This window comes from Saccopteryx bilineata, chromosome 3 (genome assembly GCF_036850765.1).
Source record: "Saccopteryx bilineata isolate mSacBil1 chromosome 3, mSacBil1_pri_phased_curated, whole genome shotgun sequence".
NCBI lineage: Eukaryota > Metazoa > Chordata > Mammalia > Chiroptera > Emballonuridae > Saccopteryx > Saccopteryx bilineata.
The window spans coordinates 278,736,597-279,009,485 of NC_089492.1; the positions used below are offsets into that span (position 1 = coordinate 278,736,597).

At 46.3% G+C, this 272,889-nt stretch overlaps 9 protein-coding genes across 34 annotated transcripts in view; 6 read left to right on the forward strand and 3 right to left on the reverse strand.

The window, feature by feature from the left end:
* EIF4G3 (eukaryotic translation initiation factor 4 gamma 3) overlaps positions 1-46,493 on the forward strand; it is a 345,052-nt gene extending 298,559 nt beyond the window's left edge. For 14 of the 21 annotated variants that reach the window (XM_066270204.1, XM_066270205.1, XM_066270206.1 and 11 more), the window contains 11 exons: positions 1-7; positions 2,684-2,904; positions 13,083-13,201; positions 18,211-18,383; positions 29,008-29,133; positions 30,234-30,315; positions 32,642-32,740; positions 36,442-36,588; positions 40,528-40,612; positions 42,394-42,540; positions 45,954-46,493. The exon at positions 1-7 is cut by the window's left edge and continues 111 nt beyond it. In XM_066270204.1, coding sequence (XP_066126301.1) covers positions 1-7; positions 2,684-2,904; positions 13,083-13,201; positions 18,211-18,383; positions 29,008-29,133; positions 30,234-30,315; positions 32,642-32,740; positions 36,442-36,588; positions 40,528-40,612; positions 42,394-42,540; positions 45,954-46,135 — 1,388 coding nt within the window. In that variant the 3' untranslated portion in view covers positions 46,136-46,493. The remainder of the gene's footprint in view (positions 8-2,683; positions 2,905-13,082; positions 13,202-18,210; positions 18,384-29,007; positions 29,134-30,233; positions 30,316-32,641; positions 32,741-36,441; positions 36,589-40,527; positions 40,613-42,393; positions 42,541-45,953) is intronic. The other 7 variants (XM_066270207.1, XM_066270208.1, XM_066270209.1 and 4 more) reach the window with 1 other exon arrangement.
* LOC136328776 (melanoma-associated antigen B16-like) lies at positions 21,696-23,248 on the forward strand. Its single transcript, XM_066264791.1, is given in 4 exon segments — positions 21,696-22,091; positions 22,093-22,200; positions 22,867-23,015; positions 23,017-23,248. Coding segments are annotated over 4 exon segments (885 nt in total).
* Positions 46,494-63,185: 16,692 nt separating the features above from the next.
* On the forward strand, positions 63,186-100,037 carry HP1BP3 (heterochromatin protein 1 binding protein 3). 3 transcript variants are annotated; one of them, XM_066270203.1, is made up of 14 exons: positions 63,202-63,330; positions 65,989-66,072; positions 67,898-68,088; positions 68,694-68,793; positions 71,231-71,384; positions 73,772-73,931; positions 78,594-78,737; positions 80,869-80,949; positions 82,068-82,222; positions 88,052-88,142; positions 93,043-93,202; positions 96,558-96,669; positions 97,561-97,689; positions 98,266-100,037. In XM_066270203.1, exons 4-14 carry the CDS (start codon positions 68,712-68,714, stop codon positions 98,558-98,560), a joined length of 1,563 nt encoding a protein of 520 aa, XP_066126300.1. In that variant the 5' UTR covers positions 63,202-63,330; positions 65,989-66,072; positions 67,898-68,088; positions 68,694-68,711; the 3' UTR covers positions 98,561-100,037. The 3 variants fall into 3 exon arrangements, with proteins under 3 accessions (XP_066126298.1, XP_066126300.1, XP_066126299.1); XM_066270201.1 differs by lacking the exon at positions 65,989-66,072 and having other exon boundaries at positions 63,186-63,330; positions 67,898-68,093; XM_066270202.1 differs by lacking the exons at positions 65,989-66,072; positions 67,898-68,088 and having other exon boundaries at positions 63,211-63,330.
* A 10,278-nt stretch (positions 100,038-110,315) lies between these two features.
* Positions 110,316-123,530, forward strand: SH2D5 (SH2 domain containing 5). Of its 2 annotated transcripts, XM_066270229.1 has the most exons (10): positions 110,316-110,416; positions 114,877-115,004; positions 115,373-115,456; positions 115,935-116,009; positions 117,124-117,270; positions 118,607-118,855; positions 119,033-119,207; positions 119,613-119,721; positions 120,259-120,418; positions 121,018-123,530. In XM_066270229.1, exons 2-10 carry the CDS (start codon positions 114,918-114,920, stop codon positions 121,219-121,221), a joined length of 1,290 nt encoding a protein of 429 aa, XP_066126326.1. In that variant the 5' UTR covers positions 110,316-110,416; positions 114,877-114,917; the 3' UTR covers positions 121,222-123,530. The 2 variants fall into 2 exon arrangements, with proteins under 2 accessions (XP_066126326.1, XP_066126325.1); XM_066270228.1 differs by lacking the exons at positions 110,316-110,416; positions 114,877-115,004; positions 115,373-115,456 and having other exon boundaries at positions 115,962-116,031.
* Positions 123,531-125,025: 1,495 nt separating this feature from the next.
* On the forward strand, positions 125,026-163,908 carry KIF17 (kinesin family member 17). The gene is made up of 10 exons (XM_066265144.1): positions 125,026-125,256; positions 132,153-132,299; positions 133,164-133,265; positions 139,721-139,910; positions 141,702-142,154; positions 145,969-146,078; positions 151,668-151,834; positions 154,295-154,526; positions 161,944-162,202; positions 163,802-163,908. The coding sequence occupies exons 1-10, from the start codon at positions 125,026-125,028 to the stop codon at positions 163,906-163,908; spliced, it is 1,998 nt and encodes a 665-aa protein (XP_066121241.1).
* Positions 163,909-167,057: 3,149 nt separating this feature from the next.
* On the forward strand, positions 167,058-176,151 carry DDOST (dolichyl-diphosphooligosaccharide--protein glycosyltransferase non-catalytic subunit). Its single transcript, XM_066270232.1, has 11 exons — positions 167,058-167,280; positions 167,509-167,619; positions 171,246-171,332; positions 172,150-172,253; positions 172,384-172,478; positions 172,759-172,852; positions 173,130-173,278; positions 173,599-173,746; positions 175,346-175,466; positions 175,588-175,694; positions 175,771-176,151. The coding sequence occupies exons 1-11, from the start codon at positions 167,121-167,123 to the stop codon at positions 175,918-175,920; spliced, it is 1,326 nt and encodes a 441-aa protein (XP_066126329.1). The 5' UTR covers positions 167,058-167,120; the 3' UTR covers positions 175,921-176,151.
* A 356-nt stretch (positions 176,152-176,507) lies between these two features.
* On the reverse strand, positions 176,508-194,248 carry PINK1 (PTEN induced kinase 1). Of its 2 annotated transcripts, XR_010730503.1 has the most exons (9): positions 193,800-194,248; positions 188,592-188,879; positions 186,316-186,416; positions 182,779-182,961; positions 181,685-181,848; positions 180,464-180,591; positions 179,878-180,102; positions 177,504-178,314; positions 176,508-177,464 (listed from the first exon to the last, which is right to left on the reverse strand). XR_010730503.1 is itself a non-coding variant. In XM_066270231.1 (8 exons), exons 1-8 carry the CDS (start codon positions 194,187-194,189, stop codon positions 178,057-178,059), a joined length of 1,737 nt encoding a protein of 578 aa, XP_066126328.1. In that variant the 5' UTR covers positions 194,190-194,248; the 3' UTR covers positions 176,508-178,056. The 2 variants fall into 2 exon arrangements, 1 of the variants encoding a protein (XP_066126328.1); XM_066270231.1 differs by having other exon boundaries at positions 176,508-178,314.
* A 13,846-nt stretch (positions 194,249-208,094) lies between these two features.
* On the reverse strand, positions 208,095-231,147 carry CDA (cytidine deaminase). 2 transcript variants are annotated; one of them, XM_066270234.1, is made up of 5 exons: positions 230,904-231,147; positions 217,417-217,528; positions 211,809-211,866; positions 209,392-209,444; positions 208,095-208,611 (listed from the first exon to the last, which is right to left on the reverse strand). In XM_066270234.1, exons 1-4 carry the CDS (start codon positions 231,055-231,057, stop codon positions 209,403-209,405), a joined length of 366 nt encoding a protein of 121 aa, XP_066126331.1. In that variant the 5' UTR covers positions 231,058-231,147; the 3' UTR covers positions 208,095-208,611; positions 209,392-209,402. The 2 variants fall into 2 exon arrangements, with proteins under 2 accessions (XP_066126331.1, XP_066126330.1); XM_066270233.1 differs by lacking the exon at positions 209,392-209,444.
* A 22,328-nt stretch (positions 231,148-253,475) lies between these two features.
* On the reverse strand, positions 253,476-256,060 carry FAM43B (family with sequence similarity 43 member B). The gene is given in 2 exon segments (XM_066270236.1): positions 253,476-255,126; positions 255,128-256,060. Coding segments are annotated over 2 exon segments (987 nt in total). The 5' UTR covers positions 255,524-256,060; the 3' UTR covers positions 253,476-254,535.
* Between the last annotated feature and the right edge of the window lie 16,829 nt (positions 256,061-272,889).

The following is a 272,889-nucleotide window of genomic DNA, read 5'->3' on the forward strand; positions in this document are numbered from 1 at the left end:
TAACCAGGTAAGAAGTCTGCTGTCCCTGTTAATTCAAGACTCACCTGTTTGTATCTCTTTCTCTCCTTTTCATTCATTTGCACACACACACACATACACACACACAGATGTCCACACAAATTATAATTCTTGTTGATAGATTTCTATAACCTCTAAGATTGATTTCCTTTTTCTTTTCATCCTTTAATCTTCACATTCTATAAATTCTAAGATAAGAACAAAATTGGGTGGTAGATTTAGGGTGGGATAGAAAAGGTGGAGTAAATTAACCTGGCAAATATCTGATAGTTTGCTCCTTAAGAAAGCCAGACTAACACAAAAGTTCTGAAGGCTGTGTAGGGCTCTACAGGCTAATGCCTCAGGATATTCTAGATTAATTTAGCAATCTTAAGCGTGGGGATAAAAGGGTATAAAAGCCTCACACACACGTCTCTGTCACGCTATTAAGTTATATTTGAGATTGTCTTTTATTTTTGCTACTATGTATTCTACTGTTTTCCTACTTTGCTTTTTTGTAGGATTCATGCTGCCAGGTGCTCTGTTGGCTAGTCTCTGGAGAATGGATGAGGACTTGTAGTGTAGTAATGTAGTGATAAACAACAAAATTGGTTCCATAAAATACCTTTAGAGCTGAAGTTTCTTTATACTCTCAAACTTTTGCTTTTTACTCTTATAATGTTTGGTTAGGTAGATTTTCTAAACTATGTCGTTACTATTCCTTTGACATCTGAAACAAAATATGCTTAGCACAAGTCAATTTTTTAATGATGACTTTGAGTGTCATGGAGCAACACCAGTTGTCCTATTGAGGTCTTCATGGCTCTTTGCTCTGCCATAAATTTCCCCTGATGTCTCTATTTTTTTAATATGCAAGCTTTTTTTTTTTCTTGCAATGGTTAGACTGTTACCGTGCCCCTCTCTCTTCCCTTTTCTCTCTCTTTAGTGATGTGCTGCTTCTGATCTGCCATGGGCAAGGAACTGTTTGTCAGCTGATTAGAATTGTCTAAAAGAAGACTGAATAGGGAAATAGGAAGATTCTCACTTAGAATGAATAACCTGTGTGACATTGGCTATTCAAAAATTACTTCTGCTACTTGGTTCTCAGATATTTTCCATGTATTTGAAGTTTCTGAATAAAGTATCAATATTATATAATCTAAGAGTGATACCGTGTTCTTTTGGTATTATATTTCCCTTTCAATTCTTTAATTTAGGGGTAGTCAACCTTTTTATACCTACTGCCCACTTTTGTATCTCTGTTAGTAGTAAAATTTTCTAACCGCCCACCAGTTCCACAGTAATGGTGATTTATAAAGTAGGGAAGTAACTTTTCTTTATAAAATTTATAAAGCAGAGTTACAGCAAGTTAAAGCATATAATAATAATTACTTACCAAGTACTTTATGTCAGATTTTTGCTAAGTTTGGCAGAATAAATCTTTTTTTTTTTTTTTTTTTTTTCATTTTTCTGAAGCTGGAAACGGGGAGAGACAGTCAGACAGACTCTCGCATGCGCCCGACCGGGATCCACCCGGCACGCCCACCAGGGGCGACGCTCTACCCACCAGGGGGCGATGCTCTGCCCATCCTGGGCGTCGCCATGTTGCGACCAGAGCCACTCTAGCGCCTGAGGCAGAGGCCACAGAGCCATCCCCAGCGCCCGGGCCATCTTTGCTCCAATGGAGCCTTGGCTGCGGGAGGGGAAGAGAGAGACAGAGAGAAAAGCGCGGCGGAGGGGTGGAGAAGCAAATGGGCGCTTCTCCTGTGTGCCCTGGCCAGGAATCGAACCCGGGTCCTCCGCACGCTAGGCCGATGCTCTACCGCTGAGCCAACCGGCCAGGGCCAGAATAAATCTTTATAAAACAACTTATTGTAGTTAAATCTATCTTTTTATTTATACTTTGGTTGCTCTGCTACCGCCCACCATGAAAGCTGGCATGCCCAATAATGGGTGGTAGGGACCAGGTTGACTACCACTGATTTAATTCATATATTTATCACTGTCTTTTTATTCTTAAAAGATTTTTAAAAATGTAAACAAGGAATTGCCATTGTTGTTTAAAATTAAGTAGTATCCTTTTCACATTTAAGGGAAAAGTTAAAGTTATCTTAATATTCTCTTTAAAGCATCGACTTTACTTTTTTTATAAATACACTTTGAAATATAATCGGTGTCTCACATATCAGAAGTTTTCTCAAATTATTCTGCATACTTTAGAAACTCTTAACCCTGGCCGGTTTGCTCAGTGGTAGAGCGTCAGCCTGGCGTGCAGAAGTCCCGGAATCAATTCCCGGCCAGGGTACACAGGAGACACGCCCATCTGCTTCTCCAACCCTCCCCCTCTCCTTCCTCTCTGTCTCTCTCTTCCCCTCCCGCAGCCAAGGCTCCATTGGAGCAAAGATGACCCGGGCGCTGGGGATGGCTCCATGGCCTCTGCCTCAAGCGCTAGAGTGGCTCTGGTCGCAACAGAGCGACGCCCCGGATGGGCAGAGCATCGCCCCCTGGTGGGCGTGCCGGGTGGATCCCGGTCGGGCGCATGCAGGTGTCTGTCTGACTGCCTCCCCATTTCCAGCTTCAGAAAAATACAAAAAAAAAAAAAAAAAAAAAAAAGAAACTCTTTGTGTTAATTTAACTTTCTTTTGAAAAGTGGTTTGTTTCTTTGTTTCTTTGTTTGTCTTTTAAGTCGTGGAAGCATGGGCAGGGAGAAGAATGACAAGCCCCTTCCATCTGCAGCAGCTCGTCCAAACACTTTCATGAGGGGCAGCAGCAGTAAAGACCTATTAGACAATCAATCTCAAGAAGAGCAGCGGAGAGAGATGCTGGAGACTGTGAAGCAGCTTACTGGGGGCGTGGATGTGGACAGGGGCGTCACTGAGGCGGACCGGAGCAAGACCAGGGACTCAGGTGAGGACCTGATATGAACAAATACAGATGACGACTCGGACCTTCAATCTGGATGGATAACTATAAAGAGACCTTTGTGCCTGAGTACATTTCATGATAACAACACACATAGAAGCACTTTAAAAGTTAAAGGGCATCCTGCCCTGGCCGATTGGCTCAGTGTTAGAGCGTCAGCCTGGCATGCAGGAGTCCCAGGTTCGATTCCTGGCCAGGGCACACAGGAGAAGTGCCCATCTGCTTCTCCACCCCTCCCCCTCTCCTTCCTCTCTGTCTTTCTCTTCCCCTCCCGCAGCCAAGGCTCCATCAGAGCAAAGTTGGCCCAGGCACTGAGGATGGCTCTATGGCCTCTGCCTCAGGTGTTAGAATGGCTCTGGTCGTAACAGAGCGATGCCCCACATAGGCAGAGCATTGCCCCCTGGTGGGCATGCCGGGTGGATTCCGGTTGGGCGCATGCGGGAGCCTGTCTGACTGCCTTCCCGTTTCCAACTTCAGAAAAATACCAAAAAAAAAAGTTAAAGGGCATCCTCGAAGTTTTGTAACAGAATTCTCATTCCCTAGGTATCCCTTTGTTCACAATTTGTGAATTTCCTTCTTTATTAAGAAGATGATGAGGTCCTTTTGCTGTATGTTAAGCAATCTGAATTTCTTACACTTTCCCTAAATAACACTCCATGTACATTGAGTGCTTGTGCTTTATAGAACCTCTCAAATGTGTGGGAATTCTAACATTGAGCCATTGCAAGGCAAACCAGGGAGAGCATCAGATTATTTTTTGTTACCTTCATCTTCCTTGGTGACCTCTGGTTTTTATACATTTTTAGCATGTATATTTTAGAGGAACAACTCAGATAATGTTAAAAATTGCCTCTTCTGTTTAACCTATCTGTGTTCACTCTTCCTTATTGGTTACATGGGGATAACCATTGGTTTATTATTAAGATTAAATGTGATCCCCTGGCTGGTTGGTTCAGTGGTGGAACATCAGCCCAGAGTGTGAAAGTCCCAGGTTCAATTCCCGGCCAGTACACACAAGAAAGGCGCCCATCTGCCTCTCTACCTTTTCCCTTCTCTTTTCTCCTTCTCTCTGTCTCTCTTCCTCTCCCACAGCCAAGGCTCCATTGGAGCAAAGTTGGCCCGGGTGCTGAGAATGGCTCCATGGCATCCGCCTCAGGCGCTAGAGTGGCTCCCGTTGCAATGGAGCAACACCCCAGATGAACATAGCACCACCCTCTGGTGGGCTTGCTGAGTAGATCCTGGTTGGGCGCATGCAGGAGTCTGTCTGTCTGCCTCCCTGCTTCTCACTTCAGAAAAATACAAAAAAAAAAAAAAAAGATTAAATGTGAGCCTGGCCTATGGTGGCACAGTGGACAGAGCATTGACCTGGAGTGCAGGCCTTGCCAGTTTGGCACCCACGGCTTGCCCAGCCAATGCACACACAGGAGGAAGTACAAGTTGTTACTTCCCACTACTCCTGCCTCTACCCCTCTTTCTCTCTCTTTCTGTCTCTCTCTCTCTCTCTCTTTTTAAGTGAGAGGCAGAAGGCATAGAGACAGAATCCCGCATGTGCCCTGACCAAGATCTACCTACTTGGCAAGTCCCCACCCGGGGATGGTCTATCCTCTGCTTGATTGCTCGGCAACCAAGCTATTTCATCACCTGAGATGAGGTCATGGAGCCATCCTCAGCATCCGGGGCCAAATTGCTCAAACCACTGAAGCCATGGCTACCCAAAGAGAGGAAAGAGAGTTGGGAGGCGAGGGTTGGAGAAGCAGGTGGTCGCTTATCCTGTGTGCCCTGACTGAGAATTGAACCCGGGACTTTCACACCCCAGGTCGATGCTCTACTGCTGAGCCAACCAGCCAGGACTCTCTCTTTCTCTATCTCTTTACCCCCCCCTCTAAAATCAATACATAAAATCTTTTATAAAATAGTTTAAATTTAATTTTTAGCATCTTTTAACTCCTTTTTTAGCTTTCTGTTCTTTTGTTCCCTTTACTTATTTTTTAATTGATTTTAATTTATTGTGTTTACATAGATTCTAGTGTTGCCCCGAATGCATCCCCCCTCCCCCATATGCCCCTCAACATCTCCCTTGCTCCCTTCCCCATAGCGCCCTCCCCCTTCCCTTCAGGTTTATCCCATCCTATCATCCATTTTCCCTCTGTCCTCTTTTCCTCTGGTCCCTTTGATTTCTCCTTTGTCTCAATTCCGTTCCTCAGTTCACATTGTTCATTGGATTCCTCAAATGAGTGAAGTTATAGGTATTTTTCTTTTTCTGCATGGCTTATTTCACTTACCATAATAGTTTCCATGTCCATCCATGTTGTCAGAAAAGGTAAGATTTCCTTCTTTTTCATGGCCCCATAGTATTCCATTGTATATATGTACCACGACTTTTTTTTCCATGATAATTTTAATTTTTAAATTAATTTTAATGGGGTGACATTGATAAATCAGAGTACATATGTTCAGAGAAAACATCTCTAGATTATTTTGACATTTGATTATGCTGCATTCCCATCACCCAAAGTCCAATTGTCTTCTATCACATTCTAACTGGTTTTCTTTGTGCCCCTCCCCTCCCCCAGCCCCCTCCCTCTCCCCCCCCACCCCGTAACCCCCACAGTCTTGTCCATGTCTCTGAGTTTCATTTTTATGTCCCACCTTTGTATGTAATCATACAGTCCTTAACTTTTTCTGATTTCCTTATTTCGCTCAGTATATTGTTATCAAGGTCCATCCATGTTGTAAATAATCCGATGTCATCATTTCTTATGCCTGAGTAGTATTCCATTGTATATACGTACTAAGGCTTTTTAATCCATTCGTCCACTGACGGACACCTGGGCTATTTCCAGATCTTCGCTATTGTGAACAATGCTGCCATAAACATGGGGTGCATTTCTTCTTTTCAAGCAGTGCTATGGTGTTCTTGGGGTATATTCCTAAAAGTGGTATAGTTGGGTCAAAAGGCAGTTCAATTTTTCATTTCTTGAGGAATCTCCATACTGTTCTCCACAGTGGCTGCACCAGTCTGCATTCCCAACAGCAGTACAGGAGGGTTCCCCTTTCTGCACATCCTGGCCAGCACTTATTCTGTGTTGTTTTGTTGATGAGCGCCATTCTGTCTGATGTGAGGTGACATCTCATTGTGGTTTTAATTTGCATTTCTCTAATGATTAGTGATGTTGAGCATTTTCATATGCCTATTGGCCATCTGTATGTCCTCTTTGGAGAAGTGTCTATTCATTTCCTTAGCCCATTTTTTGATTGGATTGTTCATCTTCCTGGTGTTGAGTTTTATAAGTTCTTTATAAATGTGGTTATTAACCCCTTGTCAGATATATTGTCAAATATGTTTTCCCATTGTGTAGTTTGTCTTTTTATTCTGTTCTTATTGTCTTTAGCTGTGCAAAAGCTTTTTAGTTTGATATAGTCCCATTTCTTTATCCTGTCTTTTATTTCACTTGCCTATGGAGATAAATCAGCAAATATATTGCTGCGAGAGATGTTGGAGAGCTTACTGCCTATGTTTTCTTCTAAGATGCTTATGGTTTCATGGCTTACATTTAAGTCTTTTATCCATTTTGAGTTTATTTTTGTGAATGGTGTAAGTTGGTGGTCTAGTTTTATTTTTTTGCAGGTAGATGTCCAATTTTCCCAACACCATTTGTTGAAGAAGCTGTCTTTACTCCATTGTATGCTCTTACCTCCTTTGTCAAATATCAATGTCCATAAAGGTGTGGATTTATTTCTGGGTTCTCAGTTCTGTTCCATTTATCTATATGCCTGTTCTTATGCCAGTATCTGGCTGTTTTGAGTACAGTGACCTTGTAGTATAACTTGATATTAGGAAGTGTGATACCTCCCACTTTATTTTTCCTTTTCAATATTGCTGAGGGTATTTGTGTTCTTTTTTGTTTCCATATAGATTTTTGGAATATGTGTTCTATATTTTTGAAGTATATCATTGGTATTTTAATTGGTATTCCTTTGAATATATAAATTGCTTTGAGTAATATAGACATTTTAATTATGTTTATTTTTCCTAACCATGAGCACGGTATATGCTTCCACTTGTTTGTATCTTCCTTGATTTCTTTTATCAATGTTATTTAATTTTCTGAGTACAAGTCTTTAATCTCCTTGGTTAAATTTACTCCTAGGTACTTTATTTTTTGTTGTTGCAATAGTGGAGGGAATTGTTTCTTTAATTTCTCTTTTTGACAGTTCATTGTTGGTATATAAAAATGTCTCTGATTTCTGAGTATTAATTTTATATCCTGTCACCTTGCTGAACTCATTTATCAGGTTAAGTAGTTGTTTGACTGAGACTTTAGGGTTTTCTATATACAGAATCATATCATCTGCAAATAATGATAGTTTTACTTCTTATCCAATTTGGATGCCTTTTATTTCTTCTTCTTGTCTGATTGCTGTGGCTAGGACTTCCAGAACTATGTTGAATAAGAGTGCTGAAAGGGGGCACCCCTGCTTTGTTCCTGATCTTAAGAGGTTTGCTTTTAATTTTTGCCCATTGAGTATGATGTTGGCTTTGGGTTTGTCATAGATGGCCTTTATTATGTTGCGGTATGTTTTCTATATTCCCACTTTGCTGAGAGTTTTGATCATGAATGGATGCTGGATTTTATCAAATGCTTTTTCTGCATCTATTGAAATTATCATGTGGTTTTTTTCTTTCCTTTTGTTTATGTGATGAATCACATTGATTGATTTGCAAATATTGTACCAGCCTTGCCTCTCCAGAATAAATCCCACTTGATCGTGGTGTATGATTTTTTTTATACATTGGTGGATCCGCTTTGCTAATATTTTGTTGAGTATTTTAGCATCTAAATTTATCAGGGATATTGGCCTATAATTTTCTTTCTTTGTGTTGTCTTTGCCTGGTTTTGGAATCAGAATTATACTCGCCTCATAAAAGGAGCTTGGAAGTCTTCCTTCCTCTTGAATTTTTTGAAATAGCTTGAGAAGGAAGGGAGTTAGTTCTTCTTTGAATATTTGGTAGAATTCACTGTGAAGCCATCAGGCCCAGACATCTGATTCTTCCAGATTGATTTTTAAAATATTATATGTTTCAAGGAATTTGTCCATTTCATGTAGGTTGTCTAATTTTTTGGCATACAGTTCTTCATAGTATTTTCTTACAATCCTTTGTATTTTTGTTGTGTCAGTTGTTATTTCTCCACTGTCATTTCTAATTTTACTTATTTGAGTCCTCTCTTTTTTTTTTTTCTTGGTGAGTCTGGTTAAAGGTTCATCGATATTGTTTACCTTTTCAAAGATCCTGCTCCTGGTTTCATTGATCATCTGTATTGTTTCTTTAGCTTCTATGTTATTTATTTCCACTCTGATCTTTATTATTTCCTTCCTTCTACTACCTTTGGGCTTTACTTGCTGTTCTTTTTCTAGTTCCTTTAGATGCAGGGTTAAGTTGTTTATTTGAGTTTTTTCTAGCTTCTTAAGGTATGCCTGTAATGCTATGAACTTCCAGGCTTTACTTGCTGTTCTTTTTCTAGTTCTTTTAGATGCAGGGTTAAGTTGTTTATTTGAGCTTTTTCTAACTTCTTAAGGTATGCCTGTAATGCTATGAACTTCTCTCTCAGTACTGCTTTTGCTGTGTCCCATAAATTTTGAGTTGTTGTATGTTCATTATCATTCATTTCTAGGATTTTTTTTTAATTTCTTCTTTGATCTCATTATTAACCCATTCGTTATTTAATAACATGCTATTTAGTTTCCAAATGTTTGAGTATTTTTCAGTTTTTCTGTTGTGGTTGATTTCTAGTTTCATGCCATTGTGATCAGAGAAATGCTTGATATGATTTCAGTCTTCTTAAATTTGTTGAGATTGCTTTTGTGCCCTAATGTGTAGTCTATCCTAGAGAATGCACCATGAGCACTTGAAAACAATGTATATTCTGCTGCTTTATTTTTATTTATTTATTTTTTCAATAACCTTACTTTTTTTTTTTTAGAGTGGAGGGGGAGAGAGAGAGAGAGAGAGAGAGAGAGAGAGAGAAGGGGGAGGAGCAGGAAATATCAACTCTCATATGTGCCTTGACCAGGCAAGCCAGGGTTTTGAACTGGCAACCTCAGTGTTTCCAGGTTGACACTTTATCCACTGTGCCACCACAGGTCAGGCTATTCTGCTGCTTTAGGGTGAGAGATTCTGAAGATATCTGTTAAATCGAGTTGATCTAGTGTGTCCTTTAAGTCTGCTTTTCTTTAATTTTCTCTCTTAAGGATCTATCTAGTGATGTTAGTGGGGTATAGCAATCCCCTACTATTATAGCATTGCTGTTGATCTCGCCCTTTATATCAATCAAAGTCTGCTTTACATGTTTAGGTGCTCCTATGTTAGGTGCGTAGATATTTATAATGGTTACATCTTCCTATTGGATTGCTCCCTTTTTTATTACTTAGTGACCTTCTTTATCTCTTACTATAGCCTTTGTTTTAAAGTCCATTTTGTCTGATATAAGTATTGCTACCCCAGCTTTTTTTTCATTTCCATTTGCATGAAATATTTTTTTCCATCTTTTTACCTTCAGTCTATGTGCATCTTTTGTTTTACGGTGTGTCTCTTGTAGACAGCATATATATAGGTCCTGTTTTCTTATCCACGCAGCTGCCATATGTCTTTTATTGAATCATTTAATCCATTTACATTTAAGGTTATTATTGATATGTAGTTGTTTATTGCCATTTTATTCTTAAAGCTGTATTCCTCTTTTACTATATTCTTTTCTGCCTTTGGTCTGTTTACAACAGGACCCTTAACATGTCTCGTAGCGTTGGTTTGGTTGTAATGAATTCCTTGAGTTTTTTTTTTTTTTGTCTGGGAAGCTTTTTATTTCTCCTTCAATTTTAAATGATAGCCTTGCTGGATAAAGTAGTCTTGGTTGTAGGCTCTTGTTCTGCATTACTTTGAATATTTCTTGCCATTCCCTTCTGGCCTCAAGTGTTTCTGTTGAGAAGGCGGATGTCATCCTTATGGGGATTCCTTCATAGGTGATAGCCTTTTTTTCTCTAGCAGCTTTTAATATGTTCTCTTTATCACTTAGGTTTAGTATTTTAATTTGATGTGCTTGGTGTAGATTTCTTTGGGTTTCTCTTTAATGGAATTCTCTGTGATTCTTGAACTTGTGTAACTTTTTCTTGATTCAATTTAGGGAAGTTTTCAGCTATGATTTGATTAAACAAAGTCTCTATCCCTTATTCTTTCTCTTCTTCTTCTGGAACCCCTATGATGCGGATATTATTTCTTTTCATGTTGTCACAGAGCACTCTTAGAGTTTCCTCAGACTTTTTGAGTCTCTTTTCTTTTTGCTGCTCTGCCTCCATGCCTTTGTTTATCTTGTCCTGTAACTCGCTGATTCCACCCTCAGCTTCATCCATCCTGCTTTTAATTCCTTCCATTGTGGTCTTCATTTCTGATACTGTATTTGTCATTTCTGACTAATTCTTTTTTTATTATTTCAATGTCCATTTTTATACTTGCTATCTCTTTATTTAGTTGTTTGTTATGATCATCTATTGTTGTTCTAAGATTTTTGAGCATCCTAACAATCATTTTTTTTAATTCTTATTTATTTATTTATTTTACAGAGAGAGAGGGAGTCAGAGCGAGGGAGTCAGAGAGAGGGATAGACAGGAACAGACAGACAGGAACGGAGAGAGATGAGAAGCATCAATCATTAGTTTTCCATTGTGCGTTGCAACACCTTAGTTGTTCATTGATTGCTTTCTCATATGTGCCTTGACCATGAGCCTTCAGCAGACTGAGTAACCCCTTGTTGGACCCAGTGACCTTTGGTTCAAGCTGGTAGGCTTTTGCTCAAACCAGATGAGCTCGTGCTGAAGCTGGCGACCTTGGGGTCTCGAACCTGGGTCCTCTGCATCCCAGTCAGACGCTCTATCCACTGCGCCACTGCCTGGTCAGGCCTAACAATCATTATTTTAAACTCTGCATCTGGTAGTTTGGTTATATCTGACTCATTCAAGTACTTTTCTGGGGATTTCTCTTGATTCATTTGTGTTGCATTTCTCTGCCTTCCCATTTTGTCTGTGTATAAGAGGGTGTGGCCTCTGTGTTCCCTATGTGTGGTCTGTCCACAGGCCCACCACCCCCTGTGCTGCTGCCTCAGGTTATCAGGTATGGGTGTTGCAGGCTCCAGCTGGCTGCAGCTGTCCCTGCAATTTCCGCCTCTCCTTCACCAGAGTGGCTGTGTTCACGTGCCTGGGTCGACAAGCCTCAGCCTTCGCTCCACCACCGTCGGTGGGGCTGCATACTGCCCCGGGCCGCAAACCTTGGCACCGGGGGCAGGGGTGAGCACCTTTGCTCAGCCATGGGCCTCTGCCTATTCCCGGGCTTTCACCCCACCCCCATGGGCGGAGCTGCCGGCAGAATTGTGGGCGGGATTGCAAGCAGGTTTGCAGCCAGCCGGATCGCTTTCGTGTGCCACTTCTGACCCCGCTGGGCAAGACTGAGTTTACACCCGGCCTCAGTCGTGGCCACCCGGCTTTTGTCCCCACCAGCATTCCCGTTGCCACCTGCTCTCTGGCTAGCCTTCAGCAGTGTGGCTGTGGGCACTGCACCTCAGACCCTAGTACTGAATACTATATTCCATAAGGCTCCCACCTTCTAAGTGACTCTGCTCTGAGTGCCATGGAAGAGCTTGTTTGGCTGATGTCCTGCTTCCCTTTGCTGGTATTGCTGGTTCCAGGGGAAATATTCACTTCAGATTTGGGGAGTAGCTCTGCCCAGTGGTTAGGGTGGCTGTCCGTCAAAGTGTTTCTGCCTGTGCCTCCTAGATTACACTCTCTTCCTGCTACTCTGGTCCTCTCCTCTCTCCCCGTCCTCCTGAGCCCCAGTTGAGTGGTTATGAAAGAGGTTTTTTGTGCTGTGTCTTTAAGAAGAATCCTGAGTCTGAGAAATCTCTTTCTCACAAACAGTATCCTGACTTGTTTTGCAGCTAATACTGTTCATATGCTTCTTCTAGGCTCTGGGGCTGCAGGCTCGGGCTTTGTTCCTGGGGCCCAGAGCCCTCCCCTCTCCACTAAACTCACTTCCCGCCACACGAGTCTCTCCAGGCTGCTGTTTGCTCCGGGGAGCTGGGCAGCCCTTGCCGCATTTCCGCTTTTCCTACCAGTCTCTGTGTGGCTCCTTCGGTGTTCCTTGGTTAAAGAGTCCTCTTAGTTTAGTCCACAGCATCTTTTAACACTTAATCTTGAAGTAATAGTGCTTGTTTATAACATTTTTATATCATTCAAATTTGTTTTACTATTTAAATTGTGTCAGCTTTAAGGCCATAGAGCTTTCTTATCTGTGTGAGGTATTTTGGTAACAAAATAAATTGGGCATGAAAATGACATGTTTATGTAGTGAATAATGTAGCACAGCTGCCCTGTGAATGTTTATTGTCTCAGTTATCTGTCCATTCACCACATGCACAGTGAAGCAACTACTGACTTCTGGGCACTCGTTCCTCCTCTCAGCCTTTAGTCTGCTGGGTCAGGAAGACCTTTATCAAATAATGCCACAGAGTATTGTATATAAGTACAAGCTAGAGAAGAATGGAACAGTTCTTAGGGACTACTTAACAAAGGGGAACTATTTAGAATTGGCATGGAGGATATTAGGGAAGACTTCCCAAAGTCTGAAGGACCAACAGAAGTTAAAACAGGTTTGTAGGGAGGGACAGTGTGGAATAGAGAGAAAGCTCAAATCAGACGGAAGGAGTACCATGAGCAAAGTAATAATAGGTGGAACCATGTGACAGTCGAGCATTTGCCAAAGGCCAGTGTGGCCGGAGCTCTGTGCATGACTGTGCAGGCCTTCTGTGCTTTCCACCATTGAAACAATGGGTTGGGATCAAAACATAGGAAGAAAAAAAGCTTTAATTATACAAGTTTATTGTATCCCTATATCCTTTTAATTATTATGGATCATGAAGTTATACAGTGTATGTCTATTCTAAAATAAGCATTTCTATATTTTGCTTTTTGGTGTCTTGCTTTTTCAAATTTGCATCTATTGTTAATGCTTTTACTGAAAAATGATGTAATAACATATAAACATCATCAACCATGATCCCACCATTTTAATGATAATTTTTATCGTTTTTACTTTCTCACTTTTTAAACCTTACTAGTAGTGAAGGCAGAAATTCCAACATCATCAACTACTGACAAGCATTCACTGTCAGAAGAGGAAATGGAGAGGAAATCCAGATCTATCATTGATGAATTTCTACACATTAATGATTTTAAGGTAAAAGAAAATATATTTTTTTAAAGAAAGCAACAACAGAAAGCCCTGTGACAGACATAGTAACTTGTTTCTGGTCAAATTAACTAATTTGTCACTATGAACTGATAAGACTTAGAATGTGTGATCCAGGTCCTACACAGTTCATTTTGCACAATTCTGATACATTTCTGCCAGTAGTCCGTTTTAAACTGATACTATAGTTCACAAGATCAAGTGACAGGAAGAGACAATAGGTACCAGTCCATCCCTACTCTGGGGTAACCGGATTGACTTTGATACTCATGAACAAAAACAACATACTGTCATTATGAGGCATTCTCAGCTTCCTATGTATAATTACCTCTCATCTTTATAGTCAGTTTGTCATCATTCTTATATTAGCTTTACAGTATGACTTGACATTACTTTTTTCTTTCTTTCGTAAGTGAAAACAGGCTCAGAGGAGTAAGGAATGTGCCAGGTCAGAAGCCTAAGTGAAGCATTTCAAAACATAGCTTTGCATTTGCCCTTCTTTAACCCTGACCTTCTCTTTTACTTTCATTTTAAGATGATAGTGAATAAGATAAGTATACTGCCTGACTTCATGAGCCCTATAGTCTAGCAGAAACACTGCAAAAAAGTAACTCCACGGTTACATATTTAAATTGTAGTTATAATAAATGCTAGCAGACCTATGTAGGGTATTAGGAGAGATCTTATATATAATAGAACCTAATTTAGGGATTAGGAATAAGCAAATGCTTGCTAAAAATATTTGTCAGGTATATTAAGTACTTTTGCTTTGGCATATATGATTAAAAGTTCTTTCAAGCTTGTTCTCTTGGCAACCTAGTTATTACCCGCTTTCCAAACCAAAAAATCAGTTTGGTTAGCTATCGCTCAGCCTTCTAAAAACCTCAGGCTCTGAAATTGTCCAAAATTCAGAGAAGTCGGAAGAAGTTTTAATGGTAAGCAAGTTGGAGAAGAGTACTTTGCAGAAGCTCTTGAAAGTACAGCAAAAATAAATGAACATTAATGGAAAAGAACCAAAGAACATACTTCATATAGAGTGATTTGTTAGATTCTTAGAAAGTGAGAAGTATTCTTGTAAACTGGTAGCACGGCTTTTTACTTGCATGGAGTAGAGAAATGTGAGAGGCTTAGAAGAAAGAAGAAAGGCTGAGAAAGATAAAGAGCAGAGACAAGGAGATTGGCTTTAGAAATCATTTAAAGCAGGGGTAGTCAACCATTTTATACCTACCACCCACTTTTGTATCTCTGTTAGTAGTAAAATTTTCTCACCGCCCACTGGTTCCATAGTAATGGTGATTTATAAATTAGGGAAGTAACTTTACTTTATAAAATTTATAAAGCAGAGTTACAGCAAGTTAAAGCATATAATAATAATTATTTACCAAGTACTTTATGTAGGATTTTCGCTAAGTTTGGCAGAATAAATCTTTATAAAACAACTTACTATAGTTAAATCTATCTTTGTATTTATATCTATACTCTGGTTGCTCCGCTACCGCCCACCTTGAAAGCTGGCACGCCCACTAATGGGCTGTAGGGACCAGGTTGACTACCACTGATTTAAAGGATGTACAGAGTGAATGAACAACACATACTTTGAAAAAGGAAAGATATGACCCCGTGATGAGCTAGAGATTTAGGAAGAAAAACACTTAGTAACACTTAAGTGCAGCAGGAGGACCCTTTGAAGCATAACTAACCCTACCTATTTCAGGCCTGCAGTATGGACGGGACAGACAGCTGTGACTCAGGAATTTTATTGTATAATGTATAAGGCTGCTCTGCTGCAGTGGCAGTGAGAACCAGGCAGTAGTGTCAGACATAGTGAGGTCTTATTCTGTGCGAGGTGCTGTTCTACATGTTTTATATGTACTAGTTTATTGAATTCTCATAATACTTTCTGTTGACATTATTATAATAGGCATTTTTATAGATAAGGAAATTGTGATGCAGAGAGTTAAAGTAACTTGTTCTAGTTTATATTGCAGCTAATGGCAGACTCAGTATTCAAAGCCAGGCTGCTAGCTGTAGAGCAGAAACTACTTACTACCTTTAGGGTATTAGTCTGTCACACTGAAGGCTCACAGAGCTCATCCTAAGGAAGAATTTTTTTCTAATATCTTAACAAATGCCATTATTAACAGAAATACAAATTAATATTTATTGAACCTGTGTGCTTGCATTGTGTCTAGTGATTTTATCTACATTTTCTATTCAATTCTCACAGTAACCCTATAATAGGAAGTCAAGGCTGAGAGATTCAGTTACACTCCTAAGCCTGCACAGTGGCGACAGAGCCAGAGTTCAAACCTATATTTGTCCAACTCCACAGCCTCTGCCTCTGTGATATATCTTCGCTGAGTTCCTAAAATGTACCGGCCACATTTTAGAGAACACTGCCTAGATATACTGCAGTATATGTAGTGAGCAACCTAGTCTCTTTTTATAGGCCTTTTATTGGGAAATACAGACAAAGCTACCCTAAAGATAAGTAGCAATTTCAAAAATTAATGTTTCAGTGCAGAGAAGTAAAGTCAGGTGATGTGAGAGCCCATGGTTGGGCAGTCACAGAGCATAGGAGGTGTCATTTCAGCAGAGAGCTCAAAAACAAGAAGAGTCTCACCATGCAGAAACACCAAACCATGAGAAACTGGGGGAGGGCAAGGTTAGAGCTGTGGTGACATTAGACGTGTTATGATGCAGGGTCGGTGAATCAGTTCCTATTAGAAGACGCTTAACCGCTTCAGGTTGAATACTGAAGATGGAATTCTTGCTCTCCTTTCCACTGCCTCCTGACAAGGCACTACAATGATGCTGCTGCTGCTCTTCTGATGAGGCAAAGCGCCCTGGGTAGGGAGCATAGGGAATAGACTGCAGCAGCGTTCTGAAAGTGAGAAATGAGAAGGTGGAATGGTTACTTATTTAGCAGAGTATTAATGGTGCATGAGGTGCAAATGGAGCTGGAAACAGAAGGATTGATTGGTTCAAAGTTTATGTAAGAAACAGTTTTACTTGGCCCTGGCCGGTTGACTCAGTGGTAGAGCATCGGCCTGGCGTGCGGGGGACCCGGGTTCGATTCCCGGCCAGGGCACATAGGAGAAGCACCCATTTGCTTCTCCATCCCCCCCCCCCTTCCTCTCTGTCTCTCTCTTCCCCTCCCGCAGCCGAGGCTCCATTGGAGCAAGGATGGCCTGGGCGCTGGGGATGGCTCCTTGGCCTCTTCCCCAGGCGCTAGAGTGGCTCTGGTTGCGGCAGAGCGACACCCCAGAGGGGCAGAGCATCGCCCCCTGGTGGGCAGAGCATTGCCCCTGGTGGGCGTGCCGGGTGGATCCCGGTCGGGCGCATGCGGGAGTCTGTCTGACTGTCTCTCCCTGATTCCAGCTTCAGAAAAAGAAGGAAAAAAAAAGAAAAGAAAAAAAAAGAAACCGTTTTACTTGACATCTGGCCTAAATGTTTCAAAAATGCCAATATCATAAAAGGACAAAAAAGAGAAAGAACTGATCTCAATTAAAAGAGACATGACATGTGATGTTGGGTTCTTAATTGGATCCTAGAACAAGAAGCTATATTGGACATTTGGGAACAGTTATAGAAATTTGGTTATGTACTATATATGTCAGATAATAATCATATTGACATCATTGTGTGAAGGTTAAATTTCTTAGAAAGCAAACTAACAATAGATGAATCTTGAGTGAAGATATATATAGGTAGACATTGTGCTACTCTTTCATTTCTGTGTAGTTTGGAGTTTTTCCAGATGAGAAGGTGACGTTGGGGAGGGAGTCAGTGAAGCTGCAGAGGGGCAGGAAGGCAGCAGTGACATGCCCGCCTGGGCCTTGCTTCCTGCTTCAGGAGGCTGACCCCTTGGCATCTTCCCCTTAGAAAAACTACGTTTGTTAGAGGTGAAACCACAGGATTTTGTGGTCAAAGTTAAGGAAGGTGAGGGCAGGGTGGCACGCTGCTATATTGGTGATTCAGCGACCCTGGCTGCCAGGCTTTTACCCTCCACACCAAAGACATGGACCTAGGCAGACCACCCCACGGTAAGAGCCCTTTAGCAAGCCCCACACCCCAGGAACTGCATAGAGGTTTTTAGTCCTTAAGCTAACCGTATTAACTTTCCTATGAAAGATCTTTCTCATTGAAGATTTTGCAAATAGTATTAACATACCCAAACGATTTACCTCAGTTGCCATTTTAAGTAAGGTCTTTGAGTCGTGACTTTGAATTTTTATTTCATAATATATATACCATTTTCAGTTTTTTCAATGATCATAAAATAGGCAAACATTGTGTAGAAAAATACATTTTGACTCTGGTCCTTTGAGTGATCTTTAATAAAATTGTTAACCTAAACACATTCGCTTTATAAGATACATTTCTTTTGTTTTAAACATGACTAAAATTGACCATTTCATCCTCCATTTTTCTCAGCTATGTTAATATTTTAAAAATTATATATGAGCCCTGGCCGGTTGGCTCAGCGGTAGAGCGTCGGCCTAGCGTGCGGAGGACCCGGGTTCGATTCCCGGCCAGGGCACACAGGAGAAGCGCCCATTTGCTTCTCCACCCCTCCGCCGCGCTTTCCTCTCTGTCTCTCTCTTCCCCTCCCGCAGCCAAGGCTCCATTGGAGCAAAGATGGCCCGGGCGCTGGGGATGGCTCTGTGGCCTCTGCCTCAGGCGCTAGAGTGGCTCTGGTCGCAATATGGCGACGCCCAGGATGGGCAGAGCATCGCCCCCTGGTGGGCAGAGCGTCGCCCCTGGTGGGCGTGCCGGGTGGATCCCGGTCGGGTGCATGCAGGAGTCTGTCTGACTGTCTCTCCCTGTTTCCAGCTTCAGAAAAATGGAAAAAAAAAAAAAATTATATATGAAAACTGTCTTGTTTTTGGAACTTTCTACTGAGTTTGTCATAAGTGAAATATCTTCAACTTATTTTAACACTCTGGTAATGCTCTCTACATTTGGGGGTAAGCTTCTGTTTGCTGTTTGAACAGGAAGCCGTGCAGTGTGTGGAGGAGCTGAACGCCCAGGGCCCGCCACACGTGTTTGTGAGAGTGGGAGTGGAGTCCACCCTGGAAAGGAGCCAGATCACCAGGGAGCACGTGGGCCAGTTACTGTATCAGCTGGTCCATTCAGAGAAACTCAGCAAGCAGGACTTTTTCAAAGGGTCAGTATCCTCCTCAAGAGTGTTAGTCATTTACTAGGCTCTTGAGTAGTAGTTAATTTTTAAAGTACATAATCTATTTTAAGGTTTTTAGTTTTTTTCATAGATTTAAATTGAGTCCATTATAATCTGTTGATGTGAATGTTGATAATATTGGTTGGTATGATGGCATTTGTAGACTGTGCTAGGGCATAAAGGTTGTCTTCTGGTTTTTTATTATGCTGTAAGTAAGGTAGCAGAGACCCCTTAACCATGGGAAACTGATGCCTCACCAGCCTATCTACATGTAAACCCTAAGATATTCTTTGAGGAAAAACTTTCTTTGTGAAAAAGAAGTTTGAATAATTGTCCTAACCCTGAAAGCCTTAAACTTGTCTCTAAACCATGGTTATTTTGACACGTTAATGCTTCTCTGTCCAGATAAGCCCCATAGAAGGATATAGAATTACCGAGTGGTTAATGATTTTAGTCTATTCCAGGTTGGTTTCATTATGATTCCTGTTGATGGCTAGATTGATGAAGTCTGGCTGTCACTGGTGTTGTATTCTCACTTGCTCCCATTCTGATATCTTTGTGATACACCATCCTCCCAGGTGCACAAATTGGGTTCCTTGTGGTCCAGCCACAGAATCTTCCCCAGGCTTAGACTCTAAAATCAAAAGTTTAAGGTGAAAATTACATATGGTAAAAAATTTTGTTTCAGGAGCCATGTTGTGCAATGTAAACACACAATCACAGCTGTCACTGATAGTTGCTCACTCTCTCAGGGAACAAAAGCTCAGACCCCGAGGGCTGAGCATCAAATCCATGTCTCCCATCTCATACTCACAGGGGGTACATGCTCATTAGTGGAGTGGCAGTAAGAGTTCTACACTATTTAAGTTATTTTTCTTATTGTAAACCTTATTTGCCAAGCTCATGTTGTATTCTTAGGCATTAAATACGCATGTGATAAAATGCCGCTGTGGAGCTTTCAAATACAGTCAACCTCTTAGAATAGTGTTGCCATTAAATGCCAAGGTTGAATGTATCTAGGAATAATTACTCATTTGATTTTGTGAGCAAAGATGGCATTGTCCTCAAGGTTCTGGAAAATGTATACTAGCCCCTAGGATCATTAAGAAGTTGTCTTTCAGCAATAAGCTAGATTTTGTTGAATTCAGTGACTCACTAGATTAAGGCCATCTGACCCAGATAACTTAATAAAAATCTTTGGCAAAAGTTGCTGTGGTTGTTGGCCTTTAAGGCCAGGATGGTTTCCCAATTTTAAAAGAGAAATATGTTGTTCGCCCCAACAACCAGCCAGTATAAACAGTAAGAGTGAGGAGGGTATCCACACCCACACAATCAGATTCAGGTCTGCCCCGACCCAACTTGAAACTGTAATTTCAAGTCCCTGGAAACTACATTTGCACTAATTATTATATTAGTTTATAAATAACTTGTTTTTTACCCAACTATTATGATATATTCCCCAGAAAATTTTGATATTGAGAGTGCTAGATCGTTATTTACTACATTATGTCTCTTCTCAAACTGGACTCAAACATTGATTCATATCTGAAAACCCATCAGAAGTGTGGTCCAGCTTCATCAGCTTCAGCTGAATTTGCGAGGTGCTAGCTTGGTGGCTAGGCCATCTTCAGCATTCTGTGTTTCCCTTTGTTGGTTCTCTTGAGGAAAGTGTGTCATCCAGTCATGATGTCCACACTTTCACTGGCAGTGGGGCTGCCACTGCTGCTGCTGCTATCAGTACTGCCACAATCACAGCCTTCAGATCGGAAGTGAGACAAGCACTTCTGTGTTTCAGTAACTACATCATCTTTCTCGCTTCTACTTCCTTCTGCAGCTAGAGATAATGCAGTGGTTCCAGGCCTCGCTTTTAATACTAAATTAGACCTAACCAAGCCTTAGACCAGGACCTCTTCAAAGACCCGGGTTCCTTCTAAATGGAGAGGCCTAGCAATTTTTTCTAAGATGGAAACAAATCTATATAGTTCCATGTCATTATCCACAGAGGCTTCTTTTCTTTTTTCTTTTTCTTTTTTTTACAGGGACAGAGAGAGAGTCAGAGAGAGGGATAGATAGGGACAGACAGACAGGAACGGACAGAGATGAAAAGCATCAATCATCAGTTTTTTGTTTTAACATCTTAATTGTTCATTGATTGCTATCGTATATGTGCCTTGACCATGGGCCTTCAGCAGACCAAGTAACCCCTTGCTCGAGCCAGCGACCTTGGGTCCAAGCTGGTGAGCTTTTTGTTCATGCCAGATGAGCCCACGCTCAAGCTGGCGACCTTGAGGGGTCTCGAACCTGGTTCCTCCGCATCCCAGTCCAATACTGTATCCACTGCAGCACCGCCTGGTCAGGCAAAGAGGCTTCTTGAAGGTAGATCAGTTACCCAATTGCTTCTGAAGCCCAAGTTATATAAATAGTTCATACTGTCCACAGAGACAGTTCATTGGAGCTGTGGAAATGTCCTAAGTCTTTTGGAAGTCCCAACATCCAAAGATTTCTGTGTTTACATAGCATTTTGGGGGAGCATCTAAGGTTAGCTTCCTTGGATGCTGTTAACTGCTTAGATGCCAACTTTTGATCAGTCATTGAAGCTGCTTGCGTAACTTCATAAGCCGGCAAGAATTTTGGGAAACAAGGAAGTAGAAGGCCTCCAAGATTACTGTGCCCTGATCAGCCAACTAATCCTCCATTTCTCCTACAAATCTTTTTAAGGCATGCAGTGCTACTAAATATTAAGTTAGACAGTTTCAAACATGTTCTTTGGATTAGTTGTTTATCAATATAGCTTAGATTCTTTGGAATTTTTCTTACAAGTTGCTATATCAGCTCTGAGCACAACAGTTACCATATATAAAACATATCTCCACGAAGGCAACATCAGGCATCCTCTTAGAATTTTCAGGACTTGAATCTAAATGCTTTATGACGTAAATTAGGTAGGTAGGTAAGTAGATGGGTTTCAAGCAGAGCTCTGATAGTCATTTTATATCATGGCTTCAGAAGACTTCTTTTTTAAAACTGTCTAGTAGGTTCCGCCCCCTGACTTCCTATTCCAGACTAGGGGCCGAGGGGGCTTTGATCTGAGATTCTCCATTGCCTTCATGTTTACATTCCTGATTTTACCGCTGCTCACAAGAGTCATCATGGCTTTCTGTAAAAGAATCTTCTGTGCCCACCTGATCAACTTGGTCAGACCCACAGTGAGAACCAGGGCCTACAGATTGCACAGGAATCAAGGCTCTGGAGGAGACCTGTCTCCTATCCTCCAGTGCCTGGCAATTTGAAGGAGGTCCTATGCTGGTGTCCCCCAGTACTCCTGAGAGTCCTCAGAGTTTCCACTCCACCTCCCTTACCACTGCAGTCCCCTCATCAGGCAAATCTGGTGAGGGCTCCAGTGGCCAGGAAGAGGAGGGTAGCACCTCAGAGGCAGATCCTAACCCCAAGAATGTGTTCAGAGATGCTCTAAATGCAATTGTAGCTTTGTTGGTAAATTTTCTGCTGCTCAAGTATCAGATGAAAGAGCCAGTAACCGAGGCAGGTATGTTGAAGATGGTCCACAAAGAGTACAATGACCACTTCATTGAGATCTTCCTGAGAGCCTCTGTGTGTTTGGAGATAATCTTGGGCCTTGATGTGAAGGGAGTGGATCCCACCAACCACTGCTGTGCTGTCCTCATCAAAATGGGCCTTTACCTATGATGCAATGCTGCATGGTGGAAAGAGCGTGTCTAAGACCATCATTCTGATACTCACCCAGAGTGTGATCTTCATGAAGGGCAACTGTGCCATGAAAGGGAAAGTCTAATGGAAACAACCAAAAAGCCCATCAATAGATGACTGGATAAAGAAGATGTGGCACATATACACTATGGAATACTACTCAGCCATAAGAAATGATGACATCGGAACATTTACAGCAAAATGGTGGGATCTTGATAACATGATACGAAGCGAAATAAGTAAATCAGAAAAAAACAGGAACTGTATTATTCCATACGTAGGTGGGACATAATAGTGAAACTAAGAGACATTGATAAGAGTGTGGTGGTTATGGGGGGGGAGGGGGGAATGGGAGAGGGATAGGGGGTGGGGAGGGGCACAAAGAAAACAAGATAGAAGGTGACAGAGGACAATCTGACTTTGGGTGGTGGGTATGCAACATAATTGAACGACAAGATAACCTGGACTTGTTATCTTTGAATATATGTATCCTGATGTATTGATGTCACCCCATTAAAAAAATAAAATTAAAAAAAAAAACAACCAGATATATTTGCAAAACATGTTGTGTACCATTACACGTTGGTGACTGCTATACAGTATACCACACGAAAAAGAATTACTAAAATATATAATATGTATAAAATATAATATGTAGCAGATGTGTACAAAGTTTCATTTAAATTCATTATGTATAAATAAAGTATACTGAAGTTTAAAAAAAAAAAAAAAAGGGAAAGTCTAGGAAGGTCTGAGTGTGATGGGGTTCTATTCTGGGAGGAAGCACTGCATCTTTGGAGAGCCCAAGAAGCTCATCACCAACTGTTTCGTGGAGGAGAAATGCCTGAAGTACCTGCAAGTGGCCAACAGTGGTCCTACACAATTTGTATTCCTGTGCTGTCAGAGCCCACTCTGAAACCATGAAGATGCAAGTCCTAGAGTTTCTGGCCAAGATTCAGGGGACTGACCCAAGTTCTTTCCCATCTTGGTGTAAGGAGGCATTGCAAGATGAAGAAGAGAGAGCCCGAGCCAGAATTTCAGCCTGGGCTGTCTCAACTACCATGGCCACTTCCAGTTCTAGAGCCAAGCCTGGCAGCCCTGCCCACACAGAGGGAAGTCTGGGATAGTTTCCTCGGTCATTGTTTGAAGAGACAGCTCGTGTTTATAGAGTTTAGGTCGGAGATGGGACTGAAAGGAACATAGCATATATGCCTCTGTTCCTGTTTTATATGTGTAACTTGAAAATCTATTATTTGTTGACATAAGTACTATTCAAGTTATCGATTTTTTAGTATAGATTTAGCTTCAAAATCTCCAAGTTTATTAATGATATTGGTTACTCATGTAATGCTCAAAAGAACTTTTATTGTGAGAATTTTGTTGTTTTAGGAAACAAAACCTGAAACCATCTTATGTTGTCATCTAGAAAAAGACAACATGGCATTGACATAGCCATGCCCCTGGAAATGTAAAAAAAGTGGGCTTTAAGAAAGTTGGGTCTGACCTATGGTGGCGCAGTGGATAAAATGCTGACTTGGAATGCTGAGGTCACCAGTTCAAAATCCCAGACTTGCCCGGTCAAGGCACATACGAGAAGCAACTACTATATGAGTTGATGCTTCCCACTCCTCCTCCTCCCCTTTCTCTTTTTTTCTCTCTCCCCCCTCTCCTTTCTCTACAATGAATAAATAAAATCTTAAATAAAAAAGAAAGATAATAACTTTAAAAAGAAAGTTGGAATCAATGGAAAAAATAGAGAAGAAGATCTAAATGGTATTCAAATCTTGGCTTTCTTATCCATTTTGGTTTTTATTGTATAAAATTAAGTAATACATACATGTATTTGCTAAGCTCTTTCAACAATGTGCAAGATATAAATTTTAATAAATTAGAAAAAGAAAATAACTGTCTAGTAAAGGTAATTTAGTGTAGCTCACTGTTAGCCATGGAATCGGAATCACTTTGAAAGTGTAATAAACAAATGAAATAGAGGGTGGTAAACATTGGAGTTGGCAATAAATACAAAATATGGATCCTTCAGGAGGCCTCATATATTAGCATTTCACTTTGGGAAGTGTGTGTTGGAGAGGAAACTTTTTATTTCATTCTTGACTACTTTTTTGGAATTTTTCTTGCTACTCTGGCGATTCTATCTTGGTAAAAAGATACAGTTCAACCCTGACCGGATGGCTCAGCAGTAGAGCGTCGGCCTGGCGCGCGGGGGACCCGGGTTCGATTCCCGGCCAGGGCACACAGGAGAAGCGCCCATTTGCTTCTCCACCCCCCCTCCTTCCTTTCTGTCTCTCTCTTCCCCTCCCGCAGCCAAGGCTCCATTGGAGCAAAGATGGCCCCGGGCGCTGGGGATGGCTCCTTGGCCTCTGCCCCAGGCGCTAGAGTGGCTCTGGTCGCGGCAGAGCGACGCCCCGGAGGGGCAGAGCATCGCCCCCTGGTGGGCAGAGCATCGCCCCTGGTGGGCGTGCCGGGTGGATCCCGGTCGGGCGCATGCGGGAGTCTGTCTGACTGTCTCTCCCCATTTCCAGCTTTAGAAAAATACAAACAAACAAACAAACAAAAAAGGATACAGTTCAGAGTTTACACAGACATGCATGCTAAGTTTTATATGCAAAATTTCAGAGGTGCTGGTTAACAGTGAAAACCCTGTTTGCTAACATAGGTAGAATCTCATTTAAGTAGTCTTTGTTGTAGTAACTCTTTGAAGATGACACTGCAGTATAAGAAGGCTTTTGCCATCACTTCACTGGACAGCTCGGTTGGTTAGAGCATCGTCCCAAAGCACAGAGGTTGCCGGTTTGATATCCCTGGTCAGGGCACATACAGAAGCAGATTGATGTTCCTTCTCTCTTTCCCTTTTCCCTCTCTCTAAAACCTATACACTAAACATTTTTTTTAAAGGCTTTTTATCGCCTGACCAGGCAGTGGCGCAGTGGATAGAGCATCGATCTGGGATGTGGAGGACCCAGGTTTGAGACCCCAAGGTCGCCAGCTTGAGCGCGGGCTCATCTTGCTTAAGCAAAAAGCTCACCAGCTTAGACCCAAGGTCGCTGGCTTGAGCAAGGGGTTACTAGGTCCGCTGAAGGCCCGTGGTCAAGGCACATATGAGAAAGCAATCAATGAACAACTAAGGTGTTGCAACAAAAAACTGATGATTGATGCTTCTCATCTCTCTCCATTCCTGTCTGTCCCTATCTATCCCTCTCTCTGACTCTCTCTCTGTCCCTGAAAGAAAAAAAATAAAAATAAAAAATAAAAAAAGGCTTTTTATCTTTTTTTCTTTCTTTCTCTCTTTTACCTATAGTTAGATTCTTACAATTTGTCATAACTCTTGACCAATCTGATTTTTACATGTCCTCACTCTTTCTTCCATTTTCATTTAGTTGTCATTAATGCAGATTGTGGAAGATGCTGTTAACAATACTATTTCCAACTGTATTACTTTGCCTATTTATCATATTTCTGATCAGACCTCTACTGAATTTTTTTAAATCCCCACTTTCAACCATGAACTCCTTTCTTTAATTAAACTTTAGGCAGGAACCCAATATATAAAATAAATATAAGTCGATCTTTAGTAGTTGAAGTGGGGGGAGGATGCCTGAAGTCCCACCTGTGGATCCTACCAAAGTGCAGTCCAGTGGGTTTTTTGGGTTGTTTTTTGTCACAGAGACAGAAAGAATCAGAGAGAGGGACAGATAGGGACAGTCAGACAGGAAGAGAGAGAGATGAGAAACATCAGTTCTTTATTGTAGCTCCTTAGTTGTTCATTGATTGCTTTCTCATATGTGCCTTGACTGTGAGGCTACAGCAGATCGAATGACCCCTTTTTCGAGCCAGCGACCTTGGGCTCAAGCTGGTGAGCCTTGCTCAAACCAGATGAGCTTGCGCTCAAGCTTGCGACTTCAGGGTCTCAAACTTGGGTCCTCCACATCCCAGTCTGATGCTCTATCCACGGCGCCACTTCCTGGTCAGGCAGTCCAGTGGGTTTGATGGTCACTCCATACCAAGAAGCAAGGGTGTGGCACAGCTCTGTTTTACTCATCCAGCCAGCAAAAAATGTGTACTAGGCAAGGCTTTGTTATAGGCTGTGTGATAGAGTAGTCCACAGAAAACTGTGTTTAGGAGCTTCCACACACCTAGGATTTTTCTTTTAAAATCATACAAAAGGAGGCCCTGGCCAGTTGGCTCAGTGGTAGAGCGTCGGCCTGGCGTGCGGGGGACCCGGGTTCAATTCCCGGCCAGGGCACATAGGAGAAGTGCCCATTTGCTTCTCCACCCCCCCTCCTTCCTCTCTGTCTCTCTCTTCCCCTCCCACAGCCAAGGCTCCATTGGAGCAAAGATGGCCCGGGCGCTGGGGATGGCTCCTTGACCTCTGCCCCAGGTGGTAGAGTGGCTCTGGTCACAGCAGAGCGACGCCCCGGAGGGGCAGAGCATCGCCCCCTGGTGGGCAGAGCATCGCCCCTGGTGGGCGTGCCGGGTGGATCCTGGTCAGGCGCATGCGGGAGTCTGTCTGACTGTCTCTCCCCGTTTCCAGCTTCAGAAAAATAAAAAATAAAAATAAATAAAAAATAAAATCATACAAAAGGATTTAGTAACTATAAACCTGAAAGAAATGTCACTTAACAGGCTTGTTTTATAGAAATTCTATGCTCAGCCAAATATGTTTTGTTTTTTTATCAGCAGTATGTATTTGACCAATGATTATGTTCTGCAAATGGTCCTATGACTAATGGAGCAGTAGAAAACCAAGGCAAAAATATGTGTATCTTTCAGTTATATGCAATGAAAATAGCAGGTAGACATACTGCTGGAAGACCAGGATGGCTGCAGTTATTGTCTCATGGGCTCATTAAACAGCTTAATTTATTCCACTAACTCATGGAACATGAACTGGCAGTATAAAGTGATTAACCCAGATATCCTGCAGTCCATCCAGATTATGGTTCATTAGTAACACATTAACTAAGCTGAAAGTCTGAACATAATGATAGAATAGTCAAGTATCTGTTATATCACAAATAAATGTCAAATAGTTTGTAAACCGAAGGTCAGAAAGTTGGTATTAAGGATACATGAAGCCCAGAGTTGGAAAAGTGGTTGAACTGCAAACTGTTTTTAAATGGCACCTTCAGAAAGGTGACTATCTTACAGTGAAACATTTTTTTAAGTGAAAAATTTTAATGATGTGTATGTAGGCTCCTGAGGTAGGTATAAAAGAGTAGCACACTCTGGTTAGCAACTAGAACTGCAATGAAAAAGCACACATTTTGTATATGCAATGCAGAGATCTGAAAGGGCATGAAGACAGATACTACCTGCCCATGGCCTCTCCAGTCATTCATCTCTTTTCTCTTTTTTTTTATTTATTTATTTTTTCTGAAGTTTAAAACAGGGAGGCAGTCAGACAGACTCCCGCATGTGCCCGACCAGGATCCACCTGGCACGCCCACCAGGGGGCAATGCTCTGCCCATCTGGAGCGTCACTCTGTTGCAACCAGAGCCATTCTAGAGCCTGAGGCAGAGGCCACAGAGCCATCCTCAGCACCTGGGCCATCTTTGCTCCAATGGAGCCTCGGCTGTGGGAGGGAAAGAGAGAGACAGAGAGGAAGGAGAGGGGGAGGGGTGCAGAAGCAGATGGGTGCTTCTCCTTTGTGCCCTGGCCGGGAATCGAACCCAGGACTCCTGCACGCCAGGCCGACGCTCTACCACTGAGCCAACCGGCCAGGGCCGCGTTTTCTTATGATAATGTGTATTTCCTTTTTTTATGTGTATTTCTCCTATGGTTAAATTTACTTTTGTTTTTTGTACTTTTTAATATAGTTCTAAATGAATAGCTATGCTATTGAGCCTAAGTAAAATTGTACTGATAATTCATAATTGACTTTCCTAAATATTATATTTGAATCCCATTTATTTCACTTCATATTGAAAAATATCTCATAGTGTAAAAACCTGCAACCATTGACTTTTCTTTAAAAATACAATAGTTGGTAATATGTCATAATGATAATGTTATTTGTGAAGTTGTCAGATTCTTTTATATCCATTCATTTTTTCTCCCCCATTCTAAGCTTCTTAAGGACAAGGATTTTTGCCTTTTCTTCTGTGTGTGTCTGATCTGTACTGCACTGAGTTTTTAGTCATTGCTTCTGGCTTACTCAAAGAGTATTATACCCAACTGTGTTGAACTCTTTATAGTAAGTGATTAAATTGATAGCTGTTCCCCCAGAATTTCACATGACTGCCTCATTTTCATCATTTAAGTATTGCAAATGTCCCTCTACACAGAACTAATTTCTGACCACCATCTGTTTTGGGATATCCTAGTACCATAGTTCACATTCTTCAGAGTATTGGCCCGGTCTGCAAGTGTGCTTTGTGCTCTTTTCTCCCTCTCCCCACACTAATATAATAAGCTCTGTGAGAGCAAGAACCAGTTACGTCTGACCAGGCGGTGGCACAGTGGATAGAGCGTCAGACTGGGATGAGGAGAACCCAGGTTCGAAACCCCGAGGTCACCAGCTTGAGCCCAAGGTCACTACCTTGAAGAAGGCGTCACTCAGTCTGCTGTAGCCCCACAGTTGAGGCACATATGAGAAAGCAATCAATGAACAACTAAGGTGTCGCCACGAAAAACTGATGATTGATGCTTCTCATTTCTCTTTGTTCCTGTCTGTCCCTATCTGTCCCTCTCTCTGACTCTCTCTGTCTCTGTAAAAAAATAAAAATAAAAAAGAACCAGTTACTTTATGCTTGGAACAGGACCTAACATAACAGGTGCTTAATATGTATTGCTTCACTGACTGATTTTTGGTCTGTTCAATCTTTTGAATTATATTTGCATGTAAACTATTTTCCTGGTCCTTTTTAGTTTTTCAGAAACATTGGAATTGGCAGATGACATGGCCATTGATATTCCCCATATTTGGCTGTACCTTGCTGAACTGGTGACTCCCATGTTAAAAGAAGGCGGAATCTCCATGAGAGAACTTATCATGTAAGTTGATCTTGTCTCTCTTGTTGTATATCAAGTGAAACTGATGCAAAACTCATCAGTTGGCCTTCTAGCGTAGTGTCCTTCCCTTAGTGCCTTTCGAGACTCTTGGATGCAACCTGTGACTCTTTAAGCCTTCTAGTTTTTATACAAAATACTACATTGCATTAGATCTTTACTTCAGAAGTGATCGATATAGGATAGCCTTGTGATCCATTGAGGTTAGTCGTGATTGCTCCTGGAAACTTAATTTTAACCTGACTTTTATGTCTATCATTGTTCCAGTGTTGTAAGAAGTTTTATTTTCATATAATAACTTGTCAGACTGTGATGCCTGCATTATACATGCTCAGGTGGTTATAAAAGGAACTGAAGTCTCAGGCATTCCTAAACAAGATTGGGAAATTATTGCCACATTGTATAGATTAGTATTTTCCCAGAAACTGTTCATACAGTCAAACTGCACACTGTTGTGTCCCTTTTCTTTGACATTCACAAAGTGTATTATAGCACAGTCAAGATTATGAGAATCCTATAGTAAAACAAAAAAAGTAAAAATTAGTTGGGTTTGTTTAATTCACATTACTTCAATTAATTGACTGTAGAATCTTTTTTTAGGAAATAAAAAAGGACTATTGGTACCCTATAGAATACAATGTGGGAAACGCTGATTTCGACTAAAAAAATTGGTCCCTGTTTTATCCATATTCTAAAAATGGGGGGCCTTCCTTTTCTAAAAACATTTAATAACCAAGCTTCACAACTTCCTGTTACCTAAGGTGATTCTCTCCTTCCAGCTTTTTCAATGGAAATAAATAGATTAAATGAGACTGATCCTTGCAATTACTTTTATCATTGAAGCAGTTAAAGAAAAAGGCAGGAACCAGGAATTCTAAAGTCCTTTTCCAGCTTCTCCATGAAGCATAAAATGAACCTGAAGTCTTGAAGTACTTCTGCTAAAAACTACTTGGAGTATGCACTGGGTTTGGCTTGCCCGAATTTTTCTGTTGTCCAGCATCTGCTCTTTCAGCACACACTGTTCGCCTACTGCTCTAGAACAGGGAATGTGTTCTGAGGTGCTTAAGCACTGCTTTCTTTTACAGAGAATTTTGCAAACCTTTACTTCCTGTTGGAAGAGCTGGGGTCTTGCTTTCTGAAATATTGCACCTTCTATGCAAACAAATGGTGAGTGTTAAACGGAGTGCCAGACTCAGCTGCATATTAGGAATGTCAGTGATTTTGATTATATGTAAATGGCTTAGATATCACTGTGCAGGTAATTCTGTTTCCTTTTATTACTTGAAAAAGAAGAGGTCTGTTTCAGTCTAGTTTCTTCTTGGGTTGTACTTGTCCTTCTGTTTACTAGTAACTTGGAAAAGAATGACCTCATCTCAACTAGATCTGATACAATTCTGAAGAATTTCATGACATATTTTATTTGTGGCTAGTGATTTTGTCTTCTCTTGAAACAAAATGGCTGCATTATTTATATTTTTAAATCGATTTCAATGAAAACTCCTCTGCTTTTAGAGAAAGACAAGACTCATAAAATGAGTTTTGTTATTTTTGGATCATGAGCTGGGTAATCTGATTAGAAATAGGTAGTAAAAATGATTCTGCAGGATAGTGAATTTCTGTCTTAGAGCTAAATTTATTTTAGTTTAATAACTACTCCGCCTGACGTGGTGGCACAGTGGATAAAGCATCGACCTGGAATACTGAGGTTGCCGGTTCGAAACCCTGGGCTTGCCTGGTCAAGACATATATGAGAGTTGCTGCTTCCTGCTCTTCTCCCTGACCTCTCTCTCTCTCCCCCCACCTCTCTAAAGTGAATTTTAAAAAAATTAAAGAGACTGTTATATAAAAAAAGAAACCAAAAAAGGAATAAATAAAAACAATAAATACTTTATAATTCTCTGCAAAGCTCTATGCTAGGATGTCTGTCTACAAAGACAACTAAACCTTCAAAGAATGTATAAACTGGAGAGGGAAACAGACAAGTCTAAACCAATAGTTTCAAAAGAGAGTGTCAGTGCTGCATTAGTGGTCTAAGAGGTTTGATTTGGGAAATAGCTTCACAAAGATGGTGCAACACCCGGGTTGATAGATGTCAAAATGAAACAGAACTCAAGACAATTCTGGAGTGATTTCTGACTTACTCAAACCAAACCCAGAAGTATTGAGATGATAGATTTCATTGTTTTATAGGCATTGATAAAAAAAATTCATTTTATTTCTCCCTAGAAATTTACAGAAGTTCTTCTCTATTACTTATGTGTAATAGTTAGTCATAAACAGGTATACTAACTAGCCTAGACTCTAGTTCTATTTGATTTTTTGTTTTTTTCTTATCAAGTGAAGAGTGAGGGCAGAGAGACAGACTCCCGCATTTGTCCCTACCAGGATCCACCTGGCAAGCACTAGGTGGTGGTGCCCTGCCCATCTGGGTCATTGCTGCATTGCTCAGCAACCAAACTCTTATCTGAGCCATCCTCAGTGCCCGGGGCCAACTTGCTCATTTGAGCCATGGCTGTAGGAGGAGAAGAAAGAGAGAAGGAGGAGAGGGTGGGGTGGAGAAATAGATGGTCACTTCTCCTGTGTGCCCTGACCAGGAATCGAACCTGGGACTTCCACATGCCAGCCCGATGCTCTACTGCTGAGCCAGCCAGCCAGACATCTACTTGATTTTCTATCTGTGAATAATACTCTCTGCTTGCTTTCACTAAAGTTTTTATTGAACCCTAATTTGCAGATCCACCTTAACTTTAGTCCTTACTTAACTCAAATTTTTGTTAACTTTTATTTGTAAAAACTAAAATGAAATTCTGATAGAGCATAAACTCTGCCATTGGACAGTCTGAGTTTAAATCTTGGCTCTGCCAAGTTACCAGCCATGCCTTGGGCCTGTTACTCTATGAAATATTACTACCTGTTCCGCAGATTGCAGCTGCAGCTTCAAAGCCTGGATAGTTTTCCATTATTCAGGCAGTGGACTTGCATCTCCTCATCAGTTTTCCAGCTGACAGCAGCTCTTCTCTATTTCTTGGGTTCAACCCATGGTTTTACCCCTGAAATACTTCTCATACCTGATTCGGTAGCAACAGCTTTCTTAGCCATTCTCATATTGGGCAGCATAATTGTGATGACCTGCTATGAAGAGGAATACCAATGGGGCTTGTTGTATGGCTTTAGTAGCAGGTGCATATAGCACTGTCTAGGAAAAGGTACAGTGTTGAACTTATAAATTCTATTGCACTGGTCTCTTTTTATGTGATTATACTCATAAATTCCAATAACCAGCTTGCAGAGCCCCAGATTAGTAAATGAAATTATTAACCTTTAAGGTACTTCAGTCATTCACTATCATATTTACGTACATTCAGATATCTCAGTTTCAATGCTAAGAGTCCTAAGGAAAAGATTTGATTTTTCAGTCTTAGCAGCTGTGCACTCTTATTTTTTTCTCCTGCCAATGTAAAACTACTTGGATTTCAACTTATCTCTGTTTCAGAGCCATAAGAAAGTGGGAGCTTTGTGGAGGGAGGCTGACCTCAGCTGGACGGACTTCTTACCAGAAGGGGAAGATGTACATAATTTTCTCTTGGAGCAGGTAAACAAGGATGAGACTCATGCCTCCCTGTACATGTTTTCAGTCCACAGTTGAGAGTATGTGTATGTGGAAGACCAATTTAATTCATACACAAATTTTTTTATTACACACATGATTGGCACCCCTAACCCCGTGTTGTTCAGGGCCAACCATAGTAGGTCTACTTTACAGAGGATAATTTCATTAATATTCTAGTCATTAAAATTAGACCAAAATAGGAGTCATGGTCAAGGTGTCACTTTAAATCTATTTCAACTATGCATTTATGAACTATAGATAAAAAAATAAAATAAAATTTAAAAGATTTAGTCACACTTAGAAAACAAGCTATGTATCTCCATGAACCAGAAATGAAACTGATAAATAAAGCAGGGTATCAGAGCTAAAGCTGCAGGTTATCTGGGTTTGAAAGCAGATAGAGACAACTAGAAGTTATTTCTTCAGGTGACAGTTGCTAAAATGCCCTTTTACAAGGTAGAGGATGGAAGATAGACTTACAGCACAAAACCATAAATACCATAGGTAAATAAGTGCAAGCAAGTAGACAGTCTTATAGCCAGAACTACTGTTGTGGTAACTGAATCTGGAAATCCACAATAAGGTAAAAGACCCAATGGTCAATATAGTCCAGTGCTAAACAAAGAATTGTGGAGCCTGACCAGGCAGTGGCGCAGTGGGATAGAGCATCGGACTGGGACACGGAGGACCCAGGTTCAAGACCCCAAGGTAGCAGCTTGAGCATGGGCTTATCTGGTTTGAGCAAGGCTCACCAGCTTGAGCCCATGGTCGCCGGCTCGAACAAGGGGTTACTTGGTCTGTTGTAGCCCCCCCCCCCCCCCCGTCAAGGCACATATGAGAAAGCCATCAATGAACATCTAAGGAGCCACAATGAAGAATTGATGTTTCTGATCTCTCTCCCTTCCTGTCTGTCTGCCCCTATCTGTCCCTTTCTCTGTCTCTGTCACAAAAAAAATTTTTTTAAAAATAAAAAATAAAAAAGAATCTACACATCCAGGAATTCAATGAGCACCAACAAGGGTAAACTCTAAAGAGATTCACTTCAAGATACATAGTATAATGAAACAAAGTAAAAAATAAAAAATTCTTTGAAGCAGCAAGAAAGGAGACTGGTCATATTGAAAGAATCTTCAATAAGATTAACAGTTTCTCATCAGAACCTGTGGAGGTCAGAAGACACTGGGATGATATATTTAAATGCTAAAATTTGAAAATTGTCAACCAAAAAAAATGCTGTATCCAGCAAATTTTCTTTAAAACAGAAAAAAATTCTCAAATTTAAATACTGAGTTTTTCACCAGTAGAACTGTCCTGCAAGAAATGCTATAGTTCTTCAGGCTTAAAAAGAGGACATTAGAGAGTAACTCAAAGCCATATAAAAAAATCAAGATCACTGGTAAAAGTAACTACAGAATAAATAGAAAAGTATTGTTATATTTTTGGTTTGTTGCTCTTTTTTTTTCTTTCCTATATTATTTAAAGGGCAAAATCATAAAATAATTTATAAATTTGTGTTAAAGGGCAGTCAGTATAAAGATATAAGTTATGAAAATAACATGAAGTGTTTTCTCATATAATTTTTATGTGACCACTTGTAGGTATATATCCAAGAGAAATGAAAACATGGGACCTTGTTTTGAAGTCAGATAAACCTCGATTCAGATTCTAGTTTTTTACCACTCAATGTCACTTTTAGAAAATTACTTGATTTCTCTAAGCTTCAGATTCCTTGCCTATAAAATGCTAATAATTCCTACATTGTAGAATTTTTATGAGGAATAATGAGATAATGTTTTGAAACACTGAGCACAGAGAAATACTCAGTAAATTAGGGATGTTGTTATTAATTAAAATGTTTAAAAGGCAGAAAAAATGAGACTCCAGAAAACTTGGCCTTCCATATCCTGACTTTTAACTTTCTTATAAAATACTTTAATGCCCTTTTCCTAGGAACACTAGTACATTCTGCGAAAGGTAATGGTGAACTAATTCACAAATTTGAAGCCCAGCCTTCTAGAATCAGGAAATCAGATAACTTACACAAGAAATACAAGAGTTCTAAGAAACAAATGTTTCTCTTCAGTGACCAATAAGAATTTTATAATTCACCACTGATTCCTTTTAAGAGTTTAAAGGCTTTCATTTGCAAGTTTTATGTCATATTTTATTATTGAGCACTATATTTCATGTTTGGTTTTATTGTTGTGAATTGCTCTCAGACCTTAAATTATTTCTTGAGGTTTGAGGTTGGTTAAATAGGTGTTCTTTGTAAGTGTTCTAATACTTCAGAGTGTTAGAATAAATTTGGAGAGTGTTTCAAGGTTATGAACAGTCTTGATCACCTCTTCTTAAAAGAACTTATACCCATCATCTTGTTCTTTTGTGTGTATATTGAAGTATCAGGTGGGGTATTTAGTTTATCAAAATAGAATATGAGAAATTGCAGTACTTAATCATGTTTCTGAATCTTTGCAGGAAAATATTATTTAGAAATTTAAAAGTGCTACATATTTGGCAAAGACAATTAAAATGATAGGATGAAAATAATTTTTTTCACAGATTTCAAGGTGTTTTTGTTTTTTGTGGATCCAAGGAGGGTATAGGAATATGTCAGTCTTTGAAAGTATTAGAGAAAACTTATGTTAATAATCTGTATTTTCGCCTGACCAGGCTGTGATGCAGTAGATAGAGTGTCAGACTGGGATGCAGAAGACCCAGGTTCAAAACCCCGAGGTTGTTGGCTTGAGTGTGGGTTCCCCAGCTTGAGAGCGGGGTCGCTGATGTGAGCGTGGGATCATAGACATGACCCCATGGTCGCTGGCTTGAGCCCAAAGGTCGCTGGCTTGAAGCCCAAGGTCGCTGGATTTGAGCAAGGGGTCACTCACTCTGCTGTAGCCACCCGCCTCCCCCCCCCATCAAGGCACATATGAGAAAGCAGTCAGTGAACAACTAAGGAGACTAAGGAGCCACAACAAAGAATTGATGCTTCTCATCTCTCTCCCTTCCTGTCTGTCCCTATCTGTCCTTCTCTCTGTCTCTGTCATACACACACAAAAATAATAATAATCTGTATTTTAATCTTTATCATTTTTGCATAGTAAAACTTCATAAAGCAAAACATGCCTATATACCTTAATGTCTTATGCCCTTGGAAATAGCCAATAATTTTGATTATTGATTTTTTTTAACTACCTATATAAGAGTTAAACAATTACATCATCAGTTCTCACTTGGATTCAGAATGGTCAGGAGGTATTTGAAGGACTTAACAGAACCAAAATCCTAGAGTTTTGACAGCTGCTGTACGTTGATACTGATATTAAGTCATATGCTGCAGTTGAGGAGTCAAATTGTGCCCTAGCTAGTAGTACCCCTGCCCTGCTTTAGAGCTGTGTCACAGCTGAGAGCGGGACTGAAGCCCAGATGATCTGGAGGTAAGCATACCCTGGAGGTAATTCTAGGGGTTTTGTTTGTTTGCGAGTAGAATCAGAAATACAGTATAAAAAGTTGGAGGAGTATTCAGGACTGTGATGTGAGATCATCTTTCAGATCTATAAATAGAAAATGGTTTCTGCTAATCATATTGACCCCCCATGTAAAGTGGAAGCTATAGCATATGACTACTCTCCTCTCAGAGTGGCAATGGTGAATTATATTACTGTGTTTAACATTTTATGTTTCAGAAGTTGGACTTTATAGAGTCTGACAGTTCCTGTTCCTCTGAAGCACTTTCAAAGAAAGAACTCTCTGCTGAAGAGCTATATAACCGACTCGAAAAACTCATTATTGAGGACAAAGCAAATGATGAACAGATCTTTGACTGGGTAGAGGTATAACGACTACATCACTTTCCCTGATAGCTTTACAAGACATTCTTAAGAATGTCCTTAATTCACGTAGTTACCCTGTCACTTCATGGGAGTTTTTAACTTGAATGAAGTTTGTTTTCATTCTTACATGTATGTGTATTTGAAATTCTAAGGTTTATCTATTTTTATAAGATTCATAGGTCAAGTAAAAAATACTTGGAACATAAGCCATTTTTCTGGGTCTCTCCTTAGGTTAGGATATACCCTACATTTTACCATTCAAAAATTTACATTTCTGAGTGTTCTTACATTTTAAATATATCCTCGATAAAATTAACCAGCAATATGTAGTTATTATGAAAAGTGTGGACTTAATACAGTCCCTTCTGAAACTTTTAGACCTTATTTATTTTATGTTGTGGAGTCTGTTGATCATGTCTGTTTTTAACCTGTTACTGTATTCTTTTATATAATAATTCTTGTTTATGTAGGTATGTTTTATTGGTGCACATTTCCCATGGTTTCTTATAATAATCCAAGTCAAAGGAAAGCCATAGAGTCCTCTCCCTCTTTATAAATCCCCTTTCATAGTCCTTCTAATAGGTTTTATTTCTTTAACCACTTCCAGGCATTGAGAAATAATGAAGCTTCTGATAATTTGGGTTTTTAGCTATTTTCTCCCATGTCTGTACAAGATAGATCTAGCGTCTCACCTAGTTGTCTTCTGCTAGTTGTGAAGGTCTGTTATTGTGGTTCTGCCTCCCTCTCTAGGTTTTTTCATTCTTTCTTGCAGTCTGTACATCCCAGCCCTCTTCTGGTTACTGCTCTCCAGACATCGCCACACTGAGCTCCGATTGCTTTTTCAGTCATGCACTCCCCATTCTTTCATGTTCTCAGCTTAGCCATCCTCACCCATCCTGAACTGAAGCATTTTGGTCCCGAACCCAAATGGGGTTTGTTTGTGTGTTCATTTACTTAAAATAGACACATTTTTAACTGTCAGAACATTATATATTCTGACTTGTTCATAAAATTTTCTTGCCATCTTTTTCACTTTGTATTCTCCTTTCATTTCACTAATATGCCAACCATATCGTCACCCAGCTATGGGTAAAATATGAAGATGTAGGGCCAAGGACAAAGCAGCATACTTTCAGGGACCAGGCTGCATCCCGTGGACACTTTCAGCTCTTAACCTGTTTGCTATGTCACATCCATTCTACTGTCTAGTTCTTTTCATCTGGTCTACAAGGGGATCTCTATCATTAGATCATTGGTCAGATGCCTTGCTGAAGTCCAGAGAAGTAATGCCTGTATCCATCTGAGCCACCATATAACTGATCACATTAGAAAAGAAGAGGTTAGTTTAGCATGGCTTGTTTCTCTTGTTCTTTTGTGGTCCTCTTAGCATAACCATCTCTTTCCCCTCTCCCTTTTTAACTCACTCATGTGATAGTTTGTTGTAATATTTAGCATTGAATTACATCAAGCTTGCTGGTATGTGATATTGACGTCATACACCTTCTTTCCTGTTTTAGAAATCTGGTCATTGTTTACACATTTAACATCATTCTCTTCATGATATTTCTTAGACCTCCATCATGAGCAATTTTGCCTTTTATTTTCACATGTATTGCAAAATGATGTTACTTTTACCTCTTAATCCATGTTGGACTTGATTTTTTTAATATAAATATATGTATCATCATTCTGCTTGTTATTCTTAAAGAGAAGACAAAGGGTAAATTTTACTGAATGTAAATTATACCTACTAGAGATGCTTTAAAAAAGAGAGCAAGAAAACAAGAACAATAGTAGCTGAGTTCACAGGAAATAGAGATATCCATTGCTGTCTGAGCCAGTGTGTGTAAGTCTGATTTTGCTCCCATCTCAATTAGCAGGCCCATCTTCCTTCTTGTTCTTGCCCATTTTTGTTAATACCTTTGCTTAGTCTGTAATGTTCTTGACATTTTTCTTCAGGTCTTTTCTGCTCTTGAATATTAGAATTACAATATTCAGCTTTATTTGGTAGAAGAATTCTGTAGTTCGTTTCTTTAAACTAGAAGAAATAGTCAAATGATTTGGAACTGGGATTTATTATCTAATTACATTTAGCTAATTTGTTTCTTTTTCTCAGACTCTGCTTGAAATCTAACCCTACGGGGATTTCAAATGATAATTCAGTGCTTGAAATAGCTCTAGCCTCCTATTTGTAAAGTATTTTAAGCCAGAAAGGAATGGTGTGTTTTTATTCTCTCATTTATTCTTCAAAAATAATTGTTCAGACTTTAAAAAAGTAATTTCTGAGACTAGACCAGCTTTGCTTCAACCTAAATAAAATATTTCTTAAAGAGATATAGGCCCTGACTGGTTTGCTCAGCAGTAGAGTGTCAGCCTGGTGTATGGATGTCCCGGGTTCAATTCCCGGTCAGGGCACACAGAAGAAGCGACCATCTGCTTCTGCACCCCTCCCCCTTCCCTCTTTCTCTCTCTCCTCTCTCTCTCTCTCTCTCCCCCCCCCCTCCTGCAGCCATGGCTCAATTGGAGCGAGTTGGCCCTGGGTGCTGAGGATGGCTCTATGGCCTCAGTTACTGAGCAATTGAGCAACGCCCTAGATGGGCAGCACATTGCCTGATAGGTGGATCCCAGTCCAGGTGCATGTGGAAGTCTGTCTCTCTGCCTCCCCTCCTCTCACTGAATAAAAAAATAAAAAAATAAAGAGATATAAACCAGCAAATGATTGTAACCCAGAAATCATCTTGAAATCTTTTATATGTGGCTCTTGCCCCCTCTATCCTCAACCTTAGCTGTCAGCAGTGGCACCACATGTTTCTGTTCTGTGGGGACAGAGCAGCAGTGAAACCAGAACTGTAGCACGGCCCTCCTTGGTCAGCTCTGTCCGTGACTTGCATAACTGGCCATCTCACTTGTTCACACTCTTCATTCTGCTCTCAGGAAACTGCCAGTTCCTCCCAAGTGATGTTTGAGGTTAGCTAGGCAACAAAGAGAAAGCTGCTAGTTAATCTATGTCAGTTCTAAAATTCATAAACATTACATTGATCATCTCTAAAAATCTTTGACATTCTTAACTTTCTAACACAAAAGTTTATAATGACATCTTTTTTTTTTTCCTAGCCAATCATTTTAAGACCCTCTTGGGAAAATACTGTGCTGTGCTATTTCTTAAAAGAGCTGAAATAAGCATTACTTCTGTTCACAAGCATAAGAAACAAATTTTGGGAAAGGATTTGACATCCCTGCCTCGAGAATGTTTTCTTTTGTTTGTCATTTCCTTTTGGTACTCATGTGGTTTAGGACAGTGTTTTAGAGTAAGAAGATAATAAGAGAGTATCTTAAGAGAAATAAACTAAAGTATAAATTCAGGGCTCATTTACTTAACATATATATATATATATATATATATATATATTGCCATATTTGAAAAGAGTAACACTTTTGTCACCACCTAAAGGTTTTGTTTGAGGCAATGCTTGAGATGTCTTTAAATCAACATTAATATTAAGATGAAGAGTGGTGTTAGCACACCTAAAAAGAGTTGCATAAGACTGAGAAAAGTAGTCTTTACAATTCAATGTGGTTGTGGTATAGTTCTTTCAATGGTATAGATTTGAGTAAATATCTTAATATGGGTTATTTATTGAGGGAAAAATGTTTTTAAGTCATTGCACTTCCAAATGCATATGGTACACAGCACTGTAATAGAATGAGCAAGCACAGGCAGTAACACCACCCCTGAAAACTAAATACTGCTACTTAGAACATTTTCAGACAGAACTGGCAATAGCCTAAATGTTTTCCAGTGAATCAGGAGATAAATTTTTGCAAGAAGGTCAAATGTGTCCCCATCTGCCCTTAGTGCCAGATGAGACCTAGTTAAGAGAAATAATTTCTCCAGTGTATTAGGGTACCTTTAACTGTTCTATTTACTTTTGATATCAGGCTAATCTAGATGAAAGCCAGATGAGTTCACCTACATTCCTTAGAGCTTTAATGACAGCCGTTTGTAAAGCAGCTATTATAATAGGTAAGTAACATTTCCAAAGGCAAAGCTTAACCTCTGAAATCCCCACTGTGTCAAATACTGATGTTGGGGCTGAGTTTATATTGTCTGTAAAACTTGCCCTGTATAGCTCAGTTTCTGTACAAATGGTTGCCATTTCTGTCTGCAATGCCTTCGTGTCTCGGGGACGACTAGCTGCTCTGCCTGAATGGAGCCCAGATCTGAGCAGCTCCAGCATGCCTTTGGTTGTTTCATACTGCGGTGCATGTAACTTTTCTACTTCACATTAAAATTTATGAATTTACTTTTCACCTCCAACATTCAAAACCTCCTTCTTCCACTCAAGAGTTATAATGAACAGGTTGATTATTTTTAACCTAATAATATCAGTCAAAGACTAACCTCAACAGGAAAGCCATTTTATATAAATCCATAAATGAGGAAAAATAGCAATTGCTTCTTCTGCTTTATGCTGACTTTTATGTAAGACAGTTTCATTGAATGTTGATAAATTTCATAGATGGATAGGATTAGGGTTGGTAGAAACCCTAATTAATCCAAGCTGCCTATAATATTTAACAATGTTTATCAAGATCATCTAGTTAGCCTCAGATAAAAATCTACATTTCTGCCCCGGCAGGTTGGCTCAATGGTAGAGCGTCGGCCTGGTGTGCAGAAGTCCCGGGTTTGATTCCCAGCCAGGGCACACAGGAGAAGCGCCCATCTGCTTCTCCACCCCTCCCCCTCTCCTTCCTCTCTGTCTCTCTCTTCCCCTCCCGCAGCCAAGGCTCCATTGGAGCAAAGTTGGCCCAGGCGCTGAGGATGGCTCCATGGCCTCTGCCTCAGGCGCTAGAATGGCTCTGGTTGCAACAGAGCAACGCCCCCTGGTGGGCATGCCGGGTGGATCCCGGTTGGGCGCATGCGGGAGTCTGTCTGCCTCCCTGTTTCCAACTTCAGAAAAATACAAAAAAAAAAAAAAAAGAAAATCTACATTTCTGTCACTGAAATAGATAAATAAAATTCATCAGCTTAAAAGTGCTTCAGAATTTGCAGCCTTTCTTTATCATTTTAGAAGATAGCAAGATTTTCTGTCAGGTGAATGTTTTTTCAATGTTAATTCTTTATGAAATGAACAAGTGAAGGAGAAAGTCTTTATTGAAAATTTTAAAATCATTTCCACTATCTGTGGAAACATAAGACTTTGGTACTGTAAAATCACAGTTGGAAAATATAAAAGCTGCTTTTAAAAACAAGATGGTGTCCTCGTGCTAAGTTGCAGAGGAAATAAAACCTCGTGCTTCTTGGCAGAGGATGCTTTTCCCCAGCCCCATCCCACCGTGGAGGCCTTCTCCCCAGAAGGCCTTGAGCAGATACACTGTCACTACTGTCACATTAGTGCTCATCTCCCTGTAATAAATAATAAAATGGTTCTAATTCTTTACCCTTTTGAAAAGATTTGCATGAGCTATCATTGTAATTTCCTTTTTAATGTTTCATTCCTAGTTTGGGATGTCATTAAACCACTCACTGTAGCTACTTCATTATGATTAAAGTTAAAGAATTGGGTACATGACTCCCGAGGGAACCGGCATTCAGAATACATCCCCCTCCATGTTTTTTTATTATTTCAGGAAGACTGTCCCATTAAGACTTTCAGAACATTTGAAATTTCAAAATCTTTGCATTGGACCCTCTTGCTTCTTCTGTTCTTATAGAATCATATGTGTCTTAATGAATCAGAAACTAAAAACAGCTCTGTGTATTAATTCCTTAAATGTAATGCTTGGTTCTTCTATCATGCCTAGCTGACTGTTCCACCTTCCGAGTGGACACTGCTGTTATCAAGCAGAGAGTGCCGATCTTACTCAAGTACCTAGACTCGGATACAGAGAAGGAACTGCAAGCACTTTATGCACTACAAGCATCAATAGTAAAACTTGATCAACCTGCCAGTAAGTTTACATTTTGGTACAGTTAACCCAAATAATGGTGAGATTTATCCAGCCAGAACTTAAGTGATGGTTTGATGGCTTTGAACAGTGGATAATAGAAGAATTGGCCCTGGCCAGTTGGCTCAGTGGATAGAACATCAGTGTGGTGCATGGACATCCTGGGTTTGATTCCCGGTCAGGGCACACATGAGAAGCAGTCTTCTGCTTCTCTCCCCCTTTCTTCCTCCTCCCCTTCCACAGTCAGTGGCTTGATTGGTTCAAGCGTCAGCCACACGGGCTGAGGATAGCTTGCTTAATTCGAGCATGGGCCCCAAACCGGGGTTGTTGCTGGGTGGATCCCGGTTCAGGCGCAGGCAGTGGTCTATCTCACTCTCCCCTCCTCTCACTTAAAAAAGAAGATGATGATGAAGAATCACTGGTAACAAAATTCAAATAACCAACAACTTTAATAAACCTAAATTTTTTATGTACGTGACCTTTTTTAGAAAATGATAAGAAAACTAGTTTAAATTAGATATTTAATCCTTGCTCTAAGGAAGGCTGGATAATAAAACTTTCTGCAATGATGGAAATATATCTGTACCATGCATTGTGGCAGCCATGAGCCACATGTATGTATTCTTTGAGCACTTGAATGTGGCTATTGTAACTAAGGAACTAAATTTTAAATTTTATTTAAATGTAAATAGCCAATGTGCAACTAACTGGTGGTGGCGCAGTGGATCGTCAACCTAGGGTGCTGAGGTCCCAAGAGGAGGTTCAAAACCCCGATGTCGCCAGCTTGAGTATGGGCTCATCCGGCTTGAGCCACCCCCCAACCCCCATTAAGTCGCATATGAGAAACAATGAGTAAACAACTAAAGTGATATACCTACGAATTGATGCTTATCTCTCTTTCTCACACTAAAAAAATTTAAATTAAAAAAATGTAAATAGCCACTGTGGTTAGTGGCTACCCTATTGGACAATGCAGGTTAGGGCATCATGGTAGTATATAATTTTTCAGTTTTTTTTGACACAGGTCTTAATAATGAAAGAGAATGATACTCTTCAGAACCCTCAGGCACCCAACAAAGACATTAAGGCATTTTTAGGCTAGTTTTCAGTTAAGGGTTATGATTAATTCTGACTAATCAGACAAATAAGGTAACTTGACACCTAAATCTTGGTGATACTGGTAAATTAACCTAATTGTATTAAATCTTGAAAATTCGGTTGAAACTTATGAAATAGATACTACATGGCTATTTTAGAGACAGCACTGAAATAGTTCTTTGGTACTTCCTTAGGTTTTAACTTTTGAAAATTTTCCTTCTCTGCTAGTACTAATGAATCCCTGTATGACAGCAATTTTCAGCTGGTACACCGCAAGAATTTTTAAAACATGCAATATCTATTTAGTCAGGGACAATGATTTCTTTTTCCTTAGATTGTCAAATAAAAAAAAATATGACAACAGCCAACACAACAAGAACTATTTAGTGTGAATCAGTTATACTTTTTTCTTTTATCAGATTGCAAAACATACAGTTGGTTTTTTTTTTTTGGTGTGCCACAGAATTTTAGAAATCAGTTTATGTGTGCCATGAAGTTGAAAATTTGAAAGTCACTGCTTTAGGAGATAAATATTGAAGACTTATTCTAAGTCTGAATAAAAATTAATCTGTTTTCTCTCTCTCCAGGCCTTTGAAAGGTTGTTTAACATTATGGCTTCCTTTTTCTGTTCTTACAGGATAAGAGCACTAACTTTCCAAGAGATGGTTAAGTAGTTGGATGAAATTGATGCCGTGTGTTCAATTAGTCAAATCTTACATAATTAACAACTTCAGTAATCCCTGGAGAGTTGTTGAATTTTAGACTTACCACCAAAATTCACGGCCACTTGCTTCCATTTTCCCATAGACGAACTGGGGTTTAGAGAGTGAAGTGACTTCAGTATTAGGTTGACTAATAAAGTTACAAAACTAAAGAAATTTTTTTTTAGAGAGAGGGATAGATAGAGTCAGACAGACAGAAAAGGAGATGAGAAGCATCAGTTCTTCACTGAGGCACCTTAGTTTGTTCATTGATTGCTTTCTCATATGTGCCTTGACCAGGAAGCTCCAGCCAAGCCAGTTACTGGTTGCTCAAGCCAGCGACCTTGGGCTTCAAGCCAGTGACCATGGGGTCATGTCTGTGATATCATACTCAAGCCATATGAGCCCACGCTCAAGCCGACAGCCTCGGGGTTTCGAACCTGGGTCCTCTGCATCTCAGGCTGACTTTCTATCCACTGTGCCACTGCCTAGTGAGGCTAAAGAAAAATTTTAATAAGACTCATTCTAAACCTAATATTTATTAGCAATTATTGTTTATTCCACTACCTCCCTCCATTAATATGATCAACAAGCTGACTTTACATGAATTTTAAGAACCCATAATGAAGGAATTCTTTTTTAAGAGAGAGACAGGAAGGTGGGGATGGGAAGGGAGAAACACAAGAAGCATTGACTCATAGTTGCTTCACTTCAGTTGTTCATTGATTGCTTCTCATATATGCCTTGATTGGGGAGCCAAAGCCAAACCACTGACCCCTTGCTTAATCCAGTGACCTTGGGCTCAAGCCAACAACCTTTGGGCTTGAGCTGGCAGCATTGGGACATGTTGATGATCCTGCACTTAAGCTGATAAGCCTCTGCTCAAGCCGGCGACCTTGGGGTTTCAAACCAGAGCTCTCAGTGTCCCAGGTCTATATCCACTGTGCCACCACTGGTCAGGCCATAATGAAGGATTTTTTTTTTTAAAGAATATATAAAATCCTCCATGGGGTTTTATATCCTAACCAACTTTTTTCTTTTTAGCAATAATATAAACTAAGTGTTCATTGTGAGAGCAGAAGAATTAAAATTGCCCAGATCATCTGAGCATTGAAACAACAATTGACTCATTTCACTAGATAAAATCCAGATGAGGTATTTTTTTACCCATTTTCCATATAAATTACTGCTTTTTATTGTAAAAATATTATTAGAAAAGGAGAAAGTACACCCTGTCTTTTCCTCCCAAAATTTGTAAAAATAATAATTTCATTGTAAAATTTCAAACAATAGAGAAATGTATAAAATAAAAAATATATGTTATATATTTTTGAAGAGTTTAGGTTGACAACTAAAATATTAAACTTGGCAATATCAGAAAATATTTCAATTTGATAATAACAGGAATAAGAAATCATTTCAGCTGCTTAAATCTTCTTTTCCTGTTCTTTAGACAAGTTGTTTGGCTATTATACTATCAAGAGAGAGTATAATGAATTGTCATGGATGCTCTTCTCTGGTGAATGAATTTGCATTCATTCACTGCTTAGAAATACCACCTTTCCTTCACAACCACAGTGCCCCCAAAACTGAGCGTTTATTTGCACTTCCTTCCAGATTTGCTACGGATGTTTTTTGACTGCCTGTATGACGAAGAGGTCATCTCCGAGGATGCCTTCTACAAATGGGAAAGCAGCAAGGACCCAGCCGAGCAGAACGGGAAGGGCGTGGCCCTGAAATCTGTCACGGCATTTTTCACGTGGCTTCGGGAAGCAGAAGAGGAGTCTGAGGATAACTAAAACTTCAAATACACAAAAAAGAAACAAAGGAAATAATTTAAGTATTTTTTTAAAAAGTTTCACGTCTTCGCCAATCACAGTGCAGCAAGGCCAATTCTCGCAGAAACCCCCACGTGTGCACGAGTGGGAAAGGGGAAAGAGAAAAAAGGTGATCATGGAGGAAAAAGGTACTGGAAAAAAGTAAACTTCAACTTGAGGGCGGGAGCACTAAAACCAAAATACATGTATTATTTATAGAAAATATTTTCTGTTATAATCTTTTCTTTTTAAACGAGGACTCATACTTTAAAAAACACATCTGTTTAGCAAAAAAAAAAAGTTGAGAACTTTTAATTTATTTTAAGGACTGCAAAAGCCAGTGTAATTTTTTAATTTGCAGTTTCTGTAAACAACTTGTATAATAGAAAAGCAGAGAAATAAATTTCCCTCCCCTTCAGATGCACCTCACGTTTGTTTTAACATAGTAGTTCAGATTTAAGAAGGTTTGGGGTGAATAAGGTAAGAAAGGTTTTGTTTTTTTTTTTGGCATCAAATCTTTCTGCCTGCCTCTCAGCTTGCTTCAGAAAATTAAAAAAAAAATCACACTAGTAATCAAAACATACATAACCTTGGAACAGAAGGAAATGCTGTGGACCAGAGAACTCCAAGAATTGTTAAAAAAAAAAAAAAGTGCTACCCTTGGAAAAGTACTCTTAATACTTTTGAAATCTTTAGAGCAACTATAAGGCTTGTAAATACATAGAACAAATATTTAAAAAACAAAAAGAAATTGACTCAATACTATTTCTTTTCACTTTCAAAATATAAAGAACAAAATAAAGACAAACATTGCAAGTTTAAAAGAAAGTGACTCTCCTTTTGACAGCTGCTGCATTGTGTGCCCATTTCTGAGAGGTGCTGTTTATTGTCTCATCCAAATCACTCCTGGGAGCAGGGAGGGTGTGGAGAGAGAGTGAGAGAGAGAGTGTGTGTGTCTACAGTTGGGAAATGCAAGCTACCTTTGGGTAAGGACGGCACTTGACCTTGGGTGAGAGAGCCCTTCTGCAAGTCTAGGGAAGCTTCTTTCCAATGCCAACTAGAAATACCTTCAGTGTGGGAGAAAACCGAAGGGCAATTTTTTAAATAACTAATTGTTCCACTGTATGTATTATGACTAGGGACACTAACTTGCTTTGAGACTACCACTGCTGATTTTTAAGTCATCAGTTGCCTCCAAAGATGTCTTCTAAAGAATGAAAGAAACCAAAGCTAAATTACACTTTTTAAAAAGTGGGCGTGGGGATTAAAACCAAACCAATACCATGTGTGAAAAGCACATTGTTCCCCAACTTCATCTTCACTCAAACCATTCTGGTGAGTATAAAACCAACTCTGGTTTGGGCCTTTCCTTCTCCTGCAGATACTAGAGTGCTGTGCATTCTGTTTATTTTCTTCTTTTATGAAGCTATAGTTTCTAAAGATGGTTTTCCATTTCAGTTGTTGGTGGGTCATCGCTTTACAAAATGTAACTGTTAAGAAAGGCTACTCCCAAATACACAGTCTTTGTATTTTGTATCTGGATAACCAGAGTTGTCCTGGCTTCCATCGCTGAAGAAATATTTACATTAAGAGACTTGGCAAGATTTGTGAAGCAAAGGAACAGAATTTTCCATAGCAATAACAAGTTTTCTTCAGAATGTAGTTGAACGCAACACAGGGTTCCCACTACCTGAGCCCACAGAGCCCATTCCAGTCACAGGAAACTGTTCTCAAAGAATCAAGCTCTGAGTGTCCTATGACAGGCCTGTGACAGCATCTGTCATAAAAAATGGGACCTGAAACATTTGTTGTCTGGGAGTCTGGCTGTGGACTCTTCCTGGGATTCCTCAGCTGGAAGAAGCAACCTGACTCTCTGACAGACTGAGTTTCAACAGTTGCCAGATTTCAAGTGCAAAGGGTTCTAATCCAGGAATCCCCTGAGTGATGTACGTTTCTAAGCGGCAGCATCACCCACAGGAGGTGTAATGGAGGGAGTTTAGGAAAGCAGGTTGAAACTGCCTTTTGGAAATCAGTGGCTGTGTTTTAAGCGGTCTGGCCAGGAAGGAGTATCAGGCAGTAGTGATTGCCTATTCATCAGTATTTTATTTCATTTTTATTTTTTAAATATTTGTTGATTTTTGAGAGAGGGAGAGAAGGGGGGAAGCAGGAAGCAGCAAACAGTAGTTGCTTCACACATGTGCCTTGACCAGGCAAGCCCAGCGTTTTTTCTACTGTGCCACCACAGGTAAGGTATCTGTCAGTATTTTAGATGTAGACAAGTGTAAGGAATGGAGGAAAGAAAATAGTATTTTTGGACAAGTCCAGGGCTGAGAAAAGCTTCAGATATAAATAACTACAGTATAAAAACAGAAATAATTGTTTAAAATCTTAGCTATAACATAAAGTATGATGAGACTACAAAGTTACTTTTGGCCATCTTGTTGCTTTATACACAGAATGTTGGAATTAGAAGGATTACCTAATGATAAAATACTATATGAGCAAAGTGGGATAATTAATCCCTAATAATATTAACTTAGTAACAACTGAACTGCAAGACACTGTCATGATTCTTACCCTCTTCACAGTCTTCTTATTGGAAAACAGGGTTTGGGTGGTTTTGGTTTAAAATAATTGGTGATATGGCCAGCACTGACATGCCTCCACTCCTTCAAGTTGTCATAAAAGCTCTTAATGGACAGGTTCATTAATGAAAATGTCTAGTTCTTTAATTAAGATGCTTTGCTATATGCCTGTATTCAAACCAGTTAACTTATAGCTATTCAGTAAATAAAATGAATTTTTCATTTTCCAGCAAAAGAACATGAAGCCAGTTTGCAGCTGCATCATGAACTCGGTTTATTCACCAGATATTTACTGAGCACCTACTGCGTGCTAAGTGCTGGGAATATAACAGTGAATGAACAATCTCTGCTTTCAGGGGCTCACATTCCTGAAGACAGCAAGCTAGAGGTTCACACGTGGCATCAGCGGCCCATCCCACTAAGCAGCATGTGCCGCTCATGACCCCGACAGACCTTTTATTCATTTTCTGTCTTATTTTTATGTATCAAGATGCATTCTAGATTATTGGCTGCAATTAAATCCAAAGACAGGTTTATCTATTCTAGAACCACTCTCCAGGCAAATTTTGATTCTGGGGCTTTTGACATACCTTTTTGTTTCAAATGGCTCCACTCAAATCAAAAGGATTCTAAGCTAGGAAAAAAAAATAGTCCAGCTTTTGGATCTCATTCTGTGTTTTTATTACTCAAGTTTTGCTCTTTAAAAAAAAAAAAAAAAAAGGGCCCTGGCCGGTTGGCTCAGCGGTAGAGCGTCGGCCTGGCGTGCGGGGGACTCGGGTTCGATTCCCAGCCAGGGCACATAGGAGAAGCGCCCATTTGCTTCTCCACCCCTCCCCCCCTCCTTCCTCTCTGTCTCTCTCTTCCCCTCCTGCAGCCAAGGCTCCATTGGAGCAATGATGGGGATGGCTCCTTGGCCTCTGCCCCAGGCTCTAGAGTGGCTCTGGTCGCCGCAGAGCAACGCCCCGGAGGGGCAGAGCATCACCCCCTGGTGGGCAGAGCATCGCCCTTGGTGGGCGTGCCGGGTGGATCCCGGTCGGGCGCATGCGGGAGTCTGTCTGTCTCTCCCCGTTTCCAGCTTCAGGGGGAAAAAAAAAAAAAAAAAAAAAAAGGTGTAGATACCAGCTCTTCAATTTTAACTGTGCCATTGGTGCTTATACCCTCCTGCAGTCTCCCTTTTGACACTAAGTTAATAAGTTCTGATAACCCACTACCATCGGACCAGCCAGTCTCCCTTTTGTAGAGAGACATTTGACACTACTTTCTTTTTGTTTGCGTTGCTTTTTTCTTATTGAGATATAATTCACGTTACAGATTTCATCCTTTTAGTGTGTACAAGTCAGTGATTTTTAGTATAGTCACAGTTGTGCAACTATTACCACAATCCAATTTCAGAACATTTTTATCATACCAAAAAGAAAACCCCATACCCTTTTGGTTTCTCCTTATTCTCCATTCCCTTAGTCCCTAGGAACCACTAATCTGCCTTTTGTTTCCACGGATTTGTCTATTCTGGACACTCACATAAATAAAATCAAATGTTGCATTGTGGCCCTGGCCAGTTGGCTCAGTGGTAGAGCGTCGGCCTGGCGTGCGAAGTCCCGGGTTCAATTCCCGGCCAGGGCACACAGGAGAAGCACCCATCTGCTTCTCCACCCCTCCCCCTCTCCTTCCTCTCTGTCTCTCTCTTCCCCTCCCGCAGCCAAGGCTCCATTGGAGCAAAGATGGCCCGGGCGCTGAGGATGGCTCCATGGCCTCTGCCTCAGGCATTAGAGTGGCTCTGGCCACAACAGAGCAATGCCCCAGGTGGGCAAAGCATCGCCCCCTGGTGGGCATGCCGGGTGGATCCCAGTCGGGCACATAAGGGAGTCTGTCTGACTGCCTCCCCGTTTCCAGTTTCAGGAAAAAAAAAAAAAAAAATGTTGCATTGCTTTTTGTTTTGACCTCCAATCCAGCACTTAGCAAATGATCAAACCTCACTTGTTTGCAGGTCAGGGACCTAGCGCTGGGATGGACCCTGATTTTCTCTGTCTTTGATTTAATTTTTGTTCTTTAAGCGTAATTTCTTTTGATAGAATGACAATTCTGTCAAAAGCTAATTCTGAACAAATCCTGAGAATTCTTTTTTGTGTCACCTCATGGACTTGATGTATCTGACCTGGGATCCCTGACATCCTGGCACTGGTAACTAGGGCCTGGTCATTTTGACTTCTCATTCTTCTCATTTATTGCTAGTTGAGTAGTTTTCCTTGGCATCAAAATTCCCATGTAAATTAAAGGCCACTACAGTGTACTCTAGAAAGGTTAAGAATAGTTTGGCTTGGAGTTCAAGATTTTACTTGTCCTTTTCATTGAGATATATTTGGACTATTTATTGAGTAGCTTAAGGCTGCCTACTTGTCATGAGAGTAAAATTGGTCAGTAAAAAATAAAAATGCCGGCCCTGGCCAATTGGCTCAGTGGTAGAGTGTCGGCCTGGCATGTGGAAGTCCTGGGTTCAATTCCTAGTCAGGGCATACAGGAGAAGTGCCCATCTGCTTTTCCACCCTTCCCCCTCTCCTTCCTCTCTCTCTCTCTTTCCCTCCTGCAGCCAAGGCTCCATTGGAGCAAAGTTGGTCCGGGCGCTGAGAACAGCTCCATGGCCGCCTCCTCAGGCACTAGAATGGCTCTGGCAGTAACTGAGCAACGCCCCAAATGGGCAGAGCATTGCCCCTAGTGGGCATGCTGTGTGGATCCCAGTTGGGTGCATGCCGGAGTCTGACTGCCTCCCGCTTCTAACTTTGGAAAAATACAAAAAAAAAATAAAAATAAAAATGCCACCTGACCAATGGTGGCACAGTGGATAGAGAGTGCTGACCTGAGACGCTGAGGTCCCAGGTATGAACCTCCAAGGTTACAGGGTTGTCAGCTTGCATGCGTGATCATGAACATGATCCCAAGGTCACTGGCTTGAGCAAGGGGTCACTGGCTCAGCTTGAGCCCCTTGGTCAAGGCACATATGAGAAGTAATCAGTTAACAACTAATGTAATGTAACTGTGAGCTGATGCTTCTCATCTGTCTCCCTGTCTCTCTCCCTTCCCCTCTCTCTCAAAATAAAAAAGGATAAAAATTGCAATAAAAAATGTTTTAAAGAATAAAAATGCCTTCAAACAGAACCTCTACCACAAGTTTGTCCCAGTTCATTAGTCTTACAGAGAAGATCGCCTTTCCTATTCAATAAGCTTGAACTATAGGTCTCTATACCCTTCAGTAGTTTAGGAAGAGATACCCTATGTACTAGTTTCAAACATTACATATGTTCCCCAAAGGGAAAAATGATAATCCATCAGTGTTGGTACTACCAAGAAAGAGAGAGAGAAATAGACATTGTATTACCAAATTATGAAATGATTTATATATCAAAGAAATAAGCTACAGAGAATCATGTGCCAAATGTTTTTAAACGTTTCATTTTGAAATAATTTAGACTTAAAAGTTTCAGAGAAAGTTACATAGTTCCATGTACCCCCTCTCCTAGTTCCCCCTATTATTAACATCTTATATTAGGACATTTGTCAAAACTAAGAACCCAGCATTGGCACATGGCTATTATCTCCAGACTTTATTTTGGATTCATCAACGACCTCTTTCTAGTCCAGGATGCAATCCAGGATACCACAAGGCATTTAGTATGACTCCTTAGTGTCCTTTGGCCTTTGGTAGTTTTTTTAATCTTTCCTTGTTTATCATGACCTTGACAGTTTTGAGGAGTACTGGTTAAGTATTTTGTATTTTGTAATAATGTCTCAATTTGGGTTTATCTGGTGTTTTCTCACAGTTAGACTGTGGTTATGGGGTAGAAATACCATATAAGTGGAGTGCCCATCTCATCTCATTATATCAGGGGGTACATAATACCCATGTGACATCATTGGTGATGTTTAATTTTGACTATATGGTTAAGCTGGTCTTCACTCTAAAGTTTTTTCTTTTTCCCCCTTTTCTTACTCAAATCTGTTTGGAAACTAGTCAATAAGTCCAGCCCCCATGGGGGAGGAAGGTAGGTGTGAGAGAGAATTAAACTCTACTCTGTTCATGTAGTTGGGAGAAACCCCCTCATTATCTGTGTGGGATATGTTCCAAGATCCCCAGTGGATGCCCAAAACCGAGGGTAGTACTGACTCTAAAAATACAATTTTTTTCCTACACTTAGATTTCTAGGATAAAGTTTAATTTATTTATAAATTAGGCACAGTAAGAGATTAACATCAGTAATAACAAAATAGAATAGTTGCAACAATATGCTGTAATAAGTTATATTTATGTGGTCCCTTGTTTCAGAAGATCCCTTGCCAAAGTCTTTCAGGCCTAATGCTTTCTGGCACAACACATTGCTGTCAGTCAGAACAGCTTTTCTGTCCTGTCTTCCACCCACAAGTATAATGCCTTTGACATCTTAACTAAGCACTTACCATGCATTGTGGGCGTAACTTTTGCAGTTTGATGTACAACAGCAAAACTAGCATGAATTCCTTCTTCACAATTTCACAGATTTGTTCTTACTGTAGATCTTAGCAATTTCAGCATACTAAATTGTCTTTGTTGAGAACTTTCACCTTTTGACTTAAATAAAGCTCTTTACAAAGGTTCTCCTTGGTATATGTGAATTGCCAGCATCATTAAAGTTGTGCTGTGGGGTCATTAATAAGTAAAATAAGCACTGTGATACCACCACAGTTGATCTGATAACAGAGACAGCTACTAAATGACTGAGTGGGTAGCATGTACAGCATGGAGATGCTGGACAAAGGGGTGATACCCATGCTGGCGGCATGGAGTGGGACAGGGAGAGATTGATCATGCTACTCAAAACATCATGCCGTTTAAAATACGATTTATTTTTGGAATTTTCCATTTAATATCTTTTGACCACAGTTGACTGTAAGTAATTGAAACCACAGATAAGGGGGGTGGTCTCAGTGCTTACATTACTTGGAATTCTCCTGCAAGGAAGATTTATCTCTTCTATTTGTTTCTTTATTCAGTCATATATGAGTGTATGACTTGCACATTTATTTATACCTTAAGTTACAACCACATGATTTTGTTGCTCAGATTGCTTCAGCTTTGGCCTTGGGCACTCTTCCAAGTAGGATCAAGTGTCCCTTTGTCCCTCATCCTTTTTATATCACTTTGTAATATTACAAGATGCCACAAGCATATCTTATATTTTCCCTGCCCTAGACCTAGAGTAAGCCTTTTTTTTTTCAAGGAGATACTGTTGTTGTTTTTTTTATTTTATTTTTTTTTATTTCTTTAGGGAAATGGTGTTTAGAAACTAAGATCTGAGCATTGGGTGAACTCATTACTACTGGTGTCTCTACTTCTAGGTTTACCAGCATTTTAAACTCTAATTTTTAACTGAAGGTGAAATCTTGCCAGTTGAGTATTCCAGTTTCATAGGAACATTATGACTTTTAGAAAACATGCTTTTTTTTCTTTCCTTTTTTTTTTTTTTTTTAATGTGCCCTAGACACAAAACAGCTCTGGCCACCAACACAGACATCAAGCTAAGATGAACTAAGGATTGTACATCTGCTTTGCCCCTGACCGATATTAGAGCAACCCACCAATCAGGAGTCTCCTTGCCAGGTGTTTGTACTTCGTTATAACTCTGGTATCCAAAATACTCAACCCTAAAAATGTGCCAATCATGCTTTTGCTCATCCTATTAACAAGAAAAAAAATTAGAGCTGTTCTCTCTTACTATGATTTAACTTCCCTGTAGCTAACAGTATTCAGAGTCTACAAAGGTACCACACAGTGCAGTGTCTAAATGTTAACTGAGTGACTCAGTTAAATAAGTCTAATGGAGCCTGACCAGGTGGTGGCGCAATGGATACAACATTGACCTGGGATGCTGAGGACCCATATACAAAATCCCAAGGTCATCAGCTTGAGCACTGAGTTGCCAGCTTAAGTGTGGGATCGTAGACATGACTTCATTGTCACTGGCCTGAGCCCAAAGGTCATTCACTGGCTTGATGCCCAAGGTTGCTGGCTTGAGCAAGGGGTCACTAGCTTGGCTGTAGCCCCCCAGTCAAGGCGCACATGAAAAAGCAATTAACAACTAAATGCCACAACTACAAGTTGATGCTTTTCATCTCTCTCCCTTCGTGTTTCCCCTCCCTCTCCCACTTCTCTCTTTCTTTCCCTCTTGCAGCCAGTGGCTCGATTGGTTCGTGTGTCAGCCCTGGGCACTGAGGATAGCTTGCCAGTCATACACATCAGCCTCAAGTGCTGAGGATAGCTGAGTTGACTTGAGCATCGGTTCCAGATGGAGGTTGTCAGGTGGATCCCAGTTGGGGTGCATGCAGGAGTCTATCTGTATCTCCCCTCCTCTCACTTAAAAAAAAAAAAAGAGAAAAGAAATACAAATTCAGCCCTGGCTGGGTAGCTTGGTTGATTAGAGCGTCATTCTGAAACACAAGAGGTTACATGTTTGATGCCCGGTTCAGGGCACATACAGGAACAGATTAATGTTTCTGCCTTCCTTCCTCTCTCTCTGAAATAAGAAAAAGAATACAAATTCACAGACCCCAACCAATAAATCAGAATCTGAAGGAGCCCAAGAAACATTTTACTTAACAAGCTCTTTGGTGATCCTTAGGCACACTGAAGTTAGAGAACCACTGCCTAGGAGTACCACCATTTACAAAGTTCACCAAAACAAGTACTGTTTTCAAAATATTTAGGGTTTTGTTTTATCATCTGTAGTGCAAAGCAATAAGCTCTTCCTACATCACAGTATCAGTGAGATAATAAATGTTAAAACATTTTGTAAGCTTTAATTTGCTGCACATTGCAGGATGTCATCTAATTCAGCCTTCTTCCCAGCCCTGTGATATGTAAATATAAGGTAGTGCTGCTTCCTTTCAACAGGTGGGAACCGTGAGCCACAGAAGTTATGTACCTAGCAAATGTCAGAGGTGAGACTTGCATTTGGTTTTCTGGAAGGCCGTGGTTTCCAAACAATATTCTCTTGAACCATAGTGATATATACTGCTCACAAAAATTAGGGGATGTTTTATCGCTTCATATTCAGTTTTAAATATCCCCTAATTTTTGTGAGCAGCATATTGTGGGGCATTGGAATTGGAAAAATAGGGGCTTTATTATAGCCCTGCTTGGGCTGTTTACACCTCAATTTCCTCATCTATAAAATAAGGATAATACCATCAGCCTCATAAGGTTGTGAGAATTAATTAAAGGAGATAGATAAAGTACCCAGCCTTCAAGCTGGAATACTTGGGACTCAGCCTGCCTATGCCCAATGTTGTTTTTGTACCACATTCTACAACCTTAGTCATATTCAACCATATACAATTCAACTACACTATCTTCAGAACTATAGGAAATTGTGATATGCCTATCCACATTTCTTTAATATTTGTAGAGCTAAGATTTCTTTTTTCCACCTTGGCACATACTGAAGTTTCAGACTTATCCTTTGGTAACAGACCTGAGGAATAGAAGCATCTAGCTCCTCCCACTTTCCCTAGGACTCAATAGGGCATTACAACATCCATTTTTGCACAGGGACTAATAATGGCTAGGGTCCTTTGCAAGTTAAACAGTGCCCTATCTGGGAAGAAAGAAAAAAATTGACTAGTTTTTGCTACAAACCATAGTGAACTCCTAAAAATACCAGGTACATATAAATGCATATTCTAGCACATCCAGTTCTCACCCTGTTCCTAATGTAGGAGATGCTAACTACTTTGTATACTGAGGCAGCTATATACCAGACAAGCTTGCTAGTTGAAATTAAATTTCAGTTTTTAAGTATAGACAACCAAGTAGAATGTAAAGCAGAGGCACAAAAATTGTTACATTTGAAATACATAGGGCACTTTTAGTCATAATGTGTGATCTTTCGGGAAGAGCAGAGGCATCACTGATAAAATGTGAATTTTAAAAGTTGAATTAACAATCGAGTCAATACATATAGCTCTCAAAAACTGTGCTACTTTTTTTTTTTTTTTTTTTTTTTTTGTATTTTTCTGAAGCTGGAAACGGGGAGAGACAGACTCCCGCATGCGCCCGACCGGGATCCACCCGGCACGCCCACCAGGGGGCGATGCTCTGCCCCTCCGGGGAGTCGTTCTGTTGCCACCAGAGCCACTCTAGCGCCTGGGGCAGAGGCCAAGGAGCCATCCCCAGCGCCCAGGCCATCTTTGCTCCAATGGAGCCTCGGCTGCGGGAGGGGAAGAGAGAGACAGAGAGGAAGGAGAGGGGGAGGGGTGGAGAAGCAGATGGGCGCTTCTCCTGTGTGCCCTGGCTGGGAATCGAACCCGGGACTTCTGCACGCCAGGCCGACGCTCTACCACTGAGCCAACCGGCCAGGGCCTTCTGTGCTACTCTTTCAAACTTTGGGTTGAAACTTTTACAGCCTTGTGGCAAGTAGTTTAAGAACACTCAAGCTAACGTATTCTGATTTTCCTTGTTTGAAAAGTTTCCTCACCACCATGCAGTTTCACTTTGTTTTGTAAAGGAAAGGATCCTTTCCATCATCTTTTTGGAACTTCATTATCTTTTTCTTTTTTAATAAATAGGTCCAATTTAATAATTTTGATTTTTAAAATTCTGTCTTGTTTCCACTCACAGATTTGAATCATGTTTTCCTTTAAATGACTGGGTTTTACTGTGTGTGAGGGTGTGTGTGTGAATATTTCCCTTTAAAGAAATTTTCTCAAACCTCCCCATAACCACAAAGAAAAGATGTCTTACAGTGATCAACTCATTTTACTAGGACTTTCCTGGTTTAAAAGTTAAAAATACTGCCTGACCTGTGGTGGTGCAGTGGGTAAAGCATTGCCCTGGAATGCTGAGGTCGCTGGTTCAAAACCCTGGGTTTGCCTGGTCAAGACACATAATACAGGAGATTTGATTCTTCTTGCTCCTCTCCCACCTGTCCCACCCCTTTCTCCCTCTCTCTTTCTCTAAGACAAATCAATAAGTAAAATCTTTTTAAAAAGAAAAAAATTGAAAATCCTACCTCCCACCAACTTGTAACCTCCCTGTATTCAGTAAAAGGATAGTTGGTCACCCTTGGTGTCATTGATCTGACGCTCACTCATCTCTGGCCACCATCATAGGCCTGGTACCCCAGCAGGCATTTTCCTGCAAATAAGATTTGCCCTTGGCCCTGGCCAGTTGGCTCAGCAGTAGAGCATTGGCCTGGCGTGCGGGGGACCGGGGTTCGATTCCCGGCCAGGGCACATAGGAGAAGCGCCCATTTGCTTCTCCACCCCTCCCCCTCCTTCCTCTCTAGTCTCTCTCTTCCCCTCCCGCAGCCAAGGCTCCATTGGTGCAAAGATGGCCCGGGCGCTGGGGATGGCTCCTTGGCCTCTGCCCCAGGCACTGGAGTGGCTCTGGTCGCCGCAGAGCGACGCCCCAGAGGGGCAGAGCGTCGCCCCCTGGTGGGCGTGCTGGGTGAATCCCGGTCTGGCGCATGTGGGAGTCTGTCTGTCTCTCCCCGTTTCCAGCTTCAGAAAAATACAAAAAAAAAAACCCACAAGATTTGCCCTTAAGTCTACAAAGTAGGAGTGGAGGGGGAAGAAGAGTGCTGTTGGCAAAATTTTTTTATATTGCTGTCAAAACTGGATGTTTTGCTTTATAGTAATCTGGCAAAGAGAGTCTAGTCTGTTTAAAATACATTGTCTTCAAGTCTACTCTATCCTTGTGAGTGCTGTTAAAATAGTTCCTTAGGTTTTCTTGATCATAATTCAGGGTGCATAACCTTTTGTACAGCTTATTGAACATGTAGATTCCTAGACCCCAGCCCCTGAAGTTTTACTTCATAGTAGTAGGTCTGGGTTGAGACCAAAAATATGCAGAATAAACTGCCCAGTTGAAAGAAAAATTAAAACGTAAAATGAAATTGTCTTGCTTCTGGTGTTTAAAAAGGGGGAAAGAGGGTTTGACACCTACAGTTCCCAGAACTTGACATGAAAACAGGCTTGACAGCAAATCCTCTTGTTTTCACTAGAGATGGCAGGATGACCATCTGGTTCTAGATGCTGTTCCCCACTGAAAGATCTGTAGTAACATTCCCAAATATTTTTGTTCTCTTGAGGGGCTGAATTGTAACTCCAATATTTCAGATGCTTCAGACTAAAGGATAGCTGTTGTCCTTTACTAGCCTCAAAATGATAGTAAACTCTTGGCACTAACATTTTTCAGACCCCTTCAAGTAGCTAGAAATGTTGGCTCCAGTGGAACACCAGAGGGCTAAAGACATCAAGGAGAGAGGTTCTCAAACTGTGACTGGTAAATTTGATGGATTGGAACCAGCATTTTTAAAAAATAACAATAACTAGAATAGAACATATGAGAGTAAATGTTATTTTATAAAACCTATTTGGCTTTTATATACTGGTCCACGATCCTTTATCCAAAACCACTGGGACCAGACATGTTTCAGATTCAGAATTTCTCAGAATTTAGGGAAAAGTTTTATAGTTCAATAACTGCTGAGCTGACTGAAGTAAAATTATTACCACCATGGAAGAACTGGAAAAACAGAATTCAATACCTCACATTCATTACCATTAAACATGCAGACACCATAAGGAGTACTGGTAGTGTAAATTGTTCATTCTCTAGCCATCCCTTTCCAAGCTGCAGCTACGTTGAGAGCTATTTCCCACCTTTCTGGTTGGAAATCAGAAAAGTCAAGTGACCCCCCCCAACCCTGCCAGGACCATACATTATTAAGGGATCCAAGCACTGGCCTGGCTTTTGGTTCCTTCTGCATGATTCCACAGCGTAGATTTGTGACAAGAAGAAAGATCAGCCTTGCTAACAACAGAAACCTTGCCAGCCAATTAAGAATTAATTATGGCCCTGGCCAGTTGGTTCAGTGGTAGAGCATCGGCGCTGCGTGTAGAAATCCCAGGTTCGATTACCAGTCAGGGCACACAGAAACAACCATCTGCATCTTCACCTCTTCCCCCTTCTCTCTCCCGCAGCCATGGCTAGAATGGTTCTAGTTGGCCCTAGGCGCTGAGAGGATGGCTCCAAGGCCTCATCTCTGGCCCCAGGTGGGCAGAGCATTGCCCAGTAGGGGACTTGCCAGGTGAAAGCCGGGTATATGCTGTAGTCTGTCTCTCTGCCTCCTCTCACTTAATAATTAATTATTCTTCAAACCTCTCCTTTTTAACACAGGGTGGAATATAAGTAGATAAACCTTTCAGTGTTCAACCCTGTGACTGCAGTGACATTGCTTTGGTCCAGAACACTCTTGGAATCTGCAATTGCTTCAACTTCCTATGCCCTTAAGCCTAAAATCCCAAAGTCACAAATTTTGCTTTTCAACTTTTTAACTAACAGACTTAACTCTTTGAGTAGTGAGTTTTTTTCATGCTCTTTGACCCCCGGGAGTGAGTTTTCAAAAAATGAAATTAGTTCCAGTTATAGTTTTATTAACAAAATCATGTTTGATAACCAATTTATGAAAACAAGAACATACATTTGCCTTCTCTTAATGTTGCCTTACACATTTTTAAAATAAAAATTTTTGTACAGTCATACTCTGGATGGTCAGGAGGCACAAGGACATACACGAACATTCGTACTGCTCAAAGGGTTATCAGCTTTACATTTGAGGAATACCCAAAAATCTATTGGATTGACAATAGATCATGAAGTCTGCAAAGCTTGCTGTATACTAAAGTTTCTGGCCCTGGCCGGTTGGCTCAGCGGTAGAGCGTCGGCCTAGCGTGCGGAGGACCCGGGTTCAATTCCCGGCCAGGGCACACAGGAGAAGCGCCCATTTGCTTCTCCACCCCTCCGCCGCGCTTTCCTCTCTGTCTCTCTCTTCCCCTCCCGCGGTCGGGCGCATGCGGGAGTCTGTCTGACTGTCTCTTCCTGTTTCCAGCTTCAGAAAAATGAAAAAAATAAAGTTTCAATGCTATTGGCTTCTGAAAAGGATGTTTTTTTGTGGAGAACTGTGAAGTCATATACTCCTTTTCTCTCTCCTGGAGTTTCTAGTCAGATACTCAGAATTTTTATTCTTCTGATCCATGACTATAGGCTAGAAAGCTTTAGTTTTTTTTTTCTTTTTTTGAGCGAGAGGGACAGGAAGAAGAGAGATGAGAAGCATCAATTCTTCATTGCAGCACCTTAGTTGTTCATTGATTGCTTTCTCATATTTGCCTTGACCAGGGGGCTACAGCTAAGCCAGCGACCCCTTGCTCAAGCCAGGGACCTCAGGGTTTTGAATCTGGGTCCTCTGGATCCCAGTCTGACACTCGATCCATTGCAGCACGGCCAGATCAGGCAAGCTTTAGATTCTTAAGTCTCGAGGTTAAAACAATGCATTCTCAACAATGGGTTTGAGGCTTGTATGTTAGCTCTCCTTGGTATTCGCTCTTTAAAACTGCAATAGAAGAGAGTGAAGTTTAAACCAAAGGAATGAATCTCTGATTGGTGGACTTTCAGGAACATTGGTGTCAGTTTGAAAGGTCTCTGAGCAAGAGGGTCTTACTGGTGCTCTAATGGTAACGTCTATACACTGAATAAGAACTGACCAGATCCTAAACTTGTCAAGGTGCATGTCCTTTCCAGTACTGAAGGTCAAACAGCTGAACAGTTTAAGTAAAGGATACAAATATCATTAGAGCATCGCCCTGAAGTGCAGAGATTGCCAGCTTGATCCTCTGTCAGGGCACACACAGGAACAGATGTTCCTGCCTCTCTACTGTTCTCTCTCTTCCTCCCTAAAATCAATAAAATGAACATTCAGGGGAAAAAATATGTAATTGTTTAACAAACAATCGAATGTTTTTACTAGTATAGTTCAAAGAAAGCCAAGTGAGATAAACTGTAAAACCATACCCTCATGGAGTCTGAACTCAGATGCAGCTGAATATGAAAAACAAAACTGGCCAGTTGTACTTAGCAGAGGTAAAGTGTCTCAACATATATATATATATATATATATATATGTACATTAATCATTTCAAAGCCCTTTAAAAACAGAAACAACTTCAGACTTCAGCAAGTGGTAAACTTAGTGCATGGTTGTGTATACATACATCACACACTCGAGAAATAATTTTGTTTCAGGGTTTTCCCTTGAGTGTACATGTTGTGAACAACAATAAATTGTGCATTTGTGTGTTTGTGTGTCTTTGTTTAAGCAAAAACTGCAGAAAAGGAGGCATCTAGTTGGGTGGTTTCTTGAATTAGATGGTGCTAAAACCATTTTAGGGAAAAAGAAAGGTTGGATGTTTTCAGTATATGAATACATAAAATTGAAAAAGGGTCTTTAAAAAGGGAGATAAAGGATAGAAATGTTGATAAAGTTCAAGGGAGTAAACAGGATGACGAAATGGCCAAATTGACCAAAACTCCATGTGAACAGGTTGAAGATTACATCGAAGTGGCAGGGAATAGGTAATGCCATCAGGACATTCATGATAATGCTCATCTTATAAGGAATTTTTGGTGGTGGTGGTGAAATTTATACATCTAAGTATGGGACTGATGGAGTGGATAGCTGTGGCTGGGAAAGCTGGTGATGTGCAAATAAATATTAATGGCAGAGATAGAACTGAGCTAGCAAGTGCTTAAACGATTTCATAATAAATCTTTATAATGATCTGCACATTCAGTGGAGTATTGGTCACACTGCTGTAAGCCTTGGGGCAATTCCAGTGTTTATTATTTCTCTGTAGTCATTACTGGAACCCCCTCTTACTCTCTGCCCTCCCAAAACACCTGCTACTTCAAATTCAGTGAATTTTTACAAACTGGCTTTGAAAAGTTGACATTTTCAACAGAATGTACTTTGCCGAAGTACGCAGATACCAACATAATATGACAATTCCATGTAAGTTCCTGCTAATTAGGGAGTCAAGAAAGACCGCTTCGTAGATTAGAAAAGCAACTTTTCCAATTCTTTTCCTGAGTCACTACTCTGCCCTGTACTATCTGCATACTTAAATGGTAACGAATGTGAAGTACTGAATTCTCCGCTATCTGCTTTTCCAATTCTTTTACGGCCTTCAAAGTTGGGTTCTGCTGTTTGTTCTTGTGCTGTGGCTAAAATGAGAAGCGAGAAATGCCTACCACCCACCCCCCTAAAGGCCGATCGCCAAAGCGGAACCCCGGTTAAGACCAGGGACTGAACTAGAGAGTAGGGAACGGGTAAGTAGTGGAGAGTGCCCTTCCGAGGAAAACGACACTGCACCGCCCAAGCCAACTGGCACCACCAAAGCAGTACCAGCTAAAATGCGCGCTGATGCACAGCCCGCGTACGCGCAGCCTCTGGTCCCGGACCTACCTCTCGCGCCCCCGCGCGCCGACCCGGGGAAGCACGTCTCCGAAGTCCCTCCCCTCCCGCGAGCTCCGGGCGCGGCCGCCGGCGCGGGGTGGGGGGGCGGGGCCGGCGTGGGAGCGCGCGCGGGGCCGCGGACAGGGGGGCGGGGCGGCAGAGCTCGGCGGCTGGGCCTGCAGGACAGAGGCGGCGGCGGCGGCAGCGACTGGCAGCGAGAGTGGCGCCGAGAGGCGGTGCGAGACGCGGGCGCCAGGAAGGGGGAAGCGCAAAGGTAACGGAGAACGGAACAAGCGGGCGGAGAGTGGGCGCGGGTGCGCTAGACCTCGAAGGCGAGTGGTAGAGGCCGCTCGCTCGGGGAGCCGACGCCGCTTCCTGAGAAAAGGGGGCGGGGCGCCCGGGTCCCCGGAGGTGGTGCCTTTTGTCTGCCTTCCCAGGCCACTCTGCCCCTCCTTCCCCACCCTGCTGCGTTCTAGCCCCCTGCCCTTCTCGTTGACGCTTCCTCCGGGGCCCTCTGGCGCGCGCTCCCGCCCTTGTTTTGTTTGGGAGGTTGGGATGGAGGGAGGAGGGAAGAGCGCTTCCCTGGTCTAGGGCCTTGCGTACCAGCGCGCGTGCGCCAGTGTCCGCCCATTTGCACTCCTATTGGCTGAGGGTTTGCGCATGCTTCGTGGCCCGCGTTGGGCCTCGCGGACCTGCCCCGCCCTCCCCCTCACCCCCCACTGCCTCAGCGGTTTTCGTAGCGGGTCCGAAAGATGCCGGCGGCAGTGACTGGCTGCGGCGGGCCCGCCTCCCGGGTTCTTCGCCTCGGCCGCCGCCATTACGGAACTCCCTGTGGTGAGTGCGCGGAGCGCTGGTGCTTGCGGTCCGCGGCTTTTAGCGTCGCAGAGGCAGGCGCTGCCGGGTCGTGGCGTCGGCCTCAGCCGTGTGCATCTCCGAGCGTGAGCCCCGAGCTGCAGCCTTTCAAGAATCCCTCGGTGTCCGCCGCTGCTGAGCCCTCCTGCCACTTGCCTCGCTGCCTTCATCTTGGCTCCTCTCTGCCCCCCCCCCAACCCCCGCTTCCTGCTCGCGCACCGTCCCCGCCGCTCGCTGCCTCTGTCTCTGCTCCTCCTTCCCTCGTGTCCGCGATCGCGATGCGGGCCTAGGCTTTCCTTTTCCCGTGTGCTATTCCTAGAGCTTGCTCCTCGCCGCACCGTAGACGTTGTGGCTTGTAAATACGAGCGTTCGTAAAGAGATGGAGGCAGCAGTGGTGACGTGAGAGCCCCAGATCCGAGTTTTGAGACCTAATTGACCCCTGTCTGTGACGGCGGGCGAGTCACTTAACCGTTTTCAGAGAGTGTTCCCTCTGGCACAGTAGACTGGTCTGGACGAGGTGAACCTGGCTGCCCCTTCCGCGTAGAAATGCCATCTGATTTTTGTGCTTCCTGATTGCCCATTACGTTGAAAAGTGATAATCCAATTAGAAATACATGTAGGAATTGACCTGGGAGCTTATGGTCAAGCTGTCATGTCTAGAGTGAAGGGAGACCACTAATTAGTGTTGTTTTGGAAGATACTTTTGTTTTGTTTAATCTGGAGTAGGGATAAAATTGTGAGCTTCTAAAATTTTATTGCTCCTTTCGAAAGTTCAGTGCAGTTTGTTTCAAAGTAGAAGTAATATTTTAAAGGGTCTTTTGGCTTTGTTTTTAAGATTATTTAGGAGACTGAGGGCAGGAGGTTTGTGAAGGAAGTATCTAGAACTCCTCAAACAGAGATGACAATCTAACCATTCAGCCAGTTAGACTATGATGATCCTGTGTGAAAGGGCCATGAAGTGACCATAGTGTCTGTCCCCAAGATAGACACTAATTCAGTACCTACTGATTTATGGAAATGTGGACGGTAAAAAAAAGTTGCCAACTATCAAATTACAGTCATGTTTCATGTGACATTACCTGCTGATGACATTATAATGTATTGCATACTTTTTTGTGGTAAAATATGAAATAATAGTCCTTTCTCTAAAATGCATATTTTCAAGGATATCAACTGAAATAATTGTTAAGCTCCTACTTATTTGTCTATTGCATTCTCTTAAAGTAGAGCAACTAAAACTGAAATTCTGGACTTTTTATTTTACTTTTACAATTTTTTTCTAGATTTCCTGCATTGAAGTAAGTTGCCTTTCCCTTAACAAAAGCAAATCTTTGTGTTGTTCGTCTAACATTAAATTAAAGAAAAAACAAAAACAGATTGATGACCACAGGGGGACCACATAAACCACAGGTTAACTCATTGTTTTTGGCATATAGAGGAGCCCAGGTGAAAACTTTAAAGCTTTGTCTATTCTTTCAATTAACAAATACTGTTGAACACACTCTATGCATGGTATATTCTTAGGCAGCAAGTATACAGCAGTAAACCAGTTAAATAAGATCTCTGACAGGAAACAAGTGTGGCAGCCTAAAAGTCTGATCATTTAGAAGCATAGCAACAAAAGTTAAATTAATAGGTACATGGTGATGTTAGGGCAGAGTGAATTACCTATTTGTATAGTTTTGTTAGGTGTGTAATCAACAGTGAACTTAATAAATAACTCATTAACCATCCTATGATGAAGAAAGCCCTATAGACTGCAGCTTTAAATTCCATCACTTTTACAAAGGCGAGTCAGAGCTGAGGCATACATTTCTTCATATATATCTCTAATAATTTAGAGTTTTATTTCTTAATTGTTGTTCACGTATGTTGAGTATAATAAGTACTGTAATAGTAAGTACTATCAGATGTCATTGTTCATTCAACTTTTTTTCCCCAGTATTTATCCAGCACCCATGTTTGGGCACATCTAGGTGCTGGGAATACAATGGTGAATTTAAGTTCTAGCCCTTTTAGTGCTTACATTCCATTAGGAGAGACGCATACTAAACAAGTAAAGACATATATTGAATTTTAGGTGGTGTTACATGCTGTAAAGAAACCTGAAGAAGACCTGACCTGTGGTGGCGCAGTGGATAAAGCGTCAACCTGGAACGCTGAGGTCACCAGTTTGAAACCCTGAGTTTGCCTGCTCAAGGCACATATGGGAGTTGATGCTTCCTGCTCCTTCTCTCTCTCTCTCTCTCTCTCTCTTTCTCTCTCTCTTACTCTCTCCTCTCTAAAATGAATAAATTTTAAAAAGTGTTTTTTTTTTTAAAGAAACTTGAAGAATAACAGGGATGGGAGGCCTTTCTGATGGGGGGGGACACAGTAATTGAGTAGAAACTTGATTGAAGCTTCTAGGAGAAGAGTGTTACAGCTTAAGAAAACAGCAAGTGCAAACACTGATACAGGGATGAGCAGAGAACAGTCTATGGGCCAAAAGAAGGTCTGTGTTTTCAGGGTCAGCAGAGCAGAGCAATTGGTAGAGCAGTAGGAAATGAGATGAGTGAAATAAAGGGGTGATAATTGGGAGGTTTTAACTAGAAGAATGTCAGGGAGAAGAGGGCAAACCAACTTATTTCTCATCCTGTGCTTATTTTTGAGGCTGTTTCAATGTGGGCATACCTTTTTTTAAAAAAAAGAGGGATAGGGACAGACAGGAAGGGAGAGAGATGAGAAGCATCAGTTCTTTGTTGCAGCTCCTTAGTTGTTCATTTATTCCTTTCTTATATGTGCCCAGGGCTTTAAACCAGCGACCTTATGGCAACCACAGTGTTCCTGGTCAATGCTATATCCACTGCGCCACCACAGGCCAGGCGAGAAAACAGCTATCTTTATGTCTGTGGTTTATAGCTAGTTGTTTGAAGTGAATTGCTGTATGAGTATTTTAAGTAGTTTTTATAATAGTTGATAGTTTTAAATATTCATAATATTCCTAATTTACTCTTAATAGCAAGTTTTAGTGCATTACACTATCTTGAATTCTTTTAGCTCCACTCCTTGCAGCTGATTGACAGTTCACAAGTCTGATATTACTCTTGATGTTCTCATAGAAAGATCTTCCCTGTGAATAGAAGCATTCTCTCTGTTTGGAAGTTTTGGGTTTGTCCCAGTTGTTATAGTTTAGGACTATTACCTGACAAATTGAACAGACAGGATTAGAACTTAAATAAATAGACTAGTCTACCAACTCCATAGTAAGGTTCATTAACAAAGATCTAAACACTAATAGATCATTTTCTTATATTGTGGAGGGATATAAAGTGCTGTTGAGTCCCAGATGAGATTTTAGTGGGGGCAGAGGATGTTAATGATCAGGTAAATTTTAGTGACATGGATTTTATCTTTGAATATTTACTTATGTTCTGTGTAAGTTTGCTTACATTAAAGATATGACAAATAAAAGTCTTAGAAGCATACTGCTGTTTTCTTAGGTGGTGGGCTAAATTTGCTTCTCTGGGTCTGGAAACTTAGTATGTTATGTCTTCAGTAGTGTTTTTGCCCCTTGTTTTCTTTAATGAAGATGGAGTTAAGTTTACAGGTAGTTTTCCTGACCCTTTTGAGAACAGTACCAACAGAGTCTTACCTTTTTACTCTTTAGTTAACTGATTTTTTGAGTGAAATTTGACTAAAACGTTCCTTAATCTCACTCTGTCCTTTCTAAGTTTCTGATGGTAGGATGAGGTGGCGCTTGGTTCCTTATGAGCTTTCTTGTCCTTGTTGCCTTTGTTCGTGTGGAAGGTGCAACAGCTGCTCTGGCTTGTGCATTTGTTAGTCGCTGCTTTACATAGTCTGTATTTTGAGAGATTTTATCTTTCTCAGTGATAACTGACCAAGTCATCTGTCACTTAACTAAGTATTAATTTTTATTCCTTTTGCATGTATATTAAATTTAGATATTTTGTTTATGTTAATCTTCACACCAGGTTTTTTCTGTGCTTTAGGTTGACTTTTCACCACACTGCAACCATTAGGAAAAATCCTTGTGGTTAACAGCAGAGGCTTCAGAGTGTAACCTGTACTCGAGCCTAGAAATTATTTTAAATGGCAACTGATATGTCTCAAGGTGAACTCGTCCATCCTAAGGCACTCCCACTTATAGTAGGAGCTCAGCTGATCCACGCGGACAAGTTAGGTGAGGTAGGGGCTGAAATATTCTTGAAGCTCACTCTTGGATCAGTCCCTGACTTCAGACTCTCCTGGGTCCTTCTTGGTACACATGTTCCTTCCTCTACTTTGGGGAGCCTGGATTGTGAATCTGAAAAAATAAAATACATCGTTCTTTTCATTTCCTCTTTCCCCTCAAATTTCTGAGAAAACCTCCAACCTTCTATATTTATTCTAAATCTAGTATATTTGTTTCAATTTGAAATTCTTGCTAAACAAAAGCATTTGAAAAATCTTTTAAGAAAAAAATTTTTGCATTAATTTTTAGAAAGAAACAAAAACATCAATTTGTTGTTTCACTTATTTATGCATTCATTGGTTGATTCTTGTATTTGTACTGACCTAGGATCAAACCTGCAACCTTGGTGTATCGGGACAATGCTCTAACCAACTGAGCTACCCAGCCAGGGCAGAAAAGTACTTCTTAAAAATCATATTTTATTTCAAAAAAACATGTTAAAAGTAATTTGCATCAAATCCTGGAATTCACCATCTTCTCACACCCAGTTAGGCCCCTTGGGAAAGAGGAGAACTTTTTAATGTATGTGTCATTATGGCTCTCTCTTTTCTTAGAAGGTAGAAGATAGCACCATGCCGATTCGTCGAACTGTGAAATCTACCCGGGAAACTCCTCCCAAAAGCAAGCCTGCTGAAGGGAAGGAAGGAAAGCCAGGTAAAGTAAAGCAGTAAACAACTTAAAAAGGTGAAAGTTTTTATTTCAATTTGAAATGTTCCATAAATTCCCTTGAACTTAATCGTTTTTCATAGCTAAGTGTTTTGGGGGAACATTTTTTTTTTTTAAATATTTAGAAAATTAAATTTAATGGGCTGACATTGATGAGCTAGAGCACATAGGTTCCAGGCAAACATCTCTACAGCACATGAACTGTTGATTATGTTGTATTCTCATCACCCAGAGTGGAATCATTTCTAGTCACCATATTTTTGTCCCTCTTTATTCCCTCCCCCTTGGGGGAACATTTAAAGAGAAGTGATACCTGTTAGTATGTCATTTCTAGACCATGTGGGCAAAATAAGGGTTTCCTCTTGTCTCTAAAAATTTTTGGAAGAGAGAGAAGAAGAATGAAGGATAGGATGGAAGGGAGAGAGATGAGAAGCATCAACTCATAGTTGTGGCACGTTAGTTGTTCATTGATTGCTTTCTCATATGTGCTTTGACGGGGGACTCCAGCCAAGCCAGTGACCATGGGGTCATGTCTGAGCCCGTGCTCAAGCCGGCGAGCTTGGGGTTTCAATCCTAGTTCCTCCGAGTCCCAGTCCGACGTTCTTTCCACTGCGCCACTGCCTGGTCAAGCAGCAGTTATTCTTGAGAAAAGAATGTGAAATTAAATTAATAGCTCTATAAATAAGACACTGTATAAATAATAATAAATAAATAAAGATATGACTGCCTGACCGGTGATGAAGCAGTGGATAGAGCATTAGCCTGGGACACTGAGGTCACAGGTTTGAAGCCCCAGGGTTGCCAACTTGAGCACAGGCTTACCAGCTTGAGCGAGGGATCGTTAATATGATCCCATGGTTGCTGGCTTGAAGCCTGAGGTCGCTCTCTTGAGCCCCCTGGTCAGAACATCTATGAGAAGCAATCAGTGAACAACTATAAAGTGACACAACTATGAATTTATTCTTCTCATCTCTTTCCCGTCTGTCTCTCTCAAATAAAGAAACAAACCAACAAACATATGACTAAGTTCCTATTCACGCAGCCAGCTTAGGTCAAATCATTGGTGTGAGGGGCAATAAAAGATAATCATGACCCAAAATAATATATCTTGTGGTTATCTGTATTGTCAGATATCATTGTTATAATGAAGTTCTAGCCTTAATACTTTTTGAAGCACCTCTAGAAACAACAGGGGAGGCCAGAGGACAATGGGACTGGCCCATGTAGTACAGGTGCTAGCTTGTAGGCTTTCCCTTAAACGTTTTATATAATCCTCACAATAACTGTGAGGTAAGGTTACTGAGACTTGGAGATGTCAAAGAACTTGCCCTAAGATTTCAAGCTGAAATTTATAAAGGCTGAATTTGAATTAAGATGTTTCTGACTCAGAAACCTCAATTTTGTCTAAACATGTATGGGAGGGGTTTTTATTTACATGCATATCTGGTTGAAGAGCATAATTCAGAATGAGATTTACAAATGATGGTTGACGGTCCTGAAATTTATGGTTTAAAATTTAATATGTTGAGTAACTAGAAATTCTTTTTTTTTTTTTTCATGATATTATATTGATTTTACAGAGGTGGGGGAGTACGAAGTAGTTGCTTCACTAGCTGTTCATTGATCGCTTGTATGTGCTTGACCAGGCAAGCCCAGGGTTTCAAAATGGTGACCTCAGCATTCCCGGCAGATGCTGTATTCTTTGAGCCACCACAGGCCAGCCTAGAAATTCTTGTAAAACTGTATATATGTGACTTGGTTATAAGAAAGAAGTGGCATTTTTAAATTCTCTTATTTATGTTGAAGGCCCCAAAGAAGGCTTCATCATTAGGCCAGTAATTCAAATAATTTAAGTGACCAAATTCTTCAAATAAATGTTTATTTTTTGCCCCTGGAGTCCTAAAGTCCCTACTCAGCCACTTCCTGGGGTTCTGTATTTTATGGTAGTTGCTCAGAGAGACATGGTAAGAAAAGACGCAGATAAGCAACTGTGGATCTTCATATTCCCTCTCAGATTTCTACTCTTGCCTCAGTTATTTCACCCATTAATTTTTGCTTACTTTTTTACTTACTAAGATGTCTGTTAGATTATTAAATGGCTAATTTCTTCATTATGCATCTCATTAATATTGCAGAGTAGACTGATCGAGATACTTGATTTGGGGTAAAATGAGTTTCCCTTTCTCTATAACTTCCTGGTCTCCTTTTCTATCATAATTGTCTAGGTAAACACCTCCTTGCATAGGCAGCTTAAGTGACATAAACAAGGAAAGAAGACAGCACTCATAATCATTTGCTCATTTTAGGAGCCATCTGGAAATTGGAATATTTGGCTTATCTGTTTAATAAGATAAACTTTTACCCTTTTATTGATTTAGGCTCTAATATATCTACTTGCTGCAATTTTGCTCACCTGATTTTTTAGAACCAGACATAAGCTCAGAGGAATCTGTCTCCACTGTAGAAGAACAAGAGAATGAAACTCCACCTGCTACATCGAGTGAGACAGAGCAGCCAAAGGGGGAACCTGAGAATGAAGAGAAGGAAGAAAACAAGTCCTCTGAGGAAACCAAAAAGGAGTAAGGAGTTATGCCTTCTTGCTTTATGTAGGTAAAGAGTACATAAAAGGCCTGTAGACAAAGTTGTTTTGAAGTGTTATAACATTGGTTTATGCTAAATATTTGCTATTTCATTTTGCTTTTTAGAATTACCATCTGAAATAGGTTTATGATGTTGAATGGCCTATTAGAATGTGTAGTAGTTACCAGAACAAGGGTTTGAATAATTTAATATTTACTCCCTTTGGCTTTGGAGTGTGTTTCTGTGCTTAGAATTTCATTGTGGAAGTGTCTGTTTTAAACATTGACATAATTTCAATAAGAAATAAAACATGACTATAAAAATCTTACCTGGGCCTGACCTGGGGTGGTACAGTGTATAGAGTATTGATCTGGAATGCTACGGTCACCTATTCAGAGCTCAGGACTTGTCTGGTAAAGGCACATACAAACGCAAGCAATGAACAACAAAAATGAAGCAACTATTAGCTGATACTTCTCATTCCGCGCCCCCTCTCTTTTCTCTGTTAAATTAATAAATAAAATCTTTTTTAAATGTTTGACCTGAGAAACCTCACCATTTTATTCCACCCTCTGTGCCAGGAGGGATTATATATGCTTATATTAGAAAGCATTAATCTATATCAAGCCATTACTAGAATGATCTAAAACACTGTATATGTTTGATGAATTATTTAATTGGAAGGTGACTTTGAGATTCTAAAAACAAAGTTTGGTATCAAAGTTTGATAATCTATGACAGTTTTTTTAATTGATTGATTTTAGATAGGAAGGGGGAGAGAGATACTGATTTTGTTGTTCTACCAATTTATGCATTTACTGGTTGATTATTGTATGTGCCCTGACTGGGAATCAAACTTGCAATCTTGGCTTATTAGGATGATGTTCCAACCAACTGAGCTACCAATTCAGAGCTGCATTTTTTTTCCTGTGTTTTTCCGAAGTGAGAAGTGGGGAGGCAGACAGACTCTGCATGCGCCCGACTGGGATCCACTTGGCATGCCCACTAGGGTGCAATGCTCTGCCCATCTGGGGCGTTGCTCTGTTGCAACCAGAGCCATTCCAGCACCTGAGGTGGAAGCCATGGAGCCATCCTAGTGCCCGGGCCAACTTTTGCTCCAATGGAGCCTTGACTGCAGGAGGGGAAGAGAGAGGTAGAGAGAAAGGAGAGGGGGAAGGGTGGAGAAACAGATGGGCGCTTCTCCTGTGTGCCCTGGCCAGGAATCGAACCCAGGACTTTCTCACGCCAGGCCGACGCTGTACCACTGAGTTAACCGGCCAGGGGCCCCAATTCTTTTTTAATTAAAAAAAGTTTTTATAGGATAGCTGGTAGCATTCATTTTATTCTTTTCATAATTGGTCAGAACAGTTAGGAATTACTTTTTAAACAAAATAACTTAGTAATAAATATACCTTCTAGCTGTAGTGCACAGTGAATCCTTAATCCAGTTTCATAGGTATACATAAAATCTGGAATTTTTAACAGCTTCCTTGTAGTTTACGTGCATGTAGTGCTGTTATTACATAGAATAAAATTTGTGTAATGCTTTATGGCTCACAAAATTGTTTTATGATCATAATCGCATAATTCTTATAACAACCTTATAAAGTATTTGGTATTATATTACAATTTTACAGCTAAGGAGACAAACTCAGGTCACTTGCTATAGCTAGTAAGTGTTGGGGCTAAAATTCAGACCCAAGTTCTCTGCCTTTAGAGTGTGACTTATTTTCACTATACTAAATTGCCTCTGTTGTAGTTAGAATACATTTAAAAATTCTGATTTCTTATATGAATTGGCCCTTTAAACCAGTTCTAATTTATAGGACTCCTCTTCTGCACCTAAGAGAAAACACCTTTTTAGTTCTTTTGTAGTAGGGGTGTGTGTGTGTGTGTGTGTGTGTGTGTGTCAGTCACACAGAGAGAGAAGGACAGATAGGTACAGACAGGAAGGGAGAGAGATGAGAATCCTCAATTCGTTGAGGTGCCTTAGTTGTTCATTGATTGCTTTCTCATATGTGCCTTGATTGGGGGGGGCTACAGCAGACCAAGTGACCCCTTGCTCGAGCCAGCAACCTTGGGCTCAAGCTGGTGAGTCTTGCTCAAACCAGATGAGCCTGCACTCAAGCTGGTGACCCAGGTTCAGGGTTTCGAACCTGGGTCCTCTGTGTCCCAGTTCGGCACTCTATCCACTGCGTCATCACCTGGTCAGCCTATAGTGGCTTATTTTTTTTAATGTTTTATTTAGTAAAATTTTGCTTATATTATGTGTTTCCTTAGTATGGAAGTAAGTTAAAGCATTGTTATCCCTCCATGGTCTTCCTCTTTCTAACTTTATGCCTTTTTCTGGAGAGTTTACTTTGTGCAATAATTCTTTGTTTTAAAGTGAGAAAGAGCCGTCTAAAGAAAAGGAGAAGAAAGTGAAAAAAACAATACCTTCCTGGGCTACCCTTTCTGCCAGCCAGCTAGCGAGGGCCCAGAAACAAACACCAATGGCTTCCTCCCCTCGTCCCAAGATGGATGCAATTCTGACTGAGGCCATTAAGGCAAGTTTTTATTTCAAGCATTTCATCTTAGACTTTTTCTTTTGACATCCTTTGCTTCTTTCAAAGTGCCATACTCCTGTCTAGACATCGGAAATTTTGCTCTGCTTCCTAAAAGAGATTTAAATGTAAGAAAACCATTGTGAATTTTATGTTTTTATAATCATATTTGATGAGCACTGTTAATATTTTTTTATTCAGATTTACTGTAGCAAGTTTTTTTACTAATTTTTAGGATTTTTTTTACAGTTTATTAGTTTATAGTTTTTATTTGAAGGCTTAACATGTTAATTGAACAAATATTTAAAGGCTTACTTCTCTCTGTCAGGCAAGTCTACCAGTGATATTGTGTAGAATAAGACAAACAGGGCCCTTGTTCTTACAAAATCTAATTGTGGCTCAGGATAACTGAATAGCATTGAGAATTTTTATTTTTTAAAAATAGAGTGTCTATCCTTAGATTTGTTTTGAAAGCTGAGTGTTTAATGTTGTTAGTGGTTATGTTTCAAACCAGTTAAAAGAAACCCTCTTACTAGTTTGCTTTATCTCCAAGCCATTCCAAAATACCTGCAAAATTATCTTTCTTGCATAGCTTTATAACTTGGCTATAATCTGTTGACTTTCATTAGCTTATGTAGTCATCAGGTGTGGTTTTCTTTTTTTTTTTAATAATTTTATTTTTTTAATGGGGTGACATCAATAAATCAGGATACATATATTCAAAGATAACATGTCCAGGTTATCTTGTCGTTCAATTATGTTGCATACCCATCACCCAAAGTCAGATTGTCCTCTGTCATCTTCTATCTAGTTTTCTTTGTGCCCCTCCCCTTCCCCCCTTTCCCTCTCCCTCTCCCCCCTCCTCCCGTACCCACCACACTCTTATCCATGTGTCTTAGTCTCACTTTTATGTCCCACCTACTTATGGAATAATGCAGTTCCTGGTTTTTTCTGATTTACTTATTTCACTTCGTATAATGTTATCAATATCCCACCATTTTGCTGTAAATGATCCGATGTCATCATTTCTTATGGCTGAGTAGTATTCCATAGTGTATATGTGCCACATCTTCTTTAAGGTGTGGTTTTCTTATTTTAATTTTTAAGATCATCTTCTAATCTGACCTTGCCATTTTCTGCTTAATTTTGCCTTGGTTGTTTCACATGGTCAAATGATAAGAGGAGTTAAAATAGAAGCCGTAGATTCCTTCATTTCAGGGACCCTTTTGTTAGATATGAGGTAGAATTGGGGAGAGATACAGATCAGTTTAACCAAAGGTGGGATATATGGGAAGGAGCAGCCTGGTGGTCATTCTCAGAATTAGAGAAGATAGCTCTGACACAAACTGGAGAAGGGTTTGCCTTCACACCTCTCCCTGCACTCTTTTAAGAGTGTACTCTCAACTCACTAAGAAGACATTATTAGTCTAGGTAGCTGGACCATAGTGAGCTCTTTTCTTTGTGTTGTCTTTAAGGATTTCACTTTATGACCATTCAGTCTAGATTTGGAGAAGTACAGTTCAGTGAGGAGGATAGAGAAAGGACTGAAATTTTGAGATAGTAAAACAAACAAAACAAACAGTATAATTAGTCCTGAAGAATAGTTTAAATATGATTGTGCATTTATGTACACATATCATGTGTATTCCACACAGTGTAACAAATCATGATTTCAGACCACTGGCACCATTTTCTGAATCAGATAATAGTCTTGATGTCTGCTTCCATCTCATTGTCAGTTTGGTGGAGTAAAGGATTGTTTTAGCATTAGAGAGTTCTTTTTTGCCTAATTTTTTTAATAAGATCAAGAGTAAACAATAGATTGTAATAGGTCAAAAAGATTTGCTTGAGGTAAGTGGACCCATTTCAACACAACTTGTTTTGTGTTGTGCAGTTTTTTCTAGTCCATCTGTGAGTTCTTTATTGTCAAAATGTATAACATTCAACCAAGACTTTATTCAGTAAGAATGTGTATGTGCTACTATTCAGTAAGAATGTGTATGTGCTACATTTAGTTTATAGCAGTGGCAACACAAAATTGGTAGACTAGTCCATGAGATAAATATAACAGAAGCTACTTAAGTGTGCTTCAAAATGTAAATTAAAACACTTGAAAAAATTTACTACCTTTGTGACATAATGACCCACTTAAGGTCTTCCCATAGGCATGAGTCAGATGGAACATAACTAGAATGGAAATGGAAGAGGGCACTTTAAATTGCAATTTAATGCCGTTATCCAAAACTACCTTTAAGACTTTGCCATCTATAAATCCAGTTTTATGCCATCTATCCAGGGTCCCTCTGTTTACATTCTCTGATGACAAACACTGCAGAGAAGTACTGATCCTGCTGTGCTAAAACTCATTCCTTAAAATGGGCTCTCAGAAACAACACAAGTAAAAACTAGAGGCAGACTACACCAAGCCTAGACTCAACTAGCTCTACAAAGAAAACACCAAAACACCCAGAAACAATGCGAAGACAAGGAAGTGCAATCCAAATGAAACCACAAGAGAAACCTTCAGGAGATGAACTGAGTGATATGGAAATAATCAAGCTTCCAAATGCAGAGTTTAAAATAATAATTGTAAGGATGCTTAGGGATCTTAGAACAATAATGGATGGTCATCACAAACACCTAAATAAATAGCAAGTATAAAAAAGGATATTGAAATATTAAAAAAGAATCAGTTGGAAATGACAAATACAATATCAGAAATGAAGACCACAATGGAGGGAATTAAAAACAGGATGGATAGAGCTGAGGATCGAATCAGCGAGTTGGAGGACAACTGGAATGAAGGCATAAAAGCAAAGAAGAAAAAAGAAAAGGTACTCAAAAAGTCTGAGGAAACTCTTAGAGAGCTCTGTGACAACATAAAGAGAAATAACATCCGCATCATAGGGGTTCCTGAAGAAGAAGAGAAAGAACAAGGGATAGAGGCTTTGTTCAATCATATCATAGCTGAAAACTTCCCTAAATTAATTCAGGAGAAACTCTCACAAATTCAAGAAGCACAGAGAACTCCACTAAAAAGAAACCCAAAGAAACCTACACCAAGATACATCATAATTAAAATACCAAAGCTAAGTGATAAAGAGAAAATATTAAAAGCTGCAAGAGAAAAAAAGGCTATAACCTACAAAGGAGCCTCCATAAGGATGACATCAGACTTCTCAACAGAAACACTTGAAGCCAGAAGGGAATGGCAAGAAATATTCAAAGTAATGCAGAACAAGAACCTACAACCAAGACTGCTTTATCCAGCAAGGCTATCATTTAAAATTGAAGGAAAAATAAAAAGTTTCCCAGACCAAAAAAAAACCAAAAAAACAAGAAATTCATTACAACCAAACCAATGCTGCAGGAAATGTTAAGGGGCCTGTTGTAAACAGATCAAAGTGGAAAAAGAATATAGCAAAAGAGGAATACAGCTTTAAGGAATAAAATGGCAATAAACAACTACATATCAATAATAACCTTAAATGTAAATGGATTAAATGATCCAATCAAAAGACATAGGGTAGCTGCATGGATAAGAAAACAGGACCCGTACATATGCTGTCTACAAGAGACACACGTTAAAACAAAAGATGCACATAGTTTGAAGGTAAAAGGATGGAAAAAAACATTTCATGTAAATGGAAATGAAAAAAAAAAAGCTGGGGTAGCAATACTTATATCAGAAAAAAATGGACTTAAAGAATATAGTAAGAGATAAAGAAGGCCACTACATAGTGATATAGGGAGCAATCCAACAGGAAGATGTAACTATTATAAATATCTACACACCTAATATAGGAGCACCTAAATATATAAAGCAGACTTTGATGGATATAAAGAGCGAGATCAACAGCAACATTATAATATTAGGGGATTTTAATACCCCACTAACATCACTAGATAGATCCTCAAAAAAGAAAATTAACAAAGAAATAGCAGACTTAAAGGACACACGAGATCAACTCGATTTATAGAAATCTACAGAACCTTTCACTCTAAAGCAGCAGAATATACATTGTTTTCAAGTGATCATGGTACATTCTCTAGGATGGACCACGTGTTAGGGCACAAACGTGGTCTCAACAAATTTAAGAATATTGAAATCAAATCAAGCACTTTCTCTGATCACAATGGCATGAAACTAGAAATCAACCACAACAGAAAAGCTCAACAATTCTCAAACACATGGAAACTAAATAATAGGTTGTTAAATAATGAATGGATTAAGAACGAGATCAAAGAAAAAATAAAAAAATTTAAAAAATAAAAAATAAAGGGCTCTATCTGTGACCCGTTTGGGTTTCCTCATTTCCATGCTGGAGATCTGTCTTCTAAATATAGAGTAGAATTAAAATGGAAAGAGGTTCTACATTAATACGTAGAATGTTGTTCACATGTTGTATCTTCTCTTTAGTGTTTTGGACAATTTTAAATTACAGTATTGTTTCAGAAATATTTTAATTCTTCCTTTCTCTGCAGCTATGATGAACTGAACTTACCTGAAATATAAATACTATTGATTTTTTTCTGTCATTTTTTTCACCCATTATTAAGTTTACTCCCAAAATAATTTATTTTGAAAACATGTGTCAGCTTCTCTGTGTAATCAAAAACAGTTCTGTTAAAGTAATGTGTATGGTTTGGTAAATCTCTTTTTAGGCATGCTTCCAGAAGAGTGGTGCTTCAGTTGTTGCAATTCGAAAATATATCATCCATAAGTATCCTTCCCTGGAGCTGGAGCGAAGGGGCTACCTCCTAAAACAAGCACTGAAAAGAGAATTAAATAGAGGTGTCATCAAACAGGTATTAAAAAGTTGTTGTAGTAAGATCATGCCAACATGTAAGTCCTTATTTTGTAACATTTAGGATTTTTGTATCTGTTTTGTTGAAAATAAGTTAACATCATGAAATGCTTGAGCTTAACCTAATTTTATTTTCTGAGACTAGATGTCAAAATCCCTTCTGGTTACCTTTTTTTTTTTAACCTAGAGAGCAGAAACAATAGCATAGTATAATTATTTTCTAACTGCTTGCACCTTTTTTTTAAGATTTTATTTACTGATTTTAGAGAGAGGAGAGATAGAAGGTCAGGAAGCATCAAGCTCGTAGTACTTTTCCTATGTGCCTTGACCAGGCCAGCTTAGGGTTTCAAACTGGCATCCTCAGTGTTCCAGATTGACACTTGATCCACCGTGCCATCACTGGCCAGGCTAGCTGCTTCTACTTTTGATTGAATTTTCTTTGGGGGCTGCTTATGCTTGAAGTCGTGTAGTGCTGAAGATGAGAAGATGGGTTAAGGAATCCTATCATTGCAGCAGCAAAAATGATAATTGCTTTTGTCTTATATTTGTTCATTTTAAAGCCTGGCTTATGTGACTAGATTTGTTGCCCTTATAAATTAGCTTTGTAAATAGATTCACCTTTTTTTAGTAGTATTGTATCTGAAACAATTAGAGCTTGTTAGTACTATTAGAGAAGCCTGAGAAAATTGAGACTAGTACTAAAACCAATATTGATTTTAAGCATAAATCTGTTAATTTGCATAGTACATCAAAAACATTGCTTAGAATCATGAAAATCTAAAGCTGGAATGGACTTGATCTTAGAGGTTCAGAGGGATGGAAGTAACTACCAAGGTCCCACAGGAGTGGCATAGATGGTTCTGGGGACTCATTTCACTGTATTCCCAAAGTGCTGTTGCTTTTCTTCTATGCCTTTCTGCATAGTTTGACTAATACAAAATTGTGTTCTACTCAGGCGCTTAAACTCTGTTTAGAAACTTTCACCACGTACTTAATTTTGCCATATATACTGAGTATCTTCTGTGTGCCAGGTGCTGAGAGATCTATCAGTGAGAAAAACAGGCTTCCTGCTGTGTGGAGCTTAAATTCCAACTTTTTCAGTGTTGTAAATATGATATTTAAGTGGTCTTTAAAATAATCATTGGTTAAAAGATGTTATCTAACGAATATAATTAGAACCAAAGACCTGTCCTGTATCATAGTATATGTCAGCACAATTTATGAGCTGGCTTTGTGTTTTTCTTTATGAAAATTTGGTTTGTGACCTATTTTTGCCTGATAGCCTGACTTTCAATTTGATGTTTAAACAACAGTTTATAGACTGGAAGCATTCCAGCTGGATTGCTATATTTGTAGCAGGGTATGTAGTAAGATGTGGAGAACTCGGGTTAATGTAAATCAACTTGAAAGTTCTATGAATGTGCTTTGTAAACTGTGAAAAAGGAAATATGTGATATGACTGATACAACCTTTTCCATACACAGGAATAATCTGTAATGGGCAAACTGTGGGAAGCATTATGGCCTGGGATCAACTAGGTTGTAAACTTTTGCCAAGTAATTACCATCTTTTGAAGATAGAGGTTTTTTTCAGTTTATTTTCCCCAAGAGATTGTGTTCCTTCCTTCAATGGCACTTCTTTTTTTTCTTTTTTTTTAATTGATTTTAGAGAGAGGGAAACAGAAACATTGATTTGTTCCTGTATGTGGTCTGACCTGGGATCGAATCAGCAATTTTTGCTTATTAGGACGATGCTCTAATCAACCGAGCCATCTGGCCAGGGTCAATGGGACTTTTTTTTCCTTTTTTTTTTTTTAAGTTGGTAGTAGACTGCTTAATCTGATATCACAATAATATTCTTCCCCAATTTTGTAGATGAGGAAACAAAACCTCAGAGGGGTTTACAGGGTTGTCCAATATTGAATAACTAGATAGTACCATAAATAGGATTCAATACCAAGTCGAGTAATTCATTGTTTCTTTTTTCTTTGAGGAGGTGAACAGCATTTTACAATAGTTCTTTTATTACTGTATCCTGTAATTTGCTTAATCTGGTATAAATTTATAAATGAGAACGCCAGAATAATCTAAAATAAAAATATTGGTTATTACAATGAAATTAATTTACTTTAGGTGAAAGGGAAAGGTGCTTCTGGGAGTTTTGTTGTGGTCCAGAAATCAAGAAAAACTCTTCAGAAATCCAGAAACAGAAAGGTAAGAAGTCTATATATAGTTTGTACACTGTGATACTGTTACTACTTAAAATAGCAACTTTGTGCAAGGCACTGTGCCAGGTTGGCCTTTCTGCTGAGGCCTACAGTGGTTACAAGTAGTGTGTTCATATTGCCCAGCTAGTGAATGCAATAGACCATGTAAATTCAAGCCTCTGACCCCAGAGTCTGTGGACTTGGCTGCCCTGTTAAGTTATGGGGAGTTGTATAAAATCATCCTGCTTTTTGTGAAATATCGTTTTTAAACTAGAAGAGGCAAACAAGCACTTTTTTTTCAAGATTATACCCCAAAACTATATCCAGAGCCAGTTTTTCTTCTCTTTTTTTGTAAATGTTCTCTCCCTCCCCAAGATAACATAATTTTATTTATAGAAAGTATGCAGTGATAAAGTAAAATAAATATCTAGTATTTCCTCTATTGTCAGTAATTGAAATCATGAATATTATTCTACATTTTTTGTTTGTAGAACTCTGAAGGTTTTGTGCTTTTTTCATAATACTGGCAAGCACTTTGAGAATTAATTTCTGTGCATTGTTTTTTGTGCTCCATGATCCTCTTCACTGTTATTGAAGGCTAAAAACCTTTGAAGTCTACCATTCTTATTTGTTTTTCTTTTGAGAAAGACAAGAAGGGAGAGAGATAAGAAGCATCAACTTGTAATTGGGTTACTTTAGTTGTTGTTCATCTATTGCTTCTCTTACATGCCTTGGGGGCTCAAGCTGAGCCATGACCTTGGGATCATGTTGATGATCCCGCTCTCTAGCCCAGTGAGCCCACACTCAAGCTGGTGACCTCGGGGTTTTGAACCTGGGATCTCAGCATTCTAGGGTGACATTCTTTCCACTGCACTACCTCTGGTCGGGCATTCCTTTTTATATGTGTTTTTAACTCTCTCAATTTAATATTTTATTCTTGAACTGCCAAAGAAGTAGCATTGCACCACTGCGATATGATTTGAGTGTGAAAAGTGATAGTTTTATATTGATTAGTTGATTTTGCAACCAACTTAGAAAAGCCTCTGAGTTGAATATACCATAGAAGCATTTGAACAGAAAGCTCTGTATTCTCTAATGATGGTAATTTTTGTTACTACATTTCAGAACAGAAGCTCTGCAGTGGATCCAGAACCACAAGTAAAATTGGAGGATATCCTCCCACTGGCCTTTACTCGCCTTTGTGAACCTAAAGAAGCTTCCTACAGTCTCATCAGAAAATATGTGTCTCAGTATTACCCTAAACTTAGAGTGGACATCAGGTATGACCTTTTGGCCTGGATTTAAACACAGATGTCTGTTATTCCCTTATCCCTTTTCATGAGAAAGGAGGAAGACTAATTATTCAACAAGGATCACTTTTAGATGAGCTAGGAATAAAACCTTTTTTGTGGGTTTAATTTTTTTTATCCCAGTATGTGTTCTTTTTTATATCTCTCTATATAGTTTCTTTTTTAAACCCAGACTACATATTAACTTTTATAAGACCCTGATAGAGTAACTCTTTTCGTGATGTCAGCTCCTAGAATATTCAGCATTAAACGCTGTGTCCTCTCATCTATTCATTATTTTTTCTAATTACTATATTTATGTGGTAAAATACTCAAAATTTATTATCTTAACCGTTTTTAAATGTATAGGGTTTAATGGTATTAAATGTATTCATAATGTGCTATCATCACCACCATTCATCTCTGGAACTCGCTTCATCTTGTAAAACTGCATTTTGCTACCTATTAAACAAGAACTTCTCATTTTCTCTTTTCCTCCAGCCTCTGATAACCACTATTCTACTTTCTGTCTCTCTAAGTACCTCATATAAGTGGAATCATACAGTAGTTGTCTTTGTGACTAAGTATAATATCACTAAGCATAATATCCTCAGGGTTTATTCATGTTTTCGCATGTGTCAAAATTTCCTTTTTAAGGTTCAATAATATTGCCTTGTATGCATATACTACATTTAGATTATCAGTTCATCTGTCAGTGAACACTTGAATTGCTTCACATTTTAGCTATTGCAAAAAATGCTGCTCTGAACATTGGTGTTCATGTCTCTTTTTGAGACCGTGCTTTCAATTTTGGGGGTGTATACGTAGAAGTGGAATTGCTGGACCATTGCAGTTGTATTTTTAATTATTTAAGGAACCGCCATACTGTTTTCCACAGTAGTTGCACCATTTTACATTCCCATCAACAATGCATAAGGGTTCTAATTTCTCTGTATCCTTACCAACACATGTTACTTTCTGTTTGTGATAGTAGCCTTTCTAATAGGTATGAGGTATTTGTTACATTTTATTTATTTAGAGCTATAACTGAGAACATAAAGAGATATGGTTTCTCTAACACTGTGCATAGAAATAGCTTATTTTCCTCATTTACACATATGTAAAATTTTGATAGTAATATTTCATTTGTAAAATTTGCCACTTTAAAAACATCTAGACTGATCATTTAGATTGTCACATGCTTTTTTATGGATTCATGCAGACATACTAACTTGTAACACACCTCTTGCTTCTTGCATTGTTAAGGGTTGTCTTATATTGGAAAGGGCAGGCCTGATCTGTGGTGGTGCAGTGGATCAGGCATCAACCTAGAAATGCTGAGATCACCAGTTCAAAACCCTGGGCTTGCCTGGTCAAGGCACATATGGCACTTGATGCTTCCTGCTCCCCGCCTTCTCTTTCTCTCTCTCTCTTTCCTCTGAAATGAATAAAATCTTTAAAATTTTTTTTAAATAATAATAAATATTTCTTTAAAAAATGACAAGGAGCCTAACCAGGCAGTGGCGCAGTGGATAGAGTGTCGGACTGGGATGCAGAGGACCCAGGTTCGAGACCCCAAGGTTGCTGGTTTGAGCGCGGGCTCATCTGGTTTGAGCAAAAGCCCACCAGCTTGAATCCAAGGTCGCTGGCTCCAGCAAGGGGTTACTCGGTCTGCTGAAGGCCCATGGTCAAGGCGCATATGAGAAAGCAATCAATGAACAACTAAGGTGTTGCGACACGCAATGAAAAACTAATAATTGATGCTTCTCGTCTCTCTCCATTCCTGTCTGTTGCTGTCTATCCCTCTCTCTGACTCACTCTCTGTCTCTGTAAAAAATAAATAAATTTTAAAAAAAATGACAAGGGCAGGCATTGCATATGAATAAGAATGAGGAATCTGGAGTCAGACTACCCAACTTTGTAACCTAGTTCTTCCATTGCCTACTGTGTGGCCTTGGAGAAATGACTTAACTTTTTTTTTTTTTTTTTTTGTATTTTTCTGAAGCTAGAAACGGGGAGAGACAGTCAGACAGACTCCCACACGCGCCCGACCAGGATCCACCCGGCACGCCCACCAGGGGGCAACGCTCTGCCCACCAGGGGGCAATGCTCTGCCCCTCCAGGGCGTCGCTCTGCTGCAACCAGAGCCACTCTAGCGCCTGGGGCAGAGGCCAAGGAGCCATCCCCAGCGCCCAGGCCATCTTTGCTCCAATGGAGCCTCGGCTGCGGGAGGGGAAGAGAGAGACAGAGAGGAAGGAGAGGGGGAGAGGTGGAGAAGCAGATGGGCGCTTTTCCTGTGTGCCCTGGCTGGGAATCGAACCCGGGACTTCTGCACGCCAGGCCGACGCTCTACCACTGAGCCAACCGGCCAGGGCCGACTTAACTTTTTTGTGTCACTTCTCTCCTTCAGTAAAGTATGGACAGTAATAGTCCCTATTTCTTGGGATTGTATTATCTTTATTTTCCATGCATGTAAAGCATACAGAACAGCACTTGGCACTGCTCAATGTACATGGTGTGGTACAGACTAGAGAATTTTTCAGGAAAGAGCTGTGCCTGGGACTTAACAGTAAATTAAAGAGATGAGCCTTAATTAAATCTAGAAGAACGTGTAGAATTTAGAAGGGATAGAGAGGCAGGGGGAAGAACCTTTGTGAGAAGAGGACGGGAAAGGACCTTCAATGTAAAATTTCAGCCCTGGCCAGATAATTTGTCTGGTTAGAGCATTGTCCCCAAGTGCCGAGGTTGCCAGTTCGATGCCCAGTCAGGTCACATACAGGAACAGATTGATGTTCCCATCTTTCTCTCCTCTTGCTAAAGTTAATAAAATAAAAATGTAATGGAAAAGAAAATCTCAGAAGCAGGAGTTGGCATTCTTTTTTGGGAACTGAAAGAAGCCTGGGTCTGACTAGATCTAGACCAGCGGCTCTCAACCTGTGGGTCGCAACCCTGGCGGGGGTCGAACGACCAAAACACAGGGGTACCAAAACACAGGGGTCACCTAAAACCATCGGGAAATACATATTAGGTGACCCCTGTGTTTTGGTCGTTCGACCCCCGCCGGGGTCGCAACCCACAGGTTGAGAACCGCTGATCTAGACTAATAAGTCAGACCATGTCATAGAAGGCTTTGAAGCTGGATAGGGGCGTTTAGACCTGACACCTGTTCTGTTGAGTAACATAATAAAGGGGGTCTTTGTAGGTTTATTGACCTCATAGTGGAGTGCTCTATGAAAACAGCAGCACAGTGCCCAAAAGGGAGGGCGTGGAGGCTTATTTTAAAGTATGGCGATGATTATGGAGGGCCAATATGAGAAACTTTGAAGCAATTGCTAAATACGGTTTTACCTGAAGATAAGAATGAGTGGTAGGCCCTGGCCGGTTGGCTCAACAGTAGAGCGTTGGCCTGGCGTGCGGGGGACCCGGGTTCGATTCCCGGCCAGGGCACATAGGAGAAGCGGCCATTTGCTTCTCCACCCCCCCCCCTTCCTCTCTGTCTCTCTCTTCCCCTCCCGCAGCCAAGGCTCCAATGGAGCAAAGATGGCCCAGGCGCTGGGGATGGCTCCTTGGCCGCTGCCCCAGGCGCTAGAGTGGCTCTGGTCGCAGCAGAGCGACACCCCGGAGGGGCAGAGCATCGCCCCCTGGTGGGCAGAGCGTGGCCCCTGGTGGGCGTGCCGGGTGGATCCCGGTTGGGCGCATACGGGAGTCTGTCTGACTCTCTCTCCCCTTTTCCAGCTTCAGAAAAATAAAAAATAAAAAAAAAGAATGAGTGGTGGAACTCTTGCCTGGGACAAGGTATATGCTGATATAATCAATTGTTGGTATTGCTGAGAAAACAGAAATGTTAAGGGAACTGATTTAACTTACACTCATTCTTAGAGCATTTGAATCTTGGTTAGGAAGATTTTTTTCAGACCCATTATTTAATTTGATAAAAGAGTCGGGGTTTCATTGTTTTATTTCAGCTGTGTTGTTGATGACCCCCGTTAGAAACCAGCCTTTAAGCAATCTAACTTTTATAGTAAGAAATATAAAAATTGTTTTAACAGTTAAATTACTCCCTCATTTATGTTCCCAAAGCTCTCGGCACATACTTCATCCCTGACCCATATCACTCTACCATAATTACTGTGTATTCATCATTTTCTAAATTACTTGAGCTTAGTAACCAGATCTATGTCTTTATTCCTGCATAATCATTATAAATACTTAGTAAATGTTTGTGGGATGAATGATTTAAAAGAGTATGCATGTGTGTTTTGGGAAATGCATAAATCATATTTGTCCTGAATGGAACAGCACTGGCTTAGGAATATTTCATTGTTTTTATTGGGAGGTTAATTTGGCATCTCAATGTGTACAAGATTTAATAGCATAGCCTGACCTGTGGTGGCACAGTGGATAAAGCATTGACCTGGAAATGCCGAGGTCGCCGGTTCGAAACCCTGGGCTTGCCTGGGCAAGGCACATATGGGAGTTGATGCTTCCAGAGGACCCCCTTCTCTCTGTCTCTTCTCTCTCTCTCTCTCTCTCTCTCTCTCTCTCTCTCTCTCTCTGTCTCTCCCTCTCCTCTCTAAAATGAATAAATAAAAAATAAAAAAAAGTATTTAAAAAAAAAGAAAATAATTTAAAAAAAAAGATTTAATAGCATATAGTTTCTACTCTATAACATTCTATTAGAACAAAGGGGTTCCCTCCTACTTTTCTTCCCCAAGGATACAAATGATGTAATTAGTAACTGATATCAACTCAGCCTGTAATGCTTAGTGGTTATAAAAGATTCAGAATTCTTCTCCAAAGAAAACTATCAAAGCTCAGTGAAGTGCCTCAAATGACAAAAGTTTGGCTCTCATTATTCTGCCCCTAAGCGGGCTTGCCATGCTGAGGAAAGGCTAACCAGTAGCAAAACAGTTTCAAATGAAGTTGCATGATGTTCTGCTAATTGAGTGCTATTCTGGTCATTCTTGAGAGGTGTGGCAAAGCACATCCCCAAACATTTGGACTATGATAAGGGCTCTCTTCAGATGTCCTGTTGTTGGCCTGGATATTTACCTTTCCATTTGACTGTCTTGATCCATACCAGACCCTTTAAGCCCTAAATCAACTTGTTTTCTTCCTGCACCTGAGGTTCCCCAGCCACCATTCAGACCACTGCCCCTTGACAGACAGCTCTTGCTTCAACACTTTGTTCCTATTTGTTTTTTTAATTTGTTCTTATGTGTTTAATGATAACTCTGTTTCATTTTGCCTACTATTTAGTGTTGATGACTTTGCTTGCTTGCTTGTTTTTTGTTTGTTTTAAATGATAAGCTTCTTTAAACATACTGTGTTAAAAACAACCTATTTTTATTCTCAGGAAATTTTATTTTATTAGGCTTACTTTTAGATACTGGTTTATAAAAAGTGACTCAGTTTTTTGTTAATGTGTATATATATATATACATTTTAAAAACCATCTACAAGTTTTGCCTCAGAGAATTCTAGTGTTGGACGGAACTTTACCCATTCTCTGCTTGGTTACACAGTTTGGTTGCTGCTGTGGTCTGATGATGATAAACGATAGGTTTTAGAGTGCCCTGACATTTTGGAAACTGGTCTGTATGTTTGTATGTACAGATAATGTCTTTGCTTGGAAAAAAAAAGAATGCTACTTGTTAAGGGTACCAGTAATTTATTACTTTAAAGTCCATTTTAACAAACTACTAGAATATAAATGTAATAGAAATCAAAACTTTTATTTTAGGGAATAACCCTTGGATCTATTTCTTCAAATCTTTTCTATATTGACGTATGTATCACTATTTTTTGTTTCCTCTGCAGGCCTCAGCTGTTGAAGAATGCTCTGCAGAGAGCAGTAGAGAGAGGCCAGTTAGAACAAATAACTGGTAAAGGTGCTTCTGGAACATTCCAGGTTAGAGGCCAAAAAGACTTGGTTGTAGTGAAAGGGATCTCAAAAATTTTGGTTTGAGGACCCCTAGATCTTTTGTTTATGTGCATTATACCTATTAATATTAATCATGTTAGAAACTTAAACTGAAGATTTTAAACACTTGAAATTTTTTTAAATAAACCATTACATGTTAACATTTTCATGAAAAAGAACTATATATTTTTCTAAATCATATTAAAAGAGGGGCGCTGTTGATTACATTTTTGCAAAAGTCCCCAACATCTAGCATAATAGAAGATAGCCGGTATTTGTTTTCAGTATATTTTGGGTTACATCTATGAAGAATATCCAACTCACAGAAACATAGTTTTTAAAGGAGGGAGTACTGTATTTTAAGATAATTTTCAAATAGTTGTGGATATTATTCTTTGATACTATACCCAAACTCAACAAATGATAGTACTTTCTTTTTAATTTTTATTTTAAATTTTTTTTTTAATTTTTTTTTTTTTTTAATTTCCAGAGCATTTTATTTTTTTAATTTATTCATTTTAGAGAGGAGAGAGAGAGGGAGAGAGAGACAGAGAGAGACAGAGAGAGAGAGACGGGGGGAGGAGCTGGAAGCATCAACTCCCATATGTGCCTTGACCAGGCAAGCCCAGGGTTTTGAACCGGCGACCTCAGCATTTCCAGGTCGACGCTTTATCCACTGCGCCACCACAGGTCAGGCCTTAATTTTTATTTTAATCTATTGTGTTTACATGGATTCAAGTGTCCCACTGAATATAACACCCTCACTCCCCACTTTCGTGTCCCTATTTATACCCCCTTTGCCCCCAAATGATAGTTTTTTTTAATAGCTTTATGAGGTATGATGTACACACAATAAGACGTACTCACTTTAAGTTTAGAAGTTAATCGCCTGACCTGTGGTGGCTCAGTGGATAAAGCATTGACCTGGAACACTGAGGTCTCTGGTTAGGACCCCTAGGCTGCCTGGTCAAGGCATATATGGGAGTTGATGCTTCCTGTTCCTCCTCATCCATATCTCTCTCTCTCTCTCTCTCTCTCTCTCTCTCTCTCTCTCTCTCTCCCCGCCCCCCCCTCTCTCCCTTTCTCTCTCTCTCTTCCTCTCTCCTTCTCACCCTCCTCTCCCCCTCTCCCTCCTTCCCTCCCTCCCTCTCTCTCTCTTTCCTTTCTCTCTAAAATTGAATAAATAAAATCTAAAAATAAAAGTTTATAAGTTAAATCATTCTTAGTAAATTCATACAGTTTTACAACCATCACTGCACTCCTTTTAGAACATTTGCATCACCCAAAAAGAGATCCCTTGTGTCCATTCCCATCCTCAATTAACCTACTAATGTACTTTATAGATTTGCCTTTTCTACACATTTCATATAGTTATAATCACACAATATGTGGTCTTTTGTGACTGGCTTTTTTCACTTGGCATACAATTTTTTAGTTTTATCCATGTTGCAGCATGAATCAGTACTTTTACTCTTCTTTATTGCCAAATAGTATTCCATCATATGGCTCTAACATATTTTTTTATTCACTCATGAGTTGAACTTTTGGGTTACTTCTACTTTTTAGCTATTATGATTAATATTAACTATTTATATTAATTTAACATCCAAATATTTGTGTGGCTACATGTTTTTATTTTACTTGGGTATGTAACTAGGATTGTGGACTTGCTGGACCAAAATTTAGTAAATTTATGTTTTAAGAAACCGCCAGTGTGACTGCATCATTTTATAGTCTCAGCAGCTGTGTTTAAGGAGCTTCCCCATTATCTTTACCAACACTGATTATTATTGTCTCTTAAAATAGCCATACTAGTGGTTACAACATGGTATCTTGTGGTTTTGGTTGTCATTTTCCTGGTGACTGCTAATGTTGACCATGTTTTGTGTGCTTAATGTCTATTCATATCCTTGGCCTATTTTTAAAATTGAGTTATTTGTCTTACTGAATTAGAAGAGTTATAGAACTAGATACAAGTTCCTCACTAGAGATGATTTGCAGATATTTTCTCCTTGTCTATGGCCTGTGCTTTCACTTTCTTAATAGTACCTTTTGAAGCAGAGAAGTGTTGAATTTTTATGAAGTCCAGTTCATCATGTTTTTAAATTGTGCTGTTGGTGTTGTATCTAATGTCATTGCCTAACTTAAGGTCACAAAGATTTAATAAGAGTTTTATAGTTTCAGTGCTTACATTTAGGTTTGTGATCAGTTTTTTGTTTTAAGTTTTATTTATTGGTTTTACCAATAAAGAGAGGAGAGAGAGGTGGGTGGAACAAGAAGTATCACCTCATAGTTGCTTCACTTTAGTTCATTGATTGCTTATCATGTGTGCCTTGATCGGGCAAGCCAATGGTTTTGAACCTGCAACCTCAGTGTTCCAGGTTGACACACTATCTACTGTGCCACCACAGGCCATGCTATCTGTAATCAGTTTTGAATTGTTTATAGTGTGAGGTAAAGGTAAAAATTCATGTTTTTGTGTGTGGATATCCAATTATTAAAAATACTATCCTTTCCTCATTGAATTGCTTGAGGAACTTTATCAAAAATCAATTGACCATAAATGTAAGGATTTGTTTCTGGACTCTCTCATTTCTGTTCCATTGGTTTATATGTGAGTCCTTATGCCAGAATCACGTTGTCTTGGTGACTGCAGCTTTGTAGTTAAGTTTGTCAGTTAGGAAATATAAATCCTCTTTTTTTCCCCCTAAATTTATTTTGATTAATCTGGGTCCTGTGTATTTCCATGTGAATTTTAGGATCCACTTGTCAGTTTTTACAGAAAAACCACCTGGCATTTTGGTAGAGATTGCCATGAATCTATATATCAATTTGAGGAGAATCACTACAGCATTTTCCAATCCACAAACATTAACTGTCTCTTTATTTATTTAGATTTTTAACTTCTCAGCAATATTTTGTAGTTTTCAGTGTACAAGTCTTATATTTCTTTTTGTTAAATTTTTTCCTATTTCTATGCTATTGTGAATGGAATTTTCTTACTTTGATTTTCAAATTGTTCATTGGTAGTCTATAGAAATACAGTTAATTTACCTATTGATTTTATATCTTGCAGCCTTGCTGAACCCATTTACTACTTCTAGTAGTTTTTTTGTGGGTTCCTTAGGACCCTTGCAAGATTCCTTAGGATTTTCCTACCTATACAGGATTATTTCATCTGCAGATAAAAACCATTTTACTTCTTCCTTTCCAAACTGGATGTCTTTTTTCTTTTTCTTTCCTGATTGCACGGTATAGAAGCTCCAATACAATGATGAGAGCAGACATCTTCGTCTTCTAGTCAGTCTTTCACCTTCCACCACTGGGTTAGCTGTAGGGTTTTCATATATGCCTATTACTAGGTTGAGAAGGCTCCCTTCTATTACTAGTTTATTTTGAATAGCTCTCGCATTTTTCAAATACTTTTCTATTTCTTGAGATGATCATGTGGTTTTTGTTCCTTATTCTGTTAATGTGATCTATTACCATTTCAAGTATTGAAATGGTATTAGTGAAGTTCTTGTCTCCTGTTACCTAAAAATCCTTTGGTCTTGAACTTTGAGTGGATCTTTTTACCATGCATAAATTTTGTGACATGGTCATTTGGAAAATAATGGCTCACTGAATTATGCAGATTTTTGTTTGTTTGTTTTTTTGTGGTTTTTTTATTTATTCATTTTAGAGAGGGGAGGGAGAGAGAGAGGAGAGACAGAGAGAGAGAAGGTGGGGAGGAGCTGGAAGCATCAACTCCCATATGTGCCTTGACCAGGCAAGCCCAGGGTTTCGAACCGGCGACCTCAGCATTTCCAGGTCGACGCTTTATCCACTGCACCACCACAGGTCAGGCAAATTATGCAGATTTTTAAAACGTTTCATCAGTAACAAAATCACATTCATTAATATCACTGATCTCATCAGAACTGTATTAAGAAGTTATCAAGCTTGCGGTGGTAGATACAAGTTTTCCTCATTTAAATTTTCTCTTAAAGTGTTTAATCTTGTCATTGGCAACACATGCTATTGTTTTCCTTGAAGTGACAGGTTTACTTTATTGTCAAGAAAATCTACCAGACACCTAGGTTTGAATAACTGTTTAGTTGTTCCTTCAAGTTCAAAGGGAAGTAAACTACTGTGCAGTGTTTGTGCCTCTACCTTGATTTGTGGTGAGGTAGCAGTGTTTTACCTATTTACTATTCCATCATCTGCAAGTGTTAACCACAGTGAAAAAGGCAAATCATGGTTTAGTATTATCATGAAAATAGATTTGACCTTGCATATTCTTTGAAAGGATCTCAGAAACCCCATGGGTTATGTGGACCACTCTTTAAGAACACTGTTGTGAACCATACCCAAGTTTGTCCTTTTACCCCAAATTTTTCCTTATTGCTGCTCACCTTCTTTCCCTAACCTTTTGTCCTTGAACTATCCTATATAATTTTTTTATTGTATGATATTCTAAATATTAAACTTTTCTTTTGCTATTTTCCTATAGGATTAAAAAGGCTATTTATTGTAGTAACTACTCCATTTTTTAGATTCAGAAAACTAAAGCATTCTCAAATAAAAACATCCTAACTTATTGTGGCCTAACAAGTTAACCTGCGTATTGGGGTGGAGATGTCCTTCTCTTTGGGTTAGGTTAGCCATTGCTATTTCAGGTTGGAAGATGAGATAGATAGAAGGAGGAAGTATTCATAGGAGAGTTGGGACTCCTCAATTAGATTGAATACCTGATAAGTAAGATGAGAAAGTCCCTAACCTGACAATTTATTGTAAAACATATCTGTGCTAATGCAGGAACTCCGACCCACCTGGTGCAGAGGAGTCTTATCTTGACCTGCTTTGGGAGTGTTGTCTTGATGCTTTTCTCTTCCTCCTTGGAAAACAGCTGAAGAAATCAGGGGAGAAACCCCTGCTTGGTGGAAGCCCGATGGAATATGCAATCTTGTCTGCCATTGCTGCCATGAATGAGCCGAAGACCTGCTCCACCACTGCTCTGAAGAAGTACGTCCTGGAGAACCACCCAGGGACCAATTCTAACTACCAAAGTAAGACTCGAAGTGGAGTGTGTTTTACCAGGGTTGGGGCACGTGTGAAAAATTATTAGATACACTACTAATGACAAAGCATTAACTGCTGGTTGAAAACCACAAGGGAACAACAACTTTACAAATTTAATTTATTTACAAGAAGAAAAAGATATAATCAAGGCTTATCCTTAATTTACAATGTCTGCTAAAGATCAGAATTTGATTTTATTTTGCTGTAAATATTTTTGATATTTTTATTGTAATTTAAATCCCTAGTATACTCTTAGTATACCTCTCAAGTATACTCTCTTCTTGCTTACTTTTGAATGTATGCCAAAACATCTAATTTCACCTTGAAACCAAACCAGTATTTTAAAATACTTAGGTTATATCTTTTCTTTTTTCTTTTTTAAGATTTTATTTATCGATTTTTTTTAGATAGAGAAGAGAGAGAGAGAGAAAGGTGGGGTTGGGGAGAGGAGCAGGAAACATCAACTTACAGTTGCTTCTTGTATGTGCCTTGACCAGGCAAGCCCAGGGTTTTGAACTGGCAACCTCAGAGTTTCAAGTCGACACTTTATCCACTGTGCCACCATAGGTCAGGCACTATTTAGGTTATTTCAAATTGATGCAAGCCCCATAACAAAAAAATACTTTTTTGGTAAATTATAAAGGTCTACTGGAAAGTTCTGTCTGTTTTTGGAATAAAACAAAATATAAATTTTTCTTACCATCAATAAACTTTATGAAATAATATATATCCACACCAATCCTATCTTCTGAATATGGTCCGAAATGGTTTGCTGAGCTGAATTAAGCCTTTCTGCGATCTCCGATGTTGTCAGAAAAGGATCTTGCTCCAACATGGTCTTAACAACATCGTCATCTATCAAAGATGGTCGCCCAGAACGTGGCTTATCAGAAAGGTCGAAATCACCTGTTTCGAATTTTTCGAACCATCTTCTGTATGTCTTATCAGAAACTGTACCTTCACCAAACACTTTCAATAAATTTCTACATGCTTCTGTAGCATTTCTTCCTTGTTGAAATTCGTATACAATACAGTGGCGTAAATGAACTTTATCAGTAGTCATGGGTACACTATTGCTTCACTCATAAGACTAACATGAATCAATTTTGTTTTAGTTAATTTGCTACGTCAGTATGTATACATTAAGTGATAAAAATAGAGAGGCACACATGCGCCAAATAAACGTGCTTATGTGTCGAAACTTGTGATAGAAACAGACAGAACTGTCTGGTAGACCTTATATATACCCTGTCAGGTGGTGCTTTGACTCTAGGAGCCTTTCTTAGCAGCAGTATCACATACAGATTAGTGAGATTGTGGATTTTCTCAGTGAACTACTAGTATAGGGTACAGAATATGGAAGTTAAGCCCTGGCAGGGTAGCTCAATTGGTTAGAGCATCATCCCAATACACCGAGGTTGCAGGTTCGATGCCCAGTGAGGGCATATAACGAGAATCAACCAGTGAATCTATGCTAAGTGGAACAACAAATTAATGTCCCTCCCTCCCTCCCTCCCTTTCTCTCTCAACTCAATGAAAAGTAAAAGTATGGAAGTAACAGAAAATATAAACCAGAATAAATTATTTTAAAAAGGTAATTTTCAAGTCTTTTTTTTTTTTTTGTATTTTTCCGAAGCTGGAAATGGGGAGAGACAGTCAGACAGACTCCCGCATGCGCCCGACCGGGATCCACCCGGCACGCCCACCAGGGGGCGACGCTCTGCCCACCAGGGAGCAATGCTCTGCCCCTCAGGGGCGTCGCTCTGTTGTGACCAGAGCCACTCCAGCGCCTATGGCAGAGGCCAAGGAGCCATCCCCAGCGCCCGCCCGGGCCATCTTTGCTCCAATGGAGCCTTGGCTGCAGGAGGGGAAGAGAGAGACAGAGAGGAAGGAGAGGGGGAGGGGTGGAGAAGCAGATGGGCGCCTCTCCTGTGTGCCCTGGCCGGGAATCGAACCCGGGACTTCTGCACGCCAGTCCGACGCTCTACCACTGAGCCAACCGGCCAGGGCCAATTTTCAAGTCTTAATACCGACTTGTAACATATATGCAAAATAATGTGCATTAACATTATGAAGGATGCTTCTGATTGTTTTCTTCTTGTGAACTTTGAAAACTAGTGTTTTTTATAAACTTTCCTTCCTTGCTTAAGATGTAGACTCTATTTAATTGTGCAATTGACCCTTATAGACTGTTGCACGATTTTCTCTTTTGGACAAATGTTAGAAGATGAAATTGGTTATTAACCTTTTCAGTTTCAGTGATGTTGCTGCTGTTTTTTGAACACTGAATTGCTATAAAATATGTTTTTGATGTGTGTGAATTTTTAAAATTTCTCCACCAATTTGAGAGAAAGGTAGGCAGGGAGAAGCATGAACTTGCTGTTCCACCCTGTTGTTCCATTTAGTTAGGTGCTCTTTGATTGCTTCTCATATGTGCACTGACTGAGGATCAAACCTATGACTTGAGTGTGCCAGGATGACACTTGATGCACTAAACCAATCATTCAGGGCTGACGTGTCTTTGTACAAAAGGTGAGAATTAGTGAAGCCTTTAGGAGCTGTGGTATTCTGGTACTCTGTTGATTCATGAGAAATTGGTTCTGTTTATCTTTATGGATAGTCCCCTACATGATTATTCTCCAAGGTACTCAATAGATGTTTAATTGAATGGAAGTAATAAGAAATTTAGTTTTGTGGGGGTTTTTTTTCTTCTTATCCAAGTGAGACAAGGGGATCTGGACAGTCTCCCTCTTGCACCCTGACTGAGATCCACCCAGCAACCCTGGGGCCATGCTCATAACCAAGCTACTTTTAGCACCTAAGGCAGAGGCTCCAGAGAACCATCCTCAGCACCCAGGGCCCAGGTGCTGACACTAGTCGAGCCATGGCTGCAGGAGGGAAAGATAGAAGGGGGAAGGGAAAGGATGGAGAAGCAGATGGTCACTTTTCCTGTGTGCCCTTATCAGGATTCGAACCTGGAACATCCACATGCCGGGCCGATGCTCTACCACTGAGCAGCAGGCCAGGGCCAAGACTTAGTCTTAGGTCAACTATTAACTATATATATGCAACTGTGGGTAAGTCACTAACCACTCTTTTCTTTCTGTGAAATGAGGAATTTGACTCAGTGGTTTCTTAAGATCTTTTGCCATTAACTCTTGCCAAATTTATAGGCCTTAAAAATTGTTTAGTGAATTAGAGTTAATCCCTTTGACCACAAATGATTCACTAGGAACATGTCAATTACTGTATATGACAGGATATTAAATTGATTGTGGTTGAGAGAATTATAAAATATGAATAACTTTCTGCATTTTCAAATTCTTTTTTTTTTTTTTCCAGTGCATTTGCTGAAGAAAACCCTGCAGAAATGCGAAAAGAATGGGTGGATGGAACAGATCTCTGGTAAAGGGTTCAGTGGCACCTTCCAGCTCTGTTTTCCCTACTATCCCAGGTAAACAAAACTAACCCATAATAACCAGTGTTGATCGTTATAAATTTAAAATCTGATTCTAGATTCCAGGCTTGGTGGTTTCACTCATTTGACCCTTATTACTATTACACTGAAGTGGATATACTTGAAAATAAAGACTGCATAAAGCAATGTTGTTTTAGAGCAAAAGGTTTTCATTAAGAACAGAGGAATTTTGGCTATCCTGCTGGAGCTCATTGTTAGCCAGATGTTCCTGAAATCAAGTATTGAATTTTTCAGGTCCTTGGCCAGTCATTTTGATGTTTATTTCATATTTAATATGTAACTGATAATGACAGGAAGATTATTAAAGGGACATAATAGAAAACTTATCTTCTACGAATACCTTACTTATTCATTGAACCAAAAAATGTATTGAGCACCTCTTAGGGACCAAGCATTGTTCTATGTGCCCATGCTATATCCTTCTTATACTTCCATTTCTAGTAAGGTGTCGTGACAAGTACCACTGAAGCCCTTCTTAGCAGGAGTAGTGTAGCTTTCTTGTTCTTTGTATACAGGCATAATAAGTGTTACTGGTTGAATGCATATTATTTGAAATTTATAAAAATTAAACTTTTAATTCTTAAAGTCATACACAAAATGTTATAAATAAATTATTAAGAATCAATTTTATTAAATGGAAGGAAGAAAAGCATGAATATAGTCTGGGACTTTTATAGATTTGTCATAACTTTGTGTGTTCAAAATAGGTTAAATTGTAACCTGATATTTGTAAACCTGACTTGACATGTCTTGGGAAGCTTAGAGGAAATGAGGAATATTCAGAGAAGATGCATCTAGGTTTGCATTATGTTCCTTGTCTTATATGAGACATCTCTTTTACCTAATCTTTTTTTTTTTTTTTCATAGCCCAGGAGTTCTGTTTCCAAAGAAAGAGCCAGATGATTCTCAAGATGAGGATGAGGATGAGGATGAGGATGAGGATGAAGATGACTCATCAGAAGAAGACTCTGAGGATGAAGAGCCTCCACCTAAGAGGTGTGGACATAGGAAAACCCTACTAAGTCAGGCCTGACCGGTGGTGGCACAGTGGATAGGGTGTTGACCTGGGATGCTGAGGTCCCGGGTTTGAAACCCCAAAGTTACCGGCTTGAGTAGGCTCATCTAGCTTGAGGATAGGTGCACCAGCTTGAGTGCTGGCTTCAGCCCAAGGTCACTGGCTTGAATAAGGGGTTACTGGCTCTGCTAGTTCCCGCAGTCAAGGCACTTACGAGAAGTAATCAGTGAACAACTAAGTGACCCAACTATGAGTTGATGCTTCTCATCTCCCTTCCTGTCTTCCTCCCTCTCTACCTCCCTCCCTCTCTCTCTCCCCCTCTTTCTTACAAAAAAATAAATAAAACAAGTTTCCTGTTTTACTTAGGAAAAACAAAAAATTGGTTGATTTTATACCATTTTAGTAAAGATTTTAGTTAAAAGAATAGTAAAATACATTTCTGTTCTTAATATAAGTAACTTCTATGTAGTCTAGTTCTTTCTCAGTAAAGTATGTGGTCACCCTGACAAAGTGAATCTCAGGTGCTAGATGATGGCCTCTGCTCTTTTGGTTCACAGGTTGCAGAAGAAAACCCCAGCTAAGTCATCAGGGAAGGCTGCACCCATGAAGCAGAGAGGGTCCAGGCCTGTACCTAAAGTCCCAGCTGCTCAGCGAGGGAAAGCGAGGCCTCTCCCCAAGAAAGCCTCTCCTAAGGCCAAAACTCCTGCCAAGAAAGCCAGACCGTCACCCTCAGTCATCAAGAAACCGAGTGGTGGCCCTGCAAAGAAGCCTGCAGCCAGTGTGAGGAAGGAGGGGAAGGTGCCTGCCAAGGGCAAATCTTCCATGAAGAAATCTTTCAGAGCAAAAAAGTAAATTTTATAGGGAAGAGAGGGTATCGTGATAAAATTTAAACTCTTATTTTCTAAGGTCAGTGTGCATTTGGTTTAGTTTTGATGCTTTTAAAATTATATTTTTCCCCTCTCCTCTGAACTTGTGAGGAGGGAATATAAATAAACCAATTTAGGTATTTGTTAGCTTTCGGCACTGTCTGTGGTCCCGCCCCTTCCCTCAGTCATTTTAATTCCTCCAACAGTTCTGGGCTTTCTGAGCTGTATAATCTATGCTTGTCCTTCTTCCTCCCTCCACCCAACCATCTTTTTTTTCTTTTTCTTTTTTTAAATGATCAGCCTTGACTTCTTTTAAGTCCCTTCCAGTTTTACCTAAATAGTGGCAAAGATTTTTATATTTGTAGAAAGCATTGAGAATAGAATCCTGGTCAGGTGCTGGAAGTAAAGAGGAGGCAGCATAGCACTGATGGAATTGTAACGCCTTCTGCCTGGAGACTCCAGCGACAGCCGTAATAATTCATCTTATTTATGAAACCACTCCACTAATCCTTGTTCTCTAACTGTAACGTCTTAGCTTAGGGAATAAGCCAAAAGCATTATGCTCTCCTTCGGCTGTGAGGATGCACGACTCCTTTGGGCCACTTTCACATTGATCGCCTCCACGTGTCTCACTGGCCCAGGGCACTGCATCCCTTAACAGCAAGCACAAGTTCTCTCCACCACTTGGGTTTTGACTGAAGTGGAATATAAGAACATACTGAATTTGTGATTTCTGATGTCACCTGTGTTAGCAAAAATCAAAACATTTAAAATCTTGGTCAGATGTTTAAATGTATTTTATAATATTTGGAGCATGAATTCTCATTTCTGGTTTGCCTTTTAATAAGGAAATGTTGGAGAGTTACATCGTTGCTAATGTAGAAATGTTAAGTGGAAAACATAACAATTTGCAAAAATAAACTAGATTCCAGATTTTTATTGGTGGGTTCTATTCCCCTCCTTTCCACAAGCCTTTCAAGACCAAGCAAGTGACTTCCTTTTTGAGATATTAAAAAAAAAAAAAGAAATGAAGCCCCAACTACCTAACCTCTGATTTGTATCTGTTTTGGTATCGTGACGTTGTGTTAAATAGTACTGCTTTCTACTTGAGGAACATTGATTTCTGGTTATCATTTATCCTCCCTGTGGCACTTGACATTTTAATTGTCTTAAACTTTTTGGTGTACATCTTCTGGCCCTCTTGAGTACCGCCAGAAGCAAAAAATGTTTGTTTCATTCATTCCACTTGCATTGTCTCCTGGGATTTCATCTGCAGCCTAAAGTGTGGCTGGGAAATGGACTGAGAAGACTGGCTTGAATTAAATTCATAATTATGTGTAATCCCATCATGAATTTATTGGAATTTGTGTTGCATGTAAGGCAATCTTTCCTGTTGTAAATCTTCCTTTTTTTATGTACATATATTTTGAAAAATATGAATAAACATGAAATTTTAAAAGCTGCTGAACTGTAGCTTATATTTTAAGGCTTATAGCATATTCTCAGAAGGAGCTGTGTTACCCTCACTTTGAATCTTTTCTACTCTAGTAGCCGCCATCCATTTCCTTTTTAAATACAAGCACTAGTTTAAGTGCTTTTTAATTCTTAAATGGATGGTAAATGATTTTTTAGGATTATTGAACTTGATTATTTAATGAATAGGCAGCTTAAAAAATTATTTTTTTAACAAGCCAACTTGACTTGAAGGAAGCACAGGTAAAGCCAGCCCAAAAATCTTTTTTTTTTTTTTTTAATTTATTGATTGATTTTGGGGGAAGGGAGAGACAGAAACATTGATCTGTTCCTGTATATGTCCTGACTGGGGATCGAACCAGCAACCTTTGAGTAGCAGAACAATCCTCTAACCAACCGAGCTGTCTGGCCAGGCTGAAACATCATTTTATATTTTGTTAAGGTTCTTGTTTTCAAGATCATAGATTCCAGTTTTTCATGCTGAATGTTCAGATATGTCCATGGACTAGAAAAAAAAAATACATCATGAGACCTAATTCCAGAAAGTAATTTTAACTTCTGTTATGCTATTTGAAGGTAATAATTTCAGTAGTATGAGTATTAAGTACCTGTGCTAAGAATTCTCTTCTTGAACCAACAGTAGGATTTTGGTTGGTTTTCTCTGCTTTATGATGTTGCTTTTAAAAAAGATGTCTTGAACAGTCATTGTATATTAGGTGCTCCAGCATAGGGTGAGAAGTTTAGATTATCTAAGGTCCCTTCCAAATCCAACATTCCCTCCTGGCTTTCAGCATCATGTAAAGGGAGGGGACAAAATGGCCTTGCACTCTTCCAGTAAAAAAGCCGATTGTCGAAGATGTTCGCCTAACTTACACCAAGATAAGAAATGTTTGGTTTTTTCCCTTCCAGGCATTCTAAAGGAGCAGAACACATCATTTTTACTTTCCTGTTACAGAAAGGAAGACGGCAAACCCAAGATATCCCAGCAATTCCTAGCATGGATCAGTGGCTTCAGTACTTTCCCGTAGTGGCCTAGTAAGCTCAGTTACAGTGTTTCATAATCTCTTAAACCACCTACAAACTACCTTTCACAAATGCATCTCCAAAAGTGCTGGAAGAGATTGTTGGCTTCTTAACATACAAAATAAGAGAGAAGGGATACATTGCAGAAAAACAGAGAACTTCTGATGGTAATGTGGCAAAAGCATTCCACACAGACCCCGATTCTAACCAACCACATGCACTTAACTGAAGGAAGGCTGGTCCAGTGTAAGTCTTAGAAAGCCAGATGTGTGTTTCAGTTCCATCTCTTGGGTATAATTAACAGGAAGAGTAATGAAAACGAGCTAAGTAATATGTTAAGACATTTGAAAACTTTTCCATCGTTTCTCTTTCACAAGATTTTGTCAGCCCTCGTCTAGGTTTGCCATCCTCTTATGTAGAGAACTGATGAAATTATTGCCTGGCGGCAGGTCCTCTTGCCATCCTAATATATCAGAAGCGGTGAAGCCAGACGTATTCATGAACTGCTGTATTTAGCCAGCTAAGAGAACTTTTTAAAACTGAGGAATATAGTTAAAGTTGCTCAATTGTAGAAGCTGAAAAATCATATTATTTCTCTTTAAACAAAAGTGCATTTTGTCCACAAGAGAAGAGAAAAACTATTCTTAATTAGAAAAATGCCATTAAACTCATCCCTGAGGATCTGCTATTTCCCAGTGTGTGGAGTTGCTTTTGCCTTTTCATGGTAGGATAGATGGTAACTCAGTTCTGCAGAGCTGACACTAAAAGAACCAGAATTGGAGCTCTTAGCTAAGGAACTACTTGACAAAAAAGTAGCCATAAGAGATTGATAAACCATATCCCTTGTAGCACTGAGTTTTCTTTTTTAAAGAAATTTAGCTCGAAAAAAAAAAAGAAAGAAATTAAGCTCATCTGATGGGTGGTGGCACATTAGAGTGTCAACCTGGGGTGCCGAGGTACCAGGTTTGGAAACCCCAAGGTCGCTGGCTTGAATGCAGGCTTACCAGCTTGAGTGTGGGGTCACCAGCTTGAGCGCTGGGTCTCCAGCTTGTGCATGAGATCATTGATGTGATCCCATGGTCACTGGCTTGAGCCCAAGGTCGTTGGTTTGAGCAAGGGGTCACTGGCTCAGCAGGAGCCCCTCAGTCAAGGCACGTATGAGAAGCAATCAGTGAACATCTAAAGTGCTGCAATTACAAGTCTCTTTTTTCCTGTCTCTTTCTTGCTAAATAAATAAATTATGCTCTACCATCTTTATTACAATATATTCTCATTTTATGTATTGATTTTAGAAAGAGGAGGAGAAGCAGGAAGCATCAAGTCATAGTTGCTTCTCATATGAGCCTTGACTGAGCAAGCCTGAGGGTTTCAAACCAGTGACCTCAACGTTTCAGGCTGACACTCTATACACTGAGCCACTGCAGGCCTGGTGACTTTTTTTGTGTGTAGCAGAGACAGTGTCAGAGAGAAGGACAGATAGGGACAGACAGGAAGGGAGATGAGAAACATCAATTCTTTGTTGTGGCTCCTTAGTTGTTCATTGATTGCTTTCTCATATGTGCTTTGACTGGGGGGCTACAGCAGACCAAGTGACCCCTTGCTCGAGCCAGCAACCTTGGGTCCAAGCTGGTGAGCCTTGCTCAAACCAGAGGAGCCCGTGCTCAAGCTGGTGACCTCAGGGTCTCGAACCTGGGTCTTCCACATCCCAGTCCGACACTCTATCCACTGCGCCACCACCTGGTCTGGCAGGCCTGGAGACCTTTGATTATTTAAATAGGTCAGTTTTAGGCCCTGGCCGGTTGGCTCAGTGGTAGAGCGTCGGTCGGCCTGGCGTGCAGGAGTCCCGGGTTCGATTCCTGGCCAGGGCACACAAGGAGAAGCGCCCATCTGCTTCTCCACCCCTCCCCCTCCTTCCTCTTTGTCTCTCTCTTCCCCTCCTGCAGCCTAGGCTCGCATGCGGTAGTTTGTCTGACTGCCTCCCCGTTTCCAACTTCAGAAAAATACAAAAAATAAATAAAAATAAATAGGTCAGTTAACTGATCCTAATTTTCCTAATTTGTTTTGTCAGTGGCTGGTATGTCAAAGGAGGCTTCAAAAGGTACCTTCCCAAGCCATTTTCAAAAATTGCAATTCTCTTGATACTGTATATAAATACATCCTGCCTGGCCTGGCAAAAGTTTTTGCTACTTAAATTATAAGAGTGATAATAATAGCTAACACTGAGTTTCTTCTGCATGTCAGGCTCTGTGTATGTGTTATCTTGTTTAATCCAAGTAACCCTATGAGACAGTCATTGCTTATTATTCCCATTTTATAGAAGGGGAAACAGGCATAGAGTGAGGTTCAAAAATTGGCCCCAGATTGTTGTAAGTGGCAGAGGCCGAATTAAGCCCAGGGACTGTTGACTCAAAGCGATCTCCTGCTGCTCTGCTCCATTGTCTCCCCTTGGCAGTTTTTCAAGCTTCTGAATTCTTTCCTACAGCCCAGTGACTCCATGTTCTCTTCATGAGGGATTGGGGGGGGGGGGGCGGGATTTAGGATTGCAGAGGATTGGAAATGAGATGAAATGATTGTTTGCTAAAAGGTGTCAGTATGGCTTTTTTTTAAAGAAGTTTGGTAAGAACTATTAGAATTAGATCTTAGATTACTAGACTGCCCTAAGTTTTTTGGGGGGACACTGCTCATGTAGTTGGTCACTCTCAGATCCTAGCCATGGAACACTGTGGCTTCCTCACAATTTCCTTATCACAGGCAAATTCTTTCAATTCACAGGATGTTGATTCTTAAGAAAGCCTTCCCTCCAGGGCCACAGCTTCCATCAGAACATTATGTTGCCAAGTGAGCAGCTGTCTTACTCTATAAACTGAACTCGAACTTTATGAGGCCTATGCAGAGAAATTCCACAATGGGATTGTCTGACAAATGAATTTTTTGGACATGATATCTGTTTAGTAATCACGAGTTGGAATATTAGAAGTCCTTGGTCGTATATGTACTCATGATTCTGAAAGAAACCTTATTTATCCAGTCTCGTCTGTCTGCTCAACACCAAAGGATACTTTTCTCCTAAAACCCAGAGAATTACACAACATCCTTGCTCATCCATTTTACTGCTTAAGAACTTTGGCTCTGAGGAAATTCTCATCTCAAACCTAACCTCGTTATGTTACTTTTCTGTGTCATTTAAATTTGCTGGTATAGTGTGTAGAATAAGAAGTTTTCATCAATTCCAAATTATTGAGATTGAATACATCACTCAGCCCACTATCCTAACATCTGTAGCTACACAGTGATCCTTGGAAGCTGTGTCACTTATCAGCTGTGGACTTTGGCCAAACATCTTAATCTGAGCCTTGATTTACTCATCTGTAAAACAAGGGTTCAAACTCACAATCATTGTTTTCAGAATAACCACCCAAAGGCAATGTTGAGATCACCAAGTATCAAAAAAAATTTTTTTTTGCATGACCTGGGGTGGCGCAGTGAGTGGATAAAGCGTCAACCTTGAATGCTGAGGTTGCTGGTTCAAAACCCTGGGCTTGCCTGGTCAAGGCACATATGGGAGTTGATGCTCCTCCCTCCCCCTTCTCTCTCTCTCTCTCTCTCTCTCTCATTCTCTCTCCTCTCTAAAAATTAATAGAAGTAAAAAAAATTTTTTTTTATTTTTTTTAATTGTGTTCACTACACTCAGATTACTAAGGCATTTTAAGGTTTTAGGAAGAAAACCTTAAAATGATTTTTTAAAATAAATGAGCCAGAACATCCAATCTCACAAGAGTTCAGTTTTGTTGTTTAAACTACCATCTAGTGTAGTTTCCTATTGCTCGGCTCTTTAATCCCACTATCAGATCCTTGCAAATATATTCATAAAGTTATATGGCATTATCCCCAATTTTCAAAAGCAAATTTAGCTGATTTCCCCAAATTAAACATGTAATAGTGATGGAGTTAGACCTGCACCTGGACAACACCTGTCCTCCACACCTTCCTTAGAGGTTTCATGCACTGACAGCTCAGGGGCCAGGTGTCCAGCCATAAGTTACAGGAGGGTCAAACGGTAAAAATCAGTGGGCCGTGGTTAGCAGATTGTTGGGTTTTGATTCACAGGTTTTAAAATCAGGTTTTCAAACCGTTAGGAGCTTAGTTAAAAGATGAGCAAAAAAAAAAAATGTATACAGCAGGAGGAAACAAGCCAAGCGGTTGAGAGACGGGAGTGCCTTCTAAGCTGGGCCACCAGAGGCCTGTGCAGACCTCAGCTGCCACCCGGCCAGCCCAGGGCCCTCACTGGCTGTGGATGAAGAGGGAGGCTCCAGAGAAAAATTTGGCTACTCTAATGTGCAATCTTTTTTTTTTTAATTTCCATGAAATATTGTTACCAGTTTGGTTCACAACACAGGCATTATTTTAGGTAGTATTTGATAATTACCTGCCTTTCTTTGCTTTCTGAACTGGATCCCTAACTTGTATTTTGCCTTCAGCAACAAAGTCTAACAAGCGTTTCTGAGGAGGGGGGTCTTCTTTGGACTGGCACTTACCAGCTGGGAAAGGACTAGGGGACCATTTCTTGTTCCCCAAGTGGGCTATAGTTAGTGACAAGATAGCATAGTGCAAATTTCTAGGGTATCCTATATTCCAAAGTATTTGGGGGACGGAATGCCATCACATTGATGGTAATATTGAACCAAATGGAAGGGAGTGCAAAGTCCACAATAGTTAATGAGATAAAACAAGATTTCCTAGAGATAAAGCAGCAGCAGCAGCACTTTAGGCTCTACCAGGTGACCCCAAGAGAGTACACATTCACTCTCAGAAAACATGAGAATCATGCCCTACCCTGACCCTCTGAGAGTCAAGGCGCCTGCAATCTGCCCACTTTGGAACTAACAGCGCAACCTCAGGCAAGTCACTTATTACCTGCTTCTCAGCGGAGCAGGGGAGAGACATCTAGATTCCATATCTCAGATCCTCCAACCTCCACACCAACCAGAACGCACCAGGAAGCATAACCAGGCCGTACGGTGCTGTGGTCTGCTTTTTTTTTTTTTTTTTTTTTTTTTTTTTCTGAAGCTGGAAACAGGGAGAGACAGTCAGACAGACTCCCGCATGCGCCCGACCGGGATCCACCGGGCACGCCCACCAGGGGCGATGCTCTGCCCACCAGGGGGCGATGCTCTGCCCCTCCGGGGGGTCGTTCTGCCACGACCAGAGCCACTCTAGCGCCTGGGGCAGAGGCCAAGGAGCCATCCCCAGCGCCCGGGCCATCTTTGCTCCAATGGAGCCTTGGCTGCGGGAGGGGAAGAGAGAGACAGAGAGGAAGGGGGGGGGGTAGAGAAGCAAATTGGCGCTTCTCCTGTGTGCCCTGGCCGGGAATCGAACCCGGGTACCCCGCACGCCAGGCCGACACTCTACCGCTGAGCCAACCGGCCAGGGCCTGCTTTTTGAATGGATGAAAAGGAATCTCACTGTAATAACAATCAGTCTGCTTGGGCCGCCACAACAAAGTACCACAGACCAGGTGGCTTAAACAACAGCAGTTTTTTGTGTGTTTTTTTAATTGGTGTTACTAAGGTAACAACACTGGTTAACATAATTGTACAAGGTTCAGGTACCCAATTCTACAACTTCTCTACAGCATGTTGTATGTTCACCCCCACCCCAAGTCAACTCTTCATCCATCCCCCTTACACCTTCCTCCTCTCCCCTACCTCCACACCCCTCACTCCCTGGCTATCACCACAGCAGTTGTAGGGTCTTAGACATCTGAGATCAAGGTGCCAGCAGGGTCAGATCCTCCAGAAGGCTGTGAAGGAAGGATCTGTCCTAGGCCTCTTGCCTTGGCTTGCAGATGGCCACCTTCTCCCTGTGTCTTCGTCCAAATTTCCTCTCCTATAAGGAACCAGTCATCTTGGATTAAGACCCACTCCAGTGACCTCACTTTAATTTGCCTCTTAACAGACCCTGTCTCCAAATACAGTCATATTCTGAGGGGTTCAGTGGTTACGACTTCAACACATTGATGGGAAGGACACAATTCAACCCGTAATACGTCTTAGAACTTTTTTAGAATTTCCATTCTAGGTCACTTGTTTTGGGAGTGCAATATTGGGGGTAAATGGCAGGAATTTCCATTAACACAGACCTGAGGGAACAGAACAGTGGTGCTCGAGGTTGAAAGTAACTGTCAACATGGGGAGAGGTGTTAGTGAGGAAACAGATGGCGGCATGTGCTGGGGAGCCAGATGCAAATGAGATGCTGGGCCAAGGCCTGTTCCCAGCTCGCTGTCTTGGCTCCGCTTTCCAGTAAGAGATGGGCTTTGAAATGATGTGATGTTACATCCCACTCACATTTGTCAGCTGGCAACCCCAGTACCAGATTCTGGGATTTCAGAGAAAAGGGCAAAGTGTGACAGAAAGCTCACACCTGTGTGATTTAGTCATGGTCATTGACTCATCCGGAAATACCATGACACGGCCGTGTGCCCTAACATGTTCAGGGATTATAACCCCACCCCCCAGCTTGCCTTTTTTTGTCATTCCCTCTCCTGTTTAATATAGATGACTTCTTACAGCTTCCTGCAAAAGTGAGTCATTAATCTAACGGTTGACTTTCTGTACCTGGTGGCTCCCGAAAGAGCTGTGTTGTAGGATTAGATAAATGGGGCAGATAATAATGCAGTGACAGCTGTTTTAGGCTGCTGTCCTGCGTGGAACTAGGTTGGCTTGCCCCTAAGATGGCTGGCACCCACTGAAATTTGTTTCTTTTGGTGCAAACCTCTGAACTTGTACATTTAATGTATCATTAGGAAGTCTACATGCATGGTAGAAGCTCGGAGTTTCTGTGCTTTTAGTGGAATTAGATCATTTGAATTGGGTAACTTGGGGGACTAGTTCACGTGGGCAGATACATTACTTTGATACAAAAATAAAAATGAAGGAATGAACTTCAAATGTATAAACGCATTTGGTTTTGAAATACTGTTTTCCTGTGTGGAGATAAAGGCTAATAAAGGGATCTTTGTGGGTTGGAAAGTCAGGAGTCAATGTCACAGGTTTCTTTCATAAACTGATCATTCCAGAGCTGGTTTTTGTGGTGTTTTATGTGTTCTCTTGTAAATCTCTGTATTCCCGAGACCGAACACGGTACCTGCCACTAAAATCTTGACCCTTTCTCTATCCCTTTTCCTGAGAAAGATGTAGAAGGCAGAATTATTCCTTTGGTTTTAACTGTTTCACTCTGAATTTAATTCCTCGGTCTTTTTTCATTTTGATATGAAACAAATTCCTTTCACTGTTTTTTGTTTGTTTGTTTGTTTTTTGGGTGTGTGTGTGTGTACTGATTTTGGCAAGAGAGGAAGGGAGAGAGAGACAGGAACACTGATCTGTTTCTGTATGTGCCCTGACCAGGGATTGAACTGACAACCTCTGTGCTTTACGATGATACTCTCACTAGTGGAGCTGTCTGGCCAGGGCTCTTGTCACTATTTTAAAAATTGCATGTATCTGATGAAATTGTATGCATTAGAAACTTGTTAGAGCAAGGAGTTAATAGAGTTAATAGAGTTGTGGCTTGTGCTGTTTTTTTCTGAATCATCTCAAAATGGGACTGTGGATCTAGTAATTGGCAGTTCCTCTAATATGTACATGCTTTTTTAGGAAGCTAGTTAGAATTAGTCCTTTATCCTTTGTGTACCCTGAGCTTTCTATACATTGGGATTTTTGGACAGCAGGACCAACTTGTAAACTATCTCAGTACCTCTTATTCCTGGACTCAAGGATGGCACCTGGCCTCCGCACTGAAGGGTTTCCCGGAGTACCTGGCATGTGGAACTCAGTAAACACTTGCCATTCAATCACATACAAAAGACACTCAAGAATAAACACAAAGTTTGATACCAGTTAATATTTACTGAGTGCTTCACTTACTATGGGTCAGGAACTGTGCCAAGCACTTGGCCCACATTAACTCATTGGAATCTTCATGTCCCTGTGACTCAGGTGTTAGTAACACTTACAGATGAGGCACTTGGGGATCAAAGGTGTTTGCCTAAGGTCTTACATTTGGTGAGGCAGAGTGCCCAGACTTGAGACCAAGCCTGGAACCATTACACCTCACTGCTGCCTCTGGAAGGCATCCAGATGCTCTGGAGAGACAAAGGGGATGCTGGGTACGCAGGTGTGGCTCAAACACGCCTCCCTCAGGAACTCCCCTGAGGTCCTCAGACCCAGGCCAAGTTTCTCTTTGCTGTGCCCCCTTCTGCCAGGGTGCTCACCTCCTGGGAGCTGTCTTTGCACCCCCACTGGACTTCAGCACCTGTGTCCTGGCTTTTCTGAGATGTGGTGCATGGGCAATTGCTGGTGTTTCCTCTCTGCAGATTTCAGGTTAAATACACACCAAAGGTTGGGCTAAATTGGGTTTGCTATTTGTTTTTGGCACTTAAAAGGGCCTGGCCTGATGGGAACACAAGTGCTCTACAGCTCAAAGCTGTCACTGACACTTCTGGGTGGGTTTGCTCAGCCGTCTTTCTGATCTAAGTGGATTTCCCTGTAACCCAGACAGGGTCACCGCCCCTGTACAATGGTCAGTGTTCATGAGGAGACTTACTGGTTCAGGCTCTCAGTTTCTCAGGCTCAGATAATCCTCATTTGGGAAGGGCTCCGAGGAAGAGGGAGAGGATGAGCGACATGAGAGAAGGAAGGGTGAAACTGGCCGGGTTCCCAAGATGGGATCCTGACCTCATTCATTTGCTCAAGACGTGCCTACTACGACGCTGGCTCTGTCCTGCGCCCTGGGGATGGAGTCACCTCCTGACCAGTGCCGCTTTCACTCGAGTAAGGGGAGTGGGGTGACCAGCAAGGGTCGTGAGGGCTCTTCAGTGGGTGGAGTCAGTCACTGGTGGTCAGGGAAGGCTTCTCAGAGGGGGACTGCTGGAGCTGCTTAAATGACGAGAAGCAGCTAGCCATGGAGCAGGAAGGGAAGCGCTCCTCAGGAGGAGGGAACCGTCAGCTAGGCGCTGGGCACTCAGGGACAGCAGCCCAGGTGGAGGAGCCCTCTCCGCGGGCTGGGACGCCAAGCCCCCAATCTCCCCAACCCTTTAAGGCGGAGTGCCGAGGCACAAGCTGACAGGGGCGGTGCCAGGGCCCCTCACAGCCGCCGATTGGATCGCTTGGCCGAGCGGAGCCGCTCCTCGGGCGTCGATTGGTGAGCGAGAGCTGGGCTCCGCCGCCAGGTGATCCCGAGTGCTGGTTCCCGCGGCCACGTGGGGGGCGGCGGAGGCCGGCGGGCGGCTAAGCGTGCGACCGAGACGCGCGGAGGTGCAGCGACGGAACTCGAGACGCGGTGGCCGCGGTGAGTGAGCGCCTGAGAGCCAGGGAGTCGGGTAGGGGCGGGGGTCGGCGGATCAACGAGAGCGGCGCTCGGTCCTCTAGCGCAGAGATGCGGGGGGAAGGTCTCGGATGGCTAGGAGCACCTCTGCCCCCTCCCTCCATCACCATCATCATCCATCACCTCCGTCGTCCCTCTTCCAGCGCCCTGCTTTGCTTGGTCCTCGGTGGGTCCGGGGAATTTCTCTGCCCCGGGCCGCGGGCTGCCAGCTCAAAGCTCTGGCAGCGCTCCTCAGCAATCACAACAAGCGTAGGAATAATAACCGACGCCATGGAGCGCTCGGCACCGCTTGTGCGCTGCCTGGAACGTGCCTTCGGGCCCCACTTAAGCCTGAAAACAGGACGGTCCTCCCGGTGTCGTCTGTTCGGAGGGAGCCCTTGACCACCCTGTATTAGGTAGCACCAACCCCCAGACCCCCACCCCGACACACACACACACACATATCCTCCACCTCCTTCTCCTCCTGTATTTCTCTCAAAATCATGTAGCAACCCCCCCCCCCCCCATGTTGTTGGTTTCTGGCACCGTCTTCCCACCTGGCGTTGGAGCGCTGTGAGCGCTGGGACCTGGTTTTGTTCACGTGGCATGTCGCCCCGCTAGGAAATCATCTCAGAAGAAACAAATGCACCCCAGGAGGAAGCAGCTCTTGTTATCCTCGATTTACAGCTGAGGGAATGGAGGCAGTGAGGTTAAGTGACTTGCCCAATGTCACACCAGCCGACCTGTGGGACCCATAACCCAGGTTCTTGGCCCCTGGCCGTGGGCTCTGTGGTTTTCGTTTTTCTCCTGGTGGCCCAGGGCAGGTGGGGGTGGCACAGGAGGATGTGTTTGGGTGGGGGTCTCATCTGCACAGCTGAGCCAAAGGCAGTGGAGGGAGTAAGTGACTGAGGTGCTCTGGCTGCCCCAGACCATCTGGTGGGGGAGGCAGAGACAAAGCTGCTGTTTGCTGATCAGATAGCCCCCAGCACCTGAGGTGTTCCACAGCTGGACAGGCTGAGACCCACCAAACTCTGAAAGTGGACACCCTGCTTGGGGAGAGAGTCTGACAGATGGGCACAGCCATGGCCTCGAGAAAGGGCCCCAGAGACCTGGGTTTGCTTCCAGGCTTGCACCCCCCCTTATGCTTGGGCAGCTAACTTCACTTCCCTGAGATACCCTCTGCTAAGCCCAGATTCTATAGGCTGCATAGTCTCCCAGAATGCCGGGAAGGCGGGCCCCTCCTTTGGCTCCGGTCAGCTATGGTTCAGTGCAGCAGAGGGCCTCTCTCCTTGAGCCCTCCAAGCAAGTCAACCCATCCAGTCCCCTGTCTCTAAGAAGGGCTACCTGGAAAACCTCAGAGGAGCAAAAGAAGAGCCCCTCATTCCAATGTGTCCCCTTTAGGGAGGTGCCGGCCCAGCCAGGCTCCTGTGCAAAAACCTCAGAAAAATAGGTCTGGTCCAAAGAGATAAGTGGCTGTTTGTGCCTGGAGCCAGTGTGCAGGTCTGCTGCACAGGTCAGGTTGAGCTTGGTACCCTCCCTGGTCCCCTGGGCACCCCCAGCTCCATGCCCAGAGCTGAAGTGGCCCTTGGGCTTGGGTGTGAGGGCAGGGAAGGGAGAAACCTCCAGTTTCCTGGCGTGGGGAAAGATCAGGTGACAATGGGTGGTGGGGTGAAGCTCCTTAGAGATCAAGTGGTTTCCCCACCCCCACTGCCTGGATATGGGGTTTCCCCAAGAAAGCTATGCTCTGGATCTGGAAGGTGGAGGCTTTCACAGCCCTAGACACAGCTGTCTCGGAGTGTGTGTGAGCAAATGTGAGTGTGTGCCATAACCCATGTGGCTCCTTTCTGCCTTACACTCTTAGTGGCTGAGGGGCTGTGTCAGCACAGACAGAAGGAGAATGTGCTCCCTACCCGTGCCTCCTCCCACCTCTCCTTTATCTCTTTTATCTTTCTTATCCCTCATGTTTCCACTTCTGATCTTTCTCTCTCTCCCTCCCTGTCACCCCATTTGTTTTTTGATCATTGCCCTCTTGATCCTCACCACTCTTCAGTACAGGGCATCCCAGCCTGTGCTGTGATAATGAGATTGAAAGGTAAGCTTACAGAGGCCCTGGCCAGTTGGCTCAGCAGTAGAGCGTCAGCCCAGCGTGTGGAAGTCCTAGGTTTGATTCCAGTCAGGGCAAACAGAAGCATCCATCTGCTTCTCCACCCTTCCCCCTCTCCTTTCTCTCTTTCTCTTCCCCTCTGGTAGCCAAGGCTCCATTGGAGCAAATTTGGCCCCGGGTACTGAGGATGGCTCCATGATCTCTGCCTCAGGAGCTAGAATGGCTCCAGTTGCAACGGAGCAACACCCAAGGTGGGCTGGGCAGAGCATCACCCCCTAGTGAGCAGGCTGGGTGGATCCTGGTCTGGCACATGCGAGAGGCTGTCTCCCTGCCTCCCTGGTTCTCACTTCAGAAAAAATACAAAAAATAAAAGGTAAACTTACTGGAAGCCCCCATCTCTATACCTGGAATGGGGATGGGGACATAGCTTTAGTGCTGGTTATTGTGTAACTTTACTATTTAAACATAAAAGGAACAAGAGGTAGTGGACATGATGTGAAAAATTATCATAATCAAAAAGCATGAGGATGTGAGAACCCAGAAAAGCAGGAAAAGAGAAGGCACAGGAGGGAGGAACCGTGAAGGCTTCAAGGGGATGGCACAGCCTTTATTTTCTGGCTCTTTCCGAGTCGGCTGCTTAGGAAAGTAGTGGGCTGTTGCTGGTGCCTCCACCCTGGCCTGAGCCTGGGGCTGAAGGTTGTGAGCAGGCGAAAGTAGAGGCTGTTCCTAAGCTCGTGGTGCTGAGTGTCAGTGTCAGGTCCAAGACACCCAAAGTCTCCTTCTGCAAGGACTCCTGCTGGCCTGAGTGTACACCCCAGACACACCCATTTCCTGCCCAGTGCCCTGTCTGGTCCCCACTCTTTCCTGGGAGGAGTCCTCAGGCCCTGCCCCCTGCCACGCCCTCCCAGACTGGATGGTCTATCAGGCGTGGCCCAGTGCAAGGAAGGCACTGAAAGTGGGTGGACCTCACTGTCTCCCAAGCTCCCACCTGAACATCATCAGGCTGTGGAACCCCCCATCCAGGAGACTGACTGTATTTGTTGAGCATCAGCTCTGAGCCTGGCTGGCATCATGCTGGGTGCCTGCTGCTCCATTCACTTCTCATTAGTTCCTCACATTATTTTAGTTTTGGGGATGAGGAAACAGGTTCAGAGAGGTAAGGAGGTTTGCCCAGAGTCACACAGCGTTTGGACCCAGATTGCTCTGGTCCCAAGGGCAGCAATTACACGTAGGCTGGTGAGACAGAGCCAACCTGGGGGATGGAGGTGGGCGCCTAAGTTGGTTCCAGGAAAAACTGAGGGGGCTGAGTCCTCGGGGACCCAGGCAGAGGCCATCGCCATTTTTTCGCCATGATGCCTTGATTCGTTGAGCAGCAGCTGTGGTCCTGAGCTCAGATGGGGCATAAGCACTCTCCCTGCCCCTGCGGACAGTCCAGTAAGGGGGGCTTCCTCCTCTCCTCCACTAGTGGATCTGGGAGAGGAACCTCAGGAAAGACCAGAAGCTGGACTGGGCTTGGGGTTGGGCTTCCTCAGCCCCTTGGACAACTGTTCACCTGCCGTACCTCCTGACTCAGCATCAGTGCACCGTGCGGTTGGGGCTTCAGCCAGAGGCTGTAGTCTGCCTAAACTGAATAAGCCGGGCGCCTGTGAAGCATTTTTGGCCATCCAGCTCAGGGGATACCCCCGTAGGCTGCAGGGCTCCTGTCCTGGAACCTGCTATGGCTCCCCACTGCCCATGGGGCAGAGCCTAAATTCCCTAGTGTGACATTTAAGGCTGATCCCAACCTGGCTCTGGCCTGCTGCTCTGGAAGGGTCCGCCTAAGGGCCCCAGCTGCTTTCACTCCTGTGCCTTTGCAGACCACTCCCTGCTGCCACACCCCTCCTCTCAGGTGCTGCTGCCCCTGCCCCCTTGGTACAAGCTGGTTGTTGGGACAGCCCAGCCCAGAGCACAGAGGTGTCAGTGTTTGACCCAGGGCATGCACTGCCACACCCCCTCCTTTAGCTGTTTCCCCAAATTTCACTCCTAGGGGACGCGTTTCTAGCTACCGTCAGCCCTCGTCCTGCATTTCGATCTTCCACTCTGCTTTGTCACCACCCAGCATATTCTGAGTCTTACTTATTTAATTAAAGTCTTTCTCCCTGATGAGAATGTTAGCTCTGTGAGGGCAGGAGGAAGCTTGTCGTTTTGTCCAGGGCTCTTTCTCCCCTGTGTCCCCAGTGCCCAGGACATTGGCACACTGCACATGCTCATGAGGGTTTATCGAATGGAGTTTGCTGGCATCTGGTGCGAGCACTGTGGCTCGACTGCCTGGGAGCCAACCATTCTCCCTTGACCTTTGCAGCCTTCTCTCCGTGGGGCTTGAAGCTGGGCACCCTGGGGGCCATGCAGAAGGCTGGGGCAAGGGGTCGGAGGGCCTCTGACTGCGGCCCTGCCCCTCACCGGCCCAGGTGCATCACCAAGTTTGCCCAGGTGGGTGGGGCCGCCCTCGCCCATGTGCTCTGGTGGATGGTGACTGGGTAGCAGGTCCTGGGCGGGGGGTGGAAGGGCCTGTGGAAGGACCTATTTCCAGGTCTTTGCTCCCTGACCCAGGCTCTGGAATGTGTATGTGGGTGCAGATGAGCAGATAGGGCCTCAGGGCGCCGAGTGCCTTGACCACAGCCTCCCACTGGGAAAGTAACAGAACCTGGACTCCGAGTACAGTGCTTGGTCACTGTCCACAGCTCACCCAGCAGAGTGGAGTGTGTGTTGGGGGGGAGGAATTTGGAGGATGAGGGTCAGGAGTCATGAGCTTGACTTCCCTGCCTCCTTCCCACCCCCACCCCCACCCGACCCACAAGCAGTACGTGGGCTCCTTCTCCGTGGATGACCTGGACACCCAGGAGAGCGTGTGGCTGGTGCAACAACAGCTGTGGGCACTGAAGGTTGGTGAGCTGGGGAGGGCACTTCCCTGGTGGGGACCCAAGTCTTGGGATGGCAGGCCCCGGAGACCATCTGACCCACCCACGCCCCAGTCATAGAGATGGAACAAGTGAGATCCAGGGAGGGGTGGGACCAAAGCCATTCTGAATAGTGAGCTCCGCCAGGACCCAGACTCTTGGAGCCACGTTCCTTATGCCCGGGGACTCTCTTCCCCTTGGGCATTGTGACCTGTGCCCCACAGGTGGAGGCCACAGGTGAGGGATGTGGGGAATGGCTCTGGCTGGGGGTGGTCTGTCAGGAGTCATTCACACGTGTCCCTGGCTCCTGAGGGGTCCATTGTCCAGGCAGGGCTCAGTCCCCTGGCGGGTGAGGGGGACTTGGCTGACCAGCCTGTAGTGACTAGTACTGAGGCTGTGCTGGGCTGTGCAGGGTAGGGCCTGGGAGGTAATGCCTGTCCCTCATCAACTCTCTCCCACCCAGGACTGTCTCCGACGCCAGGCCGTCATCCTGAAGTTCAGCCTTCAGGGCCTCAAGATCTACAGCGGAGAGGGTGAGGTAGGAGCCCGTGTGGGTGCAGGTGAGGACTGGACAGGACAGGTGTCCTACTCCTTCAGGACGTACTTGCCTACACCCAGGCCCTGCACTTCCCCTTGAGCCTCCCAGCTTCCCAGCCTGCTCAGCGCCTTTGGAGTCCTCTCTCCAAGGAGCCTCCCTCAGGGCAAACTCAGTAGGCAACAGTTTCTCATCCATCTCACCCCCTAAACCTGGGCCTCCAGCGGCTCCTCCAGGCAATGCCTCCTGGTCTGAGCGTCAGGACCATCCAGCCCAGTGAGATTTTCGCATGTTTCCAGGCCTCTCCGTAGGCCTGCCCAGCATTGGCCCGTGGGCTGTGCCAGCCTCTCATGGCTGTGGGAGGGGGACCAGACTCGGACTGGGGGCCAGGTGGGAGCCCCTCCATTGTCGCCTCTCTTCTCCTCCTGGTGCGAACCAACATTTGTTGAACACTAACTGCACACCAGACACAGCACGCTACTGGGTGCAGCAGCTCTGGGTGCTGCTGACCTAAGACTGGTACAAATGGTGTCCCCGAGCTGGGTATCAAGGGGACCCTGGGGTCAGGTCCTGTGACACTTGCATGTGGTCTCACTGACACCACCAGCAGCCCCATCACGGGGGTATTATCACAACATGTGGTCACAACAAGGGCTCAAAGGGCTCTACTCACCCGCCTGAGACACACAGAGAGAGACTGAGTGGCCAGGAGTCGAACCCTGGTCCTCTGGCTCCAGAGACCAGGAGTGCAACCCAGGGCCTGCGCCACTGCCTCCCTGCTACCCTGCAGGGCCATGCATGCTGTGCCCCTTGGTTCCGCAACATGGGCGCAGCGATCCCAACAGCACGTCGGCAGCGGGGAGCAAGAGGTCCAAGCCCAGTGGCCCTGGGAAGGATGAGGGTTTCAATTTGAAGCTGGTTGGACAGGACTGGGAGGAGGGAAGAGCTTCGCACCCCCGGCGCGGGACAGGCCCTGGGCTGGACACGCCGGCCGGAGAGCAGGCCCGGAAGGCCCGCCAGCAGCTGTGCAGGGCCCACAGGCTGGTGCACGCTGGGCTGGCATCTGCAAGCTTGGTGGCAGGGCTGATGGAGGCTGTCACGCCTTCTGCCTCCCTAGGTGCTCCTGATGGCGCATGCCCTGAGGCGAATACTCTACTCCACCTGGTGCCCAGCCAACTGCCAGTTTGCCTTTGTGGCCCGAAACCCCCGGAGCCCCGCCAGCAAGCTCTTCTGTCACCTTTTTGTGGGCAGCCAGCCTGGAGAGGTAACTTTGGAGATCTGGGGCCCAGGCAGGGGACCAGCACGAAGCTGGGGTAGAAGGGGGCTATGCATCCATATGGGTTCCAGGGACTGAGAGGCCTTGCAGGGCTTGGCCATGCTGGCCTGAGCCCCTCCAGATGTGTACCTGTCACCACACAGGCCTCTTCTGTGGCTCTGTCCACTGAGGACCCACAGAAGCAAGTTGGTGGCTTCAGTATGCCAAGAGGACTAGGCCATGCACTTGGGGATTAGAGGGTCATCCTGGCAAATTTCAACTTGTCCTTCAAGGTTCAGCCCATGTGTCTGTGAAGCCCACTTTGACATCTGTAGACCTCCCCTCACTCCTGGGGACCTGTGACACGAACCACACTGTCATCATTAGGTCTGTCCCTAATTAGACAATGGTGCTCTTAGAAAGCAGAGACTGGGTCTGGGTTCCAGTGCCTGGCCGCATGGAGCAGGTGGTTGGGCAGGTAGATTCCAGAAGTCAAAGCCAATGTTACTGTCATAAACAGCAGAGCCTTACAGCTGATTATCATTCAGCAAACACAGGCTGGGTTTGGTTCTGTCCCACAGCAAGCACTGGCCACCACCCCTGTATGTCAGGCTTGTGCGGGCTGCTGAGGTGGCAGTGGCTGAGACATGGCCTTCGATCTTTGGGAGCTCACCGCGCCAGTGTGTTGGAATGCTGGGTGTGGTGGGCAGAGCGCTAGGCCTCTGCCGGGGAGTGTTTTGTGCTCCGTGTTTCATTGGCGGAGCACAGGGAGATGGTGATGAGGAAGCTGACGGCAAAGGTGCCATGCTGTGCCCAAGGTCACACAGCAGCTCCTAAGTGACAGAATCAGGATTGGATCCTAGGTTCTGTGATTCCAGGGCCTGGGTTCTTAGCAAATCCTCTAAGACAGGGGTCTCAAACTCGCGGCCCGCCGAACAATTTTGTGCGGCCCACAGACTAATCCACGAAGTTCAAAATATTTTGGATAAAATTAAGTAAGTCCGTGGATTAGTCTGCGGGCCGCACAAAATTGTTCGGCGGGCCGCGAGTTTGAGACCCCTGCTCTAAGAGAACTGACCTGATCACGGGATGGGGATGGTAAACCCAAGGGGAGGACTGAGGTTAGACCAGGTATTTCCAGCTCCAAGCATGATGCCTGGAACAGAGTAGATGCCCAGGTAGAGGAGGCTGCATGGTGGTGAGGGTTCAGGGATAAGTGGGAGTTTTCTCACTTAGGGGGAAGAGCACCCCAAGCCAAGGGGCAGCGTGCTCCTGTGGAGAGCGGGCTGATGCCTGAGTTCCCCAGGAGACACCTCCCTCACTGAGCCCTCCCTCCGCTCCCTAGGTCCAGATCCTGCACCTGCTGCTCTGCCGCTCCTTCCAGCTTGCTTACCTCTTGCAGCATCCCGAGGAGCGGGCACAGCCTGAACCCTGCCTTGGGCCCACAGGGGACACGCCCCTTAAGTCACTGCCCAGCCCTGTGGCCCTCCCTGGCCTAGTACGGGAGCCCTTTGGCCGTGATCAGCTCTCACAGAATGTCCACGCCCTGGTCTCCTTGCGCCGGCTGCCAGCAGAGGGGCCCCTGGGCAGCGGGGTATGCAGCGCCCCAGCCCCAGCCCCAGCCATGGAGTGGGCAGTGGACGGGGGACAGGGTGAAGGTTTGGGGGTTACATGGGATTGGTTGCTGGACTTCAGAGGGAGGGAGCTTTGCCTTACCTGACAGGGCTAGGCCTGATCTACACACCCCTCTGGGCCCCACTTGGTGCCCTAGAAGGAACTGCCAGAGTTGGAAGGCCGTGGGAGTGCCCACCATGCCCGCTTGGGGAATCCCTACTGCTCCCCCACTCTGGTGCGCAAGAAGGCCATCCGCAGCAAGGTGATCCGCTCCGGGGCCTACCGTGGCTGCACCTACGAGGCCCAGCTGCAGCTGTCGGCCAGGGAGGCCTGTGAGTAGCAGGCGCACGCCTGCCCTGTGCATTTGCCGCTGTGTGAGTCAGAGAGGATGGGCCTGAGTGTCTGTTTCTGCAAGGCGGTGACTGCGCCTTTGAGCGGGTGCCTGTGCTGTTGAGAGGATGTGTGTCACGTCCGTGTGAGTGAGGGTGTCTCTGGGCCTGGGTGCCCAGGGCTTATGTAGGTGGGTGATCATGCAGCTATGGATGGGCTCTAACTGGCATGTGGGTGAGGGCATGCTTGTGTCTGCTGTGTCTTTTGGGGGACTGGATGTGTGCCTGTTGGCTGGGAGGAGGGTGCCTGGTGAGGAGATAAGTATGGGGTCTTGGGGCTGGTAAGAGTGGGGTGGGCTGATTAGGACCAGACAGCCTCTCTCCCTTTGACCCCGATGGTCTCTGTAGTTCCTGCTGCGTGGGAGGCATGGCCTCGGCGTCCTGGTGGCCCCTCGTGCCTGGTGGAGAGCGAGGGCAGCTTGACAGAGAACCTCTGGGCCTTTGCTGGTGTCTCCAGGTAGGAGGGGCTTTGCCTGGCTGAGTACCCAGCTGCTTGCAGTGAGTGAAAAATAGGCTGTGTGCATCCCCAGCCTTCGGGCCCTGACATGCAGGTGCGCATGCAGGTACAGAGGCAGAGTGCTCCTGGTCTTTAGAACTCTCCTAATTGGGTCATTTTTTTTTAATTTTTAACTTATTAATTTTAGAGAGAGAAATATCGATTTTGTTGTTCTACTTTTTTATTCATTCCTTGGTTGATTCGTGTATGTGCCCTGGGCCAGGGATCGAATCTGCAACCTTCATGTATTGGGATGATGCTCTAACCAGCTGAGCAATCCAGCCCGGGCCACCTGATTGAGTCTTGAAGTTGTCAGTTAAGGATCCCCCCAGAAAACTTCCAGAAGGAAGTCTAAAAGCTTCCTGTCTTGGAGGCCCTCCCCTGGGACATGCACTGTATTTAAGATGCTGTGGGGCTGTTACGCCATTGCCCTGGGAGCAAGCTGAGGCTGGGTCCAGCCTGGAGTCCTCTCCTTAGCCTCTCCTTCTGCCCTCCCAGGCCCAGCGCCCTCGCCCTGCTGCGGAGAGACGTGCTTGGGGCCTTCCTGCTGTGGCCTGAGCCGGGCGCCAGCGGCCAGTGGTGCCTATCCGTGCGGACACAGTGCGGTGTGGTGCCTCACCTAGTCTTTCGGAACCGCCTGGGCCGCTACAGCGTGGAGGTAGCTTGGGGACAGCGTGGGGGCAGTCAGCCCCGCCTCTTGCCCTCAGGCCCCTCCCCCTGTAACCACTGAGTCCCGGTCACCCTCGGTCTAGTTCCCCCGTTCTCTCTGGCCCCGCCCACACTGGCCTGCTCAACCCCACTTCTACCTGAGGGCTTCGTCCTAGGGTCCATCTACCTAGAGGCTTTGGGAGGGTGCCCCTAGCAGAGCCGGCCTAGCATCTCGCTTCTGTGAGAATCTCGGCTTTCCCACACCCTCCCCATCCCTCAGCAGAGGAGGAAGCTGACTCAGAGGGTAGGGGCTTGCTTAAGCTTATCTCATACCTCCAGGTCTGGAGTCTTTGCTGATCACAGATTTCCGGGGACTGGGATGGGCGGGGGCTTTTTAAATGCACACCCTGACCTCCGGGCTCTGTTCCTCAGTGCTGTCCAGGCTGGAAGGAGAGAAAGAGGAAACTGTCTGGCTCTGCTGTGAGCAGGACACTGACCTCCCGGAGCTTGAGTTTCCTCCTCTCAGTGGGCAGGGTCCCATGTGAGGGGGTGGTGAGAGCCCAGCACTGGCCACGGGGAAGCTGGAGCTGAAGCCCCTTCCTCCCCCAGCACCTGCCGACGGAGTTCCCCAGCCTGGAGGCCCTAGTGGAGCACCACGCGGGAACTGAACGCAACCTCTTCTGCTCCCTCGACATGGGCCGCCTGAACCCTGGCTACGAGGAGCAGGACTGTGGGCCCGAAGGCAGGCCTTCCCGGACACTCCGGCCCCTTGGCCATGCCAAGTCTGAGGCAGAACTGCAGGGCCTAGGCTAGGAGGCCGGGCCCCGCCCCCAGCAGGCTGCGCTCCACCCTGGCCCCTGGGCCTCAGCAGGCCACTCTGCCCTTCTTCCGCCCGCTGGTCACCAGTTCCATCCAGTTATTCTGCCCCTTGGACTAGTCTTCCATCATGTCACTGACTGTGTGGGGGGAACCCTGAGGCTGAGCATTACTGATAACTTCTCACATGACATGTGACCCCTTGAGATTTCAGGAGGGGCCAGTGGATCTCCAGGCTTCCCTGAACTTGCTGGGTGGCTTTGGATGCCGTCTCCTCTGGGCGTCACTGGAGCTTTCCCAGGTGGGCAGGAAGGTTTATCCCCAGTGGAGGGGAAGCCCTCTCCTAAGGAGAACGAGCTCTGGGACCCTGCCTGGGAGTCTCCCACGAGTTCCCGAGGCAGCCAGACACTGAGGGGGAAGGATCTGGGAAGACAGGAGGAGTAAGCTCTCTCTTTGGGCAAAGGCGTGGGACGAGCCACCCTCTCCAGAAGAGACAGGTGACTCAGTGGAGCTGTGGGTTACATGAGGCTGCCTGTTTCTCATCATCTCATGTCAAGGTTAAGGGAGTCTTCCCTTGAGTTCTGAGGATGGTGCAGAAAGGGCAGCATGGGCCAATTGCCGTGCCACCCAAAGCCCATGTGTAGGGTGGACATCTCTGAGCAGAAAGGGACATGAACCATCAGACAGAGCAAAGAATCTCAGCGTATTGCTTGGGAAGGCTGCTTTGACTTTACTTAAAATCACAGGGCAGCCTGACCAGGCGGTGGCGCAGTGGATAGAGCGTTGGACTGGGATGCGGAAGGACCCAGGTTTGAGACCCCGAGGTTACCAGCTTGAGCGCGGGCTCATCTGGCCTGAGCAAAAAGCTCACCAGCTTGGACCCAAGGTCGCTGGCTCAAGCAAGGGGTTACTTGGTCTGCTGAAGGCCCATGGTCAAGGCACATGAGAAAGCAATCAATGAACAACTAAGGTGTCGCAACAAAAAACTGATGATTGATGCTTCTCATCTCTCTCCGTTCCTGTCTATCCCTCTCTCTGATTCTCTCTCTGTCCCTATAAAAAAACAAACCCAAATAACAAAAAACCACAGGACAGTGATTCTTGCCTCATCCACTCCTCCAAGGTATACACACACACACACACACACACACACACACACACACACACTGCATTTCCTTTTGTTTGACTGGGAGGGCCTAGCAGTGAGTTTTGATGGTGACCAGGACCCTACCCAACTCAGTTTACAGGCTGCAGTCTCAGCTTGGTGACCTCCTGGGAAGCCACCTGATGCTAGTTTTGCCCTTAATGTGGCACTGACCAGGGCTGTCAGGAGTTGCCTCACCTCCTTAAGGCCAGTTTCTTTGGGGATAGGCTCAGAGCAGCACCATCCACAGTTAGAACTAACGTGGGACCTGCCAGAGGGCGCTTGGCCTCAGTGGGCAAAGAGTCCATGGAAATGATTGTAGCCTAGGGTGTGGGTCCTGAGCTGACTGGCAGATCCAGGTATCCCCCTTTATAAGTAAACTTGGCAGACACGACTCTACCAAGTTAGGGAGCAAGTTCACTTTGAATGAACTTCTGTTTCTGAGGCAGAGGCCTAGTCATAAGTCTGGGGGCTGCCCTCCCTCTGGGAGTGGCATGTGACTGTTCAGTGCTTTGAAAGTAAGACTTCTGACTCCTGAAACGAAGGTGGCAGCCCCCACAGAAGAGAAAGGGAGGGAGGATTCTCAAAAGCTAGTGTTCCCAGTTTACAATCCCTCACCCGGAAATGGTCTTGTCTAGGGACCTTATTCTTATCCAAAGGGATAGGAGGAAACTGTCCTTTGGGGGCTCCTTCCACTGGATCCAGAGCTCTGATTCTGTACTGAATGTGAATGGGACCCTAGAACTCTCTTTATGGCCATTTCTGTCTGAATCCATCTCCCTGGGCAAAGCCCTGGTCCCTAGTGGGACTAGCCCTGCATTTCCCTGGGAAGGAGAGGGGTTTGGTAAACAGTGCCCAGGATTATAGCACTGGGGTCGTACATTAAGATGACCTGGTAACTGGCCCAGGCTTGGGCCAAAGCTTGCCTCAGTGATGGGTGAGTTTTGTTGTGTAAATTATCCATGTGGACAGGTGTCAGGGATGTTCCCAAAGCACTTTAACATTCCTTAACACAGCATTTATTGTTCCCGTGGTACAAATGTGGCAAGGTTATTTGACCCATAAGTGCAGACACTTCAATGTCTTCATTATAGATCAGTTTTCTCTGTTCCAACCAGCACCACCTGGGTAGCCCAGTTCTCCTTACTGTATGTACTTGAAATAAAATGCATTTCTTCTGATTGTCTGGTGAAGACTTTTCCTTTAAAAGATGAGGTCTTTGTCCTGCTTTTCTGTTTTGTTTGCTAACATACCTTCAGATGATGCTGAATGGCAAACCAGACAGGTCCTGTCATCAAGAGGTACAGGATGTCCTGAAGGGGTCAGATTGGTATATTCAAATCAATCTCCTGCTTAAAATCTTCAGTGGTTATTTCCTCTGTGAAAAAGCCTTAAGTCCTCTACTCTGGCAACTTGGGCTTTCCTTGGCTTCTGCAACATGCCACAAGACCTTTGCACAGCCTGGAGAGGTCTCCTTATCCTTCTTGCCTTTTGCCTGGTTAACTCCTCAACCTTAGCATCTCAGCTCCTGTCACTCTGGGGAAACTTGCCACCTCTTACCCCAGGGCATTGGGGGAGGGCAATAAGGTTCCCTTGTTGGTGATCCATAAAACTGTTCCTTTAGCTTGTAATTACTAGTACACTTATGGGACTTTTGTATATAGGTTTGTTTTTTATGTCAGTCTCCCTCGCTAGATTAGACTATGGCTCCGGCAGGGAGGGCAGGGATTGCGCTGTCACCCAGCGCCTATCACAATGCCTGGCAGGTAGCTGACAGTGTTTTTGTGCAAAGTGGAGCCTCGAAGAGGCTGATCTGGCTGGGGGCACTTGTACTGAGCCGGCAGAGACAGGCTAGTCAATCTCTGCAACTAGAAAGACTTTGCTTCTCAAGGTTTTTTGTTTTGTTTCTTAATCTCGAGTCTTAGAAAAGGAAGCTCTGCTCTGTCCTAGGGACTGTGACATACTCCCCTGAATCAATACAGGGATGTGAATGAAAGCAAGGTCCTGGTTACCTTTCTCAGTAGGTCTCTAACCCTCGTGTCAGGTCTTGTATCTCTCTCTGAAGCGGAGTCAGGCTGGCCTCCCCGTCTTAGCTCCACAACCTTGGGCAAATAGCTTAACCTCTCTGATCTGGGCTGTGACTATCAGAGAAGACAATGGGTGTGAAGCTCCTGGCACGGAGCAGGCAGATGCTCCAGCAAAGTCAATGGGGCTTCAGCCAGAGGGGTCCTTAGCTGCCACACTCCCTGCGGAGGGGCGCGGAGAACACGCGGACGTTCTCGGGAGCCGCCATCTGTGACGCCACGGGCGTTGCTCAGCAACCACGAACGCCGCCACAGTAGCGTGAGTGCGAGCGGGCGGCTGGGGGTTTAGGGCCTGCGGCATAGCCTGCAGCGCGGATCCCCCACGTCCCGCGGATCCCCCACGTCCCGGCCAGGGCCAGGCCTCAGGGACGGGCGAGCCCGGGCGCGGGAGGAAGCGACGGCCCCAGCTCCGGTCCCGCGACTGCTCCGCCGTCCCCTTCCTCCTCTCCGAGCGCCCCCCGAAGCGTCCAGTGCCCCCGGCGCGGCCCCGCCCTGGCTGCGCGGCCCCGCCCCTGCGCCTGGCTCTCGCTGCGTCCCTTCGTCCCGGCTGCCGGGGATCCCTGCGGCCGCGCGATGGCCTCGGAGTCCGTGAAGGTGGTGATTCGCTGCCGCCCCATGAACCAGCGGGAGCAGGAGCTGCACTGCCAGCCCGTGGTGACCGTGGACTTCGCGCGCGGCCAGTGCTTCATCCAAAACCCCGGCGCCGCCGACGAGCCCCCCAAGCAGTTCACCTTCGACGGCGCCTACTACATGGACCACTTCACCGAGCAGATCTACAACGAGATCGCCTACCCGCTGGTGGAGGTGAGGGCGCCCGGGAGGCCGCCTCCGAGGACTGGCTGGGCAGGACTGAGGGCCACCCTGAGGGGGCATGAGGGACAGCACTGCCCCGCAGCCGGACGGAAGGCCCTTCTCGAAGGGCGCAGGTGGACGCCAGCAGGTTGATCTGAAGACTTATGTGCAGGCAGGAGAGCGCAGGAACCCGCCTCCTAGGTCTAGGTCCCAGGAGGTCTCCACTGCCCCCAGTGCCAAGGCTGTCCTCGCTCCCCCATCCCTTACGGCCCTTCTCCTACAAGAACTCCAGCCACCAAGACCACTAGCCCTCTACCCTCATCTGAGACTTCCCCAAACGGTCCAGCCACTTTCTCCAGCCTCCCCCGCCCTCCGGTTCCTTCTCTGCCCCTTTCTCCCTCTCCCCTCCCCCTCCCTCTCCCCTCCCCCTCCCTCTCCCCTTCCCCTCCCCCTCCCTCTCCCCTTCCCCTCCCCCTCCCTCTCCCCTTCCCCTCCCCCTCCTCCTCCCTCTTCCAGGCCTTGCCTCGGCTTTCTACCCTCAGCATTCAGAACCCTCCCCTCATCTTCCTCCGGCTTCCTTAGAGGAACTGGCAGGAACAAGGGGGGGGGGGGTCTCACCACTTCCCTATGCTTGTTTGAGCTTCATAACAGGGGAGACACATTTCACAGATGGGGAGACTGAGGCCAGAAGGGAGGAGGAGACTGGCCAAGCTCCTACAGGGAGCCTCTGGCAGAGCAGGGGCTGGAGCTGCTCCTGCTGTCTGCTGGGCAAGGGCTCTTTCTACTGACATCTTCCCAGCTGTTCAACAAGATCGCTAGTTAACTGAGTTGTCACAGGTGGTTCCAGGAAAAAAGAAAAAGTTTGGAAAATGTTGCATACAGTTTCCTTCGCTTGAAGAAACTGGTGTAACTTTTTATTTAATATTGATTTTTTTAGAGAGAGACAGGAAGGGAGAGGTGAAGGGAGGACAGATATGGGAAGCATCAACTCCCAGTTGCTTCAAGTTGTTTCTTTTATTGATTGCTTCTCAGATGTTCCTTGACAGGGAAGAGGATGTGGTTTTCAAGCAGAGCCAGTGATCCCATGCTCAAGCTAGCAGCTCTGTGCTCAGACCCACAAGCCCCCTGCTCAAGTTCATGAGCCCGCGCTCTAGCGATCTTGGGGTTTCAAACTCAGGCCCTCAGCATCCCAGGGTGATTCTCAGTCTACTGTACCACCAGTGGTCAGGCCGGGTAACTCATTTAACCCAGAGTTTCCAAAATAGATTTGACCATGGAACCATTTATGTTTTGACTGGCAGGCCACTAAATAATCCAGAACACCAACATTGGTTGCCCCATCTCTTTCTCCAAGGTAGTCAGAACCCTGGAACAGGCTGAAGTGTTCTGAAGCGCAGAGCTCCCCAGTGGTCAGGACTTGATCAGAACTGATGCTCAGAGGATGAGGGCAGCTCTCCTTGGGGTCTGGGGATGGGCAGGCTGTTCTTCTCTGTCCTGGATTTCCAGGCTGAAACAGACCTGAGGGGTTGTCTGGTCGAGCCTCCCCCATCAGGTCCTTGTCCTTGAATGTCCACACAGTAGAAGGAGCTCACTCTTCCCAAAGCTTCCCAAAGTTCCGCCTTTGCTTCTTGGCTCCTAGAAGACCATTCTGCATGGTGAGCCACAGACAGCCTTCCTAAAGTTTTCAGCCACCTGCCCTGGCTCTGTCCCTGGGCTCCACTGAGCACTTCTCCCTCTTTTAGGGTGGACTCCTCTAAGATTTGAGGGTTCCATGGTTCCTCCTTGGCCTAGCCTCCTCCAGGACCTCAGCCTTGCCGGTGGGTTCTCTCTTTATCCTGGAAGTAGTAATTTCCTGAGCAAGCCTCCCTTGTCACGGTCTCCAGGAAACCCCAGCCCAGAAGGGAGACACCTAGGACACAGTGTCTACATCAGCTCTCCCTTTGGTCCTGAGTTCCACCACTTGTGATTTTTCTGCCAGACACCTGCCTTTGGACCTCCCACAGAGCTTCAACCACATGTTCTCATTCATTCGTGCAGCTAACATATAGCACCTCCATACAGGCCCCATCCTAGGCATGGAGAGCACTGCCCTAAAGGAGGCACAGACCCTGCCCTCAGCAAACTCATTAGAGAAGCAGCTTGGCTAATCGCTATGATCCAGCAGGATGAGGAAGAGGAGAAGCCTGGGGGTTTGGCAGCATAGGGAAGGCTAGCAAACCTGAACTTGGAAGGAATGGGAAGGGAAAGGAAAGCAGGGAAGGCTTCCTGAAAGTGGTGAGGTCTAAGCTGAGATCTGAGGATGAGAGGAGCTGGCTAGGGAGGAAGGTTGAGGAAGGGGCCTTCCAGGTGGAGACCAGCATTTGATTGTCACAAGACTCTGTAGATGTATAGAGCTAGTCATCACTCCTGATGGGGAAACAGGCCTGGAGCATTATTGAACAAGTTAGGGGCAGTTTTGATTCCTAGCACAGTAGCTGGGGTCTATGCTCCATCAGCTGTTTGCTGCTCTTAAGTGAGCAACATGCAAATTAGATGCAAAGCACAACTCAGGTGGCTCTGAGCCAGGAGCAGCAGCCCATTAGAGGGCTGGGTGGCTGGGTGTCTGCCCTGCTGGGCTCTGCCCCAGCTCCCACCAGTCTCCCAGGGCTCTGACCACCTCTGGGAGCCTCCTGCCCACAGACCCTCCTTTCAAGTTCTATGCACTACAGCTCCAGGACTTCTGATTGCTGCTTTCTGCCCTCCCTTCCCCTCCCCTCCCTTTCTTCTCCACAACCTTAAATCTAGCCTCTGTTCCTGAGGTCATTGTCAGGGACCTCTTCAACTCTCCGCCCTAGACCCACTGTTCAGCCAGCTCAGCTACCTCCAAGCCCTACGATGAGCTCCTCCCCTCCACGCCTGGCCTGCTGCCTGGCCTGCTGCCTGGTCTGTAGGCTCCTTCCTTCCCAGCTGGTGGCCTTGCCATCCCTCTACACCCTACTGCACACCCATGGCTTTAGAGTCGCCTCTGATGACCCACTCAGGGGCCAGGTACTATGACTTCTATCATGTCCAAACTGAAAATGGTGGGCCTGGATTCCAGAGACATCAATGCTGTAGAAGACATAGAATTTGGCCTCTGGAAGGGACATGAAACTGTTCATTTTGGAGGGGCCAGAAAGGGGACATGAGGCAATTTAGGAGTGATGCTTTTTATTTCAGTTTCATCGGTTAGGTGTCTAATGTGAAGTAGAAAAAATATTTAGCACATCCAAACTGTAATGCAGTTTCATGGGAATGATTGCTGAGGATGACACCAGATTAAAAAGAGAGACAAATAATAGATTTCATGAGAACCATTTAGTAAATAATGGTATGAGGGACGTGGCAGGACCCGGGAGGAAGTGCAGAGTGGCTGATAGTGAGGACTCGATCTGTGTGTGAGCTTGTCCTGGGAAGGTCTGGAGGTGCCTGTTGATGGATGAAACTTTCATGAAATTTTATGTTTTGCCTCAAAAATGTAACATTTTCAACCCCACTCCAGAGCAGTGCTGTTGGTAGAACCCTCTGTGATGGTGAAGATGTTCTGTATTTGGACTGTCCAGTTAAGCACCCACTAGCCATATCCGGGAAATATATAGGCAGATGGGCTAGTGCTACTGAAGAACTGGACTTTAATTTTATTTAATTTGAAATAAGTTACATTTCAATAGCCACATGTGGCTAGTGGCTCTGGAATAGCGCTTTCCAATACAAATGCAATGAGCCACATGCATAACTTAAAATTTTCTAGTGGCCACATTTTAAAAAGTAAAAGGAAACAAGTACAATTAATTTAATCTTTTTCTTTTTTGTATTTTTCTGAAGTTGGAAACGGGGAGGCAGTCAGACTCCTGCATGTCCCCAACCGGGATCCACCTGGCATGCCCATCAGGGGGCGATGCTCTGCCCATCTGGGGTGTTGCTCTGTTGCGACCAGAGCCATTCTAGTGCCTGAGGCAGAGACCATGGAGCCATCCTCAGCACGCTTGGGCCAACTTTGCTCCAATGGAGCTCTGGCTGTGGGAGGGGAAGAGGGAGACAGAGAGGAACGAGAGGGGGAGGGGTAGAGAAGCAGATGGGCGCTTCTCCTGTGTGCCCTGGTCGGGAATTGAACCCGGGACTCCTACACGCCAGGCTGACGCTCTACCACTGAGCCAGCCAGCTAGGGCCCAAGTACCATTAATTTAATTAACATATTTAACCTATTATATTTAACATATAATCATTTTAATAAAACATAACAGGGCCTAACCTGTGGTGGCGCAGTGGATAAAGTATCATCAACCTGGAATGTCAAGGTTGCCAGTTTAAAACCCTGGGCTTGCCTGGTCAGAGCACATCAAGAAGCAGCTACTATGAGTTGATGCTTCCCATCCCCCCTTCTCTCTCTCTCTCTCCCTTTCCTCTCTCTAAAAATAAATAAATAAAATCTTTAAAAATAAATAAAACATAGATATTTATCCATATAGTAATGTTTATTTTATTGATTTTAGAGAGAGAGGGTGGAAGAGAGAGACAGGAACACTGATCTGTTCCTGTATGTGTCCTGATCCGGGATTGAACCTGCAACTTCTGTGCTTCGGGAAGATAGTCTAACCAACCAAGTTATCCAGCCAGGGCAAGACATTAATAGATATTATCACTATATAATAACTGTCAGTGAGCTATTGTACATTCTTTACACGAACTTTTTGAACTATGGTCTGTTTTCCACTTACAGCATATCTCAATTCAGATGCTAGCGTGCCACCAGTTAAAATGAAATGAAGCACAAAAGAAAGTGTTAAATGGAAAAATATTTTATGCTGCTTCAGTTTTTTTTTTGTTTCTTTGTTTTTTTTGTTTTTTTGTTTTTTTCATTTTTCTAAAGCTGGAAACAGGGAGAGACAGTCAGACAGACTCCCGCATGCGCCCGACCGGGATCTACCCGGCACGCCCACCGGGGGGCGATGCTCTGCCCACCAGGGGGCGATGCTCTGCCCATCCTGGGCGTCGCCATGTTGCGACCAGAGCCACTCCAGCGCCTGAGGCAGAGGCCACAGAGCCATCCCCAGCACCCGGGCCATCTTTGCTCCAATGGAGCCTTGGCTGTGGGAGGGGAAGAGAGAGACAGAGAGGAAGGAGAGGGGGAGGGGTGGAGAAGCAGATGGGCGCTTCTCCTGTGTGCCCTGGCTGGAAATCGAACCCGGGTCCTCCGCACTCTAGGCCGATGCTCTACCGCAGAGCCAACCGGCCAGGGCTGCTTCAGTTTTTAAGTGTAAATTAAACTAAATGCGATTTCTCAGTCGCACCAGGCACATTGCTAATGTGGCCGGTAGTTAAACTACTGCGTGGTGCAGTGGTATTTATTTTTATGTAGATTCTTCCCTGGGTGCGGGTGACATTGATCCTCTGGGTGCTGCACCATGTTGTTCCTGGGACTTCGTGTGCCACTGGCTCTAAGGAATCCGGTCGTGGCCCTTGGTTGGGTGACAGGTCTGCCACTGCCTCTCCCCCACCGTGAGAGACCCATCCCCGTTGTCAGCCCACCGCCCTTGGATGAGTTGCAGGAACCCACACAGGGGGTTTCCTCGAACAGGGGAGTGGTGCTCGTCCAGTTCTGCCCATTAAATGAGGCCTTCCTTCAAAGGAACTGAAATCATGACTTTAGTCTTTCACCAGCAGTCCCTGGGGACCTGGGCCCCACGTCGGTCTACTGGATGGGTCTTTGCAGTGGAACCAGACACAGATGCCGGGTGGGCCCTCGGGGCCTGGGAGCAGCTCTCTGGGCTCCTGTTCGGACACTGGATCCCCCCTCCCTCATGCTCAGTTCTAGAAGTTGTGTCCTCATGTGTGATGAGGGCAGGGACTCGGTGTCTGCCTTATTCATCACTCTGTCCCCGGCCAGAGCACAGTGCCCAGTGCAGGGGAGAGAGCCAGCACCTACGGAATGAATAAATGCACCCGTGAATGAAGAATGACTTCAGGGTGCCACCGAGTTTGCCCCCCACCTGCCTTTCTTCCCAGCTTCATCTTCCACCCCCTTGTGCCAGCCTCTCTCCTCTCTGTCTTTGCTCAAGCTGCCTGCTCCGCCTGGAATACCTTCCTCTTCTGTCACCTGTCCAGACTCCAAGCCACCCTTTCAGTTCCCCCAGTTCTGTCCACACTGTCCTTCCTCCCTGCACCCCCCCATTCCCTCTCCTAGCCTGCAGCCTGAATGGCTGGAATTACACACGCCTCCACGATCCAGGCAGACATGCAGTGAGCACCTCTGTATGCCAGCTCTCCACGTGCCAGAGCCCATGCCAGCTCATGCAGTAATTCTCTTTTAAAATATATTGATTGATTTTAGAGAGATAGAGAAAGAGGGAGAGAGAGAAGGAAGCATTCATTTGTTGTTCCACTTAGTCATGCATTCATTGGTTGCTTCCGGTATATGCCCTGACCAGGGATCGAACCTGCAACTTTGGCTTTTCTGGACAACACTGAGCTAACCGGTAATCAGCCTGCAGTAATTCTTGGTAAACCTCACAACAGCCTTGGAGGGGGTGCTGTTCTGACCCTTTATTTCTGGGTGGGAAACTGAGGCTCAGTGTGCCTGGGTAGGAACTGTCCAAGGGCACACGGTCAAGAGTGGAGACTGATTTGAACTCGGATGGCTAGGCTCAGAGCACAAGCCCTTAACCACACGCACGGGACAGTCTCCTACCCCACCAGGCAGTACACTCCCTGAGGACAGAGCTGTGCTGTCTTTATCTCTCTGCTCACCCTCAGCCCAGGGACATGATGGTGGGAGACCCGCAGGGGCTCTGAGTCTGCGAGTGGAGTTAGGAGGCGGCTGCAGACCTGGGCCTGCCATGCGCCCACCATGCTGGGTCAGCTGAGCACGGGGACTTGGCCCTCCCATGCAGGGTGTCACTGAGGGCTACAACGGCACCATCTTTGCCTACGGCCAGACGGGCAGCGGGAAGTCCTTCACCATGCAGGGCCTGCCAGACCCGCCCTCCCAGAGAGGCATCATCCCCAGGGCCTTCGAGCACATCTTCGAGAGCGTCCAGGTATGGGCCTCGTGGAGGGAAGGGGCAGGGCTGGTGCTTGGGGCCTGTGGGCTCCACAGGTGTTACCATGAACGGTCCCAGAGCACTTCTAACTGTGGAACAACGCGCTCAGAGCTGCCTTGACGTGGCATGGGGGGGGGGGGTGTGACAGGAGAAAAACTGAAAACAGAAAACAATTCCTCGCATTTCCATGCTTTTTTCCTGCCATTTTTGGGTGTTATCATTTTATTTAGCGTTTCACATGGATACTATGAGATGACCTGGAGAAGTGGTTGTAGCAATCAGCTTTCCTTTACTGAGCAGTTGCTACAGACCAGGCCTTGTACAGAGCCCTTTATTATCCCACTGAACCCCAGGCAGACCCAGGAGGTAACTCTCATCCCCATTTTCGAGATAGGGAAGCTGAGACTTGGAGGTCCTAGGGGCTGGATCAAAGCCGGTCATCCCAGTGTCCGGGCTGCAGGTGAGAAGTGCCCTGGTGACAATCTGTGGCAGTGTGCACAGATTCCTGCATCTGGGAAATGGGGACTGGGACCCTGTTCAGCTACAGAGCCCACTGTACCTGCACCTGGGACTCACCTGGTGTCCCACGGAACAGACAGCTGCCAGGATCAGCTAGTGCATGGTTCAGGCCATACCTGTGGCCTGGTTTTCTCTACCTGAGCAATGGGGAGGCCCCTCCCCTTTCTTTTTCTTTGAGGCCCGTAGGGAGCATTAGACAAGAGCGACATGAAAATTAGCGACTCTGCAGAGCCCCAGGTCGTCCCCACACAGTCCTGGCTACAGAGGGCTCAGGTAGCAGGGTCAGGATTGGCAGCAGGTGTTCAGGTGTCTGTCTGTGCTGTCTTCGTTCACTCCCTGCAGTGCGCAGAGAATACCAAGTTTCTGGTCCGGGCTTCCTACTTGGAAATCTACAATGAAGATGTTCGGGACCTGCTAGGGGCTGACACAAAGCGGAGGCTGGAGGTGGGTGCAGACCTGGCACAGACAGGTGGGGGCTGTGGAGAGGGGAGATTGGCATCGGGTGGTCCTGAAATGTAGAATATGTATCCTGAGGGCACAGGTACTGGCTCAGACTATAGTGGGACTCTGAACTTGAATTTTAGAGTATGCTTGCCTGACCAGGCAGCGGTGCAGTGGATAGAGCATCAGCCTGGGACTCAGAGAACCCAGGTTTGAAACCCTGAGGTTACCAGCTTGAGCACGGGCTCACCAGCTTGAGTGCAAGGTCTCTGGCTTGAGTGTGGGATCATAGATATGACCCTGTGGTCACTGGCTTAAAGCCCAAGGTTGCTGGCTTGAACCCAAGGTCACTGGCTTGAGCAAGGGGTCACAGGCGCGGCTGGAGCCCCCTGGTCAAGGCACATACGAGAAGCAATCAATGAACAACTAAGGTGCTGCAACTATGAGTTGATGCTTCTCATCTCTCTCCCTGTCTGTCCATATCTGTCCCTCTCTCTTTCTCTGGCTGTTTCTCTTGCTTAAAAAAAAAAAAGAGAAGAAAAACTAGAGTATTCTCAGAGCCGATGATGCAGGGAAGGGGTTGGTGGGTCTACCTCTACCACACAAGGTGGGGCTGGACCTTAACTGGGGTAATGCTACCTACACCTGTTGAAATAGATGGAGTTTTGTAATCTCTATCATTTGAAAAAAGAGATCCACTTCCAAAAACTTATTTTGAAAATCTTCAAGATAAAAAAGAACGTAAAATGATTGTCATTCACTGAGAACTTACTGTTCCCCGACTGCTTTAGGCACATTCTCCCACTTGCTACAGTAACCTTGTGAGGCAGATGTTATTCTCCCCAATTTACCAACATGGGAAGGGAAGCTAATTAATTTGCCCAAGTTTCCCACAGCAGTTAATTGCCGAATTGGATTTGAACCCAGGTCTGTCTGGCTTCAAGGTCCTAAATCTCAAACACTCCATTTCATGGCCACTGCTGGGATCAAATTCTGGGACCTTGTTCCCTTGGAAAGGGGTCTGGTGTGGGTGGGCCCATCATATGACCTCACAAGGTAGTTTTGAGATTCCGGAGGGTAATGAGGGTGAGCTACTTGGCGGAGTGCTGGCGTATTGCAGGTGTTTAGTATGTGAGCTCTCTCACGCCATTGGGATTCTGAGAAAGGACAGTGTATATGACCAGTGGTGGCACAGTGGAAACCCAGGGAGGAGGAGCCAGGACTGATGGCACATGTTTTGTAAATTGTCCTTTGTCCCACCCCGGCCAGGTAGCTCGATTGGTTAGAGCATCATCCCAATATGCCGGGATTGAGGGTTTGATTCTCAGTCAGGGCACATGCAAGAATCAACTAGTGAACACATAAATAAGCAGAACAACAAATTGATGTTTCTCATTCCTTCCTCTTTCTCTCTAAAATCAATAACAATTAAAAAAAATTGTCCTTAGTCTCCTAAAAGGCTAGAATCAGAATGAAAGAACATCATTTTCCAGCATGTGAAGCAGAATTAGATGCTTGCTATCAAGATAGGCAGATCCTTTGGGGAATCCAGCGAGGTCAAGTGACCTCACAGGGCTGGACAGTTGGTGGCAAGGCTGGACCCAGATACGGGACCCTTGGGCCTTCACCGTCGTTTGAGGCTTTAGTTATGTGTCCTCTCTGGGACCTAAGTGCTGAGTGGGAGGCCAGTGTGTGGGGGGGTGACAGTGGCCGCCCCTCCCAAGTCTGGTGCTTCTTATCTGACCAACAACCAGCGGGGTCCAAAAGGCCCACAACCAGCATTGAGGGTCGGCCCACCTCCGTCAGATTCAAGAGGCCTGAGTTGGGGGGGTGTCAATCATGAATGAGCACCAGCCCTGGGAGGTTGCTATGAAGATTCCCATTTTACAGGTGAGGAAACTAGGCTGGGAAAGAGGGTCACTGCGGTCACTGGGCTAGGAAGTCACAGAGTCAAGGTTGGACATTTTCCATGACCCAAACTGCTTAAATCGCCCCTGGCCTCATGCCTTGGCAGCCATGGGGAGGGTGCAGAACCCCTCCTGATCCTCCCGACCGTCCCTGTCCTCTGGGTTGGACAGGACACTGGAGCCACCCATGTGGGGGTAGGGCTGTTTCTCTACTCAGTTCCTCACCCCCTCCCCACTTGCCCCTGCTTCATTTGAGGGGGCTGGGAGCTCCTCCTGGCCTGGCGGCCACTCCATGGCCCAATAGAATTAATCAGACTTCAGGGAGCAGCTGTTGTGAAAAAGTTGTTTGTACCTGTCATATCATGGGAAAATCCTTAAGCATTTGAGCTGGAAAGACCCTTAGAGAGCTTCTAGTTCAGCCCTTTCCTTGTACAGATGAGGAAACTGAGTGCCAAGGAGAGGAAAGGACTTGGCCAAGGTCACAAAGCAAACTACTAGTTGTTCCCGAACTTGTGGGAACTAACTGAGTGGTGAGGTGCTTTCCTCCCAGTGTTTTGGGGGTCAGCGGTATAGGAAACTCCTGGGCAACATGAAGCCAGAAATGAGGTTTCAGTTGAGGGAGGGACAGGCTGACTCACTCATTCCACAAGGACTCACTGGGTGCCAGGCCACACACCGCAGCAGGTCCACAGGGGAGTGAGCTCCCTCCCAGTCCCTGTCCAGACGCAGACCCCCGGCCCCCTGCGCTTCTCCCGAACACAGCGGCGCCTGCCCGTTCTGCGCAGGAACCGCCAGCCACCCACCTGGAGTCTTTCTACTGTCTTCTCTATCCGGGAGCTGGAGCGGCTGAGTCATGCCTCAGCCCCCAGACAGGGAAATGGTGAGAGGAGGAAGGCCCAGGGAGTTGTTCCCATATGTCAGCCCTGAAAGGCCAGCCTTCAGGATCAGGGTCCCCTGCCAACCCACACTGGGGCAGCAGGGTCCTCCTCCTGTCGTCAGTACCCTGGCCCCTAGAGTGGCTCAGTCACCCAGGCCCTGCCGGGCCGAGGGCTGGCAGCTGCATGCACTTGCCCCAGCTGGGCCGTGGGCCTCAGGCTTGGTGAGCCGGGCTCTCTGGGGGGCTGCCAGTAGCAGGTGCACTCCTGATGCTCCCCAGGGGCACCGCACTTTTGACCAGATGCCTCCCAGAGCAGGTGCAGATGGGTTCTCGTGTAAAACTCACAACAGCCTTGGAGGAGGTTCTGTTCATATCCTTTATTACAGATGGGGAAACTGAGGTTCAGGGCACCTGGGGAAGACCAGCCTGAAGGCACAGTCAGTACAGGGTGGAGACTGGATACGAGCGCAGGCGGTCGGGATGCGGTGCACAGTGCTGGGCTTGATCATTTCAGTAATTAGGGGTTATTAGACCAGCTAGGGCCAGCCAGAGAGTTTGAGAAGCAGAGCTACACCTCCTGCTTCCCCACCGAACCATGAATCTCCGTGGAACCCAGCCCAGTACTGGGTGGTGGAGGCGGGCCCTCAGGCCTCTCCAGTTGGGTCTGGCACCAGAGTGTCAGGACCCTCTCCTCCATAGGGTTATTTCCTGGCTCCTGATCAGTGGCGAACATATCTGCCTATGCCCATCAGTCATGGCCAGGCCACATCCCAGCTGGTTGCCATGGCGACTGGGCAGCCGTGCAGCTGGAGGAGCAGTTACCAAGGAACAGGGCACAGCTGGTGGCTGTCACTCAGCACCTCCTCAGTTCTTCTCCTCTTCTCTAACAGGGAAGGAATGGAGGAAGCCAGGGATCACAAAGTGGGGACTAATCATGGGTTTGGGGGGTGACCCCTAAGGGAGGGGTTGCCTCCTTGCTACCTTTTCTGTTCATGAGTGACAGATCATCCTCACCCTCTTCATGACCTATGTTCACTGAGCCCCCTCTGAGGACCCACAGAACTTTTTATTAGTTCCATTCCCTTCTTAAAAATAAAAAAAGATTTTAGCCTGACCAGGCGGTGGCGCATTGGATAGAGCATCGGACTGGGATGCAGAGGACCCGGGTTCGAGACCCCAAGGTCGCCAGCTTGAGCGTGGGCTCATCTGGTTTGAGGAAAAGTCCACCAGCTTGAACCCAAGGTTGCTGGCTCCAGCAAGGGGTTACTCAGTCTGCTGAAGGCCCGCGGTCAAGGCACATATGAGAGAGCAATCAATGAACAACTAAGGTGTTGCAATGCGCAATGAAAAACTAATGAGTGATGCTTTTCTCTCCGTTCCTGTCTGTCCCTGTCTATCCCTCTCTCTGACTCACTATCTGTCTCTGTAAAAAATAAAAATAAATGCCTGACCAGGAGGTGGCGCAGTGGATAGAGCGTCGGACTGGGATGCGGAAGGACCCAGGTTCGAGACCCCGAGGTCGCCAGCTTGAGTGCAGACTCATCTGGTTTGAGCAAAGCTCACCAGCTTGGACCCAAGGTCGCTAGCTCAAGCAAGGGGTTACTCGGTCTGCTGAAGGCCCGCGGTCAAGGCACATATGAGAAAGCAATCAATGAACAACTAAGGTGTTGCAACACGCAATGAAAAACTAATGATTGATGCTTCTCATCTCTCTCCGTTCCTGTCTGTCTGTTCCTGTCTATCTCTCTCTCTGATTCACTCACTGTCTCTGTAAAAAATAAATAAATAAATAAATAAAAATTTTAAAAAATAATAAAAATTAAAAAAAATTAAAAAAGATTTTAGAGAGAGAGGAAGGAGGAAAAAGAGAGAAACATTGACCTGTTTCCGTATGTGCCCAGAATGGGGATTGAGCTGGGAACCTTTGTATATCAGGACAAAGCTCTAACCAGCTGAGCTATCTGGCCAGGCATTCTCTTTCTTCTTCTTTCTTTTTTCTTTCTTCTTCCTTCTTTCTTCTTCCTTCTGTCTTCTTCTTTTTTGGCAAGAGGCAGGGAGAGACAGGACCATGGAGCTGCTCCTGTGTGTGCCCTGACTGGGAATCAAACCGGCAACCTCTGTGCTCCAGGATGACGCTCCAACCAACTGAGCTATTTGGGCAGGGCTTAATTTTTTTTATTGACTGATTTTTAGGGAGACAGAGGGGATGGACAGAGAGGGGAGGGGGAAGAGAAGCATTCATTTGTTGTTCCACTCAGTCGTGTACACATTGGTTGCTTCCTGTGTGTGCCCTTACCGGGGATCAAACCACAACCTTGTTGTTTTGGGATGACTCTCTAACCGACTGAGCTAACCGGTCAGGGCCAGGCATTCCCTTCTTAATCCTCCTAATAGTCATGCAGAAATAGGATTTATTATCCTCATTCTATAGATGAGAAACCTAGGCCAAGAGAGGCACAGTGACTTCCCCAATTAACAAGTAACAAAAGCAGGTTTCTGTCCCAGGCCTGTCTGACTAAATAGGAACCGCCTTCTCCTTGAAGCTGGGAGCAGCTGCCCACTCACCTGGACCTACTACTATGTGCCAGGTAGCCTACGAGGCTCTTCCAGGGAGCGTGACAGTAATCAGAAAAGGCCTCCGGCACACAGGTGGGCATGAGTGCTGCCGAGGCCTGCAGGCTGGCTTCATGACATGCTCTGGGCAGAGTCTCCTGTCCTCTGTGCCCCGTCGTCACCGCCGCCTCCTAGGGCAAAGTCAGCACTTAGTCTTTTCAAGCTCTGGTTACTGCAGGATGCTGCAGCCTCTCTCTAAGCCCTGCCTCTGGGCTCTCCCACTGACCCCTGCCACTCACGGCCCAGTCCTACCTGGGACGCTGAAGCTACCCTGAGCCTTCAGTGGCTCAGAACAACAGATGGGCCACTTTTGTCCTAATCCATTCTGCTCTTGCCAAAGTAGTTTTATGTCTTCTCACACTTGAAAAATATTGCGTTTCACAGCTCTGTGTCAGCAACAAAACAACTTGGCTGCCTGGAGAGCGAGCAGGGAGCGATCAGATAAATTAATTTACTCACTGCCATCGCGCTGAGAGCCCGCGTGAGCTGGGGGCCAGCGGGAGTTCCAGGCAGCAAATGGCCCTTCACGTGCCATGATTCAAGATTCTAGGAACATCCCTGTTGCCCTGGCGCCGTGGCAGAGGGGCCCAAAGCTGTGATGACAGGGTGGAGGAGGAGCACTCAGAGCCTTTTGGTGACAACTGTGTCAGCCCTGGGGAGCTAACACTCCCAACCGAAAACCTCCTTCACAATAATAGCACTAACCACAGTAGTGAGGCCAGCGGCTGGCATTTAGGGGACACTGGCCATGTGCCAGGCACCGTGCCAAGCATTGTATGAGCCTTAGTTTACTGAATCCTCACCATCTCCCTGTGGAGATAGGAATCTCATACCCATTTTACAGATGTGGAAACAGACTTAGGGAGGTTAAGTCACCGGCCCAAGGATCCACAAGGAGTAAAAGGCAGGGTGGGTTTGTGGCTGGCTCCCCCTGCAACAAACCCTCTGCCTGCGAGGGTGTCTGGGGCGCTCATCGGGGCTGCAGGAGGGCGAAGGTGGTCTAATCAGGCCCTTCCCTCTGGGACCCTGGCCCCCCCGCCCCCCGTGCCCCCTGCCCACAGCTGAGGGAGCACCCGGAGAAGGGCGTGTACGTGAAGGGGCTCTCCATGCACACGGTACGCAGCGTGGCCCAGTGCGAGCACATTATGGAGACGGGCTGGAAGAACCGCTCGGTCGGCTTCACGCTCATGAACAAGGACTCCTCGCGCTCCCACTCCATCTTCACCATCAGCATCGAGATCTACGCTGTGGGTACGTGGAGCCGGCCGGGGCGGAGCGCAGCCGGGCAGCCTGAGCTGGGTTCCTGCTCCAAGCGAGCGAGAGGCCTCACGTCTCAGAGCCTTTGGGGCCCCAGCTGAGCCTGAGAAAGATGCTCAAACTGCCTGGAGGAAGCACAGGAGGCCCCTCCCCGAGCTAGGGCCCAAGTTTCCAGGATAAAGAGCACCAATAGCAGCAGTAATACTGGTAGCTACCACTGAGCACTTAGCTACGTGCCATGCTTGTGATGTGCATTTAGCACATATGACACGGGTGCTGGCCCTTTTCTAACCAGTCCTCTGCCAGGTGTGATCGTGGCTTCCAGTGTAAATAAGTCCATCGTGAACATCTCTGTGCACAAATTTTTTCCACTTTTAGAGTCATTTCCTCAGATTAGGTTCCCAGTAGACCTCCTGGAGCAGAGGGTCTGTCTAAGGCTCCTTCACCTTCTCCCAAGAGCGTTCCAAACGGGCGGTTCCAGGTCCCTCCTTTCTCTCCCTCCACCTCTCCCCTCCATTTTTTCCTCCCAACCTCAATCTCTTCCTCCCCCCCCCTCTTTTTTTTTGGGGGGGGGGGATAATAGCCCAAAGAATCAACCCCCTCCCGTGTCCAAGCCTTACCTGGGTACCAGCCAAACCTTTTATTTCTTTACTTTGGGTCCTGGCTAAAACTAGGCCAATTGTGGTTTCAACCAGTCGGAAACTAAGGAGGAACTAGGGAGGAAGTCCCTACCCCCACCCCTGTCTCATCTCATTTGGAACTGTGCATGGATTTGTCAGGAGACAAAAAACAGTTATTAATAGTTAAGAGCAGCAAGCTATCATTTAATGAGTGCTTGTTGTGTGCCAGGCACAACCCCGAGCTCTCTCCATATGTGCTATTGGTGCATCCTCACCACAGCCCTTCAGGGTGGGCCTTTGATTCCCACTTTATGGATAGAAAGGCTGAGAGTCAAGTGAATTTATTTCCCCAAGTCTCACCACTATTAAGAGATGGAATCAAGCCTGCACCCTCACAGGTCTGGGTCTCCCAAACCTGTGCTCTGAGCCCCTGCTGCCAACCAGGGGGGACCCAGCTCCTGTCTCCCTCGGCACTTGGGGCCTGTCCTGCTAGCACAGCCTCCAGTTACAGCGGAACCTGGCTTTTTCTCAGGGGAGACAACTATCTGCTCGGTGCCAGGCCCTGCATAGACCCTGTAAAAATGTGTTGTCAGTTTACTCCTCCCAACAACCAACCCTACTGGGAGCGATTGTTAGTCTCGTTTTGTTGATAGGAGAACTGAGGATCAGAGAGGTGCGTGGCTCTGCCAAGGTCACACAGCAGGCAGAAGGCAGGACTGGGATGGGAATCAGGGCCAAGAGTCTCCAAAGCCAGTGGTTTTTGCATTAAAGGATACAACTCCCTGGTGACCCAGTCACATCTCCCCACCCCCACCTTTGGCCTCACAAGAAATGTGTAGGACCTGTTGTGGTGGCCATAGACGTCTGCTGCTCAGAGAATAGTCTGCCTCCCAGCCCCTGCTTCCTGGAGTCCGACAGCCCCAGGGTCTGATCTTGGCTCTACCACTTAAGAGCTGTGGGCCTTGGGCAAGTTAAATGCCATTCGTTAGCCTCAGTTTCCTCTTCTGTCAGATGGGCACAGTAAGAGCACCCCCCCTCGTGAGGCTCCTGAGTGGCTGAAATGAGACCCTCAGTGAGGGTGAGCACTCAGGGCCTGATGCTGACTGCCCTCGTTACCACGGAGACCTTCCTAAAGCCCGCACCCCTCTGCCTGGTCTGTCTGCAGATGAGCGGGGCAAGGACCACCTCCGGGCAGGCAAGCTGAACCTGGTGGACCTGGCGGGCAGCGAGCGGCAGTCCAAGACAGGTGCCACAGGGGAGCGGCTCAAAGAGGCCACCAAGATCAACCTGTCACTGTCAGCGCTGGGCAACGTCATCTCGGCCCTGGTGGATGGGCGCTGTAAACACATCCCCTACCGCGACTCGAAGCTGACGCGGCTGCTACAGGACTCTCTGGGCGGCAACACCAAGACGCTGATGGTGGCCTGCCTGTCGCCTGCTGACAACAACTACGATGAGACACTCAGCACGCTGCGCTACGCCAACCGGGCCAAGAACATCAAGAACAAGCCGCACATCAACGAGGACCCCAAGGATGCCCTGCTGCGCGAGTACCAGGACGAGATCAAGAAGCTCAAGGCGATCCTGGCCCAGCAGATGAGCCCCAGCAATCTGTCAGGTGGGGCGGCGCGGGAGGAAGTGGCAGGAAGGGTCGGGGGACCCAGGAGAGAGGTCTGTCCCGGGGTCTGCCTGCCGGCAGCTGAGTCTATGAGATGTGGAGGCAACGCCCCATGACCGCTCAGCTTCATGGGACCATGGCTTTGGGAACAGTGAGAGACAGCCCTGGTTGGTGTCAGCCCGGATAGTGTCTGCTCGCTGATGCCCCGAGAAGAGCCCAGTGTGTCCATCCTGTCCCATCAGCTGGGGGCGGGGGGTGGGGCTGTTGCCTGCTCCCTGCCTCCCGACTGCACATTCATCATCCGCTTGTCTGCCTGCTGTCTCTGCGGCAGCATCTCGTGATGCCGTGCTGCTTAGCCACTGGGTGACTCACTCCCCCACGTCCCACCCCCACTCCCAAAAAGGCACCTCGTGATGGCAGTGCTTACTCCCCGGCGTCTGGCTGTCATCTAGTAGGTAGAGGCCATACCAGGAGCGCAGGTCTGCAGGGCACTGCAGCTGAAGGACTCCAAGGGTTTTTCTTATCTGAGAAACCTTTGAGGAAGGGAGTGCAAAAGAGCCTGGGTCCATCTGTCTATTCAGCCAGCTCTCTACCACCTTCCCATCCATCCATTCTACACACACCCCCATTCATCTACTCGTCCACCCACCCATCCACCCACCCCACCCATCCACCCACGCATTCACCCAACCATCCACTCATCTACCAGGTATCCATCTACCCTGACATTTACCTACCTGCCCTTTCACCCCACTCCATTATTTACCCATTTACCCACTCACCTACCTAATCACCCCTCCATCCATTGATTACCCATTCATTCACCCATTCTCTCCACCCACCCATCTATCCTACCATTCACACGTCTACCCATTCATTTACTTCATCCTGTCATCCATGCTTTTACCCATCTTTCCACCCACCCAACCATCCATCCATCCATCCATCCGAGTTCACTAAGCACCCACTCTTTGTGTATGGGCCTGTGCTGAGCACTGGGGACCCAGAGATGAATCAGATCTCAGCTCTGCCTCATTGGCATCTCATCTCCTGAGGGGCATGGAGGATAGCTCATCATGTGGGACAGGGTTAGTGAGCAGAGTTTAGGGGGATGAGAAGTCTCCCTATTACACAGGATGAGAGTGGCCAGTGTGTGCAGAGGTGCACAAAACAATAAGGTGTGTCTGAGGGACCAGGAATACTTCCGCTGCATAGGGGGATGGGAGAGGGCAGGTGAGGTTGGCAGGGGCTAGAATTGCGGTGGCCCCGAGCACCACAATGAGGATTCCACTTCGGCAATCCGTCTTCCTCCTCTTTCCCTGCTTCCCCACCCCCGATCCTCATTGCCCCAAGGTTGGGAAGGAGAAGCTAGATGGGGGGGATGGTGAGAGGTGCGGGAAGGAGTTGGGGAGGCCCTGCCTGGGGCTCCCCAGGCCCAGCAGCTAACATTGGTGCAGCCTTGAGTGGGTATCGTAACAGCCTTGAGGGGAAGGGGCTGTTGTGTCCCCCCTTCCTGGATGACTAACAGGCAGCTCAGCAAGATGAATGCTGGTGCAGGGTGAGCAGTAATTGCTAGTCTTCATGCTGGCACCAAGGGCAAGCGGCTTAGCCCCACTGAGGCTCTGTCCTCGTCCGTAAAATAAGGTACTAATGACACCTGCCTTGCTGTCGTGAGGCAGTTGGGAGGATTGTATGAGGTATGCACCTGTGGGCTTAGCACGTGGTGCTTTAACTTTGTAGGTGGGCCTTAAACCAGGTGTCTGACTCGGAGTTCCCTGCGTTTCCACCCCACGGCACTTAGCATTAGCTGTGGCCCCCTCTGCCCCAGTTCCCCCGCCCCAGCTCCTGGCATACTTCCCTCTTCCCCATCTAGCAAAGCTTGAAACAGCTGTCTGATTTCTCTGGCCCCCGTTCCTCCACTTCCACTCTCTGGCCCCAGTCCAGCAGGCGGTGCGCCCGGTCCTGCCGAGCCTGTCCATGTCGTGGGCGGCCTGATGGTCAGGATGGCGATCTGCCTCAGGCGAGGCGGGGGTCGGAGAACAGTTAGGACTGGCTGGTTTGGGGGCACTGGGGCCGTCCCTGCTTGTCTGGTACCTGGCTCTCGGGTGATTTAGGGCAGGGCAAATGCTGGCACAGTGTGTGAGACTTAGATCAAGAAGGTGGTTGGAGGTATGCACTCAGGATTGGTAGGTTTTTATATGAAAGGTGGGCTTGGCCCTGGCCGGTTGGCTCAGCGGTAGAGCGTCGGCCTGGCGTGTGGGGGACCCAGGTTCGATTCCCGGCCAGGGCACATAGGAGAAGCGCCCATTTGCTTCTCCACCCCGCCCCCTCCTTCCTCTCTGTCTCTTTCTTCCCCTCCCACAGCCAAGGCTCCATTGGAGCAAAGATGGCCCGGGCGCTGGGGATGGCTCCTTGGCCTCTGCCCCAGGCGCTAGAATGGCTCTGGTCGAGGCAGAGCATCGCCCCCTGGTGGGCAGAGCGTCGCCCCTGGTGGGTGTGCTGGGTGGATCCCGGTCGGGCATTTCCAGCTTCAGAAAAATACAAAAAAAAAAGGAAAAAAAAAAAAAGGAAAAAAAAAGAAAGGTGGGCTTGCCAACAAGCTGTGGACTGTCTAGGAATTAGCAGGCCCTGGGAGAGGCAGTCTCTCCCTGGCCAGCAAGTCCACCAAAATGCCAAAGCATCAGAAAATACAGTTTATAAAAATAATTGATGCAGTGTGTCCTCTGAATTCCAGATTTGACTCTCCAGCTGTGTAATAATCGTTTTAAACTTAACACATCCAACACTGAGCTCTTGATCTTCCCCAGATCTGCTTGTCCTACAGCTGTCCCCACCCCGCTGGTGGCAAGCCAGAACCTGGGGGGTCAGCCTTGGCTCCCCAAAAGCTTGAACCCATATCTAATCCAGTTGTCTCCACCTTGCAAACATGTCTAGGACCTGCCCAGCGCTGCACCGCGGCCTAAGCCACCGTCATCTCCCACCTGAATGACTGCTGAGGCCCCCAGGAGGTCTCCTGGGTCTGCCCCTGTCTCTTTCAGTACGTTCTCCGCCCAGCAGCCAGGGAGGTCTTGTTCAAGTGCAAGTCTTTTCACTGCCCTGCGCTAACCATGCACTAGCCCGTTTCAACCCAGAGTCCAAGCTCACGCCCTCCTCACGGCCTGCGAGGTCCCCGTGATCTGGAGGTCCCCGTGATCTGGCCACGCCCCCTCCCACCTCCTCTTGCCCAGACTCTGCCTCGCTCACTCCGCTCCAGCCACGGGCCTTCTGGCTGTCCCAGGAACGGTCTAGGCCGCTGCCTCCTGGAGGACCTCTGCACTCACTGCTCCTTCCTGTCTGTCCCCAGGATCTCAGCCCACCTCGCTTCTGTCCCTGACTCCCTCCAGATCGCTGCTTTCCTCTTGTCTAAGAGCTCATCCCTTTCCGCAGGACTCACGTTAACCCTCCCCCTGGTTCTTACTCCCGAGCATTCTGCCTGCTCTCTGTCTCTCCGCCCCGCGTGCCGCCTTGTAAACATGCCACGCGCTGGCTTCTTTTGTTTGCCTTTCTCTCCCACCTGGAAACTCAGCTTGTGGGTGTGGAGCTTGGTCTGTTTTGTTCAATGCCACATCCCCGGTGCCTGGAACATGCGGTGCTCAAGAAATAGTTCCTAAAAGACTGAATCAGTTAGCACTTTACATAGAGACATGCTTCAGATAAGTTCAGTACTTCAAAGCCTTTTTGAAAGAGCACGTGGTTGTCTTTGTGGATTGCTGCTTTAGTTCCTGCTAATGGTGAGCAAATGGGTCACGGCCCCTCCGTTCTGTTTTCCTCCCAGCCCTGCTGTCTAATCAAGGGCTCCTAAACCCTGCCCAGACTGAGGAGAAGCCCTTGCCCCCATCCGTGATCCAGCATGACATGGAGGCTGAAAAGCAGCTCATCCGAGAGGTGAGACCCGGAGCAGGCGGGACAATAGGCGGGCTGGTGGTACCTGACAGACTTTCTCTAGAATCATGTCATTTTTGGAGCCCAAAAAGCTGAGGCTCAGAGCATGAGCATGACTTGCCCAAGGTCACACAGCTAAGGAGAGGCAGAGCTTGAGTTCCTGACCACAGGGTCCAGTACATCCCACATCAGTGAGAGGACAGAAAGGGGTGTAGGGGCGTCTGCAAGAGCGCCGCCTCCCCTCAGCACTGCAGGAGGGGTGGCTGTGAACCGATGGAAGCGGAGAGGGTGTCCCCCCACCCCACCCCACCCCCGGTGCCGGAAGTGGCCCGGGCAGATGTGAGGAGGTCAGAGCGGAAGGAGTGAGTCCCCTCAGCAGGCGCCAAGAAGCCTGGGCTGACTGACAGCAGGGCAGCTGGGTGGGCAGGGGGGAGCCCTGAGCTGCCCGTCTGACTGGTGGATGAGATGTTGGCCTCCAGAAAAAGCTGTCACGGGGGTCACCACGGTCCTCCCACATACAGGCTCTCAGGGTTCTCTGGCAACCTCAAGGCAGGTAACAGCTGTATTTACAGACTCTGAGCTAATAATCCCCGGGGGGCACTTGACATCGCCAGGTGTGTGGGAGCCTCCTAACTCCCGGTCCCCAACTCCAGGCTCTGTGGGTTTCTGGAGGTTCCTGCTACTTAAGGGCCACCTTCTGAACCCGAGCACGTGGTGAGGTTTGACATTCTGCAGTCCCTTTAGGGCCCTCGCTTGCTCAGTGGAGAACCGAATGCTGGCAGAAACAGCTCAGAGACCGACTGGGGCCTGGGCATGTCTGCTCTGGACCTTTACCACTCAACTATGACCTCAGGGGGGACCAGCCCTGAGGCCCCTGGGAGCCCTGGCCAGGCTGTGGGGGCCTGGGGCCCAGCCTCTGGGGCGGGTAGGGGGGGGAAGACCGCGTAAGGCCTGGGGGACCTCAGTCCGGTGGGCTAGAGAGTAGAAGAAATGGACGCAAGAGTCTCCCAGCGCTGCCCATGACAGGCAGAGGCTGTTACTGCTGGGGAGAGGCCTAGCTGTGGCCCGATGGGCCCTGTCTTGCCCCTGTGAAGGTTCTGGGAGCTCAGCTTCCAGTCTGCCTTTTCCCAGCGGGGAGCCCCTGGGGCAGGGTGAAGAGGGGGCTTTTGGCCATGGCCAAACCCAAACCCACAGAATGAGAGAAGTCACACTTCGAGGGTTCAGAGTGGGTTTTTTTAAATTTTTTTAATTTTATTTATTCATTTTTAGAAAGGAGAGAGAGAGGGAGAGAGAGAGAGACAGAGGGGGAAAGAGAGGAGAGAGAGAAGGAGGGAAGAGCTGGAAGATCAACTCCCATATGTGCCTTGACCAGGCAAGCCCAGGGTTTCGAACCGGCGACCTCAGCATTTCCAGGTCGATGCTTTATCCACTGAGCCACCACAGGTCAGGCCAGAGTGGGTTTTAGAATCACATAGCGACAGGTGGACGTTGGTCACAAAACAGTGGGGGTAGGAAGGGTTGGCCAGAAGCTGGGATGGAGGCTTCCTCCTCAAGGAGGAACTGCTGGGTGGGCAGGCACCGCCCCCTAGTGGTCACCAGGGAGAAGAGCTGCCGTGTGGGCTGGAGGGTCCTTTTGCCTTGGGAATGGGGGGTGCCTGCCTCCTCCTTGTGGGACAGCCCAGGGGACCCTGCATCAGAGCACTGCTACCTGAGGCCACCACCACCAAGTTTGTTTTCTGACACTAGAGTTTCTTCTGTGAGCCACACTTCCCATCCCAGAACCAGTCAGGACTCTTGGGATAAGGGAGGTGGCCCTGTGGATGGCGGAGAAGGGTGCCAGGCCAGGAACTGACTCCACCACGAGCTGGGGGTGTGACTGTGGGCTTCAGTCCCCCAGCCGTACAGGTTGGGGTTGGAACTAGAAGATTCCTAGGGTCCACCCAGTTTTTATGCTCTGCAAGTCCAGTCTTACGGGCTCTGTGACCTTGGGCAGGCTGTTCAGGCTCTCTGAGCCTGTTTCTCGTCTCCAGAATGGGTAGTAGGAGAGGGACCTGAAGGGGTCTCGTTGTTGGGGTTTGCGCTCTAGCCCCCGTTAGTCATCAAGCCTTTTCCAAGCACCCCGGTCACAGGCACTGTAGCTGGAGGCACATGTGGGGCCAAGGAAGAGTTTTATTGCTTTTGCTACTGGAAGTAATAGAGCGGGTTTTGTGAGCTGCTGGGCGTGGTCTAGAACCGCAGGAGAAGTCCTTGGCGTAGAGGGACACGGGGACTGAGAAAGCCAAGTCCTCGAGTGGGTGCTCGGCTTCAGATGGTTCATCATCCCGTCACAAGAGGGGACATAGAGCTTTCTGGAGGGCGGACGGGAGGGTGCATGGCTGGGATGGTGAGGAAGTTCATGTGCTGTCTGTAGAGTGGAAGACAGGAAACGGGGGGGGCGGGGTGCAGAGGGAGGGGAACGGAAGGACTGGGTGGAGGACCATTTGGTGAAAATGTTTGTTGATGCAGAAAGGTGTTCATGACACTGTATATGTGGTGTGTGTATGTGGTGTGTGTGTATGTGGTATGTGTGTGGTGTGTGTATGTATGAGGTGTGTACGTGTGTGTATATGTGGTATGTGTGTATCTGGTATGTGTGTATGTGGTGTGTGTGTATGTGGTGTGTGTGGTGTGTGTATGTATGAGGTGTGTACGTGTGTGTATATGTGGTGTGTGTGTATGTGGTGTGTGTGTATGTGGTGTGTGTGTATGTGGTGTGTGTATGTGGTGTGTGTGGTGTGTGTGATGTGTGTGTATGGTATGTGTATGTGGTGTGTATATGTATGTGGTGTGTGTGATGTGTGTGTATGTGGTGTGTGTGTGATGTGTGTGTATGTGGTGTGTGTGATGTGTGTGTGGTGTGTATATATATGTGGTGTATGTGTGTATGTGGTATGTGTATGTGGTGTGTGTGGTGTGTATATGTATGTGGTGTGTGTGATGTGTGTGTATGTGGTGTGTATGTGATGTGTGTGTATGTGGTGTGTGTGATGTGTGTGTGGTGTGTATATATATGTGGTGTATGTGTGTATGTGGTATGTGTGTGTGGTGTGTGTGATGTGTGTATGGTATGTGTATGTGGTGTGTGTATGGTGTGTGTGGTGTGTATATGTATGTGGTGTGTGTGATGTGTGTGTGTGTGATGTGTATGTGTGTATGTGGTGTGTGTATGTGGTGTGTGTGGTGTGTATATGTATGTGGTGTGTGATGTGTATGTGTGTATGTGGTGTGTGTGTATGTGGTGTGTGTATGTGTATGAATGTGTGAAGCACTGGCCTTTGAATCAGACAGACTGGGTTCAGGTTCCAGCCCTACTATTCATTGAGCTGTGTGACCCTGGGCAGTCTCTCTCCCGGCCTCGGTTTCCTCATCTGAAAATGGGGCTGCTGTGTGCTTCTCGTGAGGCAGTGCAGGAAACGCTCCTGGGACACAACAGGTGCCCAGAACATGCCTTGTCTCTCTACCCTGCTGTTTCCTCTCTCCCCTGTTCCCTCCCTTCATCTGACACCCTCCTTCCCGCCCCATCTCTCCACAGTGTCAGGTAGGAATAGGAGGAGGTGGTGTGTTTAGGGAGCTGAAGGGACTGTCAGGGGCGAGGAAGGGGCAGCAGAGGCTGATTCGGCCCACCTGTCTCTCTTTCTCCCCCACCCGTTCTTCTGCAAGCTTTCGTCCCTGGAGCCCAGTGAGCACAGGTGTGAAGCTGAGGCAGAAGGCAGCGCCCTGCCTGGGCCTGTGAGTACCCCCGGGCCAGCCCTCTGTGTAATAAGAGGACTTCCAGGGCCCTGGTTCTTCCTGTGACACTCCACTGTCTGCTCCGTCTCCGGGCCTCAGTGTCTTCATCCATAAAACAGGGACAAGAACACAAGCCCTGCCCCCGCGCATCCAGGACGGCCCATTGCAAAACCGTATACAATCCGGAGGAGCTGCCACACCTCCTCTTATCGATGTTAATAAGAGGCCACTGTTCCACAGTGATTTTCAAACTATCCTCTGCCTTGGAACCCTTGTCTAAAGCACAGAGGCCCAGTGTGCACAGAGGGTGGGAGCTGTGCGTGGTCACTGGAGGTTCCTGGGGTGCTTTGAGGGGCCCCACCGAGGACAAGGCAGCAGTTCGAGCACTGCTGTTCCCAGACCTCACCCATTTCTGCTTAAGAAAGCACAATAGGGAATGAGAGGAAGGCTTTATTTTTTTTATTATTATTATTATTTTTTATTTTTTTTCATTTTTCTGAAGCTGGAAACAGGGAGAGACAGTCAGACAGACTCCCGCATGCGCCCGACCGGGATCCACCCGGCACGCCCACCAGGGGCGGTGCTCTGCCCCCCAGGGGGCGATGCTCTGCCCATCCTGGGCGTCGCCATATTGCGACCAGAGCCACTCTAGCGCCTGAGGCAGAGGCCACAGAGCCATGCCCAGCGCCCGGGCCATCTCTGCTCCAATGGAGCCTTGGCTGCGGGAGGGGAAGAGAGAGACAGAGAGGAAAGCGCGGCGGAGGGGTGGAGAAGCAAATGGGCGCTTCTCCTGTGTGCCCTGGCCGGGAATCGAACCCGGGTCCTCCGCACGCTAGGCCGACGCTCTACCGCTGAGCCAACCGGCCAGGGCGAGAGGAAGGCTTTAAATCTACTTACTTTTTTTCTTTTTTTTAAGAGAGAGAGGGACAGGCAGGGACGGACAGACAGGAAGGGGGAGAGATGAGAAGCATCAACTCTGCGACACCTTAGTTGTTCATTGATTGCTTTCTCATATGTGCCTTGACCAGGAGGCTACAGTAGAGCGAGTGACCCCTTGCTCAAGCCAGTGACCTTGGGCTCGAGCCAGCGACCATGGGGTCATGTCTAGGATCCCACGCTCAAGCCAGCAACCCCACACTCAATCCAGATGAGCCCCCACTCAAGCTGACGACCTCGGGGTTTCAAACCTCATCCTCAGTGTCCCACCCAGTCCAATGCTCTATCCACTGCGCCACCGCCTAGTCAGGCCTACTTATATTTTTGAAGAGAGAAAACTCCCTGCCAACCTCTGGACCTGGTCACTGGGTGGGAGCTGGCAGACGAGGTGGCTGGGGAGCCCTGGCTATAAGGCGACATTGAGATGGGACCCAAGTAGGAAGAGGGACCCAGAGGAAGAGCAAGTGCCTAAGTCCTGTGGCTGAAAGGGTCCTGACTCAGCAACAGAAAACGAGAAGCGGCAGGGTGGGTGAGTGGTGGGGGTGAGCAGGGAACAGGCCACGGAAGAAACTGGACTTTACTGCGAGTGCAGTGGGAATCCACGTGGGGCTGTAACCAGGAAAGGGCTGTGATCAGTTTGTACCTGCAGGAAATTGCACTGGCTGCCGCGTGGAGCGGCTGGCGTGGGGCAGGGCGGGAGCCAGCAGGCTGCTGGTGAGTGTTGGTGGGAACGGTGTCAGTAGGAACTTGCTTGGTGCATTTTTGTATAACGGGTGTCCCTGAGCCAGAGACGATCCGTCCGGTGTGTCCCGGTGGGACTGAGGCCACGGTGACTTATGCCCAGGGGCTGGCCTCCCTACCTCCACCTAGGTTTTTCTTTGTGCTCAGGAGGTTGACCTGGACCCAGAAGTGGCCAAAGAGGTGGCATTGGCAACAGAGCCTGGTGTGGGGACCGAGGCTGAGGCCCAGCCCCTGCTGGCTGTGACAGGTTCGAGAAGGGACTGTGGGACCGACAGCACGATGCCCGTTGTGGACCAGCAGCGGGTGCTTGCCCGGTAAGTGCCGCAGCTCGGGGCTGGGGGAGCCCTTGGCAGGGCAGGAAGGAACTCTTCCCTGGGTATGGGGCTGCCCTGCCCCTAGATTCTTCCCGACCCCCCACCGAGGCCTCCCCTCGCTCTCCCCCCCCCCCCACAGGGTCCTGACCCTCTCTCCAGGAGCAGGGGGCGGGAAGGCACTGGACTCAGCGGGGGGGGGGGGGGAGGGCTGCTCTGGGAGCTGCACACATGCCCCGTGTCCCACCAGGTGTCCTCTCTGGGAAAAGGGGAAGGACTGTTGCCCACTTGGCTTTCACAGGGCCTGGCCTTTAGGTCTCAGGAATCCCAGGACAGGGTGACACAGGGTTTCCTCAGGTCCCAGCTGAGCCTCCAGGACCCTCCCTGATGGAAGACTTGCTCCCCCTGGGGACAAGCCACCCCCAGACACCCTCTGGGGCCACCTGTGGAGCTGGGCTTTCCTCACTGGCTGTGCAGCTTTGTGCACGTGACTTACCCTTTCTGAGCCTTGGTTCTCACTTCTGTAAATGAGAGTAAAGCCCAGCCGACCACTGTGACTGAGTGAGCCCCTTGGCCAGGGGCCCAGCCTCTACCAGTCCCACAGCCCACAGCTCAAACATTAACTGAGCAATTACTATGTGCTGGGCACCAGATGCAAGGATGAAGGAGATGCTACCTTGTCCTTCAAGGGGCTCCTGGTCCAGGGGAGGCAGGGACACAGGGTCGGGTTCTGTAGCAGGTCGCAGTGAGAGGGCTGTGCAGTCGGCTGCCTGGGTTCCCATCCGCCTCTGCCACTGGGGCCGACGTCAGAGCCCTCTGTACCTTAGCTTCTCATCTACAAAGTGGGCGGTAGACTTCCAGCTTGAGAAGCTTGTTGGGAAGGTCCCATGAGACGGTGCCTGCAGAGGTGGCAGCCCAGTGTCGGGCCCATGTGGCAGTTGTCACGGTGAGGTCTGGAGTGTGGTCAGGGAAGGCTTCACAGAAGAAGGGATACCTGAAGAAGGTTTGCAGGACAGAATGCCTCAGGGGTAGCATTAAAGATGCAGGGCGCAGGCAAGGAGGCACAAGGCACGGAGGGAAGAAACAGCCTGCGTGGTCGTAGTGCGAGCAGCAAGCAAAAGCCAGAGTGAGTAGGGTGGTGGGTGCTGAGGGAGGTGAGACAGAGGCCCTGTGTGCCTGGGGGCCTGGGCTTCGTCTTGATGGGGACCTAGGAGGGCTGAGTTTAAGCAGAGCGGTGACGCAGACATGGCTTTTCTCTGCCCTGGCTGCTGAAGTCAGGTGCGAACCGGTGGCGAGCCAGCTGCTCGGGGTGCCCGGTTTGGCTCTTTCCCTCCAGCGTGGCCGCCTCCCTGTTGTGAATCCCTGTCACTTAGCTGTAAACCCTATGCCACTTTGGGACGAGGCAACGTCCGTAACATTTTTATGGTGCTTTACTAGATAGCGAGGAGTTCCACACACACCTTTCTTTGTGGTTATTTAAAACTTGTACCTTTAAAAGGCAAAACTAAACATTTTTGCTCTTATTGATCAATGTCACCCCATTAAATTTAATTTCTAAATAAAAATAAACTCTGAACATTTTTGAACATTAAAAATGTTCAAAATACATGTCCCTGCTCGGTTAAACATTGTGCGCTGAATGAATTCCTTAATTTTTGCACTTTTAAAAGGGAGGTATACTGGCCATAGAACATTAATTTTCTCTACACCATTTGTATACATTGCAAAACGATCACCACCAAAAGTTTAGTTCACACCCATCGCCATGCATAGTTACAAAACTTATTTTCTTGTGATGAGGACTTGTACAGTTTACTTTCTTAACAACTTTCAAATGCAGGATGCTGTGTTTTTAACTATAGTCTCTTTGCTGTACGTTGCATCCAGGACTTATTTTATCCCTGGAAGTGTGTACCTTTCAAGCACCTTCATTCCGCCAGCCCCACACCCCCCACCTCTGGTGACCCTGGTCTGTTCTGTGTTTCTCTGACCGTAGTTCCCGTGCTTTGTGTTTCAGTTTCCACCTGTAAGTGAGAGCAGACCGTATTTGTCTTCTGTCTGTCTGACGTCACTTAGCACAGTGCCCTCGCGTGCACTGAGTGTAGGGAACGTTTTCACAGGCAGGGTTTATTCCTGCCACGCAGGTTGCGTGGGAGCACGGCGGGAGGGAGCCTACTGGCTGCTGTCAGCACTGCCCTCGGGTGGCGGCTGGCGGGTGGGTTGGCTCCGTGTCCACAGGTGGATTCTGGCCTTTCCTCCTGGGCGCGGCCACCACCACGGTTGAGTTAGATCTGGTAGGAGCCTTACTTACTTCTGGCCCTGAATCAGCGGCCTCGCGTCTCTGAGCCTCAGTTTACACCTCTGTAAAGTGCAGTGGCCGGGAGGATTCCATGCGGTCACGCTGGACAGCGAGGGGTTGCGATTGGCAGATGTTGCCACGTTTGCTTCCTCCCACGTCTACAGCTTGCAGCTGCTGGAGCAGCAGGTGGTGGGCGGGGAACAGGCCGAGAACAGGGACCTGAAGGAGAAGCACAAGCGACGGAAACGCTACGCGGACGAGCGCAGAAAGCAGCTGGTGGCGGCCCTGCAGAACGAGGATGAGGACAGCGGGGACCGGGTGCTGCTCAATGTCTACGACTCCATCCAGGAGGAGGTCAGGGCCAAGAGCAGGCTGCTGGAGAAGATGCAGAGGAAGGTGAGGCCCTCAGCCCAGGCCCCGCCCCCAGCCCCGCCCCTCCTGCCCCGCCCCCACCCCAGAGCACTGGGTGCGCATTCACTCACCCTTCGCACAAGCATATAGTAAGTGCCCACGGTGGGCCATGTCCTGGTGTGGAAACAGTCACTGTGACAGATGTGTCTCTGCTGTCCTGGGTCTTACTATCTAGTGTGTGTGTGTGTGTGTGTAAGAACACAACAGAGAAACGAGCAAGAGAGTATTGGGGTGGGGAGGGGAGGGGAGGCAGCTTTATCTTCCCACTTTTATTGAAGTACAAATACCCAAATCACAAATGCACAATTATTTCCACAAAATGAGTGAGCCATGAAACTGGCACCTGGGCAGTGGAACTGAACATTAACAGCACCCCAGAAGTTCCTGGGGTCACCTCAGGTGGGGGGACCAGGACATTGTCAGGGAAGCAGTGACTTCTAAGGTGGACCTGAAAGAAGAGAGAGCCAACGGCCATGTGATGACCTGAAGGAAGAGCGCTCTGGGCCCAGAGCCGCTGATGCTGGGACTGAAGTCGGCGGTCCCAGGAACAAAGGAGCCCGTAGTGGCCCAGCGCAGGGACTGAGGTTGAGCGGAGGGAAGGGCATTCCGTCTCTGTGACAGTCACTTATAGCCAGCGAGGGGATTCAGTCGGTTCACACCGGTTCAGCAGAACTGATACTTAATTTTTGTTGAGTTCGGCCCACCAGCTGTTAAATGGCATTTGTAATCAGGGTTCTCTCGAAGGCGGGCGCCTGGGCAGCCGCCCAATGTGGAAATCACAAATTTACTTTCCTTACTCTTATCTGTGCAACAGTGTATTCTAAGTGCCGGTAGTAATGTTCATTACATCCATAGGTGAAAAAAATTGCAAGTGGGGATACTATTCAAGAAGCAAGGCCCTGGCCGGTTGGCTCAGCGGTAGAGCGTCGGCCTAGCGTGTGGAGGACCCGGGTTCGATTCCCGGCCAGGGCACATAGGAGAAGCGCCCATTTGCTTCTCCACCCCTCCGCCGCGCCTTCCTCTCTGTCTCTCTCTTCTCCTCCCGCAGCCAAGGCTCCATTGGAGCAAAGATGGCCCGGGCGCTGGGGATGGCTCTGTGGCCTCTGCCCCAGGTGCTAGAGTGGCTCTGGTCGCAACATGGCGACACCCAGGATGGGCAGAGCATCGCCTCCTGGTGGGCAGAGCATCGCCCCTGGTGGGCGTGCCGGGTGGATCCCGGTCGGGCGCATGCAGGAGTCTGTCTGACTGTCTCTCCCTGTTTCCAGCTTCAGAAAAATGCAAAAAAATAAAAAATTAAAGAAGCAATACAGAAATATCTTAAATAACGGTTTTATTGTTTTTTTTGTCAGGTGTTAATATTTTTTCATTAATATTTTAAAACTTTTATAAAAATCTAGTTTTGTGTACCTCTTTTATTTTTTTTAATTTTTATTAATTTTAATGGGGTGACATCCATAAATCAGGGTACATATGTTCAAAGAAAACATGTCCAGGTTATCTTGGCATTCAATTATGTTGCATACCCATCACCCAAAGTCAGATTGTCCTCCGTCACCTTCTATCTAGTTTTCTTTGTGCCCCTCCCCTCCCCCTTACCCTCCTCCCCTAACCACCACACTCTTGTCCATGTCTCTTAGTCTCGTTTTTATGTCCCACCTGTGTATGGAATCATGCAGTTCTTGGTTTTTTCTCATTTAATATTCTTATTTAAGTATTAAATGCATGAAATAATAAACTACCTTTCCATATATCTTTTTTAATACTTAAAACTAAGGTCATTAGGGCAGAGAACTGGCTGTTAAATTATTTGAATCTCACCATTGCTTATACCTCCTTCCACGCATCCTCTGCGTGGTCTGGGCCTCACAGTGTCTCCCTTGGCCACCTGCAGGGTGGCCCCCTCCTTGCCCCCACAGAACCCTGGCAACCAGAGGACCTTGTCAAAGCATAAAGGTGATGCTTTTCTTTTCTTCTCTCTAAACCTCTTTAATTTTATATTTTCTTTGTTGTCTTCATGCCTTTTCTTAGTACTCTTGTAATGTTTTTCAGTTGAATTCATTCTTCCTTGGATATCTCACAATTTGGTTTACTTTTCTAAGTTTTCTTAAAAAAAATTCTTTCCTAGCGGTAGAGCATCAGCCAGGCATGTGAAAGTCCCAGGTTCAATTCCCGACCAGGGCATATAGGAGAAGCGCCCATCTGCTTCTCTACCCATCCCCTTCTCCTTCCTCTCTATCTCTCTCTTCCTCTCCCGCAGCCAAGGCTCCATTGGAGCAAAGTTGGCCTGGGCGCTGAGGATGGCTCCATGGCCTCCACCTCAGGCGCTAGAATGGCTCCAGCTGCAATGGAACAACGTCCCAGATGGGCAGAGCATCGCCCCCTGGTGGGCATGCTGGGAAGATCTTGGTCGGGCACATGCGGAAGTCTGACTGCCTCCCCACTTCTAACTTTGGAAAAATACAAAAAAAAAAAACTTTCCTAAATTTGGTTAATGTTCAATTTCACCATCTTCATTTTTGTCCATTTCTATTTTAAGGTTTTGGATTTCTAATTTGAAGTTTTCATGTCTGTGACTACTTCCTGAAGGAAATTTTATTCATGTTGGGGTGTTAGGTTATGATTTTTTTTAAGTGACAGAGACAGAGAGAAGGACAGATAGGGACAGTCAGGAAGGGAGAGAGATGAGAAGCATCAATTCTTTGTTGTGGCACCTTAGTTGTTCATTGATTATGTTCTCATACATGCCTTGACCGGGGGAATACAGCAGACCAAGTGACCCCTTGCTCAAGCCAGCGACCTTGGGCTTCAAGCCAGCAGCAACCTTTGGGCTTAAGCTGGCGACCTCGGGGTTTTGAACCTGGGTCCTCTGCGTCCTAGTCTGACACTCTATTTACTGCACCACTGCCTGGTCAGGCTAATGTTCAATTCTATGTGCTTGTGCTTTGGGGGAATTTTGTTCTGAAATGCATTGATTTTCATTTTGTTTCTTACAGTAGCTTTCGTTAGATATAGCTGTTCTCTTCTATTTATTTTATAATGTTATTTGTTTTCTGCACTTCCATCAATAACTGGGGGTTTGGCGTAGCTTACCAGGCTTCTTCAGTCAAGAGCACACTCTTCTGTTCACATAGAGAAGTACAGTCTTGGATTTAGTAGTCTCCTATTGCTGCGGTAGCAAATGACCACACATTTGGTTGCCTTAAAACAACATGGATTTATTATTATATTTCCTAGTACTAGAGGTCAAAGTCTGGGTACAGTGTGGCTGCTTCACTTAGAATTCCACAGGGCTGAAATCAAGGCATCAGTAGAGCTGCATCTCTTCCTAAAGGTTCTGGGGGAGAATGCATTCCCAGGTGCTGGGCAGAATTTAGTCCTGTGTGTTTGTAGGACTGAAGTTCCCAACTCCTTGCTGGTTGTTGACTGTTTCGTCAGTTTCTAGAGGCAGCCGGCATTTCTTTTTTAAAGTCAGTTGTTTTAACAACCTTAATTCCATTTTCAAAATTCTTCTTGCCGTGAAGGATAACATATTCACAGCCATAATAGGAAGGATGAAAATCAGATAATTGGGGGTGAAAATTTAGCTTTCCAAAGCTTTTTATTTTATTTATTTTTTTTGTGTGTGAGGGCTCAGTGTGTCTTTTGTGTTTTCCTATTGTTTCTGCAGAGCTTTCGATTTTTACTTCAAGGTATACCTCCGTAGCGCCTCAGACTAATCCCATCGGTCCTGCACATGTCCTGGTCTCTTGCATCTGTTTCCAAAACAGTATCAGATCTGTTTTAGGTGTTTTCTCACTTAGAGTGTGGCTTTGTCTCTGGGGAAGTGATGTTATATGCCTTCCTATCACCTTGTTTTCCCCCTTCCTCCGCTTGTCTCCCGTGTAGGGTGGGCTTAGGAGCTGTCCTGGGTTTTTAGGTAATTTGAAGCTTCTGGTGTTCTGTCTTCTGGTCAGTAGGCTGGGCTGAGGATGGTTTCATTTTGTTCTTGTTCTCTTGGGTATTTTTTGTTTGTTTGATTTTTGGAGGACATCTCTGGGGAGATTCAGATTTAGGTGACTGCCATTATCTTCAGGTACCCAGTACTTGGTGTCTCTCACTCATTCTTTATATATTTTTAACTTTTATTTATTGATTTTTAGAGGGGAGGGAGGGAGAGACAGGAACATCAATCCATTCCTGTATGTGCTCCGACAGTGGATGGAACTGACAGCCTCTGCATAGAGAGATGATGCTCTACGAGCTATCCGGGCAGGGCTGGTGTTTATATTTTTAACATAAGCAAATAACTGTGTATATGAACACACACAATAACATCCTCCTTCTTTTTGGATAAAAGTAGCCACAATACACGCTTCCTTCCACCTACCTTTTTTTTTTCCATACGATATATCCTGAAGACCACTCCATAGCAGCATCTAGATGTAGTCCTCATTCCTCTTTACTGTTGCATGGTACTCCACTGTCAGACTGTGTTGTTGTTCATTCAGTTGGTCTCCTCTTGATGGACGTATGGGTTGTTCACAATCTTTTGCTACAATCAAAAGCACTGAGTAGATTTTGCATACTACTATTATATTTTTGGAAGGTTTCCTTTTTTTTTTTTTGACAGAGACAGATAGAGAGGCAGAGGGATAGACAGACTGGAAGGGAGAGATGAGAAGCATCAATTCTTTATTGTGGCACCTTATTTGTTCATTGATTGCTTTCTCATATGTGCCTTGACGGGGGGGGGGGGAGCTACAGCAGAGCGAGTGACCCCTTGCTCAAGCCAGTGACCTTTGGGCTCAGACCAGCAACCATGGGGTCATATCTATGATCCCACGCTCAAGCCAGTGACCCTGCACTCAAGCTGGTGACCCTGTGCTCAAGCCGGCGACCTTGGGGTTTTGAACCTGGGTTCTCCGTGTCCCAGTCTGATACTCTATCCACTGCACCACCACCTGGTCAGGCTTGGTAGGTTTCTTTTTAATTAATTCCTCCAACTGGGATTGCTGGGACAAAAAATAAATATACATGTGATTTTGCATGATACTCCCAGCTCCCCTCCACGGTTCTATCCTCTTGCATTGCTACTAGCACGTGTGTTTCTCAGTCTCAACAGAGTCAATTGAAAAAAATAATAGTATTTTTACAATTCTATACATAAGAAATAGGATCTCAGTATAGATTTTTTTTTGCATTGTAATTGACATAACATGTTAGTTTCAGGTGTACTACATAATGATTTGATATTTGTATATATTGTGAAATGATCGCCATGATTAAATCTAGTTAACATCCATCACCACACAATTACAATTGTTTTCTTGTGATAAGAACTTTTAAGAACTCTTAGCGACTTTCAAACATTCAGTACAATATTACTAACTACAATATAGTTCCCATGCTGTACATTACACTACCAGGACTTGTGTATTTTATAACTCAGGGTAGTTTTTTTCTTTTTAAGATTTTTATTCATTTTGAAGAGAGAGTAAAGAGAGAGCAAGAGAGAGAGAGAAAGAGGGGAGCAAAGTTGAACATTATTTTCATATGTTTTAGGGATATTTGCTATTTTTTCTCTGAACTTTGTTCATATCTTTTGCCCATTTTTTTTTATTAAGGTGGTAGTTACCTTTTTTTTCTTCTTATAGAAGCTCTTTATATCAGGCATGCTGTGATTTATATTAGGAATATTGACTCTTAGTCTGTAACATAAATTGGAAATACTTTCTTCCAGCTTGTTACTTTTACTATGTTTTATGGTATGTTTGCCATACAGAAATTTTAAAAAATTGTTTTGTCATATTGATCACCTTTTAGTATTACATTTAGATTTTGAGCCCTAGTTGGGAAAGTTCACTCATGTTTTCTTCTAGAGCTTGTTTTTTGGTTGGTTGTTTCTTTGTTTTCATTGGGGGAGAGAGACAGGGACAGACAAGACAGGAAGGGAGAGAGGTAGGAAGCATCAACTCATAGTTGTGGCACTTTAGTTGTTCATTGATTGCTTTCTCATATGTGCCTTGACTGAGGGTCTCCGGCAGGCATATGGATGTTCTGGGTTCAATTTCCGGTCAGGGCACACAGAAAAAGTGACCATCTGCCTCTCCCCCTCCCTCTTCCCCTCCTCTCTCTCTTCCCCTCCCACAGCCAAGGATTTGATTGGTCCACACATGGCCCCGGACACTGAGGACATTTCTGTTGGTCCTAGCTAGTCAACTCAGGTGCTAAAAATAGTTCAGTACTCAAGCATTGGCCTAAGATGGGGTTGCCGGGTGGATTCCAGTGGGGGTTCATGTGGGAGTCTGCCACTATCTCCCCTCCTCTCACCTAAAAAAACTAAAAAAGGTTCTAAAATTGATTGGGATTATGGTTACACATCTCTGAATATACTAAAAACCTCTGAATTGTACACTTTAAGTGGGTGAATGTAATACATGTGAATTATATCTCCATGAAGCTATTTTAAAAATCCCTGCAAATGATTCCAGATGTACAAATTATATATATATATATATACACATATACATATATATACACACACATATATATATATAAAGACTATTACCATGAGTACCATGGAGCTACTACCCAGTTTGAGAAGTAGAGCATTATTCATTTAGTTGAAGCCCTGGTGTGCCTGCCCCTCCATGATGGCTCCCTGTGTCCTGCCAGGTAGCCTCTCTTCTTAGTTGCCTATGTGTGCTTCTCATTCCCATGCATTTAAAGCCTCCTTCTTTACCTGCACTTTGAGGAAATAGCCTGCACACCGGGTAGTCTGGGGCTCAGGGAGAGCATGGTTAGAGTTGGACTTGGAAGTCGCTTGTGCTTAGGAGAGAATGGACAGCAAGTCGGGCAGACCTGGGCAGGAGATCAGAATAATCCATGGTCAAGTCAAGGTGGGTCTAACGCTAGTCCAGTGGTTGTCACACCATAACAGGATGGTGGCCGTGGGAAGCAGGGCTGGCTGGCTGACAGCCTATTGCTCCCCTTAGAAGAAGAATTTGTACAATTCTCTGAGCTCTCTGAGGACCGTGGTGGCGTGGTGACAGTTGTGCTGTGTAGAGCCTGCCACAGGCTCCTGAGTAAAATGTGTGAGTGTGGGATAGTGACCGAGGTGGGCCAGTGGGGCTGCTGATGACTTGTTCCTGCTCTCTGCAGGGCCATGGACACAGCAGGTGCACATTTAAGTTCTGGGTGGAGAGGTGGGTGGGTGAGTGATGGATGAAAGGATGGTGGTGGCGGGGAAGGTGAATGAATAGATGGAAGGACGGTGGCCAGATGAGGACATGAGAATGGATGGATGAGTGGCTCAGTGAACAGATGGTGAGTGGCCGGCTGGACGGGCAGCTAGTGGATGGGGAGGGCGGACGATGGGTAGGTGTTGTGGTTTCTCTCACAGCTTGTCATGCTTTGTTTTCAGCTTCGGGCGGCAGAGGTGGAGATCAAAGATCTGCAGTCCGAGTTTGAGCTGGAGAGGATTGATTATTTGGCCACCATCCAGCGGCAGGAACGTGACTTCCTGCTGTTCCAGCAGCTCCTGGAGCAGGTGCAGCCCCTGATCCGCCGGGACTGTAACTACAGCAACCTGGAGAAGATCAGGCGCGAGTCCTGCTGGGATGAGGACAGCGGCTTCTGGAAGATCCCTAAGCCCCTCATCATGAAAACCAGCCTCCCAGTAGGTCAGGAGCCTGGCTGTCCCCTCGGCCCTCCCTCCCCTCACCCACACTTCTGCAGACAGAGAGGCAGCTGCTGCCTCACCTGCTGACTGTGGGTGAAGCAGACATGTAACCCTAGATGCCAAAACACGGGGAAACTGAGAGAATCGTGTGTTCTCAGTCGGACAGATGTGGGTTGGGATTCTGGCTCCACCACTCCCTGTGTGACCTCTTTGGGACTCAGTGTCCTCATCTGTGAAACGGGAATTGATAAGAGTACCTTCCTTAGAGATTTCTAGCTAGCTTCCAATGTGTTAATACACATAAAACCTTTACACCCATGCCTATCGCATCTTAAGAGTGCGGTACATTTTATCATGATCATGATCATCACTGTCATTTCTTCCTACAGCCATCCTGTGAAGGACAGGGATCATTGCACCCATTTTACATGTGAGGAAATGGAATCTGGAAACAGGGAGAGACAGTCAGACAGACTCCCACATGTGCCCGACCGGGATCCACCCAGCACGCCCACCAGGGGCGATGCTCTGCCCACCAGAGGGCGATACTCTGCCCCTCCGGGGCGTCGCTCTGTTGCAACCAGAGCCACTCCAGCGCCTGGGGCAGAGGCCAAGGAGCCATCCCCAGCGCCCGGGCCATCTCTGCTCCAATGGAGCCTCGGCTGCAGGAGGGGAAGAGAGAGACAGAGAGGAAGGAGAGGGGGAGGGGTGGAGAAGCAGATGGGCACTTCTCCTGTGTGCCCTGGCCGGGAATCGAACCTGGGACTTCTGCACGCCAGGCCGACGTTCTACCACTGAGCCAACCAGCCAGGTCCTGGCTGCTTTTTTTTTTTTTTTTTTTCATATTTCTGAAGCTGGAAACAGGGAGAGACAGTCAGACAGACTCCCGCATGCGCCCGACCGGGATCCACCCGGCACGCCCACCAGGGGCGATGCTCTGCCCACCAGGGGGCGATGCTCTGCCCATCCTGGGCGTCGCCATGTTGCGACCAGAGCCACTCTAGTGCCTGGGGCAGAGGCCACAGAGCCATCCCCAGCGCCCGGGCCATCTTTGCTCCAATGGAGCCTTGGCTGCGGGAGGGGAAGAGAGAGACAGAGAGGAAAGCGCGGCGGAGGGGTGGAGAAGCAAATGGGCGCTTCTCCTGTGTGCCCTGGCCGGGAATCGAACCCGGGTCCTCCGCACGCTAGGCCTGGCTGCTTTTGATTTTGTAAAAAACGTTTAACTTTGTAAAAAAGGGGAAAGTTCCCGGAAAAAAAAAATAGCCAACATTCTTAACCTGAGACCACTACGGGGTTATGTTAGTCAGAATGCTTTTAGTTCCAAGTGAGGCCGTGCTTCTAGGGAGAAGGGGAGTTGGGCTCGGAACCCAGGCTTGTCTGGCTGGAGATCCCAGGCTGCGTCCCGGCCCCAGGCCCTTTGGACGCAGACAGAGTGCTGGGTCTGAGGCCTCCACCAGAGCAGCATCTTAGAGCTTGGGGTCCTCACTGCGGGCCCAAGCCCTCCGGCTGGGCGGGGGCTGGGCCAGCTTCTCCACCCACACAGTGTTTTCTCTCCTGCCTGCCCTCCTGGCTCACCGGCTCCCCTGTGCCTCTTCCACAGCACATCACAACTCACCACCAGGCCTCGGCTCTCCCCTCAACAACAACTCTGCTTTCCTACCCACCCAGGCCCCTGAAACTCCCCAGCCCCGGCCCTTCCGCCTCTAGGCCCTTGACATCCCCTTCAACAAGGCCAAGCGTAAGTAAAGCAAAACCAGCTTTGGCAGTGAGCCTCTGTAAACATAGCTGCCTGCTGTCCTGTCTGTTGGCTTCTGTCCGACTGCCAGGCCTTCCCAGGGCAGCCCCAGCTGGGCGTCCTCCCACCTGCCCCCATAGTGACTGGAGTGCTTGGGGGGACCCTTGCTGTGGGAAGACAAACTTGCCTTCCCTGTTCCCCAGAGAGCCCACCTCTGCCTGGGCCAGGAGCCCCTTGGAGGCTGGACCATCCTTGGAAAGGCCCACCCCAGCTCTCAACACCAAGGCAGTATTTGCACCTGCTCACCTGCCACAGAGCCCGCCATCTGTGCCCATCAGTGTTGTTCGGCACCTCAGCGGGCTTAGGAGCCCCAGCTCCGCCTCAAGGCCTTCGCCAGCAGCCCCAACCGAGCGGGCCGCAACTAACATGTGGATTGAACTCAACATCTCGGTGATCAGAAAGTGCCTCTGTCAAGTTGGCCCCGCTTCCCAGGGGAAGCACTGCAGGACGGTGCACGAGGCCTGTTCTCCTGCTGCTCACTCCTGGGTGGCCTGTGGCCCAAGGAGGCCACTCCGTATTAAGCTGCCCCAATAAACTGTCTTTTACCTACAAGTGCCCCTTCCCTGATTGTCTGACAGCATCACTGGGGCCCCTCCCTGCCCAGCCCCCACGGGGAAGCTCTTTGTGGAGTAAGGTTCTTAAATATCTGAGGCTTTTAGAATAAAAAGGCTCCAATCGCTTCCCAGCCTTTTGGCTCGGATCAAGTGCAAACAGGCTCCAAATTTTTTGCAACTCCATGCAATTGTGAGTACAAGTACTTTTTTTTCTGTGGAAAGCCTCTGAACTGTCATTAGATTCTCAAAGGATCTGTGACTCAGGAAAGCAGAGCCTTGTTTTGGAAAAACAGGAGCCATGTGTTACTGAGGTCCAGAGAAAGCCCAGGTTTTGCCAGCTCTCAGGCTGTGCTGGAACTGGGTGTCCTGACATGGCCAGAAACAAATCCAGGCCACCCCAGCAACACTGGACACACCTCCCCTCTTGCCAATTATAGCCCAGGCCTTCCCCATGCGAGGGGCTCACAATCTGAGGGAAAAGGTTTGGCCTTCGGTGCTTTCCTGAACCTCATTTCACCCTGAGCCTCATCTGTGAAATGGGGATAACACCCATTTCAAAGAGTTAATGTGAAGGTAAAAAAGCAAGACAGTCTCTAGTTCCTGTACATATCAGGTGCTCCGTGTCAGCCCATCATCCCTCCTCCTCTGTATTTTATACTGATTACTGTGGTCCATGCCACAGGCCACCTGCCTGGGCCAAGGAGCTCACATCCTGGAGAAGTCGGGGTAGAGTGGAGGGTGCTCAAGTAACTACAGAGATCCACCTAACCCAGGCAGGCTGCATTAGGTACTTCGAGCAAGAGGAAGCAAGATCAGGCGCTCTGGCTGGTTGGCTCAGCATTAGACGTCAGCCTGATGTGTGGAAGTCCCGGGTTTGATTCCCGGTCAGGGCACACAGAAGAAGCGCCCATTTGCTTCTCCACCCTTCCCCATCTCCTTCCTATCTCTATCTTCCCCTCCTGCAGCCAAGGTTCCACTGGAGCAAAACTGGCCCTGGGCACTGAGGATGGATCTGTGGCTTCTGTCTCAGGCACTAGATGGCTCTGGTTGCAAGGGAGCAACGCCCCAGATGGGCAGAGCATCGCCCCCTGGTGGGCATGCTGGGCGGATCCTGGTCAGGCGTGTGTGGAAGTCTGTCTCTGCCTCCCCACTTCTCACTTCAGAAAAACATCAAATAAATAAATAAATAAACAAACAAATAAATAATTTTTAGAAAGAGGAAGCGAGATCAGGTCCCTGTGGGGAACAAAATACCATTGGTGAAGGGAGCAGCATCTGGTTGGGGAGCTCTCATAAAGCAGTGGTTTTCAACCTTTTTACACTTGGGGACTGATAAAAAGAGAATTATTTCAGGGACCGCTAAGGCACAAATCACCCTGTAAGCGGATTCAACTAAGATTATTGGATCTATAATCTTCATACAACATCAGAGTGGTTAACTCTTCCACAGACTGGCATGAAAGTTTTGGCTGACTGGTAGTTGAAAATCACTGCCATAAAGGATGGAGAGACTAGCCTGGGAGGCTTGAGATGGGAGTATGGGGAGGGGGCTCCCGGTAGAAGGAGATGCATGAGCAAAAGACAGGAGAAGGGGAAGCTGAGGGTATGTTAAAGGTTGGAGGAGACCTGTTCCAGGTAAACCCCGAGCTGGGACTGAGAAGGATGAGGCTGCTGAGATGAGTTTAGGTGGCAACCTGAGAGGAATAGCGTCTGAGCTGTGGCAGACGCCTAAGCAACGGTTTGGCACCATCAGGTCTGAGGTAGAGGTGGACTGACCTCTTAGAGCTGCTTGTGGTAGCTTTCCCTTAGACCTGTGATGGGGCTGAGGCAGGTCTCAGGTGAGATGAGGCCTGCCCCTGGGTCCATTTAGAAGGGGTGGGTAGCTCATCCTAGCTGGCCTGGAGAGAAGTGAAATCCCTGGGTTCAAAGTCTAGCGAGAGACGGAGCTTGGGAATGAACCCAAGTAGAGCTTTTTAATCGCTGGGCTAGTGGACTGTCCTTTCACGCTGTCTCCAGCGTGGGCCACCAGGCTGGGCAGAACAAGTCTGTGCCATGGCCCCTGGGCACGTGGGCCGCAGGAGACCTAAGTGCCCCTGTCCCTGGTCTTATTTTCTCAACCCCTTCCTTTCTGGAGACGGTGGAGACGAGGTCGGTTCCTAGTCCCGAATCTGTCCTGGACCAGTGAGGACCCAAGAGGTGGTCCCCGGCCACCGCCGCCGATCCAGCTAGCATTTGAGATGTGACAGGGACCAAACGGGCCGTGACCATTCTAATGAGTCCTGTTGATTGGCCGCGGCTGCATAGCTGTCTTTATAGGATTGAATCGTTTCCTTTGGGGAGGCGGAGCCGTGCTACTCTCCCGCCAATAGGGTTCAGGGGCCCCGCCTACAATAGAAGTACTTCCGGTGATGCTCCTGGAGTTTTATCTTCCCGAATGAAGCTGCCGGCGCCCGGCCCGGCGTACCAAGATTACTTCCGGGTGGAACTCCACAACTCCGAGCCGTGATTGGGCAACCTTAGACGGTGACTTCTGGGGTCAGGTGCTTGGGTTCTTTGGCAGGAGTAGAAAGATGGATCCTAGCGCCGCAGCTCGTGCTTGGTCCCTCGCATGGCTGCTGCTGCTGCTGCCCTCCCTTGATCTGGTCGGCGCCAGCGGTCCCCGCACCTTAGTGCTGCTGGACAACCTCAACCTGCGGGAGACGCATTCGCTTTTCTTCCGGAGTCTGAAGGGTGAGACAGGAGTCCAAAGGGGGCTGCGGGTGAGAGTCAGGGGTTGAAAAGGTCCCGGAGTCCGAGGGCATCGGTCACCCTCTCTCTCACTCGTTTTACACGAGCGGGCCGCCCAGGTCTGGCCTGCCCCGCCCCTTCGGGGTGAGAGAAGGGCGGTCGTGATCTCTGCAGCGGTGGGTTTTTTTTTGCGTCCCGTCTGCCTCAGTTTCCTGTTCTCTCCTTGTCCAGATCGGGGCTTTGAACTCACATTCAAGACCGCAGATGACCCTAGCCTGTCTCTGATTAAGTACGGAGAGTTCCTCTATGACAATCTCATCATCTTCTCCCCCTCTGTAGAAGGTAAGTGCTGCGCGTCACCCCCAGCCAGAACCGGGATTCCGGGGCTCAGAACTGATCTGTCGCTTTCTTCTGAATCTTGGGCATGCTCTGGGCCATGGGTATGGGTCACCAGCCCTGGCCACAGCTGCTGCCAGTGAGGAGGAACATGTTAACTTCTGATGTGGGTCCGGCAGGGCACATCCCTTTTCTAAAAGACACAGCTGAAGATTGTAGAGTCAAGTGTTGCCCCACAACATGGAGCCTGGGACCTTGCTAATCCCAGAAGTGAATTTTCTCAAAAGTAGCAGATGGGAGGGACGAAGAACCCCCTAGTTAGGTTGGCCTGTGTGGAACAGGAAATGGCATGCTGTTAACATGGTGTGCTGTAACGAGGCCTGTAGCAGTTGAACTTAAGAATCAAGGTGCATTCATAGTTCTGATGCTGGAAAACGAACCTTGGTGATTTTCTAGCCCAGCCCCCTATTTGAGGCTGGCTGGGTATGTCTAGGGAGGGCGGGGGAATTGTTGAACAGAATGAATATCTTGACTAGCTTATCCAATTTGTACGTTAGCATTACTGTGACAGCGTATCTTGTGAGGCAGTCCACTCTACCACTGGACAACTCTGCTTAGAAGTTCTTACATTAAAATGTCTCCTATTTCCTACTTTATTTGGGGTGGCAGAGAGGAGGAAAGGGTTTCTTATACTCCTCAAGGCCTTAGACAATAAGTCTAATGCTTACTTTGCTTACAGGCATAGCCTTGACATAATCATAGCCTATTAAGCTATTTCTTCTCCAGACCGCATACCCCCAGTTCCTTGGGCTGTTTCCCTTTGCCATGCTTTTTGCTGAGCATCCTAGTCATTCTCTTCTTCAGTGGCTTCAGTTTATCTCCTCAGAGGACTCAGGTTGTCCCTGACCGGGGTGAAACGGGACTGCCATCTCTTCCTTCAGTAAATGAAGCTTAGGAAGTCTTCTGCTTCTTTGGCAGCTGTTTTCTTTTCTGCAGTTCATGTAAGATTGGGTTCAGCCAATCCCGGAAGTATTTTTCTCTAGGTTTCCATCATTTATCAGGTTATCCCTAACTGCCCCCTAAAATGTGTCTTTGGAATTGGCTTTTTGGAGGCAAGTGTAGTTGGGTGGAAGTAACCCCAGGTTGTACGAGTTAACATCTTCAAGTTACTGGGCAGGTGGAAGGAGTCTTCAGCAGGTTCATTAGTGTTTGCCGAGTTTCGGCTGTGTTTGGAACTCTGGACAGTAACAGAGCTTGCCTTGAGGAGTTCTTTCAGTCTTTCTTTGAGGAGATAAACATAAGGGCTTGAAATGAGTTGCCAAACCCTGTGTGCGGTGTTCGCAGTGGAGTGGAGGAACCATCCAAATTATGCTCAGAAGGTAGACTAGGAGTTGCTGAGAAGGGAGAAAATGGTGGGCGAGATAGGGAGAAGGCTGAGAAGATCGGTGGGAGAAACCTCAGAGAGCCTGAGACTGTTTCACAAATGTTAGTCGACTTTCTGATTTTTACCATATTCCATGTCATCTGTGCTAGTAATTAGTATTTTTCTTTAAATTGACTTGCATTTTATTTTTATTTGCTTATTTATTTATATTTAAAAAATTTTTTATTTTTATTTTTATTTATTTTTTTTATTTTTCTGAAGCTGGAAACAGGGAGAGACAGTCAGACAGACTCCTGCATGCGCCCGACCGGGATCCACCCGGCACGCCCACCAGGGGCGATGCTCTGCCCACCAGGGGGCGATGCTCTGCCCATCCTGGGTGTCACCATGTTGCGACCAGAGCCACTCTAGCGCCTGAGGCAGAGGCCACAGAGCCTTCCCCAGCACCTGGGCCATCTTTGCTCCAATGGAGCCTTGGCTGCGGGAGAGGAAGAGAGAGACAGAGAGGAAAGCGCGCCGGAGGAGTGGAGAAGCAAATGGGCGCTTCTCCTGTGTGCCCGGGTTGGGAATCGAACCCGGGTCCTCCGCACGCTAGGCCGACGCTCTACCGCTGAGCCAACCGGCCAGGGCTATATTTTAAAATTTTTAATGAGAGGAAGGGAGGCAGAGAGACAGACTCCCGCATGCGCCTCTACCTGGACCCACCAGCAAGCCCACTAGGGAGCGATGCTCTGCCCACCTGAACCCGTTGCTCTGCAACTGAGCCCTTTTTTAGCACCTGAGGTGGAGGCCACAGAGACATTAGCGCCTGAGGCCAGCTCACTCTATTTGAGCCATGGCTGCAGGAGAGGGGGGAGAGAAAGAGAGAGAGAGAGAGAGAGAAGGGGGAGGGTTGGAGAAGCAGATGGGTGCTTCTCCAGTGTGCCCTGACTGGAAATTGAACCCAGGACATCCACACGCCAGGGTGACACTCTGCCACTTAGCAACCGAACAGGGCCTATTTACTTATTTTTAAAAATTTATTTATTAATTTTACAGAGAGAGAAAAACATTGATCTGTTTTTCTCATTCAGTAAAGTAATGGCCACAGAAGAAGGAGCCACAGCACATCTTCTGTGCCCCCCAAAATCTGAGTCCCTCTTTATAGATAAGGAAATGGACCTAGAAGGGAAAGCCTAGATTTAAGCCCAGTGTTTCTGCCTTAACAGCAGTGCTCTGGACGTTTTGGATTGAATAATTCTTGTGAGTGACGATGCCCTGTGTATTCTAGGATGTTTAGCAGCTGCCTGGGCCTCTGCCTACTGGATGGCAGTAGCTATGTTCCTTGTGGTGATCAGAAACATCTTTACAAATTGCCCGGAAGGGGACTGCTGTACATACTGAGAAGCCGTTTTTGAGTTGTCTGAGATTTGGTCTGGCTTCTGTAGGAAAGTGGTAGATGGCTTTATAAATGCAGTATGAGAGGTTGGGTCTCCAGATACAAGGTCTGTGTCAGAAGGAAAGGTAAGGTGCTTCCCCTGTCCCCTCTGTGAAAATGACCTCAGAAAACAAGGCCATTCTCATATTCAGATCTATACAGCTAGTTTTGGATGCTTATGGCAATCACCTGACCAAACTGATCTAGAAAGGGTATGATCTCACAATTACAAATGTTGGAAATTGATGAGCCTTTTTGGTGATCCCTTTTTTTTTTAGTGGTTCTTGTACAGCTACTATGAATATAAATCTGTAGGATTACTAGGAAAAAACCTTACTTATGTTGGGCAAATAGGTACTAGTCTCAGTGGGGTATTGTTTTTAGATTCAAAAGTGCTCTCAGACAACTTAGAAGGAAGTGAAGTCAATGGGCTGTTGAAAACTGTTAGGGGACCCTAAAAATGGCTCTAAAGGTGCAGGTGACGAGTTTGAATGAAGCTGTTTCATGATATGAGTGGGAAAATGCAGCATTTCTAAACAAATATTTTATATATGACTTGGTATGTGTGTAAATAACTTGACAACTATAATTAGTGGGTGTTTGACTTTAAAAGTTTACGGATTTGAGCCCTTAGTTTTGGATCATCACATTGGGCAAATGGGAGAACTGCCCTTATCAGGGTATAATACGGTAAGTGTCTCTCGTTTGGGACCTCCAGAGGGCGATATTGTTACTGATTGTGGCGGGTGGGCTGTCCACCTTCCAGCTCCCAAGTGGCAGAGGAGCAGTGAGAGGAACCTTCTGGATCACTGGGTCTGGTGCTTCTTTCAGATTTTGGAGGCAACATCAATGTGGAGACCATCAGCACCTTTATCGACGGCGGAGGCAGTGTCCTGGTGGCTGCCAGCTCAGACATCGGTGAGTCTGACCTCAGAAGGTGCGCTGCTCTCCATTTCTCCCCAGGCCTGGGGAGCTCTGCAGGTGGGAGCTGCCGGATTGGCACTCGCTGGGTGGTCCTTTGTGGAAACAGCAGAGCCATTCAGTCCCTTCTCTCCTGTGACCAGAGCCAGTGTGATGTGGATCTTTTCAAAGGCTGGGAACCCTGTTTTATTTTTTCCCCTTTGTGTTGTTTTTGTTTTGGTGGTTTTTCTCCTTAAAAAGAGGAGACAAGTAGGGGGAGGCTAATTAGGTGAAGCTTTCCAAAGTGTTGGACAGATTTTTATTTGTTTTGTTTTCTATTTTGGAAAATTTTAAGATACTTAGAATTAGGAAGGGAATGAACCCTGTGTACTATTGACCAGCTTCAAACATGAGCAACACCTGGTCAACCTTGTTTCATTCTTTTCAGTCCTGACAGCTCTTAAAAACCACACGGATGGGGTTCCTGGTGAAGTGATGATGAGGAAGGGAGAAACCTTGTAAGCCGGGGCTCAGCCAGGTCGTTTGCTGAGGTGTTACCTTGCTTCAAAGGGGCTTTTTGTGCAGAACCATGATCGCAGTGTATTTGTGGAGGCGAGAGGCCATGTGATTTTTCGTTTTACTAATCAGATGGAGACCTCACATCTTTCACCATGCCACTGTCCAGGGGTCTCGCTGGGGCTGAGCCTGGCTGGTAATGCTGCAGGGCTCTGGGGACGACTGCGAGAGCGAGTCACGAGGATGCCAGGACAAGGGACATAGCCTGGCCCAGGCCCCACCCATAAGGGTCAGCCAAGCATCTCTTGGGCCTGTGTAGGTGACCCTCTTCGAGAGCTGGGCAGTGAATGTGGGATCGAGTTTGATGAGGAGAAAACAGCTGTCATTGACCACCACAACTACGACATCTCAGACCTTGGCCAGGTAATCAGGCCTGTCACCTTCCAGGCTCAGGCCCTTCTAGCAAAGCTCAGCCTAGAAACTGAGGGCGTCAGGAGGGACCCCTGGCATGGGGCACCTTTGTCCTGACCCCTGTCCTTCCCTGCTGCTGCAGCACACGCTCATTGTGGCCGACACTGGGAACCTGCTAAAGGCGCCGACCATTGTTGGGAAATCGTCTCTCAATCCTGTCCTCTTTCGAGGTGTTGGGTGAGTGAGCAAGGAGAGGCCAAACAGAAACCTGGGGGAGGGGGGTCACTCTATTTTGTCAGGTAGCCAACCAAACTGTATGTGGGGATATTCCTCCAGAGGATGTGGATGAGATTAATTCATGACATTAAGTCAAACTCCATAGTTATAGCAAGAGGAGAGTTAAGTGCTTAGCTATTAATAGGATTCGTTCCTGTGAAGAAATGGCCCTTAGGGGCCTCAGGACCTTTGGGCTCTGTTCTTGGGGTCAGAGTAAAGTGGTCCTCTTTTCCTTCTACAGCATGGTGGCTGACCCTGACAATCCTTTGGTATTGGACATCCTGACAGGCTCTTCTACCTCTTACTCCTTCTTCCCAGATAAGCCTATCACCCAGGTGAGGGTCTTTGCAGCCTTGAGACCCCAGGTGCTGGGCCCGGTAGCAAAGTGCTTTTGTCCTGCAGGTGAGAGTGCAGCAGGAAAGCGCGCTTTGCTGAGGCTGAGGCAGTGCAGTGGTGGGGTGGGGTGGGAAGTGGGCGGCAGCAGCGGTGTCTCAGTTCCGCCTTTAGCGGGCCAAGGCTGGTCAGGTCTAGCCTGCGTCCCCTGGCCCTAGAGGCCCAGTGGCGTGTCCTTTGTCCTGGCTCTCTGGGATGACAGTTTCACGTTGTTCCTAGTATCCCCACGCAGTGGGGAAGAACACCCTCCTGATTGCTGGGCTCCAGGCCAGGAACAACGCCCGGGTCATTTTCAGTGGCTCCCTCGACTTCTTCAGCGATGCCTTCTTCAACTCAGCAGTGCAGAAGGCCACACCTGGCTCCCAGAGGTAGGTGCCAGGGGACATGGGGGCAGGGGTCTGGGCAGTGGGTTCTATGCAGAGGAGGACTCAGATGGGGAGGAAGAAGCCTTTTGGCTAAAAGTGTCAGAGGTTAAGTATCTTTAGATGCTTTAAAATGATTTGAAGACTTGCCTTTGTTGCTATATTGCTGGTGTTAGTACTCTAAAGTTTTCTAGTAATGTCTTCCCTGGAGATGTTTTGAAAATTGTGTACTTACTGTATCGGTGACACCCATAGCAACACCTCATGTCTTTCTGTATCCCTGTTGCTTCTGGTGTTCTAACCTCTCCCGTTTGCCTCTTCTGCAGGTATTCCCAGACAGGCAACTATGAGCTAGCTGTGGCCCTCTCCCGCTGGGTGTTCAAAGAGGAGGGTGTCCTCCGTGTGGGGCCTGTGTCCCACCATCGGGTGGGCGAGACAGCCCCACCCAATGCCTACACTGTCACTGACCTTGTGGTAAGAGCTTGGAGTGGGAGGGCCCTGACGATTTAGCCAAGTTCACCCGCTCAAAAGCATGTGTGGAACACTTCTGTGTTGGAATCCTGTTAAGTTTTTTCTTTGTTTTGGTGGTTCTTTCCTTAAAAAGAGAAGATAAGTAGGGGGAAGTTAATTGGGTGGAGCCCAAAGCACTGGACAGATTTTCATTTGGTTTTGTTCCTGATTTTGGAAAATTTTAAAGATACTTAGAATTAGGAAGAGAATGAACCCTGTTTACTTACTAACCAGTTTCAACCATGAGCAACACCTGGTCAACCTTGTTTCATTCTTTTCAGTATTGACAATTTTGTTTTTATCATTATTCAGTGAGAGAAGGGGAGGCAGAGAGACTCCCGCATCCGCTCTGACAGGGATCCACCTGGCATGCCCACTAGGGGCGATGCTCCACTGCTCGGCAACCTAGCTCTTAGCACCTAAGTAGAGACCATGGAGCCGAGCTCAGTGCCCAGGGTTAACTTGCTCCAATCAAGCTAAAAGAAGGGAAGAGAGAGAGACAGAGAGAAGTGAGAGGGGAAGGGTGGAGAAGCAGATGGTCGCTTCTCCTGTGTGCCTTGACCTGGAATCAGACCTGGGACATCCATGATGCTATACCACTGAGCCAACTGGCCAGGGCCCTGACAGCTTTTTAAAACGACATTCGGTGGGTTCTTGGTGAGGTGATGATGATGGAAGGAGAAACCTTGTAAGCTGGTGCCTAAATAAGTATGAATGCTACCTATACCCAGAAGAAACTCAGGTTAGGTGCAGAGAAACCAATACCCTGATGGAGACTTTTCAAAAGGTGTGGTTTTGCTGTGGGAGTGCAGAAGTGGGCTGGACTTCACTGACTCACTGCTGGGTGAGGACTGCAAGAGAACGAAGTTGGGTTTGAGGATGAACCTGACCGGCAAGAGCAGGGGTGCCTGAGAGGGCCTGGCATGTTCCAGGGCTGGATGGAGTGTGGTTCAGGTGCAGACTTCCACAGGCCTGTGAAAAGGTCTGGATGCAAGGCAAAGGGGTAGTCTGCCTGGGGGAGTGAGGGGGCTTGCTCAGGCTCTCACAACTCCTGGAAGTTCCTGCCAGATTCGTGAGGGGGTTGGCACAACTCTGAGGGTGCCTGCATCCCTCCAGTCACTGGCCCCGTGGCTGACTGGCCTTTTTTTTTTTTTTTTTTTGTATTTTTCTGAAGCTGGAAACAGGGAGAGACAGTCAGACAGACTCCCGCATGCGCCCAACTGGGATCCACCCAGCACGCCCACCAGGGGGCGACACTCTGCCCACCAGGGGGCGATGCTCTGCCCCTCCGGGGCGTCGCTCTGTTGCAACCAGAGCCACTCCAGTGCCTAGGGCAGAGGCCAAGTAGCCATCCCCAGCACCCGGGCCATCTTTGCTCCAATGGAGCCTCGCTGCAGGAGGGGAAGAGAGACAGAGAGGAAGGAGAGGGGGAGGGGTGGAGAAGCAGATGGGCGCTTCTCCTGTGTGCCCTGGCTGGGAATCGAACCCGGGACCTCTGCACGCCAGACCGATGCTCTACCACTGAGCCAACCAGCCAGGGCCCTGATTGGCCTTTTATCTCAGGAGTACAGCATCGTGATTGAGCAGCTCTCTAATGGCAAATGGGTCCCCTTTGATGGTGATGACATTCAGCTGGAGTTTGTCCGCATCGACCCTTTTGTGAGGACCTTCCTGAAGAAGAAAGGTAAAAGCAGTTCTTGCAGGAGAGGTTGCAGGGAGTCCATCCCTGCCTCAGGCTTGCTCTGGGGGGCTTCCAGGGAAGAACTCTGGGGAAACCTTCCTGGTTCTGTGTTGATCTTCCCCAGGTGGAAAGTACAGTGTCCAGTTCAAGTTGCCCGACGTGTACGGTGTGTTCCAGTTTAAAGTGGATTACAACCGGCTAGGCTACACACATTTATACTCTTCCACACAGGTAAGCACGGGCCTCTTCAGCCAGTGTGTACCCTGCTGGGTTTGAGTGGCCACCTGTCACTTCTGTCCTGTCACAGGTGTCAGTGAGGCCACTGCAGCACACGCAGTACGAGCGCTTCATCCCCTCAGCCTATCCCTACTATGCCAGCGCCTTCTCCATGATGGTGGGGCTCTTCATCTTCAGCGTCGTCTTCTTACACATGAAGGAGAAGGAGAAGTCTGACTGAGGGACAGGGCCTTGGCACTTACAGCCTGGGACAGAAGGTTTTTAATAGGATTGGAGTTTTTTCCTCCCTTTATGGTGCCGTGGGAGTGGCAACACCTTACCTCAGTGGGGGATGCGGCACTGAGTACCAAGGGGCGGGGCTTAGGGAATGATTTTTATGTTACGTGGTATTTTTCATATGTGCAGTCACTATCATTTCTAAAATAAAGAGAAACGTTGTCCTCAAACTTCACCTGGCCCCTGTTGTGCTTTGCTCAGGGAGGGACGTTCAGTATTGTGTACAAAATAGCGGCCTCTTTTAATTTTGCCCAAGACTGGACTTAAATACATTTCATGTATTTTAAGCATGAAATGATAGTGCTTCCAAACTTCTCAAGAGATAAAATAAAGTTAGTGATATGCTGTGGCTGGTGGGGAGTCACTGAAATGAGAAATCTAAGGGAACAACCCTTTCCTTTATAACCGACTTAGAGAACTGCTGGGTTGAAAAGAACCTTAAATATACATTCACTTGCTTTAGCCCAGTGGTCCTCAACCCCCAGGCTGCGGACTGGTACTGGTCTGCAGAGAAAGAATAAATAACTTACATTATTTCCGTTTTATTTATATTTAAGTCTGACTGATGTTTTATTTTTAAAAAATGACCAGATTCCCTCTGTTACATCGGTCTAAGACTCACTCTTGGCGCTTGTCTCAGTCACATGATACATTTATCCGTCCCACCCTAAAGGCCGGTCCGTGAAAATATTTTCTGACATTAAAATGGTCCATGGCCCAAAAAAGGTTGGGGACCACTGCTTTAGTCAATAGCTGAGTTCCCAAAAAGCATGTGCAAAATTATATGCAAAATCCCTTCCCACTGTCAAGCTCCCACAAAATTTCTTGTCTTTATGGTATAATAATCAGTCTTAAAGCCAAATAGTTCAAAGCACATCCATATTCTGCAGTTTAAATGTGCATTTAATTTCTCACAATCCTGTAAGAAATGCTAGTCAGAAGGAAGCTGGCAAGTTTAAAACACTATGCTGTTAATGTCCATCTTCCTGGTCATTTCAGCTCTGCTAGACTCAGTGCAGGAGCTGGGGGAGCCCTGGCGCTCCCTCACACAGCCCGCTGCGGGCCCACTGGGAGGGCACACGGGCTCTGCTTTTCAGGCCTGTGTGTTTTTCGTTCTGATACCTGAATACAGTGACCTGTGCAAATGTTCGTCTTGGCTCAGATAACGCCACTAACCGCACTGCCTTGGCATGGATCGTCTCTAAACGATGCAGGCCCACCTTCCTCAGCCCAGCCTCTAAGCCCAACTCAGCCACCTGCTCTTCAGAGGTCTATGAAGACAACACGAGCATAAAGCGGGGCTTTGAGGTCAACCCTGAATGCCTGCATGGATCTCACCTGGTGCAGAGAACATAACCATTTAGATTTGTAGGCAAAGATCTCGTCATAATTTTAGCATCTATACACATAGGGACCTAGTGATCAGGGTTTTGTTTTTAGAGTTAGGCCCTGTGAATTCATCTAGACCAGGAGTTGTCAAACTATGGCCTGCAGGCCAGGCCAGCCTCCTGCCTGCTGTTTTATGGCCTGCAGGCCAGGCCAGACCAGCCTCCTGCCTGCTGTTTTATGGCCTGCAAGCAAAGGTTTAAAACAATGAAGACTAAGTGACACGTGAAATTCAGATTTCCGTGTCTGTGAATAAAGCCTTCTTGGCACGCAGCCACACCTGTCTGCATACATACAGTATGTAAGACTAAGACTGCTTTTGCATTACGAGAGTTGACTAGCTCCAACAACCTGGGTATTTACTGTCTGGCCCTCTATAGGGAAAATCTGTCAGCTCCTATCTAGATCAGTTTCTTTATTTTATAGGTGAGAGAACTTGAGATCATGCAGATTATATGATACATTCAAAATCACAGAGTTAAAGAGTTAACAGCTACAGACTGTGAGCTTGACCTGACTTGTTCCTCCCATTTCCCAAACCAAAAGCTTTCTCTTCTGCTGACCAGCTCTCTCAGCGCCATCTTTCTCCTGACTCTGCCCCTCACACCTCGGAAGCCCCTCCTTCGGCATTCACACACTATCACAACACAGATACTGCCAAGTTCTTTTAGTGATTCACACGCCACACCAGCCATCACAGCGCTGCTCTCCAGGAGCTGAGCAGGAGGGCTGCCTGGCACAGCGCCTCGTACTCCAGGTTGGCCAGGAACAACATCTTCATTTTTGTCTCCACGCAGCTCTTCTCTGTAAGCCTGTTGGCCAACAGAGTAGCCGCTGATTGCTGGAGGAGCCAGCTAATCATCTTGTCCAGCTGCAGGTTCTTCAGGGCTAGAGTGTGTTCGCCCCAGAGGCATAAGTGGAGCACATTAGCAGCAACTCGGGCAGACGGTCTCTGCAAGAGGAGGGGGAGCTGAGGCTCACAACACCTGTGACAACGTGTCCAGCCCACAGCCCTCTTTGGTAAGGAATCCTCACCTCAGGCTCTTCCCTGCTCGGGTCCCAACCAAATTCTCCACCCTTCTCTCTTTTTTTTTTTTTTTTTTCATTTTTCTGAAGCTGGAAACGGGGAGAGACAGTCAGACAGACTCCCGCATGCGCCCGACTGGGATCCACCCGGCACGCCCACCAGGGGCGAAGCTCTGCCCACCAGGGGGCGATGCTCTGCCCATCCTGGGCGTCGCCATGTTGCGACCAGAGCCACTCTAGCGCCTGGGGCAAAGGCCACAGAGCCATCCCCAGCGCCCGGGCCATCTTTGCTCCAATGGAGCCTTGGCTGCGGGAGGGGAAGAGAGAGACAGAGAAGAAAGCACGGCGGAGGGGTGGAGAAGCAAATGGGCGCTTCTCCTGTGTGCCCTGGCCGGGAATCGAACCCGGGTCCTCCGCACGCTAGGCCGATGCTCTACCGCTGAGCCAACCAGCCAGGGCCACCCTTCTCTCTCTTGACCCACACTGGCTGCTCTCTGCCCAGGCTCCAGGCTTTTCCACGCACACAGACTTGCCAGAGGCAATGTGCTCCCAGCTGGAATAGCCTCCCCTTCATGGAGGGTCCACAAACCGCCTCCTGTGACAAGCACTGTCCGGAGTGAGGAGTTGTATCTCATAGTACCTGGTGGCTGCAAGCATTACTGTGACTGTGCTAGCACACCGTGAATGGTGAGAGGTAAGTGGAAGAACAAGAATTTGAACCCTTTTCTCTTCTTTCCACTAAGCATGCCACCTGAATCAGACGTGCCACTCCAAGTGTGGCTTCACATGTGTTGGCCTTTAGATTCCTTTATAATAATTTCACCATGTCCAGATTTGCTCTCATAGATGTCTTTGCCTATTACACTTCATTACATCTCAGCTGTTTCCATAAACTACATCTCCATTAGACATTTCTTTAAAATGCATATTTTCCCCTCTTAGTAACTTAAGCAACTAAAGCCAAGAACTACTGAATCGCTGGAATTCTGGTTAATTTGGTGACTAGCTCCCCTCCTCCAATTCATACGAAGATCTATTTTCTCCTGTATAATTCATATGAAGGCCTTTTTCTTTGTAAGACAGAGGAGCCATCTGTCACTCTAGTGCAGGGGTTGGGAACCTTTTTGGCTGAGAGAGCCATGAATGTCACATATTTTAAAAGAGCCATACAATGACCTGTGTATGTTATGCATTATCCAATAAAAATCTGGTGTTGTCTCGGAGGACAGCTGTGATTGGCTCCAGCCACCCACAACCATGAACATGAGCGGTAGGAAATGAATGGATTGTAATACATGAGAATGTTTTATATTTTTAATGTTATTTTTTTATTAAAGATTTGTCTGCGAGCCAGATGCAGCCATCAAAAGAGCCACATCTGGCTCACGAGCCATAGGTTCCCGACCCCTGCTCTAGTGTCTGCCCAAACCTGATCTTTACTCTGAGGTTTCTACCTGCAAAATCCCTGCAAAACCTGGGACAGCCTCACCTTGCTGGCGTCACGCTGGAGCAGGGACCTCACCAGCTGTCTTGCATCCAGAGGCACTGATTCAGGCAGCGCAGGCAGCTGAGCCTCCTGGTAACTCTGGCTTTCAAGGTGGCCGTAAAAAGGATTGGAGAGCCCGAAGATTTCGTAGGCGATGGCTCCCACTGCCCAGGCATCAGCCTTGCTGTAGTTGATCACCACCCTGGGGCCAGGGCAGGCTGTGGACACCTGCTCAAAAAACAGTTGGTAAGCAGTCTTGTTGCTGGTATTTCTAAGCCAGTTATGCTCCTGCATGGCACCCGATTCATGGGCTAATCTGAACTCTGTCCCAAGGAACCCGGAATCTGACTGAGCTGTAGCTCAGACCCAGAGGATCTGCTTAGGCTGTCTACTTTGTGCCGACAAAACGTGTGTCTCCCAGCTGCATCAAGGAGAGCAAGATTAAAGCAAAATGGCAGCAAAGGGACTTATGCCAAAAATGGGTCATAAAGATGGAGGAGTTGAGGAGTAATGAGGTACCAAGTCTCATTTAACAGCAGAAACACCGAAGTCTCCGTTGATGGCGCATGACACACTCAGCAGGACTCACCTCGGGAGCCATGAGGCAGCCGTTTCCACCCCGGTCCACGTACCAGCTGGTGAAAGGCAGCTGCAGGCCGACGCACTCATCAGCCAGGCAGCAACCAAAATCTGAGATCACCAGCCAGGGGCAGCCATCTGGGGAAGGGACAGGAGAGTAAGAGACTGCTTCTCCACCTTTTCTCTGAGGTCCTCCTACGTTCCTACGAAAGCCACCATCAAGACATGAGTGAGAGGGGCTAACAGACTCAGGGTTGGTCCAGGAGAGCAGGGAGAGCTCCTCAGAGAGCTGAATGGGAGGTCTAGCTACAGGAATACAGAAATGCCTTTAGGAAATAAAGACTCTCCAGTGATAGGGAACTCACTATTTCCAGAGGGAACTGGGCTCACATTTGGACAGCTTTCAGTCTGGGGGGGGGGGGGGGGATTGTTTTAAATTAAATGAGAACAGGAGAGGCAGAGAGACAGACTCCCACATGCGCCCCTGGAATGGGATCCACCCGGAAAGGCTCCTATGGGGCATTGCTCTGTTGCTCGGCAACTGAGCTATAGCCATCCTCAGTGCCCTCACGCTCACTCCAATCAATCCCTCACTCCAATCAATTGAGCCATGGCTGCGTGGGGAGGAGGGAGTTGGGGGAGGGAGAAGGGTGGAGAAGTAGATGGTCACTTCTCCTGTGCACCCTGACCAGGAATCAAACCCAGGACATCCACACGCTGGGTGGATGTTCTACCACTAAGCCAACCAGCCAGGGGAAAATTCTTTCTTATATTGAGCTAAAGTCTCTCTCTTTTATGGACTTTTTCCAAGAAAACATCCACCACTGCCTGACTAGTGGTGGCGCAGTGGAGAGAAAATTGACCTGGAACAGAGGTTTCTGGTTCAAAAGCTTGGGCTTGCCCGGTCAAGGTACATACAAGACCCCCAACCCTGCTTCTCTCTCTTTCTCTCTCCTCTGAAATCAATAAATAAAATCTTAAAAAAAAAAATCCACCATTGAGGTTGTTCTATTAGTGAGCAACAGAAAGGAGCTTAAAAATGTTAACTGTCCCTCCACAAATCCCAAAGAGAACGAAAGCCCCACTTTGAAGCAGAGATTGCCTGTCATGTACAGAGCTAAATGTTAGACACAACAATTTATAATAGGACATTAAAAACAAAAGGGACCTCTGTTCCCAGACCTCAAGTCTAGTGCCCCCTGGAGAGCTCTGAGAGCAGCCGGGTACCTACCTGCATCCAACTCCACAAGGATGTTGTCAGATTTTAGGTCTCTGTGTGCGACACCCTGTTGAACCAGATGATCTACTCCTTCCAGGAGCTGCAAGATCATCATGGTGGCGAGCCGGGGGCTTGGGGTGTTCTCGCGAAGGTACTGGCGCAAGGTACAGGGGTAGCTGGGGAGAGGGCAACAGGGCCTCTGACTATCACGCAGTGACAGTCCTAGCATCTTATTTACTATTAGGATGATGGCTTTTCCGCTTCTTCCTGGAGCCTTTTGATTTCTTTTTGCCCCATGTTTCCTTTCTATTCCCACGTGCTATCCTGAAATTAGGAAGAGCCAGAGCCTCACATGTTGAAAGTAATGGTACAGATGCTTATTTCCTTAAAACACCACTGCAGCCCTGGCCGGTTGGCTCAGTGGTAGAGCGTCGGCCTGGCGTGTAGAAGTCCCGGGTTTGATTCCCGGCCAGGGCACACAGGAGAAGCGCCCATTTGCTTCTCCACCCCTTCCCCTCTCCTTCCTCTCTGTCTCTCTCTTCCCCTCCCGCAGCTGAGGCTCCATTGGAGCAAAGATGGCCCGGGCGCTGGGGATGGCTCCTTGGCCTCTGCCTCAGGCGCTAGAGTGGCTCTGGTCGCGGCAGAGCGTTGCCCCCTGGTGGGCAGAGCATCGCCCCTGGTGGGCGTGCCGGGTGGATCCCAGTCGGGCGCATGTGGGAGTCTGTCTGACTGTCTCTCCCGGTTTCTAGCTTCAGAAAAAAAAAAAAATACAAAAAAACCCCCAAAACAAACCACCACTGCAGCAGTGTCAGGGGCGCAGAGGGGGAGGAAGGAGATCTGTGTATATTAAAAGCAAACACAGACAAGGCAGCCAGAGGAGGGACCACAGTCAAATGCACTGAAAGCACTAGGTGAAAAGTTTGTTCTAAATATTACAGAATAGATTCTGTTTTTATGGAAAACTGTCATAAACAGAAACTGCTCTTAGCATGGCCTTATCTCCCAAAGTGTGAGGACCCTCTTCTCTGTGACCCTGGGCTCCAGGTGCACAGCGACAGGGACCAGCTCCCATTCACCCCATGTCCTGCCATATGCCTGCCACTTACTTCTTCATAACAAGGAAAAGTGTCCTCCCATGGCCTAGGCCTTCAGGGTGAAGACGTGGAGGCAGCACATCTGGGTAGTCGACCAGGGCCCCTGGCAGCAGTGGGACAGATGAAGTAAAGGCGCGGAAGACCCGGATGATGTTGGGGTGAGGGGCTAGTTGCTTGGGACCTCCCTTGGACTTTCTGTTTCAGCCAAAAGAAACAAACATAAGGTCAGTAATAAATGAAACAGTTGGAAAGACAATCTAAGGCTATAGTAAATACTGCCATTTATTTATTAGCTATTTACAATAGATCTGCTGTGTTCCAGGTGCAGAGCCTGGTGTTAGAGGAAAAATCCTTTAAGATGATTCATCACATTTGATGACTCCACTAGTTCATCCATCCATCCCATGTGGCAGAGGCAGTGGTTAAGAGCCCCTGGAAATCAGACTGCCTGGGTTTGGATTCCAGGTCTGTCACTGTGTGTCCTTGGCCAAGTTACTTAACTTCTCTGGGCTCAGTCACAAGTGCAAAAGGTGTAAAAGGTAGTAGTAACATACCTCATAGGGTTGGTAATACTTGTAAAGAAAAGACCTAGAATACCTGTGATTCCGAGTTCTTGCAATAACACTTCATGTGGAGCATGAGCTCAATAAACCTTTGCTGAATGAATGAATGAATACAGTTGGTGGTAGAGCTGTCACCTGCCTGACCTGCCAACCCTCCTCCTCAAGAAACCCCACACCCACAGCCGTACTAAGGCATGGGGGCCATGTTTTTGATTTCATGACTGCCTTCTGCATACCAGCTCAGCCCCTCAACCAAAGATGACTGAACTAGGGATTAGACTAAGGGCAATAAGCCTGCAGTCACCTCTGAGATCCAATGGCAGGAAAAGGGGAGGGGCTAGTTCCCTTCTCTGAGGGGTACGAACAAGGAAACACGGTGGTAACCTGGCACTCAGCAATGGAGGTGGTGTAAGGATGACATGAGGTTTGGTTTGGGCCACTGGAAACCAAAGGTGTGCAAGCCAGAGGGATACAGGAAGAAGCACCATAGGGTAAGAAATATGAAACCAGGTGGCAGAGAGAAGAGAATGGAGTAGAAGCCCAGAGGCATCAAGACAACTTTGGGGAGCATGATGCCTGCCCTGTCCTCAGAGCTGCCTCAGTTCCCAAGCTAATACTGCTCCTTCTCTTGAGTCCACCCCAGTGGGCTCAATGCAATCAGATGAGTCAAAGCATTGTTCCCCTGAGCCACTGGGGCTAGTGGAATAATCAGATCACAGCTCAAGGCTGTCAGTGCCACATGGGAAAGCTCTGGCTGTCATGAGAGCCCTGAGGAAAAGTGTGGGTGTGTCTGAAGTGAGACCTGGAATGGCACAGGAGGCATACTGAGGGTGACCCAGCATAGCTAACTGCATGCAGAAACAGAACAGTCACGGAGGAGCCTGGTGCCATGGGGGAGGGCAGCAGGAATTCAGTACAATGAATAGTAGCTTGTAAGTAGGACACGATCAGAGATCAGGTGGGAAAAGGAGTGAGAGGAGCAGATGCAAAGGACTGAACCTGCGGTCCCTAGATGAACAAAGGCCTGGCAGAAATACACCGAGTGCTCTTCGGGAAGCGTTTCTCCTGAGACTGCATTAGATGTCACCAGTACTTTAGGTAACAGACCTTTGGCCATATTCATCTAATCATTCAACAGACACCCCCTCAGCTGTGGAGGAACACAGTAAACAAAACTAAAAAGCCTTGTCCTCAGACAGCATGTAGCACAGCTGGAGACAGTGAATCAGTAGACACAGACATCTGTGATTTACAGAGAGACGGTGCTAACTGCTATAAAAAGAAACGAAGGCAGGGCACAGGACTAGAGAGTGGCAGAGACTACGTCAGACGACAGGTCTGGGCAGGGCTGTCTGTGGCAGACATCACAGTGCTCGCAGCTACGGGACAGCACCCTGTGAGCAGGCTGAAGCTGACACCACGATAATTTTAGCCCACAAAGGCAGCTGACAGTCAGCAGTACGCTGTTCCCTACAAAGGAATCAGGAGAAGAGGTTGACAGTACCGAGCCTGTAGACCTGCACGGACCCTCAGTCATCTGGAGCCTTCCAAGCCATGGAGGGGTTTCTATGTGTATTTCCTTAAGTCCCTATTTCTGACCTTCCTGCTTTTGACAGAACTAGATCTATAAATCAGCCCCCTGGTAAAATTACCAAAAATGCAGCAGGCCCACCTCTTCCTGGTGCTCTACAAATATTACAGTGAGCACAGTGCCTCTGCTGTCACAGCTCAAACACGTGGACACAGGACTCGGAGCCATCGTCGGCTGGGCTGCCATCCACCCACTCTTCCCTGAGGACGACGCCTCTTTTCCTACTGCTTTGCTGAGCTAATGCCTGCTCATCCTTCAAAAGGCAGCAAGAAGCCCTGGCTGGTTGGCTCAGCGGTAGAGCGTCGGCCTAGCGTGCGGAGGACCCGGGTTCGATTCCCGGCCAGGGCACACAGGAGAAGCGCCCATTTGCTTCTCCACCCCTCCGCCGCGCTTTCCTCTCTGTCTCTCTCTTCCCCTCCCGCAGCCAAGGCTCCATTGGAGCAAAGATGGCCTGGGCGCTGGGGATGGCTCTGTGGCCTCTGCCTCAGGCGCTAGAGTGGCTCTGGTCGCAACATGGCAACGCCCAGGATGGGCAGAGCATCGCCCCCTGGTGGGCAGAGCGTTGCCCACCACCCCCATGGTGGGCATGCCGGGTGGATCCCGGTCGGGTGCATGCGGGAGTCTGTCTGACTGTCTCTCCCTGTTTCCAGCTTCAGAAAAATGAAAAAAACAAACAAAAGGCAGCAAGAGCCTTTCTGAATGCGCCCAACACACACACACCACCTCTGGGCTCCCTCAGCACCTAAGCATATACCATTCTGGAAGTTACCACACTGACCCTGCTCCTGAGATGTCTGGCTCCTGTTGTTTTCTTTTTAAATTAATTAATTAATTAATTTTTAAGATTTTATTTATTCATTATAGAGAGGGGAGAGAGAGAGAAGGGGGAGGAGCAAGAAGCATCAACTCCCATATGTGCCTTGACCAGGCAAGCCCAGAGTTTTGAACTGGCAACCTCAGCGTTTCCAGGTTGACGCTTTATCCACTGCGCGACCACAGGCCAGGGCTCCTGTTTGTTTTTTAATCTCTTGGCACCATCACGTGCACTGCAGCTATTAGAGGAATGGATGTTCCCTCTGCTGGGGCAGAGTTCAGTTTGCACAGATAGGTGGGACTCCACCTGGGTATTACTTCGGAAGATCAGAAATGAGATCAATTTCCCACTTTCTGGAATGGGCATTTTGGGATGGCCCTCTCTCTCCCTGCTTCAGTTGGAGTCAGCTGATCTACAATCTTTCCCAAATTAATTATCCACCAACTGAAAATCCACTGCTCAGTAAGCATTTACTGTGTACTGCATGTTGTGTAAGACATTGTGCTGAGTGCTGAGGACACAAGCAATAGTTTTGCTCTCAAAGAACTCACAGCCAGTCTGCTGGGCAGATGGGCACTTACCTGTAAGTGACTTCTCCATACTCGCCGGCTAAGGCCACTCGACTAGCTGGGACTAGCTCCTGGCTCATTTTGCTGAAGATGGCTTCGCTGGAGGAGCCAGCCTGAAAAACATCCACAATGAACCCAGGGTTACATAGACCCAAGCAGAATGGCAAGTCCAAGTCCTCCTTGTAGTCTGGACCAGAACTGGCTCTGACCATCAAGATGAGATAACCTCTCTAAATTGGCAACCAAGATTAGTTTCCCCTGGGAGAAAGGGCAGAGGTGTCATCCACATCAAGTCAAAGATGCTTCCCACACCTCAAATTCTTGGCAGCTCAGATGCCAGGGCAGGATGAGGTATCAAGATGGTCAGGGCATGGGACCCTTCTTCCTGCCACAGGTGCCTCTGGTTACCACCAAACTTATCCTTGTAGGGTCCCCTCAGCCGACAAACCAGAGCCTGACCCCGGATAAAGTTGTGCTGAATCATGGAACAGCCTTCCCATCCCCAAGTAGGAAACAAACAAAAAAACCAAAGAGGAGGAAAATCACCTTACTTTCCTCATTTCACTAGGAACAGCTCTCAGTACTCCTGAAACTTAAGTAACAAGAAGATCCTATGTGAATCAAGTCATTTAGCTTTTATGAATGCAATAGCTCTCAAGCCCCAACCAGTGGAAGCTATGATGCTTCAACTGGATGTTTTACACAAAGGATGTGGCTACTTGTAGCTATTAATCCAGCTTGGAAGTGCAATGGTCTAATAACCTTCCTTCCCAAAATCAAAACAAGAAATTGCACTCTTGCTCTGGCTGGTTGGCTCAGTGGTAGAGCATTGGCCAGCATGTGGATATCCCAGGTTCGATTCCTGGTCAAGACACACAGAAGAAGCGACCAGGCCCTGGCCGGTTGGCTCAGCGGTAGAGCATCGGCCTAGCGTGCGGAGGACCCGGGTTCGATTCCCGGCCAGGGCACACAGGAGAAGCGCCCATTTGCTTCTCCACCCCTCCGCCGTGCTTTCCTCTCTGTCTCTCTCTTCCCCTCCCGCAGCCAAGGCTCCATTGGAGCAAAGATGGCCCGGGCACTGGGGATGGCTCTGTGGCCTCTGCCTCAGGCGCTGGAGTGGCTCTGGTCGCAACATGGCGACGCCCAGGATGGGCAGAGCATCGCCCCTGGTGGGCAGAGCGTCGCCCCTGGTGGGCGTGCCGGGTGGATCCCGGTCGGGCGCATGCGGGAGTCTGTCTGACTGTCTCTCCCCATTTCCAGCTTCAGAAAAATGAAAAAAAAAAAAAAAAAAAAAAGAAGCAGCGACCATTTGCTTCTCCACCCCTCCCTCTCCCTTCTCTCTATCGGTCTCTTCCCCTCCCGCAGCCAAGGCTCCACTGGAATGAGTTGGCCCACACACTGAGGATGGCTCCATGGCCTCCATCTCAGGTACAAAAATGGCTCTGGTTGCAATGGAGCAATAGCCCCAGATGGGCAGAGCATCGCCCCCTGGTGAGCATGCTGGGTGGATCCCAGTCGGGCACATAAGAGGGTCTGTCTTTCTGCCTCCTTGCTTCTCACTTCAGAAAAATACAAACAAAACAAAACAAAACAAAACAAGAAACTGCACTCTTTGGTGTCCAGTATGAGCTGCATGGCTGTTTTCTATGTTAACCTAGAACAGATATTCTGGGCAGAAGAAAGACCATCAGGTCTTAATGAATTTTCTAAATCTACCTATGTAATGGCAAAGTAAAGAAATTACTCCAAAAAGAGAACTCTTTATTTTTGTGGGGGAATATACTCAATTTCCCAAAGCCCCGAGTCCTCCCAGAGTTGACAGCAAGGAGAGATGACAAGCAAGCCTCTGGTCTGGAGGTGAGTTAGAGTTAAGGAGTATGGCTCCTCTTCCTCAGGGAGACCGGCCAAGGGAACGAGAGAGGATGGTGGTAACTGCAGTCCTGAAATGAACTGATCAGCTAGGACTGCCAGGTGAAAAACAAATGTTTTTGACACTTGCTACTCGAAGTGTGGTTCAGACTGGTGGCATGAGCATTACCTAGGAGCTTTTGAAATGCAGAATCTCAGGCCCCACCCCAGACCTGAGATCAGAATCTGCTAACTGCCAGGTGACTTGTGGACATACTACATTTTGAGACACGCTGCTTTATACCTGAGAGAGTGTGAGGAAGCCTAACTATATAGGCACCTGGACTGTGCAGTATGCGTCTTTTCCAATCTACTTCCTGGGAAAAGCATCTCCAGGTCCCCTAAGACTGGCACTTGGAAGATGAAAGGCCTATCCTTACCGAGATGTTCCACATCATCTTGATGGCTAAGGGAAAGGCAGGGGCCCGGGGAGCTCGCTCCTCCTCTTCTCTTGGTGGGATGGTATCTGGGCCTCTCCCTGGAAGAGGTCTGATGTTCTTGGCCAGCTCCAGCTTCCAGGGCAACACAGGCATAGTGGCTTCATACACAGCAGCACTGCAGCCCTTGCCAATGGACTGCCCTATCAGATACTCCTCCAGCTGGAAGCCCTGCCAGCGCCTAGTGTCCAGTGGGTCAGGGAGCAGCTTGTTTTTCTGTGTGAAAATTGCCTGTGAGGAAAAAAAGCATGCACTGTGAGACAGGGAGGCTCAAGTAATGGGAAATGGGAGACTGGAGGTATAGTGGGCAAGGTCTTCAATGACAAGACTGAGAGCTATTAAAAATACAACCCCATTAGGTTTTACTGCTCAACCTGGGCTCAGGCCAGCCTGCCTTTCTTTCTCGTCATTCAGATGAATGTTTCTCTAACTCTGTTGCTTCATTGCATCAAAGACAGCCCAACACTGAATATCGCTAGTTAAGAGGTCAAAACTTCCAAATTCTGCAGCTGACACACACTACTCCTTTGCTGCCTTCAAGCGCCCAGCACAATGCTGATTATGAGAAGCTCTCTGCAAAGACCTTGGCAGACAGCTACAAATGGGCAGTGTGTGGTCACCCTTCCATTTGTGAATGACTTCAGGTCACTTTTGCAGACAAGGGGGTGAAATCAGGAGGATCCCTGGAGCTGAGTCATTAAATCCTGTCTCTACCTCTTAGGAATCTGGTGGGTCTACTGTTTCCAGAAAGGAAACAAGAATATAAGAATTCTAATGGAAATAGAGGGAAATGCAGGTGCTGGTGGGGATGCACCAGAAGAGAGCCTATTTTCCCCAAATCAGAGTCCTTCCCCACTTCAGGCAGGTAACATCATTTGTCTAGTAGCCCAGGCTCCGCCTCCAATTCTGTCTGATCTGCTGATCCTTTCCATGGTTAGTCACCCACCTCTAGACTTTACTACTCTCCATCATCCCTTCACCTGCTTCTGAGCCAGATCAGACTTCACTGCTTTCACATGTCACTCACTCCTCTATTCAACAATCTAGCCAATGGGTTATTCAGTACCTTGTCCTAATACATTTTTTTTTTTTTTTTTTGCACTTTTCTGAAGCTGGAAACAGGGAGAGACAGTCAGACAGACTCCCGCATGCGCCCGACCGGGATCCACCCAGCACGCCCACCAGGGGGCGACGCTCTGCCCACCAGGGGGCGATGCTCTGCCCATCCTGGGCGTTGCCATGTTGCGACCCTCCTGGGTGTCGCCATGTTGCGACCAGAGCCACTCTAGCGCCTGGGGCAGAGGCCACAGAGCCATCCCCAGCGCCCGGGCCATCTTTGCTCCAATGGAGCCTTGGCTGCGGGAGGGGAAGAGAGAGACAGAGAGGAAGGCGCGGCGGAGGGGTGGAGAAGCAAATGGGCGCTTCTCCTATGTGCCCTGGCCGGGAATCGAACCCGGGTCCTCTGCACGCTAGGCCGACGCTCTACCGCTGAGCCAACCGGCCAGGGCCCTAATACATTTTTTTAAAGCAAGTGAGAGAGACAGAGATAGGAATGGAGATAAGATTGACTCGTAGCTGTGGCACTTTAGTTATTTATTGATTGCTTCTCATACGTGCCTTGACGGGGGGGGGGGGTCCAGCCGAGCCAGTGACCCCTTGCTCAAGCCAGTGACCTTAGGCTCAATCAAGAGACCTTGGGCTCAAGCCAGAGACCATGGGATTATGTCGATGATCCCACGCTCAAGCCAGCCACCCTGCGCTCAAGCCAGATGAGCCCGCACTCAAGCCAGAGACCTAGGGGTTCAAACCTGGGACCTCACTGTGCCACCACCAATCAGGTTTGCCCTAGAACTTCTGGTCTGTGCACTGCCCATACTTACCTTTCATATGCCACTCTCTGAACCACTGCTCACACTATTCCCTCTGCCCCCTATTTCTGCCTGATCTGTGGTGGCGCAGTAACACTGAGGTTGCCGGTTCGAAACCTTGGGCTTGCCTGGTCAAGGCACATATGGGAGTTGATACTTCCTGCTCCTCCCCCCTTCTCTCTCCTCTCTGAACTGTGTTACCTCTCTGTGTTTGAACCACCACTCCCCTCCCTATGCCCTGGCATCCACTGATCTATTCTCCATCTCTAGTTTGTTATTTAAAGAATGTTATAAAAATGGAATCACACAGTATAACCTTTTGGGACTTTTTCACTCAGCATAATGCCCCTGAGGTCCATTTAGGTTGTTAGCTGCATCAGTGGTTAATTCCTTATTATTGCTTAGTAATTCATTATGTGGATATACCAGGGTTTAACAATACACTTACCCAAGGACATTTGGGTTGTATATAATATTTTGCTATTATGAATGATACTGCTAAGATTCATGTACAGGGTTAAAAATTATTTTTAAGAACTGTGGTAAAAAATAAACAACATAAAACAGACCATTTTAACCATTTTTAAGTGTACAATTAAGTACACTCACATTGTTGTGTGACCACCACCACCATCTGGCTCTAGAGTTGTTTTCATCTTGCAAAACTTAAATTCTATACCCATTAAACAGTAACTCCCTATCTCGTTCCATTCCAGCCCTAGTAGCCCCCATTCTACTTTCTGTCTATGAATTTCATACGAGTAGAATCCTATAGTATTTGTCATTTTGTGACTGGCTTATTTCACTTAGCATAGTTATAGAATGTCCCCAAGGTTCATCCATGTTGTAGCAAGTATCAGAATCTCCTTCCTTTTTAAGGATATATAATATTTCATTGCATGCATATACCACATTTTGCTTATCCAGTCATCCACTGATGGGCACTTGGATTACTTCCACATTTTACTTTTTGTGAATAATGCCACTATGAACATAGGTGTGCAAATATCTATTCAAGTCCCTGCTTTCAATTCTTCTGTGTGTACATCAAGAAGAATTGCTGGATCACACACTAATTGTTTTTTATTTTGGGGGGAGGGAGCTGCTATACTGTTTTCCACAGAAGCTACCTGTGTACAAGTTTTTGTGTCAACATAAGTTTTCATTTGTTTGGGTCATGCCCAAGACTGCAATGGCTAGGTCATATGATAATGCATGTTTAATTTTTAATGAAACTGCTATTTTCCAGAGTGGCTGTACCATTTGATATCCTCACCAGTATTTGGTATTATCACTATTTTTTATTTTAGCTGTTCTAATAAGTATGCAGTGATATCACATTGTTTTCAACCTGCAACTCCCTAAAGGCTAGTGATGTTGAACATCTCTTAATATACACGTTCGACATCTGTATCTCCTCTTGGTGAAATATACACTCATATCTTTTGCCTATTTTATAACTGAATTCCAACCCCCCAATGGGCATCCATCTAAAAGGAGCAGCATCTGTTCTGCTCTGACACTACATGGAATTTTAGCATTAGCAATGCGAGAATTGGTGATTTTTTGCATAAGAAGTCAAACACCTGAATTTTAAAAAATAATTGTCAGGCCTGACCTGTAGTGGCGCAGTGGATAAAGCGTCGACCTGGAAGTGCTGAGGTCACCGGTTCGAAACCCTGGGCTTGCCTGTCAAGGCACATATGGAAGTTGATGCTTCCAGCTCCTCCCCCCTTCTCTCTCTCTGTCTCTCCTCTGTCTCTCCCTCTCCTCTCTAAAATGAATAAATTAAAAAAAATAATTGTCAACTAATTAGAAATTTTAAGACATGGGAGGGTGAAGTGTGAGAGAAGGACGTGTACAGGTTAAGTTCAGGAGGCTCAAGCTGCTCAGTTTTTTAAACTGAGATTCTAAGAATTCTAAGCCTTCAGAATTCTAAGTAGGATTATCAAGTTTCCCACCCTACACTGCTGCCAGTTAAGCCATAGCAAAAGACAAGAGCAGCGGCTGGGGACTGGGCCAGATGTCACCTGTCATCCCAAACTATCCAGAGCTCAAACATGAGATGCTCTGGTGTTGAGTAACAAGAACTGGGCTGGAAACCAGGAAACAGGGAGACAGTGCTAGGTCCTTAACCAGCTGTGTCCTTGGGCAAGTCACGGGACCCTCGAGCCCCTCAGCCCTAAGCTGTAAACTGCTGGGTTCCAAACCGCAGAAGTGGAGGGAATTCTGCTAACAGATGACCCTCACACCTGAACTGCAACAAGGACTCTTTACCTATCCTGAAGATTTGGGACTTGGCAGCCTCCAGAATTGCAAAGCCAATTTCTTACAACCAACCCCCTTTTCTATAAACACATCCTATCGGTTCTATTTTTCTGGAGAACCCTGACGAATACAGATTTTAGAGTAGAAACAGCTATTTAAAGCGCTTTTTTTTTTTAAAGCCTAAGAACCACTACATACCCAGTCACTCCCGATAACTCCACACAGGTTAACTATAAACCTCTGGGTGTGATGTTGTCTCCTGCCGTTCATGGTTTTTAACTTTGGCATCGGCTATGTTACTGTTTGGCTAACCCGTGGAGGCAGCCTGCCCAGTGCTGAAGGGCACAGGCGTGGAGTCAGACTCTGGGCACTACTCTATTAGCTGTGTGACTTCGAGCAAGTCATTTTACCTCTCTGAGCATGCTTCCTTATCCATAAATTGGGGATGACAACTACCTCAGGGGCAGAGTGTTATGGCTTGTCATTAAGTTTTTAAGAATTTACACGAAACCATTAGCAATGGTGCAACATGAGGTATAATTAGCAGCCTGTCTTCCAAAACATGATGCTTGAGCAAGGAAAAACAGTAAAACAAAAGCGAGGTGTTGTTCTCCTACCAGAAGACCAGTAACCCTTAAAACGAGCCTTAACTGGTGATTTCCAATGAATATCCGGGTCAGAGGAGGATAAATCTCGACTTAATTCAGGGTCCATAAATACCTCCCAGCTCCACCGCCACCACAGCCCCACCGCCACCACAGCCCCACCGCCACCACAGCCCCACCGCCACCACAGCCCCACCGCCACCACAGCCCCACCGCCACCACAGCCCCACCGCCACCACAGCCCCACCGCCACCACAGCCCCACCGCCACCACAGCCCCACCGCCACCACAGCCCCGCCCAAAACGCTCAGGGCTCCGCCCACACTCGGGCCCCGCCCTCCGAGCAGGTAAAGGGCCGCTCCGCGCCTGACTCTCGCCCCAGCACCGCCCCGTCCTAGGTTGGCGCTCACCTGGATCTCCTCACAGGCCGAGGTCGCCCGCCGGCCCTCAGCCTGCTTCTCCTCCACCAGGCCCAGGCCCAGCCCAAAGGCCAGAAAGACTGCCCGGCCGCAAGGGCTCGCGCTGCCCCGGGCCCGCACCACGAACTGCCGCTGGAGCTGCGCTGCCAGCCCCGCCACCGACTGGCGGAAGAAGCGGTAGCGGTCGGGGAGCCCGAGCCTGCGCAACTCTGCGCCGGGTCCCGCGGCCTGCCCCGGGCGCTCTCCGCGGCCCCGGGCCACCGCGGGGCCCGGCCGCTCGGCCCGCCCCCATCCGTACGCTGGGCCAGGCTTGGCCGTGAAGCGCAGCAGCAGCGCTCGGCCCAGCTGCAGGCCCCGGCCCAGGGCCTGTCGCACCGCCATGGTAGCAGAGCTGGCGTCCGGGACACCGCTCACAACAACAAACTTCAGGGGCGGCACCTTTGCGCAGGCGCGGGCGTCGATGGGCGGGGCTGCCGAGCCGGCCGTTGGGGCGCTGGACGCGCGAGGGCGCTATGCGCGCATCTAGCAGTGGGTAGTTTCTTGCCACTTCGCACTTTGTACCCAGGGTGGCGGCGTGTCTCACGCAGGTCCTGAATGAACCTCGCTGGTTCTTGGAAACTGGTATATACTGAGTATCACCCACCGTTTCAGACTCTTTACTACTGTGAATTTATTTAATCTTCCCATTAACGAGATAGGAATATAATTTTTGTAGATAAGGAAACAGGCATATAAAGGGCAGTGACAGAGGTCACAGTGTCAGAGCTGAGACTCCTTTATAAGCCCACAAGTCGGCTTAGCGTCTTAGCATCCCAAGAGACCACATTTTTCAGATGAGTGAGCTGAGTCCGGGAGATGGAGAGGCACGCAAGGTCATACGGCTTGTTAGTGCAGAGCCCAAACCAGCTGTTGGGAATGGCTGATAAAGGGGTTCATACTGTGTGGTTTTGAAACCAGAAATATTCGCATTCATGCTGCCTGTCATCACTCAGTCATATAAGTAGAGAAGAAGATCGAATCTTTTGTTTGTTTGTTTTTTGTATTTTTCTGAAGCTGGAAACGGGGAGAGACAGACAGACTCCCGCATGCGCCCGACCGGGATCCACCCGGCACGCCCACCAGGGGCGAGGCTCTGCCCACCAGGGGGCGTCGCTCTGCCGCAACCAGAGCCACTCTAGCGCCTGGGGCAGAGGCCAAGGAGCCATCCCCAGCGCCCGGGCCATCTTTGCTCCAATGGAGCCCCGGCTGCGGGAGGGGAACAGAGAGACAGAGAGACAGAGAGGAAGGAGGGGGGGGGGGTGGAGAAGCAAATGGGCGCTTCTCCTATGTGCCCTGGCCGGGAATCAAACCCGGGTCCCCTGTACGCCAGGCTGGCGCTCTACCGCTGAGCCAACCGGCCAGGGCAGAAGATCGAATCTTTATGGGCACTTTATTCAGATGGTCAATGATCAGGGAAGACAGGGATTATGTACCGCCCCTTCTACCCCCCCCCCAAAAAAAAACCCCCCGTTTTAACACTTTATCTCAGCCAACCTTTTTTACGATGAGAAGAAAGAGGGGTTTGGAATTTAAGGACAAGTTAATTAGATAAAAATTGCAGCCCAGAGATTCTTCTAGCGTTTCTTCATCTGCTGACCAGCACTTCTTTATCTGGTCCTTGTCAGCATATGATCAGTCCTTGGAGGACCAGCGCTTAGATAATGCCTTGTGAGACCTCCTAGGCATGGGGCACAAAGGTAGAGTGCTTGCAGCCTCCTGAAGTCACATCGGTCCATTCATGTATCTAGCTCAGGGGTCCCCAAACTGTTTACACAGGGGGCCAGTTCACTGTCCCTCAGACTGTTGGAGGGCCGGACTATAAAAAAACCTATGAACAAATCCCTATGCACACTGCACATATCTTATTTTAAAGTAAAAAAACAAAACGGGAACAAATACAATATTTAAAATAAAGGACAAATAAATTTAAATCAACAAACTGACCAGTATTTCAATAGGAACTACGCTCCTCTCACTGACCACCAATGAAAGAGGTTCCCCTTCTGGAAGTGTGGCGGGGGCCAGATAAATGGCCTCAGAGGACCGCATGCGGCCTGCGGGCCGTAGTTTGGAGACCCCTGATCTAGCTCCTGGGACAAACATTTTACTTACATTAATCATTAAGCCTTTTTTTTGTTGTTTTTTCTGTGACAGAGAAGGACAGGCAGGAACAAACAGACAGGAAGGGAGAGAGATGGAAACATCAATTTCGTTGTGGCACTTTAGTTGTTCATTGATTGTTTTCTCATATGTGCTTTGACTGGAGGGCTATAGCAGAGCGAGTGACCCCTTGCTCAAGCCAGCAACCATGGGATCATGTCTATGATCCCATGCTCAAGCCAGCAACCCTGCGCTCAAGCCTCAGGGTTTCAAACCTGGATTCTCTGTGTCCCAGTCTGATACTCTATCCGCTGCGCCACCGCCTGGCCAGGCGTCATTAAGCCTATTGATTATAACTAAAAGCTAGTATTATTAAAGCTAAATTTCTAACTCTTGAGTTCCCCCTACTAATTCATTTTTTCTTGCTTGCTTTATTTTAATGAAAATTTTCATACATAAAAACAGAATAGCCTGACCTGTGGTGGTGCAGGGGATAAAGCATCGACCTGGAAATGCTGAGGTCACTGGTTCAAAACCCTGGGCTTGCCTTGTCAAGGCACATATGGGAGTTGATGCTTCCAGCTCTTCCCCACCTTCTCTCTCTGTCTCTCTCTCCCTCTCTCTCTCTCTCTCTCCTCTCTAAAATGAATTTTTTAAAAAAATTAAAAAAAACACAATAGTATAGAGAACCCTGTGTACCCATTAACCAGCTTCAACAATTCTAATCATTATTTTATTCACCTATACCATTAAAGCAAAACAACAACAACAAAACATAGGCCCCAAATGGTGTCACTACTGCTAAAAGCCTATGATACCAAACCCAGATTTAATACCTGATCTAATTGCAATTTCAACCTCTCCCAGAAACATAATCAACCAGCATGGACTTTTTAGATTAAGCCCCAGTAATATGTCACTTAGGCCCTCTCCATCCCCCATAGAAAGAAGAGGCATCCTTGTGAACCAAGGGACCATCCCCAGAAGTCACACACATTTGTGTTTTTTCCACAATGCTGGTTTTATTAGGGGAGACCCCAATAAGCCAACAGAGTCACATGCAGGTTACACCCAGAAAGGGGAAGCTTATGCCATAGAAGTGAGCAGAGTGAGCAAGTGGCAAGTCTTGGTCACTGGCGGAATGCGCAGGTGGAGAGGCGGCATTGGTCTCAAGCCAGGTGGTTACCATGGCAGCACGGGTATGGTGGAGTAGAAGTTCTGAAGGGCTCTAAGTGTGACCCATAGTACAGCCAAGGTCAAGTGTTGGGTGATCTGAGCCCACTAGGGATAGAGGTCTCATTCAAATTGGTATCCGGATGGAGTGTCCAAACTTGTGGTTTTGTTCCCATTATACCCATTACCTCAGTCTTGACATAAGTGTCATGGCTGACATTGACTCCATATTGGATTGTCAAGGTTTTGGAAGTCTGATCTGCTCTTGTTCTAAACATTAGGCAATCTACATAATAAAAAATCTTTAGGCCCTGGCCGGTTGGCTCAGCAGTAGAGTGTTGGCCTGGCGTGCGGGGGACCCAGGTTCGATTCCCGGCCAGGGCACATAGGAGAGGCACCCATTTGCTTCTCCACCCCCTCCTCCTTCCTCTCTGTCTCTCTCTTCCCCTCCCGCAGGCAAGGCTCCATTAGAGCAAAGATGGCCAGGCGCTGGGGATGGCTCCTTGGCCTCTGCCCCAGGCACTGGAGTGGCGCTGGAGTGGCTCTGGTCGTGGCAGAGCGAAGCCCCGGAGGGGCAGAGCATCGCCCCCTGGTGGGCAGAGCATCGCCCCTGGTGGGCGTGCTGGGTGGATCCCGGTCGGGTGCATGCGGGAGTCTGTCTGACTGTCTCTCCCCGTTTCCAGCTTCAGAAAAATACAAAAAAAAAAATCTTTCCCTTTTCTTTCCCCACAGAAAAGATATCACTGCCCCAAAATAATCTTTTCCTTTCTTTCACTAATAGCTTCCTTGCCCCACCCTGCTGCCTATAAAACCTATTTTTGTACAACTCTTAGAAGCACCCTTCTAGGTGCTAGATGGGATGCCACATGATTCATGAATAATTTAATAAAGTCAATTAAATCTTCAGATTACTTGGTTGAATTTCTACTCCCCCTACCCCCCCCCCACTACTTTAAAGCAAAATCCCAGACATCATATTATTTTTTAAAAAATATTTTATTTATTGATTTTACAGAGAAAGGAGGAGTCAAGAAGTTTCAACTCATAGTTGCTTCACTTCAGTTACTCATTGGTTGCTTGTCATATGTGCCTTGACCAGGCAAGCCCAGGGTTTCGAACTGGTGACCTCAGCATTCTAGGTCGATGCTCTATCCACTGCACCACCACAGGTCAGACCATCATATTATTTCATTTTTAAATACTTCAGTATCTATCTCTTAAGAGATAAGAACTATTTTTTTAAAATATTACCATTATCATCTCTAAAAAGATTAACATTACTTCCATAATATAATTTACTATCCAGTTGATAATTTAGTTTCATATTGTAACTTTGCAAAAACTTCATTTCTTTAATATGACTTTTCTCCTTTTATGCTTTTTGATTCAGACTGGCTTCGTCCAGCAGCCTGACTCACCCACCTTCCTTTCCCTTGCATGTCCATTTCCTAATCATTAAGCCCTCAGAAAATGAGGATCTTGTCCAGCATCAAATAATCTTAAGAACAAAACCTCAGAGATAGAGTTTCAGTCAAACTAGAGATAACATCTAGGCCTAAGTTGTATTTCAGTTCCAGACCCAGAAAAGGAGAATGACCCCACAAACCAGATTCTTGTAAACACCAGACAGAATAATGCCATGGGTGACATCAGGACCAGATGCAACGATCAACTACCCCCTACCCTAGCGCTGACCAATGAATAGAGATCGTGACCTTCACTCCATCATAGTTAATGATTTTCCCCCTATATAATCCAACCCTAGAAGCCATCAGGGAGCCAGGTGTTAAAGCAACAGCTCACCTGTGACTCTGGATTTGGTGCCATTTCCTTAATAATAGACTTTACTTTCTTGACTGGGAAATCCTGTTTGAGTTTGACGGGGCTTTGATGCATATATGTGAACTCTGGTAACAGCATCCCTCTCATCTTCTTTAAATAAGTTAAGGAACATGTAGATGGGAGCTGTTTCTGAAGGGAGTCTTCAATCATCTGAAGAGTCCTGGCCTCCCAGGCTTGCTTGGCCATGGGGTGGACTCCTGGCTAGGGCAGGTGGACAGCTGATTTAGCAGTGTGCGTGTATGTGTTTATGTGTTTTAGTTGCTTTTCTGGGGAGAAATTGCAGGGCCCTTGTGATATCCAATCATATTTATTTGGAAGACAAAAATAGATTAATTTCTTTTCAATTTATTTACAGATGTGGAAGAAAAGGGACCAAACACTAAACCTGACGAGCTCAGGGGAGGCCTGCATGGTGGCCTTACAACTCAGAAACCAAAAGTAGCCACACAGGCCTGATCAGGCAGTGGCACAATGGATAGAACGGGGGTCCCCAAACTTTTTACACAGGGGGCCAGTTCACTATCCCTCAGATTGTTGGAGGGCCAGACTATAAAAAAAACTATGAACAAATCCCTATGCACACTGCACATATTTTAAAGTAAAAAAACAAAATGGGAACAAATACAATATTTAAAATAAAGAACAAGTAAATTTAAATCAACAAACTGACCAGTATTTCAATGGGAACTATGGGCCTGCTTTTGGCTAATGAGATGGTCAATGTCCGGTTCCATATTTGTCACTTCTAGCCGTAACAAGTGATATGACGCGCTTCCAGAGCCGTGATGCGTGCGTCCGGTGTCACTGGAAGTAGTACTGTATGTGAGCGACGCTGCACTTTGTGGAGCTGACCACCAATGAAAGAGGTGCCCCTTCCGGAAGTGCGGTGGGGGCTGGATAAATGGCCTCAGGAGGCCGTATGTGGCCCCCGGGCCCATAGTTTGGGGACCCCTGGGATAGAGTATCAACTTGGGATGCTGAAGACCCAGTTTTTCGAGACCCCGAGGTTGCCGGCTTGAGTGCAGGCTAATCCAGCTTCAGTATGGGCTCATCCAGCTTCAGCACAGGCTCAACAGCTTGAGTGTGGGATCATAGATATGACCCCATGGTCACTGGCTTGAGCAAGGGGTCACTGGCTCCTCTGGAGCCCCCGAGTCAAGGCACATATGAGAAAGCAATCAATGAACAACCAAAGTGCTGCAACTACAAGTTGATGCATCTTATCCCTCTCCCTTCCTGTCTGTTTCTGTCTCTGTCTCCTGCTCACTTAAAAAAAAGGTAAACCACACAGGATGGCCTGAACATAAAAATTCCTAACTAAAAGTGAGTCATGGTGGGTAGTACCTTCCTAGGCTTGTAGCTTTCTTGACAAGTCAGTTTTTACCTTAAGAGAGTCTGTGTAGCCCTGGCCGGTTGGCTCAGCGGTAGAGCGTCGGCCTAGCGTGCGGAGGACCCGGGTTCGATTCCCGGCCAGGGCACACAGGAGAAGCGCCCATTTGCTTCTCCACCCCTCCGCCGCGCTTTCCTCTCTGTCTCTCTCATCCCCTCCCGCAGCCAAGGCTCCATAGGAGCAAAGATGGCCCGGGCGCTGGGGATGGCTCTGTGGCCTCTGCCCCAGGCGCTAGAGTGGCTCTGGTCGCAACATAGCGACGCCCTGGATGGGCAGAGCATCGCCCCCTGATGGGCAGAGCTTCGCCCCTGGTGGGCGTGCCGGGTGGATCCCGGTCGGGCGCATGCGGGAGTCTGTCTGACTGTCTCTCCCTATTTCCAGCTTCAGAAAAATGAAAAGAAAAAAAAAAAAATTAAAAAAAAAAAAAAAAAAAAAAAAAAAGAGAGTCTGTGTATTGTCTTTTTGCATCTTGGATAACATACCTTTGAAATGTCAGCATACTCTCCTTTTTTAGCCTGCCCCAGGGCAAAACCGCTGCACAGAGCAGAGACCACAGAGCCCCTCATGGTTACCTTTTCCCACATACCATCTCTGCATGCTGTAAATGTCAATTATTAACTCTCCGGTGCCCACCAATGTAAAAGTATATGTCTCTTCATTTTGCTTTTTATCCAATTCAAGATTTCCACTCACTCTTTGCTTTCTCCCTCCCCCTTAATCTACCACCAATGGATTTCATGTAACCCTACTTACGTCTCCTTCTTTTATTCTGATGCGTGAAATAAACTGCAAATCTGCCATTCTCTGGAGCATTTTCTCAATCTATTGAGGTTTTGCTTCCTGACAATTATCATTAGTTTGGCTCAAATAATCTCATAACAATTCTCTACAGCAGGGGTCTCAAACTCGCAGCCCCCCCAAACAATTTTGTGTGGCCCGCAGACTAATCCACAAAGTTCAAAATATTTTGGATAAAATTAAGTAAGCCTAGGGGCCTATTGTATTTTTCATTTCTCTAGCATCCTAGCTAGATATTAGCTTAGTTAACAGCAGTTGTGATGCGAACTACAGTTTCTGGTCGTTTTGTGACACTGAGTAAACTGCTTGTACGATTGTGTTTGTTGTACTGATTTTTTTTTGTTTTCAACTGCAGTGAGAAAAGTGCTGCGTAACAGTTGCCTTTTGTAGACCTAGTGCGGCCCGCCAAACGGCTGTGATCTTGCTCTGCGGCCCACATGCTGAGTTGAGTTTGAGACCCCTGCTCTACAGGTTTGGATGTTTCTTATTCAACACAGTGGCACATGGAAATCAGAAATTGTTAATTTTATTTATTGAACCCAGATAATTTCTTAACTTATTATTTATTGATTTTAGAGAGGTGGGGGGTAGGAAATGAGTGGGGAGCATCAACTTGTAGTAGTTACTTTTCATCTGTGCCTTGACCGGGCAAGCCCGGGGTTTTGAACCGGTGACCTCAGCATTCTAGGTCAATGCTTTATCCACTGCACCATCACAGGTCAGGCTGAGCTCAGAGAATTTTAACTTAGAATTTCAAATGCTCTGTTGAAATTATTCTTTGGAGAAAGCTAAGGAAGAGCAGAGAGTAGAAACTTCCCAATACAGTGACCACAGGCTCACCCATGGGAACTTAGTTGGGGCAAAGGTCTCATTTAAGGTTCAAATCTCTTCATTTGCTGTGTGTTGTTATCATTACAGCTCTTCTCTTTAACGTTGACTGAGAGGGACTACACAGCTGGTAAGATCTTCACTAAAGGAACATTGTATAGAACATTAGTTGAGGAGTGTGTCTGTAGTCAGCCTTTGGATTTAGTCCCCCAAGGTGCAGATAACTCGCCAGGCCTGTGATGATTAACTCACCCACCTATGAAATCAAAATCTCCAGACCAATGTTAGTTAACCCTCCAGATAGGCTGTGTTGTTTCTTGTTCAACAGAGAGAACTGGACTTCCAGTCAAGATGGCACTGAACTGGTTCACTTCTCCCTCTGTAGAAAAATCTCAATTTCTCTGACAGGTCTGAACCAAGCACAGTATAAAGCTGGATTCTTCAGCAGCTATCTGGATGGAAAGGGTTAGCAAGTTCATTTCTACACAGAGAAGCTTCCAGTAGGAATTGCTAGTATTCTGTGTTCTCTGTTCTCAGGGCAGAGATACAACTTTATCATAGAGAAACACCCAGCTACCTTTCTTGGGGATTATGGCCCTGATTCCATTTGTCTCCTTCTGTTCTCTGGAGAAGGACAACTGCATGGTGGCACCAAGTCTTAGGTCTCAAGGGACGGTCCTAAGGTTTTCTGATAGCATCCTTCATGTCTTTAGTGGTATCCCAAGAAGAGGAAGTTGGGATATGGCCTATGGTTTTCTGACAAGATATCTGATTATAATGATGATATAAAATTATATAGGAGAGTATCACTCATTCCTAGACCATTATTAAACATCAGTAGGTACCAGGCAGGCTTTGATAGGCTCAGCCCCAAGAATTAGAGAACAAGGGTGGGTTGCTAGAGAGACTGCAGGGTCCTCTGCTGGACACTGCTCGGTGGGTGCTCTCCTGTCTTCATTGTACCCTTTTCCTTCCAGGCTGCAAGACTGTGTAGTTTTGCTAAAGTACATAATATTCCTAAGAAGCATCATTTAACCTTCCCCCAGAGGACATGGGTGGGTGGGTGGGGGGAAGCTGATGCTAATGGAAAAATGGAAAAAGACAAGACAAAAAAAATCACACACACAAACTGTCAAGGACTGTTTGACCTTCTCTTCTGGCACCATTTCAATATCCTTTGTCTCCTCCTGGCAGGAGTCAGACAGATTTTCCCAGGGCAGCAACATCTTTTATCCACAGCCCTTTCAGAAATGCTGTCTCTAAATTGCTAGCAGAGGTGGAAGGAGTTTTTGCGAAAACTGTTGACAGAGCAAAGCTGCTGCCCGATGAATATCCGGCTGTTTGACACTCATGGGCTGTGGTTCTGGGAGGTTAGAATCAGATAGCAAGGGCAGAGTGAGACTTCACTGGGAAGAAGTGTCTCCATTGTGCCCGGACAGGATGGATGAAAACATGCTGGTGGGGGGCTAGGGAGGTGTGTTGTTGGGAAAGTCAGTCCGTGGTTCATGCAGTCAATATATTGGCTGCCCTGCGGTGATTATTCAAAGTAAAAATATGGGTATGAAATCTGCTGTACCAAGTCCTTCACAGGCTCTTTGCCCCTACCCATTGCCCTCAGGATAAAGCCTAAACTCCTTATTTTGGCACAGAACATCTTTTACCATTTGGCCCTAGCATCTTTCTTGCTGTCCACCTTCCCTGCCTTTATGGTCCAACAGCAATACAGAATTACTTACAGTTTCCCAAGCATCGTGCTGATCCCGTCTTGATTTACCTCTTAAAGGAATCCCCATTCATATTTGAGGTCACCTCCTCCAGGAAGCCTTCTTTGACCTTTCCTAGAGTGGGCCAGATGTTTATTCTCTGTCTCTCTGTCTAAACTATGGGTCTGTAAGGACAAGGATTATGATTTTTAAATGTTTGGTCCCTCAGCTCCCAGCACAGGGCCTTCTGGATCTGCAGCCCTTGTTTTGAGAACCATCTGGAAACACAAGCCCTTAGTGGGCAGGCTCACTTCCAAGGAGGAGAGAGAAAGGGGCTGGGCTATCCTTTCAAACTCCTAGTCACAGGACTCACTCCTCCTTCCCAGCAGATCTAGAAGTCAGAGGGAAACAACAGAGGGGTTGAATTGCTCACCCCCACCCACCTTAACAGAATCACCTACTGCATTTGCACTCTAGAATTTACACTGTTATTGATAAGTGAACTTCCATTTTATAACTTCTTTTATTCCCTTTTTGTTTTCTAAAATTAAAGTCTGTCAAATAAAAGTAATATGTGACCTGACCAGGCGGTGGCGCAGTGGATAGCGCCTCGGACTGGGATGCAGAGGACCCAGGTTCGAGCCGGGGTTGCCAGCTTGAGCGCGGGCTCATCTGGTTTGAGCAAAAAGCTCACTAGCATGGACCCAAGGTCACTGGCTCGAGAGGGGGGTTACTCAGTCTGCTGAAGGCCCACAGTCATGGCACATATGAGAAAGCAATCAATGAACAACTAAGGTGTCACAACGAAAAAGTGATGATTGATGCTTCTCGTCTCTCTCCGTTCCTGTCTGTCTGTCCCTATCTATCCCTCTATCTTACTTTCTCTCTGTCCCTGTAAAAAAAAATTAAAAATTAAAAAAAAAACTTTCAAGGTAATACAATCAAAGACATTCACAAATCCTTTTAAAAAAAAGTAATATGTGTACATGGTTTAAAAAACACTAACTGTATATAAATAGGCTCCTCATGAAAAGCAACAATCTCTGTTCTAACGCTTCTAAGCCCAGAGGCAAAAACATTGTACTCTTTTAGCTATTTTTCTGTGGTTTCCTTCAGCTCTCTACTATCTCGATTTGGCAGCCTGAGCTATTTAAGGTACAAAGCTGACCACGTCACCTTGCTGGTTGAAACTGATGGCTGCCCTTTGGCTACAGTCAGCTCCTTCACAGGGCTGACACGGCCTGTGTCCTTTTGCTCTCCTGCCACACTTACCCACTTTTCTGTTCTCTTTACTTTTCCTTGTCCATGTGCACTTTCAGTTTTTACATCTTGAGAGTGCCCTTCCGTGGTATTCATGCCTTTCTGCAATCCCCTCCCTTTGACCCTGGGCTGGACCTTAAGGACTTGCTTCTAAGGAGTAGAATTTGGCAAAAGTGATGGGTTGTCCCCCCTTTATGGTTAGGTTACAAAAAGATTCTGGCTTCTGTCTTGCTCACCCTCTCTCACTCTCCTGCTTGCTTCTTTATAGGAAATCAGCTGCTATGAGGTAAATTGCCCTATGGAGAACCCCATTGAGCAAGGAACCAAATAGTCACAGCAAAACTAAATCCGGCAGGAACGAAATCCCGCGAACAACCATGCAAGTGAGCTCTGAAGTGGAGCCTTCCCCAGTTAAGCCCCCAGATGAGAGCAGCACCAGCTGACACCTTACCTGGAGTCTTATACAAGATCTTGAGCCAGATGATCCGGCTCTGACCTGCAGAAACTGTGAAGTAATACATTTCTGTTGTCCCAAGCTGTTAAATTTTGGCATAATTTGTTATACAGCAATAGATAACTAATGTATCACTACGCTATATTATTTTTTTCTGTTCAGTCAGAGTTTTTAATCCCCCCCACTTTTTTTTTCTTTTTTAAAATTTATTCATTTTTAGAGAGAGAGTAGAGAGAAAGAGAGAGGGAGAAGGGGGGAGGAACAGGAAGCATCAACTCCCATATGTGCCTTGACCAGGCAAGCCCAGGGTTTTGAACCAGCAACCTCAGCGTTCCAGGTTGATGCTTTATCCACTGCACCACTGCAAGTCAGGCCCCCCCCCCCCCGTCCTTTTTAAAAAGTTGATATTTAGAGAGAGAAGGGAAGAAAAGAGGAGGGGAAAGGGAAGCATTCATTTGTTGTTCTACTCAGTTGTGCATCCTTTTGGGACGATGGTCTTAACTAACCGATCTAACCCACCAGGGCTGAAAGTACATATATTTTAATATTTTAAACAAACGTCCCAGCCTCTCTCCAGCCAAAGGAGTGTTGTTCTTCCAGGTGGATATTATTCAAATAATGTCTGGAACCCTTTGTGAATTGCCTTCCATGGTCTTTCCACAGAGAGCAAGAACCCTGGGCTCAGGCCTTTAGGCAGTCCTCATTCTTTGCCCCTCCCCACCCCTATTCCCGAATGGCTGCCCCTTCTTGCTCCATGGCTAGACCGTCCCCTCGTCAGGGCTCCTGCTGCTACTGCTCCCAGCCCATGTTCTTCCCCTTGGGTGACACTTGTCAGGAAGTACTAGGTTCATTTAGATCTCATTTTCCACAGGTCCACCAAGAGCCCTGTAAGGGCAGGGGCTTTATCTGTCTCAACATTGCTGCGTCCCCAGGGTTATAACCCAGCCCTAGAACACAGTAGGCACTCAATAAATAATTGTTAAATGAATAAATGACTAGATCGGCTATAAAAGACAGTTGCCTGTTCGTAAAAATCAAATCCATGTTCAAAGAACCAAAATTTGTCACCCTTAACAGCTGACATGTATCAAGAGCTTATTGAAGGTCTGACACTGGGCTCTATAGAGCACATTATTCCTTTCAATCTGCACAGCAATTCTGTGGGGTGGATACCATGATCCTAACTCTACCAATGATAACACTGGGCCTCAGAGTAATGAAATAACTTGCCCAAAGCCACACAGTTTAGAGGCTGTCCAACTCCAAAGTTTAAATCTTTAACTATACGCAATACCATTTTTTTCTTATTAAATGTAACAAAGTTTTGGAAGTTTAAAAAATACAGATTCGTACAAAGAAAAAAATCACTCATCTGTATAATTTACCATCGAGCAGAATTGTAACTGATGTTAACGTTCTGGCATCTGCTATTCCAGCATTCTCCTTTTCTCTTTCTCCCCCACCCCCTCTTTTGAGAACATCCAGAAGAATGTACTGAAGACCCTGGCAGCCATCTCTAAGGAGAGGCAGAGAGGAGTTCTGCATCATGCCAGAGGCAGCGGGTAGGTCTGGGTGTGCCGTGGAGACGCCAGTCTCACCAGACAGTCACACCTGTAGATGCTCCAGATAGGAGTGGAAGGGGCTCCCAGGGGGAAGGTCGACTTCCTATGCTGCCTGCAACTTGCTTGCCCAGGAGAGAGGAAACCTGTGCTCTATTCTTACCCTAGTACCCAGGCTGGCCCATGGCTGACTCCTCCAGGGGGGAACACCCAGAGCTGTCACTCGCTTTTGCGGACCAGCCTGGCTCCTTCTCTTATTCAGTCCTTACCTTCCTGTGTGTTTGTATGTGTATGTGTAAAGCAAGCAGTGCACCAATGGAACAGACAGTCTCCTCCCTAGTCCTCCTCACACCCCAGGAGGTGGCCTGGCTCCCACTGTACCCACCTTGCCCTTGGCACCTGCCTAGGTCACAGCATTTCTGTGCAGTAGGTTTGTTTACACCTCTCTCTCCCTGTCAGATTGTAAGTTCCTCAAGGGCAGAGACTGTTTCTTGTACATTCTTATTCAGTATCTGCCATATAAACGATATTCAGTAAATAAAGGCAGCCAGACATCAGCTGTAGGAGAATGGAAAAAAACACTTGGAATCAGACAGACATGGTTCGAATTCCAGCCTGCCAAATGTTAGCTGTGCAACTTTGAACAAGCGACTTAACCTCTCTGAACTTCAATTTGTTCATTGGTAAAGTGAGGGCAATGTATTCTGAGCTTGACAAGTGAGGACTAAATGGATTCATATATGTTAAACACCTTGGCTCAATGTCCAGCAAAGAGCATGCACGGTTTCTAGACGGTAGTGGGAATGACAGCACCTGGATTCCAGTCTGAACCTTGCCACTGTCCTAGAGCAAGTTACTTAACCTCACTGAAGCCCAGCTTCCTCATCTGTAAGGAGGAGCAGCCCCAAACAGACACTAGAAATGGCTACTAACAGGCCCAGCCCTGGGGGCCACCCATCGGGAGAACACAGGGCCAAGAAACCTAAAAACTTCATCTGTCCACACTGAGGGGTACACGTGCCAAGGGGCCAATTTCCTCTCTCAGGAGAAAGCATCCAGGTCTTTCTGTAAAGACAAATCGCCCTGTCCCTCTAGGAGCTGCAAGCAATGATGGAGACAGAGCAAAACGTGCTCTCTGACTCAGGATGTGTGGTGATGTTTATAATTAGAAAAGCCGCGCAGAACAGGAATGAGCCTCAGGAAGGCTCATGGTGAAGCAGTCCAGACTTGGCTGGAATTTGAAAGTGGGCCCGCAGGAAGGAAAGGAAGGTGTGGGGTGCTCTTGTCTGGGGAGGCCAGGAGGGTTACAAGGAGGGGCTAGGGCCAGGTTGGAGTAAGACCCTCTAACACTTCAGTAGAAGACCGCAGTGCTTGAGTGTCATCTGGAAAAGTCAAGTCTGCCCAGCCTCTGTGGGGTTGAGGCACATTCGGCAGGTGTCCCAGATCTGGGAGAACACATTCGTGAAGTTCTCCGGGCGGCTGTCCTCTTAAGCACTTGTGGAAACCCAGGCTCTCCCAGGCGATGGGCGTTCTCCATCTTTCACTGAGTCTTCTGCAGGTCCTCGGGCCCAAAGGAGGCAGGCAGCAGCTCCTGGACTGTCATGACAACATAGGTACCATCTGGCTTGGTCATGTAGACAGCCCAGTTGGTGCCAAACTGGAAAAGAGCAAAGCTGGTGTGAGGGAGGCAGTGTGGCCAAGGAGTTAGGACAGACCTGGGTTTGGGCCCGGCTCCACCTCTTCCTGCCTGATGTACCTCTCTGAGCCTCAGTTTTCTCATTTGTAAAATGGGAGTGGCAGGTGTAGCAGGCTCACAAAGCTTGGGGGAGGCAATGAAAGATGGCCTGTTAAGCAGTTAGCACAATGCTTAACACATTGTTAATGGGCAATAATGTAATTAAAGGCTCACCCAGGGCTTTGTAAGAACAACAGCTAACCCCCGGGTCAGCTTCCTCCTGCTGTGACACAGAACTAATCCCTGCTTCCCTTCCTCACAGGATCCTCAGGACAGGAAGTTGCACAGGCTTTCTTACACACCAGCACTGCACCTGCACGATTCCGTCATCTTCCCTTTGAGGTAGGTGCTGTTATTATCTCCAGTTTACTCATGAGAAAACTGAGGCTTAGCAGGGTAATGTCAGCCAAGCAGAATTTTTTTTAAAGATTTTATTTATTCATTTTAGAGAGGAGAGAGAGAGAGAGAGAGAGAGAAGGGGGGAAGAGCAGGAAACATCAACCTCCATATGTGCTTTGACCAGGCAAGCCCAGGGTTTTGAACCGGTAACCTCAGCACTTCCAGGTCGATGCTCTATCCACTGCGCCACCACAGGTCAGGCCAGCCAAGCAGAATTTTAGCCCAAATCTGCCTCCCCATCTTTCCCTTACACTGTCAGAAGCCAGCACTTGCTTGCGGTGTGACCTTGGGCAAATGACTAACCTCTTTGGGTCTCAGTGTCTTGATCTGTGAAATGGTTTCAGAGACAGAATGTACTAGGCAGAAAGATAGGTAGAGAGTTAAATTGGTTGTGGCATCATGGAAAGAGTCCTGGAGTTAGAGTCAACAGACCAAAGCTCAGCCTGGCCAGGTGCTGTGAGAATCAGACGATGGGTGGGAAGAGTCTGTATGCAGTGTCTGGCACATAGTAAATGTTCAGTTAATGGAAGCCATTCCTACTGATTGCTAGTGGCTGCTCATGAGTGCTCAGGTTTCCAGCCTGCTGTTTCCATGCTTCTGTCTGAATCTCCAAGTTATTACCAGGCACAAGCAGACTTCTGGCTTTTTAAAATTAGGCTCTGCCTGAGGATATGGATGGAAGTTGAGTGAGTTTAAGTGCCACGTCCCTGGCCCCCAAGCTTCATCTCTCATCATTAGCAATTTGCTTTCAGTTTCGCCTCTACCTCCTTCAGCTTTTTTATTTGCCTTCTCTGTCTGCCAACATCTAATCTGTTTGGAGAAAACAGCAATGAGCAACTGGACCAAGTCAGGCCTCAGGGGCGAGGGAGCTGATGTCCTGGTGTGGTTTCATTATATGGCCTTGGCCTTGCCGTGGAGCTGGGCAGCCATTCTGCACCTCTAAAGTGAGATGCATCCCGTATTGTGAAATCAGTGCCTTCATGGAGGCATTCTTCATCTGGGTTTGGGAAATGGGTTCTGCTAACTGTGTCTGGTTTGCAGTCCTGGAAAAAAGATAGAGCTTGCCTGTTTGACAGATGCTTTAAAACCCCAAGGCACAAAAGCAAAATTGAAACAATCCCATCTCCCCTCATATTTAAACCACCTCAATCGCACAAGGCCTGGTGGAAGAGCAGCTCCTCTTCTGCAAAGCACCGTGTGTCTCCACGCTGAAATGAATTGCCCATTTATAGAACCATGAAGACAAAGAAGCAGCTGTGAGGAGCAGGCTTTGCAGCAGTCTGAACTGGCCGTGATGGCCAGCTCCCCACCCACCTATTGCTGTCCTGGGCAGGTCATTCCACTTCTCTGAGAAATGGGGATAACGAGAAAACTGAGGCACACTTCCTTCCTAGGCTGGGGGTGGGGATCAAATGAAATGCTGTGTTTAAAGAGGCTGATGGCATGACATCAGAGCTCAGGGGTCTGTGGGGTTCTTTAAGCTGGTGGCTTTAACCTTTTGGAACTCTGGAGGACACAGACCTCTTTCAGAGTCCAGGGAAGCTACTGGTAGCCCTCTCTCCCAAATGCACATAAACACATCAAAAGCTCCCACGGAGCCCAGATTAAGAACCCATCATGGAATCTACCCCTTTGTTTTTAGAGTTGAAGAAATACAGGCCTTCCATCAAGACGATATTTATAAAAAGTACACAAGATCCCTAAGTCCCTTCTTACAAACATCCCTTATTCTTTTATTCCCAACTTTTAAGGTCCTAAAATATACATAACATAATATCTATCACTTTAACCATTTTTAAGTGTGCAATTCAGTTCCCTTTATTCTTGGATTAAAATATACCCTCTGGCTGATGGCCTAGAATGCCTTGTGTGATCTGGCCCTGCTAGTCTCTGACTTCCTGTCCTGTCACTCACCCCCCCTCACTCACTGTGTTCTGGCCTCCGTGACCAACGGTGACTTGTCAACCTCACCAAGTGTATGAGCATTAAACTTGCTGGTTCCTCTGCCAGGAAATCTCCTTTAGACCTTTGTCTGCTTCGTCTTTTCTCGTTATCTGTTTCCCCATTCAAATGTCATCTTTAAAGAGAGGCCCTCCCTGGACATCTAAACCAGGAGTTGGTAAACTTTTTCCATAAACGGCCAGAGAGTATTTCAGGCCTTGCGAACTATAAGGTCTGGGTTATAATGGCTCACCTCTGCTGTTGCTGGGCCAAAGCAGCCACAATGTGAGAATTAATGGGCATGGCCTGTATGTCCATAAAACTTTACTTAGAATACATAGCTACAGGCTGGATTTGCCCATGGGCTGTTGTTTGCTGACCTCTGACCCTGATCTAGAGTATTACCTGCTGCCCTTTTTGTCCTTCATGACTCCTTTTCCTGCGTTCTTTTCTCCATAACCCTCCTTATCCTCAGAAACTCTGTTTATTTATTTTGCTCCTTGTTTATTATTTGTCTCCTGCACTGGACTATAAACTCTGTGAGGGCAGAGCCAGGCCTGTCTTTTCACGGCTGTCCCTGAGTGAGGAGACAGTAAGTATTTGTTGAATGAAAGAGTAATTTCCAGTGATTCACGCAAGCCCGGAGAGGCCTTTGAAGTCAGCCAGCCAAGCACACAGGACAGGAGCTGTGTTTTCTGACAGCTTGGCTTTGCTCCCACAGCCTGGGAAAAGCTGGGAGGCATCCAGTTTACATTCCAGAAAGAAAGCGAGCTGTTTACCTCTCTCATGACTTGCCTGCAGGCTCCACATGGCGAGATGAAATCATCTTGCAAGTCGCTGGGGAAGGAGAGAATCAAACATGGATTAGTTTTTCCCGAGACCTGAGGACACTTGCTGAGATTCAGGCTCCCTTCAGATTAAGTCCTAGAGGCCAGGAAGCAGTGCTTGGTGGCTTTCCATCCTTGCAAGAGGTAAGCCATGGGCAGGACCATTATTTCCATTTGTGCATTTAATAAACGTTTAGTGAGAACTTACTCTCACCCACACCCTAGGGACACAAAAATTAAAGAAAATTTGTCTCTGGCCTTTAAGAGATTGCCCATTGGGTGACACAGAAAATTGTTATTTTAAGCAAAATGCAGTAAGAATGAATGGTAATGCAGTAAGAAGAATGCCCATGTAGTGAGAGAGAATATTTTATGGAGGAGGTGGCATTTGGCCCAGTCCTTAGAGGAAGTGTAGGGTTCATAAGTCATCATTGGTGAGTACCTACTATGCTCTGTATCAGGGACTCAACAGACATTATTTCATTTAATTCTTGGTGCGAACTGAGTGTCAGAATAACCATTTTACCTACAAGGAAACAGTTTCAATGAAATGAAGTAACAGAGGTGCTATTCTGAAACACTGCTTTTTCTGTGTTACCAGCAAAGAAAACAGCATGTGCAAAGGTCCTGAGACATAAAAGAATGAAATGCATATGAGTCAAAGAGAAAACTGATCTCCTTACATTTGAGGAAGTCTAGAGAAGAGAAGCCTACAGTCAATGGGTTGTCCCTGAGTTAAGGCACCTACAGGCAGCCCTCCAGCTCTGAACAGAACAAAGAAAAGTCCTGTGTGTTTAAATGTAGGAAATTCCAAGCCTGCGGGAGCCCCAGAGGTTAAGCCAGCAGCAAACAGCATCCCTGCTCTTCTAGACCCACAAGCTCTGTGATATCTCTGGAAGATTACAGGATTCCAAAATTGGTTCTTGGTCAGCTCCTCCTTTTGCTAACTATGTTGACTTTGACCAAGTCATTTTAACCCATGCAAGGCTCACTTCTTTGTAAAACTGGGGGATAAAAAACATCCACTTTGTAGGAGTGCTAAAAGGTAAAAATGAGATAAGGGGTGCGAAGGACTTTGTAAACCTTAGAAGGCTATACACATACTGTCATTGCCTGTACTATGTACCAGGCATGCATTCCTTTACATGTATAAGCTCTGCCATAACTTCAGTACCTTATCATATATAGTTTTAGTATATACTACGTCCTCTATATACTATTTTATTATGAATTTATCTTATGATATATTAATAATAATAATTACCATATGTTTAATATGTGTCCAGAATGTACCATGTATCCTGCAAAGCATTTGATACTTATTATTTCATTTTAATTGATAAATATATATATAGTTTTATAAGTTAGAGGAGGGGAGATAGACAGATTCCTGCATGCACCCTGACCAGGATCCACCCTGCTAACCTTCCCTGTCTATGGCTAATGCTCGAATCAACTGAGCTATCCTAAGCACCTGAGGCCGATGCTCAAACCAATGAGCCACTGGCCTCAAGAGGGGAAGAGAGAAAAGGGGAGAGGGAGGGAAAGAGAAGCAGATGGTCGCTTCTCATGTGTCCCCTGACCTGGGATTGAACCTGGGATGTCCACAGGTCAGGCTGACACTCTATCCACTGAGCCAACCGGCAAGGGCATAGTTGACAAATATTTATGGTGCAGCTACAAAGGCCAGGCACTGTCAGTGCTGGAGATACAGCAGTGAACAAAACAGGCAAAATTCATTGCATGCTGGAGTTTTAACTAGTGAGGGGAGCCAGACAGCCAACAATTAGCCAACTAGCCAACCAACCAACCAACCAACCAGTCAACATGTATCAAGTGGAGACAGAGACAGATGCTATGAGTTGAGTAAAGCAGCTGAGGAGAGAGAACGGTGGTTTGCTGTTTTATTTACTCTTCATGATAACTCCCTTTTCTACATGAACATTCAGTTAAAGAAAGGTTCTGGGCCCTGGCCAGTTGGCTCAGCGGTAGAGCATCGGCCTGGCGTGCAGGGGACCAGGGTTCGATTCCTGGCCAGGGCACATAGGAGAAGCGCCCATTTGCTTCTCTACCTCCCCCCTCCTTCCTCTCTGTCTCTCTCTTCCCCTCCCGCAGCCAAGGCTCCATTGGAGCAAAGATGGCCCGGGCGCTGGGGATGGCTCCTTGGCCTCTGCCCCAGGCGCTAGAGTGGCTCTGGTCACGGCAGAGCGACGCCCCGGAGGGGCAGAGCATCGCCCTCTGGTGGGCAGAGCGTCGCCCCTAGTGGGCGTGCCGGGTGGATCCCGGTCGGGCGCATGCGGGAGTCTGTCTGACTGTCTCTCCCCGTTTCCAGCTTCAGAAAAATACCAAAAAAAAAAAAGAAAGGTTCTGCCCCATGCAAAGGTAGGTCCTCTCTGAGCATACTCCCTCCCTGCTTCAGGACAAAAGCCTTTGGGAATGTGAGAAGGCGGGGACCTCTGTCCAGGATGCACACTGAGCCACATTAACCCCTGTGATTACCAAGTGACAGGTGTTGCAGCCAGAGCCTCTCATAAGCTCTTGGAGGTTGGACTCTTGTTAATGTTCCTTCGTTCCACACATTTTGACCTAGAGCCTGCTCTGTGCTAGGCAGGCATGTGGAAGAGGCAAGAAAGACCCATCGGAGAATCTCTGTCTTCAGAGATCTTACCATTGGGACAGGGAGATAGAATCTGCATATAAATGTCTTAACATGGACAGACTGTGGTTAGGGCCATGGGAGAGGTACTCTAATGAAAGTCAGCCTCCCTCCCACGGCCTATAAGGCCCTGTATGATCTGGTCCCTGCTAAGCTCACCACTTCCTATCTCAATCTTGGGACATGCATGGCCAAATGTCCAATGGACAGCTTGTTGGACAAGGTGACCTGCTTTAGGGTTTTTAAGGGGGGCAGTAGGGTAAACGTGAATCCCACTGGGAAGCTGAATTTGGCCTAGGGTTCAGAAGTCACAAGACTGTGCATCCGGGCAGCATACCCCTAAGCCTGGGAGACAGCCTGACAATAACAATGGCTGACACTTAACATCGCACTGCTGTGTGCCAGGCACTGTGCTCAGGACCTTGCGTGCATCAGCTCACTTAACCCCCTAACCACCTTATCGGATAGGGGCTATGTAGGTACTTTTCTTATCCACATGTTACAGATCATGGGAGGTGACGTGACCTGCCCAAGGCCACAGAGCTGATAAGTGGCAGAACCAGGATTTGAACCCAGGATTTGTGGACTCTGTCTTTGGTAGTTTTGTAGCTTGCAGAAGGAATAGTGATAACATTAAAACAACAGTGCCAGGAACTTTACAGAGTCATTTCCTGGGTTCTCACAACAACCCAGTGGGTAGGTATCATTCTCCTCCACTTTGCAGATGAAAAGCCGGGCTCAGATTGTTGAAGCAACATGCTATCAATCTCAGATAGTGGAGCCAGATTTGAGACCAGGTTTCAATAATGCCCAAGCCGGGGCTTTTAACCATTACTCAACATTCCTGCCAAGAGTAAGAATTAAATGCTTGAAAAAAGGTGCACGCAGAACACCTCTGTGCTTTTCCAAACTCTCTCTTCCTCTCCTGCCTGTGCTGGGAATCGAGGGTTTCCTGTGGTTTGTGCTGACCTTGGTCCCATATGGAGGCCATGCTTATCAGACTCGACAGGCTGGAAACTTATTGACTTTGATGACTACAGCTAGGACCCCAGTGGGACAGGCTTATCTCCCCATTAGCAAAATCCCATTCCGGGCTCTGCACTCTCTTATCTTATGGATCTCTAAGGGGTTCCCTGAGCCTGTGCACTGTCAGTGCTAACAAGAGAGCTGGCACTTTCCATTCATCCTCTAAATCCATGCTCTCAATTTAACAAACCATTAATGCGATAATGACGGTATTTCTGGCTCGGGGATGCTGGGCAGGCTGAATACCCCGAGTACAGCAGTTAGGTGCTGGGAAAATGTAGGTTTTATGTAAATAAGGACATTTGCTAATGGTCGCTAGCCATACCCAGTCATGTTTAAAAGTAGATAATAACCAAGAGAAAAAGCCTTTCACTGGAACATTCTAAACAGAGCAGGCTACCGTGCCATTAACCTTTTATTGACTTTGGCCTCTTTTTCCCCAGAATATCATTATTTACTTGGATCAGCTTTAAAATTGAGTTATTTTCCCCCCTCTTTTTTTTTTTAATAAAGTGTAATTCACATCCCGATCCTTGTTTGTCTGCACAAAATGTTCCCAGCACAGCCTCATTTATTCCTCCCGAAGCCGAGGGCAGCCAGCAGGGACATCAGTCCCAGGGAGGGAGGGCTCTGAGAAGCTGGGGCCCTTCTCCTTAAGTGGCTCCAGTTACTCAGGAACAGACCTTCAATAACCTGGTCTACCTTGGGGCCAGCCCGAGGCCAAGTTTAGGATCTTACAAAAGAAATGGGGGCTTGTTTCTGTCCTATGTCCCCCATTGTCCTTGCTCTGGGTCCTTACATTTCTGCCAGAGGGGTCCTGCAGCTTTACCACGAGGAAGAGACAATTCAGTCCTACTCCGTGGCCTGTGCAGCACCCCACGTTCTGAAAGACCAGCCCCTGCTCAGCCACGCCGTCTCTTTCCCGTGTCATCTCCCCTGCACCACTGATTTGCTAAAACTCTCATAGACAATGTGAAGGTACACACATGAGCAATTCACCAGTAAATCAGAAGCATAATGAGGTCCAAATTAGCGAAAGAGCCCATTTACATGCTCAAATCGCAAAGCCACTTAGTCTAGGACCAGGGCTGACAAGAACTGAATGAGCTCCCTTTGAGGATGTGTGTGTGGGAACTTGGAAATTCATGTTTAGGGCATGTAGAGGGTATTGGTGCCCTGTTCAGCCAGAGTCTGGACTGAAATCTGATTAGTTGGAGCCATAACCCAGGTATACCTGGCTGTGACCCCACCAGCTCGTTTTGCATCCTGGTTCTTGGTACCTAGAGGTGAGTGTTGTCAGTGCAGGAGTCAACTTGCACAGTGATGGATCCCACTGTCAGCTCTAGGACAGCAGGGAAGAGTGTTTGACCTCCTGGCACAGCATGGTGCAGAGGAATGAGCCCTGGCCTGAGACTTTAGAGACCTGGTTTTGTCCCGGCTCTGCCACTAACTCCCTGGTAAGCTGTTCAACCTCTCTGGGCCTCGGTTTCTTCAGCTGTAAAATGCAGGTAATGACCATGGACTTGGTGGCCAGGTAACTTTAAGGTTCCTCCAGCTTCTGGTTTCTGTGCTGCTTTTCTATCGCATCTTGGAGCGACTCTGTTGTACTCTGTGCTGTTATTGGAACACAAAGACACCTGCCCTTATCCTAGAGCTGCCTTGGTTGTATACCAGCTCTATAGGCTCACCAAGGGCAGAATCCATTTCTTATTTATCTCCTTATCCCCAGCATTCAGCCCAGAGTCCTCTACAGTGCCTGGCACATAGGAAGTATAGAATAACCATATGTTAGGTGAATGAATGGATGAATAACAGGTGCACGGTGGACACTGGCTGAATAGATGAATAAGCATTCCTGTGATCCAGCTTCCCACTCACCTGGCGATAGCAATTGCCCTGAAATCTTTGTACCCTTCTGAGATGGCCTTCTGGATGGCAGTCCGTTCAGCACAGATGCCCAGCGGGTAGGCAGCGTTTTCTACGTTGCACCCTGAGAAGAGAGAAGAGCCCAGTGGTATTTCGAGCAGAATCACTTCCTATTGCATGTGCTGAGTAAGAGGTTTGCCCCATTCCAGTACAGGGAGGGACCAATTACTATAAACAAGGTGAGGAAGAGAGGGCAACTTGACCCAAACCACTGGGAGACTCTGCCCACTGGTACAGTGGCCCTTTACAGGAACCTCCCACTTTCATCCTTTACCCCATGCCCCCATCTTGAAGCACAGCCTAGGAGCAGGGGCAGGATAACAGGGCAGATTAACCTAGCCTCATCTCTCTGGCAGAGATCAAGGCCAAGGAAGATGCTGAGATTTAAAAAGGCCAGAGAACACAGTCCCCAGACCTGGATCTACGAGGCAGAAGCCACCAGGGTGGGGAGCTGGGGGTGGAAGACGGGGATTCTGATTCAAAGATTAGGCCTATGCTTGCGCAAAATTTTCTGTGCTAGTTATGAGCTATCAGGGTTCAACCAAGGTTTTCCGTGAGTTGTGTTGCAAAATGAACTGTCAAAATCAACAAACTAACAAACAAAACACCCACAAGCTTTGCAAAAGGTGTCTGTGACTTTGCAAAAGGTTGCACAAGCCTTAAGGTAACCTCCAGTTCTCCAATGGGAGGTGGGGTGCTAACGTGGCCCAGGCCATAGTACGGGAGTCCTCCCCAGGGTCCCTCTCAAGGGTGTTCCTGGGGACAATGGGCAAGGACAATGGACAAACCACTGGTGTAGCCAGGTTTGTTAACTAAGAAACTCCTCATTTTCTTTTTAAAATATTATTATTATTATTATTAATTTTAATGGGGTGACATTGATAAATCAGGGTACATATGTTCAGAGAAAACATCTCCAGGATGAAAACTTCTCATTTTCAAGGAGATGAGACCACGAACAAATGGCACAGGGTCTGTGCCATTTCCTGTGCTTTCCCTGACCATCAGGATGTGCCACTCTTCATAGCTTGCCTTTCTGCTTGAGGCTGGGATATTGTTCCTCAGTATTCATTCCTCCTTCTTCTTCTTCTTTTTTTTTTTTTTTAGATGTGATTAACATTTAAATCAGTGGAGTTTCTTTTTTTTTAATTTTTTTATTTATTCTTATTTTTTTATTTTTCTGAAGTTGGAAACTAGAGGCAGTCAGACAGACTCCCGCATGCGCCTGACCGGGATCCACCTGGCATGCCCACCAGGGGGCGATGCTCTGCCCATCTGGGGCGTTGCTCTGTTGCAACCAGAGCCATTCTAGCACCTGAGGCAGAGGCCGTGGAGCCATCCTCAGCTACTGGGCCACCTTTGCTCCAATGGAGCCTTGGCTGCGGGAGGGGAAGAGAGAGACAGAGAGGAAAGAGAGGGAGAGGGGTGGAGAAGCAGATGGGCGCTTCTCCTGTATGCCCTGGCTGGGAATCAAACCCAGGACTCCTGCACGCCAGGTTGACGCTCTATCACTGAGCCAACCGGCCAGGGCCTCATTCCTTCTTCTTTAAGTAATACAAATGACTCCCATTCCAAAATGGTGGGTTACAACCAGTCAGCTGGAGACTATATCTCCTAGACCCCCTTGTCACATAGTATTGTCATGTGACTAAGTTTGGCCAATGGGCTGTGACCCAAAGGGAGGTGGGCAACTTGTGGATCACATTTTTTTTGCTGGTCCTTTACTTCCTTTTCCCCTCCACAGGCTGGGGTGGGGTGGGACACCTTTGACCATGTAGTTTACTATCATAGGGGCAGAAAAGCCACAAGACAGAAGGAATTTGGAGCAGAGTTGAGTTGCCTATTTGCCCTGGACCAACTGTCTACTCTCAGTTGTTATATGAGAGAAAAAGAGGTTTCTCTTTCATGTTTGAGTCACTGTATTTTGGGATTTTTGCTATAACAGCTTAACCTATATTTATGCTGAAAATGAGATGCAGCTTTAACAAAAAAATCTAAAAATACATGGTGTTGGCTTAGCAGTTGAGCAACGTGAAAGAATCACAGACACAGCAAGGTGACATATTATTTGTAAACCCCTGCAATGACCTAGAAGGCAAACCATGTAATCTACCACTAGGGTTTTCCCGTTGGCAACGGGAATCAGCTCTGTGGCAAAGACTTGATTAAGGGGGTCATCTTCTCATCTGTTTCAGGTGTCTCAAGGTAGCCACCACTAACATGAGGCAGCAGGGATTGGCCAGGCAGGGAAACCAGTTAGTAAAAAAAAAAAGAAGAGTTGGCAGGCTTAAGAACTATGCCCAGAATGGATTGTTAGGTGCAAGGGCTACATATGAAAATGATTGGAAGCAAACAGACCAGAAGGTTTCTAAGTTTTTTTTTTTTTTTTTTTATTTATTCATTTTTTAGAAATGAGAGGGAGAGAGAGAGAGAGAGAGAGAGAGAGAGAGAGGAGAGACAGAGAGAGAGAAGGGGGGAGGACCTAGAAGCATCAACTCCCATATGTGCCTTGACCAGGCAAGCCCAGGGTTTCGAACCGGCGACCTCAGCATTTCCAGGTCGACGCTTTATCCACTGCACCACCACAGGTCAGGCAGGTTTCTAAGTTTTTGATAGACTTAGAAATAGCCAAAGAAGCCAAAAGTCTGGGCTCCAAAAACTTGTGATTGTTCAATCCCTTAGAAACCCCTGCCCCCCAAAACTCTACCCTCAGAAGTGAGCTGAGAGTTGTATGCCCCAAGGAAGGCATTCTCTCCAACACCCATTTCAGATGGATGGCCAAGAATGACAATGGTCAAAGAAGAAGCCCCCAGAGGGCCACAGTTCCTGTGGTAAAGACTGTTCCCAATGTTCACTCTCCGAATAGAATTCACTGGAGTTTAGCTGGGCATGTGGCTACCCGGCTGGAGACTACATACATTTTCCAGCTTCGTGTAGTCCTATAGTTTTAGCCAACAGGATGTCCCAGAAGCAATGGGTGGAACTTCTAAATGCCTTTTTTATGGGAACATTGCTTGTCCCTCACTTCATCTTTTCCTTTCCCTGGCACTGGAACAGGGAATATGATGATCCCTGCCAGTTTTAACCACGTGGATTAAGACATCACTCTAGGGATGGCAGGACCACAAGACAGAGGAATCTGATCTCCTGAACAACCCTGCAGAGCAGAACAGAGCAGGCCATGTGCTCCAGACTCCAGCCCACCCCTGGTCTGTTAGAGGAGAGAGAAATAGCAGCCATTTGTTTAGCACTGCATTTCTATTTGTTTCATCGACTTATTCTGTTCATTATCAATCACACTCCCCTTTCCAAGTCTGAGTCTTCATTGCGATTAGGCAGCATTTTGCTCCTCCTGTAGTCATCAAATTTGCAAACTGGTTGGGCATCATCTCCTCATGTATTTTCCTCACAGAATTTTCTGTCTCTTCATTATTTACATTGACAAGTTAGGAGATCAATCAATCATTTAACCCATTTACCATGATCGTGATTCTCAGGAACAAAGGCATTCATGTCCAACTGATGGAGCCTGACCTGTGGTGGCGCAGTGGATAAAGTGTCGACCTGGAAATGCTGAGGTCGCCGGTTTGAAACCCTGGGCCTGCCTGGTCAAGGCACATATGGGAGTTGATGCTTCCTGCTCCTCCCCCTTCTCTCTCTCTGTCTCTCTCTCTCTCCCTCTCTCTCTCCTTTCTAAAATGAATAAATAAAATAAAAAAATAAATAAATAAAACATGTCCAACTGATGGAGAGGATGGCTGGCACTAGACAGCCTAGCCCTAGGCTGGGTACCTTGGCTGCAAGTCTCCTGCTGGGGCAAGGGTGTATTCACTAACAGTTGTGCATGGAATGGCAGTGTGGTGTTAGGTGGAGACGGGTTTGGAATTCTACTTTTGAGGAAGCAGGTGTGTATGTCGATCACCATAAGGTAGACTGTAGTGAGCAGTGATTATTTTGACAGCTTAGTACCTTTTTTTCCTTTTTATCCTGGGGACTGAGCCTTACCTCATTCCTTAGCATGTAGTTCAAATGGGAGCTGCCATCTTTTCTCACATTATCTTTCTATGGTTCTGAGAATGAGCACCTGACCCACACTGGGCCAATCAGAGTTCTCTGTGCAGGAACTTCAGTTCCTCTCTGAAACTAGGAGTGGGAGGCTGGGTCCTGCATGGCCTGGCTTCACTTCATTATTGAGGAGGCAATGAAATTAACACTCAGATGAGTGGAGGAGATGAAATGATGGATGATTAGAGAAGAGTCCACTTGGTTAAGCTGCTCCTGAAGCCCAGCTACATTGCAACACTTCCCAGTTTATAGGAGCCAAAGTATCCTCCTTTTATCTAAAATAGTTTATGTGCATTTCTATCATTTTCAACCATATAGAAATCAGTTCATACAGTTCGGATATGGGGCAGGGAATGATCAGGGAATTGCAACCCCAAAAGCAGCAGTTAACATTTATTGAACGCCTACTTTGGCCAAGCGTTTGTTCATATTCTCTTGTGAGTTACCATAGCCAGGATAACTGGCACCATATTGCTGCTCAGCCTCTCAGCTAGGCCAGTGAAAGTTAATTGAGTATGTCTACCTGCTCCCCAGATAGTCTTCCCAGCCTGGTTCCTGATGCCCACCTGAAATGACTTCTTTTAAACACACCCTGGCCTGCCCATCTATTTATGCCCCTCCCACCTGAGCTGACCTTTGATGTCATGCATTTGGCTTCTGCCTCCCCAAACTCAGATTCCTACCAGCCTTGCTTCCTGTTGCCTGTCTAGCAACCTTCCCAGCCCTGCCTCATCCCTGACTCAGAGATACTTTCCCCATAAATGAGATTCTCATAAATCTTGGGTTTGGTAGACGTGCAGCTAAAGCAAATTGCCAGATTGCAGAAGGTTCAGTCCCTCGGGACAACTGCTTGTGTCTGTGTTTGATGCTCAGAATGCCCTCATAATAGAGAAATCTTCCTTTATTGTGTGTAAAAATTGTAATGGCCCGTTAAAGAAAGAGATTGTTTGAGAAGGGAGTACTCACATACCCCACTGCTCAAACAGAGCTGTGTGAAAAGAGCCTCTAGGTTCCATTTTGCCTTGGGACCCTGTGCCCTACTGGCTCTGAGAATTTGGGAAATAGACTGAACCTCCTTTAGGAGAAAGAGACTCAGTGTCCTCATTTATAAAACAATAATGACAGTGCCTTCCTCACAGGCCTCCAGTGACAATGAGTGGAGATCATGCGTGTAAAGCAATTAGCATAAAGTATGACACAGAGTGTATAGCAGCTGCTAGCTGCTGTTATAAACGGTATAAAAGTCAAGGTGATGATGGTGGTAGGCCTGAGTCATTGAGCTTCTGCTCCTTCTAGACAAGGCATGATAGTGACTGTTTCTGTCCTTCAGGCACTTTGACAGCTTTTCCATAATTACCGTATTTCTCCATGTATAAGATATACCTTAATTTGGGGGCCTGAAATTTGAAAAAAAAAAAAAGTATTATCTAAAGTTATTTTTTGAGTGTGATAGAGACAGAGAAAGAGACAGAGAGAAGGACCAAGAGGGACAGACAGACAGACAGGAAGAGAGAGATGAGAAGCATCAATTCTTCGTTGCAGCACCTTAGTTGTTCATTGATTGCTTTCTTATATGTGCCTTGACCGGGGGGCTACGGCAGACTGAGTGACCCCTTGCTCAAGCCAGCGACCTTGGGCTCAAGTTGGTGAGCTGTGCTCAAACCAGATGAACCAATGCTCGAGCCAGCAACCATGGGGTTTCGAACCTGAGTCCTCTACATCCCAGTCTGATGCTCTATTCACTGCGCCCCCGCCTGGTCAGGCTTAAAGTTATTGAATTGAGGTTTTATTCATCATAAAATTCATACAACTCCTCATCACTGTCAAAACTCCCATCCATGAAGGGAAGGGAGTAGGGCGCTGATGGGAGGGGAGCAAGGGAGATGTTGAAGGGAATAAGGGGGAGGAGGGATGCGTTCAGGGTGACACTAGAATCTATGTAAACACAATTAAATTAAAAAAAAAAACTCCCATCCATTAGCTTGTCCTCATCTGTGTCTGATGACGAGTCACTGTCATCAATAATGAGTGCAAAAACAAGCACGAAAAAGCACAAAATCCAAAGTAAAAAAACTACAACCACTGTATAAGATGCACCGAGTTTTTAGACCCCAAATTTTGCAGAAAAAGGTACATCTTATACATGGGGAGATACGGTACAAGGCCTTGGGTAATTTGCTGGCAATCTGCCTACAGTGGGACCTCATCTCCTTTCACTCTGACTTTCCAGCTATCCCCCAAGGATGCCAAGTTCTCTCCTGCCACAGGGCCTTTCCACAGGCTGTTCTCACTGCCAGGAACTCTCTTTTCTCTATGCGCATGAGTCTCCTTACTCAGGTCTCTGTTCAGATGTTACCACCTCAGAGAAGCCTTCCTTGATCAGCCTATCTAAAAATGGCTTCCTACTGCCACGCCTCCAAGCCTCCAACACTCTCAATCCATTTACCTTGCTTTAATTTTCTTCACTGCACTTAACAATTCCCTGGAATAAATATCTTTATTATATAATTCCCCCACTAGGTGTAAACTTCCTGTGGTCAGGGACTTGTCTATGTTGTACATTGCAGTATACCCAGCACCTGGAACAGTGAGGCCAGCCGGGCTCCGGGTTACTTATCAAATGAGTAGAATTTCCCACTTCAGTGTTAGATTTCCAAGATACAAAGGAATAACTGTGTTTGGGGCCTCTAGCAAGTTTAATTTCCTAGTCTTGCTTTAAGAAAAAGAAAAAGTAAAAGGAAGACAGCCCTTACCCAATCTTGAAAGGCCAGACAATTTAGTTTTGCTTTCTTAAGCCCAGAAATCAGGCTGTGACCTAGCAAGACAAACCAGCTTTATTCCTGGTGTTGCCTTTGTTTACTCTGAAACATACAGGAGAGGCTGGGATAGTGCCAAGTGAGGAATCATAATTATAAGACTGACACAAATAGTACGATGATGATAGTACTGTTATTACTAACTGCTTTCCTTTATTCTTGACTTTTATTGCTTTCCTTTTGAGATGCAATGAATAGTCCGCTTGCTCCTCACCTAGTTTTCCTAGCCAGGTTCTTGATGCTCACCTGAAATGACTGTCCTAAAACATGCCCTTGCCTGACCTGTGGTGGTGCAGTGGATAAAGCATCCACCTGGAACACTGAGGTTGCTGGTTTGAAACCTGGGCTTGCCTGGCCAAGGCACATATGGGAGTTGATGCTTCCTGCTCCCCCTCTCTCCTCTCTCTGAAATCAATACATAAAATCTTTAAAAACAAAAACAAAAAACATGTCCTTGCTGGCCTATCCACTCCCACCCCTCCCACCTTTGCTGACCTTTGACCTTGCTGCATCTGTCAGGCACTCCCTGGAACACTTTATCTGCATTATGTCATTAATCCTTTTAACAACCCTGTAACGCAGATACCACCATAACTCCATTTTACAGAAGATAAAGGCTGAGGCTGGTGGCAGGACTGTTCTTTTTCTCTGTGGCATTTCAGGGAGGCCATGTTTTGAGGTGGTTCGGAGCTTAAGGCAGGGAAAGAAATTCACCAACAACGAGGTGATTCCGACCCAGTCACCCAGTCACCGGGAGGAGCGCGGTGTCCCCTCCCTCTGCTAAGAGTAGGGCGGTGGTTCTCACACTCAGCAAGCGGGCAGCTGCATTTTCTTCAGAGTTCTGAGCCCCACCCCTGGAGTTGCTGCTTCAGTAGGTCTCGCTAGAACTCAGGAATTAGAATTTCTAACAAGTTCCCAGGAGGTGCTGAGAGGCTGGGAGAGGGGGTTGCGGGGTCTGAGACTACATTTGAGAACCACTGGACTAGAGAAATGTCATGTCCACGTGCTTGAAGAAATACTACTGTCCATGTTCCTGCCTCCCTCTATATACCTCGTGTGGCTCACAGTTGTATGTAGGAATTACATTCTTACTCACTATAGAGTTGGGGGGCGGTGGTTAGTGATGCTCTTTTTGAGTGACAGTAGGGAAAGCCAATGGATGAGCCTGGGTTAAGTGACAGTGGAGAGAGCCAATGGATGAGCCTGGGGTTCGCAGGGGTGGGGACAGTGGGAAGCCAGGTGTGGTGTGGGTGGGCTGTCAGGAGAAGAAGCTAGTTAGGGAATCCTGCTTTGACTCAGCTGGAAGTGCTGTGGGTGGGACAGAGACCTGCAGAAGGTCAACCACTATGAAGAGGGGTCAATACAGAGTACCCAAGAGAGGTCATGGAGGAGGAAGGGAGCCTAGGGAGGGAATGAGGAGGGCAGGGGATGATCTGAGGGAACATGAACGAAGGCCCAGATTTAAGGGTCAAGCCAAGGAAAGCTGGATTCAGTGACTAACCAGGACATTGTTAAGTGCCTCTTTTTATGTGCTTTGTTCCTCCCAGAATTCATTATAGAGGATCCAATGAGTGGCTTTTCCCCTAAATGACGGTGGCATACACAGAGTGCTGACGTCCCTCTAGAAAGAGGAGGAAAAGGAGAGACAGACCACTGTCCCAACGGCATGAGTGGAAGAGAAACGCCCTCCTTCTCCTGGGTGGTGCCAGCAAAGGGTAGACCTCTGCCATGCACCTCTGCCCACCCCACCTGGCGGTCTACAAACACCGGCTGAGCGCTGCCGTGGGGAGGCCAGGGCTGACTCCACTCCCCCTGCCCAAAGCCCCGTCTGTTGCATCCTAACACTTTGTGTCCTCACTCCCCTCACCCCTCAGCAGCTTTTTCTTCCCGGTGGGCTCCTCTTCTCTCCACAGCAATCACAGAGGGTAATTGTTGTAATTATCAATCACCATTCTGGCGGCCCATCTGCAAAGGGCACAAGGCCCGGGCCAGGGTTAGGGGTAATGGGGAGAAAGTGGTCATTACGAGATCATGACAGCAAGGCTATCTAGCAACCAGAATTGCCTTTGAATTGGATGGGACACCAGCTGCCTCTGGGTGTGGAAATGCCACAGGCTGGTCTTTTCCACAGCTGGAGAAAGCCACAGAACTGGGCAGGCTTGTCCCACTATAAGCTATAAACTCAGTGTCTTTATTCAACTGTGCCCTCTGCCTCCTCATCCTGTCTGATTCACCCCATGATGCCTTATCAGGTTTGCTCGGGTTGTTCCAGGTCCTATCCTCTCCAAGCCCTGGCTCGCTGTCACCTACCCTTCCTTTTCATCTTAATAAGGAGATCCAGGGACTCTGGGAAATGCCTTCCATTTGTCCCCATCTCCTCAGCACAACTACCTGTGCCCTTCTGCATATCCACACTGTGTCAAGGGGCAGCAGAAAGAGCATGGCATTTGGAATCAGATAAAAGTGAGCCTCAGTTATCTTGTTTATAAAATTTGGTGCATTTGGCTATTGGTTTGGTCTCCTTGACACCTCCACACTCTTTCTTTTGGTAACAGGCCCCCATAAAGGAGGACTATGTGAATCAGCTGGCTCAATCACACTGCCCTATCCTGACAACAGTGATGAGCCCTGGAATGTGCATGTGGTTGGAGATGGACCAAGCACAGCCCTTCCCTGGAATTTTTACATTTTGAACTAGTGGGGAAGAGTTCTTCCTTCTCTGCTTTTGAGGCTGTAAGAATGTAGACCAGAGGCTCTCTACAAATGTGTTTCCTGACACTTGGAGGAAGACCACCTACAGGATTATAGAAAGAAACCAGCAAGCACCCAGAAGGACAAAGAAGGGCACGGTGACATTTGAGTTCTTGATCCAGCTGTCAGTGAGACAAGATCTACCATTTACCATTATGGTTCTGGTTGGTTTCTGTCATTTACTACTGAAGTGTTCTGACTAATGCATGTGACATTCATTGTCCATGTGGTGGCTATGACATTATAAGAGATCTTCCATGCCAAGTGCTTAATGAATGCTCAAACCATTGTGTCTACTAATATTGCTGTTGGTCCTGTCCACCATGTCCCCAGAACAATCCAGCCCGGCCTTCAGCCTCCTACCTCAGTCAGTGTCTCACCATTCTTCTGGCCCACATGGTTGGAAACCCTAGAACCACATTCCTTTCCTTTATTTCTAATATGGCCCATCCCAGGCCTGGTCCATCTGTCCCATACAGTAGCTCTCTGTTCTTTCCTTCCTCTTCATTCCACCTGGTATTGTTCTAGTCTGGACCACTTATTCATGTGTTCACCAAAACTGAACTGAGGATTATGCTAGATCAGGCAGTGTGCTGGCACTGTGGAAAGGTCAGCAAACAAGACAGACATGCACCCCGACACTCTTTCCTCTGCCCCAACCCTCCTTGAGTAGCTGTCAGACTAATTGTCCTCAAACACCAGCTTCATGTTACAGTACTCTTTTTAATAACATTCCTTGACTCCCCATGTCCTACCTCATCAAATCTCAGTGTCTCCACTTGGCCTCCAAAATCAATCAATCTGCCTCCGAATCATCATTTGCATCGTACCATTAATCGTAGCAGTAGAAGCAGCAACCATTTGTGACATTCTTATTGTGGGCCAGACACTGTGCCAATCACTTTATAGGCATCAGCTTATTTAAAGTCTCACAACCCACCTGACCAGGCAGTGGTGCAGTGGATAGAGCGTCAAACTGGGATGAGGAGGACCCATGTTCGAGATCCCGAGGTCGCCAGCTTGAGTGCAGGCTCATCTTAGTTTGAGCAAAGCTCACCAGCTTGGACCCAAAGTTGCTGGCCCGAGCAAGGGGTTACTCAGTCTGCTGAAGGCCTGCGGTCAAGGCACATATGATAAAGCAATTAATGAACAACTAAGGTGTCACAACAAAAAACTGATGATTGATGCTTCTCATCTCTCTCCTTGTCTATCTGTCCCTGTCTATCCCTCTCTCTGACTCTCTCTCTGTCTCTGCAAAAAAAATAAAAATAAATAAAAATAAATAAAGTCTCACAACCCGGGGTGAGATTCAACACAGTGATTGATGCAGCATGGTCACCAACCATCAGGGAGGAACCAGGCAAACTAGCGCTGTTCACAGCCATCTTGAAAGGTGGGCACTATGATCCCCCGGGTACAGATGTATGCTGAGACTCACAAGAGTCAGTGGTCTTGCCCAGGGACACATAGCTAGTAAACAGAAGCACCAGGATTCAAATCCAGGAGTCTCTTACTGAAGAGCCTTCAGCCCATCCCAGAGGGCCTCCCTCAATCCCCATGGCACAACCCTTTCTCTAGCAACGATGGGTCCTTCCCTGCAATTTAAATAGTCTACGCTCCTGCTCCCCTCATTCATTCACTCCTACAGTCATTGGCCGTGGCTTCCACTTTGAGCCCATGCAAGAGAAGGGGACCTCCATGGGGCAGTGACGGTGCCGTTTCTGTTCACTGTGCTAGCCCCAGCACCAGGTACTTAATCTAGCACATAATTGATGCTTGGAAAATATTTATTGAGTAAATGAATGCAAAGTTGAAGAGGGAACATAGAGGTGTTGGAAAGAATCAATGTCTGATTCCATGTTCAAGGCCCTGGTGCCATGGGGCAGTATGGGTTGCAACGTTTGTGGTAGTGGTGAATGTTTAATATTCGTCTGAGCCACCAGGCCTGCCTGAATTTCCACATGATACTCAAAGATTCTTTATTTTTTACAGAGTAGCAGATTTGGGAGTCAGGGAAACTCTGAGTTCAAATCCCAGCTCTGCAATCTTGGACATTTAGCCTCTATGAGCTTCTGTTTCCTTCTCTGCAAAGTGGTGCTATAATAGCTGCCTGGAAGAATTGAAAGGGTGAGATGGGTAACATTAGCTAGGGTCCCTTCATATTTCAGCACGCGCTTAAAGTTACTTTTTCTGCTCAAAGATGTTTAAGAGTCCCTGGCCAGTTGGCTCAGCGGTAGAGCGTTGGCCTGGCGTGCGGGGGACCCGGGTTCAATTCCCGGCCAGGGCACATAGGAGAAGCACCCATTTGCTTCTCCACCGCCTCCCCTCCTTCCTCTCTGTCTCTCTCTTCCCCTCCCGCAGCCAAGGCTCCATTGGAGCAAAGATGGCCTGGGTGCTGGGGATGGCTCCTTGGCCTCTGCCCCAGGCGCTAGAGTGGCTCTGGTCTCGGCAGAGCGACGCCCATGCCCCGGAGGGGCAGAGCATCGCCCCCTGGTGGGCAGAGCATCGCCCCTGGTGGGCGTGCCGGGTAGATCCCGGTCGGGCGCATGCGGGAGTCTGTCTGTCTCCCCAGTTTCCAGCTTCAGAAAAATACAAAAAAAAAAAAAAGATGTTTAAGACCCAGGTGACTCATGAAACCCATGCAGAACCTCAAAACCAAGAAATAACATAGGAGAGCCCAGAAGGGGCATTACAGAAGGGGGTGTGTGTGGGCCCCCAGCTGGACTCATAGCTGAGCAGTGGGGCAGATGACTCACACCTCGCCCAGAGTTCCTGGCGGGGGGCGGGGGGGGGTGTCACTGATTAGGTAGATGTGCCTCTGGTTCTTTAAACAGTTGCTGCCAAATGGGAGGGGCATTCTAGGTAGCCAGGTTGGACATTCCCCTCTGTCTCTCTGTGCCAACTGTCATCTGCCCTCTGGTAGTAATGGAAACGGGAAGGGTGGAGAAGGCATGGCTTCCCTGCCGCCCCCACACCACTATCCCCCCTATCCTGAGAGAGAATGCCTCTACCTTAACAAAAACAAGTTTGAACTTTTGTTCAAGTGAGCTTTTCTACCATACCAACAAACCAAAGAAAAAGAGCTCAGGAACAGATTAGTGTCAACTGAGAAAGCTGTCCCCACCTCCCCAGGCTGCCATTCATTGCTGATCCCTTAACTGTACCTGGTTTCTTTACTCCAAGAACCTCTAGGCCCCATTAACAAATCACTCCATCTGGATTCCTCCTCCCCAGCCACCCCGCCCTGCCAGCTGTCCCCTGGCACCGTGGACAGCAGGAAGAAATTGGGGTTGGGGGAGCCCAGCCCTGGGTTCCACCTTCAGCACCCTAGCACCCTGTGTGATCTTCAACAACTCACGTCACCTCTCTGGGACTCAGTTTCTTCACTGAGAAATGGGCACGACACCTAGGTCACTGGGTCAGAAGTGAGGACTTGCTGATGTAACTTGTGGAAGTCTTAGCAGGTGTGACAGAGGAGGGCCCAGGAAGCACTGGCCCTCTGCCTCCCAGCATGCAGGGCTCTCTCTGATGCTCTCGGTTTCCAGCTTCCCCTTGCAACTTCCTTCCCCATCCCACCTCCAGCTTCCCAGTCTTCCGAGAATGCAAGTCCTTAGATTTGAGCAGCACCTTCATTCACACTGTTTGGGACATTAGACAGGGCAGGGGCGAATGGCATTACAGGGGAGGCTCAGCTAGGAGGGGCCAGAGCTAGGTTCTTCTCTCTGAAGCCCCCGCTCTTCCTGCTCATCCTCTCACCTCCGCGGCTGTCGCGGACAGGGACCCCGGGGCGCTCTCCCTTGCCCTTACCGGAGAAGATCTTCCCGTCCCTAGTGAGGAGGGCGGCCCCCACGGGGAAGTGACTGTAGGGACAGTAGGCGGACTTCTTGGCTTCCTGGGAGAGGAGCAGCAGCCGCCGGACGTGCTTGGGGTCCAGGGCGCAGACGGGGTGGTTCTGGGCCATGTCGGTCCCGCTGAGCTAACGGAGGAGCAGAGAAGGGAGCTGGCTGCTAGGCTGGGCTGGGACCCACCTCGAGGGCAGCTCCTCCCCTGGGGTGTGACCCTGCCTAGAGGCTCCCAGGTGCGCCTGCGGAGATGCTGGGCGGGGCCAGGTCAGGGCGTGGAGCACCCCCCCCCCCTTCCTGGTTTAGTGCCAGAGAGTGTGCTGTGTTTCCCAATGTGCCCACATATGTTTCTCACTCTTCCTTGGGGACCATTCTCACTGCTAACACACTGATGGGTGGGTGGGTAAGGGGACTGGTGTCACTGTGTAGGGGGTGACTGTGGACACACACTCCTCAGGGAAGTAGCTATGGGTGGGTCAGGGAGAGGTAGGGAGTCTAAGCTCCAAGGATTGAAAATCCTGTTTATTGAATGACTTTTTCTCTTTTTCACTGAGGGAAGGGATTATGCTGAAAGGGCAGGGCTGGGGCAGCTACACTGGTTTCCTGAGTTAGGTACTAAGACCAAACTACTTCTTTATTTTCATCCATTCTCCTTCCAACTTGTCCCTGTCTCAACCTAGAATGAAAAGGCATCTCAGCTAGAGGGAACCTTTCAGCAAAGCTAACTTTGGGTTGGTAGTAAAAGAAATGGGTTTGCATCCTGGCTCCACCATGTTCCGTATATACAACTGTCTGCAGGTTACCGGCCCTCTCAGAGCCAGTTTCCTCCTGTCGGGGATAGTGATAATCTCTGCTCTCCATCCTGGGATGATAGAAGAGCCCAGCCTGGGCATTAACAGACTCTGGTCTGAGTTCCAGTTCTGCCGTTAATTAGCCATATGACCTTGGGAAGTTAATACCACCTCTCCAAGTCTCAGTTTCCCCATCTGTAAAATGGATGCACTAACAGTACTTGCAGAGTTGTTTTTAGGATTGAATGAGATAATGCGTGTACAGTTAAATGTGGTTGGAGGATCCTGGGACATCATGATATGAGCACTCTTTGTGACTCCATGCAAATTGGATTATTGTCATTAAGTGACTTGGCCAGGATGACCAGTTCTGACTTGGAACAGCAGTTAGGGTGTCCAGAGGCATCTAAGTGTCCCCCAGACCCCCAGCAAGCAGGAGTGAATCAGCGGCTTCCCTGAGTGCTTCGGTGGGGTTGGGCTGAGGAAGGGGGAAGGGCAGCGGTGGGGGGATATTGGGGAACCCGCGTGTCCTGCATGCTGATGCTGACATCTCTGTGTCCTGGGACTGGAGCTCTCAGCTGGGCCTCCGTAGAGTTGGGCAAGTTTGCCTCATTTCCTCCGAGCCTCCCTGACCCTCCCCACCTTGAGGTTTCCCCATCTCTTTCTAAGCATCCAGCCCTCAGAGAAGCAGCAGGTTCCCTCCCCCCCGGGTTGCATCTTCCTCCTGGATCTGTGTCTTCTGTAACTAGACCAGGTCCCTGGATCTGAGGCACGGCTGGCTGGCGGAGAAACCAGGGGGAACCCCCTGCCTCTATCCCTGCACTGCCCAGGCACCCCAAAGGCCCCACCCCCAAGGTTTCAGAAAAGAAAGTGAAGAATGTCTTAGGACCATGTGTTCCCACTTGACATGGGAATAATGCTAAAGCTTCTGAGGGCCAAGTATGTATAATTACAGCTGGGAAGAGAGTTATAGGGCCCTGCTGGCTAGTCAGGCCGGTAGGACACCTCAGCACGCAGTCCTGTGCCTGTCCCCCGCCTTGTCTTGACTCATGCCAGCTCAGCCCAGCCCTGCCCAGGCCAGGAGAACTTGGATCCCCTCCAGGCTAATTATGGCCTTTGGCACCTTCAGAGCTCTTTACCTGCACATGGTCATAAACGGGGGCAGCGCCCACTGCAAACCCAGCGGTCCGGAGCTTGAGTGACAGCACTGTTCTACAGTCCTTATAGAAGGGGCTTGGGCTATCTGGATGGTGGGGCAGAGTGGGTCTGGAAACTTGCTTAGAGTTAAGTTACCGATCAATAATACTAACCATTTTCTAAACATGCTTTAATCTTCGCTCTACAGAAAATTAAGAAACTCATTGCCCAACTCAAAAATATAGGAATATCCCAGGAAGGTGTTTTGAATGGTGGTGGAGAATGTCAAAGCCCCAAAGCCCTCCCTATCCCATCCCCAGGCCTCTCCTCTATGAGGAGATCTACCCAGAGTGCCCGTGTTAGAGCTCAGATACCACTTATTTGCTTACTCATTCAATTAACAGCTGCTCATAATAGCTCACTCTTTCTTAGATTCTTCCATGTGCCACAGCCTGTGCTAAGTGCATGACTTGAGTTATTTTATATAACCTTCACCCTAAGGTGGATCCTGGCTATATCACTGCCCATATTTTACTGATAAGGACACTTGAGCTCATTGCCATCAGAAGTAGATTTCAAAGCTGAGTTGTTGGCCTCCATTTGAATCCTGGGCTCTTGCCCTTCCCAGAACACGTGGGAAGCTGGTATAATGGACACACAAGGGATGCAGGCCTTGGCATAAGACCACTCAGGCAAGTTAGCCCATCACTCTGTGCCCCCTTTCCTCATTTTTATAATGGACAGCAGTAAGCCAGCCATAGTGGCTCATGGTGACCAGAGTTTTATTCTGCTCAGGAAGGTTTCCAATTTCTTTCCTTTCTACTCCTTCAGGGGAGTCCTCCTGGTGGACTGCCAATCACTGTGCTTTCACTCCCTGTTGGGCAGAGGCATTTGACACAAGGTGGCCAGTTGGAGAACTCACTTTTCTGCTGAGGCAGTGAGAATATTGGTTTCTCCCACGGTGGTTGCTAAGCTAAGAGAATGCTACCATTGCTGACAGCTAGCTTGTGCTCTGGGTAGAAAGAGCCTGCTTGCAAAATGAAGCCAGGTAGAGAGTAGCAGAGATGAGAGATGGAGGTAAAGAACCCTGATATCTTTCTGAACATCTGGATCCAGCCACTCCTGAAGGTACACTTCTAGACTTTCCTATAAATGAGCCAATAAATTCACTTCCTGCTTAAACTTGTTTGAGTTTTGTTTCTGTGGCATCTAGAAGAACATACTACTTCCTAGGGTTGTTGTAAAAAGCGAGTGAGATAATACATGTAAAGCTCTTAGCACAGTGACTGGCACATGGCAAACATTCAACAAGTGTTAACTCATGTTGTAATGAGTAGTTGGTGCCAGGTCCTGTGCAGGGTCCTGGTGCATCAGAGGTGAATGAGACTTGGTACCTGCCTTTGAGGACCTCAGTCTTTAATGAAGGAGACAAATAAGTCAGTAGAGAAGTAGAAAATAACATGACACATGATCAGGTACTGGGTCCCATGGCAATACCGTAAACTAATTGTCTGGAGGGAATGATGAGTTAGGTTGTTGGGAAAAGCTTCTCAGAAGAGAGAAGACTAAGGGTCTGAAGAGGTTCAGAACCAGCTTCTCCAAGATGTGTGACTTTGGCATGTGGGTTACTTTTAGCTGAAGACAAGACCCTGTGGGCTCAAGCAAGACTTGAAACTCTCCCTCAAAGAATTTAAATGTGGGGCCTTGCCAATAATAAAAGTTATCACCAGAAATAACTTCTTATGACCTATGTCTAAGGCAGGGCAAACATCTAATCACTGAACATCTGCTCTTCTTATCCGTCTGTGAATGACCCTCTTCCCTTCTGAAGCATCAGGTGCTTAACTTTATTCCTTAGCTCAAGATGTCATATATACCTTATTTTTTCTGTCTGTTTCTGAACTTCCCATGTTTATGGGGTCTCTGACTCATATGTAGGATTCCCATAGGCACATACATAATTAAATTAGGATATTTTCTCTTGTTAATTTGTCTCTTGTCAATTTAATTATTAAGGGTGATGGGTACACAACACAATCAACAGTTCAAATGCTATAGAAATGTTCACCTGAAACCTATGTACTGTTATTGATGAATGTCACCCCATTAAATTTCTTAATAAAAAAGATTATTATTAGACTAGCTGGAAGAACCTAGAAAGGTAGAGGAAATATTTTCCTCCCCTGAAAATCTTAAACGATGGGTAGATGTTCATAGTGAGCATGGTGGGTGTTATGGATTGAATTGTGTCTCTCCCCTCCCCCTAAAAGTTGAAGTCTTACCTTCAGTACCTCAGAATGTGACATTATTTAGAAAGAGCGCCATTTCCAATGTAATTAGTTAAGATGAGGCCAGACTGGAGGAGAATGGGCCCCTAATGACTGGTCCATATAAGAAGATGGTCATCAGCAGAATAGAGAAACAGGGAAAATAGCATGTGAAGATGGAGTAATGATCTACAAGCCAAGTGATGCCGAAGATTGATGGCCATCACCAGAAGGTAGGTGACAGGCTTGGAACAGATTCTTCCTCACAACCCTCAAAAGGAACCAACCCTGCTGACACCTTGATTTTGGCTTTCAGCCTCTGTCTCTGTGAGAGAATACATCTCTGTTGTTTTAAGCCATCCAGTTTGCTATGGTAATAGCCATAAGAAACTAATACAGTGGGTATAGTAAATACTGTCAGTGCCCCCATACACACACACCCTGAGTCACTCAGAGGTCACATCCAACTTTAGTGGATAGATCCTGGACATACCCATGGCTTCCTACCTTAAGCTTATCCTTGGCACAAGACTGTGCCCAAATTATGCACAAGATAGTTTAAAAATGTTGGGGAGTTAACACCCCCTAAAGGGATTCAGATCCATAATATATCAAGAATTTTAAAAAATAAGAATAAGACAATCATCTTAATGATAGTAGGCAAAAGACTAGAACAGTTATTTTACAGAAGAAATGGGGGTGGAAAGAATTTCTCTGTAAATTTTCAAGTAGTCAAACTTGGCCACATAAAAATTAAGGAGTTTTGTTTAAGTAAGAACTTCATAGCCTGACCAAGTGGTGGCGCAGTGGATAGAGCATTGGACTGGGATGCAGAAGACCCAGGTTCGAGACCCCGAGGTCACCAGCTTGAGCGCGGACTCAACTGGTTTGAGCAAAAGCCTACCAGCTTGAACCCAAGGTCGCTGGGTCCAACAAGGGGTTACTCGGTCTGCTGAAGGCCCGAGGTCAAGGCACATATGAGAAAGCAATCAATGAACAACTAAGGTGTTGCAACGTGCAATGAAAAACTAATGATTGATGCTTTTCATCTCTCTCCATTCCTGTCTGTCTGTCCCTGTCTATCCCTCTCTCTGACTCACTCTCTGTCTCTGTAAAAAAAAATAATAATATAAAAAAAGAACTTCATAGACTAAGCTAGTGGAAGGTTGAAAAACAGGGGAAAAAATCTTTTCAATGGCTGGAACAATAGCAAATTAATAGCATAGTGACTATGTAGAGAACTCCAGGCAACTCAACAAGAAAAAGGAAGTAAACTCTATAGAGAGATGGACAAAGGATATGAATAAGCAGTTTATAAAAGAGGAAACAGAAATGGGCAGGAAATATTTGCTCAACCTTTTTACAATCACAGAAGTGAACTTGACAAGATTTCACTTTGCACTCATTAGAATAGCAGAGAGAAAAAAATCACTCAAAAATCATAAATAATTTTATATCCTTTATATCCTTTCAGGGGAGGGAAAGAAAAGTAGAATGCTGCTAGATGCTGGTAAAGTTGAGAAAAGATTGGAAACCTTATGTAATGCTGTTGGGATGTCAGACTAGTATAGCCTCCCAGAGAGCAGTGCAGTAGCACTTGGTGACGTTAATGTGCCTATACCTGGAGAGCCAGTGATCTAGGTAAACAGGGATGCTCTCACATGTGTCCAAAAGAGGATTCAGCCTGACCAGGCAGTGGCGCAGTGGATAGAGTGTAGGACTGGGATATGGAAGACCCAGGTTTGAGACCCTGAGGTCTCCAGTTTGAGTGTGGGCTCATCTGGTTTGAGCAAGGCTCACCAGCTTAAACCCAAGGTCGCTGGCTCGAGCAAGGGGCCACTGGGTCTGCTGTAGCCCCCTGGTCAAGGCACATATGAGAAATCAATCAATGAACAACTAAGGAGCTACAACGAAGAATTGATGTTTCTCATCTCTCCTTTCCTGTCTGTCTGTCCCTATCTGTCCCTCTCTCTGTCTGCCACAAAAACAACAACAAAAAAAGAGGATTCAGATGACAATGTTTTCTGAAAAGATTTTAGTTTTCTTTTCACTTTTAAGTCTCTCATTCATCTATTAATTTTTACTAATTCTGGTGTGAGGTAGGGATCCTATGGATGTTCAATGATCCCAACCCCACCAATCGAATATCCCTTCCATTCTCTAGCTAGTCACAATGCCAGCTGTGTCAAATTTCAAATTTATATATAAGTGGCATTTTGGACTCTCTATTATGTGCTACTGGTGAAGTTTTTCATTTCTACCCCCATATTACATTTATCTTTATTATTATAACTTCATAGTAAGTATTGATTTCTGGAGGCTAAATACCCCCTCTCCCCCACCCCTTGGGCCTTTGTTCTTCTAAACATGTTTTAGAATCAGTTTTTCAACATCCTTTGAAAAATCTCTTATCTAGCTTCTGTAGGAATTATGTAAAGTTAGAATAACCTGTTTCTTGATGTTTTGGATGAATTTCCCTGTAAAATCATTCCAAACCTTGAGTTTTCTTTTAAGAAAAATATAAAACTATTATCAATTCACTTTATTTAAATATTGTTGAGCTATTTGGGTTTTCTGTTGTTTCTAAGCCAGTTTTAGTAAACCAGCTGTGTGTATGTGTGTGTGTGTGTGTGTAAGAGTTTGTTAGTTTCATCTAAATTTTCAAAACTATTGGCATAAAGTTCTAGATGGTATTCTATTATTGTCTTTGAAAAATCTGATATACCAGTCTTTGTCTGTGACTTAACACATGGTTGATCTTTGTGCATGTTCCATAGGTACAGAAACATTTGTATATTTTCAATTTGTTGGGCAGAAAATTCCATATGACATATAGAACTTACTAATTATGCTCTTCAAAAACATTGCCTTTTTGTTTTAATTTATTTGTTAGTTTCTGGAAGAGGTTTGTTAAAATCTAAAACTCAACTGTTCATTATATATATCATATATCATATATATATCATCATATATGATATGTCATATATGTATTATATTTTCTTGTATTCCTATCAGTTGTTGCTTTGTATTTTTTGAAGCTATATTGTTAGATGCATATATGTTTGTGATCTATATACTTTTGGTTAATTGTTAATTTATTCATATGTGGTGTTCCTTTTTGTTTCTCATGATTAAAAACCCCTTATATCTTGTTTTTCTTGTTTTAATGTTTATAGGCCATGGATCCCCTTCTTTTAGGAGTTATCAGCCTTTATTGGGCCATAGACCCCTTTGGCAGCTGGATGAGGCCTATGAACCCCTTTTCAAAGCAATGTTTTCAAGTGCTTAAGATTATGAAGCAAACCAATTGTATTGAAAATAGTTATCAGAATAGTTAAAATATTTGTGATATTGTATGTACTTTTAAATTAATTAAATATTAATTAATATTAAATAACAAGATCTAACATTAGGCCTAATAACTACTGTGATTTTGAAATAGTGATAGGAGAAAGGTATTTTGGGATAATGCAATAAAGTGATATAAAAATATTTATGATTTTTGAGTGACAAATTCACAGGTACTGTTTATATTTCTGTGACTTGTCAACATTTATAAATGATAGGGTTAGTAAATTTTAATTAGAGGTTAGTGAAAATAAAGACATATTTTTCCCTTCCAAGTTCATGAACACCCTGAATTCTATCCAATGATTCAAGACAAGAGCCCTTGCCTTATTTTTAATCTTGGGTCCTTTGTTGTAAGTGAGCCTGTTATAAATGACATATTACTGGCTTACAAAACCTTTTCTGAGAGTCTTTGTCTTTTACACTTATTGTAAAAATGTCCCATTTATACTTATTGTAATTATTGGTATATTTTGGATTTTTCCCTGCCATCTTTTTTTTAAATCAATATATTAGTTAGAATTAAGTTTGACTTATAAACAACTCCAAATAATAGTGGTTTAAATAAGATAGAATTGTATCTCTCTTTTAGTCTAGGACTCCACTGTCATTAGGGACCCAGTTTCCACTTTCTTAGCTTGTTACTTTCATCTTTAAGTTCATCTCATGATCCTAGATGGCTACTTGAACTTCAGCCTCCACAGACTCATTCCAAGCAGCAAGATGAAAGAATGATGGAAGAATGGAAAGGCTGTGCCTCCACTTACATTTTTTTAGCTAGAACTTAATTATTATATAGTCTCACCGAGCAGCAAAAGAAGCTGGGAAATGTTTGCTTTTGGCATGATACTCAATGACCTGAATAAAATTGAGGCAATTTTATTAAGGAACAAAAAGACAGTGAATTGTGAGTGACTATTAACTGTTTTTGTTTTAGTCTTCCCACCACTCCCCAGTGGCCAACTGTCAACAGCATTCAATATGGTACCTGAGCTGGAGAGGACCAGGCTGCCACCTGGTGGCAGATTGGTTACTCTGGATTCTTTTCATTATGGAAGGAGCATAAATTTGTCCTCACTGGAACAGACATTTTTTTTCTAGCTATGGTTTTGTGTTCTCTGCCTGTCATGCTTCTGCCAGTAACATCATTAGTAGATTTGATGAATCTAGAAAAGAGAGAAACAACACCTGATTGCTGATATCTTACAATCATGGTTGTCCAAATAGCATTGCTTTCTGACCAGAGACTTCCTTTTTCAGTCCCCAAAATGGCGGGTGAGCATGAGATTTACTGGTCTTGCCACCTACTTTCATCTCCAGAATTATCTGTCTTTATGGGTTGGGGACATGGCCTATTGGGACTTAATTGGTATCATCTAGAAGACAACCTTGTATGAATCTGAAGTGTTGGCCCTAATGTTGGCATATGCTCTGAATCAGCAACCAAGGCATGGTGTTGTTTCTCTCTTTTCTAGAATCCATGCATCAGGGAATCTTGGGCTGGATAACTTACAAATTTTTTGCTCCTCTCCCCCAGACTCTGAATTATGCTGATTTAGAGGTTTCAGTGTGTAAAGAAAGAATGTAAGCCCTGGCCAGTTGGCTCAGCGGTAGAGCGTCGGCCTGGCGTGCGGGGGACCCAGGTTCGATTCCCAGCCAGGGCACATAGGAGAAGCTCCCATTTGCTTCTCCACCCCCCCCCCTCCTTCCTCTCTGTCTCTCTCTTCCCCTCCCGCAGCCAAGGCTCCATTGGAGCAAAGATGGCCCGGGCACTGGGGATGGCTCCTTGGCCTCTGCCCCAGGCGCTAGAGTGGCTCTGGTCGCGGCAGAGCGACGCCCCGGAGGGACAGAGCATCGCCCCCTGGTGGGCAGAGCGTTGCCCCTGGTGGGCGTGCCGGGTGGATCCCGGTGGGGCGCATGCGGGAGTCTGTCTGACTGTCTCTCCCCGTTTCCAGCTTCAGAAAAATACAAAAAAAAAAAAAAAAAAAAAAAAAAAAAAAAAAAGAAAGAATGTTTTCACCAGGGCAAACCACAGAGGTACCACTGATATGGAAATTGAGACAGGCATCTGGCCATTTCAGACTCATCATGCCCTTGACAAATGGAAAAAGGAGGAGGTGGTTCTGTGTTGGCTGGAGTGATTGATTCTGGTTATCAAGGGAGAAGTACACTTGCACAGTGGGAGCGGGGAGAAGTGTCTCTGGATCCCGTGAAATCCTCTGGGTTACATGCTAATTCCATAGCAACCCAGTGTGAGCGGGGACAACCGTGGTTTCAGTTTCCTCCTGAAAGCAGCTCAGGTGATCCCATTGGATTAAAAACTCTGATCTCATGAGATTCTTGCTGAAGGCAAAGGGAAAATGAAACGGCTTGTAGAGGAAAACTCTTACATGTGCCTCCTGGCGTGCGGCAGAAATGAGAATTACCGTCCTTATTTTGCTATGCCGTGAATATGTTTATTAATGGTGCTATCTCTCTTTCTTCCCCTACCATTTGTATAGGGTGGTTTGTTGCTGGTAAACGTTACAGTTTTAGTGCACGGACAGCAGAATATCAGGATGGGACTGAGACTGGAGAAGACGGAAACCTCAGCCGGACTCCTACCCCCGGGGGTAGGAGCGGGATGCGGTAACTGCGGGGCTTTGGAATTTTTATTTTTTGAGAAACAGACAGGAGTGTTCTTGTCTGGTTGAGATACCTTTGCCTTAGGCCGGGCAGTAACACACTGTGGTTACCTCTGGAAGTTTAAGATGGAAAGTAGTATGGGCATGAACGTTGAGGAAGTGGAAGGAGTGAACTGTAGCAAATACGGAAGACTGAGCCTACTCAGCACCCCTCCAAACCTCCTTCCATCGTAACTGCTTCTACTTTAGAGGCTAGCTGGCTACAGAGGACATTTCCAAACTCTCTTGGGGCTAAGGTTTCCTGGATTACTCCAGGAAGGTGCACCGAACCAGAAATGGCAGGTGGGATTGAGCGCCGGAAGGAAGCGCTGGACGGCGGTGCTGCAGTGGTTTCGGTTCTCCCGAGGCAGCCGTGATGGAATCCTACTGCCAGATCTGTCCCGAGTATCTTGGTGTGGAGCAGGACTGTCAGCCGCTTCCTGCCTTGGCAGGTTTCCTGACTGCAGGTTGGACAGGGAGGTGCCTGAGTCAGCAGTGTGGCAGCTGTGGCAGAAATTCCCCTGCAGGCTAGTTCGGCAATGACGTTGGGGGGTTATTCCTGGAATAGAGTCTGCTTCTCACTCCTAAAGAGTCTGAAATCTACTAAATCACCTTGTAAACCTGCTGGGTGGAATATTCTATCTGCAATAGAACCCTGACTAATTCATTGTAGTTTATTTTTCTGTCTTTCTGCCCTTTTTTAAAAAAACTGAGATACACTCAACATGTAATATTATATTAGTTCCAAGTGTACAATATAATGACTTGATTATCTCCTTCCACTTCCTCAACGTTCATGCCCATACTACTTTCCATCTTAAACTTCCAGAGGTAACCACAGTGTGTTACTGCCCGGCCTAAGGCATATTATATATAAATATGTTGGGAACTGATCACCACAAAGTCTAGTTAGCATTCATCACCTTACATAGACAGATTTTTTTTTCTTGCGATGAGAACTTTTAACATTGACTCTCTTAGCACCTTTCTTTTTTTTTTTTTTCCTTAGCACCTTTCAAAAATGAAATACAGTTTTATTAACTATAGTCACCATGCTGTACAGTACAAACCCAGGGCTTATTTTACAATATAACTAGGAGTATGTACTTTTTGACTCCTTTCACCCATTTTTCCCACCTCCATCACCCCCTCTCCATATCTGGCTGCCACCAATCTGTTTTCTGTACTTATGAGGTCACAATGCCTGGCTTTCCCTCATCCCCACATTCACTCTGTCACCATGCTCTGGTGATACCGTCAAAATGTTAAACAACATTTTGAATTCAGCCACTCCTCCCCACCTTCTCCACTTCAACCCCTGTCCAAGGGGCCATCAGGTCCAAGCTGGATCTCTAACTGGTTCTCTTGCTTCCTCTCTTCCAATTCTGTCCTTTGAAAAGTGGCCTGAGTGAGCTTTTGAAAACACAAACATTCCAGAAGGTTCCACTCCTCGGAATGGAAACCAAAGTCTTCACCAGGACTTGTGTGGCCCGGCCTACCTCTCTGGCCTCCTGCCCTCCTAGTCTCCCATCACCCACTGGCCACATCGGACCTACCACGGTTTTTGTCACTAATGGATCTTTGCAGAGGCTGTTCTGTCTCCTGGGCCTCTCTTCCTGGGGTCCTCAAATGGCACCTCCATTGAGAGCCTTTCCTGACGGCATCTCCCCATCACTCTCCCCCCATCCTGCACACTTCCTTCAGAGCACTTGTCACTATCTGATAACATTAGTTATGGGTTTGCTGTCTGTCTCTGCAGAATGGCAGATGGACGTCTATCTCGTATCCCAGGAACCTAAATCGGTGCCTGTCACACAGCAGAGGTGCAAAAATACACAGGTAGAAGGGAGGGAGGAAGCCCCCTAAACACAGTTCAAGGCAAACTCAGGGACCCCAGGAAAAAAACCAAGATCCCTATCAGAGTTGCCCTCTTAGGTACTTGACCTGAAACCTGTTGAAGTCACCTGGTCTGTGTCTGGGCTTCCTTTCTTCCTGCATCTTAGAGTAGTCAGGCTGAAGTCCACCCAAGGCAGCCCTTACCTCCCCCAGCCTGTAGTCACCACCGGCAGATTTAAGGTGACCTCACAACATTCTCTAGTATCAATTCACTTTACACTTGAGTAACTAAAGAAGCCTACAGGGAGGCCTCCCAAAACAAAGAAACTTGGCTCCAAATTATGTGATACTAATAATGACTAAATTCTGTTGAGCTATTATTTTTGTGCCAAAGATTTTTTTTTTCATTTATTATTTATTTATTTATTTTTCTTTTTTCTGAAGCTGGAAACGGGGAGAGACAGTCAGACAGACTCCCGCATGCGCCCGACCGGGATCCACCCGGCACACCCACCAGGGGCAACGCTCTGCCCACCAGGGGGCGATGCTCTGCCCCTCCGGGGCGTCACTCTGCCTCGACCAGAGCCACTCTAGCGCCAGGGGCAGAGGCCAAGGAGCCATCCCCAGCGCCCAGGCCATCTTTGCTCCAATGGAGCCTTGGCTGCGGGAGGGGAAGAGAGAGACAGAGAGGAAGGATGGGGGGTGGGGGGTGGAGAAGCAAATGGGCGCTTCTCCTATGTGCCCTGGCCAGGAATCGAACCTGGGTCCCCCGCATGCCAGGCCGACGCTCTACCGCTGAGCCAACCGGCCAGGGCCAAAGATTTTTTTTATACTTTTTTTTCTTTTTACAGAGACAGAGAGAGAGTCAGAGAGAGGAACAGACAGACAGGAACAGAGAGAGATGAGAAGCATCAGTCATTAGTTTTTGGTTGTGACACCTTAGTTATTCATTCATTTGCTTTCTCACGTGTGCCTTGACTGTGGGCCTTTAGCAGATCGAGTGACCCCTTGTTGAGCCAGCGACCTTGGGTCCAAGCCGGTGAGCTTTGTTCAAACCAGATGAGCCTGCGCTCAAGCTGGCGACCTTGGGGTCTCGAACCTGGGTCCTCTGCATCCCAGTCTGACACTCTATCCACTGCACCACCACCTGGTCAGGCACCAAAGATTTTTAAGTGCTTTCTGTGCATTGTCTCATTCAATCCTCAGAAACACCCCTTGAGGTCCTCGTATCAATTGTCTATTGCTATGTTATAAGCTGCCTTAAACAGTGGTTTTAAAGAACAAGCATTTTATTTGCTCACAATTCTTGTGAGCAATTTGGGCTGGACTCAGCTAGATGGGCCCCCAACTCCATGACAGCCAAGAGGTCTTTTCCTCTGGACAAGAGACATCATGGTCATGTCACTTACACCCTGTGCTGTCCTCATGCATAGGACAGCCTACACTGGTCCATCTTCCCACCTAGAGCTTGGTGTTTTGTTTTTTTCATGTAAAACCAAGAAGGGAGCCTGGTTCCTTTTTTCCAGTTTTGAGAGACACACACGATTGTCAGGTAATGACTTCAGAGTGTCTGAGCTGTAGAGCCATTCAGCTTCTATAGCGTTCCTGGGCCTCATTTTTGAGAGGAGGAGGCAAAGCCCAGAGAGGTAAAGAGACTTGGCCAAGTGGCCCAGTGTTCCGGTGACCCAGAACTTCTGAACTGTGCCCCACACTACACCGTCTGAGTCCCCCTGCCTGGGAAAGGCACCAGGAATGTCTGTGGGCAGAGGAATGGGCAGCCAGGGCACAAGTTGAATGCTGGACCAGTATTCAGGAGATTTGGGCTCCATCAAGTCAAATCTTAACCCAGCACCTACTATGTTATGTGCCAGGCATTGCCCTCAATAGGCAAAGTGTCCACTTCATGGATCTTTATTCTAATGGAGGGAGATTGTTATAGAACAAGTAAACAATCACATGATCAAGATCACTTCAGATAATGACAAGCACCGTGAAGTCAACAGAATAATGGAATAGATGATGGCTAGATGGTCCAATATTTGTTTGAGTTGTGTGTGTGGTGGGGTGTGGAAACAAGGACCCCTCTGAAGAGGTGACATTTGATTTGAAGAGGTGACATTTGTGTGTGCAAAGGAGCCAGCTATGCAAAAATCTGAGGGATGTGTATTCCCTGCACAGGAAATGGCAAGTGCAAAGGCCCTGAGGCAGAAATGATATCCGAGTGTTTGGGAATCTGACTGGTGAGACAGGCAGGAGGCAAAGTATAAAAAGACGCTTCTTCTCTTTGCCATTAATTCTATGTGGGATTTGAATATATCTCATCTCCTCATTTTATCCCTAAATTTTGGGCATCTGTGAACTTAAATAAACCTTTCTGGGACCTATTTTTATTTTAACAGATTTTTTACAGAGGAGAGGACATTGGTCTGGAAGTCAGAAGACCTAAATTATGGCCCCAGATTTTCCACTAAAATGTGACCTTAGACAAATTCCCTTCTTATCTGTAAACCCAGGGATTGGACCACAAGTTCTAAGGGCCTTTCCATCTGAGACATCCCAGCACCAGGAATTCATGTAAACTCTTGTTCCTATTTATCTTCAGCCCACATGTGGGTCTTCTCAGCATATGTCTGCTGCTCCTTCCAGACAACATGATCTGGAGATCTGCAAACAGCAGGCATTTATTAGATACTCTAAAAAAATACAAGACAACCTGAACATACAGTAACAGAATGGTCAGATGCATTGTGCAGCTATTAAAAGAAGAATGAGTTAAGAGTTACATCCACTGAGCTGGAGGGAAGCACATGATGTGAGAATAAAGCCAGTTGCAATAATGCGTTTGAGAGTGACTTCAGTTTTGTAAAACTAAAGGATGAAAATCTCCTTATGTGTGTATGTGGGTTGGTTTATTTCACAATTACGGATACAGGAGGGAGAGAATAAACCCGTCTGCAAAGTTAGTTTCCCAGGAGTGTGTGAGTGTGCTGAGGATGTGGAGGATGGGGGAATGGAGGGTGGCCAGGGAAGAGCATTCATTTTTTCTGATATCTTTGTTGTTTCACTGGTTGCAGATAAAAATGTGTTGCTTTTATAATCTTGGAAGAAGAATGTAGTACATCTCTTAGGAGTCAGACTGCTAGGGGATCCAGCCTTGCAGACATCTGCTGCTGCTGCCAACAGGGCCTGCTCCGTGGGCGATGCTCAGCCCCATGGTGACTCAGTCCCTGTGTCCCTCCCCTAAGGGCAGCTGGAAGCTTCCAGGGCCCACCCTGCCATCCAGTCCTGCCTATTATTGTTTTACATTTTTATTTATTGATGTTAGAGAGAGAGAGAGAAGAGGGGGAGATAGAGAGATAGAAACATCTATTTGTTGTTCTCCTTATTTATGCATTGAATGGTTGATTCTTGTCTGTGCCCTGAGCGGGAGCGACCCCCAACCTTGGTGTATTGGGATGATGTGCTAACCAACTAAACTACCTGGCTAGGGCTCCACTTTGATCTTATTGGACTGTCCTTCTCCCCTGTTTCAAAGGCGGCTGAATGATCACCTCTCAGGCCAGCTTTGGTGGCTGGAGACACAGTGGAGCTGTCCAGGGCCTGTGCCTATGACATCACCAGCGTGACTCCCAAACGAGAAGCAGGTGGTCCACCCTGTAGAGCTTCAGAGGCAGCTGGGCTGCAAGGGTCTCCAGGGCCTCTGGGCCCTGTCTCTGACCACAGATGTGGATGCACCACTCAGCCCTGATGACCACCATGGGGGGCGGTGTGTGCATGTGGGTGTGGGGGCTTATTGTTTGAGCTCCACAAGCTGTTTCCTGCTCCTGTCATTCTCCCCTTCAGGAAACCCCTGCAGATTTCTATTTAAAACCTCCCTTGCTGCTGTCTGTGCTCATTTCCTGGGCAGTGGGCTCCTTCCTCTAAACAGGAGCCCTTAGACCTGGATGTTACTGAGCTGCCTCCCTCCGGCTTTCTCATCTTAGTGCCAATATGGAAGCACTCTGTCCCTGGCTCTTGTATGGTTTTGGATGCTTTTTGAATGGTCCCTTAGAATAACCTTCTGAGGCAGGAATGCTGGGAAATCAATTCCATATAACAGAGAAAGTGGGGATTTGGAGCAGTTAAGTGACTTGCTCATGTTCCAGAATAAAGAAAAGGCAGTTCCAGGCCTTGGTCTCCAAGGTTAGCCCATTCAGCCTGCTCTCCATCATCAGTGTTCCCTCCCACTGAAGGTCGCCCAAGAAATGGGCTTAGCAGACCAGATTTACTCTATGAACCCACTCCCAACTGCAGCTGAGTGACCAGGGTGCATCTGTGATCTGTGGTGACCACCCAGAGGCTGGGCCGCACCATTCGGCCTCAGGCTCCTGCACTTGAACAGAGGCCAGAGGCTTTGTGGAGTCCGCACAGAGCCACGTGCCGATTGACAGCTCAGAGGGACAGGTGCTGTGGGAAAGGAGCCTCTCTGTCAGAAGGAGACTGGGAAGGTATGTGAGAGGCAGCCCGGGGGGGAAGACTGGGTGGCCCAGAGAGGGTAGGGCCTGGGGACTGTGGATCTCATGAGCAGGCTGGATGTCCCAGAGTCAGGCCCTGTAATAGACCCTGAAGCTTTTCAGCGACCCCCAACCCCTTTTCCAGAGCTGGGGACCTGATGAGAATGGTGTTAGCAGGGCCAGGGCTTTCTCTGATTCAACAATGGACAGAAATCATCCCAACTCACACTGACTTTAAGTAAAAGTACAACTTATTGGCTCACTGAACGGAAAACTCCAGGGGCAGATCTGATGGGATTCAGGGGCTCAAGCAACATCCATGGGACTTTGTCCTGCTCTCTTTAGGTGCTGCTCTGCTGTTCGCTATGCTGGCTTCTCAGGCCCCCTTTCTTCATGGTGGTAAGATGGCTGCCGGTGACTACAGACATACTCCCCACCTCTCAGCAGCTTCAGCAGAAAGTGAGTATCAACAAAGTTTCCAGATTTACGTTCTACTGACTCTGATCATGTCACAAGCTCATCCTGGAACCAATCTCTGGGGCTGAGGAGATGGGATATTCTGATTGGTCAGGTCACACATCCTCCCCTGGAGCCCATGTGTGGGAAGTCAGGTCCACTAGAACCCCAGGAACCAAGAGTGGAGACATGTGGTTTACCAGGAAAGTCAGGAACGTGAGTCACAAAAAGAATGTGTTGGTCAAGGTAAGCTATGTGCTGTTACAAACAACCATTACTGTCAGTGGCTAACACAGTAAGATGTTATTCCTTGCTCCCATTGGTGGCAGGGGTAGGGCCCTACTTCATGTGGCCATTCAGGAACTCAGGCTGGCAAAGGCATTGTCATCTTCAACACGAAGCTTCCGAGGACATCCAGCAGGTAGACAGGAGAATAAAGCAAAGGTTGTGCTTTGCGCAGCCCAGGCCTGGGAGCGACAGTCACATGATCACATCTCAGTGCGGAAAAGAACGGGAGAGTTTGGTTATGTGCCCAGGAGAAGGAGGAAACGATCTCTACCATGAAGGGGGGAGGGATAGGTGCGGGGCAGGCAGAAGCAAGGTCTACCTGAGCATAGCCAAACTCCTTTAGCCTTCTGGTCAAGGCTTCCGGCATGCAGCGGTGCTGGCCCAGTCTTCCCAGCCGAGGTCTCCTTTATGATGGCTCGAGCTCCAGCTTTCGCTTTAATCCCTTGCCTGTCCAACATCCTTCCCACTCTTAAGCTGAATGGTGATGAAACTCAGTTATTCCCGATCAGTCAACAAAGCCATATGGGCTTTAAGGACAGGAAGGAAGTGGACCAAAGGGAGAAAGAGGACAGTTCTGGCTCAGGGACTCACCACATTTGCATGTCAGCCCCCTCAATCCTTTTCAGCTGTCCTTTACTGGGGACCAGCTGGTCCCTAAGCAGGCAGCATCGCCTCTTCTCCATAGCCTCTAGGTATGTAAGGACAAACAGGGCTGGGCATGGCAGGGGAGGGGGAAGCGGACCCATCATTCACAAAGGAATGATAGCCCAGCTTTCTGAAGACCTTGGCTGAGGAGGCTGTGTGCCCACTCTGCAGCTCGCATCTAATCACTAATTAACTAATTAATTAATTAACCTGTGGGTGCTTTACTATCTGCCTGGCATTATGCTGGGCGCTAAGGTGAAAAGGATATACAAAAAGCATAGGCTAGTAGATCAACTCTAGTGTTAAGGCACGCCGCCTTAAGGAGGTTGAACAATGAGAGACAAAAATAGGACAACCTGTCGTTGACTCTGTTCCCTTGATGCAGAGATGAATGGGATTTTAGGCATGTAGTCACTCTGGGGCAGGAACAAGCAACATATTTAGTGTCTCAGAGACCAGGCGCCTGATCTCCTTATCCCCGAGCTGTCAGTTAGGGGAGCTTCAAGTAAGATGATAATAACAAACATAACAACAGCAGCCAACACTTATCAGGTGCTGATCAAGCATTGTACTAAATCACTTATCCAAACGCATCACCTTACTTCATTCTCCTGATAACTGTATAAGGTCTGACTCACCTACCCCTGTTTTTACAGATGGAAAAATCAAGGCCTTCAGAAACCTACCCAAAGTTATACAGCCGTTAAGCAGCAGTGCTGGGACTGGCATTCCGGCTGTCTGAGGCCCAAGCCCAGGTTGGACTGCCTGTGTGTCAGAGACTGCAGCTGTCTGGATGGGCCTTCCGCCACCTGGCTGAGCATCTGGAGGGCGGTTGGTCACCACCAGGAGCTGCTCTGTAGTTTAATGTCAGCCCTGTGCTGGGGGCTGGACTAGTTCAGCGAGTGGGAAGGCCCTGTCCTGAGGCTCTGGAACTCGGAGCTGACCTGCAAACAGAGGCCTCAGTGACCTCCCCTGGCCTCCTCTCCTAGGCTGCAGATGTTCCCCCTAAGAATAGCCATCCATCTGAACAGGGTGTCTGAAGACAGTTCTTCAGCACCTCCAGGCTGAAGCTTGGCAGAGGGAGCGCTTCTCCACCCACTGACTTTCTTGTCTCATAACGGCCCCTCCAATCTGGCTCATTCATTCAACAAATTATGATTGAGCAGTGGCTCCCTTCCCTGCCATGGTCAAGGTACCGCAGGGGGAGGGAAAATGAAGATGGATCAGTACGAGACACATTGCTTATATAAAACCAGTCATCCCAGGTGTACCATGAGGACCAGGAGGGAAGCATAGGCCACATCCTAGGTGAGTTGAGAGGAGGGATCACCCCCAGATTTGGCAGGAGTGGAGGAGGGGTACGCATTAAGAAAAGATTCAAGCCTGACCAGGCGGTGGCGCAGTGGATGGAGCATCAAACTGGGATGCGGAGGACCCAGGTTCGAGACCCCGAGGTCGCCAGCTTGAGCATGGGATCATCTGGTTTAAGCAAAGCTCACCAGCTTGGACCCAAGGTTGCTGGCTTGAGCAAGGGGTTACTTGGCCTGCTGAAGGCCCGCGGTCAAGGCATATATGAGAAAGCAATCAATGAACAACTAAGGCAGTGGTAGTCAACCTGGTCCCTACCGCCCACTAGTGGGTGTTCCAGCTTTCATGGTGGGTGGTAGTGGAGCAACCAAAGTATAAATAAAAAGATAGATTTAACTATAGTAAGTTGTTTTATAAAGATTTATTCTGCTAAACTTAGTGAAAATCCGACATAAAGTACTTAGTAAGTAATTATTATTATATGCTTTAACTTGCTGTAACTGTGCTTTATAAATTTTATGAAGTTAAGTTACTTCCCTACTTTATAAATCACCATTACTGTGGAACCGGTGGGCGGTTAGAAAATTTTACTACTAACAGAGATACAAAAGTGGGCGGTAGGTATAAAAAGGTTGACTACCTCTGAACTAAGGTGTTGCAATGAAAAACTGATGATTGACGCTTCTCATCTCTCTCTGTTTCTGTCTGTCTGTTCCTATCTATTCCTCTCTCTGTCTCTGTAAAAAAAAAAAAAAAAGAAAAAATTCAAGGAGGTGGAATTTGAGCTAGGCCATGGAGAGAGGGTAGGATTTGAAAATGCATAGCCAAGGGAAGGGCGTTCAGGTCCTGAGACTAGCATGGGCACAAGTCTGGCAGTGGGAGCACATAGCATTGCCTGGGGAACCAGGACAGGCCCACATGTGGGAGAAGCAGTGGGAGTCAGGGTGGCATTGGTGAGTCGGCCAGATGATTTTATTATCTGTGATTGTCCATGGCATAAACCACACCAGTCACAGCCTAGCCTTTCTGGGGTTAGATCAAGAGAGCTAAGAATTGGGCCCCAGGGGCCCGGGAAGAGTCTTGATCCCAAGTGGCTGGCCTAGCCAGGGACACCCTTCCCACATTGTCGTGGGCTGCCTGTTGTTCTTGGAAAGCCCCCCCATTGCCACGTTTACACCTTCTAACATTACATCTCGGGCCTAGTCAGCCCAACCAACCTTAGACACGTATGGCATCAGGGCTGGAAGGGAAGTTTAGACAGTATGCCACCCACTGGTTTAAACTTAAAAAGAAATAGCAGTAGGAACCCATTATTCAAAGAGGATCACAGGAACCTCAAAGAGAAAACAGAGAAGCTACTCCAGTGAAAGCAGGTTGGGAGGCTCCCCATTCCACCTCCCATTACTCCCACACAGCTCCCAGGGCACCGGTGGGAGCCTAGGACGCAGAGGAACACGGCTTGAAAACCACTGGTCCACCTCCTCCCAATTTCCATTTTATAGGTGGGGAAGCTGAAGCCGGGAGAAGAGACGAAGGGTCACCAGACCGCTTGACCAGTGGTTCAGGGCTCTTCCTGAGTTTGGTCTAAGATCGGGGAAGAAAAACTAAGGGCAGAGATGGTGGTGGGCGTGGTTTCCCAGGCTGTGTCTCTCTCTCTTGGTAGCAACAATGCCTGGGGCCCGATGACTGGAGCAGCCCCAAATACCCTGCTCTGTGGCCTGGTGGCCGTTGGCACTGTGCTGGTTCCCCTGTGGCTTATCTCCTCCTCAATCCACTGGATGTGGGACCAGGTCCACTGCTACCGGGGAGAGGGGAGTCGGGGGAAGGCACGATAAAACCCTAACCTACAGAGAGGGGCCCTCTGGGTAAAATGGATGTTCTCTGCACATGCTGGGCACTTGATTATTTACCAAAGCATTTTCAAAGAGCCTAATTTTATTTAATTCTTACAATCAGCCTGCGAGGTAGATGCTCTCCCCATGTACCATTGATAAAGGTGAGGCTTACAGAGGCCATGAGCTGCTCAGTGTCATACAGGTGGTAAGGCGGCAGACAGCCCTCCCACCCGGGGCCTTCTACTCGGGGTCTACAGAGCAGAGGTGACCACGAGAAGGAAGGTGGTGGCTGTGTGTGTGTGTGTGTGTGTGTGTGTGTGTTTTGGGAGGCTGTCAGAGAAAAGTGGAGAACACGAGCGAAGCATGACTGAAGGATTATCCAGCAACGTATCCTTGAATCATGTGCATCTCACTTGAGACTGTAGGAGCCACAAAGGAGGGAGCCCTGGGCCCCACTGCCTGGTTCAGTGCCTGTCCTGAGGCAGGCACCTAGTAAGTATCTGATGCACAAATCTGAGTAAAGAGGGCATGCTCGTGACCTTGTTTCTGGGTGAGGTTGTCTCAAACACCAGAGGCCACCTTGCCAACAGCCCCTCCTCCTCTCCCAGGTCCGACATCTTCCCACTTCCTTTTAGCCTTCTGCAAAGGTGGAGAAACGCCAACAAAACCCCTGTCAATACGTAAGAGGGAAGCAACGATCACACAGGGCGTCCTTGCGTGTTGGGTGCTTGTCACCCCTCCTCGCCCCAAACATGTGGAGTCAACCCCAGCTTTCCCCTTCAAAGTCCCCTGACCCTGCCAGGGTTCCACCAGGGTGACGTGGCGGTGGTACCCTCTGTTCCAGTAGCTGCGGGAAACAGAACAATCACGATCACTGGTGATTGCAGAAGCCACTCACCTGGGCTCTGGGTAACGGTGAAATCAGTGCCCAGCTCAGCACCGGAATAAAGAAGATATTCAAGCTCAAGATGCACACTATCACAAAGGTTTGGACAGATTTCTCCAGCTCCTCTGAAAAAAAAAAAAAGGGCTTCCCACCCCTCTCCTTTACGGCCTGCCTCCTTTCTCAGCCCTGAGGAGACATCATGCTTTGATACAGACCGACATCTTCTCAAAGATAGAGTATAGCTGGTGGGAAGCCCCCTGCCCAGTGTTCTTTTCCTGCCAAATGTACCAGAGACACCTGCATCTGAGTGCCCAGGAGAGACATTCTGGGAGGCAGACAGACAGCACTCCTCCAGGGCTTCACGCATGTGACGTGCAGATGCGGAACCTGCTGCTGTCTCGTTCCCAGACATTAAGGGAATAGCTTCCCGCGAGCAGCCCTCCTACCTCCCCAATCGTGAGAGTTGTCTCCAGCTGCTAAAGGGACCTCTTCCTGGGGTCTTCTCCTTTCCTTTATGGTTCTGATAACAATCTTGTCACCCCCAGCAGGCCTGGCATCAAACAACACAGGAATGATGACAAGGCTGAAAAAGCAGATCCACTTTATTTACAATGATCAGTTGGTGACACACAGATCTTTGGGCTTTTTGTGGCCTTGTTGACAGACACCTGGGCAGGGGCCCACTCCTTCTGTTGGGATAATGCACCTTCTTTCCACATCCTGCTTAAGAATCCAGCAGCTGCCAGGACCCTCTGGCTCTGACAAACCTCGACTTGGGTCATCCCTCCTATGTCCACTTTCTGGGGAGTCAGTGTCCCCAAGCACCTGCCAAATGTTTTCCTTACCTCCTCTGGAGGCCCCATCTCAGTCCTGGTTGGGGGGGCACTTAATGGGAAACCACATACATCTGTCTGCAGACGCATGGGGTAGATGAGGAGTCCCGTGGGGGTACCAGGTGCCAGCGCACAGGCTTGGTGCAGAGAGCTGTTACCTAGCCTAATCTGTAGTTTGGGTTGGTCAGACCATCCCAGTCTTCTCCAGAGGCAGAACAGAGAAGGCCCAGTAGTCCTCCAAGGGGTGTGGAGGCCAGGCATAAGGCCCGAGAGTTCTTCCTCATGTGCATGGCACCAGGCTCAGTGCCCCCCCTGGGCCTGGCCTCAGTTTTCCAGAACCACTATTTTTCCCTGACAAGAATGCCTCACCAGGGTCCATCTCATCCCAAGGAGAAAAGCTAGACTGGCCAAGGGCAGGGCCACTGCCTCCATCTGGTCAAGATCCAAGCCCCCCCCCCCTGGATTTCTGGAAACTTCTCCCCCCTTCTCATGAGAGGATGTTTTTGGTCTATCAGAGAGGCTTGGTGTAAAGTGTAGGAGGTGGTTCCACAGTGGAGGGTGCCCAGAAATTCTGGATGGGGAGAGAAGAGAACACTGACTACTCCCTCCCCCCGCAACTTGTCACCCAATAATCAAGGGCATATCAGGCCGTCACTCTGAACCAGGATGAGGCGCAGAGCAGGCAACAACGGAGACCACGAGGGAGGCAAGGGCTGGGGTACCAGGGAGGAGCCAAGCAGGCGGGCCGGGGCTGGAGTCTGTAAGTCAGGTCGGCCGGGTCTGGGGGCCGCGAGTCCTGCCAGGTTCGCTCTCAGCGCGCCTGGCCCGCCCGCTCCTTCGGACCGGCCTTCCAGCGGCGGGGCTGTATCGGCGGCAGGGGCGCGGGAGCGCCCCGCAGGCTGCACGTCCTCAGCTCCCGGGTCAGGCTGAGCACCTCGGACCGCTCGGGCTGGGGTGCTCCTTCATGCCCTTCCTCAGTGTCCTGATCCTCCTCCTCGTCCTCCTCCTGGATGCTGCTCAGGCGCGGCACCCCACGGCCGCGCTCGGCGGGCGGTGGCCGGTAGGCGCACTTGGCGTTGAGCAGCCGGCGGAGCGGGGCGCGGGGCACCGAGGCGGCGGCGCCCCCGGCGCGGAGGTGCTGCTGGCGCACGTGGCGCGCGTCGCTCTGGCGCTGCAGGCGCTTGAAGTCGCTAAAGGCCGCCAGCGCGGTCTGGCGGAGCAGGCGAGCCAGGGCGCGCGCCTTGTGCGCCCGCGCCAGCAGCACGGCGTGGCAGCGCAGCACCACAGCCTTGTGGCGCGCCTGGTGGCGATAGACCCAGGCGAAGACGCGCGGGTGGCGCCCGTCCGCGGTGCAGTAGGTGATGCGCGGTAGCAGGTAGGCGTGCGTCGGCCTGCGGCCCCCCCGACCCCCCAGCAGCGCTGCGCTCGCACGGCTGCATACGGATGCCGTGCGGCCCCAGCGTCAGCTTCATCTTGGTGCCCCCGCCAGGCCCGCAGCGCGCCCAGATCTTGCTCACAGCGTCGTCGGTGCAGCCGTCGCCCTTGGCGTGCAGGGTGACGGCGTTGCCCAGGTACCACACGGTGTAGGTCGGGTCCTCCTTGTTGAGTTCCACTTTCTGGCGCCGGCTGCGGAACACTCGGCCCAGGCGCTCCAGCGGCCAGTCGGGCAGCAGGTCGGGGCAAGAGCGCAGGAAGCTGGAGAGCAGCGACGTGTAGGCGAGTCCCGGACTCAGGCTCTTCGCCTTGCACTTAGCCTCATCCTCCACCAGCACGAATTTGTTACGTCTCCAGGGCAGCATAGCGGCAGCAGCCAAAGGGGCTGGGGCCCGAGAGCTCACGGGCGTCCTGGCCAACGGTCGGGGGAGGGGCGGGCGCGAAGTCCACGGCCCCGGGGTCGCGAGAAGCTGGGGCGGTGCCGGAGACAGTAGGTGCCCGGAGATGGCCAGTGCCGGGCAGGGCTAGATTCGTAGATGCCCGGTGCCCAACCGGGCTGGCAGTCGAGATGCCCGGGCGGAGGCCGAGCGTCCGGGAACAGCTTCCCCCGGGAGTCGCTCAGCCGTCCGGGAAGCAAAGAGGGGCGGGGGCTGGGCGTGGTGGAGGCGACCCCAAGCTCGAAGAGCGGGGATCTCGCGGTCCCCGCCGCTCAGATTGAGCCCTCAGGGAGGTCTCCGGAGCCGGGGCTGGAGGCTGGCTGCTCCGTGGGGTAGACAGAGAGCGCGACTGCGGTGGGGACTCCTTCAGGCGTCGCGGCTCCACCTCCTAGGGCTGCCTGCATCACCGGGCGGGACCGCTAGCTCTCTTGTCCCCTCCCCTCGCGCTCCTCTCCTCCCCCTCGCAGGCTAGCGCTGCTCCTTGCCCGAGACTCAGCACAGGCGCGGTGGAAAGGGTTTAATCATTATTATTGGAGTGGTGGGGGTGGAAGGGGCAGTTAAGGAGTAGGAATCTCCTGAAATGGACGGGAAGACTTTGCCAATGCAGATTTCTATGGCCTCACTGATGATCTCCAAGCTCCCCTAGCCGCATTAGGGATCCCCCTCCTCTCTTTCAAGGATTCCCCCTGCCGCTCAGCACAGCACGTCCTTACCCCATTTCTCAGAGTGATTTTGGGTGGATTCCTGATAGAGCTGGCCTGGCTCTCTTTGCCTCCGGTCTGCACAGCAGAAAGCCAGCTGAGGTGGCTTGAGCAGTGCAGTGGAAAAGTACTGTCGCCTGGTGAAGCTTTCTCCAGGTTCTTCCAAGGTCGTGGGCCAGGCAGCTTTGCCTGAGCTGGGAGGCCAAGTCACTGCTCCAGTGGCTAGTAGTGCCCCTCGCCTGGCACGAAGCCCAGAGGGTATCCTTTGAGGGTTGGGGAAACTTCTAGAGTATTTCAAGGGTCTGTGGGCATAGCAGATGAAAAGCTCCTTCTTTCTGGCCAAAGGGCAACCTCTCGATTCTCCAGAGGATTAAAAAAGACAAAACTTTGTAAATTCCTCCAGTATCCCCCAACACCCATGGGACTTTTGCATTCATGATCTCATTTAATCCTCAGGACAGCCCAGGCTCAGTTAAGTGACTACTTACCCACAATCACAAAGCTGGTAGAAGGTGGAACTAGGGCTCCACTCAGGCTTGGGTGACCCATGAGCAGGCCGTCACTCTTCTGCGAGACTACCATATGCTGCATATTGACGGAGCATGTTCTGTCCTCCCCTGGGACCCTCCAATGGGGGCAACATTCAGGGCAGAGGGCATGAGTAGTGAGTGTCTGGGTTCAGAATCCTCTGGAGAATAAGAGCAGAAAACCCACAACAAGGCTGCATCACTGGGTGCTCCTAAAATGACATGCAAGTTAGGAACGAGACATTACTTAGAATCATGGAATCTTAGCTTTGGAGAGGCCTCATGGATTTCTGGTCCATTGCAGTCTGGCTTTATTTTATTTTCAATGTGGAATGTCTTTATTGCCTTTTGCTGATTATAAAAGTCATAGATGCTTGTGGTAAAAATCACACAAGGAAGACAGGGAAGTCTCTCACTGTTCTCACCCTGGAAATATAGACGTGGCCTCATTTCCCTCCAAGAGAACAGGCTCTTAGAAGCAAAATGATCGTTTGAGTGCTTTTCATGGTGCCAGATTTGCCTCTGGGGGCTAATGACAGTAACTCCACCAGTTCTCCTTTTTAGAAAGGACTTCGCGTGGTTTTTGACCTGAAAGACAGATCACTGAAAAAAAGTCCACTGTTGCCCGGGCTGGTGGCACAGTGGATAGAACCTCCTCTCGGAGTGCTGAGGTCACTGGTTGGATCCCGGGGTTGTAGGTTCGAGCCTCCATCCTGGGATTGCTGGTTGGAGCCTCAGCCATATGAGAAGCAGTCAATGGACGTACAGCTAAGTGGGACAAGTTGCTGCTGCTCTTTCTCTCTCCCTCCCTCCCTTCCCTTCTGCTCTCCCTCTCTCAAAGAAAAAAAAGAAAAGAAAAATCCTGCTGTCTCCCGCTGTGGGCCTCCTAGGTTCACCCTCTGGACCTTGGGGTTCCCCTCCCCCCAGATGACAGGAGGCTGGTGGGAGTGGCCAACAGCAGATTCTCATTTGCAAGGCTGAGATACTTCCAAACTTTTGTCCAGGGCTAGCCTTCTCCTGAGGTTGCTAGGGTTAACTATAAAAACACAGGCCACCTATTATTAAATTTGAGTTTCAGATAAACAACAATTTTTTAGTATGTCTCAAGTATTGCATGCATTTCATCCTGTAACTAAGCCTCCTGCCTGCTAGAGAACAAGAAAGAGCAAGAAGCCTCAGACAGGCGTGAGGCGTGTGTGGCACCTGGGAGGCTCCCTGGGCTTGCTCACCTAGTCCTGGTTCTGCGCTGTCCACTGCTTGTGGAACATCCGCGGGGCAGGGGTGGGGGCGGTCAGCCAGGACTGTGTGAGGTCACAGTGTGCAATAGTCTGTTTTAATGTTAAGTCTGTTATGTTTGTTAAGTCTGTTTTATGTTAAGTCTGGTATTTGAAGCAGTATCTGACATTGTTAGCCTTGATAACCACTCACCTTGGCTTCCTTGGCAGGGAGGGATTCCTCTCCTACTCCTGGGACCACTCCTGACTTCACAGGCTCCTCCATACAACCCTGGGCTTGGCCTGCTTCCCTTCTTCCAAACATATCCCTTTGGAGAGCTCAGCTGCCCTTGGAGCGTCCACCTTCCTTTCTGTTCAGATGGCTGGAAAAGCTGGCCCTGTTCCACGCGCATCCAGGCAGAGTTCAAGGCTGTCTCCTCCATTAAGCTCCCTTCCCTTGACTCCGGTCCGTGGAGAGCACTCCCAACCCGGCATCCGTCATCACTGCTTCATCACCGGCGTGCAGTTGGAATTTTCTCTTTTCAATCTAATTTTTATGTCTATTACACAGCTAGCTGGCTTACAGTAGACATTGTTTAGAATAAATCAATCCTCTGCCTCACCCTTCCTCAGTTCTCAGTTCTCACTTCCAAAGACAGACATTCTTTACATGTTTTAGATGGCACTTCTGTCATAACCCCCTTATTATTATTTTTTTTTAAATTCAGAGACAGAGAGAGAGAGTCAGAGAGAGGGATAGATAGGGACAGACAGACAGGAACGGAGAGAGATGAGAAGCATCAATCATCAGTTTTTTGTTGTGACACCCTAGTTGTTCATTGATTGCTTTCTCATATGTGCCTTGACCGCGGGTCTTCAGCAGACCGAGTAACCTCTTGCTCGAGCCAGCGACCTTAGGTCCAAGCTGGTGACCTTTTTTTGCTCAAGCTAGATGAGCCCATGCTCAAGCTGGCAACCTCGGGGCCTCGAACCTGAGTCCTCAGCATCTCAGTCTGACGCTCTATCCACTGCGCCACCGCCTGGTCAGGCCAACCACCTTATTTTTAAGTAACACTTCCAATTCAGATTTCCCACTCTTAAAGACATTCTCTGTTGCCTCCCTGACACTGAAGATGAAGATTTAATGCCCTCTTACCCTCCCTGATCACACACGTTTTCCCTTCTCCCTTCCAGTGTGATTAGAACGTTCTGTTATTGCAGCGGCAATACTCAGGGTTTACTTGCTGTGACTGTGCAGATATTCAAAGCTGGGCCTTGAAGCGTGCTGTGATTCCATTTGCCTTATCGGACAACCTTTTGCTTTTCCAGAAGTATATAATCACCTCATTGAAAAAAACAAACAAACCAAAAAATGTTCCATACATTACCTTACATTATCTATCACTAATTCAACCCCCAACATGGTCGAACATACCAGGTGATGTTTTAGGTCTAGATGTTTCTTAGAGACACCCCCCCCCCCCTCCTGGAGGCCTCCTTCCTCCCTGGGCTCTAGTCTGGACTGCTTACCCTACAGACCTGCATAGCTATTGTCCTGGGACTGTGCTCTACCACCGTCCTCGGAATTTCCTTTGCCTCTTTCCTGGGTTGGATCAATTTTCTGTATCCCTTGCTCCATCTCCCCCTTGATTTATTTCCTTGTTTTGGCAGAGCACATAGTCCAGTACCTTTGATTGATGGTTCGACTGGGTACAGAATTCTAGATTGGAAATAAATTTCCCTCTGAATTTTGAGGACATGATTCACTGTTGCAGTTGAAAAGTCAAAATGACATTCTGATACCTAATCTTGTATGTGTGAGCTGATTCTTCTCTCTGGCAGTTTCTAGAATTTTCCAGAAGTCTAAAGTTTTATAATGATGTGCATATACTCTGGGCACTTGGTAGGTCTTTTAATCTGGAAATCAGTTTTGGGGGCATTTCTTTGTGCTAATTTCATCCCTACTGTTTTCTGGTTTTGTTTCTATTCTAGTTGGATTAATCCTCTAATTTTTCATTTTAAAAAACGTTTGTTCTACTTTCTGGGACATTACCTCAAGTTAATCTTCCAACTTTTCTTTTAGATATTTTTATGTCGCTTTTCATAATTTTTCACTTCTAAGAGCAACTTCTTATCCTTTTTTTTATAGCATCCTTCTTGTTCGTGGATATAATATTATCTCTGATGTCTCTAAAAATGCTAATTCTAGTGGGTTTTTTTTTGTTTTGAGAGAGAGACAGGAAAGGAGAGAGATAAGAAGCATCAACGCATAGTTGTGGCACTTGAGTTGTTCATTGATTGCTTCTCATATGTGCCCTGACCAGGGGGCTCCAGCCCAGCCAGTGAAACCTTCCTCAAGCCAACGACCTTGGGCTCAAGCCAGTAATAGTGACCTTGGGCTTCAGGCCAGCAACCATGGGATCATGATGATCCCATGCTCACGTCAGCAATCCTGTGCTCAAGCCGATGAGCCCATGCTCAAGCCAGCGATCTTGGGGTTTTGAACCTGGGACCTCAGCATCCCATGTTGACTCTCTATCCACTGCACTACCACCACTCAGACAGTTGCTTTAATTTTTAATTGTGCTAAAATACACACATAAAACTTACCATTTTAACTATTCTTAAGCATACAGTTCATATCACTTAGTATATTCACATTGTTGTGCAACTCACGTTCAGAACTTTTTCATCTTGCAAAATCAAAACTCTGAATCTGTTAAACAACAACTCCCCTTTTTACCCCTTCCCCAGTTCCTGGCAACATAAAATTTACCATTCAACCCTCTATCTCTATGAATTTAACCACTGTAGAAGTGGAATCATACAGTAGTTGTCCTTATGTGACTGGTTTATTCCACTTAGCATAATGTCCTCAGTGTTTCTCCATGTTGTAGCATGTGTCAGAGTTTCCTTACTTTTTAAGGCTGAATAATAATCCACTATATATATATATATATATATATATATATATATATATATATATATAATTTTTTTTTTTTTTGTATTTTTCTGAAGCTGGAAACCTGGAGGCAGACAGACTCCCGCATGTGCCTGACCGGGATCCACCCGGCACGCCCACCAGGGGGCGATGCTCTGCCCATCCGGGGCGTCGCTCTGTCCACTCTAGCGCCTGAGGCAGAGGCCATGGAGCCATTCTCAGCGCCCGGGCCATCTTTTGCTCCAATGGAGCCTCAGCTGCGGGAGGGGAAGAGAGAGACAGAGAGGAAGGAGAGGGGGAGGGGTGGAGAAGCAGATGGGTGCTTCTCCTGTGTGCCCTGGCCGGAAATCGAACCCGGGACTTCCGCACACCAGGCCGACGCTCTACCACTGAGCCAACCAGCCAGGACCTATATATATATATTTTATTTATCCATTCATTGACTGATGGACACTGGATTGCTTCTACCTTTTGGTTATTTGTGAATAATGCTGTGATGAACATGGGTGTACAAATATCTCATTGAGACTCTGATTTCAATTCTTTTTGCTATATAACCAGAAATGGGATTGGTAGATAATATGATAATTCTATTTTTAAATTTTTTTTAAATTTATTTATTTATTCATTTTTTAGAGATGGGGGGAGGAGCAGGAAGCATCAACTCCCATATGTGCCTTGAGTGGGCAAGCCCAGGGTTTTGAACCAGCGACCTCAGCATTCCAGGTTGATGCTTGATCCACTGTGCCACCACCGGTCAGGCTCTATTTTTAATTTTTTAAGGAACTACTATTCTGTTTTCCTTTCTTTTCTTTTCTTTTTTTTTCTGAAGCTGGAAACGGGGAGAGACAGTCAGACAGACTCCCGCATGCTCCCGACCGGGATCCACTCGGCATGCCCACCAGGTGCAGCGCTCTGCCCACCAGGGGGCAATGCTCTGCCCCTCCAGGGCGTCGCTCTGCCATGACCAGAGTCACTCTAGTGCCTGGGACAGAGGCCAAGGAGCCATCCCCAGCGTCCGGGCCATCTTTGCTCCAGTGGAGCCTTGGCTGCGGGAGGGGAAAAGAGAGACAGAGAGGAAGGAGGGGGGGGGTGTGTGGAGAAGTGGAGAAGCAAATGGGCGCTTCTCCTATGTGCCCTGGCCAGGAATCGAACCCGGGTCCCCCGCACGCCAGGCCGACGCTCTACTGCTGAGCCAACCGGCCAGGGCCTATTCTGTTTTCCTTAGCTGCTGCATTCTTGTATGTTGCATAAGGGTTCCAGTTTCTGTACACCCTTGCCAGCACTTGTTATTTTCTGTTGTTTTTTATGGTAGCCATCCTGAGGGTTGTAAGACAGTATCTCATTGTGATTTTGATTTCCATTTCCTCAGTTAGTGATGTTGAACATTTTTTTCACGTGCTTGTTGGTTATTCGTATATCTTTTTTTTTTTTTTTCCATTTTTCTGAAGCTGGAAACAGGGAGAGACAGTCAGACAGACTCCCGCATGCGCCCGACCGGGATCCACCCGGCACGCCCACCATGGGGCGACACTCTGCCCACCAGGGGGCGATGCTCTGCCCCTCTGGGGCGTCGCCATGTTGCGACCAGAGCCACTCTAGCGCCTGAGGCAGAGGCCACAGAGCCATCCCCAGCGCCCGGGCCATCTTTGCTCCAATGGAGCCTTAGCTGCGGGAGGGGAAGAGAGAGACAGAGAGGAAAGCGCGGCGGAGGGATGGAGAAGCAAATGGGCGCTTCTCCTGTGTGCCCTGGCCGGGAATCGAACCCGGGTCCTCCGCACGCTAGGCCGACGCTCTACCGCTGAGCCAACCGGCCAGGGCTATTCGTATATCTTTTTTAGAAAAAGGGCCATTCAAGTCCTTTGTCCATTTTTAAATGGTGTCATTTTTTTAAAAGACTTTATTTATTCATTATAAAGAGGGGAAGGAGAGAGAGAGAGAAGGGGGGGAGGAGCAGGAAGCATCAACTCCCACATGTGCCTTGACTAGGCAAGCCCAGGGTTTTGAACCGGCAACCTCAGCGTTTCCAGGTTGACGCTTTATTCACTGTGCCACCACAGGTCAGGCCAAGTCCTTTGTCCATTTTTAAATTGGGTTATTTATTTTCTGTTGTTTAATGATAAGTGCTTTCTATTTTCTGGATATTAACCCCTTATATGATTTGCAAATATTTTGTCCTGTTCCTTATGTTGCCTTGTTTATTCTGTTGACTGTGTCCTTTGATGCATGGAAGTTTTAAATTTTGATGTGGTCCAATTGATATATTTTTACTTTTGTTGCCTGTGTTTTGGTGTCAAGTTCAAGAAATTACCAAATTCAATGTCATGAAGATTGTCCCCATGTCTTCTTCTAAAAGTTTATAGTTACAGGACTTACTTTTAGGTCTTTGATCTATTTTGGGTTAATTTTGATATATGGTATAAGTTAAAGGTTCACCATCATTCTTTTGTATGTGAATATCTAGTTTTCCCAACGCCATTTGTTGAAAAGACTATCTTTTCCTTAATGAGTATTTTTGGCAGACTTCTCAAAAATCATTGACCATATAGGCAAGCATATGTTTCTGTCTTTATTCTATTCCGTTGGTTTGAATGTCTGGGTTTTTTTTTTCTTTTTTTGTGTGTGTGTTTTTCTGAAGCTGGAAACGGGGAGAGACAGTCAGACAGACTCCCGCATGCACCTGACCGGGATTCACCCGGCACGCCCACCAGGGGCAATGCTCTGCCCACCAGGGGGCGATGCTCTGCCCCTCTGGGGCGTCGCTCTGTTGCAACCAGAGCCACTCTAGCGCCTAGGGCAGAGGCCACAGAGCCATCCCCAGTGCCCGGGCCATCTTTGTTCCAATGGAGCCTCGGCTGCGGGAAGGGAAGAGAGAAACAGAGAGGAAGGAGAGGGGGAGGGGTGGAGAAGCAGATGGGCGCATCTCCTGTGTGCCCTGGCTGGGAATCGAACCCGGGTCCCCTGCACGCCAGGCCGATGCTCTACCGCTGAGCCAACCGGCCAGGGCCTGAATGTCTGTTTTTATGCCAGTGCCACACTGTTTTGATTACTATAGCTTTGTATTAGGTTTTGAAATCAGGAAGTATGAGGACTCCATCTTTGTTCTTTCTCAAGACTGTTTTGGCTATTTGGGGTCCTTTGAGATTCCATATAAATTTTAGGATGGGTTTTTCTATTTCTGCAAAATAAATGCCATTGGAATTTTGATAGGACTGTGTTAAATCTGTAGATTACAGCCTGACCTGTGGTGGCACAGTGGGTAAAGCGTCGACCTGGAAATGCTGAGGTCACCGTTTCAAAACCCTGGGCTTGCCTGGTCAAGGCACATATGGGAGTTGATGCTTCCTGCTCCCCCCCCCCCCCCGTTCTCTCTCTGTCTTTCTCCTCTCTCTCTCTCTCTCTCTCTCTCCCTCTCTCTCTCTCCTTTCTAAAATGAATAAATAAATAAATCTGTAGATTACTTTGGGAAGTATTGACATTTTAATAATATGAAGTCTTCCCATTCATAGACACAAATGTCTTGTCATTTATTTATAGCTTCTTTAATTTCTTTCAGTACATTTAATAGTTTTCAGTGTACAAATCTTTTGCCTCTTTGAGGAAGTTTATTGCTAAGTATTTTATTATTTTGATGCTATGGTAAATGGATTTGTTTTCTTTTTTTATTATTTTATTATTTTTTATTTTTTTTACAGAGAGAGAGTCAGAGAGAGGGATAGACAGGAACGGAGAGATGAGAAGCATCAATCATTAGTTTTTCCTTGCGCATTGCAACACCTTAATTGTTCATTGATTGCTTTCTCATACGTGCCTTGACTGCGGGCCTTCAGCAGACCGAGTAACCTCTTGCTCAAGCCAGCAACCTTGGTGAGCTTTTTGCTCAAACCAGATGAGCCCTCGCTCAAGCTGGCAACCTCGGGGTCTCGAACCTGGGTCTTCCGCATTCCAGTCTGATGCTCTATCCACTGCGCCACTGCCCGGTCAGGTGGATTTGTTTTCTTTTTTTTTTTTTTTCTTTTTTTCTTTTTTTTTTTCATTTTTCTGAAGCTGGAAACAGGGAGAGACAGTCAGACAGACTCCCGCATGCGCCCGACCGGGATCCACCCGGCACGCCCACCAGGGGCGAAGCTCTGCCCACCAGGGGGCGATGCTTTGCCCATCCTGGGCGTCGCCATGTTGCGACCAGAGCCACTCTAGCGCCTGAGGCAGAGGCCACAGAGCCATCCCCAGCGCCCGGGCCATCTTTGCTCCAATGGAACCTCGGCTGCGGGAGGGGAGGAGAGAGACAGAGAGGAAAGTGCGGCGGAGGGGTGGAGAAGCAAATGGGCGCTTCTCCTGTGTGCCCTGGCCGGGAATCGAACCCAGGTCCTCCGCACGCTAGGCCGACGCTCTACCGCTGAGCCAACCGGCCAGGGCCTGGATTTGTTTTCTTAATTTCCTTTTCAGATTGTTCATTGTTAGTGTATGGAAATGCAATTGATTTTTGTGTGTTGCTTAAAATTTTTTTTTCAAATTAAGTTTTAGACAGGAGAGGGGATGGAAGGGGAGGGGAAGGGAGGGGAGGGGAGGGAGAGAGAGATTTATTTGTTGTTCCACTTATTTATGCACTCATTGGTTGATTCTTTTATGTGCCCTGACCTGGGATCGAACCCGCAATCTTGGCATGCCAGGATAGTGCTCTAACCAACTGAGTCACCTGGCTAGGGCTGTTTGTTGTTTTTGTATCCTGTAACTTTGCTGAGTTTATTTATTCTAAAAGTGTTTTTTTTGTGTGTGTGTGTGTGGAATCTTTAGGGTTTTCTAATTATAGTTGTTTTTGAAAAGCCTTCTTCAGTCTCATACATTCCTCTGCTCCCTGAGTTCCTTTTTCCTGTTTTACATTTTTTATAATTTTTTTTTTTATGCGAATGTTTGACTTTCATGTTTACAGTTTTCCTCTGACATCTGGTAATCGTATCTGAGAGGTGCAAAAGCGGATCGGAAACTCTTTACTTTTGGGGGAGCGTGGAAGGAAGTGAACAGGACTTGTTATATATGGACCTCATTATCTCAGGTAAGGGAACCCCGACAAAGACGCTGCTTGGTCAGACTTTAGCCAGGCTTCTCTGAACTCCTTTCTCAACTACCCCCATCCCAGCCAGTTCTGCATTGCCCAGTTTTAGCAAGAATTGTGTTAAGTCAGTGGTTTTCTGATGGTTGATAATTGTGCTCAAGATTCATAGATCATATTCACTTAGTCTCATTACCATTTGTTCCTGGGAATGTAAAAGTACCACACTGCATATCAATTGATTAATTCCTGAATGCATATTTATTTATACATTAGTTCAGTAATGTTTTCCGCCCAGTGAGGAGGTTGGACTAGTTTGCCATCGTCTCTGCAGGTTTGAACATTCGGCCATCTTAGGAATCATTTCATTAAGTGGGTGCCGAGTTCAAAACTAGACACCGTGGGGACGCACAGTGATATGGAAGGCATCCCTGTCGTAGCCTGCCTCCAGGATGGCTCCCAGCGACCCTTTCCTCCCCGTATTCATGCCTGTGTGCATCCCCTCCCACACTGAAGAGGGCTGACCTAAGTAATAATAAGATATTGTGAAAATGACATTGTGTGAATTGTGAGACTAGGCCCTGAGGGACGTTGGGGTTTCTGCTTTGCTCTCTTGGGTCACTTGCTATGGTGGGAACCAGCTTCCATGTCATGAGGACACTCAAGCAACCCGATGGAGAAGTCCACATGGCAGGGAACTGGGGCCTCCACCAACAGCCAGCCCCGAGTCACCATCCATGTGAGAGAGGCATCTTGGAAGTGCACCCTCCAGCCCCAGCTTCATCTAGTCAAGGCTTTAGATGACTACGGTCCCAGCTTACACCTAGACTGCAACCTCGTGAGAGAGACCCTAAGCTGCTCCCAAATTCCCGACTCCCAGAAACTGTGAGATAATAAATGTTATTACTGTTTTTAGTCACTAAGCTTTAGGAGAATTTGTATTCGGTAACTAATAGAATCCCTAATCTGTCACACTGGCCCCCAAATCCCTGGATGACTAGGATCTTGTGCTAGCCTCCTTTCCAGTTCCTCTGACTACTGAGCACCTTCCTGCCTCAGGTCCTTGCCACATGCTGTTCCCTTTTGTCCTCCCCCTTCTAGTTTATTCATCATCCAAACTGAGGTTTACATGTTTCTGCTGTAGGGAAACAATTCCTAGCCTCCCCTGATTTCCCTGGCTTTTGCCTTTTCATAGCATTTACCAGAATTGTAATCCATTCTTTGTTTGGGTAATCATTTATTTAATGCCTGTCTCCTCTGATCCCGAGACGGCGAGCACCCTGAGGGCAGGGATGCACCTGTCTTTTCCACGGTCAGCTCCGCACTGCCTGGACAGCAGCTGGAACTTAGTAGGTGCTCAGAAGAGACTTACTCAGTAGCTGAATGAGATGTGTTCCAGCCGTCTGACTCCATCTTCATCCTTCCCACTACAGGAAAAACAGCTCAGAGCAAACCCCTAATTGACAGCAGGTCAGTACATTATTCTTAAAGGACAGCACATACACTTTTATTTTATTTGTTTTTAAAAAGTCTCTCTTCCGACAGTGACTCATTTTGTGACCTTGGGCTGCCTGCCTTTCCTCTCTGAAAAATGTGGATAGCAATTGGTATAGTGCTTCTCTTAAAGCCTGAGAACTATTTCTTCTAGAGAGATTTTGGCAAGGTTTTCAGTGCTCTTAAAGTACAATTTTCTTAATATCCAGGTGGTTATAAGCGATTATATAAGCGATGAATAGAAATGAATTCTGACTGATTGTGTGGCTGTATCTTAGGTCTAAAGTGTGTGTGTAGATTGGTACACTTTGTGCATATTTTTTGAAGAAGAGACTGTGGGCTCCAGAATGCTCATGAACATCCAGAATTCTTCTGCAGACTTGTTTGAAGCTATTTTCATTTCTAATTTATTTGGCTCTATTCATTTCTAACAATAATAAACCAGTATTTCCTTAAAGCTTGGCATGTGCCAGGCCGTAGGCAAAACCTTTTCCTTTCACAATTACCTTCGCATGGTAGGAACTGTTCATTCCTATTTTGTGGATGAGGGAACTGGGATGAGGCTCAAAGAGGTTAAAGAACTTCTCTAAGGCCACACAGGTAGTAACTAGCAGAGCAGTAACTAAATTGGTTTGGTTGGTTTGGTATGCTCTTACCCATTGGAAAATTGTGTATTCGCAACTAAGGAATAAAGAAAAGGAGGACTATGACAAAGAGACTATTCATTCTAAAATATTTTAAGCATAAAGGAGACCAGAATAGTATTAGTCTACAATCAGATGCCCAGTTACTGAGTAGTATGAATGCAGGAGATGAGCAAAGGTGATGGATGAAAATGTTACTCTTGGGATGCCTGTGTTTGAGAGATAAGCTCTTGGTGCATCCATCAAATCACAGTGCGATTCAAAGCAAAATCATGTTTGCATAACAAGCAGAACAGTCTAAACCAAGGCCAATGTTAGCATACCGCTGGGTCTCAGGGATGAGCCAGGCAAGAGGAGACACCTGCAGCCGAGCAGGCCTTGTTTCTCTGCCTCATTCTACTGGTCACGCAGGGCCAGCCCAGCCCAGTGTGCCTGGGAGGGTGTGGGTGCTGGGCGATGGGGTCATTGGGAGGCATGGGGGGGGGCTCGTTAAGAAGGATAAGCCAGCCTGACCAGGTGGTGGCGCAGTGGATAGAGCGTCGGACTGGGATGCGGAAGGACCCAGGTTCGAGACCCCGGGGTCGCCAGCTTGAGCGCGGGCTCATCTGGTTTGAGCAAAAAGCCCACCAGCTTGGACCCAAGGTCGCTGGCTCCAGCAAGGGGTTGCTCGGTCTGCTGAAGGCCCGCGGTCAAGGCACATATGAGAAAGCAATCAATGAACAACTAAGAAGTCGCAACACACAACGAAAAACTAATAATTGATGCTTCTCATCTCTCTCCGTTCCTGTCTGTCTGTCCCTGTCTATCTCTGCCTCTGTAAAAAAAAAAAAAAACAAACAAAAAAAAAAAAAAAAAAAAAAAACAAGAAGGATAAGCCAGCAGGGTTCAATGATGGCAGCCCTCTCAGTGAACGGCTGGCACTCGTCCCACACCCCCCAAACCACTGGGCCTGCCGTGGGGAGGATGTCTTTGACAAGCCTCTGTGCAGCCTGCAAATCCCCCTGTCCTCCCTAAACCTCCCGTGTCACTGGACCGCGCCGCTCACCGCTCCTCTCTGCTGCGGTCACCTGCCAGCCCCGGGGTGCCCTCTCCCCTGCACGTTCTAACTCCTGGCCCGCTGCCCTCTGCTGTCCTACTCCTGCTTTACTCTTCCTGAGTTCAGTATCCACAAAAGTGCTCCTTCAACATTCCAGCCTCCTTCTTCGTCCTCCAAGGACCCTGTCCTCTCCCCGACCTCAGCACGCATCCCCACTCTCATACCTTTGCCCTTGCCATTGCCAGTAACTGCAGCCCCTTCGTGATGTCAGTTTAATTTGTTCATACCTTTCATCTTTTTTTTTTAAATTTTTTTTAAATTTATTTATTTTTAGAGAGGAGACAGAGAGACAGAGAGAGGAGAGGCCGAGAGAGAGAAGGGGGAGGAGCTGGAAGCATCAACTCCCATATGTGCCTTGACCAGGCAAGCCCAGGGTTTCCAACCGGCGACCTCAGCATTTCCAGGTCGGCGCTTTATCCACTGCGCCACCACAGGTCAGGCTCGTGATGTCAGTTTAAAGCATCCCACAGTGTAAGAATTTACCTTCTGAGGTCTCTTCTCCAACAACCCGGTCCTTCAGTTCATTGCTCTGACTCCCTTTCCATCCTTCTCAGAGTTCACCTGCCTCTTCACTCAGCTTCCACCCATGAGTGCTTGCATACCCCTGTGTTAGTTTCTTATTGCTGCTGTAACAAAGGACCACGAACTTAACAGCTTAAAACAACACATATTTATTCTCTTACGGTTCCGGAGGTCAAAGTCTGAAATAGGCCTCACTGGGCTGACATCAAGCTGTCGGTAGGACCGTGTCTCTTTTTGGTCTCTAGGGGAAAATCCGTGTCCTCGCCTTTCCGGCGCCCAGCGGCCACCCATATTCCTTGGCTCATTGACTCTTGCTCCATCTTCAAGTCAGCAACATTTGGCTGAGTCGTTCTCATGCTGCCATTTCTCTGCTTCTGTCTTCTCTGCCTTCCTCTGCCACTTACAAGGACCCCACGGATGAAATTGACCTACCTGGACATGCCAAGATAATCTTATCATTTCATGGTTAACTGATTACCAATCTTCATTTTATCTGCCACTTGAATTCTAATCCCTGTTTGCCATGTGATCTTATATACTCAGAGATTCCAGGGACGAGGATGCAAGCGTCTTCGGGGGCACCATTATTTGGCCTCTCACAAGCCCCTTGTGTGCATTGCCTTTCCCCCAGTTTATTTTACTAACCTGAGCAAAATCTCACATCTCATTTCTTCCAGCTGTCCACCTACTGCAGCTCAGCCAGGCTGGAGAAGAGCAGAAATCACATGTCACTCGACAGTCCCACACGCTCGTCTCCAGTAAACTCGTACACTGCCAGGCAACCTACTACTATATTTCCCTAGTCCATTCACTCTCCCTCTCTCAAACGTAATGACTTCACACCTCCTCCTCCCTCTTCAGAGCCCCCCCACACGCCTCCTTCCTTGTTCTTGTTCTCAGCAGAGGCTCTTGCTTCCTGTTTCCCCAAGGAAACAGGAAGCAAGAGGAGGAAACTTCCCCAGACCTAGCAGCGCAGGCACCCGCCCCCTGCATCTGTGCTGTACCCAGCCTCCCTCTCCCTGCTGTGGACGGACTGTCTGAGCCCACCCCTGGTCACTTCCTCTGTGGACGGACTGCCTGAGCCCACCCCTGGTCACCTCCTCACTCCGAGAGCCCCTGCATGTTCTTCTGTGTCATCGGTTCCTCCTCTCTTCTCTTGGATAATCAGCATGTAAACACGCTATAATTCCTGCCACCATGCAAGACGAACACAAACAAAAACAAAACTCTCTTGATTTTACAGCCTCTCTTCAGCCAATGCTTATTTTTCTGCTTTTCTTTATAGTAAACCTTGAAAAAATGTTCTCTGCTTCTTGGGTCCAATTCCTTCTCTTTCACTCTCTCGGATCCATGCACATCTGTCCTTGGCTTCCACTGCGCTTCTTAAGGTCACTGATGACCTCCACGCTGCTAAAGCCCGTGGTGGATTCTCTGTGCTCACCTTCCAGAGCTCCCGCCAGCATTTGGGACAGCTGGCCACCCCTTCCTTCTGAACACACTTCCTGTATGTCCTCGCTTGGTGTCCTTCTCTCTCAGTGACCACTGCTCTCAAGCTCCTTTGCTGAGTTCTCCTGATCTCCTTGACCTTGAGATGTTGGAGAGCCCCACGCTCCCTTGGTGATCTCATCCCGGTTCTTAGCTTGAAGTGCCGTTTTATAAGCTAACAAGACCTCCAAATTCTATCTGTAGATAATCTCTCCTCTGAACTCCAGACTCTTTCCTATCCTTCACTTCGAGGTCAAATAAGCTTCTCAAAATGAAAATGACCAAACCAGAGGTGGCCATGCCAACCTCCCAGTTCCTCACACCGAGAACTTGAGCATTAATCTTGACTCCTCTGTTTTCTTCACACCCTTCACCAATCTGAACCCATTCACATCAGCTCCACCTGCGAGTCTATCCAGGATCTGACCCCTTCTCACCAAGTCCACGGCTCCCACCCTCATCCAACCACTTTGACCTGAATTGGTGCAGTAGCCTCCTCACTGCTCCTTGCACCTGTGATCTGGGCCCTCCTCAGTCTGTTCTCATCACGGGGCCCCTTTGAGATGGTCAGTCCAATCATGTCCCTCTCCTACTCAAAACTGATCAGTGGCTTCTGTTGTTCAGACTGCTACAACAAAATTCTGTAGACTGGGCGCTTATAAGTAACAGAAGTCTACCTCTCACCGTTCTGGAGGCACAGGCAGACTCACTGTCTGGTGAGAGTGCTTCCTGGTTCAGAAGTGGGAGCTCTCAGGGGCCTCTTTTTTTTTTTTTTTTTTTTTTTTAATTTTTTTAAAAAAATTCATTTTAGAGAGGAGAGGGAGAGACAGAAGAGAGACAGAAGGGGGGGAGGGGCAGGAAGCATCAACTCCCATATGTGCCTTGACCAGGCAAGCCCAGGGTTTCGAACCGGCGACCTCAGCATTTCCAGGTCAACGCTTTATCCACTGCGCCACCACATGTCTGGCATCTGGGGCCTCTTTTATAAAGGCACGAATCCCATTCATAAGGGCTCACTCTTATGACCTTATTAACCCCAAGGGCCCCACCTCCTAATACCATTACATTGGGGATTAAGTTTAAACACATGATTATTTTTGAGAGAGAGAGAGGGACAGGAAGGGAGAGAGATGAGAAGCATCAACTCATAGTTGTGGCATTTCTTTTAGTTGCTCATTGATTGCTTTCTCATACATGCCTTGACCAGAGGGCTCCAGCTGATCTAGTGACCCCTTGCTCAAGCCAGAAACCTTGGGTTCAAGCCAGCGACCCTGGTTTTCAAGCCAGTGACCTTTGGGCTCAAGCCAGCAACCTTGGGATCGCATTGATGTTCCCAGGCACAAGCCAGCAACTTCAGGGTTTTGAACGTGGGACCTCAGCATCCCAGGCCAACAGTTCTCCACTGCACCATCACGGGTCAGGCAAACACATGACTTTTGGGGACACACACACATGCAGTCTGTAGTACCCCCCATGGCCTACTTTGCCTCGGATGAGTTTCTCTTCAGCCTGGCTGACCTCATGCCTTATCATTCTCCTCGATGTGATTACTCCCCACTGACCCCCTGGTGTCCCTCAGACAGCCCAGGCACACTCCCACCTAGGAGTCCTCACACTGGC

Bases quoted from the DNA above. Each gene is read 5' to 3' on its own strand.
- DDOST (XM_066270232.1), top strand. From the start codon at position 167,121: ATGGATCCTAGCGCCGCAGCTCGTGCTTGGTCCCTCGCATGGCTGCTG. The intron at 171,333-172,149 runs GTGAGTCTGACC...GGGCCTGTGTAG, and splicing joins GGCTGCCAGCTCAGACATCG to GTGACCCTCTTCGAGAGCTG. The intron at 175,695-175,770 runs GTAAGCACGGGC...GTCCTGTCACAG, and splicing joins ATTTATACTCTTCCACACAG to GTGTCAGTGAGGCCACTGCA.
- PINK1 (XM_066270231.1), bottom strand. From the start codon at position 194,189: ATGGCGGTGCGACAGGCCCTGGGCCGGGGCCTGCAGCTGGGCCGAGCG. The intron at 186,417-188,591 runs GTAAGGATAGGC...GATGTTTTTCAG, and splicing joins AGATGATGTGGAACATCTCG to GCTGGCTCCTCCAGCGAAGC. The intron at 180,103-180,463 runs GTGAGTCCTGCT...TTTTTTGAGCAG, and splicing joins GCTGCCTCATGGCTCCCGAG to GTGTCCACAGCCTGCCCTGG.
- HP1BP3 (XM_066270201.1), top strand. From the start codon at position 67,998: ATGGCAACTGATATGTCTCAAGGTGAACTCGTCCATCCTAAGGCACTC. The intron at 68,094-68,693 runs GTAGGGGCTGAA...CTCTTTTCTTAG, and splicing joins ACGCGGACAAGTTAGGTGAG to AAGGTAGAAGATAGCACCAT. The intron at 96,670-97,560 runs GTAAACAAAACT...TTTTTTTCATAG, and splicing joins TGTTTTCCCTACTATCCCAG to CCCAGGAGTTCTGTTTCCAA.
- CDA (XM_066270233.1), bottom strand. From the start codon at position 231,057: ATGGCCCAGAACCACCCCGTCTGCGCCCTGGACCCCAAGCACGTCCGG. The intron at 211,867-217,416 runs GTGAGTGGGAAG...CTCCTTCCCCAG, and splicing joins AGGGCAATTGCTATCGCCAG to CGACTTGCAAGATGATTTCA. The intron at 208,612-211,808 runs GTAAACAGCTCG...GCTCTTTTCCAG, and splicing joins GCAGGCAAGTCATGAGAGAG to TTTGGCACCAACTGGGCTGT.
- SH2D5 (XM_066270229.1), top strand. From the start codon at position 114,918: ATGCAGAAGGCTGGGGCAAGGGGTCGGAGGGCCTCTGACTGCGGCCCT. The intron at 117,271-118,606 runs GTAACTTTGGAG...TCCGCTCCCTAG, and splicing joins TGGGCAGCCAGCCTGGAGAG to GTCCAGATCCTGCACCTGCT. The intron at 119,208-119,612 runs GTGAGTAGCAGG...TGGTCTCTGTAG, and splicing joins GCTGTCGGCCAGGGAGGCCT to TTCCTGCTGCGTGGGAGGCA.
- KIF17 (XM_066265144.1), top strand. From the start codon at position 125,026: ATGGCCTCGGAGTCCGTGAAGGTGGTGATTCGCTGCCGCCCCATGAAC. The intron at 139,911-141,701 runs GTACGTGGAGCC...GTCTGTCTGCAG, and splicing joins CATCGAGATCTACGCTGTGG to ATGAGCGGGGCAAGGACCAC. The intron at 162,203-163,801 runs GTCAGGAGCCTG...CCTCTTCCACAG, and splicing joins GAAAACCAGCCTCCCAGTAG to CACATCACAACTCACCACCA.